This window comes from Onychostoma macrolepis, chromosome 16 (assembly GCF_012432095.1).
Source record: "Onychostoma macrolepis isolate SWU-2019 chromosome 16, ASM1243209v1, whole genome shotgun sequence".
In the NCBI taxonomy this organism is placed as follows: Eukaryota; Metazoa; Chordata; class Actinopteri; order Cypriniformes; family Cyprinidae; genus Onychostoma; species Onychostoma macrolepis.
The window spans coordinates 22,540,735-22,810,758 of NC_081170.1; the positions used below are offsets into that span (position 1 = coordinate 22,540,735).

Consider the following 270,024-nt stretch of genomic DNA (forward strand, 5'->3'; position numbering starts at 1 on the left):
TACCATGGATTTATATATATATAAATTATGAGTCATTGAATCATTTACTCAAGCGATGTGCATAATACACTGACGCCACCATTACTTGTTGATGTGCAATGGATGATTCGACTTTTCAGTTTTCATTGACGGCAGGGTTGCCAGGTCTGCAAAACAAAACCAGCCCAATTCCTAATCAAAATTAGCCCCAAACTAGCCCAATCGTGTTTTTTTTACGGTTTTGCCTTCCTTTTGGGGTCTCCTTCCAGGTCCACCTCCATTTAAACGTTCCAGGGTATAAACAGTATAAAAGTAGCCCATTTCAATGGAGCCAATTTTATATCTAAAACATTGTATCTAAAATTTAAATGATTCAATATTAACTTCTACATCACACTCGCGATCATGCTGTTGGTCTGAATATTAACACGGCTATAGTGCCTTCACAGAAACCATTATTATTTCTAATTTCTTTCGCATTTGTAATGCACAGTTTGAACCAGTGTGTGAATCTCAGCATTGTTATGAAGTGAAAAAGTACATTGTTGCTACTCTGAAAGCTTTCAGTTCTCACTTAATGTCATAGTAAGGAATACCCAAGAATAAAATTCAGTCAACATTTATTCCCCCTCAATTTCCAAATCCTTTTTTCTTCTTCTGTCGAATGCAAAATATGTTCCAAAGAATCTTCACACAGTTTTACATAAAACAATAATTCCCACAGTACCTCCCTGTCTACATTAACCACTTGTATTCATATAAATAGCACTTGCGCTATCAGTTGAAATGCTCTGACACTTTCATTAGAAAGAGTCATTAGAGTTGCCATTATGTATCCAAAGAAAATTCTAGACTTGCTGGAATATGTTGGTCTTACATTCCAACTCACACAAATCTGTGGTGAGAATGATCCTGGGTTCACGAGGACTTTAGTTGGCAGTATGGCGATGACACTGCCCCCTCAAGCCATCTGACTGGAGAATCATACACCTGCTGGGCTTCATCAGGCAAAAGCTGCTCTGTGTCGGGAACGCTACACGTTGTACAGAAAATGTTACATTTAATGAGAGCCAACAGAACCACAGACCTTCTGACTATGTATATATTAGCGGAATTAAAATACTCTACCCGGGGGAATTTTTTAGCCATGTCTCACCTGATTTAGTCAACCTTCCCACTGAGCTGTCCTTGTGATTTTTTTTAGTCACCAGTAATTGTTTGACTTTCATCACACATTCTGTCAGAACTGCTGAACCATGATTAATTACCATCCAAACACTTGAGTAAAAGTGAGACTATGTTGATCTGGGGACAGAAAGTGTGAGATTTATTTATTTATTTTATTTTGTAATCTACTACTTTCCCATCTCATCACAGATTTAATTTGCTTCTAATGCTTTTCATGTCAAAATACGTAAGGTTTTTAATGTAATATTCCCAGATCCAACATAAATAGCTCTCTTCTACTAAAACTTTATTCAGAGACGTGATTGGCTGTAATATAAGCATTATAATATAGTTATTACAGGACAAGTTACAAACATAAAAAAAAAAAAGGTTTTGAATAAATTAACTCAATTACAGTATCAAACCTAAACAGGTAAATAAGAACAACCACACCCTAAATTTTAAAGTTAAAAACATTGTATATATGAACTTAAATTTGTGAAACGTATTTTTAATCTGTTTGATTATATGATGCTTTTCACTAGAATTAATCACACTTTACAACACTGAAGGTGTGGTCACATTTACTGTTGAAAAAATCTTTTTTTCTGCAGATTTTGCTCATGTTTAAGTTGGTCATGTGAATTTGCTGCACTGAGTAGCAGAAAACTGCTTGGTTTGACAGTGACTTCTGTGTGAACAGTGCTTCATGGCTACATAGACAATAATCTTGACAGCCACATAGACAATAAAAGACAGGCTACATAGACATTAAAAAACTTGACAACCAATCAGAATCCATTCTGCTTTAAAGAGCTTGAGCATTTAGAGTGGAAGATGACAAATTTGCAGCACACACAAACAACAACACTATTGTGGATGCTAATTACGGGTCACACTTCATTTTAAGCTAACCATTAACTACAACATTTGCCTCAATAAACTCCTAATTTGCTGCTTATTAATAGTTAATAAGGTATTTGTTAAGTTTAGGTAATGGGTAGGATTAGGAATGTAGAATATGGTCAAGCAGAATAAATGCTTTATAAATGCTAATAAACAGCCAATATGTTAATAATAGGCATGCTAAGAATTAATCCCTATATAACCAGTTGTTATAGTTATATAGTCATGGCCTAATGGTTAGACGAGTCAGACTCGTAACCCAAAGGTCGCGGGTTCGAGTCTCGGCAGGGATTGTAGGTGGGGGGAGTGAACGTGCAGCACTCTCTCCACCCTCAATCCCACGAATGAGGTGCTGAGCAAGGCACCGAACCCCCATCTGCTCCCCGCAGCAAAGAAAATGGATGTCCACTGCTCCAGGTGTGTGTTCGCTGTATTTAGGATGGGATAAATGCAGAGCACTAATTTCGAGTATGGGTTACCATACTTGACCACATGTCACGTCACTTTCACTTTCTTGGTGTCAAATAGCCTTAACTGTTTCAAAAAAGCAGCTTGTTACTGGAAAAACCTTATATATATATATATATATATATATATATATATATATATATATATGTGACCTTGGACCACAAAACCAGTCTTAAGTCGCTGGGGTATATTTGTAGCAATAACCAAAAATACACTGTATGGGTCAAAATTAAAAAATTTCTTTTATGCCAAAAATCACTAGGATATTAAGTAAAGATCATGTTCCATGAAGATATATTGTAAATTTCTTACCGTAAATGCATAAAAACTTATATGCATTGCTAATAACTTCATTTTGACAACTTTAAAGGCAATTTTCTCAGTATTTAGATTTTTTTGCACCCTCAGATTCCAGATTTTCAAATAGTTGTATCTCGGCCAAATATTGTCCTATCCTAACAAACCATACATCAATGGAAAGCTTATTTATTCAGATGATGTATAAATCCCAATTTCGAAAAATTGACACTTAAGACTGGTTTTGTGGTCCAGGGTCACATATAGACTGGGCATACATAGATGCCTCGTTCATAAGCTGTCCACCATATTGGAATGGTCAAAGCCGGTACGTGAACACTTGAATGCATGGTGACTGTGTGTCTGCATCATAGTACCTGTAGTATTTATGCAGATGATTTTACTAAACTAACTTTATATAAGACAAAAACGTTAGCTAACATGACATTAAAAAGTTACCAAAGTTTAAAAACCTGCAATATTGAGTTAATACATATAAAAAACACAAACCCACACATTTTCACCTGTGAAGGTTATTTAAATAACAGGGGATCAGGGGACAATGTTGCAGCATCTTGGAAAAATCACAGATTTTTACTGTGAGTGACAACACATTAACCATCCTAAGATGGTGGACATGTTGTTGTGTCTGGAGTGGGCTAATGTGGTTGCTATATATGCATATCTATGAGAGAAAATGGAAAACAGCTAATGGTAAAATTGTGTTAAATTAGAAGAGGCACTATTTTTAGTTACTTATTTTTATATAACTCATGATAAGCAGGTTAATGTATTTAAATACACAACAGATTCATGCTTAGATCATCACAGTGTCCTGAGTTTATTGCATGCAATGACCTCAAAATAACAGCGTATGGTTGAGTTATTTTCGTACAGGAGCATCTTGTAAAATTATAGAGCGGTGGTTTTTTTTGAGCTTGCTTCTCCATTTGCACTGTTCTCTGTTCTTCTTTCCAAAACATGTTTTATGTTCTTACCACCTTGCTTGACTGAATTTCTGGCCTAGTGTAGCTCATACAGGTGTCCATTTAATGTCTGTGTTAGATTTATTCTGGTGTGTAACCTCAAGCGTTGGTCTTCAGCCAGGAGCACTGCGTTGAATCGCATGTCAACACGACACTTCGTTTTCTCAAGCTGAGAGTTTCCCTCCGCTACCACTGTAAATCCATCGCCACATTTGTTTGCAGGCCTTGCACATTAACAAAAATCCCAAGTCCCCCAGGATTCATCTACACATTTTCCCTACCATCTTCTCTCCCTGCTTTTGTTTGAGGATGAAGAGATGCAGTAGGGAGTTTCTCTGATGGATGACGTAGTTTATTGTGCTGCAGTATGAGGGGGAGAGAGCCAGGTTTGTGCAGGTGTACGGCTGCCACAGTGGTATTTATCCTGGCTCTGTATTGTGTCTGGGAACGGGGGCTCTGATGGAGTCTAAACGTCCCCTGCGGCCTCAAAAACATTCTAGAACATGAGGCAAAGGAGGAGAGAAAGGCTTAGCTGGTCGTCTTTTAGATTGTTTCTTGAAAGTACATACAGGTCTTCTTAAGGAACTCTGTTTTTGAAAATGTTTGATATAGGAGTTCAAGTAAAAGACACTGTGTGTCTTTTTGACATGAGACTGTTCTCCAACGAAGAAGGTGAAATGTTACCTTGTATCATTTGATTTTGTTGTACATCTATTGCCTACTACATAACGATGACGCCTCCAGTGTTTATTTACATTACGCTTTTATCCAAAGTGACTTACAACTGGGGAATACATAAAGCGATTCTTCTTAAAGAGGCAAACAGACACAGGAAGTGCTCGTAATACCAAGTTTCAGACATTGTTCAAATAAGTACAAGCTAGAAAGGGAAGGAATACATAAAGAGAAAGACATAGTTTTTTTTTTTTTTTTTAATAAATTTAGGATGAAGTCAAGAAGCATCGAAAGAGATGAGTTTTCAGCTGTCGCTTGAAAATTGTCAGGGATCCAGCACTCCGGATAGGGGTGGGAAGATCATTCCACCAGCCAGGAAAGGTGAACGAGAATGTTCTGAAGAGTGATTTTGAGCCTCTCTGTAATGGTACGAGGCGTCGCACACTAGCAGATCTCAGACTTCTGGAGGGGATGTAGATTCGTAATAGTGAGTGGAAGTAAGGCGGGTGCTGAGCCTGTGGTTGTTCTAAATGCAAGCATCAATGTCTTGACCTTGATTTGAGCCGCAACCGGTAGCCAGTGCAAGGAGATAAAGAGAGGTGTAACATGGGCTCTTTTGAGCTCGTTGAAGACCAGTCGTGCTGCTGCATTCTGAATCATTTGTAGAGGTTTGATTGTGTTTGATGGAAGTCCAGCCAGAAGAGCATTGCAGTAGTCCAGCCTAGAAATGACAAGGGCCTGGACAAGAAGTTGTGCAGCATGCTCCGTTAGAAAGGGCCTGATCTATATGATGTTGTGCAATGCAAACCTGCAAGATCGAGCAGTTTTTGCAATGTGGTTTTTGAAGGTCAGCTGGTCATCAAAGATTACACCAAGATTTCTGATTGGATCATATGGTTGAAATGAGAGATAAAGCTGTGTGTCATCAGCGTAGCAATGGTAGAAGTCATGTGCCTGTATGATGGAACCCAGTGATGTAGTGTATGTGGAGAAGAGGAGGGGTCCAATAACTGATCCCTGAGGAACGCCAGTGACCAGCTGATGTGCTATGGATACCTCCCCTCCCCAGGCCACCCTGAAAGACCTACCAGTGAGATAGGATTCAAACCAGCAAAGGACAGGAGGATCTGATGATTGACAGTGTCAAAAGCAGCAGATAGATCCAGATAGATGGAGAATTTATTAGATTATTTACTAATAAACTGTAACATATTTAGAGATTAGTTTAGCATGTACAAGATGATGATGCATCATCCACTGTATTGTTAATTGAAAACTTTTCTAATTTAGTATAAAAAGGGCCATCATGCCCCCACTATTGAGGTAAGAAAACCCCCTCAAACAAGAATCTTAGCTCAAGCGTCATATGATTTTTGCAGAATATGTAAAACACATCTATATGATGTTTATTTTATGTATAAAAGGTGTCACTGATATAAAATGCTAAATGAAATTCTGTGTGAATTTATGTATGTTGACAAATAATACATTTCAATAATTGACTGACACTCAAATAAAATAACAGAATCCCACTCCAAGAGACACTTGTGAATTTGTCTAATCCTATGAAATATACAGTCTGAACTGAAATGATATAATGAGAGCAATACATTCTGCTCAAATAGCCTATAATGACTACTGAAGGTGTTTTAAATGTAGACCTAATGGAATTATTATAAATTTGCTCAACAAAAGTCTGATTCATTCAAGTAAATCAGTTTGTCCTGAAAGGTTCTCTTTCATGTTTAGAATTAAAAGTCTGATTCATTCAAGTGAACCAGTTCATGCTAAATGGTTCTCTCTCATATCTAGCATTGAAAAGTCTGATTCACTAGAATGAATCAGACTTTTCAATGCTAGATATGAGAGAGAACCATTTCTCCAACGAATAATACAATTTAAATTATACAACATTCTACCCCAATTCGGAAGAAGGCAAATTAAATAATTAAATTAAATTAAATTAAATTAAATTAAATTAAATTAAATTAAATTAAATTAAATTAAATTAAATTAAATTAAATTAATTTATTTATTCATTTATCTACAGTATCTATCTATCTCTGCATGAATTACAATCCCCCATTATTATTTAAAATTACAAAAAAAAGTACTTTTTTTTTTTTTCTGTTGAAAACAAAAGAAGATATTTTGAAGAATGCTAGTTACCAAGCAGTTGACGGTGGCCATTGACTTCCATAATAAAATATGTAAAATTATAACTAAGGAAAATCATAATTTAAATTATAAAGAGCTATCCCTTTAAACCCACGGTTTGATATGTTGTTATTTAATGCTGTGCCATTCATTCATTTTGATTTGCGAGTCCAAATAATTTTTTGGAGCCACTTTATATTGGCTGAACTAAATGTTTATTATGTCTTCTTATGATTTAGTGGGAAATTCATTCTGCACAGAAGTTCATTTTAAGCACCTGCTGTTTTGGCTTTCACTACAATTTGAGGAAGAGGAAGACTGCCACCTACTGTTCAAATCGCAATAACTGAACACAATAGCCAGTAAAACTTCAGGTCTATTCCACAGTCTACACTCAGCCAGTTTGACTTTAAAGACATGAATGATCAGTTATGCCCCATAACACCAAAGTCTTTCCCACTCCTTCACCGCCTGTCACTGATGTCTGTTGGGAACACAGTAGGACAGGGACGCTTTCATCCCTCCTGAGGGTGGGGGGGTGCGATTAGCACCGATTATGTACAGATTTGTCATCGTCATAAATCCACAGCTGTCGGGTCTTCACATTTTTACATGTCACTTCAAACGCATTCCTCTCTGGCCCCGCCTGCTTTACAGCTTCTGTCCAACTACTGACGGCTGCAGAAGAGGGTCACCCTTCTCCTGAGCTTCTCCAGGGAGATGTCACGTTTCACGTCATGCTGCCTGAATGCTTGTTAGGAGCAAATTGGAAGCTCAGTGGTCCTCCAGTCAAGGTGTTGTTTGAACCCTGTGTCCTTTCCTCATCTGACTTTCCCTCCTCCTCTTCTTGGTGTTTATATCCTTTCTTCTCCTCTCATCTCCTTTCTTCCACGTCCAGCAGCTGGAGGACCAGTGAGAGTGTTTGTGTGTGTGTGTTTTTGTGATCTCCTCTAACCAGCTGTTTGCTATTCCTCATGCTGACGGCCTGGGAGTCTACCAGAAGCCAAGCTGAGCCCTTGACCCAGAGTCCCCATCCTTTCTCAGATCTGTCTTATCTGACTGATTGTCTTACACTGCTAAGACAATATTAATTTGCTCACAATAAATAAATGTACATAGCTTTCTTTATTGCACAAATATTGAATATGCAGTTTGGACACACCTTTATTTTGACTATTTTCCACATTTTAAAGCAATGTTTAAAGTTCTCAAAACTATAAAATAACAAATGTAAGCATAACAATTACGTAAGTATGGGAATTATGTAGGTTTGTTTTTTTGTTTTGTTTTTTGCTTCTCCGTAGTAGCCACCCTTTGACTAGATTAAAGCTACAGTATGCACACTTTTCATGAGGTGCATCTGGGATGCGTCAAACTGTATTGCAGGAGTTACTCTATATTTGGACACAGTAAGATTTCATTTTTGTATTATGTTTTGGTTTAAGAAATTAACATAAAATGAAATAATTTTTATAAATAATTTTTTTTAAATTATAATATATTTATTTTTAGATTTTAGATCAATTTTAGATTTTTTTTTTTTTTTTTTAAAGCTGATGCATAAAGTACCTAGATTAATTAAAAATCAAATAAAGTAAAATTGATTTAACAATGATAAAAACTGGTGATAAATTCATTGTTTGACAATTTGTTCTTATGCATATTATTTAAATGCATAAATATATTTAAATGTGTCCAAACTTTTGACTGGTGGTGTATATATTGTAACATACAGAATAATTATCATTATAAAAATAAATAAATAAATAAATAAAAATGTTAAACATCTATTTCAATGGAAATTTGGTTGATGGAAATGTGAGATTATGGCTTCTTTGCTGTACAATATGCTTACAATAACTGGTTGTATGTAGAAATACTGGACAAGCAAAAATGTTGTAAAGCTCACAATTGTAGTTCCAACTATAATGAGCCAACTAAAATGTCATGGCTGTATAAAAAGTAATGCAAAAGAGCTGCCTGTTGTGTACACAATCGAAGTGAGACCCTTTTGTTTTAGACCGATGATGGTGATCACACTTTCATCGCCACAATGAAGCATAAATCTGGTCAGAATGAGGTCAGCAGGTCTCAAACAGGAGTGAATACAGATGCAGTGCAGGGGCAGAGTGGGTTTGACCTGCCCTGTGTCCTCCGGCCTCCCTCCACCCTCCCTGAGCTGGCCGTCTACTAATTCAATTTGTGGGAACCTCCTGCCCTGCAGAAGGCAAATTCCATCTGGTGTTAGCGGGGTCTTACGGGGCTTATGGAGCCCAATCCATAGGGATTATCCTGCTCTGAATGGGCCGGCCCCCAAAGCTATGACACCATTTAGCTGTAAAACTAAACAAAACCCTGACTGACAAAACTCTTTCTTTCTTTCTTTTATACATATTTCCCCTCCTAACCCAAGGGAAAAAAAACATTTTAACTGTCACTGTACTCTATATATATATATATATCTCGAAATATCCATCACATTAGTCAGCCACAGTCTCAGCTGCTATGACAGACCATTAACCTGTCATTCATCAATAGACATTGGCTTAAAATAATTTTCAAGTAGAAAGAAAAATTTTGCAAGTCGGTTTCTAGACACATAACTATATAGCTATATAGGTGTTTTGCATCATTTAAACAGTAAAACAATTATGAAAAATGAAACAATTCATAAAACACCAATCCTACAAGTAACATATAACAACAAACATTGTACTTAATACATGTAAATATCTCACATTAAAAAAAGCCTTGCCTCAGCCTTTTACGAAAAATACTCTTGTTCTGAGAACAGTTGAAAATTCTGAAAACAAATTATTGAAAAATATTCCACTATTAGTACCGTACATTAATTTTCTGTGCCACGAATCTTAAATCATAGATATATAATCATATTTAACCATATAACCATATTTGGATACCAATACCAATTTTTTTTTTATATATATATATAAATATTTGCATTTTAATTTTCATTAATCAACAAATCACCAACTTTGTAAATACTTTCTTCAACCAGCAGAGGGCGGTATTGCACCATCAGAGAGGAGACAAACAACAGGAAACGTCTCAAACAGACTTGGTAAAATTACATTATCATAAAATTCATACATCTCAAAATCTTTCCAGGATGCATTTCATTTATACTCATTCAAGCTGGTCAGAGAAGCTGAAGTGATCCAGTCAGCCACACAGATGCTTTGTAAAAGATTTATTTGAACTGTAGTCGTTACATAAAGATTTTTGCGAGGCACATAGAAGCCATTCTAAGAAAAGGGCAATGGACACTTGTGTTCTTTCAGAACGGACAGTGTTGTCCTTCCACACGAGTCTTTGACTGTACATTACCTGAGTTAATCTAAATGAGTGGAATCACAAGTTCTGAGTTCAAGATGTTATTTCTTCTGGTTGTGGTCAAGAAAAACAAAACAGAAGTGAATAGCCAGTAAATATAGAGAGACAGACAGACGGATAAATGGATGGATGGATGCAAAGTGAACAAACTGATTTAAAAGAACTCATTTTATACCTGGAAGGTATTTACACTGCTGTACAAAAGTTTAGGGTCAGTACAATATTAAGAAATTAATACTTTTTTTCAGCAAGGACACATTAATCAAAAGTTACAGTAAAGACATGTACAATGTAATGTGAGAGACTTCTATTTCAAGCAAAATGCAGTTTATTTGAACTAGCCCATATATATATTCAAAGAATCCTGAAAAAAATGCATTACGGGTTCCACAAAAATATTTAGCAGCACAACTGTTTTCAAGATTAATAAAAATAAGAAATGTTTTTTGAGCAACAAATCAGCATATTAAAATGATTTCTGAAGGATCACGTGACTCTGAAGACTGGAGTAATGGCCACATTGACATAGGAATAAATGACATTTTAAAATAATTTATATTTTAAATTGACTGTATTTTTTATCAAATATGCACAGTCTTAAAATCTTACTGACCCCTTTTTTCAGAAGCATTAATCATTTTCCAAGTCTTGGTCTTTTAAGTTTGGTCATCCATCAAAATACCTCTCAACTGCTTGTTTAACAATAGCGCTTTATGAATACAGCATTTTTGTAGAAAACCAAACATTCTTTGATTTACAGTTTGGTCAAAGTCTGTGTCTCCTGTGAAGCTAAACAGCTGAATTCATCTGTTCATAAGTGCTACATATGTCTGATTTTCTTCAATAGCTTCCCTCAAAGAATAAATGATCAGAAAATGATAAATTACTATACAAGTCTAGGGAGACCCACACAGTTTCCCAATTACCCTGATTACCCATCAGTACTCCTAATCATTACAAAATGCTATACTAATAAAAAAAACTTGATTTCAATTATTCAAAAATTAAAGGGAATAAAAAAAAACTCAGCTCAACTGAAAATACTGCTAGCAGGAAGTCAAGAGTTGAGTAAATCATATACTATACAATATTTGGCCTTTGACTTAATTTTACAGAGTAAACAAGCTAGCATGTGAAATAGCTAGCTATATTATGCTACTTCATAAACATTACTGCATATTTGGGGGGTGGGGGGGACAGCTTGTTTGGCTATTTAGTTAGTGCACACTGTATATATTGCTTTGGGACATGCTTTTGACAGGCCAATAGATTTGCAACATCTCATGAGAGACATTTAAAGAGAGATTTATCAAAGTACTGTGACAGCACTGTTCATATAAGAGAGAAACCACTGATGAATGATTCTAATATCTAACTGATACAAACAGGCTGGTTCTTCATTCATCTTAGACGTCATGCTGAGCCACAGGACATTTGTGCCTTACCTTGTCCATTTTTAGCCTTTCCTTCACCCCAGTTTCTGCTTCCTCCTCCTCATCCTGTACTCTGCTGGTGCTCTTTTCCAGCCCAGGCATTATGGGTTTTGTCACACTGATCATTCCAGCCTGTATGAATGAAGTTCCACCAAGTGTTTTTGCTCTATTTCTTCATGATTGTCAGCTGATCAGTCACAGGTATCCTCCTAAAGGTCTTCTGTTGTTCTGATGCTGGTCGGGATGCTGTGCCAGATGTATCGTGTTACTCTCCACTGCATAGTTTGTGTGGCTTCCATTCTGAAACTAATTACAATAATTTGTAAGGATTTTGTGTGTCTGAAAAATTCATTAGAATCATCTTAATTCTTAAATTCAAAGATTTTTCCAGCACTGATTTTCCAGCCTCACAGCAAAAGACTTGAACTGAATGGGCTGTAAACAATAACATACTGTACAGTGGTGAACTGGTTCTTTTGATTAACCAAATTCATACAGTGGAGCCAGTGTAGTACAAATAATGAACACATTACTCTTTTCAGCTGGTCCTTATAATGAATCTATACATTTATATTTGTATATAAATTGTTAGTTTTACAAAATTAAAGCTATTTAAATTGTTTTAAACTGATATATTTGACTGTTATATTTGTTAATAAGCAGCAATTATATAATTTGGGTCTTACAATTTAAAATGAATTTGCTCATAATGTAGCATGTTAGATGGTTTCCTGTGTATTTAACCGCATTATTTGAGAGAACATTTCTTACATATAAGCAAAACGTTCACTGTAACTTCAATATATCCAAATGGATAAGAATTGAATCAAGACGGACTTCCGGTTATGGTGCCTTGCTGAAGAGACGCACGAGTTAGCCCTGCTGTAATTTGTATGAGGATTTCCTAAATTTATCCCAGTTTCATTTGAAATGTTTATTGCATATTTCAGTTTAATGAGTCCCACCATGATGGTGTTTAGTGTTTGTGTGGATGACACTGTGCACCTTCTATATATGTTATTATTTAAAAGCTGCTTGTGATGGGCTTTGGTTCATCATGTGACTTTCTCATCACCACCTGCATTTGGTGGTTATCAGTGCATTACAAAGGTACAAAACAGATTTCAGTACTTCTATAGGTTGGTATATTAACATTATATCAGTTAATGAAATTACGGTATTTAACTGTAAATTTAAGTTAAAACCGCAAAATGTTGCTACCGTTTTTTTTACCGTAAATTTTACGGAATTTTTTTTTTTACAATGTACGCTCATTACATTAATACCTAAGCCTAATAAAATAAATACAAAATGTGAATCATTCTGACCAATTTCATTACTTAATACAGATGTTAAAATACTAAAATTTTAGCAAGGAGGTTGGAAGCACTTCTGCCCAAGATAATACACCAAGACCAAAATGGATTTATTAAGGGCAGGCATAATGTTAGAACCTTGCTTAATGTTTTATATTTCAAAAGGGTGACTGGTGATACAGCCATTCTGTCCTTAGATGCTGAAAAAGCTTTTGACAGGCTGGAATGGCCGTATCTGTTTGAGGTCCTTAAAAGATTTGGGCACTGATTTTATATGGAATAATAAACGACCTCGTGTTTGTCTATCATTATTATACTTATCTTACAATAGGGGTGGTCTCCAGTTTCCCAATCTACAGTGGTACTACTAGGCAGCACAGTTACGATCTACTTTATATTATTTTTCTTCTGAAACGCATACATCTTGGTTGGACATTGAATCTTTCTTTATAAAGTCAAAATTACCCCTTAATCTCTACCTTTATTCGGCAGATATTAAATCTCTCAGAAAAGACAAAGATAATCCTATCCTTATTAATGCAATTAATGTCTGGTGTGATGTATATAAATATTTAGGTCAGTCCGATACTTTATCATGTTTTTCTCCGATACGGGGAAACAAGTGTTTCAAACCAGCTAGATCAGACCCAGGATTTAAGACGTGGATTGATAAAGGGCTGCAAAAAATTGAGGATTTCTATATAGGAAAAGATCTAATGTCCTTTGTGCAAATTGTAGCGCAATTTGCTATTCCAAAAAAACATTTCTTTAAATTCCTTCAATTTAGGAGCTATGCTTCTTCTTATCAAGGTGCAAAGCTTACCAAACCTAATAAGACACCTCTTGAAGACCTGTTATCAAAACCTGCCCAATCTAAAGGTTTAATATCGATGTTTTATAAAATGTTGGAGTCATTCTCTAAAGAATCATCAGAATCTAAATTGGCTTCTTGGAGAGAAGATTTAAATGTAAAGATTCCCCTGGATGTATGGGAAGAAATATGTATGAAAGCTCAATTACAAACAGTTAATAGTAATCTCAAATGAATACAGTACAACTGGATTATGAGAACGTATATTACTCCAGTTAGGTTAAATAAAATTAACCAGAATATTCCAGACACATGTATTAAATGCTCACTTTTGCATTGTATGTGGAGCTGCCCTAAGGTGCAGGAGTTTAGGAAAGAAGTGTATTTTTTCATTTCTCGGATGGTACCCATAAACCTACCGATGAAACCAGAAATTTTTGTTTTAGGAATTATTCCAGAGAACATTGTACACTATGGCAGCACTCGTAAACTTGTTGATACTAGTATACTTCAAGCAAAGCGTCTAATAGCTTTGTACTGGAAGAAAATGGAAAAGCCATCTATCATACACTCTCAGAAATAAAGGTACAAAAGCTGTCACTGGGGCGGTACCTTTTCAAAAAGTACACTTTTGTACCTATTAGGTTCAAAAATGTACACTTTATGCACTAATATGTACCTTTAAGGTACCAAAATGGACCCTTTAGGTACAAACATGTACCTTCTGAAAAGGTACCGCACCAGTGACAGCTTTTGTACCTTTATTTCTGAGAGTGTACAGTGGATTGATAACATGTCCTTCTGTTTAGCGATGGAAAAGATAACCTATATGTTAAAAGGTAAACTTTCTTCTTTTGAAAATATTTGGACACCATTTATATCATTTATCTCAAATTCAGATTTTGGCAATGTACTGAATGAGACAAGAGAAGACAAGAAGACTGTTGTATGCCTGCATGCATGAATGTTTTGTATTCTCAAATTCCCATATCATGTCACTACCTGAAATAACCTGTGCCGTTTCATTGTTTTACTTTTTTCTTCTTCTTTTTTGTTGTTTTTCGTTGTTGTTTTGTTTATTTGTTTATTTGTTTTTTCCCCTGGCTTTCATATGTAAAAAGATGTAACTACAATATTGTTGTATTACTGTTATTTATTGTTACATCTCAATAAACAGACGATTTAAAAAAAAAAAAGAATTGAATCAAGACCTTGTGAATTGGAATCTGGAAATGTGTACCGATAACCAGCCCTAATAATTTTTATGACTGTCCATACAACAAGGTTTTATAACAAATACTGATTTCATCACACATCAAATATCTAAACATCAAAGTACCATAAGATCCACCTAGTAACAACGCTCTTCCAAAAGAGGATTTCTGCAGTGATCCCATAGAAGAATCATTTTGGATTCCTCAAAGACTGATTCAGTGATCTGCCCTTAAAAGAATCATTTTTCCAAGAACATTTTCAAACCTTTTCCACTATAAAAACTTTTGTGCAATGGAAAGCTTCCATTGATGTTAAAAGGTTCTTCATGGAACCACAGGTGACAATGAAGAACCTTTATGTTTTAGAGTGAAGGTAGGTGAGCTTCACATTTGGTTGGTTCTTACCTGGCCTATGTAATCTTGTTGATCCAGACTTGATCCGACACCAACTCCTCTGTTTGGTCCTGAGTGCCCGTTCCTCTCCACATCACCATCCAGGCCACTAAGCAGCACTTCAAGGTCCTGAGCAGTGAACTCGCTCATACCTGTGTCACCTGCAGTGATATAAGGTGAAGAGTGCTGCTGGGAGCAGCTGAAGGACACAGTGCTCAGATGGTTTCTGTAAGGGTGTTTCAGATCCAGAAGGGGCGACTCCAGGTAAAAGCATCCAGGCTGTTGGAGCTCTGGCTGGAAGAGAGGAGGAACCTGCTGAGTGTCGCTGACCAGAACTTCAGGGAGGTTCCCACAAACCTGACCATTTTTGAGTGTTTTACACTCCAGCAGATGGAGAGGTGGAAGGTATGAGCACTGTGACTGTTGGCTCATTGTCTGAACCTGGTGTTTTTGGGATGTTGTGTGTGAAAGTTCGCATGGTGTGATTCCTGTCCCGTTGTATGGTTGAGACATTATGTGTTGGTGTCCATAAGGATCGTTTTGGAGATCTGGTATGGCCTGCAGTTCACTGTGACTTTGTATTTGTGTGAAATGTTGTGTGTTTGGTTCAGGATGTTCTGTTGTAAAAGTCATCTGTTGTTCCTGAGATACTAATGTGAGAGGATCACGTGAATCCTGTAAGAGTAATGTAGATGCTCGCTGTTGAGGTGTGAAGGTCTGAATAGGCTTCCCAATGATATCCTTCTCCTTCAGACTGTCACCAGACATTATAAAGTCTGTCTTCGTCCTGAGAGAGTGTTGTACATAGGAGAAGATGCCATCTGTGAGGTCTGCCACATAATTCTGTCCACCGAGGTCAATCCTGAGGAACAGTTCATCTTGAAGGAACTTCAGATCTTCTGGTCTGATCCCTAAACTCCCCATGAAGTTCAGCATCTCACTGCTTTCGTCTCCTCCAGAGTTAATGACTGGCTCTTGTTTGAAAAGAGAACTTTCAGAGAGTGAAAGAGTGCAACTTTCTTGCCAGTTACTAGAGAAGATCCCACCAAGATCCTCGTTCTCTAATCCCTGTACTGATATAGAGTGCTCATCTACAGGACACACATAAATCGACTGGTCCTGCTTCAGCATGGAGCCCAGCAGGGAGTCAGGGTCTACAGTTCCAGTGGTTCTGGCTTGGGTACTGTCATCCAGAGCAGTGGTATCAGATGGTATGGTGTTACCCTGACATCCGGGCAGGTTCATGTCATAGAGAACAGCTTCTCCTGTAGTAAAGCTGAAAGGAAGCATCATAGCACGCTTTCTCAGGTTGTCCTCACCCTCCTCATTCCTACGGAAGACAGAACGACTCATTATAAAGCAAGACACCTATGGAAAATATATTTCTTGCCTTTGCTGACTACAGATAAGATATAACAAGTATATAGACCAATCACAATTAATATACAAATATTATGATCTCATCTCCACCAGTTGCATTTTGAATGCTGAGCATTCTATAAATGTAAGTCAAGGGGAGATCATTTTCAAAGCTGAACCTTAATTTTAAAATTGCAAAGTGGGGGGGGGGTAAGCAGACTAAATGATTGGAGAAGTCCAGCATAAGTCACCAGACAGTGTTCAGTATTGTTTCACTGAAAAGTTAAATTGTCATTACTCAATTTAAGTGAATATTGAATAAAACGTTATATTTAAACAAAATACCATGTAACTTGATCTTCTCTCTGGTAATGTATGCCAGACTTCTATCATTCACTTAAACCCCACCCCTGCATTCTCACATTCTTCTGTCTCTGTTTTTAAGTGCAATGCACAAAATCCAATTTCAAAATCAAATCATAACCTATGGATAGAACTAAGCCCCCCCTATTTTTTCCATGATCCATTACACTCAGATGTATGTCGGAAGAAAAGATCTGTCACTACTTCAGTCTCATTGCAAATTTAAAAATGACAAATATTATATGCGTGGATGAAGGATTCACAATAAGATCAATAATATGCACAATAATATGAATTTAGCAAATAAATAGGGGGAATTTTAATTTAATACTGACTTTAAGTTAGCACACCCTAATCATCATATTATTAAAAAAAATTACCTGTAATTGCATTTTCACTATGAATACTGTTTTATAATACGAAAACAAAGAAAACATTTACAGGTTGTTCAATATGAAACACAAAAGAAAGACAAGGGCATACGTGATGACTCTCTGTGAGGCAATGATGCAATCTGGTTGCCCATTTTTGTAGACAAGTCTGGCATTTGACTGTACCCAAACCCAGAGGTTCTGTTTTGTCAACAGTCTGAACACAGTCAACCCACTTTCACCCGTCCTCATCACTGCAGGGGAGAGAAATTATTAAATTCATTTGAAAAATCAGCAACCAATTTTACTACCATTAATAATAATGCAAATAGTGCATGCACTGGATAGCAGTCTCCTTTTAAAAGATCAAAGGCAGATAGATGTACATAGCATATGTATATTTATTACTGGTTCTCATGCCAAGCATATTTGAGTTGCATGTAGGTGGATCAATGTTTATTCATGAATGAAAGCCTAAATTAAATCTGTTAAATCATGATAAAGAGATCATGTCATATTTTTATTATGTCTTTTTGTACTTTAGGAGTGTGAAAATTATAGTTGTGTAGACTTTAATGAATGGATAAATATGTTGAGAGAATACAAAACCAATCTTAGGTAATTTGTGTTTTGAATATCTTAAAGTTTTGGAACAACATGAGGATGAATATATGATTTTTCATTTTTGGGTGAATGGTCCCTTTAGGAGCAATAGGCTACAATTATTTCCACAACAGACCTCTACTCCCTGACACAAGCCATGTTGAAACCCAGTGGTGGGAGCGAGTGAGGTGAGTGTATTTTCTTTATCCACATTGATTTAAGGGAGTCTTACTCCGTATGTGGTTCTCAGCACAGTGCAGCATGTCAGCTGCATGGATGAACTGATAGCCTGAGCCGCGGTAACACAGCTCTTCCTCCGTGTAGCCAAGAACAATCTTCCCTCTGCGGAGAAACAAAAAACACATGACTTTGAATGTGAGATACTAATGGTGAGAATGCAGAGGAATACTGCACCAAATCACAAGCCAATCATTTAAAATATACATATATATATATATATATATATATATATATATATTGTGCTATAACGTTTAACTTAACTTAATTTTTAACATTTCACAAATCAAAGGAGATTAAATTGCCTCAACAAGTCAACTGATACAAACTAAAGTGAAAAACAAACAAAGAACAAATCCAGGAGTTTTTCTTCACACATATTGATAGGAGCTTGTATTTCTTACTTTACGTCACACGCGGTGGGCGTGAAATCCAGCTTATGCTTGGTTTTGAAAAAGCAGCTCTTGGTGCTGATCTCCAGTATGGAAGGCGGCTGCAGAGGGCACGCCAGGGCAAACAGAGCCAGCTGAGGAGGGACGGGTTTCCCATCTGCTGTCCTCTCATTCTGCCCATACAGGAACTTCAAACGCCCCTGAAAGTTCATGGCCTATAAAAATACAAGCCATATATTTAACACATTTGACCCTGTGTAAATAAATTCCACAGCATTTAGCTAATTTTACCTGTTAATTAGCACAGAAAATGTGATTCAATCTGGGCCTTCTCATGATATATCACCAGGCCTTGCTATCTTTTGATCACTTCCTTTATGAGATAAGCAAGACTGTGTGACCTCTCTTTGAACCCAATATATAAGTAAGATACATGATTTAAGAATAGTTGTTTGATTTCAAAAATGAAAATTGTCATCATTTACTCACCCTCAAGTTGTTCCAAACCATTGACTTTTATAGTATGGGGGGGAAAAAAATACTATGGAAGTCAAAAGCTACCCTCAACTGTTTGCTTAACAACATTCTTCAAAATATCTTATTTTGTGTTGTTTGAAAAGCCTGATAAAGGTAACTTTTGAGATAGGAAGTCTACATGTAGAAATGATCCAGCAGAGGCAGTTAACTGAGAAACATCATAACTCCAAGCTGCGTGGAAGTCATGAACTAAAAATGAACTGATATAACATTATAACACATGCGCCATTATAGTCTTACCGTCACAGAGCATCTTAATATTAGTTCAAACAAAGCTGACAAAAGTATCTTTTGTTGTGTGTGGAATTACTTTGTATGTAGAAGCACAAGATCAGTTCAGTAATTTCAGCCCTCATTCTAGATTATTACATTATCATTAGTACTCCTCAAAAATGTAATGTACAATACAAGGTTGTTTACAGCAAAAAATACTTAATTACAGGGTTTTCGAGGTGCACACTGTTTTAAAATCCCTCATTATTCATAATTTCTCACACACTTCCTGCAATTAATTCAGCTCAATGAACAGATTCCATTCAAAGTTGTGTGTAGACAGTTTCAGCTTTCAGTCTGTTATGGTATGCTATATAATTTTGACTACTTAAACTTTATTAAAAGCAGAGCTCTGACTAGACTTTGACTTCCTTCAAGCTTTTGTTCATACTGTAAATAATGTTAGCCTTGCATGTGTTATGTATTCTTTTCTTTATACATTTGTTTACAGGCATCCAAAATTAAATCTTCTGTTTTTCCATTTTAAAATCTCCCATCACATTGTCAAAGCATTCGGCACTCAAAATCTACCAGTAAATAAAGCTATTGTAATAATTATAGATAGAATCGTGATGTAAAATATTTGTGTAAAATGTTTTTTTCCTGTCTTGCAAGCACTGGTAATGAATTCAGGTAATCTATATAAATATAATCTTCTTCATCTGCTGCCTAAGGAAATCAACAAAGTAAAATCTCTTACAATAAAAGATTTACAAAAAGTGTCAGGAGTGAATATTGAAAGTCTATATTTTAATTTATTTATTCACTTTAATGTATTTATGATCATTTTCAACTTACAAGAAAGCCAGAGGAGTTGTTCAAAAGACTTCTTAACCTGCAAACAAAATTTCGCTCCAGAAAGGTGGAGTTCTCTGGTGGCAACCGCTCTGGACTGTAGTGTGTCTGAGGCAACCGTGCATCCTGAGAAGCTTGACAACAAAACAAAAAAAAGCATAGTTAAATACAAAACTGTCTAAGATTATATAAAATAAAAAAACAGGAAGATAATGCCCCTGCATCGGTGGCAGAATTTCGGCCCTTGTTGTGTAAGCATTTATATAACTCATTGGCGGTAGTGTCCTTGCTGATGGCTGGATTATTGCTAAGTGTGTGCACTGTCTGGAACAGCTGTCCTGTGTATATAGTTTTGACAATAACAGGCTTTCAAACTGCCAAGTGTTAGATCTCTAATGAAAACTGATCCAGCTTGGTTGAGAATAAAAAGCCCAAACAGCCTTTGTTACACATATGAATCTGAATTCTCAGAGCACATACAACTCAAAACCATCTTTTGAAAAATCTAGTAAGGTATTGGTTAAAAACATGGCCCATGATGAAAAAATAAACGTCTTTGTGAGAAAAATACAAATAAAAATTTGGATATCTTATCAAATTGTCAAATTGAACAATGACAATATTTCAGATCCACTGTGAAAAGGTAAATAAAAATGTATTATTTTTATTGTTTTAAAATTTCCTGAAATTGTATACTAGGACACTTTGTCTCTCACAATAGAACTTTGTCAAACTTTGTTTGCAGACACACGCAATCCATCTTCTTTGACTCTTTGTGTTGATGGAATGGGGACAGAATCTTTCAGGCACAATGCCCAGGTCTGCTCATGGTCTGTCAAGAGAGATGTTTAGTTATTTTCTACCTTGCACTAGCTGTCCGGTGTCTGGGGTGCAGCTGGGGTTGAGCGCCCAGTGGAGCTGTCTCTGAAACTCAGCCCGGTCTTCAGTGTGAACGAGCTCATAAACACTCTGATGGATGAGATCTGACTGCAAAACAATCACATCGGCTTCACTCTAAGTAGATTCACAGCTGCTCATTACAGTTAGAAAATGTACCAAACTGAATTAAGAAATCTGAATCTCAATGCTGAAATAAAGACCGTTTTTTTCAACCTGTTTTTATCTAAATGTGCTCAGAGCCTGCTTTGTCTGGCACCCAAACATACTAATCCAAGTTCTTTCATGACAACTCTCAGAGGGACTGGCATGGTAATGTACATGACAATGTTAATGTGTTTGGTCTAGACGGAATAGATCTGCTAAGCTGCTGCTGCAGAGCAAGTACCAATACTTGCTACAGCCAATACATTCACAACATGCACGCTGTGATCATGTAAGAAATACTGCTGCTGCACATATAATATATGAAATAACCTCCATAGCATACATGAATCACCCTGTAGCACAGCGTTTCCCAATCCCAGTCCTCGCGCCCCCCTGCTCTGCATATTTCGTATGTACAGTGGTGTGAAAAAGTGTTGGCCCCCTTCCTGATTTTTTTTTTTGCATGTTTGTCACACTTTAATGTTTCAGATCATCAAACAAATGTAAATATTAATCAAAGATAACACAAGTAAACACAACATGCAGTTTTTAAATGAAGTTTTTTATTATGAAGAGAAAACAAAATCCAAACCCACATGGCCCTGTGTGAAAAAGTGTTTGCCCCCTAAACCTAATAACTGGTTGTGCCACTCTTTGCAGCAACAACTGCAATCAAGTGTTTGCGATAACTGGCAATGAGTCTTTCACATCGCTGTGGAGGAATTTTGGCCCACTCTTCTTTGCAGAATTGTTGTAATTCAGCCACATTGGAGGGTTTTCGAGCATGAATTGGCTGTTTAAGGTCATGCCACAGCATTTCAATTGGATTTAAGTCCGGACTTTGATTTGGCCACTCCAAAACCTTAATTTTGTTTTTCTTGAGACATTCAGTGGTGGACTTGCTGCTATGTTTGGAATCATTGTCCTGCTGCATAACCCAAGTGCACTTGAGCTTGGGGTCATAAACTGATGGCCGGACATTCTCCTTCAGGATTTTCTGATAGAGAGCAGAATTCATGGTTCCATCAATTATGGCAAGTCATCCAGGTTCTGAAGACGCAAAGCAGCCTCAGACCATCACTCTACCACCACCATGTTTGACTGTTGGTATGATGTTCTTTTTATGAAATGCTGTGTTGGTTTTACGCCAGATGTAACGGGACACACCTTCCAAAAAATTCACAGAATATTTGCCCAAAAGTCTTGGGGATAATCAAGATATTTTTTGGCAAATGTGAGACGAGCCTTTGTGTTCTTTTTGGTCAGCAGTGGCTTTTGCCTTGGAACTCTCCCATGGATGCTGTTTTTGCCCAGTCTCTTTCTTATTGTTGAATCATGAACACTGACCTTAATTGAGGCAAGTGAGGCCTGCGGTTCTTTAGATGTTGTTGTGGGTTCTTTTATGACCTCCTGGATGAGTCGTCTTTGTGCTCTTGGAGTAATTTTGGTAGGCCGGCCACTCCTGGGAAGGTTCACCACTGTTCCAAGTTTTCTCCATTTGTGGATAATGGCTCTGACCGTGGTTTGCTGGAGTCCCAAAGCCTTAGAAATGGCTTTATAACCCTTTCCAGACTGATACATGTAAACTATTTTGTTTCTCGTCTGTTTATGAATTTCTTAAGATCGCAGGATGATGTGTTGCTCTTTAAACATGCTTCACTTTGTCAGACAGGTTCTATTTATGTGATTTCTTGATTCAACAGGTCTGGCAGTAATCAGGCCTGGGTTTGGCTAGTGAAATTTAACTCAGCTTTCTAAAATAATGTGGTTAATCACAGTTCTTTCATGATTTAATAGGAGGGGGCAAGCACTTTTTCACACAGGGCCATGTGGGTTTGGATTTTGTTTTCCCTTCATAATAAAAAACTTCATGTAAAAACTGCATGTTGTGTTTACTTGTGTTATCTTTGATTAATATTTAAATTAGTTTGATGATCTGAAACATTAAAGTGTGACAAACATGCAAAAAATGTAAAAATCAGGAAGGGGGCCAACACTTTTTCACACCACTGTATATCTTTATAACGTACAACGTTTGCTCTATTCGACCATAAGTGCCCTGCGAAGTGGACATCACCGGATATTCCGCCATGATTCCAGTTCGAAACGAGTATATATATGTTCCATTCAAAGGGCATTAAAGTGTGTGAGACGTGAATTTAAATTGTATTTATTTACAGAGGTACAATATATGATGTCCACTCGTCTGTGTATGAAGACGCGGCTGCGACGCAGCGCAAATCCATGAATGAATGTTCCGAAGTGAAGTAAACTTCAACGGATTTCCCCTGCTCAGGGAGTAGGAAGCAATGAACACTGTGTAGGGATCATATCAATTGGAACACAGTTCATGCACGTAGCTCTCTTCTAATGAGATGGTTATACGAATCAGGTGTGTTAACTAAGAGAGACATGTAAAATATGCAGAGCGGGGACGCGAGGACTGGGATTGGGAAACGCTGCCGTAGCAGATCTATACAGTTGGAGCTGGGGAAGGTGGGGGGTTTCTGAAGCGCGCTGCAACTGCATCATGTTTCACACTAGAATCATGTTTGTGGGAAGAAGCTGGAATTTCACACGTAATAAATTCTAAAGCTGCAATGAGGAATCTAAAAGACTGGTTAAGATCTTTTTCCACTGGTTTTTCACAACAACAACTGAATCATCAAGTAAAATGTGTTAAATCAAGTGCATAATGCTTATGTATAATGTAATGAACCCTAAATGCATAATGTAATGAACCCTAAATGCTTCTGAGAGAGTAGATTCACTAAACGGAGAAGAAATGTGTGCACTGCACTGAACAGAACATGGATTATTTGTCCGTTCTCAAATAGAAGATGCAAGAAGACCATTTCATAAATGCATAAACCATTTGGGCTGCAGTTCATTTTATCCGCAATATATATGCAAACCAGTACAAACCTGAGGGAATCCCAAGTAGTCCTCAATGGTGGAGGAAGCATAGAAAATTGTGCCATTGGAGGTGACCACCAACACAAAGCCATTTATAGCCTATAAAAAAAGAAGTTATACTGCTAATAAATAGAATTCTAAATCCATTGTGTTTTGTGTTTGACTCTTCTGTGTTGTTTGATTCAAACATTAAGGTTTCACAGGACACATGAGCTCACCTGTAGCAACAATTCTCCCTCTGGCAGCTCCTGAATGTGTGGTTTAGTGTTATTTGCTAGCTGGTTGGAGTTCTTTGAGTTCAGGGCCACTGCAACAGCAAACAAGCATTAAAGTGGCTCCGCACAATAGCTAAAACAGATAATACACATTCTTTATCAAAGACATAAGTTATGGATAACAATTCATAATATGTAATAATATCATATGAGGGTACTTAATCAGGCATAATCAAATAAGAGCAAAACGTCTCAACTTGAAACGTGGAGCTGTTGGCATCTGAACTACCAAAAACTGAAAGCAAATTATAATGCCCACTGGTTAACAATACACTTGTGCTTGGCACACATCACATGATATGTTTGCTCATGGAGTGGTTATGACATGCAAGGGCAATGAGAGGGTGTATCTGTAAAAATACAGACACTGGGTCAATAACAAATAAGAGTGACCATAATAATAAAGAAAATATTTTAAAAATCTAGTTTTAAGCACATGTGGCAAGTACTTAGAAACATTCTTTTTGTATTCATGTTGGCTTCATATGATTCTGAAAAACTTTTTTTTACTATTTTCAAGAAATCTTTAACTCTATACATCAAGTTAAAAAAAAGTTTAACTTTTTTTCAGTAAAACTGAAATACAAGAAAAGTGTACGTTTTCATTAGTATTTTGAAAAAAACTGTATTTTAAGGTAAAATGAATTACTGAAAAATGAATTATTCATTTAAAATGTGGTTTTTTTTTTTTCTTGATTATGATTGCAGGACAGTTATTTCACCCTGACATCAAAGATTAGCTGTATTCAAGCTGTATTTAAACCAAATAGATATATTTTTTAATAGATTAAAATAAATAAAATGTATTTAAAAAATGTGACCCAATTATATGACTAACTAATTAATTGACAAAATATATAAATTGTGAACTTAAGATTCTTCAAGCAAATGAACTGTACATTAAGTAAGGAATAATTGACTTCGGTCCGTTGATTAGAAAAATAATGCACACCCGTGTGCATTATTTTTCTAATAATCCAACGGACCGAATTATTCTGCTTATACTACGGTTGCCACACCTCAAGACATCGATCAGATGATATATTTCAAGGCATTTGTCCAGTATTTCTACTTAAATCGCTATTGTGAGTAGGATTATTTCTTCCGCATCTCATCCAACGCCTCTGTTGCTAATTCCAAAACGTCATTTTAAACCTAGTAACGGAGGCTTGAGCCGTTGATAACAGATTAATGCAGTTAATAACTAAGTTATGAGAGAGAGAGATAATTACTTCTGTGCGTCTCTCAATAGTGTTCGGCAGCAATGTCTCTAGTTATAGTGAAACTTAGTTCCTTTTGTTCACGAACAGCGCCGGTGTTGTTACCTCGCTTGTGAGAAATTATGTAGTTTTTAAGTTGTTTACTGATAAAATCGTCAGAGTAGCGCTAACAACATTAGTGCGATGTATGTTAGTGTGTGCAAACTGTAACTGTTATGTATGTGCGGTCTGTGAGGGAGAGAGAGCGGGAGAGATAGAGTATGTGCTTTCCGTACATAATAAAGCATAATTTTGATCTGTCATTTTTATCATATTGTTTACTATATTTATTTGTTTGGCCAGTGTCGTTGTGGGTCTTGGTTATTTTGCTGTTGTAAGACCTTTGAAATAACAGAAATCATTTGGCGAAGTGATATGGTAATGTAATGTGGTCAAGAGCTGCCTGGAACTACGTTCGCCGTGCATTTCCCTGAAAATAATTGCACACCTTAGAACATTCGGCAGCCAATCAGATTCAAGCATTCAACGGCCCCGTAGTATAATGTACATTAACTCTTAATGATGGAAAGAAGACACAAAAGTACTCTGATTCTGCCAGGCAAACTCATTTATATTGAGAATAATTAATCTATCCACTGCCTGCACTTACTAGATGACATTAATGGATTAAAAGGTGACTAATAGTCATCGTGTCAACAACAACTCCCTGGATTTGGAAGTGTGTGCCAGTAAAACATTAAGATCATATCTCAAATGTTGTTCCTGCAGTCTTCTCATGTAACGTCTGTCAATGTCTGGCCCTAAAAATCCCCACACACTGGTTCACATCAAACCTTGGCAGGGTCTTTGATGCTACACACACACAGCACCTCAGGTCAAAGTCTGCTGCTGGAGTCAGTAACTATCAAATATTTTTGTTTCGTAACTTTTCACCAAAGTCAAGAGGTCAACGAGTCTGTTTCAATTACTCAAGCAAACCCAAACCCTCCCCAGCACTGACCCCAGACAGTAGGAGTAATTACACAAAACACACAAGCAACAATCAGCACTCCTGCTTAGCCTGTTTCTCATGGAATCGCTTCAGTGCTGGCCACCTCACCACACGTCTGCATTAGTCATAGAAGGAAGAACATGAGCTAGGAGAAATCAGGTGTGAATCTCAATTCATTCAACCACTATTCCTGGCCGTTTCATATTGCCCAATTCCCTAAATAATGATTGAGTAACTTCCCTGGAAAACCGTTCTGGGTATTTTTCCCTTGACAGCTTCTTGCTTAACAAAACTTGGGCTGTTGCCTTTATAAATCTCAACAAGGATGTACGACTGCACCGTTGAGAGCATAACTGTGCATCCATGCACTACATAAACTGTGATATTCAACTCTATAAAAGTCTATTCTCGGACTGTTATTAAACAAGGTAATGATTAACATTTCAAAGATATGTTTAAAGGACTGATCGGGGCAGCAGTTCAGATTTCTTCTTGTTACCTTAATCTAGCTACATAACTTTATATACAATAACATATACATAGACACACACACACACACACACGTTAATACTTTTATTCAGCAAGTGTGCATTAAATTGATCAAAAGTGACAATATATGACTCTTTATTAATGGTACAAACATCTGTGTTTATGACTTCAAAATATTACTGTTTGCATTGTGGTTTTATCAATTAAATTCAGACTGAGCATATGGACTTCTTTCAAAAACATCAAAACATCTTACTGATCAAACTACAATTTTTAAATTAATAGATATTAATTTAATATTTACTTTATAAAAAGTAACATTTTATTATTATCGGTAATACAATACTACTACTAGGGTTTTGATTTGCAATAATAGCTGAAAATTGTACAACTATTTTCTAATTTTAAATTAGTTTTAAAACTAAAAGCTAAGAATTCATATACACAATGCATACACATAATGTTATGACATTATCCAAACCAGTAATTATCTGTTTGATGCTTAACTATCACAAGCCATTCTTGTAATTTCAACAAAACTGTCTTTATCTATTTTAAATAGCTAGATTAAATCAGCAGAATTTAACAATGTTTACGGTTGTCCCTGGGCCATCTGCTCATTCTTACTGTGTGCATAATTTATCTTAGGGATGCACCGATAACTTTCATTTTTGGTACTTGCCGATACAGAGTACCGATACCGATATTTTCATTATATTTGTACATTTTTTAACTATTGGGTACAGAAACCAAAAGAGTATGTATAATGTTAGTTGGTTAACTTCATTTATCAAATAGATACAGTCAAATCAAAATTTATTCAGACACCTTCAACATTTCTCACATCATCACAGTTTATTCACTTCGCTCAGTTTAGAAAGTGGTAATAAAATATGACAAGAACTCAGAGTTAAACTGTGTCAGAACAAATTCAGTTTGATAATGTCAGATAACTTTGATAGAAAGGTATGTAATGGATTACAATCAACCAAAAATTATTCAGACAGCTGTTAGAATGACAATACACAACTATCAATACTTTGTCGGGCCACCCTTAGCCTTAATGACAGCCTGTAGTCTCCTGGGCATGCTGTCAACCAGTTTCATGCAAACCTGAAATTCAGTTTTTCCCAGACTCGGTCTGAATAATTTTTGGTTTACTGTATATCCTTCGGTTATTTTCACACTTAATTATGTTCATTAAAATGTATTTTACAAGTTATTGTTACTCTCACTGTTCATTTGCTCTATGGTACATCATCTTTGATTTAATAGCATTAGAGCTGCTCCATTGCAGCGGTTTAGTACTGTAATCATGCGTTTTTCTGTAATAATACAGGGAACCACTCGTTATAAATCTCCTAACTGTGATATTTTCAGAAATAGAAGTCGTGATTTTTTCATCTGAAAAGTGCTGCGATTTATATTTCAAAGCCACTCATATAATGCAGAAACACTTGTGAAACAAGCAAAACACGCACAGCGTGCGCACGTAGGCTATTTGTACTGGTGCAGAATGAGAGGGACAAGTACAGTACAGCCTAGCGCATTTCACACTGGCTGCTTGTTTCACTTTCACTAGAAAGTCGTGTATGCTTAAGGTTGAAAATAAATTATGTTTATATTGAATTCCCATATAAGTTGTCTTATATTTACGATTTAGTTTTAATTCAAATGATGAGTGCTGTGAGCAAACATCAATAAAGATGACACAACAGAAGTGCTCTCTCTCTCTCTCTCTCTCTCTCTCTCCCTACTGTTAAGTAACTCGTGCATTGTTTTACTTAAGGTAGAGTGGGGTAAAACACCCCCCTTAAGGATTATGTCTTATTTTTTTTCGGTGACACAAAAGTTAAATGTGTCCGAAAACGTTATCATAGTTTTAGTGACAGTGGCATAAATTATAAACCAAGTATGAAAAATGTCCAGAGTTTTCAAGTTATTAGATTTTTAACAAAAATTTAATTTGTACCAATGGGGCCTTTTACCCCACCTATGGGCAGTTTTAGCTTAAAATTTAAAAGAATATAATCAATAATTATGAATTCCAAAATTCATTGGCTAGCTAATTAGCTACTTGATGCTAACTTGAGGTAATTTTTAAATATAAAATCCAAATATTTTTATTCAACCAACTAGTTACAATACATTTGATGGTAAAACAAAGGATTTGATGTTCAGAACAGAATAACTACAGTAATATCCCATTGCCCCCTGGTGGCGTGGGGGGGGGGGGTTGTTTTACCCCACTGAATATGTTTGAGACAAAAATTATCTCATTCTGAGAATATAATTATATTTTTCTTAAATAACACGTACTCCATATCTACAGGCCCTACTGTTCTCATATCATATATAACTGTGATGTTTTACAAAACAACAAGCTTTAAAACGCTTTTTTTTGTCTGTGAAAAAGGGATATTCACTGGAAAAGCTTGCGCATCTGCGCAGCCGCGCGCTCAAGCCACTCACTGTGCTTTGCTAATCAGCTCGCGCACATCACCGTTAATACTGGATGTTTAACATTAAATTCATTGCATGCATACACTTTGTAGACATCCTTAATCCCTAATAACTCCATTCTGCTGTCTTTTGTTCTGTTGTCTGAGTTTCTTTGTCTGAATATGGCACTTATCACATGCTGTGTGGTATCAGCGTTTGGTATCGGGGCATTTTTTAACGAGTACGATATAGTGTTTAACTATACTTCCATATCTTAATGTTGAGGTCAAAAGCCTGTTGCCTAAAGCCAGGTAAACTTCTTATGATAATGATTTCAACAAAATACTCCAGTATTACTGAACCAGCCTCGGGGTGATCATTAAGTGAAATTTACCTTTCAAAACAATTGCATTTTTGCTCTTTGAAAGAAAATGCTGTTGTTGCAGTTCTCACCAGACTTCCACCAAAAAGTTACGCATATGATTAGAAATTTATATTTTACTTTCCGCAGGATCTCATGCACCCCAGTGTCATCCTGTTATTTGAAAAGGCTCCCCTTCTTTCCCACTGAGGGGGAAATATACCGTAAACAGCCTCGAGATGTGGCAGACACTCATATAAGGAAACAAACATGCACATTTTGAGGTTCTTTAGAATTTGGGGCTGGTTTTCTAACTACTTAAAATGATTTGCGATTTATTCATTTTAATCAGTCACAGGGGAGAAAAGTGTTGTCTTTGGATGTTGTCATTAAAATGACTGTAGTCCACAAGCTACTAAAATATGACAGAACTTTGTATAAAACACAATAATCTTTCAAATTTGCATCAGCTAAGTGAGACTATTGCATCCATAAATTTATGTACAGTCAGAAATTGGACACCCAATACCACACCGAAACAACTGCAACTTCTGTTTATCATGCATTACCATTGAAGTGACTTTTGGCCCGCAGGTAGCTCACACTTAGCCTCAGTATGGTGAGCTTGTCCAGCTTGGATATAAACTCCTGTGGGAAAGGAAGCTGGCTGGCCAACCTGTCCAACTCTCCATTCAGCCGGTCCCGATGTCGTTTGGAAGGATTTGATTTGACACATTCAGGAGAAGACTGCTGCACACTAAAAAAGAAGAATACATTCAGATTTACTGTAATTTTCAGAATATGACAGGACAACCAACCTGTCAGTTTCAAATTTTAGAAAACTTTCCATTTCCCAGAAGTGTATTTACATTAAGAAGAGATTTTTTATCATTCACTTCTAGAGTTCTGTCAAACAATCCTAAAAGGAAATTTGACCTTCAGAGGTGTAGCAACAGCTTGTAAACTCAGACCCATATCATATCAGCTAGCATGTCCCTAATGAGTGACAGTTTTGTTAATTCTTAATTCGGAACTTTGTTACTTATTCTGGTAGGTTAGGTTTTTATTTTGACATAACCACTTTCCTGCAGAGTTTAGCTCCAATTCTGATCAAACTCACCTGTCTGTAACTTTATAATAATCCTGAAGACCTCACTTAGATTGTTGTTTGATTAAGGGTGGAGCTAAAATTTGCTGGAAAGTGGATCTCAAAGGCCAGAGTTGCTCTAAATCTGCCCTAAATAGTATTGAAAATGACTAATATCACATATAATTTAGGGTGGATCTGTTGAAAAGAATATTTGTCCTTAATTCTTAATTCACAATTAACCCTGTTGCCCATTGTGGTGATTTTTTTTTTTATTAATTCCTAATCAATCACAAACAGTTTTGGTTAAAAAAAAAAAACAAAATATGAATATAGAATAATGTTAAACAGCTATACAGTGAGGAAAATAAGTATTTGAACACCCTGCTATTTTGCAAGTTCTCCCACTTAGAAATCATGGAGGGGTCTGAAATTGTCATCGTAGGTGCATGTCCACTGTGAGAGACATAATCTAAAAAAAAAAAAAATCCAGAAATCACAATGTATGATTTTTTAACTATTTATTTGTATGATACAGCTGCAAATAAGTATTTGAACACCTGAGAAAATCAATGTTAATATTTGGTACAGTAGCCTTTGTTTGCAATTACAGAGGTCAAACGCTTTCCTGTAGTTTTTCACCAGGTTTGCACACACTGCAGGAGGGATTTTGGCCCACTCCTCCACACAGATCTTCTCTAGATCAGTCAGGTTTCTGGCCTGTCGCTGAGAAACACGGAGTTTGAGCTCCTCCAAAGATTCTCTATTGGGTTTAGGTCTGGAGACTGGCTAGGCCACGCCAGAACCTTGATATGCTTCTTACAGAGCCACTCCTTGGTTATCCTGGCTGTGTGCTTGGGTCATTGTCATGTTGGAAGACCCAGCCTCGACCCATCTTCAATGCTCTAACTGAGGGAAGGAGGTTGTTCCCCAAAATCTCGCAATACATGGCCCCGGTCATCCTCTCCTTAATACAGTGCAGTCGCCCTGTCCCATGTGCAGAAAAACACCCCAAAGCATGATGCTACCACCCCATGCTTCACAGTAGGGATGGTGTTCTTGGGATGGAACTCATCATTCTTCTTCCTCCAAACACGTTTAGTGGAATTATGACCAAAAGTTCTATTTTGGTCTCATCTGACCACATGACTTTCTCCCATGACTCCTCTGGATCATCCAAATGGTCATTGGCAAACTTAAGTCGGGCCTGGACATGTGCTGGTTTAAGCAGGGGAACCTTCCGTGCCATGCATGATTTCAAACCATGACGCCTTAGTGTATTACCAACAGTAACCTTGGAAACGGTGGTCCCAGCTCTTTTCAGGTCATTGACCAGCTCCTCCCGTGTAGTTCTGGGCTGATTTCTCACCTTTCTTAGGATCATTGAGACCCCACGAGGTGAGATCTTGCATGGAGCCCCAGTCCGAGGAGATTGACAGTCATGTTTAGCTTCTTCCATTTTCTAATGATTGCTCCAACAGTGGACCTTTTTTCACCAAGCTGCTTGGCAATTTCCCGTAGCCCTTTCCAGCCTTGTGGAGGTGTACAATTTTGTCTCTAGTGTCTTTGGACAGCTCTTTGGTCTTGGCCATGTTAGTAGTTGGATTCTTACTGATTGTATGGGGTGGACAGGTGTCTTTATGCAGCTAACGACCTCAAACAGGTGCATCTAATTTAGGATAATAAATGGAGTGGAGGTGGACATTTTAAAGGCAGACTAACAGGTCTTTGAGGGTCAGAATTCTAGCTGATAGACAGGTGTTCAAATACTTATTTGCAGCTGTATCATACAAATAAATAGTTAAAAATCATACATTGTGATTTCTGGATTTTTTTTTAGATTATGTCTCTCACAGTGGACATGCACCTACGATGACAATTTCAGACCCCTCCATGATTTCTAAGTGGGAGAACTTGCAAAATAGCAGGGTGTTCAAATACTTATTTTCCTCACTGTATCTTTATACAAGCTGTAACATGTAATTTCACCCGTCCGCAAAATGAAGATCTGTCGTTTCCTTAAACACAATGAACAAAATCTTAGCTCATTTGAGCGGAATTAAATTGTTATTTTTATTAGTCAATCATTCTAATATTCCGAAAAAAACATTACATTGCATCCAAAGATATATTATGGAAAATTCAAATGTTTAGTTTAGTGTGTCATGTGGCAGATGAAAATACAAACTAATAGTTCATGAAGTTACCCACAGAAGTCAGAAGAACGCGCTCACACACAAACACGACGGAGAAAGTGCACATCATTCCACTAATAAAGTAAAATCAAATTGAATAAATATTCAGATAACTATAAATAAAAATTCCCTATACAATGAGAGTTATTTACCTGCCTTATATTGTTAGGTCTAGATAAACAGGCTAAGTTAACCGACAGTACTGTAAACTGAGTAACGTTACATAGATTTAACTAAGCATGGCCTTAATAAAAGAGTGATTTATTACCTTTTCTGGACAGGTTTCCTCCGTTTGCGACTTGCATAAATATTACTGGAGCTCATAATTCCCACAGAAACAGATTCGTGGTTAGTCAGTGGTTTTACTCGGTGCTAGCAGGCTAACTTTAATCTGCCTTGGGTTAGAGCAGGTTAGCTTTGTGCTCAAATAAACTAAATTTACAAACTAACCATTACAGTGTTCTTTAACTCTGAAGCATTCACCTGCGTTAATCCAAAGTTAAAGCCCAGTGGTTGACATGAGAGAGGTATAAACACGTCCCTGTCATGGCTAAGCTAAACTGACAAGCTACCTGTCAAACTAATGTTAGCTAAGTTTTGTCTAACTTTCTAAAGCTCAGCTGCCACTCAACCAAACGTACATTTTGCTCTCCGGATTTTTTTATAGTCACCTGTCATACACTAATACTAACATCCTAACATAGTCCTGGCTAACTTAATTTGACAGCTTTTCTCCAACTCAAGTCTCTGTGGAGTCAATAAATGACAAACCAATGTTTGGTTTTGACAGTCTGACTCTGATCAGAGCCTGCCCCTCCCTCACCCACTAACCACCTGCCTGTTAACCACCTAAAATTCATTTTCTGTCCTGAATGCAGTGAACTACTTTGTCTAAATTACCCAAAACATGCAAAACTTATCACTGTAAAGGACAAAATATTACTAAACTGTAATAAATGTAATGCTGTAAAATCAAGAAACCTTTAAAATCATAATTCAACATCTCCTTTAAACAGTGTCAAAAGTGCAGAATATTCTGACAGTAGTGACTAATTATCAGCATTAACAGTTTTAAGCCAAATTAAATGTCCAACATACAAAGTTACAACATGCAGCGATGAGTTGTACTTCTTCGACCACTTTGAAAGACTTTTCTGATGAAGAAAGTTAAGCTGAAACTCTGGATAGCTACTAAAAAAATTACTACAATAATATAAACGATAATTACACGGGTGTTAACAATAATAATTTTTGTTAAAATAATGTGTATAAAATAATGTATCGTGTCATATTAAAACAATAAATGTTTACAAATAGCACCTTTTGTCTAGGTTATTATTGCTTATAACATTGTCATTGTTTTTTTGTTTTCTTTTTTACTGCTACTATTAATTATACATAGTTTGTGAAATTTTGTGTTATTTGGGGTACATTACATGGACATTAAAGTTTTCAAGTCATTTATTTTGTTAGTCTACCCTTAGAAAAGCTCGTTATCTCCCAAACTGCAGAATCACTCTGAATTCTGTTGCAATTTCCATTAAATAAGGAGTCTATATCTGGCACTTCTCTTCTAAAGGAAAATATCTGCAAATATCTATCCATCTCAGTTTGGCAAGTCTGACTCTATTCATTTCCGTTAAAGGCACTTCAATTAATAAATCCTGTTAAGATTAAAATTGGAATTTAGACTAAAACCAAATGGGTCGGGACACATTAAAAGGGGGCCTTCTAAAGACACATCATCACATACAAATCTCTACATAATTTTTCTGTCTGTTTTAGTCAGTTTTATATTCATTCATCACTGACAAGAGAAAAATGAAAGTCATAAAGTAATTAATAAAGAATGTGTGCACATATGCAGAAGAGATATATGGTTCTCTTATTTGATATGCCTAAAACTCTGTGATTGCTGTTGGCTTTACAGATACAGATTTGATGCAAAACAACCTGGCTATATAGGAATAATTTCACCAGAGAGTCCAAAGTCAGAGACAAACATAGGCCTCATTTAAAATGTAGTTCATGATGTTTTTATTTCTTAGTAACATCACAGGGAAAGGAATGTTTTCCCTGATGACTTATTTTTGGACAAACGGTCAAATGTCACTGCATCACATATTTGAGCATCCGTGCTTTAACAACAGTGGCTAAAATGCATTAATTACAGTTAAGCCATATTCTTTACATTCTTCCCCATTTTGATTCTGAAGACACAGAAATTTCCAAGTAATGATGCTTTCATTAGGGTTGTCATCTATCTATACTGCTTAGTTCAGTGAATCTTGTGAATGCCTATATTTCTAATGAAATATGCAGAGGATACCAAAAACTAGCAATAGAACTCAAAATGTTTAAAGTTTTGTCTTCAAATACATTATTTACAGAAAAGTGTACAACCCTTTAAATGAGTAAATGGTTGAAATGCATGGTCAAATGTTTTTCTTGACCATAGATGGCACATAATCTCAATTCAACATATTTAATAAACTATACGCTCTTCTTAATTTTGTCATTTCGTAAAATGTAATCAGTAGAAACAGATTTTGAGGTTAATTAATCTGGAAAAAAATCTGTGATGTTGTATTATGCTGAATATAAAAAGGTTTTTGTGCTTATGTTAATGAGGGAATGAGTTGCCTCATCAATGTTTTTTTGTTGTTGTTGTTTGTTTGTTTTTTTTAGATCAGATTAGATTACATTAGATTAAACTTTACTGTCACTGTGCAGTACAGAGCCAATTAAATGCAGTTAGCATCTAACAAGAAGTGCAAATAGCAATATGTATATAAATAAATATATTATATAAATATATACATGTATAAATATGTGTGTATAAACAAAATTTTTATGGATTGCAAAGTTTGAGGTACAGAAGCAGAGACTTGCTCGATGCAAATACAAGGTGCAAAAGAGGAGTTATAAACACAGTAGATGCATTATGCAGAACAAGTATGGAAATACTGAATATATACTGAATTATATATATGTGAAAAAAATATATATATATAATGTGAAAAACAGGAGGCATAATATAATAATAAACATTGTAAACGTGCAGTGGGGACAGGTTATTTTACAGTTTTTTTTTTAGATTTAGAAAACATTATTTTATTTTGAAGTGAAAAGATAAAATATTAGACTCTTAGAAATAGCCCCAAGTGGCATGTTGTTAGTAGTGTTATTATTTTTAAATATGCTTCATGGGGTTATTATTCAGTAATGCCATGAGTCAGATGTGCGTTTCAGATATTTTACAACAACTGAATTTACCAATTTACTATATCTATATCATTCTACAGAAACGTCCACTTTTGGTATGGCAAGATGTCTTAAAATGTATTTATTTTTTTAACATTTAAACTTAGACCACATTATTAGATTACCTTTTGACTTTATTAATACATATAAATGACAGCTTAATTTTTTTTTTTTTTTTAGCTTTTTTGTGCAATTATTTCAAGGCCACATGTATCATTTTTTTGTCACTGGTGTTACCTTCTTTAGCAATATTAAAAGTTTTTATGAAATATTATTTCTCGATTTTTTTTTCAGCACATGTTGTCAGAGTTACAGAAAAATAATGAAAATGCAAGAAATAAGTAGATTGTGTTTTATTAACTTAATGTGACAGACAAAAACAGTACTGTAACACAGTAAAACAGCACTGTAACATAGTAAACAGCACAGTAACACCAGTGACATACATAAGACCTGATATACTGATCTTCACTGGTGTTATCCATAAGGAAGGTAACACCAGTGACAGTTTTCATGAAAAATGCATTTTACAAAATGTCTGCTATAAGGTATCAAACCACATGTTGTCAATCATGGTATACTCACTAAATTAATTAGTTTAAACCATTTGTATTATAGTTTTTTTCCCCTAACAATAAATCGGTCATACCAGTGACGTCAACTAAAAACTTCATATGAAATCATGAGATAAATGAGAAAATTTCTGATAACTGAAAAGAAACAGTGGCGTAAACGTGGGCCTTTTTTCATAGGTCTTTAGAAAATAGGAAGGAGGAAGGCGAGTGATGTCATCAGTGTGATTTTTTATTCAAAAATAAAAGACTTTTGTTAAAGGGTAAAACCAGGGGACCACTATTTTCATTATATATTTTATAATATTTATTTGGTATTTTGTTTTTTTATGCCATTTACATCATATATTTGATAGTTATGAATAGACTTTTGTATTTTAAATGGTAGAAAATCCTGTTTTTGACCTCAAAATAAAGCACTTTCCCTCTGTACATGGCTGTGGGGACGAGCAGTTTTATGGTACTTGGAATTCTATATAATTAATTTTTAAAAGATTATGCCACATTGATGGCTCAGGAAGCTGTAATTGTTCAAATAACATATAGTTTTCTTCAAGACTGGTCATAACTTTTTAAATTCAGTTATGAAAGGGTAGGTTGGTCTTATTTGTATTAGAAAAGTAAGACTGATTACCCCTTGGCAACTGCTAGTTGGTCATACTAGTTATTAAGACACAGTCTTAACATGGTGGCTAAATTTATGCAACTGGCCCCAGGCTGAATTTACAAAGTTATATTTAAACGTAAATACACACACTGTTCTTTGGGGAGGCATCTTCTCCCATCTTACATGCGTGTAACACGTTTAATTGACGAGACTGAATCCAGTTCATTCGCTTGCTGGGTTCAGCTTCGCCATTTCCACTTTGTAACCGCGATAATGATTAGCCTACATTGCAACATAACAACAGAACTGATGCGGATTAGGCTGTAATTTTCTAGAGAGCAAGCAGCGACATTTTTTAACTAAGATTTGTTTTATTTAATACTTATTTAAATGGTATAAATTCATACATGTTTATGTAAACCGCGGGTAGCCATGCCAGTTATTTATTTATTTATTTAGCTCTGAATGCGGTGCATTAGACACAGGAGAAAAGATGAAGTATTTTCAAAGTCTTAAATACACCTTTAGCGTCATCTGGTGCACCACAATGAAATTGACTCTTTGTGTTTCGATTATTTAACGCTCATTTTAAGTTTAAAGCAACTCAAAGCCTCGTTCAGTCCAAATGAATGTATATTCTCTCTCTTCGTTAAAAAAACTCAAGTTGTCAAGTTGCTATATTTTTATTGAGACGAGTTGTCAGCATGTTTTAAGTTATAAACAGAATCTAGCCTATCTTTTAGGCCTATTTCTTATCTAACCCAACTTTCTATCACAGCCTTCATTTACTATAGCAACTATCAGCTGATGAGCTGTTTCTTTTAAGGAACAATACAAGGAACCGGTTTCATTGTTTTCTGCACAGACCTATGAAAACATTTCTATGTATTTCCTGTAACACAAAGTGAAGAAACAAAGGGCAAAAATAGTATATTCCAAGTTCGCTGAAATTTTAGTTATACATTTTACATTTTGTTACATAGGCCTATAATAGAATTGAGTCAACTGAGAACAATTTGACAGTTTTATACTGCCATGCACTTTTAAAACTGTACCTACAGTGACATTTAGGCTAGTTGGATAATAATGTTATCATTAATTATACTGGCGTATATTATAACAAATATAATTTTCCATTATTTTGATGGCCATTTTTGACTCTTACATTGTGTTAAATTGTATTTTATTCCTGAAAATTAAGCACTACTTTTAAAATTACCATTAACAGTGGCATGTTTAACGATTTGAGTGTATAGAAATAGGAAAGAGGGAAATAGGAAGAGGGTCTCTCGCAGTAGAATTATCATATTTGTGGTCCTAGGCATCAAAAAGTGTTAAAACTCCTGCATTAGTCATACAAATAACAACTGTAACCCTAAAATAATCTCAACGAACCATCACTTTAAATTTGTATTCGTTGTAATGCATTTTGTATCCAACAACAGTGTTAAAAAGTAGAAGTGGAAGTCACTTTGCAATAGAGAAACACGCACTTCTTCCTTTACCGATCTGAAACCTAGTGTTAAACTGCAACTCGCACACATCCAACAACGTTTCACAGTTCACAAACAAGCTTCTCCCCCATCTGGTTTTAACCAGTCATCGTTCTTTTTACTGTCGCTCAAACCACTGTCTAGCCAATCATCGTCTCCGTTCTTTGCGAGGCAGCAGTGGCGGTAATGTTATGGAGTTTTCTCCCCTGCTCATCAGTGGCAAGTAGGAAACCCCAGGCCTACTGAAAACGCTAGATATACCGACAACAAAACATCAGCTTTCAAGTGGTGGTGGTGAAAAATATCCGTTTAGTTCTGCATGATATCCAAAGAGAGCATCGAAACATGGTGGTTCTCAAAATTAGAGACCAGGTGAGTGATGTCTGAAACAGCTAGCCGAGTTAGGCTAATAAGTGCTAACACGCTAGTGAACTACCATGCCTGCTCACAGACGACTGAACTGTCCAAAGTCATTTAACTAAAGCCGTTTAAGAGGACGAATACGTGGTACATTACATTACATTACATTGCTATAAGCAAAAAAGAAAGCGAGACGTAATTTGTCGGTTTTTGTCATCTCGTGCAGAAGGAATGTAGCTAATAGTTGCTAAGCTAAATGTCCGCGAGCCACGATATTAGTATAACGGGTTGTGACCGATGAAGTGTACACTATTTGTTTTCAATAATCTGTTAAATAATTAATAAATCGCACAAGTCTTCTGCTTACTTGTTATCTTAAGGCTCGGGCAACAGTTGGTCTCGTGAGGTTAGATGGTTAACATCTTTTTTACTGCTGATTATGAAAATGCTCAGCTATCAGAGAGCTGGTTTTGATTAATTGTTTTGTTTATGGATTTGAAGTTGAGTCATATAAAATAATAACTTTAACGTCAGTCCTCATTAGCTGACAACTTTGCTGAGTGCACGACAGGTGTATGGTCACCTATCAGTGATGCACATGCATCGCAGCTCTAAAAATTATTAAAATATTGAATAAAATTTGGGTTTTACAGCTGATCTTAGTGTCATGTGAACTTTATTCGCTTTCTATATGAGATATTTCTAGCATAGAGGAGATTCAAGAATAGAGTGACCTTGCAAGTAGGCTAAAGATGTCAAATATTTTAGACATTTGACCTTTATAATGATGACATTGCCAGAAAGGTTTTTTTTTATTACTGACGTCATAGATTTCACCTGTCACATCACTTTCTCCTTCAGGATAACTAAATGTTAAGAGAGTTGGAGCATTTCTACTTTTATTTCTACAGTATAGTTTTTTTCTTTCTTTGAGGTGTAGTGTTTTTATATGCATGTAATTTCTGATTTTCCTTGGAATATTGCATCCATTTACATATGTGTGTTTGACAGATGTTTATTATGACTCAACATTAGGACATTTTTGTACTGGCCTAGTCAGGCCAGTGGTTTAGAGTTTACTTGCTCTGTCAAAATTTCACTGGCTCTGCTACAAAAATAAAAGTAGTTTTTGTTGTTGTTTTCGACTCACGTAACCTAATAAATTCTAATAAATAATACAAATTCGAATGAATAGGGTTATGACACCATTGTTCTTAAATAAAGTTTCAATACCACAACAAAAACTACTTGCCTAACCTAATGTAAAGCTAACATCAGGTATATACGGCAGATCTGATTTCTTTCCTGTTATTGCTAACTTAAAACATAACATGACTGTTTATGAAGATACTTGCCGAGATGAGCATTTTGACATAATTGTGTAATTGTCTATTCAAGTGTGATAAGACATGGAAGAGAACACAATTCTAGTACAGAGTTTTCTTTGCTGTCTTCTAAGGGCGTGTTCACACTTGGCGTCTTTTTTGACTAGAAAAAGTCGACAAGAGCACTTTTTTAGTAAAATAAAAAGCTGGCTGCGTTTTGGTTACAAATAGCAGCCGAGGGCGTCTTTTGTTGCTGTAACAACAGCTGCAAGGGTAGCTAGCGCTGTGTGCTGCAGAAACGTCGGCTTTTGAAGTTAATGGGGAGGGTGTCGGTTCACAACGGCGTTTGTGGGAGCGCGACATTATACGGGGAAGGAAACTGTATGGTGCTACCAACAATTTAGTCCAGGCTTCGGTTTCATACTATTCCTTGTGCTCCGAAACTAGTACGATCTGTCTACCGGCTATCTTCTGCTTTTTTCTTGTTGTTTTTGTTATGGAAACGACTCGCCACTCTGAAAACTTCAGAAAAGTTAAAACTTTTTTCAACTTGAAAAGACGCTCTGAGCTGCAGAAAAAGACGCCGGCGGTGGCGTTTTAAAAAGCGTTCAGGGCCTTTTTGAAAACACGGTTTACTCCATAGGATTATAATGTAAAACAGATGCTGGCAGCTTCAAAAAAGACGCCAAGTGTGAACACGGCCTAAGTGACTAAAATGTTTAAATTTGTAAGATTTAAAAACATGCAAATGACAGCTGTCCCCAGTATCATTCGTTCCATCAGGCCTTTTTTATTGTTGAGCCCTGCTTATATACTTGCAGTGTATTCCAGGTGTTCTCTTGAAGTCAAACCCATGACCTTGATGTTACCAGTTTGTTGTTCTCTCAGTTGACCTCCAGAACCAGACAGAGAGTTCTGTATCATGTTGTTTTAGTGTTTGTACATGTACACATGTGTTTACATCACACGGTCTCCAGTTAGGAAGGACCAGGAGATACAGAAGCGCTCATCTCCATGGTGATGGCATTAACTAGAGGAGCTCGTTAAAAGGAGACCGAACACGATCGCATCGCTTGAATAGACGATTAAACCCGTATGCATGCAGTAGAGCGCAGGCCACATGTGACAAATAGAGCCTTGTCTCAGCTTAGAGCTACTAAAGGAGTCTTTTCAAATGAAGCTTTCTTCAAGCACAAGTGCTTGCTTGTTATGTTCTCACGACTCTCAGTGTGAGCTTGTCCTTCCACTGACAACCTCAACTGAGACTAACTGGTTTAGATAAGCCAGAGAAGATCTAGGTAGATGAACTCTACATTGTGGACATTTTTATTTAAATTTTTTTTTTGTATTAGTGACTAGTGAGTTGAATGTGTATAAAACAAAGAGATATTTCATTTTTCTTACTGTGCTTTCCAAAAAAAAAAAGGTATCTAATATGATGTCTGATTTATGAAACTTCTCAAAACCTGTATATTATTGGGCATATAATTTGAATGCCTTGCCGACGCTGTTATTCTCAAGGGTAGTGCGTGGTGTGAAACCTGAGGCAAATTAACACTTGGCTGTTATCAGAATTTTCTGCATCCCATTTCACAACACTCAAGAATGTGTGACTGAACACTTCCTGTAACTCGGGCATAGTGCACATGCTTCCCATGAGTCACAGCAAGCCTGTACTGCAAGAGATGCAGAAGGCACGTGCATTGTTCTCAACCCCTGTTTTTTTGAATGTGATGATAAAGTATGGAATATCTATAGAGATGAATATGCAAAGGAAACAAGTCTCTGCCAAGGAGAACTGGTGTCAGAGGTTTTCTTTGATATGGATGCACTCATGGTTTTATTTGTCTTCTCTGTCACCTGTTGGAACTGGCATTCTTTTTGTTTGTTGAAGCTGGCTAAATATTTATTGATAGACATAAAATTAGCTGTTTGTGTTCTTGATAAACCAGTAGCGCAAGCTACGCTGCTGAGAGGAACAGTGGTGTCCAGTATTAACTCATGCCGGTTTGGAGCAGATCTGTACTGTCTGCACCATCTGCTCTCCATGCTGGTGGAGACCACCATGCTTTGCATCCGTTTCAATTAATGATGAACATATTTCTTATTCTATTATTTTGAGCCTCCTCACTGGTTGGGATTCACCTCTTGGTTTAAAACAACCCATCTAATTGTTTGTTTTAATATTTGATAACTTAAAATCTTGAAAATTAACTGTTCATCCTTGTTAAAAATGTACCACGTTTTTTGGAATAAGGATCATTCTGAGCGTGGTTTTGATCATCCTCCAAGTGGTTTTTGGTTTAGTGTGTCAACCCTCAGTTTTAATGAATTACATTTGTAGTTTTTGATGCATCACTCTGTGGTTCTGGCAGAGATGTGCTTGCTTGTCACTTCTCTTTTCTGTCATAGCCAAATTGTTCTGTAAAAATGTTTGGCGTGGTGGTAATGATTAATATTGTTGGTAGAGATGCACCGATCGACTGGCCAGGGATTTTCCACATGATCAGCCCAAACCGGTGACCAGCCGGTCAGTTTGCCGATTCCAAGCCGGTCCGCTTTGATATCATACACACACATCTGCATGTACATATGTCGGTGTGGAAGTTATTCATTGTGAGTAAAGAAGACCCGTAGTTTGTAATTTGTAATACATGTAAGGCCCAAGTAAACTGTGGGGGAGCCATCAGAGCTTTATTAATGCTTGGCTGGGGCATGTCGATTTTTTTTTTTTTTTTTTTTTTTTAAAGGGGAAAGTGAGAGAATTTTTCTTGCCCAACCGAACAAGGAGCCTGATTAAAATGTCAATAACAAAAATAACTAGAGAAGCATTGAAACTTGGCCACCAAACATTTTGCAAGAATGATTCAGATTTTATTGCATTGTGTAAACATTGAACAATAATGTTATGTCGTGGCAGATGAAGCACACGCAGCCTGGGTGTCCGTGAAAGCGACTCGTGCAGAAATCAAAACAAATGAGCAACACAGAAATTTATAGATGCATACTTGTGCAAAAAAAAAAAATATATATATATATATACATACAGGGCTCGCAAAATCGCTAGTGTGTTTTCCAGTCGGGCTACCAAAATGTATCACCGCCTGCCCGACGGGCTCCTTAAATACAGATCTCCCGCGGGTCCTTAAAGGAACACTCCACTTTTTTTGGAAATAGGCTCATTCTCCAACTCCCCCAGAGTTAATAAGTTGAGTTTTACCGTTTTGGAATCCATTCAGCCGATCTCTGGGTCCATTCCCGATTTGGTTAGAACTATACTCTCATTCGGCGTAATAATCAAGGAACTTTGCTGCCGTACCATGGCGCAGCAGGCGCAGTGATACGCAGCGCCTGAAAGCAGTCCCCAGCCATATTATAACCAGTTACCCAGCTGGGGACTACTTTCAGGCGCCGCGTATCACCGCGCCTGCTGCGCCATGGTACGGCAGCAAAGTTCCTTGATTATTACGCCGGAATGAGAGTATAGTTCCTAATCATATCAGCCTAGAAAATCGCAACTTTTCATTTTCCGCCGGGTCTTAGTACACCTATATAACTACAGAAGAGTCAAGTTTTAAATAGGACAAATATCGAAACTCTTTGGTCATTTTTGAACGCGATGCTACTGGTCTAATCGGATTCAATGATCTATGCTAAGCTATGCTAAAAGTGCTATCGCCAGACCCGGAGATCGGCTGAATGGATTCAAAAACGGTAAAACTCAACTTATTAACTCTGGGGGAGTTGGAGAATGAGCCTATTTCCGAAAAAAGTGGAGTGTTCCTTTAAAAACTCTGAAAGTGAGTTGTATCAAACTTAAGACCATAAAAAGTTTTAAATACGTTAAATGGTATAAGAAATGTCTTAATTATAATTTCAAGAGGTCTTACAGTTGGGGACGGAAAGACAAGAGTCGCGCGATAATGCAGGATTAAACTTCAAAGGGTAATGATGTCATTGAATAAATATGAGCGCTGCATGTTTCAAGTCAAAACGCGGCGCAGATGTCTTTATGTGAATGTCTCTGAAGGGAACCGACTGTCCTCAGAAACGTGTGGTTGGCATTTTAATTTAATTTTACCTATAATTCTTGATAAAGCAGCGTTTATGAGGGCAAAGCTGCTTGCGTTTCCGGGGAAACCGCAATATCTCAGCGCTCCTAAAGCGCCACCTCGTGGCAGAGAATGAATTTGCATTTCCAATAAGCCTTTCTTGCTGTTTATGCTCAGATCAATGCAAATATTAACTCATGTTTTCACGCAGCAAACACGTGGTTGTAAATGAGAAAGAAGTTAATGTGCCTTCTAAAAATCAAAAAAATTAAGACAGTAATATTTATACGTTTTAAATTAACATAATTTATATGCTTGATTTATCCCTTTTCATAAAAATGGTCTATAGCCTGAAACACTGTTGTATAAGATTTTTGTGAAAACCTGTATCTGAACTGTAAATCATGTAATTTTATGGCTCAATACTGTATGTTACCATAGACATTGTCCAACCCCGCTCATTCTGTGTTCATTTTACTTGTGCAGCTATTAAAATGGGTCATAAATGTCCTTAAATTTATTTTTAAAAATTCTGCGGATACCCTGTAAATAGTGAAATAAAATTCCTTCCTTCATATTTGTTGATATTTGTGTATTGAAAATATTTTTGATTGACATTTAAACTCCTATCTGATTTTCAATATTTAAAAAAAAAAAAAAAAAAAAGGTAATTTTTTTAATTTGGGCTAGTTAAATTAATTTTCGGGCTACCAAAATCTGAAGAGTGCCTGCCCGAAGGGCTACCAGGGATTTTTACATTTTGCGAGCCCTGATATATATATATATATGTTTCATTATCGAATGAATCCACAGTTTTAAACGAATCGAGTTAAGTCAGTGATTCATTAACCCATTCCTATCACTTGCCTCGTTTCTGAACGAATCGGTTGAGTGGATGACTCAATGGCTACATTTACTTGCACAATTTTTGGTTCAATCGAACTGAATTCATTCAGATTGATGAATCTGAATGTAGTGTTTACGTGAACGCTAAATAAAGTGATCGGGGTTGATGTGCGCGTTTATTTGTCACAAGTTTCAAATCGGAATTGATATTTTTTGACATGCGCACACTGCACAAATATAGAGTTTCTCACTGTTTGCACATAACCACTCTCCTACACTGTTTCTTTATTTGTTTTTAACAGCATAATTTATATTTATCCATTTTTGGATAAATATGCATATAAACCGCTGTGCTGCTCATATTTATCGCGCTGTAAAAATGCCCTCCCTGCGCCCAAAATGGGTTGCCTGTGGCTGAGAATCCAAAACAAGGACTGGTGAGAGGTTGTCCTGCTCCACTTCACAGTTGCCGAGTGAAAGGAGAGTTTTATAATGACAGGAGGACACGCAGGACACAATGAATATACAACACTTTATTCAAAATGAAGAACCGCTCACGTCATGCGTCATTATGCTATTTCTGCGTCATTGCACATGCGCAGTCCTTTCAGTTTCGGTTTTCAATCCGATCGAGTGTTTATATGCACTCTCAGTCGTATTAGAAAAGGAATAAACCACCCCCTTCAATCCGATCGAAATTTCATTCCGATCGAGCTCAATCGGATCGATTGAGGTGTTTACATGATGGCTTTTCAGTCCGATTGAGCCGTCAATCCGATTACAAATGGATTATTTGGTTGCATGTAAAAGTAGCCAATGACTCGCTCATTAAAACAGTGTTTTTCCACCACCTACTGGTTATTTTTACCCTTAAGTAGAGTTTTTTTTTAAGTGAGAGAACATCTGTAACTTAGTCCAGATTTGGGGAATTGTAATGTTTAATAATTTCATGTAAATTTTTAGCATTGAAAAAAAAGTATAGGTTTTTTTTGTGTAAGCTGTCAGTTATAGTTCTTAGAAAGAAAATTGGCAAAAATTGGTATCAGCATGTCACACTTACAAAGAAATTACAATCGGTGCATCTCTGATCGTTGGGAACATCGATTCTTTGTTATATTGAAATTGTAAAAAAAAAAAGTATCCACGGATAAGGTAAATTCTTTCGAGAGATTTATTATTCTGGGAAAGATGGAATCCAAATTGTGAAATTCTGTGACGAAATACTGATTAAAGAAACAAAGTTCAATGTTATTATAATCTCCCCTTTGAAACATGAATGCTTGTTTACTAGAATGAAAGCATGACATGTTTTCTTTAAAATCATTGTAAGGGAAAGAAAATTGACGAATGATTAAAGAATGAAGTGTCAATTTGCACTGCAGCTCAAAAAGACAAAGGCAGAGGCTGGTTTTATTTAGAATCACTCTGGCACTTGAGGATGCACTTACATAAGCAATACACAGGCAGTCTCATGACAACACTACCTCAAGGTGCTGTTGCTTCGGTTTGCTGTCAGAAGTCTTTGGGGACGCGATTCAACCATGTTTACCCGGTTATTGCAAACAAGTTATCAGACTCTGCATTTAAGTACACCTGTCAGGGCACAGATGAAATGTCACAGTTCAGATTTGGCCATGTTTCTTATTGTCAGTTGTGTGACTTGAAGTGTGTCTCTCTGTGTCTTTCAGCCTGCCCTGCTAAAAGCTATTTTCAATGTTGATCCGGATGAAGTACGCTCTCTCATTTTCAAGAAAGAGGATGTGAATGTACAAGTAAGATAAAAAAAAAAATGGCCGTATTTTTAAATTGATCCACCTAATATTTCGAATTGGTTCACTTAATAATAAATAAACTCTTTCTTTCAGGACAATGAAAAAAGGACACCACTGCACGCAGCTGCTTACCTAGGAGATGCTGAAATAATAGAGCTCTTAATTTTATCGGGTAAATGCATCTGGAATATTCATCATAATGAAACTAATTTTCTGAAGCTTCTCGTATCTCATCCCTTTGATTCCAGGTGTCTTCAAATGTGGCTTTGATGTATTGTTACACTGTTATTCATGTTTTGCTTGTGATGTAGGGGCGAGGGTGAATGCCAAAGACAACAAATGGCTGACTCCTCTGCACCGCGCAGTGGCATCCTGCAGTGAGGTATTACAACCACAGAGACACATACTTGGTTTCTGTAGGTTTTGCCTAAACTTTACTTCCTGAAGAACAGAATTGTCACAGTACCATAATTTCTGTAGTGAATACCAAAATCGTGACATAGATTCCAACAGCACAGCAAAAGCTAATGTGCTTTTGAAACGAACAAATATTCTATATATATATATATATATATATAAAAAAATGTTAAATATTTTGGTCACTTTATTTTAAGGCCCCGTTCTTGCTATTAACAAACCATTAACTATGACTTTTGCCTCAATAACCTCCTGATTTGCTGCTTATTAGTAGTTCGTAACGTAGTTGTTAGGTTTAGGTAATGGGTAGGATTAGGGATATAGAATATGTTCATGCAGTATATGTGCTTTATTAGTACTAATAAACAGTCAATATGTTAATATTAAGCAGCTAGTTAATATTGAAAATTGGTCCTTACACTGAAGTGTTACCTATATTTTATGTAAACATTTTAAATGACACTACAGTGTAGTCTACAAGTGATTAAGTAAACAGTCCATAAATTAGGTAAACATTGCATCCAATAATGATCAAAGTAACAGTAATAAATAATAAAAAACAATAAAGCAAATATATAAGTAATGTAAAAGCTTCTGTTATGTTTACAGGTTTTCTGTGAGTCTTAATGTTCTTAATATGCACTTCCATAAATCAAGGCTTTAAAAAGTTGCATGCATTGCAAAAAATTTATATATTTTCCAATACAAACATTTAAACATTCTTAAATTAAGATACATTTACTTAAAATGTAAAATCTTGGAAAAACTGAACAAAAATTAATTAAAACGAGAAAATGTGTCAAATATTTTTGCAGTGTGAATAGAAGGTACAGTAAATGTTATTTCTAGTGGTTGAGAGCAGAGCAATTCAAGCTTTAAGCTATTTTATTTTGTAAAATGAATGAAAAAGTAATGGAGATTGGTTGGATGTTGTGTTTTTCAAACTTTATAACTCATTGTGTGCTCCCTAGACATTCACATTAAGAGAACATATAGACGTGTTGTTCTCTTCAGTTAATTTTTTAATTTCTTTTTTACTTGGTCTTTAAAAGGTCTTAAATTTCCCTTCATGAAACCTGCAAAAACCCTGTATCTGAAACTTCAGGCACTAATATTTTTGACTTGAGCTCATTTGTGTAAATTGACAAATTGTGACTTGCTTGACGTTGTGAAAGTATGCAACCACAAATTAAAGGGATAGTTCACCCAAAAATGAAAATTTAATGTTTATCTGCTTACCCCAGGACATCCAAGATGTAGGTGACTTTGTTTCTTCAGTAGAACACAAACAAAGATTTTTAACTCAAACCGTTGCCGTCTGTCAGTCATATAATGTCAGTCAATGGGACCCACAGCTTTGAGAGGGGAAAACAAGTACACCGACAAAACCAAATTAAACCCTGTGACTCGTGACGATACATTGATGTCTAAAGACGCAAAACGATCGGTCAGTGCAAGAAACTGAACAGTGTTTATATCGGGTTTATTTTTTTTATTTTTTTACCTCTGATCAACCGCACTGTCCTACTGTCCTGAGTGCGTTCACAACAGCCGGCGTGTGTCACATCTCCTTCTTCTTGCTTTACTGCCACATATCTCTCAAATGGACCATTGACACTCTATCTACAATCTCAATTAGGAGTGTCAATGGGCCATTTGAGAGATAGGTGGCGGTAATGCACTTATAAGTCTGCGATCTGCCGTAAAGCATGAAGATGACGCGTCACGCTCCGGCTGTTTTGTGAACGAGCTCAGGACAGTTGGTCACCTACAAACAAAGTCACCTACATCTTGGATGCCCTGGAGGTAAGCAGATAAACATCAAATTTTCATTTTTGGGTGAACTATCCCTTTAAGGGAACAAATAAAATGTAATGTTTCAGATAATTGATCTGTCTCTTCCTGTGACCTGCAGGAGGCGGTGCAGGTTTTGTTGAAACACTCTGCCGATGTGAACGCTCGTGATAAGAACTGGCAGACTCCTCTACATGTGGCCGCTGCTAACAAAGCGGTCCGCTGCGCTGAGGCATTGGTGCCACTGCTTAGCAATGTTAATGTATCAGATCGGGCTGGACGCACAGCTCTGCACCACGCTGCCTTCAGTGGCCACCTGGAGGTCAGTGAACAGCCATTTGCATATGTGTGGGTTTGTTGAAATTATGGTTCAGAATTCATAAAGTACTTTGAGGTACAATGGAGAGATGAATATTTAACATTATTTAAATTAGTTTTTTTTTTACACACTGCAAATGTATAGCTTTTTTTATTGTCCTCCATGTGTAAAGTGTAATGCATGTTTTTCTGCTGTCAGATGGTGCGGTTACTGCTATCCAGGGGAGCAAATATAAATGCGTTTGATAAGAAGGACAGAAGGGCGATCCACTGGGCGGCATACATGGGTGAGACGGAGCGATTATTTGTTCTTCAACCTCTTGTACAACCATATGTGGGGTCTTGTAAATTTAAAACCCTTTCAAACCCTCAACCCTTCAGGTCACATGGAGGTGGTCAAACTGCTGGTGTCTCATGGTGCTGAGGTGACGTGTAAGGATAAGAAAGCTTACACACCCCTCCATGCTGCAGCGTCCAGCGGGATGATCAGTGTAGTGAAGTATCTGCTGGACCTAGGAGTGGATGTGAGTGTTCACATTCTCATACTTTCTTAACATGCACAAGGCTCGAAATTGCGACCATTTTGATCGCATATGCTCCCATAATTTAATCTGTGCGACCTCAAAATATATTTGGGAGCATTTGTGCGAGTGCATATAATTGTTGTAGTGCGACCTGTTTTCATTTCTCAAAAAACGTTCTGTGTGCTGATACGGTGACTGGTCTGCCATTCTATCAAACGTTACATAACTTCATCTTTACGTTCTTAAATTTAATGCAGATTTTAGATTGGTTAATATTAGCTGTCAATCACTCAGTCACTGCTTTCCACTGTCAGGTGACAGGGAGCTAACTACCGCGGGAAATGCAAAGGGATGCAAAAAGATTTCTTTTGTAAACCACCTAAAGTTACAAATAATGGTGCTGGTGATAGCGATCACATGGTGAATGTTGACCCACCAGCCGAAAAGAAGCGTACAGTTTTCGGAGAGAATGGTTGAAAGACTTCGCGTGGCTCTGCTATGAAAATGCACTGTGCTCTATGCACTGCATTCACTTTAAAACCTGTGGGACGGAGTTTGCAGGTAACACTAACAGCATTCGCCACCGAATCTACACATTTTAAGCTCGAGAGCTTGGTTAAATACAGAGAGAGTACCAAACACACGAAATGCAGGGACAAGTGTGTGGCAAAATGTTCAGGATCATCAGGTTCAATCGTTAAGGCCTTTAATTGTCAGGATGCTCATGTAATGGGCTGCAATAATATCGGAAATTGTTGTTTTAACAATGTGAGATTTGACATTATCGAGTATATTGCACAAACCAAACAGCTACAGAGAGTGCACGCATACATGACGTGATGAAGTCTAGTAGGTTAGACTAGTGCGTGTGCGCATTTACAGTGCGTTTTCACTGCATGATTCAGTCTATTAAAATGCATAACAAAATTCACGATATGGGGGCTTTATATCCTTTCCTTTTAGTTAATATCACACGAACATTGCCGTTTTTTCCTCCAAAAATCAGCATGATTACAAATGTGATATTGATTTTATACAACAGTTCAATAAACAAGAAGTTAATATTAAGAGACTTACATTTTAGACACCATATTTCCTGTTTTTGCTCCATTTCGACAACAAAAATAATTCCAAACAAAGCCACAGCACTGTTTCGCATCTCTGAGCAACATGACGGTGTTTTGTTTCGTTCCTGAATGAATCAACCGTTTAAATGATTCGGTTCAAACGCAGTGACTCACTTATTAACAGTGACTTGATGCCTCCTACTGGCGATTGTAATTTCACATTTAAAGTATCTTTTAATTTTTTTTAAGTAATTTCAAATATATGCATGTGTAACTGCAGGTTAAATGCATTCATGTCCTGCATTAAGCAGGGTGTAAGTGCATCTAAATACCACTTCAGAAATTCAAAATTCAAAGATGAATTTTGTTGATACTGATTTCATTTGCTTGATAACAGCCCAAATGTCTTATTCTAATTGACTGATTAAATGTAAGAATTTGACTCAAATGATGATGCACATAATTGTGAAAATGACTATAAAAGGTAAAAATCAATTTAAACTTGTTGGAAAAGATTAATTTCTATCACTGCTGTGAACTGACCACCACACAGAATATGAAGAATATCAAAATCAGCTGTCCACGGTAGTCCTTAAGACTAGCAGCACAATAACACAAGCAAAATATCGTCTAATTCTTGTTATCGATAAAATCCTAGAAAATATTGAGATATAATTTTTTGTTATATATAGAGTTAAATAATAGAGAGATGTTTTAATTAGTGATTGACCGATACAGATTTTTTGATGGATGATGTTGATATGTCACACTATTAGCTTAAAGGGGTCATGAACTGCCTTTTTTTTAATTTTGAACTGTTCTCTGGGGTTTTCTTATGTGCTCAAGATTTTTACATCAAAAAACATAATTATAGGCGTGGCAGATTGTAGACTCGGAAGAGTCAAGGGAATTTTGATTTCTTAGTTCATGACTCTAATGTGACTCTAAAAATCACTAATGTTATGGTTCTTCCAGCATGACTTTCAGCTCATGAATATTAGAGAGATTATTTAATTTGTTTGAGTGATACAGAATTTTTTGATGGATGATGCCGATATATATCACACTATTTAAAATATATTTAAAAGTGAATCAATATGATAAAATGTGACAAAAGCTTAAGCGCTGGCATTCTCAGTGCTCTCAAAATAAAGTCCTGATTCTGTCAAAATAAAATCTTCTGATATTTATCAGCCAAACAGAAAAAAACATATTGGCTGATGCTGATAATAAAAAAATGAAAAAAAGCCAAAACTTGGGACATATGTTGGTCAACCACTATTCTTGTAAATGTTGTGTTGGTGTGTAAAAATGTCCTTGTGTTTAAGTTAAAATACCTTGATAGTTTTAAACTAGACTTAACTACTTGCTTTCTTCCAATACGTACCTCATTATTCAATACATTACAGTGCGTCACAATATCTTAATGAAAGACAGACAGACTCTCCTGTGAATCTACAACACGGTTTCAGTCTGTCTCAAGTGGTTTGCTTTACTTTTGTCCATTGCTGCATCTTTGAAAAGGTGTTTTATGTTTTTCATGGAATTCGATGCCAACATTTTCAAAAATGCTTGTTATGTGCCTGTTCATATTGATTAGAGCTAGTGACGCATGATGGTATCCATTTGGCAAATGAACAAAGTGGCAGGAAGTTTGATTGACTAGAGCATAATAAAATGCTTCACTCACAACGTGGCTTGCTTTCACACAGTCATTCATACTCTTGTGTGTGGTTTGGTCCAAGTATGGTTCAGATGGCATCATGCTAACCTTTTCATCTAGAGAGCCGCTTCAAAAGAGCTAAACGAGTAGACTGCTGTGCTTATGAAGAGCATGTATAACAAACTGGGCTGCACCGCAATGCTTAAATTGGATGCACACCTCTGTTCAGTCTCACTCAGTCATACAGTAATTAAACCCCAGTGTGAATGTCTGAGCATTTCAACTGTGGACATGCTTGCAGATGAATGAGCCAAACGCTTATGGGAACACGCCACTGCATGTGGCATGCTACAACGGTCAGGATGTGGTGGTGAACGAGCTGATCGAGTGTGGCGCGAATGTGAACCAGGTTAACGAGAAGGGCTTCGCACCCCTGCACTTCACCGCCGCCTCTCGGCACGGAGCGCTCTGCCTTGAACTGCTCGTGGGAAATGGAGCTGATGTCAATATCAAGGTGGGACCTCTATTATGGATGCACATGTGTGACAAAGATGACAAAATTCCATAGTAATTTGGTTATTTATCTTTTTGCAGAGTAAGGATGGTAAGACTCCTCTACATATGACCGCTATCCATGGGAGGTTCTCGAGATCTCAGGCGATTATTCAAAATGGTGAATCTTGACTTTTGAAAATTTCCATTACTGACGTGCAAACCCGCAGTTTCTGACAGCGTCTTGTTTCGTGTATGTGTAGGTGCTGAGATAGACTGTGAAGATAAGAACGGGAATACTCCTCTGCACATCGCAGCTCGATATGGACACGAGCTTCTCATCAACACACTGATCACTAATGGAGCTGATACAGCCAAGTAAGAATTCTCATTCCCATGTGCTTGCTAATTACTGAATATAACAGCTTTGTTTCATTTATGCATTTACTGTGGAAATATAGATGTAGGCAGAAATTCATTATTCAAATGAATTTTGTAATTGGTCCCATGTGCATACACCTCGAGATGCTACTGTCTGTCTGGTTGTAACATTGGGTCTTTCTTTTAGGAGGGGAGTTCATGGCATGTTTCCACTGCATTTGGCTGCTCTCAGCGGCTTCTCAGACTGCTGCCGTAAGCTGCTGTCATCTGGTAAGCTGTATCACTGCTCAGACAGTCAGCCAGTGCACTTTTTGTGCATGGATTACATCACTTATTGCTGTGTAACTGCAAGTCTCTGTCTTCCAGGCTTTGATATAGACACCCCTGATGACTTTGGAAGGACCTGTTTACATGCTGCTGCCGCCGGCGGGTGAGAGTATTTTTGATTTTATGGTCTGTGATGACAGTTTTTCTTGGTCCCAATCTGTTTGCAATACAACATCTTTACATTTTCATTTAAATGGTATAAATGTTTTTCAACTTTTAAAAGATTTTTTTTATTATTGTGAATACTTTGTCACTGCCTAATCTAGTGCAACCTATTTAATGTTTCATTCGCGTAGCTTGAGTCCGTTTTGCTTTATCTAATTAAAATGTGTTTTCTACCACAGGAACCTTGAGTGTCTGAATCTTCTCCTCAACACGGGGGCAGATTTCAACAGGAAGGACAGCTTTGGAAGGTGTGTTTACTTTGCACTTCCATAGTCATTCATTATGTAGTGTGATATTTCTGATTGTGAGGCTTGAGCGTACAATCTCTTCTTTAGGACACCTTTGCACTACGCAGCTGCAAACTGCAACTACCAGTGCCTGTTTGCTTTGGTGGGTTCAGGAGCCAATGTCAATGAGCTTGACAAGAGGGGCTGCACCCCCCTCCACTACGCCGCTGCTTCTGATGCAGATGGAAAGTGAGTTACATACGAGTGATTGGTATGCATAACTTGTTAAACGACATGTATTTACCAGTCTCTCTCGTTCCCTAACTAGGTGCCTGGAATATTTGCTGAGGAATGACGCCAACCCAGGGATCCGAGACAATCAGGGCTACAATGCAGTGCATTACGCCTCTGCTTATGGACACCGCCTGTGTCTGGAGCTGGTGAGATGACTTAAAATCATGTGATCAGGTCTATGTTTTTAATATTTTCAGCTTAATATATTTCTGTGTTCTTCGTCAGATTGCGAGTGAAACTCCTTTAGATGTGGTAAGTGCTGTGACGCTCAACATAAATCTCTTTAAGATTGCCACAGAGTGATGAGACCTAATTAGATCTGATGTGTCTTTTTTAAAGTTAATGGAAACCTCAGGGACAGACATCCTAAATGACTCTGATGTACGTGCTCCTGTGAGCCCTCTCCACTTGGCTGTGAGTACAGTCTCCATCTTGTTTTTGCACCAAATATTGGGAAACATTGTAATTCTGTTTTGCTTTCTGGCTTGGGTTTGTCTCTGATTATATTTAACGGTTATTTTAACGCATGTCCTCAGGCATATCATGGACATCACCAGGCTCTTGAGGTACTGGTTCAGTCTCTGCTGGATTTGGATGTGAGAACAGCACAAGGACACACGCCGCTGGACCTGGCTGCCTTCAAAGGCCACGTTGAATGTGTGGATGTGCTCATCAATCAGGGGGCTTCCATCCTAGTGAAAGACTACACGCTCAAGCGCACCCCCATCCACGCCGCTGGTATGGTGTACAAAGACTAATGAGATTACATGACGTTCTGTTATTTGCATAATTTGTGACCAAACACGGGTCAGTTTCTGATTTACTTTTATTGGTTAATTACAATACAATTACAATTACAAGTCATTTTATAATTAAACCAAAGACTATATACAAAGACGGTTGGGAGGAACTGCAACGCAACGAATATGTGTGGATGCCCAAAATAGCTGCCTGGAGGTGTTGCAAATATGGCTGCTGAGTGAACAGACTTTCCTTGAAAGGGACTTTAATAAACCTCAGTCTAAGTAAAGTGTCCTATGGCAACCGAAATGGATTTTTCAATGGCGATATTGATAACTAGAGAGATATGGCTGATTTTTACTTCATTATTAAAAAACAGCCACATCTTAGTTTATTACATATGACTATTATTAAGTATTAAGTAATATTTATTACTATGAGTTATTTCTGTTTGTTTTATTACTACAATTTTACAATTTCATTTTTTTCTTTATTTTAAAGTGCTCTTTTTTTTTTTTTTTTACTTTCTCAAAGGATAAACATGTTAAAAACGAATATGACCACATGCATGCTGGAATGAAATAGTGTTAGTATTATCTCTAAAAAAAAAAAGAACAGTGCTTTTAATGATGACAATTGTTAGAAATTAACCTCAATTTTATTATCTTTTTAATATTTTGATGTTTTTATTTTTATGCATAGGATTAGATATTTAAGGTAGCAGGTAATATGAATGCATGTTGAAATATTTGTAAAAATGATCTTGTAGTTTGTTTTTCTATTTGTGTATATATATTCAAGGGTAATGGATTTAATGATAGAAATTAATTTGATCGCATATTTGTTGAAATTAAACATTTTCTTATTGCTATTATCTTATTAATTCTTTAAAAATATTTTTATATTAATCAAAATTCGCAAAAATGTTTTGAAACAGAAAATGCTTCTATTGACAAAGCTGTTTATGGATTCTTAACACAAGGCAGAGCTAACACTTTTGTTGTTAATCAGCCAAGCAGGCACAAGGTCGATACTGTTGGCAGATTTATCATCCGGGTGGATGAATATCTGTCTATTGCAAATGCCAGAATGTTTTACTGCTCATATATGGACATACACTCTCATGACACATATATCTGTCTTTTCTTTTTCCTTGCAGCCACAAATGGTCATTCTGAATGTCTCCGTTTGCTCATCGGAAATGCTGACCTGCAGAGTGCAGTGGACATTCAGGATGGGATTGGCCAGTAAGTACATAAGACTATTTCCCAGTTTCTCCTTATAGAGGAGAATGGAAATTATAGATTGTGGAGTCATATTTATATATATGATTTTCAGGACGCCTCTGATGCTGTCAGTGCTGGGTGGACACACAGACTGTGTTTACTCCCTTATTAATAAAGGAGCCAATGTCGATGCCAAAGACAAATGGGGCCGCACTGCTCTGCACAGAGGGGTAAATCACAACTAATTTTCTCTGGTATTTCTACTGGCTCTGGCTCTCACCTGTGCTAGTGCTTCAAAGCGTGGCTCATGGGTGTGTGTGTTGTTCCATTCAGGCGGTGACGGGCCATGAGGAGTGCGTGGAGGCCCTGCTGCAGCACAATGCCAGTTTCATGGTACGCGACTGTAGGGGGCGCTCTCCAGTGCACCTTGCGGCCGCCTGTGGCCACGTTGGGGTTCTGGGGGGCCTTCTGCATGCTGCCCAGTCAGTAGAGACCATTCCTGTCATCACTGACCACCAGGGCTACACGCCCCTGCACTGGGCCTGTTACAACGGTGAATAAACGCACTTGCTAATCACAGATGGATACACCCTACCTGTTTAAAGGCCTGCTTGCACCAAGTCCGATGAAAATAATGCAGGGTTCCCACTGTCATTGAAATGTCAGGGATTTTTAAAACTGGTTTCCAGACATGGAAAAGTCATGGAAATTTCTATAGTCATTTAATGTAAAGTAAATTTACTTCTTTGAATTTCTGGTTATGATCTGTTTGAAGGCTCAGGAAGTCAAAACCTCTTGAGCTACGTTCAAATTTAAGCTTGTTTGCCTTTTTAGGGACTTTCATTCACTGATATGCGTAATTATTAATCTTATTTTAAGGAATAGTTCTTTGCGTACAAATGGAAATCCTCTTCAGCAATCTTTGTGTAATGATGATGATGTAGTAATTATGATCGACTGGACAAGTCATGGAAATTCATTGGTCAGAAAGGGTGGGAACCCTGTAAATGGCACTTTGGTGTCTATTTGTTTGTCATTCAATGCAAAATGTTAAAACCGAAATGAAAGCATGTTATTCTGAAATATACAGATGTCACTTGCATTAATCTGAGAAATGACTCATTGGGAAAGGGTTCATAGGAAAGCAGTTTCATTTTAAAATCTTTTTGTTGAAATCACAAAGGTCTGGTTTGCTGTGACTAGACCCTACAAGGTGAATTGCCAACCAGCACAATCACAAAATATGATCACCATGTCTGAATTTCTTTCTTTTTTTTGCTATTTTTTATTTATTTATTTATTTATTTTCATCTTTGAGCAGGATTCCAAAAACTTGTTAGATAAACTGTTGTTACACCAAATTCTCTCTCTGCAGGTCACGACACATGTGTTGAAGTGTTGCTGGAGCAGGAGTTATTTCATAAGACTGAAGGGAATACCTTTAGCCCCCTTCACTGTGCCGTGTAAGTGGATTTTGTTTGGGTTTGTATGTGTTTGTGTTTAAAAGGGCAAAATATTGAAACTGTTTTTTTTATGACCTTCAGTATAAATGACAATGAAGGAGCAGCTGAGATGTTGATAGACACACTTAGTCCTGCCATCGTCAGTTCAACTGATTCCAAAAACAGGTACTGGTCTTATTCTGTTTATTCTGTCTTTCATCTATTAAGATCGATGTGTGAGGACACCATTTCACTTCTTTTTAAAAAAATTTAAAAAATACATTTTAAGAGTTAAAACCGTTTAATTTGTTTACTGTAATATCAATGGTGGACAAAACAGTGTTGTTATTAAGCAAAACTAAAACTTTTAAAAATCATTTTAGTTAGTTAAGTAAGTTAAGTAAATAAAATAACAGACTTAAAATCTTAGAAATGTTGGCATCTTAAAAGTTGAAGTACTAAAATTACTAAAACTGAAATAAAAAAATAACAAAATTGCTTAAAAACTGAACACATAAAAATAAATGCCAATTCAAAATATGAATAAATTAGTGCTGGGCGGTATGACCAAAAATTTATATCACGGTATTTTTCAAAATTATACCGTTTCACGGTATATGACGGTATTTTTTTTTTTCATGCATGACCGGGTGTTAACCACATTTTCTACTGATTGAGGGAGGAAAAACTGCAGTAGATTGACTTAGAATGCCCTATTTTACTGTCATGATGAGCAAATATTGTAGAAAAATTCCACACTAAATAGTGACTAAACACGACCCATTAATACATGTTAACCAGGAGTCACTCTCATTTATAATTGCGACATCGCCTGATAAAATCAACATGCATCTAACATTACACTAAAGAGCGGCTATGCAGCACACTGCCTGCGTCTGAGTAACAAACTAAAAAATAAACAAAAAAAAAACAGTGCATAATATTAACAGACAAACTATGCTCATATTTATAATTCCAAACAGTCAGTTAGCGGCAAGTGCTTGGAAACGCTGTTTTGGCCAGCTGAATGCGGTGCTTCTCTGACGCTCAGAACAGACGCAGAGAGAGGCAACACTGCGCCGGGAGAGTCAGACCTCACGCTCGCAGGGTAGCACTGGCGATATCTTCCAACTGAACCATAGCTAAGGTTTATCCAAAAATGTCGCTAGGTTTGCCAGTTTGTATATTCTATGGGAAAAAAGCCGCTAAAAGTGTCTAAAAATTGCTAAATATAGTGCTAAAGTCGCGCTCGTGAGTGTGAGATGCGGGAGCTGATGGCAGCGGGCGGTGGATATTGTGGATGAGTTCTTCTGTGTCATCACGTTCTGCAGCTTCAGAACCTTCACGCTTAGTAACACCAAAGACTATAGGTAACACGTACAGCTGTGTTCTTGCCACAATGCAATAGTGAAAAGAGACCCCTCTCAAACAGTGTCACTTTCCGAACGTTATTTAAATAACACCGGTATTGCGGTATTTTAAAAATTCATATCATAAGAAAAATAAACACCGGTATTCGGTATGAACCGGTATACCGCCCAGCACTAGAATAAATACTATAATGGTTTTTAAATAACGCTAAAATAACACCGATAAAATACTACTTAAATGTAATAGTAAATATCACAATTTTGCTATTGGAAATTTAACCAAAGCTATTCTGTATATTACCTAGTTTTTTCTTAAATCTAGTAAATGTAATGTCACATGTTTTTCTTATGGAAATGTATAGATGCAAACCAAAATATAGACATCATGGTAACTGATAAATAGTCATGTTAAACAATTATTTTTGGTAACAATTTAGAATACATTCACTATTAACTAAGAGTTTTCCCTGAACAAATTCCTAATTTGCTTCTTATTAATAGTTAGTAAGGTAGTTGTTAAGTTTAGGTTTGGGGTCGGGTTAAGGGATCAAAAATATAGTCATGAGAAAAAGGCATCAGTATGTGTCTTATAAGTATTAATAAACAGGCAATATGCTAGAAATATGTATGCTAATAAGCAACTAGTTAATAGTGAGAATTGGTCCTTAAAATAAAGTGTTACCTTTTTTTTTTAACCCTCACTTTTTGTGGTTTAGGTCCATTTTGTAACTTTTTCTCTCTGTGACAGGACTCCTCTTCATGCTGCGGCATTCACAGATCATGTGGAGTGTCTGCAGCTCTTGCTGGGTCATAACGCACAGGTGAACTGTGTGGATGCTGGAGGCAAAACCCCACTCATGATGGCTGCTGAGAACGGCCAGACTAATGCAGTCGGTAGGACTTTGACACTCAAACCTCAAATGTTTTTAGTTTTTGTAGTTAACTGAGTTTGTGTTTGTTTTTTGATGTGTCATGATGTCTGTCTGTGTTTGGCAGAGGTGTTGGTGAGCAGTGCAAAAGCAGATCTCACGCTACAGGATGCCAACAAAAACACTGCTCTCCATCTGGCCTGCAGTAAGGTACGAAACACTCTGTTCTCTCATGTCTTAATTCCTCGTAAGTTGTAAGCTTCTAGTATAGATTGTGTGATGTTCTCATAACTGTTACTGTCACTGTATTGATTTTCATTTGATCTATATAGGGTCATGAAACCAGTGCCTTGTTGATCTTGGAGAAGATCACTGACAGAAACCTCATCAACTCCACCAATGCAGCTTTACAAACGTATGATCAACACACAGAAATTATGCACTTACACTGTATAAAAATATATTAAACTATAAGCCTAATATTATATTGTCATGTTCCAGGCCCCTGCATGTGGCTGCCAGGAATGGCTTGACTGTGGTTGTCCAAGAACTACTAGCTAAGGGTGCTAGTGTGCTAGCCGTGGATGAAAATGGTAAATGCTGATGATTTCTAAACTTATCATGACTATAGTTTTTAATGTTTGTTTAAAATGTTTAGAGATGGACAATATGTTGGTGATCCTTTTATTTATGTGTATGTATTAGTGGTCGACTGATATATCGCCAAGGCTGATATATTGGCTGATATTTGGCATTTTTCAAATATAGGCATTGGCTGATGTGTTCGAGGCAGGACTTTTATTTTGACGGCATTGAAAATGGTAGCACTTGAGCACACAGTGCTCTCATTCTCCCTCTTGTTCGTTGTCGTCGTTTAACAGTTCTGTCTAATACAGATAGAAGTCTGTCTAATAATCAGATAGAACTGTTAAACAAAGGAAGTTAAATGTATACAAAAAAGTATCATAACGATTGCTTTTATATTATTGGTAGAAAGGCAAACATTATTATACTTTCTCATTTGCCGTCAACATTCAGCAAATGCGCATTTATATCTTTTAAACAAATCTTTGAATGACTAATGAACATTTAATTTCACAAACCTTGCAAACTTAGTTGAATCCAGCTGTGAGATCTTGTGAAGTGTGCATTTGTTTATTGCCTGATCGTGTGTTTTCTGCGTGACGGTCGGTCTGTGTGAATTGAATGCGGACAGGAGGAGAGTTCAGCTTCACTGGAGACGCACGATTGACAAATTTTAAACTCGTGATTTCAAACTATGCTGCCCTTTATCCATTTGACCACTGCCATATTCATGTCATTTTCACTGTGTGCTGTATGTAAAATGAGTGTTACCATGGCTTTATTTGAAAAAATATGATTCCCAGTGCACACAAACTTGCCAGAATACTGAGTGCCCTATTGGTTTCAGTGTTTACTACTTTCTTTTTTTAAATTATATTTTTATTAAATATATATTTATTTGTGAGAAATACTTTGTCATCTAAAGTATAAGTATGTTTATTTTACACATTTATTTTTTAATCCATTTTCAAATGATTTCAAATTTCTTAAATAATAATTAAAATCAATAAAATTATATCGGCCACCCTGCTTTCCAAGATATTGGCATCGGCTGTCCAAAAAACAATATCAGTCGACCACTAGTATGTATGTAACAGATCACAGATCTTCTTATGTCTTATTATGCTTTTTCACTTTTTGAATGTTAGTCAGTGTGCAGTGTGTATGTTTGGGCATAAAAGATCTACAAAGTTACAAATCTCAAAGTCCACTCCAAAGGGAGATATTTCATTTTTTTTCTTAAATCCCTTTTCAAGAACTACAACGAACGGCATCGTTTGGACTACAAAGTTGTTTTCCTGTATTTGTGATATCACAAATTGGCCCATTAGAATATCATTAAAATAAATCCCGCCTACTGAAATTTGAATGGTTGGCGGGTGAGGAGAACGCTCGGTTGAGCACTGCACATTTCAAAATCGAAAAATATAAATAAATTCAACTGTATAACAGTTTCACTGCAATTCATGTTATGTTAGAATTAAAGAATAATAAACATAATACATATTACAGTTGCACTTATCTAGTGCATAGTAAATGCAGTTATTTTTAAGCTGTTGTTGACATCCTATCTAAAACGCGATTTATCCAAAAAAAACCAACAATAACGTTACCACTTTTATGTGTCTTGCAATATCCGTGCGTGCAAAGGTTCTGCGCGATCCTCTCGTTCAATATTCTCGGGGTCTGAATTGATATGGCAATATTGACGAACTTGCTGTTTTGGCAAGGCGGTACTGGAAAGCCATCTAAGCTGTTCGCCAATCACAACGCACTGGGACAGCTAACCAATCACAACACATTTCGTTTTTCGGAAGGCGGGCCTTCATCAAACCCGGAACTAATCGAGCCGTTTATGCCAGGCTTGGGAGAGAGGTGTTGTAATAATGTAAACTATGTGAAAAATAATGCAATTTTCGAACCACCAAGCATGAGAGCATGTTCTAGTACACCCCCAAAATAAAATCAAGACTTTGTGAAAGAGCATAAAAGGACCCCTTTAATTAATGCTATATAATAAATTGATCAGAAGTAACAATAATTAAATAAATGCTATTTATTTTATTTTATAAGCAGCACAAGTATTTTTTAAATTGATTGTTTCTTGAGCAGCAAATCAGCATATTAGAATGATTTCTGAAGGATCATGTGATAATGATGCTGACTAGGGATGCACGATATTATCGGACCGATATCGGAATCAGCCGATAATGACTTGAAATGTAAATATTGGCATCGGCCCGATATGAAAAATTTTGCCGATATGTCTTGCCAATAAGAGGAATATATTAACTCACATGTGCTCATGGGTGTGCTAGCGATTAGATCACGTCAGCAGTGTGGCTTATACTTGAAGCAAAGTTTTGCCTGAATGGTGATTAGATTCACCATTTTGGATCACTGCATTTAAACTGAGAATGCACGTACAGAATGACGCATTCGGTGTATGATAGAGTAAACAGTAATAGCACGTGCAGTAGCGGCAGCCTCCCTCGGGTCTCAATTGCCGGTTCAGTAAGGATTTTTAATCTGTAGGGGGGCGCTGTTGGCCTACTTCTAATAAAATGAAAGTAAAATACACAAATAGCATTTAGACTGTTTCTGATTAAATAAAGCAGTAATTGATGTCATAAAATGAGCATGTTTTGATTTAAATGTCAGAAGCTATAGCTTACATGTGTAATATGTTATATTTTTGAAACAAATTATGAACTCTAAAAGATTTTCAGAATTTTAACAACTCTTTTGCTTTAGACCATCTACAAATGTTAAATCTTAAAATAAAATGTTAAGGTTACTACTGCATCTTTCTGAAAAATATGCAGCAATTAATATAGTTTATTTATAGTTATTTTCAAAGCATCAGTGTACTGTCATTTATAAAAGGACTTCATTGTTTATTTAATTCTAACAAATAAAAACTAACCAAAATTAAAAAATAACTTGCTTATAATTTCCACACAGGAGAGACTCGTTGTTTCCAAACAAAAGGAAATGTATTGCTATCGGCCAAAATGAGTTGAAAAATATCGGCATATCGGCAAAAATCCAATATCATGCACAATTCAGCTTTGCCATCTCAGGAATAAATGACATTTTATTATTTAAAATTAAATTATTAATAAATTAGAAATAGGGAACATTTATTTTTTTAAATTGTTTAATGTTTTACAATATATTGTAATTTTTGAAGAAAAAAAGAAATGAAGAATTGGTAGAAAAAGAGACTTTTTGAATGGTACTGTGTTTGTGCACGTTTAATTTTTTTATTTTGTGTGTGAGTTTTATAAATTATTTTTTTATTTTTTTTTTTTTTACTGGTATTTTACAGGTTATAATGAAATTTAGGAAATCATGGAAATTTTTAAAATATGAACTCGTATTTTGGTTACAAGGTTTACAAATAAGCAAAACAAATCATTGATCTCCCAATTCATAATATCTTTTATATAATTAAAAAAAATATATTTTTTACTTTTGTTCTCTACTGTATAGGTTATATTTGAAAATAATTATCATCAGTATCAGTATTTTTTCTTTTCTTTTTTCTTTTTTGCATCCTGACGGGTCTTCTCTCATTTCTCTAAAAGGCTACACTCCGGCCCTTGCTTGTGCTCCTAACAAAGATGTGGCAGATTGCCTGGCGCTAATCCTGGCCACCATGATGCCAGTGTCTCCCGGCGGAGGTGCAGTGCCCAGCCTCACGTTCAGTGCCATCAATCACTACACCAGCCCCACCAAAAGCGTCACGTTCGACAGTCTGCCCATGCTCCGCTCCGAACACAGCTCCTACTGCAGTTTCAACAGCATCGGCCGCCACGACGGATTCTACAAGGACGACGAGCTAAATGACTCTGACTCAGAGACGTACTGAGGAGGAGGAAAGGAGAGGCGCACATCTTGTCTTAATTACCCAGCGGCCGGCCACTCCGCAGAGCCTTAAGAGTCTCTACACACAACACACACAAACAAACACATGTATGAGGCGCAGCAGGCTGGCCCTCCCAGCCCCCTTATCCATCAGCTCAACCTCTGCCAGCGCATCTTGCCCTACACAAATATGACGGATAAGTGGGCGGCCCTCTCGACATGGCAATAAAAGACAAGAATCAGCAGCCTGGGACCAACTTTTGCACAAGCAGTTTGACACTGTCGTAGTGCAACTGGGATTGGACGTTCAAATCCTCCCTCGCGAAAGACTGGGATATTTGTGATGCTTTCAACAGTTTCAAGTCAGTGTGCACTTCTGAATCGATCATTTACAACTTGGAAAGAAATGATTTATTTTTTAAAATGCGATTTTAATACCTGTCAATTTCTCTGTCCCTCTGAGGGGGATAAAAAAAAAAGAAAGAAAAAAAATCAGAGTTTCAGTAGTTTCAAAACCGCAAGGGCAAATTGAGGACATGAACATCTGCATTGTAATGCTTTTGGCCACAAGCATGAGTGATGTTAAAATGCTAACTGTCTCCATCTTCAGTTTTAGGATAAATTATTCTTTTTATCTATGGTATTTATTTTTACTTTCCATATTTCATCATCATTTTGTGCCTTCATAAATTACTGTATGGAGGGAAGGGGCAGCTTGTGAGAACAAATCTTCGATGCACAAGAAGTTCAACACTACGTCTGTGAAAAGCACTGAAAATGAAGAGGCAAACGGCTCCCAGCATGCTTTGCTCCAGAATGAGGAACACTGTGTAAACCAATGGTAGAACAGCATTTGATCTCTTTGTATGTTGATATATGAATATAAATATATATTATATTTTTTCTGGCTCTTATTAACATGACTTTTTTGGGCAAGTATGCTCGCTTTGATTTAGCAAATGAAACCACTCGATCCTTCTGTGATGGCCTGTCAGAAACCTGTGTTTGTCTCTTTTCAAGCTTTGATTTTGGAATGATTGAAACTGGAAATCTGTTCAATACAGCTTCCCGGCTGAGAGGGGGTCAGCAGGGATCTGTTTCCTTTCCTGTCCTTTTCTTGGGGGAAAAGGAGAGTGATTGGTGTGGTCGATGGCCGCTGCTGCTCCCTGCTCGCAACAAGAGATTCCTGTATATTTTATGGTTGATTAAATAAATAAATGAGTTCAGTACTTTGAATCTTACTTTTCTTATTATCAAATGTTTAAAGCTGCAGTCCATAACTTTTTTTTTTGTGTGTGTGTGTGTTCAGAATTTGAAAGAAATTATATAAGTACATCGTCAATCCATTTTCCAAATCGTGTTTTTGGCTTATGCTGAATCACTACGGTACACCTATAATACGTTTTTATTAGTGCTGTCAAAACAATTAATCGCGATTAATCGCATCCAAAATAAAAGTTTTTGTTTGCATAATATATGTGTGTGTACTGTGTATATTTATTATTTATATATAAATACACATACAGTATATATTTTGAAAATATTTACATGTGTATTCATTTATATTTTTATATTATATAAAAATTACTTAATATATAAACAACATACTTTTCTTAAATGTATACATGTATGTGTTTGCATTTATATATACATAATATACACCGCATACACGCATGTAAACAAAAACTTTGGTCCCAATTTATATTAGGTGGTCTTAGCTACTATGTACTTGCATTTAAATGAATCATTTGGTACAATGCACTTATTGTCTACATATGTTCTTACATTGTACTTATATTGTTAATAATACCTTTATGTAATTACATCTGTAATTAATTTCTGTAATTACATTTAAAATTACACTGTTGACCCATTCACTTACACCTTAACCCACCCTTAAACCTACCCATACCACCAAACCTGTCCCTAACCTCACCCGTATCCCACCTCAATAGCAGCAAAAGTGTTTTGCAATACAATATGAACACAATAAGTACATTGTACTTACATCAAAAAATAAGTACGTAGTAGTTAAGGCCACCTAATATAAAGTGTGACCAAAACTTTTATTTTGGGTGCGATTAATCGTTTGTCAGCACTAGTTTTTATGGGCTATTTTAGATTGGTTCTGGTAGGTACCGCTGCGGAGTAGCGCTGCACCTGCGTGATTCCTCATAGACATAAACAGAGAGAAGTAGCTCCGGCTACAATGTTCTTCAGCAAGACGCATGCAGTTCTGTTTAATAACCGCTAGAGCACCAAAAGTTACGGACTGCAGTAGGATTGGGAATTGAAAATCAGTTCCAGAATCAGATAGTTCTAAAATTAAAGTTTCAGTTCCGCCTATCAATTCCTGTGTGCGTTTTTTATTTTTTTTTATTTTTTTTGGTAACGAAAAGGGGCTATTAAAAATGTATTTGTCTTTGAATCATTCCTTCAAGAAAATCATTCAAAACCACTGATTCATCCAGTAATGAAAAGTAAATCTTGAGTGAGTCATTGAATCATTCCATTCATAAATTCCAGGAGATTTTGTTTAGTTTAAATTAAAATTAAGTTTAGTTAATTTTTTCTTCAGAATTGTGAAAGAATCAAAACCTCCATTTAAACAAAAAAAAACAAGTCTCAATTTATCCAGTATTGTGAAGCTCTATTTTGCACACAAACAGCTCTTAATCGAGTCAGCTGATTTTTGTTGATGGTATTTAGCAGCAATTAAATGTTTTGCAAAAAGAGACAAATATGTTTGATTTCTAAATGTTTATTTTAACCACAATGAAATTGAAAATGGGAATCGATAAGAATCGGAATCGATAAGCAGAATTGGAATTGATAAAATTCAAACAATACCCAACCTTAGACTGCAGCTTTAAGAAAACCTTTTACAGGTCAAGGAAAACCTGGAAATAGTATGGAATTGTTACTTCCAGACCTATCTTAAATTTCAGTAGTGAAGAAAAAAGCAATTATAAATATATTCACATGAATATTGTATTATGTAATATTATGTATTATAAATATATATTATTTGCATGAATATTAAGAGCAATTATAAGTCTTAATATTTAAACAAATAATAATAATAATAAATTTCTCTTACCAGTTTTGGTAATGGTCTTTCAATGTGTTCTACAATTGTCAGACATTTAACAAAATCATGTACAAGTCATGGAAAATCTGGAACCTGGAAATATCACAGAATTGTCATATATATTAGTTCATATGTTAATTCAGACTTCTAGCTCAACTTTAAAAGCCTATAATTGTTCTTTGTAAATGTAATATTCATAAAACATAATATATATTTTAAAATAATAGAAACAGAATGAGGAACCTTGTGTATAAACACCACATAGTGAACCTTTGTTGCATTTTTTTTTTTTTGTTTTTTGTCATTCAAAAAAAGATAAGCGATATATATTTTTATTAGAATTATATATAATCATATAGTATATTTTTTTTACTAGTTACAACTTACCAATGGTTTCTTAATTTCTTCTACCAGTATTTGTAATGACATTTTAATGTGTTCTAAAATTGTCTGTAATTTCTAAGGGTTCATGAAGGTTCAACACATGCTGTCTTTTTGTTTTCTGGTTGGACAGAGTGCAGAAGAGTTCAGTTCATCTCAGTTTATATGTACTTTCACGGAGAGCTGTTCTCTTGCAACCATTCGCTGCTAAACAAGTGTGAAATTAAAGCGTTATAGTTTCAATACATTTATGGAGCATGATACTCTGTTTGGAATAAACCAGTAACATTCAGACTCTGAAAGTAATTATAATTCTTCAGTCAAGATTTAAGTAATATTGATTAACCCTGAATAAAAATCAGTTGTTTCTCTGGGCCAGAGTTCAAGGAAATGAAAAAAGTTGAAATAAAATGTTGAGAATGAACTCATTAAATAATGAGAAAAAAAGTTGTATCCACTGATCTATAATAGAGTTATGTATAGCCTAGATCAGTGGGTTTCTCTCCTTTTTTTTTTTTTTAATGCTTTTATTTCAATGTTTGTGCAAACAAAAAGTGCATAGTGCTGCTACTTTTGTTTCTGAAATGATTTCAGTGTGTGTATCAGTACTTTTTGACTTTTCCAGCACATTTTAACATATAGAGGTTATACCATGTTATACCATGTATTTGGACTGATACATTACATATAAAGAGATTTAAGTATTGTATAACATGGGTAGCTCTCAGCCACTTTCATTTTTAAAAAGTTGGAGACACCTGTGCTAAATTAAAGACCCATAGACAAGCAGAACACACAGATATTTTATTTAGCAATAGGTAACGGCGGCCGAATTTGAAAAAAAAAAAAAGTATAAAATGTCTCAGAACTAAGTTCAGAAGCAGTTGTGCTCACGCTGTATTTTTTATTATTGTTCTGATATGCAATTTTTTTAAAAATAAAATAAAAAATGCTCCCTTTGAGCTTTCACACTACTGGTTGTTAATGCAAAATAATAATTGGTTGTCAACATTCGTCATTGACCATATTCATTAAAATATTTCCTATAATTTAGTTTCCTGTATGTCCGGTAGTCTTTTACATTCATCATGCCCCTTTAAAGGTTAAGCCATAAATATCACCATCATTATAAGAGGCTATTCTGAGTTATATGTCTCTAAGGGAGCCATGATGACGCAATAAGGTTAATTATATCAATTATGGCACTCAGTGTCCGTCCAGATTTTCTTTGAGAAAAAAGAAAATGCCAATTTGCCAGAAGGTGCAAATTGTTCATGTGTGGCATGCCTCTTATGCTGTGTATAAAAGCAGGGGCAGAAAGCTTTTGGGAAACCGTGGCAACCCAACTGCAAACTGACCCAGCAATCACAGCCACTGCAAACATGTGAGTTCTTGCAGTCAGGTGAAGATGTTGTGGTGGTCTGAGGAAGACTCTGTAATGTCTCTGTGTTTGTGTTTCGCATCCAGGTTGACAGTATTGGCTCTGATGACACTGCTGATGGTCTCGGTTGAATCGGACCTCTCAAATGAAGAGTGGAAGTCTCTGAGTAACCCTCAGAGCAGGACCCTGGTGAGTCAGACAGCAATTGATCCTTCTTGATGATTTTTATTAAAAATAGTTATATTTGATTTATATCAGGAGTTATGTTTTATATTAGGATTTCCCCCATCCCCTCCACTAGCTATTTAGCTTTTCTTTTTTTTTTATCTTAATGTGTTGTTTCAGACTATTGGAAAGAAAACATCCAGAATACTATTTATTAAGGTGTTTATTTTATTGCACTTTATCTTTTTGCATCTGTGGATTTAAATTAAAATATGTATCGTTAAAGGCCGTTTTCTCAAAATGATTTTTTTTTTTTCTCCTACACTGAGCCATAAATCTCCACTTCAGTAGTACTTAAACCAAACTTTACAGTTTTATTCCTATCTATAATTGGAAGATTTTTATACAGTGGTTTGTTCATTTGAGTTTATACAACAGTTTATTCTTAGACACATGGAAAAAAAATATTTTCTGATTTATGGAGTGATAAACAGAAATATGCAAAATACCCTTTATAAAAACATTTAGCTCTAATATGTCCAAAAAAAAAAAAAAAATTGAACCTGGCTTTATCCTGTGCTTAGATTAATTAGCAAATTAGAGTACATTTAATTAGATAATGCCAAAACATAACACTTCAGTAAATGTGTAATACAAAAAATGCTTGAAATTCGTTATGTAATCAATCAACTAAAGAAGTACAATGATATCTTTTTGTTCAGTTTTTTTTTTTTACTATATACACCCTTGCCTAAAAATGTTGGAGCCTCAAAAAATTATTTTTGTTTGTTTGTTTGTTTTTTTTGCGATAAAAGTCCCAATTTGACACAAAAGGATGAAGACTAAGATTACATTTGCTTAAGACTTTTTATAACCAGAATTCAAAATTATAACCTAGAATTGTATTATTTAGTCAGACACTGTGTATTTGTAAGCTTTGTTTATTCTTTTGTTCGTATAATGCAAATATTTCAATAACACACTGCATTTTAAATTCATGTTGTCATTTATCTGTCCAATATTTTGACAGTTTTTCCGGATCCTGCAGTCCTATCTCGAAGGCAGAGAGAGTGACGCTCAAGCGATGAACAGGAAAATGAATGTGAAGGAGAACAAAAACAGCAATGTAGAAAATACTGGTTATGACAAGTATGACCTCTTTCTTCACAATGACATTTATGATGTTTAGTTGAAGATTTCATTTTTGGTTTGACAGTGTCTAACATGTAAATCGGGTATTACATCTAATAGCTTGAGAAATGTTCAAGTCATTATGTTTGTAATGATGTGTAGTATAGTAACACTTGACAAATTTCTGTTTTTCTTGATATATTTCTGTTTTCTGTTATAAATGTTTTACAAAGTTAAAAACTAGTTGATAAAAGCGAAACATGTCATAGATATTGTGTTTATATACATAAGTAATATTGGTTATTGGTTATTTCAAAAGTATAATTCCTTTGAAAAGTTGAAATCTTTGTAGTTGTTTATTTGTTTACTAAATAAATAAGAATGGAAACAGTGGAATGAATATGAGATGAACAGTTCTTTGCGAATTACGTCTGGTCAAATATTTAAAGTCTGCTCTTTTCTACTTACATTCCATCCTTAATAAAACAAAACCCATCAAAAAAGCAGACATTTACAGAAAGCTTGTAATATAGGGTCCCTTTTTTAAGGTCTTAAAATAAATGATTGAAAAATATATATTTATATTTATTAAATGCTGATGATTTCTGTATAAATATTAAAAGAAGTTAGTTTAAAATGAAAGTAATGAACACGATCTCTAGAAACACTCCAAAGTTTCTAATACAGGAATAAATTGACGTTGTTTGACCGACATTTCATATCGATGAGAAAATTTTACAGAAAGCTAAAGTAAATACCAATGAAGAGAAACACTAAATGGGAGATTATAATCATGTGTTTTTTTTCTTTCCTTTTTATCAAACCTGCAGAGTAATGGGTTTATGATCTAAATGTATGAGTTTCTAGCAAATGTTGAATGCTGATAAACATTTTTTTTTTTTTTTTTTTATTTTTACTTTTACAATAAGCAAAGAATCAATAGTTAGTGTCACATTGTCCATGTGACATGTTAATTAAAAATAAATGTAATATTAATAATATTAATTACAAAATCAATACCAATAGCAGACAGTACTTAATTATAAGCAACTGTAAATGGCAACTAATCGTTAAATAAATAAAAACACATATATACATGAATGAATGAATGAATGAATGAGTGAATGAGAGACAGAGTGGACCTGCATCATGGGAGTGCGACAAAATTAACAGCACATCAAGTTATCCAGTAGGTGGAGACAGCCTTCATTTCTTTTTAACTGCACACGAACCATAGAAGAAGAGCAGCAGGAGGTTAGAAGAGCAGTTTGATATGTGTTTCTGAGTGAAATGAATGTGTTGTGAAGGTGATTATGGATGAAGTGACTGGAGCTCAGCTGATCGCTGAGGCGCTCAAATCTCAGGTTTGTGTTGTGTTGTGTTGTCGTTTGCTTCTTTTCTGGGTTCTCAAAGTTTCTCCTGCATATTTTGAAATAGTCTTGCAAAGGGAGTTTTTATCAAAAACATTTGTCCTCTAGCAATTAGTCACTTAGTCAAGAATAAACGTGTATATACAGTCCTCTTATTATTACATTCTTTGCAACATCGCCTGCTGCCCTATTGAACTTGGACAGTGTGGCAAAGGTGCTGCGCATGCGCACTAGAGCTGTCAAAAAAAAAGAATGAGTATAATTTTGTGTGTGTGTGTAATTTTCTGGATTTCATGATATGATTAGATTAAAAAAGCATGTAACACCTTGACTAAATATGTAACCTAAACCAGGGGTTTTCAATCTTTCAGATACTTTCAGGACCCCTAAATGTGATCATCTTCATGCATAATACTGTGACAAATGAATATTACTATTACACTATGTGTAAATTATTATTTGGAAAATATTTTGTTTCTTTTACATCATTACATGTTTTATTTACTGTAGTATTGTGCTGTTAGATGTGTTATTAATTTAAATCAATTTTTTTTGTCAGTTTATTTAAATCAAATTGATTATTTTTATGTTGTAATCATTATATTAATTTATATATTATTTTAATGCATTTATTAATTTGTTCTCTTATATTTATATATATATATATATATATATATATATATATATATATGTGTGTGTGTGTGTGTGTGTGTGTGTGTGTGTGTGTGTATATATATATGAGAATAAATACTTTTATGTATTTTAATCAACATCTTTACTTTCATCAATTTTATTTGGCTAATCTTATTTTATTATTTATTTATTTTTACTCTTTAAAAAAAAAAAAAAAAAAAAAAAAATATATATATTTATTGATTTTTATTTTACACTATTTTCTCTAAAAATTCACATGGACCATCTAGCACTCTCTTTTTTTTCTGGGGGTTCCCAGACTCCAGTTTGAAACCCCCTGGCCTATGTATGTACTGCTTCTTTTATTGTGCCTTAGATTACCAGAAAATACGGTGGCCGAGAGAGCTCAACACGCTGCAAATAGAAAGAACACCTGCAAATTAAGAAAACAACTTTGTCAATTTTACAACACACGTGCTGAAAATGCTCACAACACAACCAAATAAAGAGACGCACTGCAAATAAAATTCTTGAAAGCACCTGCTGTCAAACTGATGAGGATGTTTTCTTGATTTGCTGGTGCTTTTTCTATTTGCATGTGTTTTCTGAAGTTGCAGCGCATTGAGCTCTCTCGGCCACCGTAAGAAAAGACTTTTAATAAATTAATATTCAACATATTAATCTCTATTAGGTATGTCTTTAATTCTATTTAACTCCATGTGCAGAATGTGGAGTACATGTTTGGCATTGTTGGCGTGCCTATCATCGAAGTGGCCATGGCTGCCCAAGCAGCGGGCATCAAGTATGTTGGCATGCGCAATGAACAAGCAGTAAGACAGTCTCACTTTTCACTTTTATTTAAAATATATTCCTGTTTCATTACACTGAAGTTTTGTTTTCAATGCATCTTCTTTCACCTAATAGGCCTGCTATGCAGCATCTGCTATTGGGTATTTGACAGGACGGTATGAATATGTCAGTTTGTTTCTTAGTATTACGGTACTTTTTTGTGCTCTTTTAGTGACAAAGTTACATTTAATTTTCCAGGCCAGCTGTGTGCCTGGTTGTGTCTGGACCTGGGCTGATTCATGCGCTTGGAGGAATGGCCAATGCTAACATGAACTGCTGGTAGCTCTACACTGCTCAATTCACTTCAGATTAAAGCGAACTGATGGGCAGTTTTTGTACTTTTCTTCTCTTGTTTGAATTCACAGGCCTGTCATTGTCATTGGCGGCTCATCTGATAGGAACCAAGAAACCGCAGGAGCGTTTCAGGAGTTCCCTCAGGTAGGGTTGATAGGAAATGTTTGGCTTTGATATAGAAACAGTTTGTTATTGCGGTATTGATACGAAATTGATCCCTTAAGCAACAAATTCAAAAATGTTCAGATTCAAAATTCAGACTCAAAAATGTATTTTCAGTAATTCAAGGAAAGAAAACACCAACAGTAATCTGTATTTATTTTTCTTGTGTCTCTTAAATGCTTTCTTGTTTCTCACCTCTTGTTCATCTTATTCGTCTTTCTTGTTCCTCACCAGGTTGAAGCTTGTCGTCTGTATAGCAAGTTTTCTGCTCGACCAAGCAGCCTTGAGATGATACCAGCCGTAGTTGAAAAAGTAAATATTTAATCAAAATTTAAGTTTTGTGGTTCATAGGTCATGTCTGTCAGTTGACAAAAAATGCTAAACTTTTAACAGATATTTAAAATGTACATTTTTAGCATTTTTAGAAATTTAGAATGTCAATTTTTCTCTTACAGGAAGAAATATAGGGGACTCATCTTATTTAAAGAGATGTACAAATGTAGCTGTTTGGCCTTACTGTCATGTTAAGTAAAGCCGAGCTCTCTGATATGTTAGTTATGTTCAGACACAATTTTTTTTACTGTTGTTTTTGTTAACTGAAAAAACATATTCAATATTGAAATAAAGCTATGAATAAAATAAAGTATAAATATTAAATAAAATAAATGAAGATAAATAAAATATATAAGTATTAGATGAAAAGCTTAAATGAAAAAATAATTAAATAAAAAATTAAATCTAAATAGAAATAGTTATATATATATATATAGTTATATAGTAATAAGATTAAATAAAACTAATAAAAAGAAAAATACTAAAACTTAAATTATGATTTAAATTAAAACTGGAAATGTAAAAATGGAAGCTAATTCAAAATATAATAATAATATAGTAAATAAATAATACTGAAATAACACTGATTTGTTTGACAAATTTAATGAAGCCTTAAAAAAGGATGTTTTTCAAATGTTGGCCAAATATACTATGTCCTATGCAATGTAATTTAAGTAACATTAAAATACTATTAAAGTTTTTGTTAATAGTTAAATTAGATTTTATTTTTTATTTTTTTGTCCTTATATTTAAGTTAGAATGTTTGTGTTTTTGTTAGGCTGTAAGGAGCAGCATTTATGGCCGTCCAGGAGCGTCCTACATAGACATAGCTGGAGACATGGTGAACGCCAAAATAGACCGGGTCAATGTCAGGTGAGCTTTATGTTCAGTTAAACACTAATCGTAGTAATGTGGAGCTTCCTAACCAACTGTATTTTATGATGTGATCACTTATGATCATTGTTTTCTGTTGGCATTGCATGTTTCTTCATATTCCTCTAGGTTTGTTTCCTGTTGTCCTGCTCCTCCTGTGAGTCAGGCTGACAGCAGGGAGATCACACAGGCTGTCAGGCTGCTCAAAGCGGCTCAGAGGCCTCTGATCATCATCGGCAAAGGTGAACAGAATAGAACTGAATGACCAAGAGAGATGGCATCTTCACAGCTGAAACTGATCAAAGCAATGTTAAACTGTGATCTGCTGCAGGTGCGGCGTATGCCAGGGCAGAGGAGGAGGTCAGGGAGCTGGTGGAGGTGACTGGGATCCCTTTCCTCCCCACACCTATGGGGAAAGGAGTACTGCCGGATGACCATCCTAACTGTGTTGCTGCAGCCAGGTCCAGGTATGCATATGTATCAAAATGATCGTTCCAAAATCTCCTTTTGATGGACTGGTGTGATGCCCGTCTCTCTCTTTTCTAGAGCTTTATTGCAGGCTGATGTTATAGTGTTGCTGGGTGCCAGACTCAACTGGATCCTGCACTTTGGTTTTCCACCCAGATTCAGTCCCCATGTGAAGATCATTCAGGTTAGTTACACCCTGGACACTCAGCATGTTTCTGAAACTTTGCCATAAAGACTTGCCATAAATGATCTTCAGTTCACCTTCAGTGTGGACTCTTGTGTAAATTTGTTCAGGTGGATCTGTGTGCTGAAGAGTTGAGTAATAATGTGAGAGCTGCATCTGCTCTACTTGGAGACATAGGAGCTGTGGCCAGACAGGTAAACTACAGTATAACCTCAGTCGTCTTACATAAAATGCAATGTTTTTTGTTTTACACACTTTTTCTACATCATGACATTCTGTATGTTTCATGGGGTCTGTGAGAGACTCCTAATGTCCCATTGAAATCCAGTATGTTTTGTAGCCTTTTAGTTGCTCTTATAATGTCAAAATGTATCATTTATTAAGGCTTTGCCTGTGCTCTTTCCATTTAAAATTAGTGGCAACCACTTTAAATCATGATCCAAACAAAGATGCTGTATACATGCAGCATGAGCAGTTTTTATCTAATTTAGATTGTATAATTTCGAAATATGATGCAAAACCAGAATGGTCTGACTTTAGTTTTGTGAAACTATACTACATAAAACATCTGCATGAAACAAAAACAGCAGAAGGGATGAATAAGAACGCAAATTCACTCTCTGACAGCAGGTGGCGCTTATGGAACAGCAGCGATAGACCGTTTCCTTGGCTGCCGCTGTAAACAAAGCAGAGATGCACTTATGAACACTATTTTATTATACTGCATTATACCAAATTATACATGAAATTCTCCAAAACTGGTTGCCAAGCTTACGATTAAATTTCATATTTGAAATCACCAATGAAGTCTAACAACAACTGTATCATAAATGTTGTTTATTTTGCTCAAATCACGTTTAAAAAAGCTTATTTCTCAGGCTAGACCAACCAGTGCGCATGCGCAGTCCTAAGCGCACGTCTCAGGATGCCGACTGTTTCTATAGAAACCGGGACTTCTAATGGCGCTGACTTTACCGATTGGCTCTTTGGCTCAGAAGGCAGGGCTTCGTTCGATAGAGCGGCCATATTGAGCGTTGCATTTTTCCCCCTTCAAAACTATAGGAGTGACACGTCTTGGGTATTCTATAGACTTTGATTATACGGAGGCGAGATGAAAAGAAAATACCATCTTAACTTTTCTAAAGACAGTCAGTTCCCCTCAGAGATGCATTCATATAAACACCTACCACCAATTGTATCGCGATTCGTTTAACAACTCATTGCGAATCGTTAAATATCTGTATCGATTTTCAACTGGCTCGGGGTGCATCGTTACATCCCTACCCTAGAAGTCAATGGCTACCATCAGCTGGTTGGTTACCAGCATTCTTCAAAATATCTGAAAGGGTTTCATAAAGTTTTGATACAAAGTAGGGGTGATTAGAATTTTCATTCTTGGGTGAACTATCCCTTTAATGTGCTGATTTTTACAGATTAATATCAATAAATAGTGTAAAAGTTATGGAAAATCATGTTTTACATGAAATGACCCTTTATATCTCTTTTTCTACACTGTTTGAAGCTGATGGAAACCGTAAGATCCTGGAGATTTCCTTCTGATTCACAATGGTGGTCAACACTGAAGGAGAAAATGACTGCCAATGCTCAGATATCAAAGGTGAGCTTGTGTGTCATTAGCATGTAATGAACTACTTGATATAATGAAATAGCATTGTTGTTTTTTTTTCATGTCAGCATGTAAACTGTGTGTTTGTTTATGGTACTAAGTGAACCATTATTATTGTTTCCCACAGAGTCTTGCTCTCCAGTCCACTCTGCCCATGAACTACTACACAGCGTTCCACCACATTTCTGAGCTCCTGCCCAAAGACTGCATCATAGTGAGTGAGGGAGCGAACACTATGGACATTGGCCGCACCATGCTGCTCAATTACCTCCCACGACACAGGTGAGAGACATTTTCCTCCCCCACAAGAGACGATGCTCCCTGTATTTGAATTACTACGGACTTTATCCTTATAATCAAAGAACACTAATTAGTGGTCCAGATCCAGACCTTGAATTGTTTCCAAATGGAACATGAATTATTCTTCTTGAATTAAATTGTTTTTATATTATTTATAAACATACAACAGACAAAAAACGATGTGTGCTGATTGTCATGACAATGGCAAATTTTAAGGCCTCTCTGATGTGACATTTCAAATACAGAAACTGTTTGGGGCTGATGAGTGAAATGAAGAGCGACAGTTTTTATGCTGAGAGAAAATCATGAGAAAACTATTATTTATGTTGTGGTTACAAGGATAAATTACGTTTATATTAAGAGAAAACAGCTTTGGTTGTATGTACTCCACAAGAAAACCTCTTTTGTTCTGTTTAGATCACAAGAAAAACACTTTTGTTATGTTTAGATCATGAGAAAAAAAACAAATCGTTAGGTTTAGAACCCAAGAAAAACACTACTATGTTGTGATCACAAAAAAACAACTTTTGTTATGTTTAGATTGCAAAAAACAACTTATGTTTAGATTACGAGAAAACAAATGTTATGTTAGATCGCAAGAAAAACACTTATGTTTTGATCACAAAAAACAACTTTTGTTATGTTTTGATCACAAAAAACAACTTTTGTTGTTTAGATCACAAAAACAACTTATGTTTAGATTATGAGCAATCAACGTTTATGTTTGGATCACAGGAATAGCAAGAGAAAACTCGCGTTTCATTTTAGCCATACAACATATTGTTTTCTGTAAGATTTTTTTAAAGAATGTACAGTACCATAGTTCACGTACTAAAACTAGAAAATTCAGTTAAAGTTAAGTTCTACCTGTGTGATGTTGTTCAGAGCAGTAACCTGAATGTCATATACAGGTTAGATGCTGGTACTTTTGGCACTATGGGGGTGGGTCCAGGATTTGCCATTGCAGCAGCAGTTTTGGAGCAGACGCAGAAGAGTGCTCAGAGAGTGGTGTGTGTAGAAGGAGACAGTGCCTTCGGTTTCTCTGGCATGGAGGTGGAGACAATGTGCAGGTGAATGAAACATCCAGCTATAGCTCCACCTATAGGGCATTTATGCAGTGTGCAGCATAATAAAATGGTTCTGTTTCCTCTGTCACTATAAACACTCTGCACTTTTTTTTTTTTTTTCATTTTTCCTAATTCTGAATAGGTATAAACTGCCAGTCATCATCATAGTAATCAACAACAATGGCATCTACAGTGGAGTGGATCCAAAGACATGGAAAGAGATGGAAAAGATGGGAGACATGACCACCATGTGAGTCTAGAGTATTAAAGGAAAGGTCTGGGTTCATTCTGGGTGCACAAACTTTTTACTGCTAGGGCCAAAAATATTTAAATCTGGGTCTATTTCTTGCCTCATGTGATGTGGCAAGGCAGGCCAAACCAAAGGTCATCAGAGCTCAACTTTGTCCCACAATCCCTGGTTTGGACATCTCCGTTTTAAAAGGTTTAAAAGCAGAAATATGAAAAATTGTCAAGAAGAAAAACTAAAAATCAATAACTAATATGGTTATGATATATTGTGCATCCCTAGTTAAAGCTCAGGCAGGAATTTCGGTTGCACTTTATTTTACAGTATGTGAACTTACATGTACTTAAAGTGTACATACCTAAGAAAGTTCTGGTAATATGAGGTAACTACACAGGGTAGGGTTAGGTTTAGGGGTAGGTTCGGGGTTATTACCTAGTTATTGTTATTACTATAAGTACATAGTATGTACATGAGTAACAGGACTGTAAAATAAAGTGCTACTGGAATTTCTCATCTTCTGCTTTTAATCCCTCTTCTAGTTGTTAATTTTTCATTTCCGAGATATGTTTTATCTATGCTTCTGGTCAGACGAGATGTACTTCTCCTTTTTGACACTAGATGGTATTATTAGTTTTCCTACCAGCATATTAAGACTGCAGATTCATCCAAGTTTAACACAATATTATTTTATAATATCTGTAAGATGAATCGCTTGATGTATTCCCCAATTGTAAGTCGCTTTGGATAAAAGCGTCTGCTAAATGAATACAAGTAAATGTAAATAATAAGCGCAACAGAACCACTCTGTCATGAGACTAAAACAGATTTTCATTACAGATTTCTTGTTACAGATTTTATTTTAAGCGTTGCAAGCAGCCTAGTAAAATGTGTGTGACATATCTATGATTTATCTTGGACTAAGATGGAATGAAGATTGAAATCGCTCCATGTTGAAAGATTGGGTTTAACTTGGGACAAAATTGCTGTCAATAAGGTTAATATCTATTGAACCCAGCAAGTATCAAATCTTGTATAGAAGTCTTACCTGTGTGTCTGTCTTAGTGCTCCTCCGGTTACACTGTTACCAGAGGCACGGTACGAGCAGGTGATGAGTGCGTTTGGGGGTCGTGGGTATCTGGTCCGAACAGTGGAGGAACTCCGCAGTGCACTACAGGAAAGTCTGAACAACACACAGATGCCCAGCCTCCTCAACATACTTATAGACCCAGCCTCAGACCGCAAACAACAGGTACAGCGCGCACACACACACACACACACACACAGCCTTACATTATAGTTCAACTTCAGGTTGTGGGTCATGTGTCTATTTGCTGTGAAATCTTTACTGATTTTTATGAAGTCAATATAAGAATAGCTTTTACAGTATACTGTGATAATATTTCAAGATGAACACTTATCACTTACTGGGCTGAAGCAAGGAACTTAGGTTTACTTGATTATCCATACATTTTATTTATTTATTTTTTTTAGAAAAAAATTGTTAAAATGTAGTATCAAATCTGATGCATCAGGCTTTTAAAGGGATAGTCTGAAGATGAACGAAGGTCTTACGTTTATCTGTACATCTCTTAATCATCACTGTATTGCACTGCATTATATGTTTTGCTGGTCACACTTTATTAACAAACCATTAACTACGGCTTTTGCCTCAATAAACTCCTAATTTGCTGCTTATTAGTAGTTAGTAGGGTAGTTGTTAAGTTTAGGTAATGGGTAGATATACAATATGGTCATGCAGAATATGTGCTTTATAAGTACTAACAAACAGTCAATATGTTAATAATAGGCATGCTAATAAGCAGCTAGTTAATAGTGAGAATTGGTCCTTATACTAAAGTGTTACCATTTTGCCCCCACAATAAAAACCACAGACCTTTGATCATAAAACTAAGCATTTAAATATCATCTTACTACGACAAATTATTGGGAAATATAGAGTGAAAACTGATATTTTTATCTATTTTATATAAGTAGTCTGCTATACTGTTATAATGACCTCAATGATTGACAAGCTTTCAGAATTTCAACTTATTTTGGGGCAATTTAATTATCAGCAACTGCTCCAAAATGTATATTTTTGTTCCGTTTGGGCCACTGCCTGTCATACACAATAATAGTCAGATAAATCTAATATTTGTTAATTAAACCTTTAGACAAAATCTAAAAATAAAATCCAAAAAAACGTTTGCATGTGTTTTTAGTTCACTATCATATTTGTGACCCTGGACCACAAAACCAGTCTTAAGTCGCTGGGGTATATTTGTAGCAATAGCCAACAATACATTGTATGGGTCAAAATTATACATTTTTCTTTTATTCCAAAAATCATTAGGATATTAAGTAAAGATCATGTTCCATGAAGATATTTAGTAAATTTCTTACCGTAAATGTATCAAAACTTTTTGGATTAGTAATATGCATTGCTAAGAACTTCATTTGGACAATTTTAAAGGTGATTTTCTCAATATTTAGATTTTTTTGCACCCTCAGATTGCAGATTTTCAAATAGTTGTATCTCGACCAAATATTGTCCGATCCTGACAAACTATACATCAATGGACAGCTTACTTATTTCGAAAAAATTGACACTTAAGACTGGTTTTGTGGTCCAGGGTCACACATGATAAATCAGGTGTTTATAGATCATATAGTATTACGTATATAAGAGAATGTGGGGCTCATAGAGGGGAAAAAACATGTACATTTTAAGTTATTGGAAAAAGTGCGGTGTGGTGTTCGACCTCTGACATGTTTGACTGTTTAAAGTTTATAACATCACAAGGCCTATTTAACCGTAAATTTCAACACTCAAACGTTTTTTTTTTTTTTTATCCCTGTCACACACATTAAACATAACTGACCTTTCTATTCTTGAAAGTTATGAGACCCCCATTATTGAAAGTTGTGACCCTCTTTGTTGTGCTGGGTGTATCCTGGCAACCACATGCAGACATATTGAAGGATTGAGTGTCATAGCGGCCTGGAGCACTGAAAATCTCTGACTATGTCACACTGACACTCAAAGGGCTTCCCCAACGATGAATGGAAACTTTCTAATGTTACAAAAGCATTTCGAGATAAACAAGATCGACTTCAGTGGAGTTTATTCATGTGTAAACAGAACTTTTGTTGAATTTAATGTTCATATCATAATATGAGACTTTGTGTTTATCTCCTAGGAGTTTCCCTGGCTGACACGTTCAAATCTGTAGAGCTGAGAGAGATATCGCAGGAGATCGGATCATGTCTTGATGACCAAACGCTGTTTCTTAATTTACTGTAGGTGGCACCATTTCCTATAAAAAGAAAAGCTGTATCATTTTGAAAGTTAATTTCTATAGATTCCAGTTCTTTCTATTAGTACCTAAAGGGAAACTTCGCTTAAAAATAAAAGGTCTGGCATCCTTTACCTCGTCGTTTTAAACCTTTATGACTTCACTTTTTCTGTGGAACACTAAAGTAGAATTTTCTTGCACATCTTTACATACAACAAGTTTTTACATTTGTAGTACCAGTTCCTTCATCCTGAAATCAATAGGTTATTAGTTAAATGGTTGAAATTACGTCTGTGGTTTACACAAACTCAAAATACAGTACTGTACCGTTTCATATTTTCTGCAGTTATCCAAAAGCCTTATTGAATTTTTGTTGAGGTAACCCTAGTAAAAAAGTAATATATTTCAAATACATTTATTTCATACTAAGCATAGTTCAAATCTAGTAACAAATTTCCTGACATATCGCTCAAGACTTACTGATATAAAATTATAATTCAACTGTATTTGCAGTACTACTTGAACACAATGCACGTCTTAATATTAAGCCTAAAATGTGTTTTAATGTCACTATTGATGAGGATTGTATGATCTTTGAATAATATCGGTCTTTATATGCAAGATATTTAAAATGTACCTGAAGTATACTTACAATAGTTCCACTTTAGCACAATAAAAATATACTTCAGTATTTCATTAGTTGGACTTCAGCACTACTTCTGCACAATTAAAGTGCATTAAGCACAAAATTAGTTTTTCCAATTCAGCAGATTTTAAGTATACCAGTTTAGAATGTTAAAAGTACAAATGCAGGGTTTTTTTTAAGTACATAATATGTAAATGTATTTGTAGTATACTTAGCATGAAATAAATGTATTTCAGATACATTTTAGTATATTTATTTTTCACTGGGGAAACCTATTCCAGGTTGGCTTACAAAGAATATGTCATCCCTGCAGCACTTTGATGTGACCATGTCTCTCAAACTCGCCAAAAAAGCACTAAAGAAGCACTATGAAAGTAATTAATATGATTTGTGCACCATATTTCTACTAAGAGCTTTTTTATCTACCATGCCTCTTTCACCATGCCTTTTTTCCTCAAAAGTCATACAGGTTTGAAATGAAATGATGATTTTGAGGTGAACTATTCCCTTCATAGAGAAAATGCTAACAATGTCTAATAACAAATTAAGGGACATTTGGCAGTTTAGACTATGCACTGTGTATTTGATTATTTTAATTTGCAATTGCACCTGATCTCAGGTCAGTGTTGTGTGCGCTGCTCCAGAGGGCTTCTGTTTAAGCTCATCTTGTCTCTCTGGGTAATTGAGGTCTTCTGGCCTCATCTTCTGCTCTTTCATAAAGTATCATTACTGTGCTGCTTTATCACAGAGCAAGAGAGCATCTTCTCCTTGGCTTTGACAGATCCCACCAGGTGTGGAAATGTTCCCAACAACTTTACAACATATAAAAACTTATTAAAAGCACCATTGTCATAGCCAAATCTGAAAATGTTTGAAAAAGTGGGAATGATAGGATTGTACAAAAGCAGGCACTCTATTGAAGCCTTATCGTTTTTTAATTGTTGTGCACAAACAAAAATGGCCTTACTTGCTGTGCATTGTTATTGTATAAAGAATTATAGTGATTTTAAATATATTTTTCTAATAACAACTTCACAATTAATGTAATTTGATGTTCTTTGAAAGATTTTGTTTCCAGGGGAAGTGATGGGAAATTAAAATGCGATTCAGAAGAGCCTGTCTTTCTCTGACTGTCTTCTTTGTTCTGCACTCTGTGTGATTGGAAGCGTTTACAGACTGCATCTCCCATCAGGCTTTTAAACGGCGCTCTTCATAATTGCTCTGTCATTAATTCTGAGGGAAAGTAAAGGCGCCAATAAATTGTGAGTAGTGGTGGTCGATAAGTCCTGAAAAAAAAAAAAAGGACACAGAGAGTAGTGGAGGGTGAGATAGACGTGAGGGGCTGGAAAACATCTGTGATATTCCACTACAGAGCATGCAGGCTAATTCTGTCATTTTATGCATGTGTGTACATCACATGCCAGTGGCAACCCGTCTCAGATTCAAGACCTCCAGTTCAGACATTGCAGATGGTCACACCAAGTTATCACACTGGTTTTGATAAGTGAACACCAGTGTGTAGTTTTGCCCACAGCAAATTTGACTCTCTGTCATTCTATATAAACTGAGATTACTAATAAAGTTGTGCTGATTTCCAAAAAGCTTACAATCACAAGCAGTTTCTTTACAAAATAGGAAATAAGATTTTTCAAAATATACATATTTAAAGCACTTATCAAAATAAAAGCAGTTTTAATGACAAAAAGACATTTAATATTTTGAGTCAGTTTTTGTTTTTATATTTTCCATTTTTAAGTTTTTATTAAGTTTTAGTTATTTTAGTACATCAAGTACTTTATTTCAATATTATAAAAACCCTGCTTACAATCTGTGGAGGAATGGAAATACTCCATTTACCCCCTGTTTCACAGACAAGGCTTAAGCCTAGTCCTAGACTAAAATGTAAATCTGAGCTGTTTCAACTGAAAGAAATTTGCACTGACTGATCTTAAAATATATCAGTGCCTTTGTTTTGTCTTAAGATGCACACCAGTAATGCTTTTTTCTAAGCATGTTTATAAAAATTACTTAAATGTCCTAATTGAACTATGGCCTAATCCTAGTTTAGGCTAAGCCCTGTCTATGAAACCGAGCCTTAATGTCACATAACTTTTTTTTTTTTTTTCACAAAATCTGCAATTTTCTCTTGCTGTGTGGATGTTGTTAACAGTGTTATTATAGTTATCTAAACAACTGTACTAAAACTGAAACAAAAATGAATAAAAACTATAGACGTGCAAAACAAAGACAAAAACACAACAAAATGACTAAAAATGTAAAATTAAAATGAATTAAAAAAAAAGATATGATACAAAAATATAATAACTCAATATAATAATACAAACTATAACAGTATCTCAATGATGCTAAAATAACAACTGTAGTAAAACGCCCACAGATATAGCAGAAAACAGCTGGGCTATGTTTGCATGTGATAATTTTAACTTTGGTTTAGTCATATAGTCAGTATCTTCAAAATCATTCTTATATGAGAGGAAATTGAACAGATAGTTCTAACCTGGCTCAGAGGAAAATATGAATCATGGTTCAGGTATTAGAGGATAATAGAAGACTTCTTCACCTTACATATGGTTGTCAAAAGCAAAAAATGCTATGAAACGTGAATCATATTATGTGAGAAAATGTGACATGCTAAAGCAAAACACACAGTTTGGACTTTGGCACTTTGGAAGCAGCACCTCAAAATGAATAAGAAATAAGTATTGGATTTCCTTCAGCAAAATTGTTGCAGGGTGGTGTTATCGATAAATGAATGGCAGTAGTTCAACATTGCCTCTGGCATGACACCCTGTCATTTCAATGTCATATCTATCCATACTGTTTTGTTTTCTCTGTCCATTTGAGGCAGGGGAAACAAAGGCGGCGCTGGCAGTAGTAACAGGCTAATATTGGCTACAGAGGGCAGCTGACCGGCTGCCTCTTGTATATTTAGCTCAGGGCCAATACATGGGAGAGGTGTAACAGACATTGGCTGGCATTCACTTCTCCTAAAGGCGTGGATCTAGTGTGTGTGTGTGTGTGTGTGTGTGTGTGTGTGTGTGTGAGCGAGAGAGAGAGAGAGAGGCGGGGAGAGAGAGCAGTAGTGCGGGACTGCCTCAGATCACTCTTCGGTCCTATTGGAGGTAGACTGCAGCCGGCAGCATGATTCTGTTCACACTTGGACTATATTTTCAACTCCTCTGCTATGTGGCATCATTCTCTTACGTGGATAATATATTCCCTCTTCCAACAGGTAAGACATCACTCTTTTTCTACACATGTTTGGTATGCTGATATTAAGGGTTTTCTCTTACAGAGAGAAGTATGTTTGCACATGACATGCAAATCAAATTAATTGCACCAACGAAACACCAACAAAAACATATTTGACTGACTCTGTAAATTCATGAGTCATGCAAATTAAGTAAATGCAGTTGCAGAATATTGATAACATGAATTAGGTTGCACTGCTCTTTAAAAAGTCTTTTTTGATATACAGTATATTGTGTGCAAACATGTTATGCTCTGAAATGTGTGCCAGTATAGATTGGCTTGAATATTATGGGAAAGTACAATTTGCGTTTCAATACTATACTCAACAATTCGGAGTCTGCAGGCCTGTAATAAGAATAAAGTAAATATTTTGTCATAATTTTGCAATACATTTCCCTAAAGGCGTCAATGAATTATTTCTGGTTATTATCTCTAATGGCAAAATGGCTGTGTTTCAATTTTGTCAGCCAACACTGCAGTGAAAAGTTTAATTAGGCAAGTGCTTGATTTTGCAAAGTTAACATTCTATTTTAAAGTATGTATTTATTTATTTAAATAAATAGTCACTATTTCTTCTGCACAACAATAGGGGTATGTACTTTATTTATTTATGGTCACTATTGCTTCTGCGCAACAATAATGGTATTTTTTAAAACTTTTATGTGTGTGTGTTCATTGTTATGTACTTGTAAAAAGTGAAAAAAATTAACACTAAATATTTATTTATAAGATTTTAAATAAAAAAATATTTTTTTTACAGCAAAACTGTTCAAAACAAGTTTCAAATGATAAAACAATACATGTACTGTTATACGATTTGACAGTGATTGTCAGATGTTAGTGGATCATATTCTTATAGTAAATGCATCTGTGAAAAAAATCCCTAAAACTTCACTAAAATCCCATTGACTGACTCATTTTAAATGCCTCAGAAAAGTTATTTCTAAGAAAAGCTCCAGCATTACATATTTGCAGATCAATCTTTAGTTTTAGTAATGGAGGACCTTTCATTACACTCTTCATTTAATCTACCTGATAAGTATCATAATATCAAACACACATAGTCATGTGTTTCAGTCCCTTTTTTCAAAAACAGTGGAGAGAAACACTGTTCTGTTGGACCACATGTCTATTGACATGTTCCTCATGAACCTTATTTCCCTTCATCTAGATCTCCAGTTGCTGGAAACCAGGAAGAAATTCAACCCCTGCTGTTTACTGAGTCCACCTCCGCCCCCTCTCTTCCCTCCACCCCTTCCACTGTGGCGGCAGAGCCCTCTGGTGAGTCCTGATGCATGACCCCTGATCAAGCACCTGGATTTCATGTGTAGGTTCCAGGTACCACAGGGTTCAGGGTGTCAATAAATACATTATGTCTTTCTAAATGACCACAATAGTTTATGTTGATAAAGAAATATAATAGATAAATGACATCACTGAACCACTGAAACCGCGAAGACTGTAACACTTTATGGGCTGTTTTTTACTTAACATTTTCCCATTTCCATCGTTTCCTGATGTAATTTTCTATGACTTCTCTTATAGACTGAGACTGATGTTCCACCAATTGTCCCACACAATCCCACACCTCACACATGCTCCCCAGGGCCTCAGGGACCAGCAGGACCTCCTGGCCCTCAGGTATGTGCTTCCAGTTTTCTTGTTGAGGATGAAACATAGTTGGATGTCCATCTATGAAACAGGTGACTTTAAGGCATATTTACATCCATTTTTGACACACAATGTACACGATTTTAAAATGAAACCATGCATCTGTTAGCAGCTTTTTCCACATTGAGTGAAATGTCATGCCGCAATGATCTATAGTTGTTCTGTTTGGAGGCTAGGTTGATTTTGTATACTGTTCAAATGGCAAAGACTGTGTACAAGAACATTTGACAAGCTAGACAGAAAGAAGGGCCAATGAAAAAAAGGAAAAATCTCGTTTAGTGTTGCTTTCATATGGTTTAAAAAACTTTTATATCATTTTTATACCAGAAGAGTTTCAGTTTAATGCTTTAAAATGTCATGTGGTGTAACTATCAAGTAAAAGAATCTTCCTTACTACACCTTTAATACATGTGGGTTTATCATGATCATTATTTTAAAAAAGTTATTATGTATTAAAATGTATGTATTTTTAATGAGAATTATTCATTCATATATTATGCTTTATCGCACCACATGACATTTTACAACCAAAACTTGCCATTTTATAAAAAGGTCAAATTACTTATAATTTGTTGCTGCATGTTTCTAAATGATGGCCACTTCACTAGACCTTGATTTGGTAATGTGAAAAAAATGTTATTCAAATATTTAAAAGTTTAAATAATTCAAATATTTCAGTTAGTGAAGCAGTTTGATTAAAATATTCTTTGTGAGAAATATTAATAAAAAATTAGACCAAACTACTTAAGAAATGTCATTCTTTTAATTCATTATTTTTAATATTATGATATCAGGACAGCTGTATCACCCTGATATATATATATATATATATATATATATATATATATATATATATACACACACACATAAATTACTTAAATTACTTTATACTATACCCCTTTTTTACTTTAAATCTAAATTATTTAATTCAGAAATTTAAAACTTAACCCATCGTAGAAGAGGATTTATTAATGCCATTTTTATTTTTATTTCTTAACATAAGAATTGACCCAGACAAAAAAAAGGGTCATATCACTGACCCATTAGCTATATTTGCATGTACATACCCTGACAAACCCAAATGTTAAAAACTGTCTAACACTTTTATAAGTAAAAGCAATTCACATGCGTAGTTGGTGCTTCAAGGAAGCAGAGTATTGGGTTGTCACAATGGTCAGTTCCAGCTCTGTAATTAGCCTTCATAACCCTCTCAGCATGTGAGACCCGTGTGAGTTCCCCAGACGTCTTTCTGTAGTGACACGGATGTGACCAGTTTGGCCCCCCACGACACAGCAGGCCATTAACGCGCCACATTTAGAGCAGATGGAAATAGACCTTTTTCCATTGCCAGCCTCTGCTCCATTCTTAGAAACAACCCCAAGAGAGACACCCACAGACTCTCAAAACCCCAAGAGAGAGTTCACCCCTGCCCTGCAAGTTCAGTCCGATCTCAATACAGTTTGATCTCTGTCATAAGGTTATCAATTGTGTAGCGAATATTATTGAGATTGTCAGCCAAAAACATTATAAATGCAATCTTTTGTAACACTGAAGTTTGCAACAGCGATGATAATTTTAAATGCGTAGCGCATAATTTTTTCATTAAAACATTTTCCAACTACAGCCATTCATAGGCTGATTTCCACAAGAAGTACCAATGCTGTGATGCTTTGATCATTGTTTTGTTTGAGTTTTGGTTGGGACTATTGCTTTTATGTTAACCAATAGAAGGCAGGAGGAGTGTTTGGGAAACATGTTTGGAAACAGTCATCATTTTGGTATTGAAATGGCTTACAATAATTATAAGTTGTAATCAACACTCTTGGTCAAAATAAAAAAAATTTAATATTGCTCCTAAGGCTTTAGCAAAAGGTTTTGGATAAGCACTAAAAAGTTATGTTTGTTTTATGATCAGGGTCCTGCTGGACTGCCAGGACCAAAGGGACCAAAGGGAGATAAGGTACGACTCATACTTATGTAAATATATACAAACACACAACTGCATGAAAAGCAATTAAGAACGAGAGAGAAAATAGGCTGACTAAGTGGTCCAGTGAGTTGAGGAAGCAAATAAGATTCTTGTTATGGTTGCACTTTATTTTACAGTCCTAATCAGCACGCACATACTATGTACTTATTATAGTAATTATAATAACTGTGTAATAACTAGGTACTAACACTGAACCAGGCTCAGAAAACACTAAAGAAGATATTTTGAAGAAAGTTTCAACTGTTTTTGCTAAAAATTATAACTTAAGAAATGATGACGTTATAAACTATTCAGTGACACTCAAGACTGTGTATGCTGCAACACAATGATGAACTGACTCTGTGCTTATTCCCTCCTATATGTTGTTAGGGTGAAATTGGAAGACCCGGACAAAAGGTGAGACTCACTGTCCTCTGTTTTCCATTAAGTAGATTTACTTTGAAAAAAAGGGAAGAAGAAGGTATGAGAGATGTACACACTTTTACAGCTGCAGCATAACGTGAGCTGAAGGAAATTCAAAGCAAGCGCAACCTTGACACAGATACACAGGTCACATGATTCCACATAATCTTCTGTATGTTATAAGCAGCAGAGAGCTAAACATTAGGGGACATTTGTGGTCACCATCATTAGGTTCAATCCACAATGGAATATCCCCATGGCTCCTGTCCCACAATCACATTGTGGGCTTGTGTGGTTTCCTGGAAGGCATTTGGGACCAGAGTCAGTAATACCTACAGCGGGGCTTCGGGTAAACCGAGAAGCCACTAAACTGCTGCACAGGATTTTGGGTGTGCTGGTGCATTGTTTTACTCCAAACAGGCACTGAGAGTGGAGTGCTGCTGGTGTAGGAAGCTTTGCAGCATTGCATAGTAATTTAGCTTAGTGCTGGGGCAGCCCAATAAATCATTCGCTCTCGCACAATGCCCGGCTCCTGCCCTTAGCACATAATTTAATTAAAGCCAGGAGACTGATGGGGCTTGGTTTAGTTTGTTCTCTCTCTCTCTCTCTCTCCATCTCTTCTGATGACTGTTTTGTCCCTCAGAGCACTCAGAAGACATGTTGTCCTCACCTTGTCCTTACTGCCCTGCAATTTAGCAGCCAATCGTCTTTAGGTGTTACACACATTAGATGCATTGGAAAAGGGATGGCGGCCATGAAACCTAGCTGATACTCAGTGAAATCGTAAATATTTGATTTCTGTAGACCATTTGGGTTCTTTACATTTGGCCACATGCCTGTCTCAATTACATTTCCAATGTACTCTATTAATGTTACCATTAACTAATTTTCTGTAATTCAAAGCTTAAATGAAATAAAATACAAATATAAGAAGAATTCTCATGACTGATTCAGGGAAATACATGGCTCTCCTTTTAGAGGTGACATACTCCTGTCCCAGCTGGAGACTTTGTGGGTGTTACTGTATTACAGTGATTTCACTCTGATTTGTCAAATAGGTTCATCTGGGGCATGGGGCAAGTTCGGTCCAAGAGTCTCACTGTCCTGCAGAGTTTAGCTCCAACCCCAATCAAACACACCTGAACAAGTTAATCAATGTCTTCAAAATTACTAAGGCTATAGGTAGTTGAGTTTTTTTTTTTTTCTCTCAGGGTTGGAGCTGAACTCTAGGACTGAACTTCTCTGGTCTGAGGCATCACTTGTTCTTCAAACATATAACTTTTGGTTGCGGTGTTCCGCAGGGATCAATTCTTGGACCTGTGTTGTTTTCCCTGTTTATGCTCCCCTGGTTTCTGTTTTTGATAAATATGGCGTGTCTTTTTAGCTATATGCCGACAACACCCAAATCTATCTTATCTTATAGCTTAGATTGCTTATAGAAATTAAACTATGTTTTTAAGCTATTTTTTCCAAATTTAAATGAAAAGAGATCCAAAAATATGATGTTTGGCCCAAAGAGAAACTTTTTTTTTTTTTTTTTTTTAATCTTTACAAAACTTAAACTTAAAAAAGTTTAAGAAATGTTGCCTTGGTTATAACTGGAAAAAAATACTAGAATTACTAAAAAAAACAAAAACAAAACATTGATGAATACAGTATTCCATCTGTGCTAAAACTCATAATTTATCAAGTTCTGTTATATCAGGGACTATTTTGTCAATTAATACTTAATGAATTTGTGTAATAAAATTATGTTTTAATTAAAATGGTCCTAATCATTTTATTTTGTGCGGTAACTGCTCTGAGCCACTGCATTAGACGGCCAAAACCTGTGCACTAAAGATATATCAGCCAAAATAATGTCAGCAATCTGAGCATGCAAAAAGATTGGACGTTTGGACGTTTTTTAAGCCATCGAAGATTGGACGTTTATTGGACGTTTATTAAGCCACGAACACTTTATCAAGACATTAATTTCAGTGAAATTTTCCAAAATGCAATGATATATGGAGCTGATTTAAAGCTTACAGTACTTTTAAATGTATATTTCTCTGTGTGTGTAAAATGATGCTGCATGTGTTACAGGGACGCACTGGCCCTCCTGGTCTCCCAGGACGACAGGGACCAAGCGGATGGCAAGGACCAACTGGGCCTAAAGTGAGTAATTAATTCCATCCTCAACATTAAAAAATGCTCACCAAGGCTGCATGTTTTTAATCAAAAATAAAGTAAAAACATTAATGCTGTAAAATATTATTACACTTTAAAATAGTCTTCTATTTTAATATATTTTCAAATGTTATTTATTACTCTGATAGAAAAGCTGAATTTTCAGCAGCCATTGCTCCAGTCATCAGTGTCACGTGATCCTTCAGAATCAGTCATTTTAATATGCTGAATTGTGCTCAAAAAACATTTCTGATTATTATCAGTTGAAAAGAGTTGAGCTGCTTAATATTTTTCTGGAAACTGTGACAATGTTATTCCTGTGACCCTTGTGTTTTTAATAGGGGGAGAAAGGCGACCCTGGGCTGATGGGAATGCCGGGGGCAAGAGGACCAATTGGACCCAAGGTCTGGACAGCCTTTTTTTTTTCCTGAATTAGGACTCCTACAGTCATACTGCCTTGTCATATGGACATAAAATACTGTACTCTGTTCGCTGAATATTGTTCATTTATTGCAGGGCTTATCTGGACATAAGGGAGAAAAAGTGAGTTACCTCTCTGAACTCACTTTTATCATTCAGTTCATTCTTTAATTTTGTACCCTAGTTGTTCATAGTTAAGTTATTCTTTTGCTGTTTTTTAATCTTGTCCTGTTAGGGTTCACAAGGTTTCAGAGGTGAAATTGGCTTAAAAGGTGACAAGGTAAGTTACCATAGTGCAATTAGTTTTATACTGCAAATTATAACCGGTCTAATCCATCATTTATTTTTTGTAAATTTTTGTACTGTTTCAGGGATCAATGGGTCTTCCTGGAATGCTTGGCCAGAAGGTTCTGAAAATATTACTGCATATTATTATAAATATTGTTTAAGTTATGGGGTAGTTGGTATTATATATTAAAAATAATTGGTCTATTATTTGTTAACATAATGAAACAAAGGCAATCTTATATGTGATTTAAAAATAATTTCTCAGGGTGAAATGGGCCCAAAAGGAGAACCTGGAAGCTCAGGGAACAGGGGACCCACCGGCCGCCCAGGAAAAAGAGGAAAGCAGGTGATCCATCACCAAACACATAATAACAACATGATAACAGTGCAAAAGCATTGTAAATAAATGACTGTTATTATTGATTTCTGATGCAGGGTGCAAAAGGTGACATTGGGACAACTGGACCCATGGGTCCAGCAGGCCCTCAGGGGGCCCCTGGTCACCCTGGCCCTCCTGGTTTGCCCGCCTCAGGTATTAAATTTACATACAAGTGCTAATTTTTCTCAAATCTCTTGTGGTCTCTAAAAAAAAAAGTATAGTTTATTTGGGGAACATAAAATAATCAAGAATAATAATCTAAAAATAATGAATTCAAATTAAGAAAATTTGGCCATTTCTAATTATTGGGAGGTGGAGGGGGGTCTTGTCCTCTTCAGTGTTTATAGTGGTAACGGCCCTTTCAAGATCACATGATGATATTGCAGCATTCGCCATGTGCAGACGGTGAAGCACATGGATCTTAAATCACCACAGGAAATCCCACCACTGGTCTATTTAGCTTCAGAAGCAACCTGAGCCATGACTAAAACAGAAGCCCCAAAGGAGACTGAAGCCATGACATCATGTCCTTAACTGACGGCCGGAGCAGCCAAGCTTCTTGCAGAATTACAAATATTATGTCATCACTTTATTCACAGGACAGCTGCTGTCTTGTTTTGGTTTCTGTGCATATTAACTCAATTGCTTTCTCTTCATGATAGATGAAGTCCAGGTTTAGTAGCTCTTAAAATCACTCCATTACTTTGCATCACATGGAGGGACATTTATGCCTTCGGCTTAATGTTGTTTACCTCTCCTCCAGGACTGTACATGGTAGGACAGAAAGGAGAGAAGGGACAACCTGGCAGCCTGGGACGCTGCGGCTGTAATGTCCCCTCCTTTGACCACTGGGGCAGCTATCCCAGAGTGCCAGTGGTAAGCCAGCAATGCCATCACGCTTTACAAACTAAGCCTGAATATTCCCAGATATCTGTGCACTGCACTGGATTGATTGTTATTTTTGGATGATATTCAATTTTAAAACCATTCAATTCATTTTGCCAGTAAAGCAGCTGATAATATTTAATGCCTGTGCTGCAGATCTTTGTGGTGAATAACGAACAGGAGCTGAACCGCCTCCAGACTGATAATGCTTTGGCCTTCCGTAAAGATCAGAGGTCGCTTTACTTCAAAGATATTGGTGGCTGGATGCCAATTCAGGTGCCCATTAATAATGTGATCTAAACAAAATCCAATTTATAAATGGACAGATGGCATGTTACTTGCACTTTTTAGTGTTAAAATGATATGAAAGTGTTAGGAAAAGCACATTTTAGGTTGTATAAAAGGTTTACTATTTAGTTTATATTTTTATTATAAATACTACAAGACACAACACACAAAATCATTGTTTTTTTCCCACACTGGTCAATTTTGGCTATTTTGCTTCCATAGCTTGTCTTCTTTCAGACTTCTTTCAAAATCCAAAATACATATTTAAGTTTTGTTTTTTTAAAATAACAATTTATCTATTTGTGTCTGTAGATATCTTTTACAATTCATATCATTAAAGGCCGTTTTCTCAAAATTAGTTTTTTTCTCTTGCACGGAGCCAGAAATCCACTTCAGTATCACTTACATATACCAAGCTTTACAGTTTTATTCCTATCTATATTCTAACGTTTTTTGCAGAGGGGTTTGTTCATATATAATTATTTGAAAATTGAAGATTTGTTAAATGTTTTTTAGTTTTTTTTCTACCTGTTGACATTATTTTCTGATTTATATAGTGATATCCAAAGTCCCCTTTGTAGTAATATATATCCAATGTTCAGATTTTTTTGTAAATGTATGCAAATTAGTACATTAATGCCTCATTTACGTATTTAAACACAACATTTCAGAAAACTTGTAATAAAAACAGTTGTCTTAATGTACAGTAATTTAACAAAAGGAGGAAGCATGGTGATATTTAACAGTTAATAATAGTTTTAATATTATATAATATACATATTTATAGTAATAATAAAAATTATAATAGTTATTACCCTATTCACCTGTAGTGTATTGCTTTAATTGATTTAATATACTTTAATTATTTTTAATTTATGATTGATTTTATATTTTTAAATTTCATATTTTTAAGAGCCCAGTGATGTGACAAATTATTTTTTTAAATTGCAAATATTTTATGTAGTTTGTCAAATGATGTCATAAAACTTTATGTATAGTAGGCTAATTATAAATGCAAAAATAAAATATGAATTGTAGCATGTTAATATGTCAGCTTCCCAAAAGAATTTCATGTCAGTCTGACTGTTTTTGAAATGCATCTTGTTTCATAATAGTTTTACACACATAGTGATTTTAGTCTCCAAGGTCTGTAAAAGACTCTTTGATTGTAGTTAACACCGTTCCAGTCGATGGAGCGTGATCCTGACCAGGAGGGTTTCTGCGGAGACAGCATCGTGCAAGTCGAGAACGGAGAGGAGTGTGATGATGGAAATAAGGTGGTCACAGATGGCTGTGTCAGTAAGTATCAGGTTGAAACGGAGGCGCTCCAGCTGACAGCTTATTCCCAACAACATGCTGTCATGCAGTTTAACGTGAGAGTGCGTTCTAAAATGGGAATAATTCAGTCCTGTATAGCAAATAAAGCCGAGAATAACACCTTCATTCAGAAGTCACCCCAACATATGTGCTCGTAATTCATTACAAGGTGCTCTGGGATACTCCATTCTGATTGGTCGATCACTGCATTCTGCGGTCAAATATTTTTGTACAATGACTGCTAAACTGTAGAGCTGGCTCTTGTCCCAGGCATGTCTTACATAGTTGTGCTGGTTTCAGGCCTTGTGTCACACGGTGCTATCTTTCTTCTCATTTAATGATTTACCAATCAAATCAATATTTTATGTAAGGAATATTTGAAGACGGGCCGTTGAATTATTAGGAAAATAATGCATACCCAAATTGGTAATGCGGCCACAAGCGTGAAGCGGAGTATTTTTGTGTGTGTTCATTTATTTTATTTATTTTGTGTGCCATGTAATAAGTTGAATAATGTGCTGGCATGCATCAGAGTTTATTTTGCAAGACTATACATTTTCTCTCACTGTAAAAAAAAAATGAAATTTTAACTGTAAAAACCTGTTAACTGGTTAACAGTAAGTACCCTTATTCTATACTGTGAGAAACTGTAAAAAGTAAATAAATAAATATCATGTAATTTTACAGTAAAATACTGTTAAATGTAACATTTTTGGAAGTGAAAAAGAATGTTGTCTTATAATTTGTAGTGAAAAACTATAAATTGACATTCCCAGTGTGACAACTCACATTTGATGGTTTTTCATTTAAATAACTGTTTCTCTATTTAAATAGCCTGATTTGTTCAGTCGTGTAGCAGCACGAACAAGTTGTCACCGATGACTCTAAGTTGCTGACAGCTTCAGATGCAGAAGATTGGGTGTGTTCCGGTGAGGACCCCAGCACCCTCCCTTCGAAGCAGCCAACACAGCCCAACATGGACAGTGAGCAGATCCGCATTCTCTCAAAGGCTGTGGAGAGGACCTCGGCTTGGAGTGGTTGGCTCCTGAAGAGCCCGCACGCAACCGCTTAGACGAGTGGTACCAGCAAGGATGGCGTCTTTGTTGTGAATAACGAACAGGAGCTGAACCGCCTCCAGACTGATAATGCTTTGGCCTTCTGTAAAGATCAGAGGTTGCTTTACTTCAAAGACACTGAAGTCTCAGGCTGGCTCAGTGCTTCACACAATAGTGGTACTCCAAGTTTTTCAGGCTGAACTTCTCTGCACAATGGATGAGTTTGGCCAGAGTTCTGATGCCTTCAGGGAGCTGTGCACAGCAAATGAACAACTGGCTCGCCTGTATGCCTTCCCTTCGATTGCTCTGCTCCCTCAGGTTATAGACTGGTCAGGGAAGTCGGGTGTTCGGTCCTCTTGGTGGCCCCACTCAGGAGTAATCAGATGTGGTTGCCCGAGTTGATTCACCTGCTACCGACATCCCCTTGGCCAATTCCATTGAGAAAAGGACCAACTCTTTCAAGCAAGAGGCATGATCTGGCATCCCCGGCCCGAGCTGTGGAGCCTTTATGTTTGGCCCCTTGACGTGAGTCTTTACAGCTCCCAGTGAGAATGGCTAATACCATTTTGGAGGCTAGAGCCCCATCTACAAGACACCTCTACGCCTTTAAGTGGTCAGTCTTTTCTGACTGGTGTGCAGCACAGAACGAGGATCCATCCTCTTGTGACATGTCCTCTATGTTAACCTTTCTGCAAGAGCTGCTGGACAAAGGGTGCACTCCTTCCATGCTCAAAGTGTATGTGGCACCTTTCGCCTTTGATTTTGGGCCTAACGACTGTAGTCATCCTCAAACTAAGACACTGCTATGTGCCTAAGGTGCTCTCCACTCCATTCGGAGCACAAGTTATCACCCTTCTGGCTCGTCCTAACACTTCCTTTACTCTGCCCGGTTCGGGCTCTTAGAGTTTAAATGGAGCACTCTAGCCACGTCTGGCATTCAGAGCAGCTCTTTGTTTGCTTCGGAGGCCACTCTAAAGGGCTGGCAGTCACGAAGAAGAGACTTCTATATCTTGCTGGATATTTGAAGCTATAGCCCTGGCTTACGCCTCAGTGGATTTGCAGTGTCCTATTGGATTGAGGGCCCATTCTACCAGAGGAATGTCCTCCTCCTGGGCTTGGTCCAGCGGAGTTTCAATGGGTGATATCTGTGCAGCTGCCGACTGGTTTTCGCTGTTTACCTTCGCCAGATTTTATGTCTTGGAGGTCCCTGGCCTTCAGGCATGGATTTTGTCCGCTTAGTTTACCTAATCCCTTCTGCGAGTGAAGAAGGTCTTGTAACATGGACCCCAGCCTGGAGGCATATAATTGGGTCATGCTTCTTAGGGGGCATCATTACGGGTGCTCTGGGGCTGGGCTCACAGAGCAGCTTCGTTCTACACTTGCTTATAGTATGGTGCCATTGGATGTGTTCCCCATATGCGTAGCGATGCAACGGGAGAGACTGTTCGATAGGGAATCCTCTGGTTTCTAATGTAACCTCAGATCCCTGAGATAAGGGAACGAGCATTGCGTAACCTGCCGTGCTATAAGGCTACACACGAGTTGATGACTGTTGCTATCAGTCGAAAGATTCTGATGAAATGGCGCTAAGACCCAACTTAATTTGGTATATTAACATTATTTCAGTTCATGAAATCTATGTTTTTAATTTGAGTTCAGTCTGTAAAGCTTAAAATGTACATTTGCTACCATATAGCTGCCAGGTTTTTAAGGTAAATTTCACTAATCTTTTGCTTCTCCTTTTGTCTTTTTCGCTTTCTCAGAGTGCAAACTTGCTTATTGTGGGGATGGATATCGCTATGAAGAGGCAGAGGAGTGTGACGGAAAGGATTTTGGCTTTCACACATGCAGATCCTTTTTGCCTGGGTAAGACTGTTCAAGCCTGTTTAAAATGGATAGGACAAAGCTAAAATCCCCCTCAAGGAAAATGAGCCATTTTCTCGTCCCAAAGAGTTTGAATAATATAAATTTTTTTACTGACTACTATACTCTAGCACAATATTATATTAAAATAATATTTTGTAAGAATTGTGCTTTGATTAAATTAAATTAGTCCAAATAACATCCCTGTATTTCTGTCCACAGATCTTATGGACACCTCAAGTGCACAGCTGACTGTTTCATTGACTCAACAAACTGCAAGTATTTCACATGAGGACAAAAGAAAGTAGTGTCTCGTTTCAGCTGGCGAGATCCATATAAACGACAACCGTAGATTCAGTGGATAAACTGAGAGTAGAAATCATTGATGGAATTATCACAAACACATTAGCTGAACTCCTCTGTTGACATGATGCTGAGGGGCCATGTTGCTCACTCGGGAAAGGAACGCTTGGCAAAGCCACGTTTGTGCTCGCGCTCTTAAGAACTCTAACAGGACTTCAGACGCCATTCTCAATTCATTCAGCCTCTGCTGCCTGCCATTCGGCCCTGGCTCAACGTTTGGCCAGCGTGGTTGGCTGCACTAAGAGGAAACAGGTGAGTTGGTTGCCTGTTGGAGATGGGTAAAGGACTTCTCAATACCTCAAAGTACTGTAGTACTGTTTCAGAGAAAAGCCGTTTTCTCCTGGTCCACCCCACCTTCCCTCACATAGGGTGCTCTGTATGTGGAATGCAATGTGACGTTGTTACTATAGTATTTTGCATGAGGCTGAGATTGCTGTAGACATGTCAGCAGAGATCATTATCAAGGCATGTAACTGAAAAAACAAAAGTGGCTCATATCTTTAAATGTAATATTATGCAGGCTTAGACCAAACTGGTGTTTGGCCTTGGGAGAAACCTAATAATTTCATTATCTTAAATAACACTGATGTACATTAGGTTTAGTACAGTTTTGCATTCTGGGTCCAAAATTAACTCGTTGCCATACAGCCCAATAATGGGTAAACTGAAGAAAAAATGGAATTTAAGAGCTCATAAAATGGCACAATTATAAGCCAAATGACTGTTAAATTGACAAACATCGCTTGATGGTTGTTCAGAAGTGCCAGCATACCATATACAGTACCAACATTCAGTATCTTCAATATTTTTTGATACTAATCAAACTTAATGTTGGAGTCAAACTCAGTAACATCTCTGAAGTCTGATTCAAACACCTTACTCAAAAATAAATTCAAGGCAGCATCACAAAAAAAATGTAGAAATGTGTTTACCAATACATACATAAATTGTGACTGGAATGAGAACGTATATTCTGATTGGAACTCATCCTATAATGATGCTTTTTTTCATTTCTTTGCAAATTGGACGTCACGGTTTGTCATCACATTCAAGAAACACAAGAAATCACACATGGATGCATATCAACTAGACTTTTTTGTTGAAACAATGTACATTTTTGTCACATTTGCAACCATTTTACTCACCCTTACATGAAACGCTACCTCTCATAAACCATTTATACACTCATTTTAGTGGTTTCTTGCAATTTGCATTATTGCAGTGAGCCAAATGGCCAGTAAAACCATTTACTTAAGCACCAAATTCACATTTTATTTCAGTTTGGCGCATGGCAGGTGTTATTTTTGGACCCTGGGGATAAAATGTGTGTTTTCACAGACTATTTAATGTAAAAAGGCTGCATAAATGTACTTAAAAACTAACCACAATAATGCTACTGACTGACAATATTTAGGATGTTTAAGATTAGAAGACCCTGCTTTCCAGGCTCTCAGTATGTTTTATGGGGTCATACTTAGTTAACATTTCCATCATATCTCAGGAAACCACTTAAAGATATCCATAACCCCTCCACCTCCATGTGTGGAGTAGGGTGCACATATTCCACAGTTTAGCTTAGTTCCACGCTGTTGTTTATTGGATTATGGGTCTGAAGATCTTAGAATAGGGAGGAAAAACCAACCTAACTATTTTACAAGGTGGCGATTTGTTTGAATTCACACAATGTGATTTTCAGAAAACAGTAAGCATGAAGCTCCATCCCTAAACCTAACCGTCAGTGGGGTGTAAACAGATTACAAATTTATTCAATATAGTCATCAATTCGCCAAAATGCGAAATAGTTTGGAATTACCGTGAGGTTGTGTTGGAAAAACCATTCAGTATGTGAAGGCTCTACAGCTGTTATTGAACATTTTGTACTGTCTGCTATGGTAGGGGTAGCATTTTGCTGCTATTCAGGCTAAAGACTGTTGGATTAAGGCTGGACTGTTTTTGTCGTCCCAAAGGCTTTAAACTGATTTATGCCAAAGTCCAGTCTGAATATACCTCAGCATATACGATGTGCTTTAGCCTTTGTGATTACAGGACCTGAGGTGTAGCATACAGCACTTACTTACTGTTAAATTCAGTGCTTAACTATCTTTGAGTTTTTTGATCAAGCCAGTTTTCCATAAGCTATATGATGCATTTGCTACAGAAACCTCTTTGCTTACATTTCTGGGGTGATATTCCTGACTTATCTGTAGATTTCATGTAAAATATTATGGATGTATTATCGAAATAAGTGTCTTGAATTTATTATTCTGGTGAAACCGCATGTTTATATTGTATACTCTTGTTCAAAAGAGCAAATTTGCCAAATACATTGATGGCTTATGACAGGCAGGCGTTTTTGGAGTTAAAGTGCATTTAACTGACTGTTATCCTCAGATTTGTTCAAATTGAGGAAATGTTGTTAACATCAAATATTGCACAACAAATACAAAAGAGACTGAATGTTTTGTCCTAGTGTAATTTGAAAGCTCAGTATTAAAACTTGTTTGATACTGTCCTGTAATGATGTTAAAATAAAGCTTGAAAAGCTAACTTTTACAGTATCACTGTTGTTTATATTGTGGACCCATTCATTTTCTTCTCCTAAACATGAATTTTGTGATTTTTGTCTTCATATTCTTTCATCAAAATGTCACAATATATTACACAATATTGTCAATGCTAGTTGCTCAAAGTCAGAGCCAATCTGTAGATTTTGAACAGTCAGAGGTGACCGATTTAGCATAAAATTAACAAGTTGTTCAAGTAATTTTTGAACACAACAAACTCGGGCAGAAATATGCACCTTGTTGCTATGAGATGCATGACAAATGTATTAAAAAAAATTGGCTGAAAATATTAAACATGTTTGATATCCTCAGACTGGATGGAATTATAGTGTGAATCTAAAAAGCCGGACTGCTGAAAAACTGCAGATCGTCTCTGCGTTCACTCAGGGCGAAAGTTATGTAATGTATTTGATTCTTTACATTTTTGACAATTTTTGTTTATTTTGCTCTGCCAGAAAAATAGTTCCAAATGAAGGCAATTGGTTCACTCATAAAGGCAGAAAAGGCTACTTTAAACCCCTCTCACTGTACTTTTCACTTTGTGAATCACTCTGTGGTCTGTGTTTGTGTACTGTCAGACTGAATTTTCTGTTCTACAGAGGTGGATTATGAATGTTCCTTTATATTGACTGAAGTGATTCTTACACTTTAAAAAAAATGTGATATCAGGGTTGGCAAGCCTTCAGAGAACATCGTACTGCTCTCATTGCTGAGTTTTTGTTGCTCATCAAGGTGCTGTAGCTGACTAAGCTATGTGCTAGGCTTAGATCACAGCCAGCCGCAGTTATATCAGCATTTCTGTGCCGAGTCTCCAGCTCTGCTGCTCAGAGACTGTATATGTGGGCGTGAGGCCTGACAGTGATTGACACTGTATTGATCACGGAGGAGACGGAAGGTGACAGAGAAAGATAAAAGGGATGCTGTCGACATCTTTCCAGGAAAGAAACACTTTGTGCCAGTGGAAGAATGGACCATACAGCCCGAAAAAGTCTTGTGTAATGGCTTTGGCCTGGCATTTTTTTTTATTGTGTGTGTGTGTGTGTGTTTGTAAAGGTCGGCAGGAACCCTGAGTTGGGTACACTGATTTTTGAAGATGGTTGCCGTTCAGTAACCATATTACGCAGCCATATCTTTACCCACTAATCACATTACGGTAATTTGCCTGCAGATGAGCTAGGCAATATCTTATATATGCATTGCATAACGCAATCTGATTTTGAACTTTGTTGGGAACATGCCAGTATGAGACTTTGAAGAGGGGGCCGCATGGAACAGGGTGTGAGGTGAGACCCCCGTTGCATTTGCAGGGGCTCAAATGGGGTCTTATTTAGCCAAAGCTGCCCAGGACTTTCCATTGAGGCTGGGTGGAAACTTTCTAATAATCTTATAGTCTGGAATTTGAAATGTCTGCTGGTGAAATCCTAAACTGTGTCCCAAATCGCTACCTATATAGTGCACTGTTTTCAGGGTAGTAACTGATTAAATGTAATCTAGATTATGTAATCAGATTCCAAAAATAAAGTACTTGTAATTAGATTATATTACATTTTAAAATGCTCATAATCAAATTAATTACCTTTTGATTATATAGTCGGATTAGATTACATAAAATGTGTAATCTAATAGACTACACTACAAAATTGATGTAATTTGTAATCAGTAACAGACAACAATTTACAAGAAATCTACCCAACACTGACTATTTGGAGTGGTGTGGACATTGAGTGCACTCATTCAATCCCATAATGCACCTCAACAACAAGTGTACAGCCAATGCACACTCGAGAGCTAGCTGCAAAATCATTTTTGCAAATTAACTTCCACAAAATCTCTCAAAAAAAAATGACGTCTGAAGCACTTCCAGCACACTCAGGCTCGAAATTTGCTCACTTCTTTCGCTCATTCTGTGGACTTATGGAATGAAAGAGCAAAGAAATAGTGTATGGGGGCAATTCTGGAAACAGCTCTATAGACTGTGATTAAATTAAATAGGAAAAAAGACAGCTGCCATAATGTAAGTATGATGATGGATTATACCAATGCAGGTTTAGTGGTGTCACGTTTCGGGTGCCGGTGTAGGACGGAGGACAGGGGGCCTCACAGGCAGGAAACAGAGAGGTCCCAGCTGTCACCCGAGGCCCCAGTGAAAATCCCTGACCTACGGAGGGAATGGCAAACATGCAAGGTGCAATAGAATGGCAGGGAATGAACAACATACACAAACTAGAAATAAATGGATGGATAATAGCCAGGAACAAAGGGCCAGATCACAAGAACTCTTAAATCTTAGATGAGTGTTCATCAATATAAAAATTCTTTTATTTAAGCCAGACCCCAGAAGTTAGCATTTCCCAGTTTGCCTCGACAAAGAGTCAGTAGCATTTTTCCACTGGCTTTTGGATTATTGCAGGAAATAAGCGAGTAGTGAGTAGATGTTTTCCTGTTCAGTGTGATTACTACTATTTATGTCCACAGCAACTTCTGATGTAATTTTATATCAAGGAATAAAATGTGAAAATATCTTGAGCTTGTGTTACCGTTAGAACTTATTGTAGGCATTTAACCAAAAACTCACTCAAAAAAACAAAAACAAAAAGCAAATACAGTGACTTAAAGGGATAGTTCAACCAAAAGAAAATTCTGTCATCATTTACTCACCCTCAAGTCGTTCCAAACCTGTATGAATGTCAAAGGAAGATATTCTGAAGAATGTGGGAAACAGAGCAAGCAGTTCTGGGGCACCATTGACTTCCATAGTATTTTTTTTTTCCTACTATGGAAGTCAATGGTGCCCCAAAACAGCCTGGTTACAAACTTTCTTCAGAATATCTTCCTTTGTGTTCAGCAGAACAAAGAAATTCATACAGGTTTGGAACGACTTGAGGGTGAGTAAATGATGACAGAATTTTCTTTTTTGGGTGAACTATCCCTTTAAGTACGAGGGAACATGGGGCCTCATTTATAAAATGTTGCTCAGAAACCATCCTAAGTTTGATCTTACGATCATCTCTCAAATATGCGTACGTGTGATTCATAGAATGATCTTTCAGATGTGAAATCTATGATTCGCGATTGATGAAATCTCCCTGCCTTGTAAAAGACTCCTAGTTAATGTCATTAACATATAAAAGATCACCAGTCATCGTCCAAATCCTTTAATTTAGTAGTGGAATGCGTTTTGGATTAGCTTGTTGAATTAAATGTTGTATAAAAGCTTGTGATACTGCTTAATCAAAAATAATTTACATTCTGATTGGTTGGCTGAAATCTAATAAACATATTAGACCTCTTATTCCAAGAAGCTTGCATTCAGGTCACTGGAAAACTCTGTTCATGGGCCAAGAAGTTTTTGATAGAGTGTTGGAAGGGTGTTGCAAGAGGTTAATTTGGCATCAATTGCCAATTCCATCATGCCGCCTGCCCAAGAAGTTCTCCCGAATGTTTTCCCATCATCCCCTAGAAATGGATGGAGCAACGCTGCATAGATAAAGTGTTTCCATTGAGTATGGAACGCAATATAACTCCTCTCAGAACTGTCATGACGGCCATTTAATAAATACTGTATTCGATTGTAGTAGTATATTTAGTCGCTACAGATTGGTCATGTAGAATACACTCTCAAAACAGTCAAAGTGAACCACTGCCTCTGGATATTTTCTATGTGTTTTGATAAACAAAAACATCAGAAACCGTTCTCCCTCTATCACACATGCACAAGTGCACGTAAAAACAATCCTTCTATTCTCGGCCCTTATTATTGAGTCTAGAGATCATCCTTGTTGTGGTGAGAGTATCCCAGCAACCACATCCAGATATTGAAGGACTGAGTGTCATAACGACGATGTAACATTACTTGTGTCTAAAAAGGTCACTTGAATGGATAATGCTTGTTATTGGTCACCTCATGAATTTCAAAATACAAAATTCATCTATGTTGAGAAATTTAGCATATTTTTGAATTAAAAAAAGAAAACCACTGCAGGCAATTCAGTATAAACGACATACAATTTAAAAATGACAATTAGCAAATACATATAAAAAGGCATACCATACAGACATATTTTAATACTAGTGAATGACAACATGGATCCTGTGTGCTATTCTTAGGATGTCAAAACTTCAATTGAATTTAAAGGGATAGTTCATCCACAAGAAGATATTTTGAAGAATATTGTTAACCAAACAGCTGACAGTAGCCACTGACTTCCATATAGGGCTGAACGATTAATTGCATTTACAATAATATCGCGATATGAAAAAACGCGATTATTCAAACGCAGAGGCTGCGATTACACTGTCACGTGACACGCGAGAGTAAAGAGGTGTGTTCGACTTAAAGATCAATGGTGTATATAACACCAAAGTATGGCGAGAGAAAGCATAAGGAGCTCTCTTATAGCTCTCGCGGTACTTTGATGACACACGGCGATCAGTCTAGCAGCGCTGCCTGCTTCAAGTCGAACACACCTAAGCAGTCTTCAGAGGAAGCATCAAACTGGCACGCTTAGTGTTGCCGTGGTTTGCCTCCAAAAACATGATATTTAGCCCTTGAAATGCAAATATTTCCAGGGGAACCCCTCCAAAAAACTTTTTTACCCCAGAATGCGATTTTTACTGGTGGACCCCCCTAGAAATATGATTGGGCTAGTTTTGAGCAGCAATTGACCTATCGGTAAGCCCCGCCCCCCTTAGTTACTGTTGCTCCCTCGGACAAACAAACGGAGTTGCTAACTGTCTTACAATGACAGCTGCGGTGTGAAAACCTTGTCCCACAATGTTTTTGCACAAATTTGGGAACAGAAGGCCACCAAATGGGAATTAAATATTCCATGGAGGAATTTATAAAATATTTAAAAATAAATATGGTGGGTAACTCGAAGCAAGGGTTTACAGATCACAATGCGAGCGGGAGAAGTCTCATATTACGGTCGGTCTTCACGATCGCGGATCAGCACTGTTCATGTATCGCAGGGTACGATTAAATTAATGTACATTTAATCAGTTTAATATGGAGAGGCACTGAAATGTAGACCTTCGTTTGTGTGTTTTTGACCTACACTGTACAAGAGGCCAGAACAGTCCGCTATTTAGGTTTGTACATTAGCATGGACTCACTAACTTTAACGTTAGCTAGTTTTAGCCAGAGATACCTTGCTAAAGCACAAGATAACATTAACGTTCTGCTTGAGCAGATGAAAATTGTAACTTAATGAGTGTATGTCAATCAGAAAATTAACGTTTTTATCTTCATTTGTATTGGGGTTGAATACTTAGGGACATTTTGTTTGTTTTGTTTGGATTCAGGAAATGTAATAAAATAAATTATATTTCCCATCCTCTCAGGATACCTGGAATCAGTGTTACAAGGACCCCAGGCACATCGTTTTTCCATTTTTGAAGCATAAACCCCATAAAACCGATGCAAGCTTCGGATCTTCCAATATTTTTCTATGGCGCTGAAACCTAAAGATGTCCGAGTTCCGCTCCCTGTGCAACTGATACTCGACTGCCATTGGTTAGTCTGCGTTCGAGGGGAGGGGCTTACCGATAGGTCAATTGGCTGGGCTTTTTTGGGAAAACCTGGCAACCCTTACAAAACAGCACATGGAAATTACTCAAGCAGTAACAGTGTTACGGTGCATTTCATTACTGAAGACTTCGACCTTAAGATAATATAGGCTATATAAATATATTCTTATTTATTTAAAGTCTGTCTAAAGTTTACAGACAGTGTTTAAAAAGTGCAATCCACATGTTTACATATGTTTATTACAGTGACTTTGAATTACTTTAATACTGAGTGTGGTAAAGCAACAGATTTGTTTTTATATTTCTGCAATTTACTTTAGTTTGTGTGATTTGTTACTGACTTTCATGTTAATGTTTACACCAGGCTTATTTATCAGTGCTTTATGTTGTCATAATTATTACATGCTTACAAGGCTGGAAGGTCAATCAATCAATATACTACTGTGATTGTAGTTAAATAAAAATGTCATTCATATAAATTCATGCATCACCTAATTTCATCGTAACATATAGACCTGGCCTACAGAAAAGAACATTTATGTTTAATCTACCATATACTGTGTTGGTCATACTATACAATGATTTATTGCTTGTCTTTGTTGAACAATACAGAACATAAAAAGCTTTAAAAAATATTTGCATTTTAAATGGCAATCTTGGTAAAAAAAAAAAAAAACGCAATTAGATTATTTTCCAAAATCGTTCAGCCCTACTTCCACTGTTTTTTTTTTTTTTCATATGGAAGTCAATGTCTACCATCAATTGTTTTGTTACCAACATTCTTCAAAATATCTTTTGTGTTCAATAGAAGAAATACATTCAGGTTTGTTGACCCCATGCTGTTCAAAAACTGTATGACTTAATATCTTCTATGGAACATAGAAGATATTCTGAGAAATGTCTCAAGATTTTATACTTTTAACCAACATACTTCAAAATATCTTTTGTGTTCAGCAGAAAAAGAAAGTCATACAGTCACACAACTCTGACATTTACAATGCTAGGAAGGCATTTTTATAAAGCCAATGGTTTGTCAGATTTTAGTTTAAAACTTTGTGGAAATAATTAGAATAAAACGTAAACCTAAGAGAACAGTCATCCTCATAACATGTGCGAATCATTTAGTAATCTAAATCTAGATTAATGCCAAAATATAAAAACATAATCCATGCAATGCAACATGCACAAATTTGTATCATTCATATGATTTGAGAATAAGCATAGTGTGATTCTTACAATAAAATCAACAGTTAGAATTAATATTCATATAAATAAGTCAATAAATAAAGTCACTGAGGAAATATCATGACATCTTTCCTTTTGTAGAGCCAAAGCTACATGTTCTCAATAGTAGGAAATCTTTCCACAAAATCATGAAGAAGAAACTCTCCTTTGGTCCCTCTCACCAAGTTGATCCTAAAAGTCCTGAATTGGAGCCATTGTGAATGCGTTTAAATGAAGATTATGTAACTGCGAAAAATAGCCCACCACATTATCTGTATATTTAACGTAAGTACTTGGTTTATGAACACACTGCATGTTTATCTGAATCCCCGAAAGTCTCTGAATAACTTCTTAGTTTTGTGCTAGTCTAAAACGAACGAGATGTGAGTATCTGAACAAAAGTAACGCAATATTTCAAGTGAGGAGAGAAGCACATGTGCAGTTTTACTGTAAATAAGGGTACAGCGACTAACATCTTCACTGCCAGGTAAACAATATCTTCAGCTTATCTGCCATTGTACTCTCATGCCTAAAAGTGTATGAAAAACATACAACCAATGTCAACAAAACACTTGATCACGCCACTGAAGGTTTCTAAAAATACACCTGTTCCCTGAAAACACTTGGAATCACACCCTGCCCCCCTCAGCTAGCATTATTTAGACACGGCCGTTTAAATTTCGCAGGGATGACTGTTACTGGAGACTGCATATGCCACATTATTCAACACACTCTTACTGGTCAGGCTTTGCAAGGCCTGCCCTCACAGAAACCTCCCCGTCTTCAACACTAATGTCGGGCTCGGTTACCACAGCGGGTGAAAGAGTTACAACTTCACCACTGAAACCGACGAGCTCCGTCAGAAGCAAGCTCTGTTCGCTGTGTGGGTGTATTTGTGTTAGTCACACGATCTCATCTGATTCCAAGCCATACTCCTCATAGAGAGCATCCAGGATGGACAGCTGCTTCTGCATAGCTGGCAGGTAGACGTCTAGGTCTCGATGCATGCCGGTCGTAAAGCCTTCCTTCAGCTCATCGCCTTCATGAGAAACCATAGCAGCCATGAAGCCCTCATAGGATGGGGCAGCCCGTAGAGCCAGCTAAAATGAATATAAACACAGTCAGAAAGTTACAGTTATGTTTTTCCAAAGCTGTATATTATTTTATTTTCAATGGAACACTAAAGGACATTTTTAAAGAATCTATGCACAGCCTGTGCCATAAAACGATCAACCATGACAACTCTCGGAATAGTTTTGCATTGTAATGGACATGCCAGTGTTAATGTATTTGGTCTGTTCCGATACATTGCTGCAGCTGCTGCAGAGCAAGTACAGAGACTTACTACTGCAAGTATATTCAAAGACAAGCTGCTGTGAATATATAGCATACATGAAATTATTCGTAGCAGATTTATATGGGTGGAGCTGGGGGAGGTGGAGGGTTTCTGATAGTGTGCTATGTGGTGGGCGATATGACCAAAATCACGATATTAGTAATTCTATTTCACGGTAACGATATATATCACAATACAGTTATTTTTGCTTTAAATAAGGTCTTTATGATATACATTTTTTGATACCATTAAAATTACATAATTCTTGTCACCAGTGTCAATATCACACACACACACACAAAAAAAAAACTAATACTAGTCTAAATGTAAAAACAAACAAACAAAAAAAAAACTCACTGAAAACAGTAAACAGTCAGTGATTATATAAGAATAAGAAACTAATTACAATAATAGGACAAAATAACTACACAAGAACAAATAAATGTAGAAATGCTACATACACTGTATAAAGTAATCAAATGTATAAAAACATTGCATACTCTTAACTGTGTACATTTATTATAAATTTCTTCTTATTAAAGTTACAAAAGTGATTTTAGTCGAGAGCAGTGAGAAATTTTCTCTTTTGTTGTTTGATTATCATGAATGACAAACAGGAATTAGACTGCTGTCACTTTAAGAGCTGCCCGGTGTTTTCTTTCTCAGCGGTTTGCTTTCACTTAAGACCTAAATTGCTGTGCTTATGAGGATACTTGCAAAGATGGGCATTTTGATACATACAAGTGGGTGTATTTAACCGTTCAAGGCTTATAAAGTTCTCAGAAACAGTCTCTCAGACAGCTCATTCCATGTTGTGATGATGTGATTGTTAGCAGATTGCATTATTAGCTTATGCCATATAGAGAATGACTGCACTACAGTGAGGAAAATAAGTATTTGAACACCCTGCTATTTTGCAAGTTCTCCCACTTAGAAATCATGGAGGGGTCTGAAATTGTCATCGTAGGTGCATGTCCACTGTGAGAGACATAATCTAAAAAAAAAAATCCAGAAATCACAATGTATGATTTTTTAACTATTTATTTGTATGATACAGCTGCAAATAAGTATTTGAACACCTGTCTATCAGCTAGAATTCTGACCCTCAAAGACCTGTTAGTCTGCCTTTAAAATGTCCACCTCCACTACATTTATTATCCTAAATTAGATGCACCTGTTTGAGGTCGTTAGCTGCATAAAGACACCTGTCCACCCCATACAATCAGTAAGAATCCAACTACTAACATGGCCAAGACCAAAGAGCTGTCCAAAGACACTAGAGACAAAATTGTACACCTCCACAAGGCTGGAAAGGGCTACGGGGAAATTGCCAAGCAGCTTGGTGAAAAAAGGTCCACTGTTGGAGCAATCATTAGAAAATGGAAGAAGCTAAACATGACTGTCAATATCTCTCGGACTGGGGCTCCATGCAAGATCTCACCTCGTGGGGTCTCAATGATCCTAAGAAAGGTGAGAAATCAGCCCAGAACTACACGGGAGGAGCAGGTCAATGACCTGAAAAGAGCTGGGACCACCGTTTCCAAGGTTACTGTTGGTAATACACTAAGACGTCATGGTTTGAAATCACGCATGGCACGGAAGGTTCCCCCGCTTAAACCAGCACATGTCCAGGCCCCACTTAAGTTTGCTAATGACCATTTGGATGATCCAGAGGAGTCATGGGAGAAAGTCATGTGGTCAGATGAGACCAAAATAGAACTTTTTGGTCATAATTCCACTAAACGTGTTTGGAGGAAGAAGAATGATGAGTACCATCCCAAGAACACCATCCCTACTGTGAAGCATGGGGGTGGTAGCATCATGCTTTGGGGGTGTTTTTCTGCACATGGGACAGGGCGACTGCACCTCCTTCCCTCAGTTAGAGCATTGAAGATGGGTCGAGGCTGGGTCTTCCAACATGACAATGACCCGAAGCACACAGCCAGGATAACCAAGGAGTGGCTCTGTAAGAAGCATATCAAGGTTCTGGCGTGGCCTAGCCAGTCTCAGACCTAAACCCAATAGAGAATCTTTGGAGGAGCTCAAACTCCGTGTTTCTCAGCGACAGGCCAGAAACCTGACTGATCTAGAGAAGATCTGTGTGGAGGAGTGGGCCAAAATCCCTCCTGCAGTGTGCGCAAACCTGGTGAAAAACTACAGGAAACGTTTGACCTCTGTAATTGCAAACAAAGGCTACTGTACCAAATATTAACATTGATTTTCTCAGGTGTTCAAATACTTATTTGCAGCTGTATCATACAAATAAATAGTTAAAAATCATACATTGTGATTTCTGGATTTTTTTTAGATTATGTCTCTCACAGTGGACATGCACCTCGATGACAATTTCAGACCCTCCATGATTTCTAAGTGGGAGAACTTGCAAAATAGCAGGGTGTTCAAATACTTATTTTCCTCACTGTAGATGTTTCATAGAGGACCATAAAATAATTTTCTATTTAAATAAAATGGCATAAATGGTCAGAGCCAATAGCCTGAAGGGCAGTGCTCTAACATGTAGCTTCCTGTCTACTCTATAGAGTTATATCGCAATAAAATGGCAAAAATAAAATATAAATATATGTGAAAAAAAAAGAAGGTATAAATACAGAGGTCCACACACAGCAAAAAACAAAAATATATTGTAGCCACAAATTGATTAGTGGTGGGTTCCTCAATAGCATTTTTTTTTTTAGTTAAAATGAAATATGGTAAAATTGTATAAAGTTTCTCCCCCCAACAAAAAAAAAAAAAGGTTTTTTTTGGTGTTTGACAGAAACATAAAAAGAACATGAAGAACTAGGACATCAGACAAATGTTCCTTTAAAATGGAAAAACAGCACTCTTAGCACAACACTTACTGCAAAGACACCTCGAACAACCCATCCATGATATTGCCGTAGTGTCTTTCCATATGCATTATCTGAAAGAAGAAAAAAGGGGACATTACAAAGCACTGACTGAAGGACAGTTGTTTGAACCAGGTGTTCTTTTCTTTTTGCAACACAAACTGTTTTAAATTTGATCATTTGACTTACTAAGAGCTCCTTGGACGTCCTTTATCCCTGTATTGATTTCAGAAAGGAATTCTTTGAGGAACTTGAGTCCACGTTTAAGCCACAGCAGCGCTTCTGTGGCCGAGTTCCGCACCTGTGCCACCTCCATCTCCACCTCATGCAGCACGATGCTCTGCAGTGTGGGGAAACTCTCAGGATCGGACACCACCTTCTGCTGGATTTTCTGATAGAGAAAATAAGGAGGATGAACTCTCAGATCAAGCTATTATGCCCTCTAGTGGTTATTGTGACATCCAGAAAAAGTACAGAGAAAATACAGTAGCCTGTTAAATACTTCAACTGAATAACTCGGGAAAAGGTTCTGACCACCAAAGCAATAATTCATATATCATAATATGTAAGGAAACCCACTACAAACCAGTTTCAAAGTCGTCACCGGTATTACTTTGAATGGTCAAGCTTAACTAAATATTTGCTGTGTTATTACAGTAATTATTCATTACTGCTCATTATTACAGATGATTAAATTCTGTACTGGATGCACTGAATTTTAATTGTCAGATGCATCAACGCATTTTTTCACTCCAATACTAATGACATGCACGTCATCCTAGAGTAAACCTATAATCTGTAAACCCACTGCTCATGTCATTTAAAATATGTATGTATTATTATACATGCATTTCATTGTTTGCATTTACACTTACCTTAATGTTTCCCACAAAATCTATTTTAACTGGAGCAAAGACTGTTGGTCCAAGCTTGTCTGAGGGGAGAAAGTCTTTGTAATTACTTTGTTGGTTAAACTATTAATTTCTTCCTAAACATACACTACTGTTCAAAAGTTTGGGGTCAGTAATTTTTTTTCAAGGAAATTAATACATTTATTTGAAGAGGAAGAATTAATTGATCAAACGTGGAAGTAAAGACTTTTAAAGGAAATTATATTTGTAAAAAATAAAATAAAAATGATATTACAAATTATGTTCTAAACATTTTATCAATCCCAAAAAAATGCAATTTTTTATTGTAATTACATTTCACAAATGTACATTTTTTAACTGTATCTTGGATTAAAGAAATGCCGCCTGAGGGAGCATAAAAAAAAAAAATCTTACCAACCCCAAACTTTTGAATGGTAGTGTACACATATATTGGTGAGGGTCACAGTAACTGTGAGACAATTATGACACATAAAATTCAATGTGAAGATCTAGAAACATTTGTGGAAATCACAATTTATGCCAGTTCATGTGCAGTCCAATGATCTGTGTGCACACAGATCTACTGTATTCCTGATGTGCAAGTGTATTGAGTCGCCACAACCCAGAGAGAAACGCCATTAATCTTTACCCAATCCCAATCACCTTCAGAAGCATCAAGCCCTCTCAAACTATAGAAAAAAGTGAGGCTTAAAAATTGTACCAGCAGCAAACCGGTGCATGACACCCCAATCACCTTTGTTATCACCTTGATACAGTATGTTCTTAAGAAGAAAGTGATGAAAAGTGAGGAAGATCTTTTGTACAAAGATTGATTGATTTTCTTGTTTTTGGCCCCGGTTCTTAGTCAAATACTCACCAAACTCTCCCAGTATAAAGACATAGTAGAGCATGCAAGACCATGCCTGAGGGAGAATGAGGTATTAACGGTGCAGACTAACATGAGATGCAAATAAATTTAAAAAAAATCAAGAGCACATGGTGAACCGACACATGCACAGAGTAACAAAAACCAATGTCCCCAGTAGCATTTTACAACATTTAATAAGCACAATACTAATGAAAGCAGAGAATGAGACAACCTGGACTGACGGGAAAAGAAACAAAGCAACGAAGGGGTGGAAAAGGGAGAAAGAGTGAAAGATAGAGTGTCCTACCTAAAACTGGTACTATAGCATAGCAAGAATCCAAAAAGGCTTGTGTGGGAATACCACTGTCGTCCTCCAGTATTATATCACTAAATCTACAAGAAAAAAACCACAGACATTCAGACAGGGACAATACATTAGTACACACGTCAACAAAACACATTTATTTGATGAAATAAAACATCAATACAAAAGCAGGCATAGCCAAAGCAGAGGAAAACCAGTTTGGAACATGCAGTCCTTAATTAAGAACAGCACACATTAAATACAGGTTTTAAAAATGAGATTATACAACCTTCACACAGTGATATAATACTGAAAAGGTTTTCATATCTGAATACCGACACGTTGCTTTGATAACATTTCACATTACTGACAGTTCGATTTTATTTGGTTTCAGCCCAATGAAGGCTGTTGGAACAGATTAGTGTTGTAGTTACGTGATAACCTCATTATTACATAAAAGAGATGAAAGAATTATGAATAGCAAAAGAATCTACAAACCCTCATCACAGGCTGGGCCTCATTTTGAGCGACCAAAAGAAAACATACCATGATAAATATTTAATCATGAACCACTTTTGTGTTTTTACATGATGAAATCACTATGTTACATTTATTTCTTTGTTTTGGAACTTTCCACAAGAAAGGTACAAATACGAGTCTTTCCAGCAAAGGAAGGTGCTTGACCATCAACTTCTAATTAAAGGGATAGTTCAGCCAATAATGAAAATTACCTCATGATTTACTCACCCTCAAGGCATCCTAGGTGTATATGACTTTCTTCTTTCAGATGAATGCAAGCAGAGTTATATTAAAAAAATGTCCTGGCTCTTCCAAGGTTTATAATGGCAGTGAATGGGGGTCGAGATTCCATGTTCTTCTTTCGTGAACGCAAGTATGACATTTAGCGGAAGCTAGAGATTACAGTTTATAGAGTTTTAAATATGGATATTTTTCTCACACAAGTGCAACGCTTCACTTCAGAAGACATTTATTAACTGCCCAGAACCATGTGGAGCATTTTTTATGATGAATGGATGCACTTTTTTGGGCTTCAAAATCCCGACCCCATTCATTGCTATTTTAATGCTTGGAAGAGCCAGGAATTTTTTTTCATATAACACCTAGGATGGTTTAATAATTATTTAAACATTTTTTATAATATCATAGATAAAAGGTTTGAAAAAAAAAAAAAATGTAAAAAGGAATAAGATTATGTATGCGTCTTCCTGTAGAAACAGTCCAATTGGTAACATGTTTTCATGCATAATGTGGAACACAGCAAACCATAAACATTATGTTTGGACATTTCAAATATATTTCGACTACAATTACAGTGGGTCCAGATATGTGATATATTTAAAACAGTTTTTTACGCAAATGTGATGTTAGATAATAGTTTTTCTAAAAGTTCTAATTTGGTTTTCTAAAATTTGTGTGTCTAATGCTAAAAAAAAAGGAATGGGACACCTAAGGGTACCCTATTTGTGGAAAGTGCCTTTTACATCATGATCCAACCAGGTGAGACGCAACAAGCATCCAGTATAAAGGTCTGTCTTTTTTTGTCCCAACTGAAAGCTACATTTTGTGACATAAGTACAATAATTTATCTAGAATTTAATATATAGATAACTTCAATTAAAGCACATTTCTGTCAACAGGTTTTTCATTTGTTTTGATGAACTTTTAGGTGAGTCCAAATTGGTTTGTGTGGTATTTCACAGCAAGCCACAAATTCTCTCAACAGACTTTACCTTTGAATATACCTTTAACAGAGCAGACAGGATTGACCGCTTGTCACTTTATTGCTCTGCACCTGGTTACTCAGGACACAATGTTACTCAATGGAGATTTATAGTCCCACAATCTAGATTTTTTACTGAAATGCTGACTTTGCATATAGCACATTTCTGTAAACAAAATTCTAAGAGTAGTGTTAGCTTATAACTTGACATTAGGATGACCATAGCTAATTTTCAAAGCAAAAACAAGATTCTGTATAGCGTAAATGTGTGCAGTACATTCATCTTGTTCCCTCAGAGGATCACAGCAACGGAGGCGCCTCATACCTGTGGCTCATGGTACTGAAGAATGTGTCCACCTTATCTTCCTCTTCCTGTTTATTCTCAGACTGAGGCTCATTCACTTCCAGGTCAGCCTGGATTTCTTCAGTGACCTTTTCTTTGTTTTGTGTGGGGCTCAGTGAGACTTCCTTTTGTTTTTCTTGGGGAAGGTCTGCTTCTTCTGTCGGGATGTCCTTCTCCTCTCCTACAGATTCTTCAGGGTCTTGTGTGCTTGATGAAGAGCCATTACGAGGCTCCATGGGCTCCTTCTGGTCCTCCATTAAACCACTTCCTAAACAGAACAAGACAAAGGCAAGACAGGAATTGATAGTTGAGGTCTGCCAAATGCTACATGCGTAATCATTTCTGAATCTGACTTAATGTTTGTCATACTTGTAGGAGATGTAGACATGTTTTCTTGAGGAGATGGAGGTGGTTTGTTTTCTGATCCACTCTCATGTGCTGATGTTCCTGAGATGTTTATTAAGTCCTTTTGTCTGCATAATACACATTTTAAACTTTGTAGAGAAAAACAAAAGCACATCTGACCCACAAGAGTACATTAAAATGAACTAAACTCACTTTTCTCCTGGGTGCTGATTTCTTGGATCAGTATGTTTGATCTATGAAAAAAAAAAAAAAAACATTCTATTTTAGGTTCTGACAAACTGAATTAATTTACAACCATTCAGTGATTATATTTAATATACCTTGTGAGGTTTGATGGTGGCCACAGGAGGAGAGCCTGGAGGGGTCCGACTCAGAAGGTCTGGATTGAAGGTCCGGCTAGCAATCTGCATACACTCCTCCAGGGTCTTCAAGAAGGTGGTGCAAGTGGACTTCACTAGATTTCCAGTCTCACCCCCTACCTGAAACCCACATATAGCACAACAAAATTTAAGATTTAGAGTAGGTTGACCAGTCTGACTGGTTGAGGACTGACTTTTGCCCCTCATTTTTGAGATAAAGACAACTACAAAAAATCAGAATGATAATACAATTCATTAGTGCAAGTATGTAAAAACAAACACTCTGTATTGATGTTTGACCAGCTTATATATTGTTTAATTGTCATAACTATGTCCCTGAAAGGTGCAGTAAGCGTAGTGAAGGTTGACTCAAGACAAGCACTCTCTTACCTCCCCTGAATCGGCTGTAGTCTCCACTTGAGAACTTTCTTGTATTTTGTTCACTTGCTGAAGGAGAAGGTCACAGTAAAGCCTTAGCTCAGACATTTTTGTTTTCAGAGCCTCTGTGTTTTCCTGGAGCTCTGAGAAGATAAAAGAGACCATTGTTGACATTATTTTCTTCATAGACTTGAATTGACAGCTCTTTGAAAAACTGCAAAATGAACAAACATCATGATCTGAATGGGTTATGTAATCTCATTGGTTAAAGTCCCCATGAAATTATATGAAACAGTTTCCTGTATTTGACATATTGTCTATTAAAACATCATTAAAACATATATCGTTTAAAAAGACATTTAAAAGTTATTGGTCAGTTATTTTACACTTTTTAAAATTAAATTCAGGAAATTAATGCTTTTACTCAGCAAGGATGCAATAAGTGTAATAAAATTGACACTTTCATTGTTACAAAAGACTTCTATTTCAAATAAATGCTGTTCTTTTGAACTTTCTATTCAACAAAACCTTTTAAACACTGATAATACTATGAAATGTTTCTTGAGCACCAAAATAGCATCATGTGACACTGACGACTGAAGTAATGGCTGCTGAAAATTCAGATTTCTAGTCTTTACTGCATTTTGTATTAAATAAACGCAGCCTTAGTGACCAAAACATACTTCTTTCAAAAACATTAGTACTGACCCCAAACTATCAACCTAAACGGTAGTGTATATTACATTATCATATTTCACTGTCATATTCACACAAACCAGATGATCTACATAGAATATCTTGTCTATTATGGCAGAAATACAACACTCACCCTTCTCTCTCTTGGTTCGGTTGTCTGTGAGACAGGCTTTCGCAGTCCCTAATGCCACAAGCCATTTCTGCCTCTCTGCTGCATTAATTGCCCTGAGATAAAAGTATTGTTCTCCTGGAATGATCAGATCAACCCTTGTGAAATCCGATGGGTGAACTACAATAGAGAGAGGAAGGACAAAGAAGATGGATAAGCAAAGCATGAGATCTGTCACTATAGTTGTAATACAGTATTTTTGGCCCTGTTAAAAAAATAAAGTCACTTGTATTTTTTTTTTAACTAGTCTATTGCTAACAGACAATTCTGCTCCTTTTCCCCATTTTATTAAGTAAACCAATAATAATTCCAATCACAGTGTCATTTTCCCCACATTGTTTAATAGGATTGTATGGTGGAAATGACGGCAGTGGAAATGTACATTTTTCAAATAAATTGCTTGTCCTTTTGTTTTCATAAAGGGTTACTTCATATCTAACATTTTATGGATCCTAAACAGTCTCAAAATCTATTAGGGAGAACATTGTTGTTGTAGTGGCAGTAATTATAAATCATTTTCAAACAATAAATGTTTCTAAAAAGGTTGTGTTTACAGTTACAAACACGCAATGATTCATAATTTCATGATGAATTTTTATAATTAAGATTAATAGTCTTGACAAGAGTAAAATGATAAAATAAGACATTCGAAAAGTAGCAAAAAAAAAATAATAATAATAAGTTCCCAAGACAGCTTTACTGCAGCCTTCATTAAACAAAAACAGCTTAACTTTATTTCTAATGAAAATCAGCCCCTGGGACATAAAAGTTCCCAAAGATGAAGAAACACCCACTTGCGCAAGCGTGTGTTATGATATCCTGAAGCATAAAAGGAATAGCTGCTTGTGATGTAATGGTTATTAGGTTTCCTGTTCAGGTTTGGCATAAACTTACCCTGTATTTCACACACAGATATTTTGATGCTGCCCTTGCATCCTTTCCATGCATCTTCTTGAGAGTCATAGTAGGAAAGAGTGCCTCCCTCAAGAACAAACCAACGGGGCTGCCAACCTTGTAAGAGAAACAACAAAGCAATTATGACATGTTTTCACTGTAACTGACACATGTAACAAAGTATTTGATGACGTTTGAAAGCATGATACGGTTTGACTTGTTCTTCCAGTCAGCTGGAGGCTTTTAACTGGCCATAGTTAGAGGTGAATAAAACAGAATCACACATAATCTTAAGACCAAACAAACTTTTCGGAAAATGCTTTTGGCAGATGAGACGCATGTGGTTGAGTTGGTCCCAGCTTTGGAAAAAAAATATCGGCACAAAGAGCTAAAGAGGATGATGGCTTAACTTCATTTATACACTAACGTTAACGTTAGCAAACAGGCTAACTGCTTTACAGACTTCCCTGATTTACGTAATGTAACTTTTAACTATCGCCGTATACATACCGCTAATATAGTTGGTCCATTTATAAAGAACTCCCTCCATGATAGACCTTCTCTTGACAATTCATTACTTAGTCGTGGCAAGACTGAGCCCAACACAGCCTCTTTGAGAAACTCGAGATAATTCTTAACTACGACAACTATATACGAAAGACGCAAAGTGACTGCTGGGGACTGAGGTTACGCAAACGACTGGCGTAAACACTTGGAGAATACCGGTCCATGTGATCACAGAAGGATCGGCCCACGTACGTGACGTCTGTGGGATTTTCGTTTAGCGAACCTCTCATTGGATACGGTTTGAGTAGATGGGCGTGGTTGTGCTGAGACTATGTGTGTAATGTCCAATGAAAATTAGATATTGGTCGCTGAGGCGTGTCCTTAAAAAAAGCTGACCAATAATAATTAAGTGTTGTATTTTAGGGTGGCAACGTTTACGCTGGGAATCTGGGAGTGTGGGCTGAGGTCCGAGGAGTCGGTTCTTTCGAACAGTTCGTTTCAAAAGAACATAGCGTCTCATAACATCTCAACTTGACATATTACATTCAAACAGTAGTTTATTATTACGTTTTGTTGTAATTGTGATGTGTTCCAGTAATTTGAAAAGTGTAATTTATAAATAAATAATTAATATTTTTACAGCCTAAACAAAATTCATTATCTCTTACCTAAAAAGATTTTGTAAGTTTAACATTGTAATAAGTTTCATATATTTTAATACATGATTGGTAACATTTCTGTCGTTTATAACGTTTACTTTTTACATAATGTTTTTTGAAATAAAGCTGTTTGTTGCAATTGTGATATTTCCCAATGTTTTTGAAGTCATAATTAAGCTCATAAAACAAAATGTAGCCTAATTTGGAACCTAAATATGTCAATTGTATTTTCAGAAAATTTTTAAAATTCATGATCTTTCGTTCATGTATTTCAATATTTCATGACATCAGTCATAAACATGTCAACAAGTACGTTCAATTTGTAACCTTTCTGCTGAACTGCTCGTTTTTCAAGTTTGTGAACAGTTTCAACTGATTCATTGAAAAGAGTCGACTCAAAAGAATGACTCGTTCACGGATCGGACATCCCTGGTTTGGGAAAGACCCCTGTAGAAATTTCGCTTGCCACGTAGTCGCGGCAGTACAACTTGTAGTTTGGGAAGTTTTATCAGAACTTTGTTGTGCATGAAACATTAGTTGAACGGTTAGAGAGTGTTAAACCGTTCTTTATATTAAGATGATTCCAGAGTTGTGGACATGCATTTTTTCTGCATTATTCTTTTACGTGCATGGAGCAAAACTTCCGGAACCAGAGGTGAAAATAGAAGTTCTATACAAACCTTTCCTTTGTCATCGTAAATCCAAATACGGAGATATTCTTCTGGTTCACTACGAAGGCTTTCTGGAGAGTAATGGCACAATGTTTCATTCCAGGTGACATCTAATGAACCATCTGATGCATGTTCATACACTGCAAGAACAGGTTTTATTAACCCTGCACTTTTGCAATGAGAATGCATTGGTTAAATGTGTTTGTTGTTGCTGAATACACATTTATAAGCTTAAACAGTTATGTTTTGCAACATTGTACTGCTGGTTTCTGTCTGGTCCAGAATGATCATTAGCTGGTCCAGCTACCTTGATCCAAAAACCAGTTTGACCACGTTAGCTGTTAGTTGGTGTGTTGCTGGCCCAAGATGGTTTAGTTTGGACCAGCGAATGACCAGTTTAGACCCGATAGAAACCACCAACCACATTTCATAACACAGCTACCAACTCAAGCTTGGTTTTTCAACAAGAGTGTGCATGTCTCTTGCCTTTAATACTAATGCATATGTCTTGTAATTGGCAGCCACCAACATGGAGACAAAAACCCTGTTTGGTTCACGTTGGGGATCCATGAGGTGATCAAGGGTTGGGACAAGGGTCTTCAAGGCATGTGTGCAGGGGAGAAGAGGAAACTGACTGTCCCTCCAGCTCTTGCATATGGCAAAGAGGGCAAAGGTGTGTCAGCAAGATGCATATGCATAAAACATTTGAGGAACTCTGGTATTCTCCATGCACCTTCTGCTATTGAATTTGTCATTGACGTTGCATTAAGCCTGTCTAAAATACCCCATATGAATTATAACTCAGATTAGCTATATTGACAGTGGCTATGCTCTGTTCGCAGGTAAAATCCCTCCGGAGAGCACTCTGATCTTTGACATTGAGATCATCGAGATCCGAAATGGGCCTAGATCACATGAGTCCTTTCAGGAAATGGACCTCAATGATGACTGGAAACTTTCCAAAGCAGAGGTTTGTCAAAACAGTTTCTTGTTTACAACTGTGCGTCAGAAAGCAGCTGTCCGTCAAGCATGAGATTTATGATACGCTCTTAAAAATAAAGGTTCCAAAAGGGTGTTTTGTAGCAGTGCAGTAGAATAACCATTTTTGGTTCCCCAAAGAACCTTTCATGGAATAGTTCTTAAAATATTTAATGTAAGAATATTTTAATGATCCAAAGAACCTTTTTTCACCATAAAGAACTTTTTGTGCAATTGAAAGGTTACATGAATGTTAAAGGATCTTAATGGAACCATCAATGCCAATAATACATTTCAGGGAGTTATTTGTGTTATTCTAAACGCCTTTCTGTTTTAGGTCAAAGAATACCTGCGTAAAGAGTTTGAAAGGCATGGATATGCTCCCAATGACACCCATCATGAAGTGATGGTTGAGGACATCTTCCAAAAAGAAGATGAAGATAATGATGGATTTATATCAGCTCGGGAGTTCACCTACAAACATGATGAACTATAAATACTAAACACTCCTGCATAACAGCGTCAATGTTTACCTTCAGAGAGATTCCGGTATTTTTCTCTTTGAGATCTACAGCTTGTCGGTATCATTTCATGTCATGTGTCAGTAGTTCTAAACAGGGTTTCTGTTATCTACAGATCATGTCTGTAATTTATTTTTTAGGTTTTGTAACTACACTTAGGTGGTGGTGTGATTGGGCTTTTGTAGTATTTGAAGACTGTTGTTCTTCTTCAATTGCAAAGTGTTAAATTCTGCTCAAAGAGAATGTTTGTCCCCAAAGTGCCTGTTGGCTGAAACATTGAATATTTCAGAACATTTCAGTGCTGATTTTTTATAGTACGTGTGTGTCATTTTTTCAGATGAATTTTTCAATGTTTACAATATTTAGAACATGTGTAGGTCAATTTGTCTGGAGTAGCCTATAAGTATTTACATGTGAATAAAGTATATCAGTTCTGTGCTGTTCATCACTGTTGGCGTTGTAGTTTTATACACCATCACTAGAGGGAGCTCTTCTCTTAGCCTGTTCCATGACACAAAATAACTGATCATCTCAAAAATGTCTCACATACAGTACTCTTAGAAAATGTAATGTTTAATAATAGGCAAAACTATTGAGAACGATGAGACACTCAGTTAAAATGTAGTCAAGTGGCCTTTCATTGACAGATGGCATAATCATCATCACACACCTAAATAATGCAGATGACTAGTGTGTGGCGTGTATAATAATTTGCATACAACAGCATACTCAGTCATCTTAACAGCATTCCATTCTTAATATGGCATTACACAGTTACATAAACTGTTGTAAAGTTTGCAGTTCCATTTTAGTTTGCTCCAGTGGATCTGCCATGCAGTCTCAAATCATTTTGGATAAAACCTCGAAACCAATAACTTTTTCAATGGTGCAACATTCAGTAGGTAATGAAAATCAAACCAAATTGTCCCCCAAACAGAACTTAAAAGGTAAAATTGACATAATCTTGGATATCCTTCATCTAAAAAACGTTTCCTTTAAAAAAATCCCCTTTTTAAATAATAAATAAGAGACTTTTCTGGAAAAAAAAGCAAACAGCCAAACAATAAATAGGCTCGCTACTTGCGCCTACAGAGCAAATGTCTTTCTTTTTGTAGGCAAATAACTGAAAAATTCATATGAAGTGTTCAGCGTCTCTAAGAACCTTCGATCAGCAGAGACAAATCCCAGGTTACTGCAGAATGTAACGGGTGTCATTATAGTCTGTCACTGAAACTGAAGTCAATGGCTCCACCGAATGAAGGTTTTCTTCACAACATCCTCTCTACACTGCAAGCGAACGACGCAACCAGACCAAATTAGAAAGCCCTCTTGACAAATGGACTTCTCAAGATTAAATCCACAATTCCAGAAGACGCATCGCGCGCTTGCAGTGTAAACAGCTTCATTTATTATAAACATCGTAAACTGACTGGCTACTTTGCTGCAGCAACGTTTTTGTCATAAAAGTTGTTCTCTGGCATGGTGACCCGCACCCTTCGTTTCTCCTTAAAACGGCCAGACCGTGACACTGTCCAATTTCTCCGGCACGTGTTTTCATTGAAGGAAGGCTCCAGCTGCGAGTCGTCGTACGTCTCGTCGCTGATCAGATTGCCGTTCTTGTTGTCGCCGCCAGTTTGTTTCACCGACGCCCCATTTCCAAATTCCTGCTGGCCTTCTTTAAAATGGTTCTTGTTTTTTCCAGTCAAGTTTTTCCACCAGGAGTATCTGTCTGCCATACTGTCTAATTCTTCAGTTCACACTGAAATGCATATATTAACGTTCATAAAATTATATGCGAACATTTTTATTTTTATACATACAATATATTTAAATTACTATATGTTTGTTATCTATCTATCTATCCATCTATCTATCATCTTTAGTCAGTTTAACTCATCATACTTTAAATGTTGACATTTTAAAGTGAATCTATCTATCTATCTATAATAGATACATATATAGTATCTATCTATCCATCATCTTTAGTCAGTTTAACTCATACTTTAAATGTTGACATTTTAAAGTGAATCTATCTATCTATCTATAATAGATACATATATAGTATCTATCTATCCATCATCTTTAGTCAGTTTAACTCATACTTTAAATGTTGACATTTTAAAGTGAATCTATCTATTCACTATCTATTCAATCTATCAGTGTTGCATCTCTCTATCTATAATAGACAGATATATATTATCTATCTAACTCATCATACTTTAAATGTTGACATTTTAAAGCGAATCTATCTATCTATCTATAATAGATAGATATATAGACATATATAGTATCTATCTATCTATCCATCCATCATCTTTAGTCAGTTTAACTCATACTTTAAATGTTGACATTTTAAAGTGAATCTATCTATCTATAATAGATAGATAGACAGATATATAGTATCTATCTATCTATCATCTTTAGTCAGTTTAACTCATCATACTTTAAATGTTGACATTTTAAAGTGAAAGTCTATCTATCCATCCATCTATCTGTCTTGTCTGTCTATCTATCTCTAATCAAATTCATTATACTTTAAATGTTTACATTTTAAAGCAAATCTATCTATCTGTCTCATCCTTCAGAAACACTCACCTCAGCTTCAGGTATGTTATTGTCAGCAGAGACTGACTGTCGAGTCTTTCGTTTCTTTTAAGAAAACATCCAGCAGAACAACCTTGTGGCTTTTCTGTCTATGTCTTTTCTCATAACATCATACAGTGTTGCATCTCTCTGTCTAAACTATAATGAGTGATGAATTCATTTATTTATAGTTCACCTGTTGCTCATATGCCCTCCTTCCTCTCTCTCATTGGTCTGTTGAGCTGCTGCAACTGCCCTCAGGAAGCTGGTTTCAGGTTCTCACTTCACTTGTGATTTGGTGAAAAAGTCACTTTGGGGCATATACCGTCTCAGCTGTCTGATACTAAAACAATGCTGCCGGTCACACCCCTGAATTTGGAACAAGAAAACCAAGCTTAGAGAAAACCAACGCCTAAAGAGAGCTGACCAAGCACTAATTACAGCAACATATTTCACATACTGCAAATGTGAGGTGTTGCAGCTTTAAGTAATAATACACAACCTTTCAGAAGCTCATTTTGACTGTCAAAATGATTTAAAATTAAGCAGATTTGCATAATTTAATAAATCAGCATTTGATAAATTACAATCATAATTACAATCATTCACAGAAATATCTTCAAAAAAACTGTAAAAAGGTCTTTTATCAAATAAACAATTTGATGGTGATGGTACCACATGTGGACTTTTGTTTTTTTTTAAGGTGAATAACTGATCTCGCCTCAGGAGTCCAGATGAACATAATACATATAATTTTGTTTAGCGAAATCACTGAAATGGGATCAAGTCCAAGGAGGAAGGAACAAGCACTAAATATAAGCTCACAGGATCATTTTGTCCATTCACAGGGTGATGACGTAGTTCACTTAATTGTTGTCAGGGCGAACAAAATATAATTTGAAGGAGGCATGGGTTAAACACAGCATTAACACTCGGTGAACAAAAAAATAACTATTTACACTCCATGTAAAATTAAAAAGTGCTTTACACATGATCTTAACTGTCTTGCCTTTATAGCACACATACATTTACCAACATCATGACCCAAAAATATATATATATTTTTTAATCATACTTGACAATATGTCTGTTTCGCAATGCTAATTGACCATAGATTCATACAGTATAAAAAGGTACTGTAATTCGATTTAAAGGAATCCACCCCAAAAAATGAAAATTTTCTAAATATTTAATCACCCTCAAGCCATTCTAGATGTAGATGAGTTTGTTTCTTCATCAGAACAGATTTGGAGAAATTTAGCATTATATCATTTGCTCACCAGTGGATCCTTTGCAGTGAATGGGTGCCGTCAGAATTAGAGTCCAAAAAGCTGCTCAAAACATTGTAATAATCCACACAACTCCAGTTCATCAATTATCATAATCAATTAACGTCTTGTTAAGAGCTTTTCTCTTCACAATATGTTAATTGTTGGACTGGAGTCGTGTGGATTACTTGTGGATTATCAGGATGTCTTTATCAGCTGTTTGAACTCTGAATCTGACGGCACCCATTTACTGCAGAGGGTCTCATCTACATCCAAATTTTCTGGTAATTTTCATTTTGGGTGAACTGCTAAAATGCCCATCAATAATAATTAATTCTGTTTTCAACACGAATGTTCATTTACTCCATGCTTAACAGTATTTGTTTGGGGAACTGAAACACATTGAGTGAAATGTGCATATAAGTCCAAATTTTGTATGCAAAAGAGAGAAAACATAATATCTTTGAAATGTGTGGCAGGCTGCTTTTTAAAATGTACACGCTCTTTAAGGTTTTTAACAATGTCTTCATTTCAGCTGTTTAAAACAAGATGTCCTCATGCTCTATCAGGAGCTGAACTATCAGTTTCTGGTATCTCATGTCGTTGAGAGTGGTGAGTGTGTTCAGGTCCGGGGGCCGCATGAGTGTTGGGCCAAAAACGATTCCTAGGTTCTCCGAGTTCATGTAATTGTCCTTCTCGTACATGGTGACCCTGATGAACAGAGAAAAGATGTGGAAAAAACACCTCAGACAATACAATTTTGATAATAAACATGCAGGTAGGTAACTGATATACTTTCCATGGATGGAGAAATGTGGCAAAGCTGGCTTGGCAAGTTAGAGGTAAAGCACAAATCCCTGAGGATCATTGTGTAGGTTTTTTAGTTCCTGAAGTGCACTGAACTAAAGCACAGTATTGTGTTTCCTGATTCCTTCTAATCAGTCTTATATGTTTTATATTGCAGGGTGACAGGAAGTAAAATCACTCTTTAAAGCCGCAGGGAGAATGCTTAAATGGAACAAAAACCTGAAAACCCAACGGCTCAATGAGGTACAGAGCCATGTAATGAACTATGGGACCGGCACCTAAGGGAGCAGTAAATGTGTGTGGAAATTCAATACGTTTGCGGTTTTACCTCTTCAGGTGTGTCATCAGGTACCGCAGGGTCTCATAGTGGGCTGGAGGAAGTTGGAGGAGAACATCATGAACTGCCTCCAGTCTAGAATCAGAGTCTGTTATTTCTGATAACAAAAAATGTAAGAAAATCTTAGAAAATGTTTTGCAAAATACTGTTTAGAATTGTGCAAAATCAGTTTTTCTGCTAAAACTGGCCACTATTTCACACACTTTACTGATGTTATACCACACACAGTCCAAAATCTGAGAGCACTAATGAAAATTATTTATTTTTGTATTATACTTTTTCATTTACAAGTTACACTACTATTCATTTTTTTTTTTTTAAATGTTTGCTCTTATGCTCATCATGGCTGCATTTATTTGATCAAATGTCCACTATAAAAAAGTAATGTTGTGAATTTTTATTACAATTTAAAATAACCATTTTCTGATTTAATATATTTTAAATTTAGTATATATATATTTTTTTTCCGTTTGAAGGCAAGGCTGAATTTTCAGCAGCCATTACTCCAGTCTTCAGTGTCACATGATCCTTCAAAATTCATTGTAAGGTTGATTTGGTGCTCAAGAAATTTCCTATTATTTTCACTGTTGAAAATGATTGGGCTGCTTAATATGTTCGTGGAAACTATGAGTGTTGCACCAGAATCAAAGGGTATTTAATGACAAGATCAAAGTAGTTAATAATGACAATCAAAACAGAATACAAGAGAAAGTTTCTAGTTAATTACAATTACAATAACACATATAATTGATATTTTATAATTAATATATAGTTATAGTCTCTTACTGGCCGCTTGAATAAATTTGGAGTAGACTTCATATGTGATAACTGGAATGGGCAGATCTCGCAAATAAAGCTTCATAGCTCCAGCAATTATATTGATGTCTGGGTAGATATTGGCACTGATGTCTGCCTTCTCACCATCTGCAAAGGAGAATTAGTTATCTGTTATGAGTAACAGATTAATCACTATATCATACCAACAATACATTGTTTTGAATGGAAAAGCATGGGTTTTTCCATACAGGCTGCATGTTGATAAAATAACAGTGATATAAAGGATTATTATGAGTTCATTCAAGCATGTAAGCGAAAGTGAAGAGACCAAATGTTAGTTGAACACCTATCATATACCTGATTACATCAGGTTTGAGGCACAGACAGTTATTCTAAACCTATACAAACCTCTATCGAAGGCCAGTCTGACATCTTCTATGTGTTCTGTGAAGCCTGACACTCTGTACAGACCCTCTGATTTCAAACCTAGAAGAAGAGAAGTAACACATATTTACTTCAACTACCCAATCAGTGGACTTGGGAGGTAAACATGTAAATTAGTATTGATCAAACAGGGACTGCAACTAACAATTAATCAGATAATCAATTAATGTTTTGATTATCCTTTTGATAAATTGGATATTCTGTGCCTTGCCCAGTTCATCTATCATCCACTCACATGTGTGTATAGGAACTTCATCCCTGATTCTCCATTATGGAAATATAATTATGTAGCACTGTTATAAAAATTTTATTTTTCCTCCTTTTGCCATTTTACAGGACAAAAGCGATGACCCCAAAACATAAGGATCTCCTTGTGAGGGACCATCTTCATAAAATACAAAAACAGCTATATAATTTCATGCATTAAGACATTTTATACCATGCATGTCATTATATGTAAGCCGTCATGGCCAAAAATATCGGCACCCTTGGTAAATATGATCAAAGAAGGCTATGAAAATTAATCTGCATTGTTACTCCTTTTGATTTTTTATTAAAAAAATTCACAAAAATCTAACCTTTCATTGGATAATAAGAATTTAAAATGGGGGGAAATATCATTATGAAATAAATGTTTTTCTCATATATATACAGTGAGGAAAATAAGTATTTGAACACCCTGCTATTTTGCAAGTTCTCCCACTTAGAAATCATGGAGGGGTCTGAAATTGTCATCGTAGGTGCATGTCCACCGTGAGAGACATAATCTAAAAAAAAAAATCCAGAAATCACAATGTATGATTTTTTAACTATTTATTTGTATGATACAGCTGCAAATAAGTATTTGAACACCTGAGAAAATCAATGTTAATATTTGGTACAGTAGCCTTTGTTTGCAATTACAGAGGTCAAACGTTTCCTGTAGTTTTTCACCAGGTTTGCACACACTGCAGGAGGGATTTTGGCCTCCTCCACACAGATCTTCTCTAGATCAGTCAGGTTTCTGGCCTGTCGCTGAGAAACACGGAGTTTGAGCTCCCTCAAAGATTCTCTATTGGGTTTAGGTCTGGAGACTGGCTAGGCCACGCCAGAACCTTGATATGCTTCTTACAGAGCCACTCCTTGGTTATCCTGGCTGTGTGCTTGGTCATTGTCATGTTGGAAGACCCAGCCTCGACCCATCTTCAATGCTCTAACTGAGGGAAGGAGGTTGTTCCCCAAAATCTCGCAATACATGGCCCCGGTCATCCTCTCCTTAATACAGTGCAGTCGCCCTGTCCCATGTGCAGAAAAACACCCCAAAGCATGATGCTACCACCCCATGCTTCACAGTAGGGATGGTGTTCTTGGGATGGTACTCATCATTCTTCTTCCTCCAAACACGTTTAGTGGAATTATGACCAAACAGTTCTATTTTGGTCTCATCTGACCACATGACTTTCTCCCATGACTCCTCTGGATCATCCAAATGGTCATTAGCAAACTTAAGTGGGGCCTGGACATGTGCTGGTTTAAGCAGGGGAACCTTCCGTGCCATGCATGATTTCAAACCATGGCGTCTTAGTGTATTACCAACAGTAACCTTGGAAGCGGTGGTCCCAGCTCTTTTCAGGTCATTGACCAGCTCCTCCCGTGTAGTTCTGGGCTGATTTCTCACCTTTCTTAGGATCATTGAGACCCCACGAGGTGAGATCTTGCATGGAGCCCCAGTCCGAGGGAGATTGACAGTCATGTTTAGCTTCTTCCATTTTCTAATGATTGCTCCAACAGTGGACCTTTTTCACCAAGCTGCTTGGCAATTTCCCGTAGCCCTTTCCAGCCTTGTGGAGGTGTACAATTTTGTCTCTAGTGTCTTTGGACAGCTCTTTGGTCTTGGCCATGTTAGTAGTTGGATTCTTACTGATTGTATGGGGTGGACAGGTGTCTTTATGCAGCTAACGACCTCAAACAGGTGCATCTAATTTAGGATAATAAATGGAGTGGAGGTGGACATTTTAAAGGCAGACTAACAGGTCTTTGAGGGTCAGAATTCTAGCTGATAGACAGGTGTTCAAATACTTATTTGCAGCTGTATCATACAAATAAATAGTTAAAAATCATACATTGTGATTTCTGGATTTTTTTAGATTATGTCTCTCACAGTGGACATGCACCTCGATGACAATTTCAGACCCTCCATGATTTCTAAGTGGGAGAACTTGCAAAATAGCAGGGTGTTCAAATACTTATTTTCCTCACTGTATATATATATATATATATATATATAGTATATATATATATATATATGTGTGTGTGTGTGTATTTGTGTGCGTGTGTACACGTTCATACTTATTTGTTTGTATTTGCAGCTTTACACTGTAATAATACATATTTTGTAAACATATGAAAAAACATTTAGATAACATTTTAATAAGTCTTACAAACTCCAGTGAGCAAGTTAAAGGTGACAGAAAGAATGTCAACAAATCTTTAAGTATGCATACTGCAAGAAAGGTGAGATGAACATTAAAATAATATTTTTTCACCCTAAAATCATATTTGTTTTTATTCCTAGCACTGGTTTTAAAACTATGGCTATCAGTACATAAATATTTACTTTTATTTTGAATTTTTCACTGAAATTGTCTGTGGAAAGTAGCATATTTTAGTTTCCTGGCTTTTGTGAAATGTTTTCAGTCTTTAGGCTAGCACACGTGAAAAAAATAAATACATATTACAATACAAATACATATTTATATTATATATTATATTTCTCTCTATAGTAAGAAACTGATTGAAACAAAAAGTTAATTTTATTTTATTAGTTTTTCTCTTAAATATAGCAAGCAGAATGCTGGTTTGCTAATATATTAACTCATTTCTCAAAGAATGGTCTCTTTAATGGAAGGCGTCACCCAATGAGTCAAAATGTGGAGAATGTTTGCTTCCTCTCCCTGTTGTTTTAGGTTAGGTATTCTTATTTTTGCACATCTTGATGACAAGGAGACACCAGAGCAGAGGGAAACTGTGAGACGCCTACAGTCAGTGATTAAGTGCCTTGCTAAAGGCCACAGGTGCTAGAGAAGATCTGGGATCTCCATATTAAAATGTTCTAGCACTCATTTTAGAAGCGATCAGTACCTCTGTGCTCGATCTCTTTGATACACATGTCCAGAACCATCGGCCGTGGTGTGTTGTGGGCTTTGACCAGCGTGGTGAGATCGCAGCTGAAGACCTTCTTGATCCTGCGGAGGTCTGGCTGACAGTCACTGGGCACGAGTTTGGAGCACTGTTTGTGCACGTTCAGCCCACAGTCTGCAAGAGTAACAGGTCAAAAGGTTAGAAGAGTGTGACCCTGTTGTCACCAAAGAGACAAAAGACAGACTCCAAGAGACCCAAAGCATGTATGTGTGTGTCTGTGTGTGTGTGTCTAGGGATCTTATGGAGGGTATATCTTCAGGGTAAAGTATACGTGGAGAAACAGGTGTGTGTCAGTCAGACTGGGTGGTAAAGTGTGAGAATGTCAGTAACATTCTGCTTTGTGTTTGTGGCTCTGTCATTCTGAGAGCATAACCTTGTGCAACTCTGGGTGTGTTTGCCAGCGGGTCTACGTACAATACATACACGCATGTGCTTGCAGGTGTATATCAAAGGCCTCTTGTCATGTGCATGATGGACACCTGCTTAATTGAAAAACAATTCTTCTGCTCTCGCCCCCCAAATACACTGAGTTTAGCCTGAATTTTGTGTACAACTGTTTTACACATATTTTGTTCATTTGAATCAGGAATCTGTAAATTTGCAATCTGCAAGAAATTTGCTTTTCAGCAACACAATAGTTCACCCACAAATGAAAATTCTGTCATTAATTAATCACTCTCATGTCATTCCAAACCCGTAATACTGATTGTATTAATCGGTCAAAATTCTTATCGGTCGGTTAACGGTTAAAATGAACATCCCTAGTCAGAAAGCTCTCAGATTTCATCAAAAATATCTTAATTTGCGTTCTGAAGATGAACAAAGGTCTTACGGGTTTGAAACGACATGAAGGTGAGTAATAAACGACAGAATTTTCATTTTTGGTTGAACTATCCCTTTAATGCATACAACCCAAATTCCGGAAATGTTAAACTGAGAAATTTTCCACTTTTTTCCACTAAATGAGCTCATTTCAAATTTGATGCCTGTTACAGGTCTCAAAAAAGTTGGCACGGGGGCAACAAAGGGCTGAAAAGAGTCTCTCAGAAGTAAAGATGGGCAGAGACTCTCCAATCTGTGAAAGATTGTGGCATACTTTAAAAACAGCGTTCCTCAACATCAAATTGGAAAGGCTTTGCAAATCTCATCATCTACAGTGCATAACATCATCAAAAGATTCAGAGAAACTGGAGAAATCTCTGTGCGTATGGGCTGTCAGATGACACTGCATCACTCATCGGCATGAATCTGTCATTGACATTACTAAGTGGGCCCAGGAATACTTCCAGAAACCACTGTCGGTAAACACAATCCGCCGTGCCATCTGCAGATGCCAACTAAAGCTCTATCATGCAAAAAGGAAGCCATATGTGAACATGGTCCAGAAGCGCCATCGTGTCCTGTGGGCCAAGGCTCATTTAAAATGGACTGTTTCAAAGTGGAAAAGTGTTCTATGGTCAGATGAGTCCAAATTTGACATTCTTGTTGGAAATCACGGAAACCGTGTCCTCTGGGCTAAAGAGGAGGGAGACCTTCTTTTGATAAGAAGAGGAAATGCTACACCATGGTAAACATGCCCCCGTCCCAACTATTTTGAGACCTGTAGCAGGCATCAAATTTGAAATTAGCTCATTTTGTGCATAGAATTGTAAAATTTCTATGTTTAAACATTTGTTATGTTATGTTCTATTGTGAATAAAATATTGGCTCATGTGATTTGAAATTCTTTTAGTTTTCATTTTATTCAAATTTAAAAAAACCTCCCAACATTTCTGGAATTTGGGTTGTAGGTGTCATGAACTAACAACTAAGTGTTTTATCATTTATGGACTGGCCTCATCCACTTCCATTGGGTTATTAACTAATTGGCAGTTAACTAAAACATTTAGTTTTAAAACATTTTCATCACTCAAAATAAAATAAACATTAACTAAAATAGAATGATAAAAAGTATAACAGAAATAATAAAACTTTACAGAATTATTAAAACATATCAAGCTTATTTTTATTCCCAGCTGCCAAGAAATATTTCTTGTTTTCATTTAGTTTAACTTGATGTACTAAAATGACTAAAACTAAAACGGAAATAAAAAATAATAAAAACAATACAACAGTTATAATACCAAACAAACACACAACAAAATTGTATCTAAAATGTTAACTAAATTAAAACTGAAAACAGAAAATCTAATTAAGATTTTATTAATATTTTAATCTAATTTATTAAAATATTAATAAAAACTGTAATAGTACCTCAATGATACTAAAATAACACTATGTCGCTTTGGGAGTTCGAGGCTTTTGAGTTCCCTTGATTAAAACTGACAAAAACAGCCAAAATGTTCAAGTTTGGAATGACATGAGGGTTAGTAAATTATGACAGAATATTCATTTTTGGGTGAACTTTAAGCTATAAATGTTCTATTTATTACTCTTTTATTTATAGTATATCAAAGTATATTTATTACTGTTTGTTCATCACTGTAAAAAATTTCAAGCAGTTTCAACTAATTATTATTTAGTAACTAGTTCCACAGAAATTTTACGCTCAGTAAATTTCTGACTTCTGAATTGTTATTTTTTAGTTGGCTCAACCTTTAGTGAGCTAGTTTTATAGTCCATTCAACTAAAATGTTTAAATTGGTCAAACATTTAGAAGACAACAGCAAGTTATGTCAATTAAGATTTAACCGTTTACTCTATGTGTTTTATATGTTACCTCAACTAAGATTTATTATTTGAGCATCATAAGAAATTGCTGGGGAACTACATAAACATATTTTTATAGTTTAACAAAATTATTAAAAATTATTAACTGCTGTCTATCAATCACTAAAAACACACACTTTACAACACATAATAGCCTTTATTTAATAACAATCTCCATTTATAACATTTTTCATACAAAATAAACATACAGGAAAGAAGTAAAAAAGTCACCTACATCTTGGATGGCCTAAGGGTCAGTAAATTAAGAGCAAATTTTCATTTGTGGGTGAACTATCCCTTTAAAGCTCCAGTTGACAAACACTGCATCTGTAATACAACTGCAAAATTCAGTTTAAACTTTGTTTAATGAACTAAGAAAAAACTAAACAAGCTAAACAAAATGTTAGCAAACAAACATTTACAAATATTACTACTGTTCACAAGTACATCTTTAAAATGCAGAAGAAGTAAAAAAATAAATAAATTCAACCAGGTGTTACAGTATATAAAATCAAATGAATTCACCTTTATTTACATAGCGCTTTAAACAATACTGATTGTGTCAAAGCAGCTTTACAGAGTCAAACAGGAAAATAGTTTGTCAATAATGCAAGAGGACATTAACAAGTCATTTTTCCAGTTAAAGTCAGTTCATTGGTGATTCAGTGTTGACATCATCCAGTTCAGCTCTCTTCCAATAATGTCTGTGCAATCAGCCAAGCGTCCCTAAACAAGCAAGCCAAAGGCGACAGCGGCAAGGACCCAAAACTCCACTGGTGACAGAACCTTGGGTGCAACCAGGCACAGTCTGGGGGCAGTTCTCCTCTGGACAGACGAAACCAGCATGGTGTGGTTTAATTCTAGGCTGCAACACAGGTCAGATTGAGCAGAGGACTTGTCTGGTTCTCGTGGTCTTGTCCCGATGGCCAACGAGGTCTTCGGAGGGGATCTGTCTCTGGGGCTCATCTAGCTGACATGGTCTCCGCTGACATTCAGAGCTGTAGAGGTCGTCTCTTAGCTACTGATCTACCATCTGATCTGGATACAGACGGGATCTGGGTGGCTACATTCACCTCAGAATAAGACTGAAACAGACTTAGCGTAGATGCCACTGAGAACAGTAAAGCACATTATAATTGTTGTAAAACCTCTAAACATTTACACATTACCTGGAATGAAAACAATAAACTCCTAGTCTTGAAAGTACACACAATATGTAGTTGCAGTGGAGCGGTCTGGTCACATGGCAGTGTTTGGTGCCTTGGAAGAACTGACTGGGTCGCATCTGAAATCTTGCAATGATGACAAAGCACCAATGAAACCTTTGGCCACACCCTGATGGAGAAAGAAAAGTACATTTTAAAGTTAAAAAAATTAAATGATGCCTTTTAAATCATTTACAATGTATCAATATCAGTTAATGAAATCTGTGATGAAACAGAAGTTGCAACGTTTTTTTTTTTTTTTTTGGCACAAATCCATTCCGCAATCCATTGCACAACAGGGAGCATTGATGCTGACTGGATTTGTAACAGAACATGTACATTTCATATTATAGGGCTAAGTTACCTCAAATAGCATAAAAATTATATAAAAATATAACGGTCCTGCCTGTTGTTGATAAATACCAGTGGTGGCGTTTTACAAATTGATTGATCAGTTGTCCCAGTGTTCACTGATCATCGTATTAAGCATAAAGGACAAAGATCGCGCGATCTTTTCATTATCTTTTCACGTCACGGAAACACAAAAAAAAATATTCAACAGAACACGCCAAAATTAGATAAAATTCATTATAGTCACACAGCTTTTGATATTAAGTGTTTTATGGATTAAACAAGGTGAAAGACCACAATCCCTTCACTTAAATTTCCCTCAGACACCATACAACGCTTATTCGATGTTTTTATATATGTTGTACTTTTGTGTTTAAATATATACGTTTTAAATAAATGTTTTGATAAATTCAGTCAAACGTTAAGTACAAATATTTTTTTCAGTGCCACTTGACTTTAATGTTATGTTAACTTACCTGACGCCTGAACTTGACATACACTGTCTTATATCCACTTTTCTTCGGATATACAACTCATAAAACACTTTCTAAATGTCCACAAAAAAAAAAAAAATCAAACATGTTGCATGATTTTCTCGTTAAATTTAGTAAAAAAAAAACAACAACATTTATTTAGCGCAACTTACCTGATGCGTGAACGTGACAAGATGGCGGCGCTGTTTCTCCCGCGAAGTCACTCAGGCGCGTGCACGTGCAGAATGATCTCAGTGTTGGCTGGATTTGTTTTTATTAGTTTAGGCAACATTTAGCATTCTGAATGTTGACTGGATTTGAAAATAACCATTCATTTAATGTTTTTAAAATATATTTGTGCATACTTAATATAATATGTCTTCTCAACTAAGCCCAAGCAATAAAATTTGTTCAACTTAAATATTTTTGCCCTTCCAACATTTTGTTAATTGGATTTTTTACAGTGTACTGTAAAATGTGACCTTTTTCCATATTACAGGTGTTTGTTCGTACTCAGGGCTTGATATTTGAAAAAAAAAAAAAACTCTTTAAGAATTAAATGTCAGCATGTAATGCACCCCACACAAATTGTGTAACAGACATTAATGATATCTCAAATTATGTGGCATAAGGACAGGTGTTGAACCAGAATATTATATGAATAGAATATTTTGGGACCAGAACATCGTTAAGACTTTTTTTTACATTAGAGAGTAAGCAACCATCCAGAACACCCTAGCAACCACATAGCAATGCTCTGGGAACCACGCCCAACACCCTAGTGCTTGTGGTGATGTTTGCATTTCACGCAACCCTAGCATTTTCTCCAGATAATGTAAAAATTTACTTTAAATTGCATGTGACATATGTAGGAGAATGTGGTAGTAGGGTGGTCTGTCTCTCTGTGTGTCTCCAGTAGCAAGCACATGCTTCTCCACTACTCCTCATCTTCAGCAATGCAATGCTCCACACTCTCTGTCAGTTTTACTGCCTGCCTGAACCCCTCCTTCACATCTTTAGGCCACAGAGAAAAAAACTGAAGAAGACAAAAAGAAAAACACTCTGTGTTCCTCCATATGGGCCTAGGGACACATTCAACTCTGCTCTAATTCTCAATGTGTCTGATGACACTGGCTCGCCCCGGGGGCCAGAGTGAAAGAAGAGAGGCTCCTGTGTGAAAAGAAAAGGCTTGAATAATGGCCCGAATGGATTAGACCATTTACAGTGAGAAAAACCAACAGTAAAGCCTTGTGACTGGATTGAGTTTATGTACAGAGTGTTTTGGGAAAGTGCTGTCAAACAATAACCAGCTCCATGTTTACATGAGATCTGAGCAAACCTCTAATCATGGAATTAAGGTGCATTTGTTTATCTAGGCCGCATCTAGGAACATCCTGTTTTAAAAATGGTTAAGGATTTATCATGGTTGTTATATTTCAATTTGCCTTTTGCCTCATAAAACAAAGCAAAGGTAAGCAAAACAGAACAAAACAAGACAAAACAAAACAGAAACCAAATCACAACATATAACACAAAACAAAAACTAAAACTAAAAACTAAACAAAACACAACAAATAAAGGTAATTTGTGACACAAGATCACACTGTCAGGGTTTATTTTGCAATCATGATGGGCTGACTTATTATGTCTTACTAAATGCCACAGCTAACATAAAATATTAATGAACAATACTTTTACAGCATTTATTAATCTTGTTAATTAATTAACAAAAATGTATTATGTTCCTTAAATGAATAGTTCACCCAAATAAATGAAAGTTTTGTCATCATTTACTCACCCTCATGTTGTTCCAAACCTGTATAAGTTTCTTTGTTATGTAGAGCACAAAAGAAGATATTTTTAAGAACCAAGCATTTGTTGGTCCCCATTGACTTCCATAGTAAGGAAAGAAAAACTATGGAAGTCAATGGCTACCATCAACTGTTTGATTACCAGCATTCTTAAAAAGATCTTCTTTTATGTTCAACCTAAGAAAGAAACTCGTACAGCTTTGAAACGAACAGAGGGTGAGTAAATGATGCTAAAATGTTAATTTTTGGGTGAACTATCTCTTTAATAATATTAATTAATATAGTAAAGATTAATATAATACAGGTTACTTTCTATATACAAATATTGTATTTATAAATGAAATCCACAGTTCACCCAAAACGCAAAAAAACAAAATATCTTCTTTTGTGTTCGACAGTCATACATACGACATAAGGGTCATGAGAGTAAATGAGGGCAGATTTTCCATTTTTTGATTGACTATCCTTTTAACATTAGTTTATGTGTTATGTTATGATCAAACATAAATGAACAATATAAAACAATAATAACAATAGTTTACTTATAAATTAACCTAGATTCACCAAGCATTGTTAGTTCATGATGCATAATTTATTAATTTAAAAGAATTTTACTTTATTGTAAAGCTATTGTATAAATCATACAGTATGCATCACATCTACATAACCAATAAAGTGTCATACTTTGTCATACAGTACAGGTGTGTGTGCGTCTATGCATCTGTTTATGTATGTTTATCTGTGTGATTTGAAGTGTAGCCTGATGCAATTGGCATTAACACAAGGAGACTGTCCTGGTTTACCTGGGTGTGCCTCTCTCACAGTACTCTATAGTGTACACAGTATGTTCCACTATAAATAGTCAACACTCAACAGAAGGCACTCAACTGGTTTGGACCAGGTGTCATTTAGGAATGCAAAATACCCACACATCAGCATACTAGTTAAAACCCTTATTGTCGCAGGTATCGCTTTCAGTATTTAGCCTCAGGTTGCCACCGCACATTGGAAAAGTTCTACAGCCAATTAGGCATTGTTACCAGAATGGCACGAGAAATTATCTGGATCCTAAGCGGTCTTTGGATCGTAATTTGATATGAATAATGCTCCTTGGCCGGTGCCATAATTCTGATGGACACTTTATTTGTGTGGGAGGGTTTGTGATTGGTGGAGGGTTACCTGAGCAACGGACGCCCTGGGCGATAAGACCCCACATGAAGTTTGCACAGTATTCACACCAGTGCGGCCCTCTGAAGGTGTGCACCTACACCAAAGGCAAAGCAGTGATTGTGAGTCAAACACGCATTGAAAACACACATACATACATATTAGGCCAGTGATTCACTCATCTCTACATTTTCATTTCCAGCTAAAGCTCATAATGAAAGTTCCACAGAAAATGAATGATTATATTTCCTGATGATCTCTTACTGTACCTGACAACTAAGAGAGCGTGCCTCACAGAGACTGGACAAACATAAAAAGAAAAGCATTGGACTACGCATTCATAGTCCTATGATGTATAAAGAACTATGGAAGCCTGTTTCCACCAATGCATAAAAAAAAGATAATTACGACTTTTTTTCTTGCAGACTTTTTTTTCACAGAATTGCATGATACAAACTTGCGATTCTGATACAAACTTGCGATTCTGATTTTTTTCTCAGAATTGTGAGATATAAACTCAGTGTTTAAACTCAGCAATTGCAAGAAAAAAACTCAGAACTGCAAGTTAATATCTCACAATTCAGACTTCATAACGCTATTGTGTTTATGAGTTTATATCTCATAATTCTGAGAATAAAAGTTAGAATTGTGAGTTTATATATCATGCAATACTGACTTCATAACTCGCAATTGTGAGTTTATATCATGCAATTCAAAGAAGAAATGTCAGAATTGCAAGATATAAACTTACAATTGTGATAAAGTCAGAATTGTGAGATAAAAAGTCACAATTCCCTTTTTCAAAAATTTTATTCAGTGGTGGTAATAGGCTTCCATAATAAACCATTGGCATTATTATTTTATACACTTTCGTAGGTACTGAATAATATGGTTTAAGTTCAGTATGTGTTCCTAGGGAAACTGGCAAATTCAAATTAGATTAAATATCATTTTAATTAATTTTTACAAAAAACAGCTGTGAAAACAAATACAAAAAAACTAAATAAAAATAAACAAAACAGAAGATAAAAAAAACAAAAATCAAAACAAAACACACACTTTAAATAAAAACCGTTTATTTAATTTCAATTTGCCACTTGCCTCAGGAAAACAAAATAAAACACGAAACAAAACAAAAATAAACAAAGCACAAAACAATCAAAACACATCAAAACCAACCAACCAAACACAATGCAATGATCAAACAAGTTCTGTGAAAGGACCAGAAAATGTGACTGAAGTGAAATGAGAACTTTGTTGTCTGTCATCATTGCACCATCATGGCAAAGTGTTTGTACACTAACTCTTGGGTCATAGCTCCAAAAATATATTAAAATTCAATGTGTGTTTAGATTAACATGACGCATGACGTTTGTTGTAGGAAACGGCAGCCAGTGACGAGTGAAGCTGTTGTCTGTAGCTCTGTGAAGTGTCAGCTTCACCGTCTCTGTCAAACCCTGAGACAGCAATCAAGCACACAAGGGTCAGTTTGATGGCAGGAAGAACTTCAGAGACAAACTGCTCCTATCCAAAGTTCTGAGGAAATAATCAAGCCTCTAAGACTAAGGGTGGTACCGAAAACATGTAAATAGGGTGGACCCCCTGTAAAGACAAGGCCCTGATTTTTTTTAAAAATATAATACATGTGAGTCAGATTACAGGATTGCTAGGGGAAAATAATGTGTCTGGCATCTGTTACCAAGCTGCTGAAAGTCACACGCAAAGCATGTTCCCATGCACGCCCTTGAGCTGTCAAAACACAGAACAAAGATGGACAAAAGAAAAGACGCAACACAGGGTTTTGGATCAAAGCCCAGGTGTATGAATGTTGAAATGTAAATATCATAATGAGAGTACTCTTCATCTCTGTCCAGAACTAGCAGCTGTTCTACATTCTAGCTGAAATGTCACCTCATAAGCGACTGATTTGCACCCTACATAGGGCAGAAACTCTGCATTATCAGATTAATAGCACTCAATACACATAACAAACATGAAAACAGTTTGTTCAATTTTGATTGATTTTTTTATTTTAGGTTTTATTTTTTGTAACTTTTTTTAACAATTAGATTTGATTTTAATACTCTTGAACATTAACGTATTTGTTGATATATATATTTCTCTTGCTTCATCAAGCATCTTGAATTTACGGTTTATACAAAGCTCATAACAGCATTCAGAGATTTCTTTTTTGATGGATTTTGCCAAAAAATATATTAATATATATATATATATATATATATGCAGTATAAGATATAAAATATCACATATATACATATATACAAACATCTTATTTTATTTCTTAACAATTACATTTATTTTTTAACATTAAACTATTTATTGATTACTTTTAGTATCAAAATATTTATTACGCTTTTTGACTGATACATTTGGCCAAAACAAAATCTCATGAGCCAGCATAAATTACATTGCCTTGGCATCGGGAACACACTAATGATATCTTAAAATGCTACATACTGAGTGCGCTCACAAGGTTTTGGAACACAGCCTCTGTAAGAACTCTCATGAGGGAGGTAATAATGAATAATCCACGATGCTCTTATGACCGCTGGTGACATCATGAGGAAGATCATATAAGGAAACTTCCAAGCGACACACTGAAGTCAGATGATTGCTTTGTTTTGCTCTTTTGGGGTTAAAAAAGGAAGTCAGATGACGGTACACTGTGCTGATTCTCAGCCTCAGTCATTTTTCAGAAGCTGAAAAGGCATGAAATGGGAGAGGCCATTCAGCAGCTCGGCAGCGAGAGGTTATTGATTTGTGCGATCAATCCTATCAGTCAATAGCGCTGTTAATGGATTAAAAGCCTAGGCAATTAGGCTCATATGATAGATTTACGCTTATTGATACGAGGCTCACAGTATGTGTACCGTGCATTTAAATGCAGTCAGCACATAAACATGTGAATGAGACATTAGTAAACATCTGAAAAATCTCATGCTGATGCCAAACATAGAAGAGACTGACTTTGTTAGGACCACAACCAACATTTCAAATTTTGGTGGTTTTGAAAAAAAAATAAAAATAACGATTCAATCTAAGCAACTGAGAAATTCCAAACAAATACATGCACAAAATATCTTCAGTATGCCCAATATATCAACATTTAGTATAGATAGTTGACTAAAATAACTGATAATTTTGCACAAAACATTTATGTTTACATTAAAATTGATGTCATGTCAAAATAATCACAATGAAGAGATATAGTGAGACTATCTAATAAAATAGCATTTAAAATTAAAATAAGTCAAAAGATAGTTAACCAACTTCCTTCACCTGTTGAAGATGCAGCCAGTTTGGTTCTTTTGTATGATGTCAATAAGGAGTTTATGATGAGATGAACATTTATACTCACCAAAGCTGCATTTATTCGTGCAAAAATACAGTATTATTGTGAAATGTTATTACAATTTAAAATAACAGCTTATTATTTTAATATATTTCAAAATGTAATTTACACCTATGATGGTAAAGCTGAATTTTCAGCAGTCATTATTCCAGTCTTCAGTGTCACATGATCCTTCAGAAATCATTCTATTATGATTTATATATCATAATATCATAATTCCAACATGATATGAACAAAACACAACCAGCACCCACCTTAAAGTTGTGGATCTTCTCATAATTGCAGTGTTTCTCCGGTCCGTCCTTGATTGTGGTCCGGCGGCTCAGTGGTGACGGGCTGATCTGTGAACAAGCCAAAATCTTTAGAGGCTTCCAGAGGAGGGCACCCTTACTGCCCAGATTCACCCCCAGAGCTAACGCCAACAGCTCCTGGTGCTTACGATCCTTCTGCTTGGCTTTGTGAGGGGCTAATTCACCTTTTGCTGACCCCTTAGTGCCAACAACCTGGGCCCTGGGCCTCGGAAGAGCCTGCATTTCCTCTATAGAGGAAGATGAGAATAAAGTGGAATGGAGGATAAAAGCAGGAACTGAGTCAGTCCTCCACTCCTTGGTGATCTGGGTCAAATGAGAAGGGGGACAGCCTGGTCCTGCATGGGCAGGGCTGGGGGTGGGAGGTATGGTGGGTGGGCTGCCTGGGGGCAGGAGTGTGTCTCACACAATAGCATACATTCAGCACTCCGAGAGAATGGCAATGCGAGAGAGAGGGAGAAGGAGTGATTGTGTCAGTCTTGTAGATACGTCTCAGCAGGTTTCTGCAGTGGGATCAATGGAATCCAGAACACAGCGCTTCCAGACACGATTCCACCGCAGTTTGCCTTGAGAACGGATAATCCTGCGGCTCAAAGCCAAGAACTCGGCTTTATAAGCAATAAAATCAGAGATCTCCTCTGAGAAGAGTAGGCTCTCTTTTTTTTTTTTTTTTAAAAAAGGTCTTTTCAGATCTAGCACTGAGAGGTTTTATGCGGTTTAGCCTTTTAGACCTCTCTCTGTCTCTAAACTTCTGATTGTTACTTCTGTTACAAAACGGGCCAGGATTGAAGCAGATTTATAGTTGTAATCCTGCATCACAGGATAATCCTATAGTGCCGGAATTACTTGTTTCAGGATTCAGACTTACTTAGACCCCGTTTAAACCTGGTCTTATGATCTATTTCGGGTAATCCAATCAAAAGAGGATATCTAGAAATACAGATGTAAACAGGGCGCAAAGTATTTTGTGATCTAGATCTCCTACAGAGCCCCTAAAGGAACAAGTTGATTTTATTATTTCCATCTTAAAAGTTTTGAAAGTGAGCAACAAGTTTCTCGGGGGAATGCATACTTTTGCAAGAGAACACAAAAGCATTGAAATATAATTTTTCCTCCTCTCTCATATTTTTTTCCATCACCATGTCCCTTAAGGGTCTCCATACAAACCACATTTGAAAGCACACTGAAAAGAATTTGGTGTAGGATTTCTTCTGAAACAATTTTTAGTGAATTTCTCAAATAATTAAAAAAAAAATGGCAAGTAACACACAGAATTAGACTTTATTTTAATTTTTTTTTTTTTTTATGTAGAAAGACTGAAAATATACCTCATTATATTTGTAAATATACCACCAAAATATATTTATTTAAGTAAATAATGGCATATTTTTTTTATTTTTGGGTTAACTACAGTGTATACTTTGAATTACTGCCTACGTACAGTACCTGTATCATCCACTGTGGTAAAACAGGAGTAGTAACTTTACAGGTTACATTTGTCTTTAAAAGAAATGAACAAAACTTTACTATACTCTTAAGAATAAAGGTTCTTTATTGGCATTGATGGTTCCATGAAGAACCTTTAAGAACACTTTCCACTGCACAAAAGGTTCTTTATTGTGGAAAAGGCTTCTTAAGATCATTAAGATGTCCTTCACACCATGAATATCATGTTTCTTTTAAGAAATGATCACTGAAAGGTTATTTGGGTAACCATAAATGGTTTTTGGAACCTTTATTTTTTAAGAATGTACTAGGAGTGAAATGCAACATGTCTTACAGGACCACCAGCCCTTATCATTGGACCATCCAATATGGATGCTACCAGGTGTAAATAAGGATTTCTGCTGTTGCACCAAAACCAAGACTCATGTCCAGGCTGGGGGACCATGACCCCTCTCAGCAGGAGGCTGATGCCGAATCCAGCAACACTGTCTGGGTATTTGCTGAAGCATCCTGTAGAACACACACGAGACTTCCTAACCTCACAGATACAGCAGAACTGACAGACCAGAATGGGTGGCCGGTCATTTGCATGATTACATCAATTAACAAAATGATGAGATTAGGAAAGAATAATGGAGCTGTGACAAGTAAAAAAGAAAGAATGCTGAAGAGGAAGAAAAACAACCTGGCCACAGCTCACATATTCAGGATATTCAAAGACGTGATGTACCTGATTTCCCAGAAAAGTCAGGCGGAGGTGAGTGGAAGACTGTCAGGGTTGTGTTGACTCAGAGTATGAGTATTGCTAAAAAAGCACTGGTGTGGTTTTTATTGCTGCTGACCTCCACAGTGACACACATTTTTGTGTCCTGGGGGTACAGGGCAGTTAACATGTGTTCTACTGGTTGACTAATATGGGTTTTTCAAAGCTGATGCCCATATCTAGGGCACAAAGCAGCTGATGGCTGATACAATGGCAATTTATATAATCAATATAGCGCTTTTTGGTTTGTAGTCCTAAAACCAAAGAGTTTTATTAACATATATGAGGAAAGCATTATCTCTGAAAGTGTTTTACAATAGTAGTCTTTGGCTTATGAGTAAAATAAGGTTTATGAAGATGTGAATGACAGACACACTTTTTAAAGCACACAACAGTTTCAAAATTCATGTTTGAGACATGGCTATGTATAATTTATGTTGTTAAACCAAACAAGTCTCTTCAGGTAATGTTAAGCACAGAATCATGCACAGAAAACCACTATAATAAAAATCCCATGGAAAATTAGCTGGTTAGCCTACAAAATGACATCCTGACATCCCCTGCAAAATAATAAGTACACTTTAGCATACTCTTAGAAATACTTTTAGATTTTTTATAGAAATAATATACTTCAAAACGATATATTTTTTGACCCAAATAAGTAGGACTAATCTTTATATGTAATTTCATAATTCTATTGTCTTCTACATGTTTTTCGGAAAGTAATGACAATCATTTACAGTAAACTAAAAAATACTTTAATGTAATTTGAATTACTTGTCATGTATTTAAATATAGTAGAAACAGTCATGATAGTGTGTGTATACCAAAGTGCCCTTTTATTTCATTAATATTATATTATCTACACTACAAGCACATATTTAATACATTTAAAAGCACTTTTTTCACAAGGTCATGAACAGCTTTAGAAAGCTAGTAGTATATGAGAGCTACAATATTACTAAAATTGAAGAGTTCAGATGCAAAAGCCTCTAAATGCCATCAGAAATGTTCTTCTAAAATGAGCATTTTTGTCAGGCTCCTATATTTATGTTCAGTAATTTAACTTTAATTGCATAGAAAAGGACCTATATATTGCTATTAGAGTAAAATTACTGAACCTAAACATAGCAGCCTGATAAAAATGCTCATTTTAGATGAAAATTTCAGATGACACTTACAGGTTTTTGCATCTGAACTCTTCAACTGTATGCAAGTACAGTGTGCCCCACTTTTGCCTGCATACAGTACATACAGTATACTCATGTAGGGCGATATATTGCATATCTCAACTGCTTAATTGCATGCATTGTTGCAAAATGTAAACTATATTATCACTAATTCAAACTGCTTAGAGGACCAACATCCAGTTTAGATAACCTAAACTGCAATACCAACACTAAAGTAAAAACAGTGACTTAGAGTCACACTTTTAAGCTATACACTCAAAAGAGAGACGTTGGGGAGTTACATAGAGTGATAAAAGGGAAGAGGGAGACGGGGCGCACAGACAGTGTGAGTGCATGAGCAAGACTTGCACTTTTTGTCCTAAGGCAGATGGCTTCTTGTCTCCTAAAGAAAGAGGCACAAAGTGAAACACAAAAGAGAGACAATAAAGCCTAGTCTCTTTTTAGAGACCACTGTATTGACAGAAGAGACCCCCGCAGCTGAGGAGACAGACAGAACTAGGGCACAGAAAGTGTGTACAGTACAAAACCACATCCCTATGTGATACACACAGAGGGAAATGTGCTATATTCATTTAATACACTATTCAATTCATTCAAAATACTGTCTATCACTGTCTGCACAGCAGAACATTTAAAAAAAAAAAAGAAGGACAAAAATTGCATTTTGTCAAACTGGCCAAGCAAAGAATGCAACATTATTATGACTTATGTACAAGATAACTACAGGAAAGTAAAAAACTGATTATTCCAATCCTTCAGTTTAAAAGCTGCAGTGCTGAAATATAATGTAAACAACGATGATAAATCACCACAAAGCTCAGCGCTAATTCTAATAACTCCAATCCATCAGCAGCGAGTGGTTTTAGTTGGAACTTGCCAGGCCAGCAGAACACTTAAGCGATTACTGTTATTAGAGGAAGAGAGCCATGTGAACTCTGAGCTGCGCAGGTGACCAGACAGGCAAGGTGAGCGCTTCATTCAGATTATCACACAAGAAGACTGCCATCATAGAAAAACACACCCAATTCTGGTCCCTAAATGTGACCGGCAAATGCTCAGACACAAGTACTGTGAATCAAGACAGTGACGTAAAAGTGATTTCAAGGTGTGTAAGGTCACTGTAAAATCTCAAAAGAGACAAAATTACCTTAATAATTTGATTGTTAGGTTGTTGATGATGATGATGATGATGATGATGATGATTAGCTAAACCTTCCAGGCTGAGTCAATTATCATAAATATAGATCTATAACAATTTACATCATTAAAACACAATGGTAGATCATAAAGACCAGAACTGATTGTTATTTAACTAAAACTATTAAAAATTGCCCTTGTTAATTGAAACAAATCTAAAATAAAATATAAATAATAACTGAAACTCTTTAAAAAAAATAACTGAAAATAAATTGAAATACTAAACTGATTGAGACTAAAATTAATAATAATAACAACTAGTGTTGTCAAGCGATTAATCACGATTATTTGTGTTTGACAGCACAAATAATAACGCTATTAAAAACTAATAAAAATAACAGAAACATAACAAAACTGCTAAACTTTAAACTAAAATTTAAAATATAAAAATTGTATTCAAAATATTAGTAAATACTAAAAATACTACTGTAAAAGATGTTTATAGTGGAATTAATCTAGTAAGTGTGCAAGAATTGCAGCCACAATGTAACAATGCAGCAATATATTACAGGCAATACTAAAGTGATAACTGCACAGTTATTATCATGAATCACAGGATTAGTCAGAGAATACCAAAAAGGCAGATTCATTGGTGAGTTTGTCATTTTATCTTCATTGTGCCAGATGTAAAATGCTGTCCGGATTAGGCTGAGGGAAATGTTCCAGAACGTTATGTGCACTGTGAGACCAGATCAAAGAAAACTTTGGATTTCTGCTGGTCTCAGCAAAATGACTGTGACGATTTATTTGTATTTCTAGAGGCGCACAATACAGAATGACTGTACAGTACACACGATATTCAGAATAAACAGACAATCAAAATGTAATGTGCATTTTAAATTTTATGGCTTTTAAATTTTAAAGCAAAAGTGTTGTTTGTAGCAGGGTGGACTGCTGAGAAAAAGCTTATGGTTTTAATTGATGTTCTTTCTACATTAAATTTGCATCACAGTGTGTGAGATATAAGAGGAAGAAAATTTGATGAAGTGAATACTTGGCTGCACAAAGCAGATCTTTTGAAGTGTACAAATCTATATTTACAGTTTGACAGCTTGTTGAGGCTGCCCCCTAGTGGAAATTGTGTTCAAAACAGTAAGATAACATTTTAAAAAAGGTGTATTGAGTTCATTTATATTAATTTGAATGCTTAGCCAACTGAGTCACATTAAAAATTATCTGTCTGGTGTCTACAACAAAAACAAGTATGCCCTATGCAAACATGACTCTGGGTGATAAACAAACTACACTTCCTTTGACTAATTCACAAATGTTTGATCATCGCTTATGTTTATTTCATGGAGCTCTCAAGAAGAGCCATTTCACCTCAAGAGTGAGGCAACAGAATTCATAAAGAGGTAACGGTAGACCTGACTGATTTGATAAAACTCTCCCGTCAGTGAACCAGACAGTGCGTCTGATAAATGAGAGAGGAGACAACACATTCATGGCATTATCTTTCATCAAAGATGCACACCATGACACTGAACACTCTCACACTCTTCTAATCTTTCAAATGCACGCAAAGAAATGATCCTTCTTATTTTTATCTAAACACCATTCTAATAATGATTTGTGAAAGAATGGTGTCTGACACCATGATTTGGGTTGGTTGTGTTTACTATTACTATAATAAAATCCTGATTACATTTATGGGCGCATAATGAAGCAGTGCCAGTACCTATGTCCTGTTTTCACTGTGTGAAGAGACAAAAATGAGAATTTAAGATGAACTCTCTTTCTGAATTCTGCAGATAAATATAATCTCAAATACCAAATATGGCTCAAATAAAGGAACTAAAACAGACTTTACAGAATTACTGTTAGTTAGTCAGAGTGCTGAAATTAGCAATAACGTTAAAAAACAACCAAATTTATCCCAATTTTCCTGATAAGCCAACAACATATACAATAAAAAACAACAAAGGTCCTAAAACGAAGCCCTGTGGGACTTGACAAAAAACTGAACATTTTTATGACTGATTTCAACAAAAACTGCAATAAATTGTTTTATCACCATTATTTGGCATACGTTACTATGGTTTTATTACAATGTCTACTGATTATGCAGTATATTATATGATCATACATTGCTCACACTGTAGGCTGTAACTTTAGTAACGTGTTAAGAACATTATGAATAATATGAAGAGGTACGCCCCTCACCTTTTCATCCTGCTGGAAAGTAACTTTTTTGGGTTCAGAGCGGGTCCGGTTGAGACGGTGAGTGATTTTGTCCCTCAGGAGAGAGGTGTAGCCCAGATGCTGATAGATGGGGTTTGTGGTCATCTTGGCGATGTATTCTGCTGCCTTTGTCTCAATATAGAGAGTAATGAGGCCGTCTGTAACCAGATCGTGAACTGACTCAAAACGTTTCTCTCCCACAAAGTGCTTTCCATCATAAAAGAGTCGGTAGTTCAGAGTCTGGCCACCAAATCTGAGTGATAGACAAGCAGTATTCATATTATATTACCATATACTATTATACAGTATTATATAATATTATAATGATTATATTATAATGTTACTGTACATTGTTAAAAAAGTATTTTATAATATAATATAATAAATGGATTTTTAAAGAAATTAATACTTTTATTCGACATGGATGTATTAAAATGGTCAAAAGTGACATTGTTACAAAAGACTCCTATTTCAGCTCTTTAGTATTTATTTCAAATTCTTTTGAACCTTCTATTCATAAAAAAATTAAATAAAAATGTATCATGGTTTTCACAAAAGTATTGGGCAGCACAACTGTTTTCAACGGTAATAACAATAATAAACATTCCCTAAGCAGGATAGAAGAATAGATGATGTGTACCTCAAAGCAAGTGTATATGTTCCTGGTTGTCTCTGACTCTCTCTGATGAGGTAAGCACCTTCTGTACCAGCCAGCAGTTCATCTGCACGCTCTCTAGAAATCAGACCATGGAACCTGTACACAGACACCAACATTTACCCTGATACACATATACACACACACACACACACACACATCTCATGCACACACATTCTCACTCAACTGACACACCATAAATCATTGTCTTGTTCTCTCTACCTCATACACTATTTCATATTTGCACCCTCATGCACATCATTACACAAAATCAATGTGCAACACCCCTCATAACGCTCTTAAATAATAAATTCTGCTAAGTCACTGTAAATTTCACACACATTTTTGAATAATGGGGTAAAAATTAACCAGATGGATACCAAAGTAATAGTAGTATTGATGCTTTGCTTCCAAAACACCAATAATAAAGTTAGACACTCACTCTCTTCCATAGTATTTGGGTCTGCTCTCCATCTGCATGTTAGAGAGAAATACAGTTTTCAACACAAATTACTTTGTCTTACTGGTGACAGGAGAGTCTTTTCTAACAGGATTTTGTGAACATGGAGACATCTGCTCCAGTGTTTAGTAAAAGATATGCAGACTGAATCAATATGAGTCATGTTTGATAAACCTTGAGAGTGTTTACACACATTTTCCTGTACTTACCTCCTGAGGACATGTGATCCTCTTTGGTCTTGGTGCTTCCTGCTGTAGCTGGTACACTGATGAGCAAAAAGTAAAATATTTTTGCTGTTTTATTTTTTTTAACTAATATGAATATAAGTTGTAATATAAGTTGATATATCAATAAATTGATATTGAATCTTTCACCATGAGCAGCAACCCAACAGGAAACATTTTACAGTTTATTTTACCTCTAATCTTTATACTGCTGTGGTAAGATACTGGTATATATAGAGCATGTCAAAACACAGCATTCTCTGTTAGACATTAATCCATTTGGTCTGAGCTTGAGGACACACACCCACTATCACCGCTGTCAGACTAAGCTACAACACATTATAAAAGTGTATTGGGTAATATTGGTAAAGCTATTGAAAAATGAACACTGCGCATAAGGCAAACAGATAAATCAACACCAACAGTTGGTCAATATGGGAATGGCGTACATGAAGGGCCAGTGTTCAGCTTAAGGGGGGGTAAAGCTCTGATGTTTTGATTGTGCCTGTTTGTTTGAAAATGTAGTACAGAGAATGGAGGTTAATACCAGGAATTCCTCAGGTTATCCTCTCCCAAATAATCAGCTTGCACAGGCAAGGTCAATTTGCAGTCAGTTCAAACAACATTCCTTTGATAGCGAGTTACTTCATTCACAATGATAAAAATGGGGACTTTGAATTTGGAGCCATGGGGTACGTCACTAAAATGGAAATACACCTCCATCTCCTAAAGGCATCTTTCCACAGCTGAGTTAATGCTGCTCTGGGCACAAAATTCAGCGTAAATGCGCAATGCTGCATAAAAGCCAGACTAAATTATGCCTGCTCAGTCCCACCTCAGCCCAGTATCAAGTATACAGCTGTAGGCTAACTGCTGTGTAAATGCATTTAAGCCACCTCTGAGCAGCATTAAATAGTCTGTGTTAAAACACCTAGGGCCTAAATGCCACTTGAGAAGCGCTTCTGTGCCACCTTTGTAGTGTAAATTTGACACTATACAAATAAATAAAGGTGCTAAAGTGCACCTCCATCTCTCTCTGCACCCACAGAGGGTTTCAATGATTTTTATGTGTTTGAACACAGTAAAACAGAACAAATTAAATTAAAAATAAATGAATGAATTAGAAATATTTGGATTTCTGATGTGCATTCAATTTTCTTTCCAGAAATACATTAAAATGCAAATCAATCTCTTTTATGATGAACATGTTTTAAAATTCAGCATTCAAATACTTTTGATATTATTGGAGGGCGGAGGCATAAAGAATAACAAGAAGTCTTGTTGATACAACTGTGCTGATATCACAATAATGAAAAAAAAATTCAGAACAAGAATGAAATTCTTGTAAAGAAAACATGATTAAGTAGTTTGGCATCTTTATTAATAATGTGTAGAAAAAAATACTTATTATATGACAAAGTTTTTTCCACCAAAACAGTCATGTGGTGCGACAAACATGCAGGAAAAAAACAAAAATTAAAAAAAATCTAAAATTACACTATAGAGAGGCACCCTGCAGACCCAGAAGTCTCTTTAATTATCACTAATTACATTTTTTAATGACAAGGCGGGATTAGTTCAGGTTGTAAAATGTGGGATGACTTCTCTAAAACAAAATATTTATTCATTAATAATTTATGACTATATTTCTATACAGTTCATATCTATATAATTTTTACATTGAAAAATACATTTATGATTAAGTTGTGCATTCAAGGTTTGAGGAAAATCTTTAAGAAAATTAAGAAAATTTATGTACATTTTTCAATTAAACATTTGAACCCAAATTGCATTGCTGATAACGTTTGTAATTACAAAATGTATTAGAAAAAAAATGTATCATGAAAGCATATTGACTAGAGGACTAGGCAGTATATTATCAATCTCAACCAATTAGTTCTGTAATAAAGAAAAAGTTTATAATGGCATTTAGATCAGTGTGAAGAGAGCAGCACTAGTGAAATTATCAATGCCGGCTCAAAAACAGCAGCAGATGTGCGGGGATACTTCAGCTCGACATGGACGTGACCTTCTCTTGATGACTTCATTAAAAGCTGCTCATCACAGAGAGCAGCAATTGGCCGCCGCAGTCCGAGCACAGACAGAGCCTGGCCTCACTTCTCAGATTTTTCCTCGCAGGAAGCAGGAAGGCATCTGACAGCGATGCCAAGTTTTTGTCAAAGAAGCTCAGAACAAGCAGTGGGTTCTGGACAACGTCCACCAGAATGACAAGGACGGGGCCTGCTCTAAAAATACTGCACAGTGGGAGTGATTGCGAGGGAAAATGAGTTGAATCGTGGGATGGGCTACAAAAATTTGAGATAATGATTACTAGCCAAGGAGACCTTTGGCAAAAAGTGCTCTAGAATTGCTCCTGTCCACTTTCTCTGTGCCAGACCATTTCCCATGATGCAACAATCTTCTGTTTGAAGCCCAGATTATTGTATTTCTTCAGTTGAGTGTATGTTATTCTGGCTGTTTTTGCAGTATAGTGTGAAGTCTGTCAACTGGATCTAGTTTTCTACATTCAAATGATGTAAATCAGTACATGTATAATGTTAAAAAACACATTCAGATACTTACAGTATGATTTCCATATCGGTGGCTGATAATCTTCAGGATCTACAAAAAAAGGAAAAGATAATAAAACAATGTGAGGATGTCATGTGCTACGAACATGTGAATAACCATCTCTTGTCAGTTTGTTCTCACTTAACACGGTCTATGATATTTACTGTCAGGTTAGAGAGTGGCTGTGATCCAAGGTTATTATATTGTTACATAAATGTTAAGTTGTTCTGTAAGCTGTGGTGTGTAATGCGCATGGCTGACAACATAATCCTTCCCGTACAATCCCCTCAGGGGTGTACATGTTTTAACACTTCTTTCATTTAGTTACCCTGCTCAAGGACAATAAATATACAAATGTGTTCGTGTTACACACTTGTACAAGTAAAATACACACACAGACACCTTTCACCATGAAGCAGCAAATGTTTTTTAAATTTAAGAACCACGGGCTGTCAATCAATTATTTAATAATAACAATACATGCAGATAAATTAATCAAATGAATCACAATTAATTGCATATTTAAATATCTAGCTGTTTTTGAACTTGGGAAGATGAAATGGAGCGATAATCTTTTTCACAGTTTCACATATTAAAGGAATAGTTCATCCAAAAATGAAAATGTGCTGACAATTTACACACCCTCAGGTTATTCAAGACGTGCATGAGTTTGTTTCTTCACTGGAACAAATTTGGAGAAATTTACAATTGCATCACTTGCTCACCTCTGCAGTGAATGGGTGCCGTCAGAATGAGAGCCCAAACACAAACGCAGTAATCCACACATAATTCACATGACTTTAGTCCATCAATTATTATCTTATGAAGTGAAAATATGTGTGTTTGTAAGAAATTAAAATCATTATTGCATTTTAACTTTAAACCATCACTTCTGGCCAAAATATGAATCCATCATCCGTACTAATAACACGTCCTCCAGTTAAAAAAAGTCCCCTGTTGTCCTCTCACATCAAAATCCACCAACATATTTGTTTCGAACTGTTTCGAACTGTTCTCTCTTGAAATGGTGCTTGATCTGTGCATATTTCTGTCCTAATTCAGATGAGACAACTTTTTCACTGCCGAAAGCGATATTATGAATAGACAACTCATATTTTAGCCTAAAACAGTTTGAAGTGAAAACAAATGAAAACTGACGGACTGGACACATATGGATTATTTATGGATTATTGTGATGTTTTTAGCAGCTGTCTGGACTCTCATTCTGACGGCACCCATTCACTGCAAAGGATCCACTGGTGAGCAAGTGAAGCAATGATAACCTTCTCCATATCTGTTCTGATTAAGAAAGCACCTCGTCTACATCTTGGATGGCCTGAAGGGGAGTAAATTTGAGATATGAGATAAGATGCCATTGACACGCTACACCCAAATACAGCTCCATTCTGTATAGTTTGTAAATTAGTTGGAAATTTCGGTGTTCCAGTTGTCTCATTCTAACTTCAAATAACATTATGGTAAATACTCTTCAAATAGGGTGCAATAAATGAATGGTGAAGCAGCACTTAAAGTAAGCAAGTCAGAGCCTGGCGGGGTTCAGTATGGCTGTTGAACAGACAGTCTGGATATGCAGGTTCATTTGCATATATTATGGATACTAATCAGAATAGCGGCCCTGTACTCCAAGAGAAGACAGAAGAACACCTTGACACAATATTTTAATGCAAATAACTCAATTGCTGTTAATTTAACATGTTAATTGAGTGCAGAAAATTACTTTTAAAAAATGAGATAAGAAATTAACATATTTAATCATGCCCTCTTGAACTGTATGCAAGTTATGTACATTTTTTAGCAAAATTAAGTTTGAAGTACCAGTGCAGAGCATGGATTTGGGAATTCTGCAGTCAGCACAGGTCCAGCTGCAACTAAAAACCACACTGAGTGAGTAAGGAGCCATTCACACAGGACATATTTTTAGATCCAAAAACTGTTTGCAGGGGTCTTGATGCGTTTTAAATACCCATATGATGCATATGAACACAGACCAACAAAAATGGCACAGACTGGACAGCTGTGGACTATCCCTTGTGAAAAAAAGTGCCTCAACATTTAAATATTTATATAATATTATTAAATTAAAGGCCACATAAATGTACTTAGAGAGAGCACACTTTCATGACAGTTTCTTAACACACGTAAGTGTACTTTGTAATAATGTTAAAATAAGATTTTTACTTTAAAGGACATTTAAAGCATTATGTTTTTTATCTTTTGTCATGCTTGACAGAAGTTAATATATTTTAAATGCACTAAATTGCTGCTAAAAACTGCATTTTGCTTAAACATTGTCAATAACTTCTTGTTTACTCATCAATTAAATTATCTTAATTCTGAAGGCAATGTTTATCAGTTGATATATGAATAATTGCACATGAACATCCAGCATATCATGAAATTCATTTTTAAATTGATTGGCAGCCCTAAGCATTAATTTATTATTTATGAATACTGATCCCACAGTAAACAGTATAAAATCTGTCAAAGAGCTCATTAAATTATTCACCCGAATCATTTTTCGAAGTCCAAATACAGAAGCTTGAAAGCATCAATAGTAAAATAAATAAATAAATAAAACAGGATTTTCAGGAATAAATCAGTTCCTCTCAGTGCTTTCACAGTCTAGCCAGACAGGCTTCTAGAGAATCAATATTAGTACGTAAAATAGGCCTGACAGTAACTACACAAACCCATAAACAGAAATTTGGCAATAAGACAAAGACAGTCATTTCATAATCACCAGCATTTGTGAGAAATACACCAGACCGTGACGCATTAGCATTTCCTCATCCAAAAAAGTACCTGAACCTCTGATCATTCATGGAAAGACTACAAAAAACCCCACACAGTATCGTAAGCAATGGCACACACATTGTGTGTATGTGTGTCTGAGTTGAGAATAACATTATACAGCCCTGGAAAGTGTGTGAAAGTTCAGAATGAGTAAATGTGTGATCTTGTGTAAAGGCAGAAGTAGATCAAATAAGAAAGATAGACTGGAAAATAGTAGCAGTCGTTTTGGTTTAGTAAAACGGTGTCTTTGAATGCATAAATCAAAAGTGTGTTTTCTTCTCTTCCCTGAATACGTGCTGGTCTCTATGGATCCATGTCTTATTTCAGGCACTGTCTCTTTTACTGTCAGCACTTTACTGGGCTAGTCAGCATTTCCTCCCTGCCTACACACTCACAACCAAACACAAGCTCAAAGTCCAAAACCACAACACACACAGTGCTCCATCCAAACCCGCTACAACCAAACATACAACAACTGTTAAACAACACGGGCTCACTCTGTATGCGTCTTGTCAAAATTCTAAAAATATAGAGCCACAGGTGACAAGCACACATAAAACTGAGCTGCCAAGCTAAGATACCCATAATGCCTTGACTTGGAAAAAGAAAGGCAATCGCTATGCTGGGCCAAAATGAAAGGATTGCATGGTTTGAGGCTTTGGCATGTGCTCGCAAGGAGAACATTTAGCAAGAACATCAAGCGATTTAGTCCTTTTTCTTTCTGGAAGACGATGATATGGCGAGGTTTAAATGTTGGCTGAGGTTTGGATTTATGTTTTGCTGGTCTCAATCCTTTGTAATTCATGAAGCAGAGTGAAGCAAAACATTTTACATGCAGGCAGCAGTGCAGGACAAAATTTTATATTTAAATATTTAAAGGGATAGTTCACCAAGAAATTATAATTTTGTCATAAACTGTGCCTCATGTCATTCCAGAAGATATTCTGAGAAGATCCAGAAGATATTTTGAAGTAGGGCTACATGATTTGGGGATAAAATGTAATTGTGATTCATCTGAAAAACAACAAAAACATCAGGTTTGTATAGCTAGTATGGAAGCCCATTTCCACAACTGAATAAATGTTGCAATTCCCTTTTTTTAAATGTTTTATCTAAATTTATTTATATATAAACTCGCAATTGCAAGTTACAAAGTCAGAACTGTGAGATATAAACGGGACAATCTCACTTTTTTTCAGAATTGCACGATATAAACTCACAATTGAAAGTTATAAAGTCAGAACTGTGAGTTATAAACTGGACATTCTGACTTTTTTTTCTTGCAATTGTGCATTTATATCTCAGAATTCTGAGAAAAAAGTCAGATTGTAAATGTGTATCATGCAACTGTGAGAAAAAAAGGCAAAACTGTGTGATAAAAAGTAACAATTACCTTATTTTATTTTTTTATTCAGTGGTGGAAATGGGCTTCCATTGGATTGTTTGTAGGACAAAACTGTGATTTTATATATTCCTACTAAATAAAATATTAATATTCTTTAATTAATAAAAAATAACATCAAAACAATATAAGAAATATTACTATTTAATATTACTATTACTAACAAAAAAAATATATATAATTTTTTATTTTATTTTTTTACTGTACAATGGTTAAATTGCAGTACGAATAAATATGGCTGTTACATGTTATTCATTTCCAAATGTTAAACAAAACCACAGGGAGCCCATTATGCTTCTCTTTTGTTGACAACAGGCAGTTTATAAGAGTTTCTCATTACAAGTTTGGGAAGATGTTTGGTGATGTTTTGTTCCCAAATGCATGATAACTCACAGCACAAGCAGAGCTGAGTTCGTGTTTAAAGTGAATCTTTGGTCCATAATCCAAGAAAGTCCATCTCCTGTCGTCCTCTCACATTAAAATCCACCAACATATTTGTTTTGACAACTGTTTTGAACTGTGCTTGATTGTGCATATTTCTCACCTGAATCAGACAAGAAGACCTTTTCACAGGAGTAAGCAATATTTTGCATAGACGACTTTAAAAAACATCTTAAGTCAAGCTTCAGTCGTGTGGTTTATTGTGATGTTTTCGTTCTCTCATTCTCACGGCACCCATTCACTGCAGATGTTCCATTGGTGAGCAAGTGATATATTGCCTCTAATGAAGAAACAAATTCATCTACATCTTGGATGGCCAAAGGGTGAGTACTTTTTCATCAAATTTACATTTTTGGGTGAACTATTCCTTTAATTGGCCCAGTGTCCACTTTACAGTATTCAAGTGAGATGGATTAGCTTTCAATCTGTGTTTATGTGAGCGTATGTTTGGATTAGAATGAAGTTGTATTGTCTGTTGGAGCGCAGGGGTGCTGGCGTGCTGCAAACAATACAAAATGAATTATTCTTCAGTGGCTCATTTGGAAAATGTGATTTCTTTTGGTGATCTGCCAGGTGCTTTCTTTTCACTATCGCTGGATCTAACAGAGAGCCTGGAGAACACTGACGGAGGAAACTTCAGGGTCAGGAGGTGCAGACCGCCTATTCACAAAACACTCCTGGCTACTTGCAGTATGTCAATTAACAGTGAACAAAAGCTTCGTAAAGCCTGAATAGGAAAAATATTGCAGTCAGTGCTATTAGAATGGTGAAGGTTGTGCTTTATGAAGGCTATGAAAGGACGTGACTGAAAGATACTGTACAATATCAAACTATACTGCATCTTTCTTGATTAGACACCAGAGTTGCTGCCGTCCTCAGGAGAAAAGGCTTTTAATTAAGCAAATTTCCTGCCTGAATGCTACAGGCAATCTGTGAGGAATGTTTGCCATTACTGAAAAAAGAGACTAGATGAATCCGATTACAAATGTGCCAAGGACAAATTGTTGGAGATATGCTGTAAAAGCTCTTATCATATTCAACTTCTCCATAGCGCTATAGCACAGGCATCCATTTGAAGTAATATTTTACAGGCTGGGTAATGTTAAAAGTGTCACTTGCTGTTGGTTTCGGGCTAGAGCAGGAAAGATTCAAGCGTTAAAGCTGCTTTGAGATGGAGAGTTGGACGACTATCTGCAGCTCACACACACCCTCACAGCTCCCACTTTCTTGGGCAGACTCTTATCTCTCACACAAATTAAAGCTCAGTGGATGAGAGGGAACAGGCTTCCTTAGGGCAAAACACACATAGAAATGCAGATGCACACTAGCAGTATGCACTTCAAATGAACACCCCGTCTAAAATATCTGCATGCAGAGGAACACGACCTTAATAAAACCTCATGACAAAATATACTATTTAATCCTAACACTATCATTCAATTACTGTATACATTCTACTTTGACTTCTATTATTTTTACACTGATACCATTTCTAATGCTTACAGCTAAACACTTGGCTGGTCCCTACAATATGTGTTTTCAGGTTTACTGTCCTTGTGAGAAGTGTTTCCTTGTCAACAGCAACAGCATTTACAGGGCCATGGCAAAAAAAAATTATGTTAGCCTTATGTGAATGTTTATTGAATGCGAGGCAATTAAAAGATATACTGGCAAGAAACATCTTTTTATCGAGTTGTCCTCGCTGGCGGCAATCACTGCTGTCTGATTCACAAACATGGTTTATGGTGGTTTCTTTTTAGTGAATCAAAAACACAGGCTGAATTTGGAACAGGATACTAAAAAGTTATGCTGTTTTAAGTTCAACAATACAGCACAATCACGAAACAGACTGCTTGTCCACATATGGAAAGGTTAAAGGTACTCACAAAAGTTAAATGAACAAATAAATTTATTACAAAATTAGTTGTGAATTTTGCATATGGAAAAAAGATCTCCCCAGTAGTAGAGCAGATTCACTTTGATGGATTTAAACAAAATAGGAAATAAAATAGGTTCTGATGTTTATTCATGTTTATTTCGTGCTTTAAGTACATATGAAAAGACGATCGGTTCACGTGTTTGAACTGAGGCAATACAGTGATCTGTCACACATTACAGAGCCACAAAATGGTATTTTTTGTTTGAATTTCCTTAAAAATGACCAAATTTAAAGGCTGAGAGTCCTGAGACCTTGTTTTATGACAGAAGTAACCTGCTCTGTCTTCTCTGTCGGTGTGTTGTCAGTTTCCTCTTTGCTCCACGATGTATTTTTTTACTGCGTAAGAACATGATGTGTAATGTGAGAGTGGCATTGTTTGTCGGAGATAGCAACAGTAACTAAGGAGGCTGGGTCTTTGTGAAGGGTCAATTCACCCTTTGCTAGGAGTCTGATTGACAGGCAATCTGACCAATCATACACTGTAAAAAATGACCGTGATTTTAACGGTAAAAAACTGTGAAAATGCTACAGTAAAAACCTATTAAATGGTTAACGGTAAATTCCTGGAAAATTTACAGGGAAAAACGTAAACTGACGTTCCCAGAATTCCCTGCGTTGCATTTCAAATTTAGTTTGAATTTGATGTTTTTTCTTTGAAATAACTAGTTTCTTCTTAGTTTTTTCTTATCAGTTATGTTTATTAGGGTTGTACAGTATGTTACATCTAATGTTGTTAAATGAATGTTTATTGCATATTTCAGTTTAATGAGTCTCACCACGATGGTGTTTATTGCTTGTGTGAATGACACTGTGCACCTACTATATATATATTATTATTTAAAAGCTGCTTGTGATGGGCTTTGGTTCATCGTGTGACTTTCTCATCACCACCTGCATTTGGTGGTTATCAGTGTATTTCTAAGGTACAAAACAGATTTCAGTACTTTAATAGGTTGGTATATTAACATTATATCAGTTAATAAAATTACGGTATTTAACTGTAAATTTAAGTTAAAACCGTAAAACCTAAAATGTTGTTACTGTATTTTTTACGGTAGAATCTCGGCGACCACAGCTGTCGGTTTTTCACCGTAAATTTTACCGTAAATTCTGACAAACAGACCAGACAGAAGAGTAGATTAACGTTGGTGGACTTGAAATTGAAAAATGGTATGTATTGATGCCTTTCCACAGTTGAAACAAGATACCTTCTGATGTTCATTCATGTTTATTTTGTGGTATAACTAGTAAAGAGGAGGAGATGATTGGTTCACGTGCCACTTGAACTGAGGTGCTACAGTGATCTGTCACGACACATTAAAGAGCCACAAAAAAATTACAAAATTTGAAAGCTGAAAAATGTTCTTCAACTGACACCGATTCAGGAACAAAACAACTATTTTGTTTTGTTTAAAGACGCAGAATGGTTCTGCTTTGGTATCTACTGGCTAGTTTGTAAGCAACAATACACAAAGAAGCTGTCAATACTGCACGTAAAATGGAAATGACTTATAGTAAAATTTTATTGTTGTGTCAAGTGAAGTCTTTGATGTGTAAAAACCCCAAAAGAATTATGAAGAAAACACTGCCTGTAGAGACATTTGGTACCAACAATGTCGGCAAAACCGTATCCACACACATAGCAGTCTGTTTCAGTGAACACACATATGTGAATATGCAATACACACACATTTAGTGCTGATCCAGTGTTTTCGGGGACATGTTCCAGCTCCTGTGGGGAGGCCATCTGTACAGTATGCTGCTCTGGAAGAGCTGGGGTATATTATATAGACTCTATGTCTCTCTGAGGCACAGAACTCAAACCCACACATCTCTTCCACTTCACACAATGAGCCTAAAGAGTGTGGGGATATTCTGTGGAGAAGACAGGGACAGAACTGGCAAGAAATGTGGAGAATTTTGTGACTATGTGTGAGACGAGGCATCAGACGGCGCAATCGTGAGGGAAGGCAAGATGAAGTGTGTTTATCCTGTAACACTGCATGCAAGTGAGGGTGGGTTTGGGTATTTTCCTGTAAGGCTGTATGCCTTTGTTTAATTGTGTGTGTGCACATACAAGCGCATGTACTCTTGGAAGTCCCTCACTTCTGATTGGCAAAGGAAACACACACACACAGTCTCACGTAGACAAACGGTATACAATGTCTGGTCTACAATGCATTTTATTATAGCCAAAAACTGCGCACTTATGAAGGAAGAGATAGTCTGACTGACATTTTAACCATCCAGAGAATTTGTCGTGTTGTGTGTACATTTACTAGAGTGTTTTCTGTAGGCCAAAACCCGGAAACAAGTTAGCAGTTATACTGAACAGGAAAACTCATCTACTTACTAGTCTGCTTTTGCAGACCCATTATGTTTAGAATTTCTGACTCACACTTTCAGGAAAAGTGTTTTTAAATAAAGACTAAAGAGTTGTCAGAAGCTTGATGGAGGTGAAGTTGAAGGCATATGACCGTGGTGTAGTTCGTTAAGCCTACGTTTAGCTTTTTACTTATGGCGACTGTATTTAATAGAAGTCATGTTCCTGTTCATTTATAAAGTTTATTATGATAACCAAAACATGAAAGAATCAAACTTTTGTTGGTCACAGAGCTTATATTCTTCAATAATCAAAAAATCATATTGAGTTTTTGTTGAAGGAATAAAGGTGGTGTTAACTTACAGGATGGCCTACAAACAAGCTCCTAAAAATTGTTTATTTACATGTTTTTAAAAAAATGATTAACACTAATATTGAAAAGATTTTTTAATGATTATACAATAATATTAAAAAGATATTTTTTAATCTATAAAAATAATCATAATCATCATAATTATTTTTAATCATAATACTCAATAATTATATAATAATAATAATAATAATAATAATAGTAATTTAGCTTCTCATTTTGTCTCTCATAGTTGAGGTATACCTATGATGAAAATTACAGGCCTCTCTCATCTTTTTAAGTGGGAGAACTTGCACAATTGGTGGCTGACTAAATACTTTTTTGCCCCACTGTATATATATATATATTCAGTCACACTTTAGTTCAGGGACCAATTCTCACTATTAACTACAACTTTTTCCTGAATACATTTCTAATTTGCTGATTATTAATAGTTAGTAGGGTGGTTAGGGAGCACCCAAAAATCAAAATTACCCTATGATTTACTCACCCACAAGCCATCCTAGGTGTATATGACTTTCCTTTTTCAGACAAATACAATTGGAGTTATTTTAAAAAATGTCCTGGCTCTTCCAGGTTTTATAATGGCAGTGAATTGGTGTTGAGATTTTAAAGTCCAATAAAGTGCATCCATCCATCCACCATAAAAAGTACTCCAAACAGCTCTGGAGGGTTAATAACGGCCTTCTGTAGTGAATTGATGCATCTGTGTAAGAAAAATATCCATATTCAAAACTTTATAAACTGTAATCTCAAGCCTCTTATAACTGTCATACACGCATTCACCAGAGAGTGTCTTTCCATCGGATGACGTAGGCGTAGTGTAAGCTCTGGTGAGAATATGCTAATCTCACAAGAACCAAGTTTTGTTTACAGCAAAGGAAAACCAGTCTCTTCTTTACATATATTAAAATACTCCGACATTTTGCTTTAAAAATCCTCATTTTGTACTTCTAATTTGTGCGTTGTGTTTTGTTTTGCTCTCTCCTCCATGCTTCCGCGTTTGACACTTTTTACCACTTACGCTACGACTACGTCTTACATCATCTGCTGGAACGCGAGTAAAACAGTTAGCGGAAGCTAGAGATTACAGTTTATAAAGTTTTAAATGCTGTATGGATATTTTTCTTACACAAACGCATCAATTCACTTCAGAAGGCCTTTATTAACCCCTCGGAGCCGTGTGGAGTACTTTTAATGATAGATGGATGCACTTTATTGGACTTCAAAATCTCAACACCCATTCACTGCCAATATAAAGCTCGGAGCTAAGCCAGGACAATTTTTAATATGACTCTGATTTTCTATTTCTCTGAAAGAAGGAAGTCATATACACCTAGGATATACACCTTGAGGATGAGTAAATCATGGGGATTAATTTTCATTTTTGGGTGAACTATCCCTCTTAGTTAAGGTGTGGGGTAATTAAGGGATCAAGGGATCTAAAATATGGTCATGCAGAATAAGTTATTAAAGGGGTGGTTAATTGCGATTTCACTTTTTTCATTTTAAATAGTGTGTAATGTTGCTGTTGGTGCATGAACAGTATCTGCAAAGTTGCTGCGCTGAAAGTTCAACGTAAGCAGAGATATCGTCTTTTAAAAATCAGGAAGTTTGATGCCTACAAAAACGACTCACATGGGACTACAACTAGATACTTCCCGGGTTGCATACGTAACAAACCCATAAATTTACATCAACCCCTCCCTCCGGAACATGCAAAAAAGGGGGCAAGGCCATGTTCTGCGGCTTTGTCGAAGAGGAAGAGTTATAGTGGAGAGTTGTAGTCATGCCGTCGAAACGGTGTTGTTTTCACCCAGCTGTCAGGTCTTCTGTGTTCAGGCTCCCTACAGACGCTGTAGTTCGTCAACAATGGTTAAAATTGATGTTTGATTATGTTCCTGACAATCACAATCCTAATTTAGCTCTCTGTGCTGCGCATTTTACAGAAGACAGCTTCCAGAAACTACACGAGTTCAATAATAAAATAAAAATAAAAACTTACCATTCAGAAACGTTTTGTAAGAGCCGTGCTTGCGGAAGTTCTGCTTGACTCTCTTCATTACCGCTTTCTGGGTCTGATTCTGGCTCAAACTGATACGACAATATTGACACCATTATTTACATTTGACCGGAGCACATGCAACTGTCGCCCGTGAAGGTAATGGGCGTGAAGTTTCCGGACAATGTGCAGTACGCAGTTTAGCCAATCACAACACACCGGCCCAACTGAAACCAATCTGAGCCCATTGCCTGTTTCTGAGGGAGTGGTTTCAGAGAATCAGGAAGTCAACCGGTCGTTCAAATGACAGAGGAGAAAGCGGCTTACAATAAAGGTGAAATATATGAAAAATAAGGCGTTTTTTAACAAACGAAACATGAAGACATGTTATATTGCACCCCATGAACACAATCAAGCAAAGAAAAAAGGCAGTAAACCTAATAAACAGCCAATATGCTAGTAATTTGCATGCTAATAAGCAACTTGTTAATAGTGAGAATTGGTCACTAAACTAAAGTGTTACCATTTTTTCTTTTTCATATGTATTTAACTTGCTACAAAGTGTCTCAAAATAAACTTTGAAAGATTTGATTCTGCTAAACTGACAAATGTTTGTGCTCATGTATCAACCTGACTTAAAAATACTACTAAAAAAGCACTGTAAACACATTCTCCAGGAAGTAGTGTAAAGCCAGTCAATCAGATTAGAGCTTGCCAGATAGAGAAAGTGCTTTCCAGTTGTGTGTGCAAAATGCATCAGACGGTCAGTGAACAGATTGCTGGGGGTCAGTGGGCCTGCCATCTGAGATTACACACACACACACACACACACACACACACACACATGTGCACATGTACAGTACACAAGCACATCGGTAGCAGGGAGATCCATTGTTTGGTAATGTGATTCCAGAGGGTGATGGATGACCATGGGGATCTCCACAGGGGTGATTAATAATAAATGCAGAGACACAGGAAGAAGTGAGCGTTAAAACTCTCTTCTCTCCTCTGGTTCTCAACAACACTCCATCCACCAATAAAACTGCAGGCTTAAATAAGCCTATTTCACTCAGACTTACTGACTGTACAACTACAGCAGGAATCACATGAGAAACCATGGAAACTATTAAGATGACCACTAATGAACAGACCGTATTACAGTGGCTTCTGTCAGAAACGAAAGCCTTTAAAAACAAGATTATAATAATGAGCAGCTTTCCGAAGGGTGAAGGAGAGAAAGTACCATTTTCGGGCCAGTAAGTGATGTGCACGCCTCATTTACCATCTCTGTCATCACAGGCTGAGGTTCCATTCAGTCTTTCGCCCCTTCATTCATGCTTTTTTTAGCTATGTGCAACAGCTTAGTAAAAGACCTTGAAAAACCGAGGTTCTTTAACTTGACCGCCGCTATGTGACATTTAACCAGACTGTCTTCAGCTTAAGAGTGATTTTGTTCGCATGAATTGATTGTAAGAGTTCTTCTATTCTCTTTTTCCTTAGCTGTTGACTTTGATGTTAAGCAACTCCAGAACTAAGAACAGAGCTTCACCTCATTCGATGCTGCCTGAAATGCAAAGAGGCCGAGTAAAAGGACACGCAAACGCTGTTGTGAGTTATCTCTCTTGCTGTTTGCTTACCAGAGCTTTCAATCATGTGATCTGTTCCTGTTGTAGGACTCGCATTCACTCCATCTCAACTCCAGTGAACCAGAAGAACACAGAAAACAGACATAGCTTTCAAGATGACTATGACTATGCACAGACGGCAGTCAATATGAAATCAAAAAGGACCATTTTTGGGTCAATGACAAAATGCAGTGTTTTGGTCCAAATCTACTAATGTATTCAAAAATTTAAAAATACAGGGACTCGAATACACCAAAAAGACAATGTTTTTGAATTCTAAGTTGAAATGTATTTTCTTATTGTATATATTACAGATTAAAAACACACACACACACACACACACACACATAGAATATACAGTATATATAAATATGTAAAATGTATAATATAATATATATATAATTTAAACATTTAAAAAATGTATCAAATGCAACAGTAAAGATGTTATAAAAGTTCTTTTGAATGTTCTATTCATCAAAGAATCCTCAAAAAATGTATAATGATTTCCAGAAATATCTTTTTCAATGCTGATAAATAATAAGAAATATTGAAATGAATTCTGTGGATCATGTGACACTAAAGACTAGAGTAATGGCTGCTGAAAATTCAACTTTGCATTAAAAAGAATACATTTAAAAATATATTAAAATAGAAAACTGCTTTTAAATTTTTAAATTGTAATAATATTTTGCAATATTATATACTGTTTTTACTTTATTTTGGTAAGAGACTTAATTCGGTCCCACTTTAGTACAAGCACTTATTGTGTTAATATTGTTTTGCAAAACACTTTTGCTGATATTGAGGTGGGATACGGGCAAGGTTAGGGACAGGTTGGTGGTATGGCTAGGTTTAAGGGTGGGTTAAGGTGGAAGGTATGGGTCAACAGTGTAATTATGTGTGTAATCACAGAAATTAATTACAGATGTAAATACAATATATGTACATAATAAGTGCACTGTATCTGTAAATGTAAAAATGTATAAATACATAGTAGTTAAGGCCACCTAATATAAAGTGGGACTGCATTTTCTTTAAAAAAAAATATTACCAAACATAAAATTTTGTAATGTATGCATATATATAAGCATTTTTTAAAGGGACGGTTCACCCAAAAATGAAAATTCTGTCATTAATTACTCACCCTCATGTCGTTCCAAACCTGTAAGACCTTCATTCATCTTCAGAACACAAATTAAGATATTTTTGATGCATTCCGAGAGCTCTCTGACCCTCCCGTAGACAGCAAGGATCAAGACACAATCAAGGCTCAGAAACGTAGCAAGGAGATCGTTAAAACGAAGGTCTTACAGGTTTGGAACGACATTAGGGTGAGTAATTAATCACAGAATTTTAATTTTTGGGTGAACTATCCCTTTAAGTAATGTCGTGTTCAAGATGTAATGAAAATATGCTCTTACTTATTACTTGATGATTAAACCACATAAAAGTCAGATTACAGAAGTACAATCGTAAATGCCGTTCCACTTTGACTTTAAAAGAATGAACCCCTTGCAAATTCATAAGTGTGTAAGTAGTCTTTTAGCAGATGCTTTTATCTGAAGTCTTATCCGGAGCGACTTACTAAATAGCCGGGACAATCTGTCTGGAGCAATCTGGGGTTAAATGTCTTGCCCAAGGGTACAATGAAGAAGCGAGTCCCTCCTTACTGGGATTAAACCAGCGACCTTCTGGTCAAGTGCCCCAAACTTAAGCCAACACCACCCCTTCAGATTAAAAGAAATCAAATCGGCACAAACCCATGAAATCACCCATAATTTCAAATTCATAATTTCTGAAACACTCACAAGCTTGCAGCACTGAGCTGCAGCCCCAGTTTTCCTTTAGGGAAACATCAAAGCTCGAACTGGCCTTTGAAGTCAGAAGAGCTGAGCCGAGCGGCATCCATCTCGCCAGTCTGCCCTGCATTTGTTTACAGCCCTGTTCTTAGCTAATATAAAGCAGAACGTGCGTGTTACACGCACCCAAACTAGATGAAACAAGGTTTCTGGCAAAAAAGCATTTTTCTAACATAATGATACTCCTGTGACAGACACGGCGAGCCTGGTAGAGGCGCGGTATACAGCATCCGATGATTACACCGGGGGCACGGAGCTAATGACAGCTCTCCGTACCGCAGGCAGAAAAGACTCCCCGCCTTCTGCAGGCCTCGTGGCCGCAGTGCACTTCTGCTTTTTCAGCAACACGCATGTGAGATAATCTATTTGGGAATGGATGGCGACCACGGAGAGTCATGGCTTGGCTTGATCCCTTTACTGGATCTCAAGAGCCCGTGGCTTGGCGTGGAGGAGGAGTCGTGGTTCTGTGCGTCTGCATGAAGAGTTACAGCGAGCATGAAGTGAATTAGACAAACCCTCTCTTTTTCTCTCCCAAGGTCACTATTGAGCTTTAATGGAATGAGTGCATACACGAAAACGGTTCTTCTTTACACACCCATTCAACAAAGCTTGTTATTTGAACTTGTACTCCCTTGAGACGTGTACTGTCCCTCAGATCACACACATCCCTCCTTCTGTTCTTACAAACGCAATGCCGAGCAGCACAGTATGAGAACAGGGTGTTAACATGCATTTCTGTGTGGGAGTGATTCTGAGCGCGTTTCCAACCTTATCTCTCCTCACACTTGAGATCGATGTATTTAAACACCTGCACACTCTTTTGTGCTTCTCACACCTCCAGCCAACCTGACGCTTTTTGCTCTGTTTTGTGTCTTACGGTGCAATTGGGGACGGTGGTTTCCCTTCCACCCAATGTTTGTTTCTTATCTAAGGTCACAAAATGTGAATAAGTCTCTATATACACTGCCGTTCAAAAGTTTGAAGTCAGTGTGATTTTTTTAAAATAAAGAATACTTTTGTTCAGCAAAAAGATCAAAAGTGACAGTAAAGACATTTATAATGTTACAAAAGACATTATATTTGAAATAAATGCTGTGTTTTTTGTACTTTCTATGCATCAAAGAATCATGAAAAAATTTATCACGGTAAGCAGCACAACATTTTTGTTGTTTTCAACATTTGCCATAAGAAATATTTTTTGAGCTGCAAATCATCATGTTAGACTAATTTCCGAAGGATCATGTGACACTGAAGACTGGAGTAATGGCTTCAGAAAATCCAGCTTTGCAATCTACATTTTAAAACCAGAAACGGTTATTTTAGATTATAATGATATTTCACAATATTACTGTTTTTATTGTATTTTTGATTAAACAAAAGGCAGAGAAAAACCTACCAACCCTAAACTTTTGGATGCAGATTTAAATGTGTAGTAGGTCAGTTTGGTACCTGTGTGAAAATATCATGTCATAGGTTTTGAAAAGTAACAAGTAATTGTATGTGAAGGTTAATAATCATATATCGGCAGTCAAACTTCCACACATGTAATAACGCAACTCAAAAACCACATGACACCCAGATAGGAAGATGACAGGTGATTTTAAAAGCTCATTTTCAACATCAGTAATTTCTTGGGGATAATAAGATCAGGATAATAGAAAATCTTTCAAGTGAATAAAACGGAGAGAGGAACAGCTTTTAGGGTAATTAGTTTTCATCACACGCCCATGAAAACGTTTGATGACTCATTTTAGATGCAAAAAAATAATAATAATAATCTGAAATGCTGGGCTTTATGATATATATGTCTGTTGTAACCTAGATCCCTTGAGACAATGGATGGGAAGCGCATTTGTACTGTATGTGTTCAAACCAGTTTTTGGTTCCCACGTTACAACATGTTGAAATGGACATAAAAAAAAACCCAATCATGTTGATGTTGGCATTACTGGCAGTGATTTACTTTGGATATCAACAGTTGACACTGATGACAAATTTATAAACAATGCTAACATTATACTATTGCTGTTATGCCCAAATTACACTTTGGTCATTCCACGAAATGAGTCTTTTGCATTTCTGCATGTAAACATCCCAACAGAAAAGTCTTAACTGTTAATAGACTGCTTTTAAAAAAAAAAAAAAAATCTAATATTAATAAACTGACTTCTAAAGGCATAATGAATTGGAAGAAGAGACTAATCTTTTCTTCCATAATATGATGTACATCTGATTGGATTAATTTCATGCCGACTTTAATAAACTCAGTGTTAATAAATTGCAATGTGGCATTTCAAGCTAAATTTACAAATAAAAATGCATTAGGACAATATGCTATATATGTAAAATGGCTGATTGTACAGGGTTGATGGCTCATTAAGCCATTAATAGCCTTATATTCAAGGTCATGACACTACATGCTGATATTTCCTCAAATAGTTTTCGATAACCTCTTGTTTTTTACTGTACAAAATCATGGAAATAGGACTGATTATGTACAATTTTTTTTATAAATCTCACAAAATATAAGATAATATTTATTTATTATTTATGGTAACGTGCTGACACATGCCTTTAATAAAATATAGCCTATATAAATATACTGTAGCCTATATCAAACGTAAAAATAAAGACAAAATGCTTATAGTTCCACATAAAATTGCAGTGCATGCAGTAACCAATGATATTTCACTAAGAAATAAAAATGTTATTTGGGATTACAATTCAACACGGTGCACATTTTTGATTTGTAGTTCCACCACTTATCGTGATCAAATTAAAGAGTCGGTTTTTGCTATTATGCAAGTATAATCAGATAGAGGTGGCCTTTAAAACTCGTGCTCAGTGAGTGTGACATTACACAATCATCTGCCAGCGTGCATTGGTGATAGCAGCAACGACCGCATGCTTTTGCATTGGTGAAGGAAAGTCAAAGGTGGGTCTAGTTCACCCTGGATGAAGAAAAGGTATGACACACCTCTTCACCGTGTTCTATCCTGTCTGCTTTAATTACATCCAAAACCACAGAAATTAAACTGCCAGTGCCAACTATCACCATTCTGCTATCGTCACGTCAATTGCATATTCAGATTCCCAAACAAACTAGTCCAGTTTCATTTTGATTTATCAGTAGGCTACTCACCCGAAGAAACGGAGGAACCCGACAGACTGGAGTTGCTGGACGCTGCCATCGCGTCTAATTCACTGAATATACCCGCTTACTGGCGTCTGTTAGGGCTTGACAGCTCTTCCATCTCAGTCTCTGCTCTTCTGACCTATCTTCAGCTCTCCAGAGTTCCTCCTAAACAGCCGATAATATCCAGCTGTGAGTGTCGGATCAGACGGGAGTCGCCAGCGCTGCCGCATTTACAGGCGCGTGTGTGGCAGCAGAAGAACCAAATGATGAAACTAGTTGATACAACCTCAGATATACGTACAGAAAATGTGGCAACTCATCTACTCTTCGTCGTAATGAAATGCAGAATTCAAAAAAACTTCCCGGCCGTTCCGTGTGCTGTCAGTGCCAGTAGGTTTCGCCATATTTAGAGACAGGGATTTGACTGTATCGCTTCCATGTGCCACTTCAAGGCTCGTAATAAACACACAGTGTGTGCAGAGGCGAATCCGCCTTCTTAAAGTGGAAGAGACGCGCGCGCATTCCTCCTGTCTACCTGACCGTGCTGTAAACCTACTTACATGCCTCTCAGCTGTGCTTCTGTGACCATATAAGAAAGTTGCGTTCTTTTTGCTGTTCAGAAATGTTGCATGTTTAAAAAAATTATGGTTTTCCTGTGCTTTGACATGCTGCAAAGTTACAGCACACACTAATACACAGCGCAGTTATAAAGGTAGCCTACAGTACACTTTGATGTTTCATTACTTTTTTTTTTTTTTTTTTTTAAAGGCATTGCATGCTTGTTTTGTTGCAAGATCTATCAAATTTGCTTGATAAACTACTATCTAACAAAAATTGACCATGCTCATTTAAAAAACGTCAAATGTCTGTAGTTTATTACAGCACTTAAAGACATGTCATTTAGTCACACCCACTTGAAAAGCATGTTGCACTTTCCACAAATATAGTAAAGTAGGCCTAGGTCTATTTTTTCCTGTCTAAAAAAAAAGGGCAGTAAAAAAGAGATGGGACTAGGCTACCTTTAGAAAACGTTTAATGTCAATCTCAGTAGGTCAAACTAAATATTTTTCTGTTACTCATTGTTTTTGAGGTTTGCCCTGACTTGTAACCAGCATTTGAGTTGTGTTGAAATACAGTTTAAACCTATCATTTCTAGCAATAAACATCAATTAAATAGTTTGATGAGTGCAGTCAACACTGCTAAAAATGTACTTATATTTATTGCCCATCATTATATTTCTACTTGGGAGTCACAAATTTAAGGAATCTTACGTTTTTGCAAACAGAACACAGCAAACTGCTTATACACAAAATGAGAAATATTAGCCTACATTTTTGGCATTTTTCAAAAAATAGCTTTTACTACAATATATTGGTCAAACTTAATATTTATTTTAATACAGCTGATAAGGTCAAGATCATTTCTGATGATGGACAGGCCAAAATCACCTTTTTGTCTTTCTCATGCTCAACAGTTAGGCCTATATGCTTCTTAAGTGAGCTGTGGCATGTTACACAAGGCTATTTCTTCATAAATGTCAGGTCTAGAGCAAGTTTTTATTGGGGCAAGTTGTCACATGTATTTTAAATATTATGAATTTACACAATTTACTCTTTTGTTGGACAAAATAGTTTGATATTTGTATGTTTAAAGAATTGTATTGGTTTTAGAATTGTTTTACAATGTTTATATTTTGTAATTTATTATTTTTACCTGGTTAGATTTTGTTCAAAAGTTCATAATGGGCTGTTTAATGGCAGGTTCCATTCTAACAACATACTCAATGAAGTGTGACAACATGCCCCACTTTTGAGGAAAATTCAACCTGTGTTCAACATACTAACAGTCCTCATGTTCAATGGATTTTTGTAGTCAAGATGTTAACATATTTACACATGATGACTTTTTTAAAATAAAGCAACCCTGAGAAATAGCCTTAACTTAAGGCAAAACTGTGTCAACTAGTAGGCTTTCTCTATTACATAGCAAATGCATATTGCATAATATTGTTTATTGGAAAAGTTGCTATGTGGGTTGGGGACTGCTTCTCTCAAAAGGGCCTGTAGGGGTCAGTGTTTTCGACTAAAGTTCCTGTATTCACTGCGATCACATGACTTCGAGGCCATATAGTCATGTGACTGCAACACAATTAAAGCGTGACAACAAGCTGATCTGCATTTACTTCAGTTCATATGCCGATCGGATGCAAACGGCTTCTGGATTTCTGATTGGCATCTGGCTTCAAGGTAACGCTATTATTATTACTGATCAGGAAAACAAGATGTGTATAACGTTAACGTGTTAACGTTGATTTGATAAGTTATCACACACCTGCCATTCCTGCACATTATCTTTCCTGTTCACATATTCATAACATAATGTGCCGCATTCGTAAGTTATGTTATTTACGATAATCCACAGTCTGACAAGAGATTTGCCATCTTTTCTCTCATCTGATATGTTTAGGCTTGTAATAACAGGTAATGCAAGCCTTTAAATATCAAGCTGGATCATTGATCCCCGTGTCATATTTCTTTGCTGTCTGCAGTTAAAGCTCTATAATGCTGAAGGAAACGCTGAGGCTGCTGTTCCTCTGGGCTCTTCTGGAGTCTGTCAGCTCCCGCGGCTGTTCCTCGTTCTTCTGCCGGAAATCACACCGTGTGAGCGGGTCACGTTTTGGAGTTGACCCGGGCAAACCTCTGATGCTCACCCCCTATCTGGAGGAAGGCAAGATAGAAGAAGGTATGCTTGTTGTTTGCATAGAATAACTTCAGTTCCTCTTTTTTCGTTCTTCTTTTACTTTAATTCGCTGAATAGGAAGTTATCTCTATAATATCTTTATAGATAAGTCTTTAAGGTATTTTCCATATTATGGAGAAGTTGGTGAGAGACTGATCGATCAGTTGAAGTTATTTTGGTTGTCCACAAATTATAACTGCTATCATAATTCATTGATGTTTCTGACCATGCTAATACACTTTCATTTTTGTATTGTGGATGTGCAGCCAAAAAACTGAGTTTGGTGGGACCCCTTCCTGGTGCCAATGTCAAGAGTTACTCAGGATATCTCACTGTGAACAAGACCTACAACAGTAACCTTTTCTTCTGGTTCTTCCCTGCCCAGGTAATATAATGTTATGCACTTTTATTTTCTTTAGTTTTTAACTCTGTAAATGAACAGCACTAAAGATAAGGCTGATCAGCTGACTGTAGCTTCTGCATCAGTTGGCAACACTTTGGTGTTGTTCAGAAGTCGTTCACAAAAGATAATACAGTTAACAGCATTTTTCTCTGATTTGGATTAAGTGATGTTATTACTGCACACTTATCTATTGTAGCATGTTTTTCTGTGTTTAGGAGAGACCAGAGACGACTCCGGTGCTGCTGTGGCTGCAGGGGGGACCTGGAGGCACTTCCATGTTTGGCTTGTTTGTGGAGCACGGCCCATATTTTGTGCATAAGAACCTCACGTGTGAGTACAAATGACTGTATGCTGTGTTACATTGTTGATGGAGATTAGCATGTTGCTTATGTGTCTTTATAAACATTGTATTATAGATGTTTTTGGGCCAGAAAGGAATTTTTTGTTTGCTTAATAGTGAAACCCTACACTTCAGAGATCAATCTTAGAATTTAACCCTTTAATGTCGTTCTGTAGTGGGCTATAGGGATTTCCCTTGGACATCACGATACTCTGTTCTTTACATCGACAACCCGGTGAGTAGACATGTTCCGTATTCAGTAATACAATATATCATGATAATGAACATGCACAATATTGTTATCGTGGGCAACTCAAAATACAATGAATAATTATTTATTATAAATTTTGACGAAAGCATTTTAAGAATACTTTTTTCATTAACTTGTTAAAATACAAAAAACAGCTCATTCGCAGCACTGAATACTTAAATACTTGCATTTAATTACATTTAATCTGGACCACAACATGCCCTAGATATTGTTCAAAAATGTTTTGTTCTTTATTGTTCGGTCACACTTTACATTAAGGCTCCATCTATTAACATTAGTTAATTCATTAATTAACACAAACCGCCAATGAAATAATCTTCTGAAGCATTTATATATCTTAGTTAATTTAATTAATTAATATCAAAGTTGTAACTATTATTATTTAATGGACTCGGGCTAACATGAACTAAGTTGTATTAAAGAATAATAACTTCTGTAACAAATGTTGCTGGTGCTCATTGTTAATGTTAGTGCATTAACTAAAGTTAACTAATGAGAACTTATTGTAAAGTAAGTATGAGTAAATTAAATAAGTCACATGTGTTTTATCACTTGACAGCCTTACTGCAAATATACTAATACAGTATGTGAATCCAGTGTTTCTATGACCGGTTTTAATTTAATTATACATACTAGATGGATATTTGTGGTTTATTTTTAAGGTTGGGACAGGATGGAGTTTCACTGAGGATGACCGAGGATTTGCCCAAAACCAGGATGATGTGGGCAGAGACTTGTACAGGTACAGTGGCAAAAGTTTAATGTATATCTAAGACAACGTGAGATGTATGTGAGATATATATTAGTTTTTTGTTTTTTTTTTGTCCTCTCCGCAGCGCCCTGACTCAGTTCTTCCAGATATTCAGTGAGTTCCAGTCTAATCCGTTCTACGCTACAGGCGAGGTGAGAAAGTGGACCTCATTTTGGATTGATACAATCAGAATCCTACTCTCTTGTACGGTCAAAATACTGTTGTTAACTATATTTAACATTTAAAATCCATAGTCATATGCAGGAAAGTATGTTCCAGCAATTGGCTACTACATCCACAAGAACAATCCCTCTGCCAAAGTGAAGATCAACTTCAAAGGAGTGGCCATTGGAGATGGTCTGTGTGACCCTGAACTGGTGAATGAAAATTATATTTCCTTTTTTAAACGCATCAAATGCCGAATAATTATAATTCACCCAAGTGCTATTTCTCTGAACTGGCTCTAAGGCGCTATAAACACGACAGTATGACTTTCTGTCAAGCTTCTTTGAAATATGTATTGTGACAAGCACACAAATTTGACTTGACTTTGACTTTTGTTCATATGTGAATCTCTCTCTAATCCACTTTCGTCTCAGATGCTGGGAGGTTATGCAGATTTCCTCTATCAGACGGGTCTCGTGGATGAACTGCAGAGGCAGCATGTGCAGATGCAAACAGATACAGGAGTCAAGCTCATCCAGGAGCAGAAATGGGTGGAGGCCTTTCAGGTGAGTGTGATAAATCAGGACACCCTGCGTCTGTTACACAAGGGCTTCTTTATTGCATACGTTCTGAAAACATCTCTTCTCTCCGTTAGGTTTTTGACAGCTTACTGAATGGTGATCTTACTCCTTATCCCTCATTCTTCCAAAATGCCACTGGTTGCACCAACTACTTCAACTACATGCAGTGTCAGGTACCCACACATTTCATTGCAAGCAAATGGATGGGAATAAGGTGTTCTTGATTTAAATGGCTAGTTGTCTCATTGTGTGTTTTTAACAGGAACCTCCAGACCAGGAGTACTTTTCTGCGTTTGTGACTCTGCCAGATGTTCGACGTTCCATCCATGTTGGAAATCTTACATTCCATGACGGCTCAGATGTTGAGAAGCATTTGCTTCAGGATGTCATGAAGTCCATCAAACCCTGGTTGGGTGTCCTCATGGACAACTATAGAGTGAGAAAACAATTTCATTGATTGGGTTGGGAATTTTATGGCCTTTGTTAAATGACAATGACAGGTTTAGGGATGCGTAATATATTGCTACCATACTGATTATGGGACAAAATTGGAGGTTTTTTAATCAGCTGATGTTTATGAACTTATTCTGTTTTTAAATTTATATTGACTTCTATTATCATCTAACTCTCTAAAAGTTAATCTTTAAAAACACTTATTTTATAGCAGAAACAATGATTTAATAGAATGCCATAAATTGAAATATTTTAAGCATGTAAAATCTGGTATATAAAATAATAATAGTTTTTAAAGGAACAGTTTATTGAACCTTTAGATAAAATATTAATATTTAGATAAAAACAAATCTAAAAGATAGTTTGCATATGTTTTTTTTTATTTACACTGTTAGTTGAATTCTCATGCTAAATCTGGCCAAAGTTTCAAAAAACGATTTGGACGTATAACAGAGTATTTCTGTGCCAAATACACACTTCCGGGTTTCTTACAACATCATGAAGGGTGGAACTCCTTATATGGGCATTTCTCCTGGAAGAACGCGCCCGCATCGACCAGAGCGAGAGCAAGAGCATACCCATCAACGTGCTTCATTCGGCAGCGCTGCACGGGACTTGCTTGGGAACAATGTCTGCAAATAATTGTGTTTTTGGTTGTAAGGGAAAGATAACTTTGTTCAGCTTCCCAAAGAACCCAGTGTTACGTGAACAGTGGATGCAGTTTGTTTTTTGGTGCAGCAAGTGTGCTTGTTGACGAACGTTTTATAGACAAGGCCCAGTTCGACTCTGTATTTGCGCATCGTTTGATCCGCATCTGAAAGTTGGAGTGGTCCCAGCTGTAAAAGATCCTGGTTATGATTCGGAACTGCAGACAGTAACTTAAAGAGGTCATCCGATGCCCATTTTCCACAAGTTGATAGGATTCTTTAGGGTCTTAATGAAAAGTCTATAACATACTTTGGTTAAAAATTTCTCAATGATAGTGTAAAAAACAAAATTTTTACCCTATCAAAATCAGCTCTGTTTTCAGCAAGCTGTTTTTTTTAGTCCATGTCGCTTTAAATGCTAATGAACTCTGCTGACCCCGCCCCTCTCTTCCGTGGGGTGATGAGCAGACTATAAACTTCAGCCGCGAAACTGGCTAACTAGCACATTATTAGGAAAGGTGATTTGCAAAGATTCATTAAAAAAAAACCTTATACTCACTTCTGTAGATGAAGCTGGATCACAAATGATTCGAGAGAACATAAACGCATTTAGGCAGATCGGGGATCGGCGCATTCCCTTCAAAAATGAAAGTTACATTAATCCTCTGCATCTTCAGCGGTTCAGATGTCAAGAGTAAATGACGACTGCTATATTCATCATTGCATCCAACAACAAAACACCTCAATCGCTTAATCGGAGACATCTTGTCTTCCCCTGCACTGGAGTCGACACAATGGCGGACAGCTCTCAGCTCACTCAGGGCGGGTCTAAGGCAAGACGGCCTTGTCAATCAACTATCGTGGGAGCGGTCATTCTGACAGGAATCGCAGAACAGCCTGATTTGAGAAAGTGTACACACACTTCCAACACACATTTATGTTCAAACAACTTGTAAAGTGAATTTTGCATCCAATGACCCCTTTAAGTGAAACGCATCAAATGTCTGTGTTTTGTTGGCAATCTGCGCTTAAGTGCTCGTCACTCTTTAGCTCCGTCCACGGCGCGCCTCCAGGAGCTCGGCTGTTTTTGGATTGAATCGTAAAGCTGTATCTTTATTTTATAAATATGATAAAACTAAAGACTTTTTGGAGATGTGAAGGATGCAGTACTACTCTATAGGTACTCAAGGTTAACATGAGATTGGGTAAAACTGTGTTTGTTATGTTTCCTTTAAGAAAATGGTATGAATAAATAATCAGGTAAGCCTAAATTGCTTCAGTCCAGAACCCTCACTTTGGATTAATCTGTGGGATGGATCTGATGGTCTGTTCACAGGTGATGATCTACAGTGGACAGCTTGATGTCATCGTTGCAGCCCCTCTGACTGAGCGCTTCCTACCCACAGTGAACTGGTCTAAAGCGGACGAGTATAAAAAAGCAGAGCGCTTCCACTGGAAGGTCCAGCCCAGTGATACTGAAGTGGCAGGTTATGTACGACAAGTGGGAGAGTTCTTTCAGGTGAGGGTTTGCAGTACTGCTAGATTAATTTAATTTATCAGCCAATATAGTATCTAATTTAGAAATGACCATCATTAGCAGAAAGCTACACCCATTCTGAGTAGATTCCAGTAGGCAGTTCCAAAATCTGCTTACATCCTCGTCAGTAGATAAGAAACGCACATATTTTCGTTTATAATAACTATAATACATTTGGTAAATGTATTTAAATTTGTAAACTAAGTTAAATTGAACACATTTTTTATTATTATTGTAAAAAAAAACAAAAAAACATTTGCTGTAACTACGTTGGCTGATGCCAATATATATACAAACACATGAAATGCATTAATGTTCACTGATAACAAATTTCTCTGTTTTCTTCTCTGTAGGTAATTGTAAGGGGAGGCGGGCACATTTTGCCTTATGACCAACCAGAGAGATCATTTGACATGATTGACAGATTCCTTTCTACTGATGGATTCTCATCACATTGATACACTAAACTCAAATAGAATGTAAACCACTGAATGAATCATTGTTCAGTTGTATAATATGTTTTTCAATGCAAAAGTCTGTGCTATTATGAAAAAGGGTTAGGGGTTATATATAATTTTTTTTTTATTGGGCTGTGTGTTAAGTGTAGGGGCTATGTTTTTATTGTACATGATCAGTTTTTGATTAAAGTATGATTTTAGTATATTGTACTACTTTTGTCTTTTAATTTCGAATCCATAAGGTTATTATCATCTATTCAGTGTGATCAGTACTTCTTCTAAGCTTAATTATACATTCCTCATCATATCTGCACAGCTAGCAAAATAAATAAATACAACAACAAAAAACAGTAACAACAGTTTTCACTATTAACTGATAGTGACTGATATGACATATTACCTGATATGGACCAGTTCTCACTATTAAATAGTTGCTAATTAGTTATACATATCACGAGCATAGTGGCTGTTTATTATTATGTATAGAGCACATATTAATGCCTTATTCTGCATGAACATATTCTACATCTACATCAGTTTATAGCAATATTTTCAGTATTTCTCAGAGGTTGGGTTTCAAGTATAATTCGTTTGAAGTAATGGTGCTTCATATAACGTTATCCAAAGAAACAAGTGTTAATGATAAATCCCCTGTGATGTTTGTACTGGCTACTGTGTTCAGGCCACCGTACAGACTTTATTAAAGAATTTGCTGATTTTTCTCTCTTCTGAGTTAGTGCTGGCTGCAGATAAAGTCCTATTTGTTGGTGATTTTAATATCCATGTTGATAATGAAAAAGATTCGTTGGGATCAGCATTAATCCACCTTTTTCTTCAACGCGGAAGTAAGCCTATGGGTGAGACTTCCGGTTCATTAGCCGCTATAGGTAAATAACGAGAAGAATAACAACGTACAGTAAACGGTAAAACTGTTTGCACTACAAACCAGTGTGTTCATAATTAAGATAATACATTAAAATAATATAAGACACACTAATTTTCAATATAAAGCAGCAAAACGAACTGTTTTGTACAACTAAAAATAGCTGGATGCGGATGAGACCGGAAGCTAGACCCATAAAATTTACAAATGGCCGCGCCCATTTTTACATCAAGAAAAAGGTGGATAGACATTCTAAACTCTATTGGTGTTAAACAACACGTGTCAGGATCCACTCATTGTTGAAATCATACTCTAGATTTAATACTGTCGCATGGAATTGATGTCAGTGGCATTGAAATTTTGCAGCAGAGCGATGATATCTCAGATCATTATCTAGTTTTGTGTATATTCCATATAGCTAAAGCTGTAAAGCCAACTCCTTGTTACAAATATGTTCGAACCATCACCTCGATCACAAAAGACTGCTTTATAAATAATCTTCCTGACTTTTCTCAGTTCCAATAGCTCAGAACAACTTGATGATGTAACAGAAACTATGGACTCTCTCTTTTCTAGCACTTTAGATACGGTTGCTCCTTTACGCTTAAGGAAGATTAAGGAAAAGTGTCCAACACCGTGGTATAATGAGCACACTCGGGCTAGATCTGCTTACTTTGTCTCTTTTAGAAGAAATGAAACACAACCCCAAGTATTTATTCAATACAGTGGCTAAATTAACAAAAAATATAACATAAGCAGGTGCAGACATTACCCAGCAGCAGAGAATTAATGACTTTATGAACTACTTTACTTCCCAGATCGAAACTATTACAGATAAAATTGTAACCATGCAGCTGTCAGCCACAGTATCGCATCAGATAGTACGCTATAGATCCCCTGAGGAACAATTCCACTCATTCTCTTCTATTGAAAATGAAGAATTGTATAAACTTGTTAAATCATCTAAACCAACAACCTGTATGTTAGACCCTGTTCCATCTAAGCTCCTAAAAGAGGTGCTTCCAGAAGTTATAGATCCTCTTCTGAATATTATTAACTCATCATTGTCATTAGGATATGTCCCAAAAACATTCAAACTGGCTGTTATTAAGCCTCTCATTAAAAAACCACAACTTGACCCCAAAGAATTAATTAATTACAGACCGATCTCGAATCTCCCTTTTCTGTCAAAGATATTAGAAAAGGCAATATCCTCACAACTATGTTCCTTCTGTAATGGGTGGAAGAATCACACGACAAGGTAAGATCAATAAATGCCCCGAAGGGTGCGTTTATTGTGAATAATGTCGCACCTGGGTTTTGGAGGTGGGCTGCGGGGCCGAGAGAATCGCTGCCACCTTCTTCTCTTGGGGTTTTATGAGTCCCCGGCCCACCCGGAAGCCCAGGTACTTCGCTTCGTCGAGGGCCAGGTGACATTTCCGGGGATTGGCGGTCAGTCCGGCCCTGCGCAGCTCCATGAGCACCCTCCGCAGCCGCTCCAGGTGGTCCTCCCAGGTCTCCGAATGGATGACGACGTCGTCCAGGTAGGCCGCGGCGTAGGGCTGGTGGGGCCTCAGCAAGATGTCCATTAGTCGCTGGAAGGTGGCGGGAGCCCCATGTAAGCCGAAGGGGAGAACCCGATATTGCCAGTGCCCACTGGGGGTGGAGAAGGCAGTCTTCGGCTTCGCGTCGTCCGACAGGGGCACTTGCCAATAGCCCTTCGTGAGGTCCAGGGTGGAGATATATCGGGCTCTCCCCAGCCGATCCAGCAGCTCATCTACCCACGGCATGGGGTATCCGTCGAATTCAGAGGCCTCATTCAAGCGGCGGAAGTCATTGCAAAAGCGGAGGGTGCCATCCGGTTTTGGGACCATGCCGATGGGGCTGGACCATGGGCTGCGCGAGGGCTCTATTACCCCTAACTTCAGCATCTCCTGCACTTCCTCTTCGATGGCGTGTCGCCGAGCCTCCGGCACTTGGTAGGGCCGCTGCCGAACGATGGTTCCTGGTGGTGTACGGATGTCATGTTGAAGGACATGAGTCCGCCCGGGGAGGGAGGAGAACACGTCGGAAAATTGACCGACCAGGTGTTGCAACTCGTTCTTCTGGGCAGCCGAGAGGTGGGGGTTGACATCTACAACCACGGGACTGGAGGTGGCCAGGGCGGCTAACTGGGTCCTAGTCCCGACCCACCGTTTCAGGAGTTGGTCTTCCTTTCGTCTTACAGGCTGGCGTACTCGGTAGGTGACGGGCCCCACTTTTTCCGTCACCATATAGGGACCCTGCCACTTCGCCAGGAACTTACAGGCCGCGGTCGGGACTAGGACCAGGACGAGGTCTCCGGGCTGGAACTCCCGTGGTTGGGCTGCCCGGTCATAGTGGCGTTGTTGGGCCTGTTGCGCTCTCGTGAGGTGTTCCCGAACCATGGGCATGACCCTGTCGATCCGTCCCCTCATTTCCCGGATGTGCTCGATGGTGGACCGATGGGTGGCCGGCTGTTGCTCCCAGGCTTCCTTGGCGACGTCGAGTAGTCCGCGGGGTTGGCGTTCGAACAGGAGCTCAAATGGGGTGAAGCCGGTGGACGCTTGGGGCACCTCACGAATCCCGAAAAGGACATAGGGGAGCATCTGGTCCCAATCGCGCTTGTCCTCCGCGGCCACCCGACGGAGCATCCGCTTCAAGGTCTGATTGAATCGCTCGACCAACCCATCGGTCTGTGGGTGATATACGGAGGTGCGAAGCTGTTTCACTTGCAGGAGGCGACAGAGGTCTGCCATGGTCCGGGACATGAACGGAGTACCTTGGTCGGTCAATATCTCCGCGGGGATGCCGACTCTGCTACACAGTAGGAACAGCTCCTGGGCTATGGCCTTTGAGGTGGCTTTCCGCAGGGGGATGGCTTCGGGGTAGCGAGTGGCATAATCCACGATGACCAAGATGTGTTCGTGACCCCGGGCGGACTTCGGCAGCGGCCCAACCAGATCCATGCCTATCCACTCGAAGGGTACCTCGATGATAGGTAAGGGAATCAGCGGGCTGGGGGGAGGGGTGCTGGGTGAGGTTCGCTGGCACGTGGGGCAGGCGCGGCAGAAACGCTTCACGTCTGCATCCAAGCCGGGCCAGTGGAAGCGATCTCGGATCCTCTGGATGGTATTGTGGGCTCCTAGGTGGCCGGCCATTGGATGGGAGTGCGCGAGCTCCATTATTGTTTCTGTCTTGGATCGTGGCACCACCAGCAGCTGTTTTTCCTCCCCCCTTCGCGGAGCGACACAGTAGAGTAGGCCATTCTGAACGATGAAGTGGGGGACCGGGTGTGGAGGTGGTTGGATTTCCTTCCCTTCGGTCACCCTCACTTGGGTCCAGCAGTGTTTCAGCCGATCGTCCCCGAGTTGTTCCTTGGCGAAAGCCCCGCCTCCCCTAACCTGCTGAAACACATCATAAAAGAGGTTAGAAGTTTGGAAGGGGGACTCACCGTCTCTGGGGTTGTCCGAGGCCAGCAGGGCGGGGCGTCGTCGGGGACGTCGGCTGTACCTCCGGGTTCGGCGGCTCCCGACCGGGCTGGCAGGTTGGGCGGCAACGGCGAGCAGACGGTCAAAGCCTGGCCAGTTTCTTCCCAGAAGTACAGGGACGGGGAGGTCCTTCATCAGGCCCACTTCTACGGGCCAGGAGCGGCGGAGATGGTAACCCGACGAGTGGGGACCTGGCACGTGTCGCCGTGTACGCAGGTGATGGGGAGAACGGCCTTGGATCCAGCCCGTGGGGAAACTACCGTCGACTGGACCAGGCTGACCGCGCTGCCGGAGTCCAGGAGAGCTCGATAGGGACGCCCGTTGACCTCCACGTCTACCTTCAGGGCTGCCAGGGGAGGTTCGCGATGTAATATACAACCTGCCAGCCATGCCCGGCGTGGTGCGGTGGGAGGCTCCGTGGGCATTGGTTCGTCCTGTGGTTCGCTCCTGGTGCACCCTTCGGGGTATCGGTGGCACTCGCTCCCCAGCCTCTCGACGTTGGGCCGCCTCCGCCAGTTCGATGGCATCCACTAATTCTCCCACGGTGAGCGGGTTCCGCATGCCGGCGGCCTGGCGGATGGGACGCGGGAGCGCTCGAAGCAGACGGTCCACTACAACCCGATAGCGGCGCTGGGGTCTCCCGCTAGCAGCCAATGGCGCGTGAGACGAGACAGATTGGCGGCTTGGGCGCGGGCTGGCAAGCGGCTGGAGTATTCCCAATCGTGCACCAGTTGGGCGGCCGCGATGGGGGAGAGACCCACTCGGGACAGGATTTCCTTCTTGAGATCCTCGTAGGAGGGTTCGCCCGTCAACAGCGGTGCCAGCGCACGCGCCCACTCGTCCCGTGGCCAGCCTTCTTGACTTGCTGTAGTTTCGAACATGAGCAGGAAACTCTCGACGTCATCGTGGACCGTCATCTTCGGTAGCAAGCTTGACGCTCGGACACGGGGTCGGGCAGCGGAACCCGCTGGGCGGAGGCGGTCCGGAGGGCGGCGATTTCCCGCTCCACCTCTCCTTGTCGGGCAGCCATGTGCTCAACGATCTGCTGTTGGCGTATGCTCACTTCGGTCAGGTGCTTTAGTAGTTCCTCCATGGCTGGGGAGGCGACGCCACCTGAGTGTCAAACAAAAAGAGAGAGCCTTCTGGCGGCTTATATAGGCGTCTGGTAATGAGGCTCAGGTGTGGCCGGCCAGCCCGCGGTGATGACGTGCAGGTGTTCCTCCTCCGTTTCCAGGGCGACACTGATGAGGTCCTGGGACATGCGTCACACTTCTTAGAGAAAAATGCTATATGTGAGGATTTCCAGTCAGGTTTTAGACCATATCATAGTACTGAGACTGTTCTCATTAGAGTTACAAACGACCTGCTCTTTTCATCTGACCGTGGTTGTTTCTCTCTACAACTGCGTTTCGACCACAACATTCTTTTAAATAGACTAGAAAATTTTGTTGGCATTAGAGGAAGTGCACTGGCATGGTTCAAATCGTACTTATCGGACCACCATCAATTCGTGGCAGTAAATGAAGAGGTATCATACCAATCACAAGTGCAGTATGGAGTACCTCAAGGCTCAGTACTAGGCCCCTTACTTTTCAAGCTTTACATGTTACCCTTGGGAGATATCATTAGGAAACTTGGTGTTAGCTTTCACTGATGATACTCCACTCTATATTTCTTCGTGACCCGATGAAACATACCAATTTGCTAAATTAATGGAATGTATAGTTGATATCAAAAACTGGATGACTAGCAATTTCTTATTGCTAAATTCTGAAAAAACAGAGGCGTTAATTATTGGACCAAAAAGTTTTGCATAACCTAGATCACTGTCTAATACTTGATGGCTGCTCTGTAAATTCTTCGTTATCAGTTAGGAACCTAGGCGTACTTTTTGATAGCAATCTTTCCTTCGAAAAACATGTTTCTAGCATTTGTAAAACTGCATTTTTTTTCCATCTTAAAAATATATCTAAATTACGACTTATGCTCTCAATGTCAAATGCAGAAACATTAATTCATGTGTTCATGACCTCGAGGCTAGATTATTGTAATGCTATTGGGTGGTTGCTCTGCGCGTTTAATAAACAAACTCCAGCTGGTTCAATTTGCAGCAGCAAGAGTTCTTGCTAGAACCAGGAAGCATGACCACCTTAGCCCGGTTCTGTCAACACTGCATTGGCTCCCTATTAAACATCGTATACATTTTAAGAACTTGCTAATTACCTATAAGGCCCTGAATGGTTTGGCACCTCAGTATTTGAGTGAGCTCTTATCACATTATAGTCCTTCACGTCCACTATGTTCTCAAAACTCTGGCCATTTGATAATAGAATATCAAAATCAACCGCGGGCGGCAGATCCTTTTCCTATTTAGCGCCCAAACTCTGGAACAATCTACCTAACACTGTTCGGGAAGCAAACACACTCTGTCAGTTTAAATCTAGATCAAAGGCCAATCTCTTTAACCTGGTTTACACATAATACACTATCGCATTTCTATAATTCAAATCCGTTAAAGGATTGTTAGGCTGCATTAATTAGGTCAACCTGAACTGGGAACGCTTCCCAAAACACCCGATGTACTTGTTACATCATTAGAAGAATGGCATCTACGCTAATATTAGTCTGTTTCTTTCTTATTCCGAGGTCACTGTAGCCACCAAATCCAGTCCATATTCAGATCAGATGGTCAGGACAACTAGATGAGCCCCAGAGACTGATCCCCAGTGAAGAATACCCTGTCTCCTAGACGGCCATCGGGACAAGTCCACAGGAACCAGATGAGTCCTCTACACAATCTGACTCTGCTGCATGCAGCCTAAATTTAAACTGCTGATTTTGTCTGGCCAGAGGAGAATGACACTATTTCGACAAACTATTTCCCCGTCTAAATACTGTAAAGCTGATGTAAAGCCACCCAGCTTTATATCAAGCTGATGTAAAGCTGCTTTGACACAATTTGCATTGTTAAAAGCGCTATACAAATAATAGTGACTTGACTTGATTTTACATCTTTTAATCCTACCCAATACCTAGACTTAACAACAGTCTTAGTAACTATTAATAAGCAGCTAATTAGGAGCTCATTGAGACAAAAGCAATAGTTAATAGTGAGAATTAGTCCCCAAGCTGAAGTGTGACTAAAAAATAACCTCTATTTAAAATAGTGGGACTGTATTTCAGTAATGTTATAGTAATTAACCTGAGCATCTGATAGGGCCTGTGAAGCTGTACTGTAAACTGTAGAATAAAAGATATGCTTCAGTGCATACAGAAGATAAGAGGAAGACACAAGAAAGGAAAAACTACAGAGGTAGACATTCAAAATTGGTATGACCTACTTTCATTTTATATTAGGAGTGGAAATCAAAAACAGGGTAAATAGAACATATAGATTCGACAATAGCACAACATGCCAAAAAATGAAACGCATTTATTTTTATTGAACAGTGTCTTGAACTTTTCTCAGCCGTTTGTATCCAGTGTTTTAACAGCATTTCCTTTGTGTGTCCGGCAGGGGGCGACAGCTGAGTGTTAAAAAAACAAAACAAAAAAAACCCCGGATATTTCATATTGGTAGTTGTTAATTACGAAAGATTTGTGGCATTTCTATAATTAATGTCTTAAATGTATATGGTTATTTTATGCTACATTTTACTGTATTTTTTATGCCAATTTTAATATTCCTGGTTATTGACCATAACAAGGTTGTTGTTTTTTGCAACCAGTCAATCCTGTTCAAACATGACTCTTTTCTATTTAAAAATATATTTAAAATGTTTTATTATTTGTATTATATAAGAACATTATTATTATTATTATTTATGTGAATAGTTATTTAAAAATATAATTTATAAAAATTCTATAAATAAATTGTATATATAATGAACTTATTTGCTGCATTTAAAATGTATTGTATTGTAATGTAATGTATAAATTGCATCAGCCAATGTTATAGAAATACTACATGAAATACATTCATGTTGTATAAATGAAATGTAAAGTTAATTGATAATACAGGCCATACAGTTGCATCTCAATAAATTAGAATGCCGTGGAAAAGTTCATTTATTTCAGTAATTCAACTCAAATTGTGAAACTCGTGTATTAAATAAATTCAATGCACACAGACTGAAGTAGTTTAAGTCTTTGGTTCTTTTAATTGTGATGATTTTGGCTCACATTTAACAAAAACCCACCAATTCACTATCTCAACAAATTACAATACTTCATAAGACCAATAAAAAATAAAAAATAAACATTTTTAGTGAATTGTTGGCCTTCTGGAAAGTATGTTCATTTACTGTATATGTACTCAATACTTGGTAGGGGCTCCTTTTGCTTTAATTACTGCCTCAATTCGGCGTGGCATGGAGGTGATCAGTTTGTGGCACTGCTGAGGTGGTATGGAAGCCCAGGTTTCTTTGACAGTGGCCTTCAGCTCATCTGCGCTTTTTGGTCTCTTGTTTCTCATTTTCCTCTTGACAATACCCCATAGATTCTCTATGGGGTTCAGGTCTGGTGAGTTTGCTACCCAGTCAAGAACACCAACACCGTGGTCATTTAACCAACTTTTGCTGCTTTTGGCAGTGTGGGCAGGTGCCTAATCCTGCTGGAAAATTAAATCAGCATCTTTAAAAAGCTGGTCAGCAGAAGGAAGCATGAAGTGCTCCAAAATTTCTTGGTAAACGGGTGCAGTGACTTCGGTTTTCAAAAAACACAATGGACCAACACCAGCAGATGACATTGCACCCCAAATCATCACAGACTGTGGAAACTTAACACTGGACTTCAAGCAACTTGGGCTATGAGCTTCTCCACCCTTCCTCCAGACTCTAGGACCTTGGTTTCCAAATGAAATACAAAACTTGCTCTCATCTGAAAAGAGGACTTTGAACCACTGGGCAACAGTCCAGTTCTTCTTCTCCTTAGCCGAGGTAAGACGCCTCTGACGTTGTCTGTGGTTCAGGAGTGGCTTAACAAGAGGAATACGACAACTGTAGCCAAATTCCTTGACACGTCTGTGTGTGGTGGCTCTTGATGCCTTGAACCCAGCCTCAGTCCATTCCTTGTGAAGTTCACCCAAATTCTTGAATCGATTTTGCTTGACAATCCTCATAAGGCTGCGGTTCTCTCGGTTGGTTGTGCATCTTTTCTTCCACACTTTTCCTTCCACACAACTTTCTGTTAACATGCTTGGATACAGCACTCTGTGAACAGCCAGCTTCTTTGGCAATGAATGTTTGTGGCTTACCCTCCTTGTGAAGGGTGTCAATGATTGTCTTCTGGACAACTGTCAGATCAGCAGTCTTCCCCATGATTGTGTAGCATAGTGAACCAAACTGAGAGACCATTTTGAAGGCTCAGGAAACCTTTGCAGGTGTTTTGAGTTGATTAGCTGATTGGCATGTCACCATATTCTAATTTGTTGAGATAGTGAATTGGTGGGTTTTTGTTAAATGTGAGCCAAAATCATCACAATTAAAAGAACCAAAGACTTAAACTACTTCAGTCTCTGTGCATTTAATTTATTTAATACACGAGTTTCACAATTTGAGTTGAATTACTTAAATAAATGACCTTTTTCAAGACATTCTAATTTATTGAGATGCATCTGTATATGTGCTATGTACTATATGTATGTATGTATGTGTGTTATCTGCAGGGACAGGGACATTTTTAATGTTATAATATTTATCATCCGAGGAACGTAATGGCATTATAAAAGACCTTTTAAAGGCTTAATTCGAATTACTTGGCAGGCATTTTATATCTTTATATAAAAAGTACAAAGTTGTCTCTTGAAGGGTTCTGCCCCAGTGACAAGTTGTTGTGTAAAGGTATACATCTTTCTTGCACATTTGTTTCTAAACATGCATGTGACAGTATTTTAATCAATGTTTTTAGTGCATAAATATTGAGCAAAATGTGTTCATTTAAATTAAGCGATTTTTAGTAAATTCTATTTGCTACTGTATATTGTAATGCACAATGTGTGTCTGTATCAAAATCCTTATTGGACAGATCTGTCCACCAGGGGTCCCTATTAAATAATCAAATAAAAATTTAACTTTGATGATTGTCACCATATGCAAAACCGGGGAATGTTTGGAATGTAAAAAGCAATACTTAAAAGTTGCAAATACTGTAATCTTATATTTTCAATTTAAACAATAATGAATTGTCAGAGCTTTGTTAAAGAACAAGTGCTTTATTTTCATATTGTAATATAGCTGTTGTGATCTCACATCTGTACATTTGCATAAACACAAACTGTTCAAGGCATTAATAAACATATAAAATATACAAAGTTATGCAAGCGTGTGTGAATTCATGAATTCAATATGCGTAACAAACAATGCAATGTTTCAGCTCTGAAATGAACAGGCAAACATTTGAAGACTGCAAGTGCTATGCAAACATTATTTACAAACAAGTACCAAACATGTACTCCTTTCAAAAAGAAAGGTGGTTGCATTATGGGAACAAGATTACAAAAATTAATGAAAATTTATACAATATTTATAGTTTTGTTGCAATGATACATTTATAGTTTTATTAATGTGTATTCATTGTCCGCCACCTAAAATAAAAAATAAAAATAAAAAAATGCACACAAACTTGCGCGCGCACACACACACACACACACACACACACACACAAAAATCTCCCTCCGTTTTATAAGAATGCTATTACAAAAGACATCCATCCACCCACCCTAACAAGGACTGATGCCAAATCAACAATTTGAGATTAATGTCTGTTACTCACTGAGAGCAAGTGAATTATTTCCAGTTCAGTGTGTTCTTATATGTTATGTTGCTTGGGTAAGAGATGACGTGGCCCTGCGCAGATACGCTCCTGACCACCTTGCTTTGAAATGTAAAGATGCAGCAGATGAAATAAAACGCAACTTTAGACTGTTTAAAATCCTCCATGGAGATCCAAACATTGCTTTTTAGCAAGCCCCTCCCACCATATTATTACATCATCACGTAGGGGTTAAACACTGCAAAACTTGTGAGTGTGAAGTCTGAGATGCCAACGGGAGTGAAAATGCATGCATACACAGATCTCAAGTTAACTTTCAAGCTCACAATCCAAAAACATTGAAACCCACACCCTTTGTGGGCATCAGAATCCCATTCGAAACCACATTATAATGCTACATGCACAGAAAACACTGAATGTTGATTTGAGTTACTTAAAAGGGACAGTTCACCCAAAAAATGTGATCATCCTTTTAGGTGTGGTCACATTGGGCAAAAAAGGTCCATTGTCTATTGAAGTCTGTGTGAGCTGTGCTTTATACATCTCTACACTATGGACACTTTAAAACCAAGCAATTTCTGTTGGTTAGTGCGGTGAATCAGTTGCGAAATCTGCATAGGGAAATATTTGTCCCTCACACGAATTCACACATTTCTGTTGAAATGACTAAATTTAGTTCGCAAAAATTTGGCAAACAACAGTAAATTTAATTTCACCCTATACTCGTTTTTCTTTTTTTTTTTTTTTGCAGAACACTAAAGAACATTATTTTGATGAATGTTTTAGCATTTTTTTGTCCATACAGTGAAAGTCAATGGGGTCCAAAAGTTAAATCCAAAAAATAAATAAAGTCAGCATAAAAGTAATCCAAACAACTCCAGTCTTCTGAAATGATCAATGAACAAAGTGGTCATTCGCTCTCAAATCGAATCAAATTTAATCATTGATCAACTCATCTACACAGAGCACAAATCAAATATGGAAACAAAGCAGTAACATCAAACCTAACTGGTTTTTGTGTTGTGACATGATGTGAGGTTTGCTTTTACTGATGTGTCACCATACAGTATTTAATCAGTGATTTTATATATTGTACACTACCTTGTCCTTTTTGAAGTTTGAAATGTTTGGACCCCATTGACGTTCATTGTACGGACAAAACTCTAAAAAGTTTTTCAAAATATGTCCTTTCATGTTTTTCAGAAGAAAGATAAGAAAGATACAAGTATGAAATGATATTAGGCTGAGTAAATGATGACAATGTTAATTTTTGGGTGAACTATCCTATGTGAACTATGCTGGGAAACAACCAAACCATCATAAGGTCCAACAATAAAAGCACAATCATGTTTCCATCCAGTTCACCTTAATGTCACCCATTTCACAGTGTGACAAACAGGTTCTCTCTAAAGGGACAGTTTAAAGTCTTAAAGCTACAGGAGCACCACCAAAACCCAAGCCTTCGGTTCGAATCGTGTCCTTCTTGGGGTGACCCATTCCGGGCTCCAATCCGATTGGTCCTTACAAGTTGCGTTGCTCCATAGATTGACAGTGGTTGGCTCTCGCTGGTGTGGGAACTGGGAATCGCTGAGTCTTCTATATGGCTATTCCATCCTCTGTTGCGCACAGAGGTCAAAGTGCATAGACAGCTACAAGATTTCCACCTCTCAATGTGGAGGTCGTTTTGCACGCTCTTGTTCCAAACACAGTGCTGCGAGGAAAGGCGAAGGGAATCAATATGTTCCATTTAGGAGGGACGAAAAATCCTCAACAAACTGTGAAAAACATGAAACAGAGTTCTGAGCTTAGCTGCTGGAAAAAAGGCCCTTAGAGGGGAAACATTTTGGTGCATCTCTCCTTGTGATGCTAAGACATTTCCAGCTTACCTGTATTCTCATTACAGGCCTCCTTGGTTCAAGAAGGTAGAAAAATCCATTAACACCAAAATGAGTCCGAAACAAAACAGTGTCCACAATAAAACACTAGTAATTAGTCTTTACAAAAAAAGCTAAACAATGTCAAGGCCTTAAAGTTCAACCTGAATTGAAAATAAATGCAATGATATCAAGGTATTACTAAGGACTGACATTCTTCCCTATGCGAGTATTTAAGACATATTCAGGCACATAGTGACATTTGGAAAGCAGTATCTAGATCGGTCTAGATAAGTACCTGTGTAGAAATAGTAAAATGCTACATTTTCGCAGCAGAGAGAAACAAAAGTGGACCAAATTGTGTCATTACTTGCAATTAGACAAGGAAAACGCGACTCAAGTCCGTGACACACCAAGTCAACAGTCGGCCGTCTGCCAATGTCAGTTCCACACCGTCACCACTAGTCGGACCCTGTCGGTGGCTTTTTGGCCTGTTAAATCAGTCTCAGGTAGTCGGTGAGAAAGATCACTCTGATTGGCCAACTCAATCTCACGGCAATTCGTACATATTTTACTAGGTGGCTAATTTGTATGAATTCTTACAACCTCACTCGTAAGAATTTGTACATTTTGTGAAAAATCATGTGTATATTACGAGGTGGCAAATTCGTAGAAATTTGTATGAGTAAAGTCATACACATTAGTATGTATTAGCCACCTCGTAAAGTATGTACGAATTGGTTGCGAGTTAGCGCTGGATTGGCTGCTTAGCTTAGTGAAACAGTGCACAAGAAGAAAAACAAAAGTGACGAAAACAAGCAGCCAACAAAGTCAAGAGGCTGCACACAGATGGCTGTCCTAATTTCACATCTTACCTGAGCATTCTGGTATGCAAATATTTTCATAATGATATGGCAACAAAATAACATCTGGAATGAAGTAAGTTGTAAGAAAACACTGCCTTGTTTACGGTTTGTCTATCTGTAGTTTGTTTTCTCTTTTTAAATGACGAATACTGTTGCAAACTACTGCCACCTGCTGGTATGGAAAGTTATTTCCTTTCACACATATGCAGAATTTTCATACTAGCTGGCCTTTGGCTGTAGCCTTTGCGGCAACTTTTTGGCCCAAACACATGCGACGCAAGACAACAATAATCGCCTTTCATCGCCACTAGCTCCTTAATGTTGGTTTGGTGTGTCACAGTCTTTAAGGTATTTAGGACTCAATATCTTAAAGTGATAGTGGCCATTTTATAGCACATCGGTCCATGATCGTACACTCATGAGGTATATGGGACCTTGCCCACATATCCCTTACAAAGCTCACCTTGGAATATTATTATTATTAGGGCAGTTCACACAGAATGCGTTTTCACGTTCCACTGTGTGACGTTTATTCGGGTGTGTCTCAATCATCTCCCTAGGTTGTGAATCAGTGTATCGTGCACTTGAAAGAACCCTGGCGCATTACACATTGAGATACTGTTTCTGAGTTGTAAAATGCCACCACCAAAACTTCTATTGTGTAATGATATGTACTGAGTTGAGGCGGTTCAGAAAATGGGATGTATTTTCCGGTAAGGGAAAAGTAACCATAAATTCACCCTGGTTTCACAGCAAACATACCAGTGCACTGGAAGGATTTTGTGATTGAGACAGCCAACAAGATGGCATTGCACTGCATGTCTCTGCTCCTTGTCAAGTTGTATGAAGTGCAAACGGATCTTGAGAACCTGCCTTTTGCATTTCATAAACGCGAAAATGCATTCTTGGTGAACGGCCCCTTACAGTAAGCTGTTGACTGTATAATAACATCTCAAAATCAACAGCCCATTTCCGGAAACCTTTGATGGAGCCTGACAGTTTCATAAGGACTAGTTAAGTGCAGAATTTACCATAGTCCATGTCAAGAAGGAAGCCTCATATGATTTCCTAGGCACCAAACAAACTGGGATGCATCAAAATATCTCTTTTTACATTTAATCCAATTAAATTTAATTTACCTCACAGTCAGAATGCCCGAGGAAGATCTAAACAATACTTCGAGCCAAAACGAAAGCTAATTTTAAGTAGCATTTAACAATGCATTTGGCTTCAGTGGAAGTTTTCCATAGCCTCAGGTAAAGCAAAACCTTCCAAAAATTTTCCATGGCATTATTCTGGTTCGAGATTAGATGGAGTGTTTTGAATGTGGTTGGAAGGCCCACATACGAGCACAAAACATACATAAAAATGCATTGAAGTATGTGCGTAATACTTAGTCCACTTGCTGATCCGAAACAGATACCGAAATGAACTGCCAGTAGAAGTAATATGCAAACTGACGAGGACCAGGGGTAAATCTGACCAGAAGTTACACCAGCTTAAAATGAAACAGCTGATGGTGTCTTCCAAAACGTTCGAATGCCAAGTGAGATGTCTTCCTGGTGCAACACTATTGCAGCTGTGATCTCGCCACTCTGGGAATACTCCGAAATCTCACACATGTTCAGCAGGGCATATGCTCACAGAAGCCTGTGTGAGCTTGATAAATGCATTCCATTTACATGATCTGTACCAGCTTAGGAGTGAAAGCTGTTTTGTTTTACCAAGATAACTTTTGAAATTATATCTGAAATGACAGGAGCTAATAGGTTGAACTTAATTTGATCTAGATTCTGGTCCGAGCGAGCAAGTGAAGACAATCAGATTGCTGAGCATGTCAGAGATTCATATTGCTTCAGGTTTCTTTCATTAGGAACTCCCAATGGAGAATGACCTTCCTAATTTATCCTTTTGAATTTGATAAAAAGGGGAATGTGAGAGTTTATAACAATAAACAGAAAGGAAAGGACAGCATCTTTTTGGCAATGGAAAATTCATAGCAAACGCTATCCAGCTATCTGAATTCTGTAATTTGTAAAGGCAGTGGTCCAGTAGTAATCCAGGAACAGATGTAACAGTTGCGTTTCCATTAGTGATGTTCTTGACAAGTGAGATGGTGCCCGATGATTTATGCAGACTCCCTTTTTTAAGCAGACTCAAATGAAAACATAAAACACACAGAACTAAACAAAATGGTAATCAGTTTACATTTACAAATCCCAAACAGAAGAACAAGCTGCCACAGAGGCACAGAGGTGTGTGTCTGTCCAAAATTTGCAGTCGGGATGTCCAGCGTGGTGGGGGGCATCAGGGGTGGAGTCTCTAGTGGATGGGGTTAATATCTGTGCGGTGATTGGGTGCTGTGCTGGAGGTGGTGATGGTATTGTGCTGGATGACTTGCTGCTGGGTTACAGGGGTGGGACTTCCTGCCGGACTGCTCTCTGGACCTGAGGGACAATAGGAGAGATGAAGATGTCTGGTTGCGTCCATTCAGATGTCTCTCTGTCTCTTAGTCCATCTTTCCTTCCATCTATCCGTCTGTCGTTTTAGCCTGTTTGTTCATCCATGCATCCATTCATATGTCTATCTGTCCATTCATCCATTTATCCATCCATATGTGACCCTGGACCACAAAACCAGTCATAAGTAGCACGGGTATATTTGTAGCAATAGCCAACAATACATTGTATGGGTGAAAATTATAAAAAAAATTTCTATGCCAAAAATCATCAGCATATTAAGTAAAGACCATGTTCCATGAAGATATTTTGTAAATTTCCTACTGTAAATATATCAAAACTTAATTTTTGATTAGTAATATGCATTGCTAAGAACTTCATTTGGACAACTTTAAAGGCGATTTTCTCAGTGTTTAGATTTTTTTTTGCACCCTCAGATTCCAGATATTCAAATAGTTGTATCTCGGCCAAATATTGTCCTATCCTAACAAACCATACACCAAAGGAAAGCTTAATTCTTCAGCTTTCAGGTGATGTAAATCTTTTCAATTGACCCTTATGACTGGTTTTGTGGTCCAGGGTCACATATGTCTGTCTATCTGTCCATCCATCCCTCTCCATGTCTATCTGTCCATGCATCCATCCATCCATCCATCCATCCTTCAATATGTCTACCTGTCCATCAATCTGTCTATTCATCCCATTAATGCATTAATTCGTCCATTCATCCATCCGTATCTCCATCTGCCCATCCATCCATCCATTTGTCCATCCATCCATGCATTCATTCATATGTCTGTCCATTCATCCATCCATATGTTTGTCTATCGGTCCGTCCGTCCATCCATCCATCCATCCATCCATCCATCCATCCATCCATCCATTCACCTATTGATGTCTATCCATCCATCCATGCATTCGCCTATTGATATGTTTATCCATCCATCCACCCATCCATATGTCTGTCTGTCCATCCGTCCATAGATATGTCTATCTGTCCATCCATCCATCCATCCATCCATCCATCAAACCATCCATCCATCTGTCTGTCCATTCATCCATCCATTCAATCATCCATCCATCCATCTGTCTGTCTGTTCGTCCATCATCTGTCTATTTGTCCATCCATCCATCCATCTGTCTCTCTATTCGTCCATCCATCCATATGTCTATCTGTCCATCCATCCATCCGTGCATCCTTCCATCCAACCGTATATAGTTTAGGAAAAACAACTGAGATATTTACGAGATCTCATTTGTGATTTTTGTTTCCTATGAGAAGACAGGACAATAATGTGAAAATAATAAACACCACATTGCGATGAATATTTAAATATTCACAGCTTCATTAATTATTGATGAATTTGTAGTATAAAAAGATAGGCAGTGTACATTACCTGAAGGCATTTACTTCAAAGTGAAAATGGAAACAATATTTCTGCATCATAAACACTGCTAGTCAACTGGTTTGTCAGTGACTGAGAAAATTAGTGTTTTTGCCCTCCTCTACAACCAGGGAGTGGCAGCCTCCATACATTTTAAAAATGTCAGGAGTATCTATATCAGTGGGTGTTTCCTACAAACAATGTAGTGTATATCCTTTATTACGTAATGTCACCTCTGGCCGTGTGGGTGCGTGATGGTACTCACTGAGGTAACCTTGAGACTCTTTCTGCATGGCGGTGATGGGACAGTCCTTATGTGTCAATAAAAGCTGTTTCAGTTGTGTCACCTCATTCTTTAGCATGGTGACCTCGTTCTGCCAACAAAAACAATGATAACATGAAACACTCACAAAAAAAAAAAATCCCTCCGTGTTTGTATGGAATTGAATAACTTATTGCTAGTGAAAGATCCAGTCATACACTTGGGCTAAAGACATAAAACAAAACATAGTGTTTAGCAACAGAAGTTAATCAAAACTAAATGTCCCTCATTATTTCACTGTTAAAAACATGCATATTTCACAAAACACAAGTTTCCTGGATACATTCTGGCCTGGATTTGACTGCTTAAGAGTTATTGTTTTTTCAAATTCCTACGTAGTTTAAGATTAAGTTTAAGCCATGTTTGGGAAATCATGTTTGTGACAGTTAGCCCCTATGGTTCCTTAGTATGTAAACAAATTTAAACAAAGGCACACATGTTTATGATGTTCTGTTTTTGTCTTAAACCATACAATACTTAACATAATTATGACAAACATGTTGGAAAAAGGTCTCTGGTGGATGTATTGGCAGCTTCACATCAAACCTCCCAGCAGACACATTGAATTAAAGGCCAGACAAGTCTGGGTCTCATTAGAAAACCTCATAATGAACAGGCGGTGAATTCTCTGCAATTACTGTTGTGGGAAACACCAAGCGTCTGATCACACAGAGTTCTTGAATTTGATTAAATGACTTAGCAGAACGATACGAAAACATGGCAGCGTTTCAGGGATGCTTGGTGGAGAAGAATCCTCACTTTGACAGGTACCATGTTTGTGACTGTGGGGTGAATATTTCACAAAAGGCAAAACAAGCCTGAACAGTGGGACTATGGGAGTGCCAGGGTGTCTATGAGCATTCTGTCCCACCTCGGCAAACTATGCAATAACAAAGAAAAACAAACACATTTAACATGTTTTGTTCTATTGTTAGTGGGAACTTGGGCTGGGTGAAATTATCTCTCACTATTTTTCAGCCTTTTGACAATATAAAACATATCTGATCATATTTTTTTTTTCAGAGGAACCTTAATTTCAACCAAAACAAATTTAATATTACTAAATGAAAGGATGAATTATATTGAACATTTATACAGAGTATGCACCATTTATTTACACCAGCATAAAAATACATCATAATAAACAGAAATGTTTGCCTACATATTTTTTTTTGCTAAATATACATTACCGTTCAAAAGTTTGGGTCAGTATGTTGTTTTTTTTTTTTAATACTCTTATTCATTCAAATGATGAAAGTGACAGTAAATAATACAAACGTATAATGTTGCAAAAGATTTCTATTTCAAATATATGCAATTTTGAACTTTCTATTGATCAAAAAATAATAAATACACAGTTTCCACAAAATATTAAGCAACCAGCGAACCATTGACTATTGTGGCCTTGAGCGTGACAGGTTAACCTCAGCTCTCTCAGATAAGCAGAGAGCGAATTATGTGGCCTGTGGATGATCACCGTGCCCAAACCAACCAAGCTGTTCTGGTTTCATGGTTTTAGAGGGGCTTTAGACACGTGTCATCTGGTCAGACTGGACCACCAGCTGGCTGATCACCTGAACACCAGCTCAATCAGGCTTGGAGACCTGCCGAAAACCAGCTTAGACTGAGTTAAGCTGTGGGTAGTGCAGGATATACTCAAACATCCCCCAAAAACAGACTTACAAGACTACACACACAGCATCAATCTTTCAGGTAAATCTCCATGCAAATTCAAGGTCTACTGAGAGCCCAAATGGATGCGTACGAATGGAAACCTCTCGCAGATGAGATGTGCCGTGATGCTCAGAGGTTTTACTGGCCTACAAACCACACATTCAGCTGCAGCTGGCTGTGCTCTGGTTACTCTGTAGACCTCAATAACCCATTGACCCTGCCCTCCCCACAGCCATCCCCGTCTGCTCTCCATCGACAGTAGCTTCAGCTGTCAAATGAAGGGTGTTTATGAGCTTCTGTGGTCTAGAGTAAGCTAATACCGAGTGAAATATGAAGCCCTGCGTGAAATACATCTCAGTGTGTGTTCCAAAGCGAAGTGCGCTTTAATGCTTAAAGGGTTAGATCACCCAAAAATGAAAAGTAGCCCGTGATTTACTCACCCTCAAGGCATCCTAGTGTAAATGACTTTCTTCGTTCAGATGAATCCAATTGACCATATGCACGATTACTTCCTGGTTTTAGATAAGCCAGCTCAGTCCTTTCCGGTGTAACTGTACTGTGCCGAAAGGGGAACGTCCATTGCTCGGTTTTTCTACATAATCCATTAACAATTTGGAGAAAAATTTTATTTGTCTAAGAAGACCAAATATCCACGTATACTGTTTCAGGAATGACAAAAGCGAATGATAAATTCAGTCAACTTAAGTTAAGTTAAGTTAAGTCAACTTATCACTTTTTGCAGTGTACCAACTTATTTATTTTGTATTTAGGTATTTAAATAATTCAGCATTATAGGCTGTCCTCTGGCCTTATTTATTTATTTCTTTAAATGACAAGTGACTTTGTGACTTCCTGCACTTGCTATACTTTATACTTCATTGCGATAAAGTACTAAATTTGTTGTAATATTTATTTTATAATAAATCAGAAGACGTGAAAAAACTAGGCAGTTGAAACGGCAGCTGCAGCCAATGAGTGATCCTATACTGCCATCTCCTACGGTAATTTCATTTTCTTCTTAAAAAGTCTTTATTTTTCGCCGAGACACGTTATTGGCACATTTCTTCATGTCGTCTTCATGAATAAAAAGTGAACCTTTAATAATGGTAATTTTACCACACAGAGTTGAGAAATAATAAAGGCTTTAAAATTTTATAAGATTTAAAAAATGTGTTCATCATGAACAGTTCATGGCTATGAAGGTAAGATATTGATTATCAAGAATACCATTAAAATGTCGTTTAAGAGATTAGCCTAACTGCCTAAACAGTTACGATAGTGTTTTATTTGTCAGCATTTAAATGTACAGTTAAGCATCTGGGTACTTTCCTGGGATTACAAGACTCTGCATATAAAATTATATGTTCTTTAATAACATGAAACTGTATGTTAATTTTTATGTTATTTTTTTCTCAGATTCTGATAAGAATGAGGCAGGAGAGGTTTCTGTGAGAGTCTCTACCTATATATAGCACATATAAAATGAGCTTCACCGGAAGATTACGAGCTGGCTTATCTTTATCCAGAAGTTCTAAAAAGCGCTCCGTGCATATGGTCAATTAGAGTTATATTAAAAATTGTCCTTGCTCTTCCAAGCTATATAATAGCAGTGGGCGGTGTTTTTTTTTTTTCAACAGTCCAAAAGAAGTCAAACGAAGCGCATCCATCCATAATAAACAGTGCCTCACACAGCTCCAGTGGGTGAATAAAGGACTCCTGTAGCAAATCAATGTGTTTTTGTAAGAAAAATATCCATATTTAACCCTTTCACATGTGAATTTAAAATATTCTATCTGAGCCCCCAGCGTGAGTTTTTTCAGGCAACCGTTATTTTAGAATGTATAGCCTTATTGTTTCCATGGCGACGCGTCATGCTTGTCATGTGACACACCGCAGCCACAATAGCGCTGTATGACACATGGATCGCTTTTATTTTGTTTTTCCTTTTTTCATTATTAATATTCACAAACATACTCACTATATTATGAAATATCTGATATTTAGATTCCGAAAAATGTGCAAGTAAATGTATTTGGTAGTTTAAATACTTTTATAATGACTGTGTTAGTTGATCTATACCGGGTGATGGGCGCCGCCATGTTTGTTCGCGCTGAATCCGAGCTGTGGGATTTACAACACGTAAATTCATCCTCTCCTTCCGAAATACGTTAAAGTAAGTCTCCGGTAAACTGGGAGAAGAGCAGAGTAAACTTTAAAGTTATCTACACAATCTGTATATGATATCAATAAAACATGTCGTCAGATTATATTTGTAAGGATCATTATTGCTGCTTCCATAGACATCAGTGAATATTTTACAAACTATAAATGTATGGTTTTGCTAGTACTTGTGTGTATTTAACTGTCTGAAACCTAAAATAAGCATTATATGGTTGAAAACACTGAAATTTGTGATAATATGACAAGCGCTCAGCGCGTCCCATGGTTTGATCTGGCTCCGCGCCAGCCAACGTGCAAAAGCAGATTTGAATTCAGGAGTTGATGACGTCGCCGGTGTGATCGTACGCTTCAGGGACCAGCCAAGACTGATCACACCGGTGTGATCGTACATGTTAAAGGGTTAAAATGTTATAAATGATTTTCTCTCACTTCCAAACTTCACTTTCTCACTTCTCCACTTCTAAATGTCACATGTGAAAGCCATTCCGGGAGGATGACGTAGTATGTATGCGCCTGTGAGATGTGCTAGTCTCGTGAGTTTGTTTACAGGACCAAAGGAAAACTAGTCTCCTCTTGGCATATATCGAAATCCTTTCACGTGTCTATTCTTTGTTTTGTGCTTCTAATTCGTGACTGGCGTTTTGTTTTGCTGTCTCTCTTCCGCGCTTCCGTGTTCGTCACTGATCACCACCGCATGCGCTACGCCATCCACCCGGAAAGGCTTGCAGGTATGACAGTTAGCAGAAGTGAGAGAAAAGTGTTTATAATGTTTTAAATATGGATATTTTTCTTTCAAAAACACATTGATTCGCTACAGGAGGCCTTTATTCTCCCCCGGAGCCATGTGAGGCACATTTTATTATGGATGGATGCGCTTTATTTGACATCTTTTGGACTGTTGAAAAAAACCACCTGCCCACTGCCATTATAAAGCTTGGAAGAGCAAGGACAATTTTTAATATAACTCTGATTAGATTTGTCTGAAAGAAGAAAGTCATATACACCTAGGATGCCTTGAGGGTGAGTAAATCACGGGCTAATTTTCATTTTTGGGTGAACTAACCCTTTAAGAACAGAGGCTTTAAGCTGAAGAGAAGTGTGTGAATGAGTGATCCTGACCTGCAGCTGCATGTTGGTTTGGGTGAGCTCCTCCGCTTTCTTTTCTAGAGACATCACCCACACTTTCCTCTTCTGTCTGCAGCGTGTGGCGGCTGCGCGATTCCTCTCCAGGAACTTCCTCCGGCGCTCGTCAGGGTCTTCGTCCAAGACCCGTCTACGACGACCTCCGCTGGGTGGTGGGGACTGAAGGTCTGCGTCGGCTGCATTTGCTGCGCAGCTGGAGATAACTGGGACAACAAAAAGTCTGAAGTTACAATTCTCCCCTAGATTCATACATCTGGCTGCTGGCCAGTCACCTGTCTAACATCTCATCGTTCAGACCTCTTCAGTCAGAAACTTCCCATCTGGGAGTTTTCTTTAAAACAACATGTGCCCTGCACAGTTCTATGATGGACATCTGGGTGTGAGAAACAGCAGTGTGATTTACAGGCGGCCCCACCCTCATAAAGAGGTGTCAGGGCCCAGTTTTCCACTGCACACGTCCACTCGGACCAATACTCTACGACACCCTGAGAAACAGGGCCACTACCAGAGCACAAGGCCCACAAAAAGCTTCTTTGACATATGCTTGGCAGTTGGCATGTTTGCCGTCTTTAGATCATTACAGGTTTCTGGAGGCGATGGAAAATGCAGCGGCTTTGATGGTTTGTATGTATACAGGGCCCCTTCTTTGGCTTAATAATACATTAAAGCAGAACTTTTGAATCACAAAAAGATGGATTCAGTCAGCCTAAAGACTTGAAGAGAATTTTAAGTAGACAGGTTAACATTAAATAAGAGTGAGAGTAAAAAAACAGAAAAAGAAAACTTTTTAAAAATCTAGTTTAAAACATATGTGCCATAGTTCTAAGAAATGTACTCTTTATTTCATACGGTTTTGAAAACCTTTTATACTAATTTTCATTTACAGCTTACATTTTCAACAACATACATTTTCCTTTCAGTTTGAACATGTGAATGTACACACATTTTTTAATGATTAAATATGCTTTACATATGTTAAAAGTAAAATTATTTTTAAAAACATTATAATTACTTCAGAAATGTCATTATGCTTTTAAGACCACAAGATTTTTTTTGTATCATATGACATTTTACAACCTGAACTAACCTTGTGTTGTCATAATAAGGTGAAAATATCTGATATTTTAAGACCTTGACACACAATCGCGAGTTTGCAGGTGTCTGTCTATGATATCATTTCTCATTTCCTGTTATATTTTTTCATTTCCTGTTATATTTGTTTTTGTGTGTGTGTTTCTGCATGTTGGTCGCACCTTTTTCAACTTTGATTTGGCAGACTAAAAATTCCTTAAATATTAATAATATTTCAAGAAAACTTGAAGTGTTTGTTTGTTTATTTATTTAATTAATTTTCCTTCTTTTAAAGAATGTAATTCTTTTAATAAGGATGTTTTTCTTCATTATGATATTAGGACAGTTGTACCACCCTGACACTTTTTATTTCATTTTCAATTACTTTTAATTTAGAAATAAAACATAAGTATTATAAAAGAGTTTTATTGAAGTTACTGTATTTTAAATGTACAGTTTTTATTTATACAATCTGAAAAAAATAAATAAATAATAATTAAAAAAAAAAATTCTGGCAGATGTTCACAGCTCGACTTTTTTTTCTGATGTTTCACTCTCTCAATTTATCCCAACTCAGGTAAACTCGAAAAGTTAAATTCAGGTTAACTCAATCTTTACATCAAATGTACTCTCCAAATTTGCAGCATTAGAACCCCAATGCTGTATCTCACTCCAGTTCAATACCTGTGAAGCAGCAGAGTGCATGGGTTGGTGTGGAGAGGTCTGATGTCCGTGTGCAGGGTGCAGGTGGGGCGGGTGGGAGTTGTGGTGCCCATGGCTTTGTGGGTGGTGATGGGCGCTCTGTGCATGGCTGGGGTGGTGGTGGGCATGGTGTGGGTATCCGTGGGGCGGGCCCTGCATGTGCTGGTGAGGGTGAGAGTGCAGGTGGTGGTGACCGGCCTGATCCTGCCGCGATGGCATCATCTCCATCATATGACCCATGGAGTTCATGCTGCCATTCGCCATGCCCCCTGGATGGTGGGCAAGGGCAGCTTTCAGTCTCTGAGTAGAAAAACGGGGGAAAATGGTATATATCAGTATAATGACTAGCAAGTTTCAGATTTTCCATTTAAAAATGCATTTTTTTAGTCCACTGAACAAAAAATGCACCTAGACTTTGATTAGCACATTGAGGCCATGATGTGAACAATGTTCTCTTAATGAATATTTAAATGAAAACATCTAAGCATCATTAAAACAAACAATTCACAATTCAACATTCAAATATATGACTAGTGCTTGCTGTAGCAGTTTGCAGTGTGCTTCAGAAACCCTCCACCTTTCTCAGCTCCACCTGTATAGATCTGCTACGAGGTGATTTATGTATGCTATATGGGGGTTATTGCATGTATGTTATATTTGCAGAAGCAATATTTCTTACATGCTCACAGCAGCGTGTTGTGGATGTATTGGCAGTAGCAAATCTCGGTACTTGCTCTGCAGCAGCAGCAGCAGCGTAGTAGATCTATTCCGCCAAGACCAAAAACATTAACATTGTCATGTACATTACCATGCCAATCCCTCCGAGAGTTGACAGAAATATTATTATTATTAGGAATATTACATTTAATTTTCTTACCCTATTGGCAAAAATCTAAATTAATTTTTTTTTTTTTTTTAATTTCAATAAAATAAAATAAATATAAATATAGTGAGAAAACATTAAAACATTAAAATTCTAAAACAAATTTGAAAACATATACACACACACACATATATATATATATATATATATATATATATATATATATATATATATTTATTATGTATATATTTTCTCTCTGTTTATGCATAAATTAAAATAAATTGAATGAGGTTTATTCTTATACAATTTTGCTTCCAAAGAAAATGTATGTTTATTTTTTGAGGGTGATTACCTGGAAAATAAGACAAAATACTGATTCATTTCAATTTTGGTTAACGTGACGAAACATGTCTGTCTATTGAGTTGACAAGTGAATGATTCTACTTTTTCCCAAAGATTAAATGTGACCACTCGCCCACTTTGTGACGTACATGAATGTCCGAACTAAACCTGTCACTCCCATTTACCCTCTCACCCACACACCTACACACCCTCTTACACACCCAAGCACACTATTCCACTATCTGTCGTCACTGTCTAAGAGCTTCATCTGAAGACCGAGCCCAGCGCGGTGCAGGTCTGGCAGCGAGCGGGCCCTGGGGACTCTCTCCCCCGATTTGCCCATTTCCCCTTCGGCCTACGCTCTGTTGCTTCAACCGTGTGGTCTACTTAAGCTTTCACCCAGGGCTGGTCTTGGAGTCTATGACTCTAGAGACGCTCAAAGCACGTCTGTGTTTGGAATATGTTTACCTGACTGCTCTCTCTCTCACAGCGCTGTTTTGCTGGGCAGCTCAATAAGACAACTTAGGGGTCTGAAAAAAGCCACAAGTATAAACATACATGCCGCCAAAATATGTCCGATGGTTTGATCTGTTGACAGCACATGTAGAGAAAAAAAAGTACATAAGCATGTGCATATATACTTGTATGTCTGTGTCCATTCGGTTTGAGTTCTTAAACTTGAGCCAAGGCAAAAAAACTAAAATACTTGGAGTATTTTTAGAGTGTTGAGTCTACGGTATATATTTCCAAAAGAGCTGAGCAGGTAGACTGACTTTATAAGAAATGGGTCTGAGGTTCAAAAAATAAACAAATCACATGCAAAAGTTTGACTCAAATAAATTAAAGAAAACATGAAATGAAGTCAACCAAGGATAATCTCTTCATGGAAAGTAGGCTTAAAAAAAAAAAAAAAATTTGCACATTTAAAGTTGCACTCAGTAAGTTTTTGTTTGTTTCACTGACCAATATGAGTCTGGGGCTTATACTGACAGCTAGTGGTGTGGATGCATCATCAAACAAAAGCAAAAATATTCTGTTTTCAATGCTATTGTAAAATAAAGCACCATCTTAGTCAGTCATAATTAAGTTTTGAATAAAATGAGGGGGTTATAAAGATACTGTAATTATCACATCAGCTGGTCTAGCTGGATTTTTTTTCCATGAAGCAACCCACTCCATGTAAAATAAAACAGTTTGTATTAGGCTTTCAGTATGAACTTATATGAATCAAAGTTCATCTCATGGAAATGTACATCATTTTACACATTTTACAAAATTACTATTCACTTCTTTATGTGTACATTTTTTATTGAGGGAATAGGGCAGAGGTGTCATGCCCATTCCCTCAGATTTCTGATCCAAGTGGATTTTGAATGCAGCTTCCAAAAGACAAAAAATAGCAGAATAATATTTTTTATATTTGATACAATCACATCGGTGTGATTAGATCGTTCAGTGAGGCACAGCATCAGCTGCTAAATTCAAATCTGCATTCGCTGGCTAGTGCTGAGCCAGATACAGACGCGTTTCTACAGCACTGCATTATAACCAATCACACACGATTCTGTTGAGCTTATGAATGCAATGACCAATCAGAGACATTCAGATGAGTCATCGCTGAAACGTGCTGTTTTGTTCACTTGCTCACTGACGGAATTATCTGGCGAATTCTCTCACCAGAAACAACAAAGCACAGATGTGCGTACAAATGTAATTTCACGGTGTAAACAACTTCAGTGATTTTAATGGGAGTTTTTGAGAGTGCTTGAACTCTGGCTAGACTGAATGAAAATGTTCTTTGATAATGTAAATGTTCTTTGCTCTCTGTAAAATGAAAGTGTTATAATTAGTAACTTACAATATTGTTATTAAATTCACATTAAATACAAAGTCAGTCATATTAAAAATATTTTATGGCATGACACCCATATCTGGTACTTAAGTAAAAAGTCAGGTTTTTATGTGTAGTAATAGATTACACTATTAGTCTACTTTGCCCATCACTATTTACCATTTATTTCATCTAAAATGTCCGTGTTTTAATTTTGTTTTACTATTGACGTGCTTTGTACAGTCCTCATACATTATATTTACACGAATTACACTGCTTTGACCTTTCTCTGTAGATCTCACCTTCTCGCATACCACGATTGGTCGATTATGTACAATGCCTGCATGCTATTGGTCAAGCTACTTTTCAGTCATCACCCTCAGTAAGTATGAAAACAATAAGAAAACAGTGCCAAAACACTGGACGTTTCAGGCAATTTAGAAATCCCGGCCAGGACATGTCCGGGAAAAAGAGGACATATGGTAACCCTGAGAGAGAAATATTACGGTTAAGTAATTTCAATCTCATATGTTTTCACAAACAAATCCAAAAGAATGACAGAAAAAAAAAATCAGACATGTCCCTGCCACGCTCCTGTTCTCCCACACGCTCCAGATGCTGTCGGTCAGAGAGGCCAGTGTCCAGAGCTGTGTGTTTGTAACAGGCAACACATTCACTCTCAGAGAGTCATAGCCAGCTGGACCATATGTGAGTGCCAAGGCACAAACCAGAGCACAGCATCCCTTTCTTCTCAAGCTGGTCAACCTGTGAGATGTCTTTTTTTCTAGATGTTTTATTCTCTGAATCATCCTAGTTGCTATTATACCAAAATAAAACTCAAATTGATTTGATAATTTGCTGGCTCTTCAGCTCTCCAAGCCCAGCCATACCGTCCCTCCCTGACTGATGGAGCTGCCAGTGCTTTCTGCCTTCACACACTTGCTGCCAAATAAACAAGCACTAACCTACCCACCCTTACTGCTGCCCTTAACTGGCATTAACGCTGTTTTCACCCACCCACTGCATCTTAATCCATCCTAACCTTTGCCAACACAGCAGTAATAACCCACCATTTCCTTTATCAACATTTTTGCTGCAGCATGCAAAACACTTTCCGTTAAGAAAACACTGACAGCCATGAGGCACCTAAACCTTTTGTTCCCCTGAGCATGATATGTCTAGTGTATGACTGTGTGTATGATTTTTATGTTGTGGTAAAAAGGACCAAAAGTGGCTGGTTTTGCCTTTTTAAATGTAACTTTATTAACACAATAGCCAAAAAATGGGTACTATTTAAAAGATATTGCCACATCCCTAGTGAAAAATATATACAGTATGCTAAAATGTATTTGAAATACATTTATTTCATGCTAAGTATACTACAAATACATTTACATATTAGGTACTTAATAAAAATAACCTGCAGCTATTCTTTTAGCATACTAAACTTGTCTGCTAAATTGGAACAATTAATTTTGTGCACTTAAATATGTGTGAAAGTAGTGCTGAAGCCCAACTAAAGATATGCTTAAGTATATTTGATTGTGCTAAAGTGGAACTATTGTAAGTATACTTCAGGTACACTGAAAATATCTTACATTTAAAGACTGATATTATACAATCCTTATCAATAGAGAATGTGAAGCTGATGTCACGCTGCGTTGAGTTCTGGGAAACTGCTTTGTTTTTTCACCATACTGAGAAGATTGCGCTGTCGTTCCGCTATTGAGTTTAGGGAAGTATTTTGATTTTCTGTTGTGATTGTGAAAAATGTCACCACTGTATGTCATTCATGCTGCATCGAGAATTGCAAAAGTAACAACGGTACTCGTTCTGAGAGAAAACTGGACAGTACAGTATGTTTTTTCGCCTTTTCTCTGTGTAAAAACACCAAGGGAAGCAGGTCGCGGAGATGACGAGAAGACGCCGGATAGTAAATCTATTAATAATGTCACCGATTAACCCACTGCCTGTCACTCAATAAAAGAATCACATTGTTGCAAATAAGAGTTTTTATTTTGTTTGGTTTAATAATTAACGTCACCTTTGCGAGTATGATTCTCACAATCATGATTGCTCTGAATTAGCGAACTTGAACAGGGACATAAGGCTTAATACAAATGTTTCTTAAGGTACCAAGATAGTGATAAGACAAAATTGTAAAGCATACTATGTGCAGATACACATAAGCCCAAAATGTGAATGCAACGCCTTTCATGCACTGACCGAGACAGTATTAAAGACCACATTCTGTACACACCTTGCTAATAAAGCATACTATGTGCAGAAAAACTGATGAACCCAAAATATGATCTTTAAATACTGTCTGTCTTAATGCATAAGCGTTTATTGACATTAAAACACATTTTAGGTTTGTTATTAAGAATGTACATTGTGCACATTAATTTGTAAGTCAGTAAGTATTAAGCGATATGTCAGTAAATGTGTTAATAATTAAGTTTAACAGTATAGTTTTGAATAGTTAACAGTTCAAAACCATCAGACATGGAGTCTTATCTAACATACTGCATCTAACTCTCTTCACTAAAAAATGTGACATTTGTATTAGTCTCTAATATGTGTACCAAGATGGATTGTATCAGAATCACAGGAGCCGAGGGACCATCTTTCATCCATTAACATACTTGACATACTGGGGTCACAGTGCACAGAAACACCTCTGACTGATTGCGCCACCTGTCAATCAACACCACTCTCTCTTTGATTGGACCTGGGCAGCTGTGCACCTATCTCTCCCTCCCTCTTGTCCGGGCGGATTGCACTGAGTTCCCACACAGTGGAATGCCTCTGTCTGGGGCCGTGCCGCGCTAAGAGAGGGGACAAGCATGGGGCCTCATCGTATAAAGCTAAGCTTGGCACTGGGCCAGCTGTGGATGGAGGGAGGAAGTGAGAAGGGGGGCATTGGAGTATCTCTTGCTCTTTCTCTTCCACAGGAAGAGCCATCTATCCATCATTTGTGGGGCGTAGGGAGAGCGTCCGCTATCAGTGCTCTAATGTAATCAGTCTGGCTCTGAGCAGGGCCCCAGAGTGCCACACAGGTCAGAGGCCAAATGAGCCACAACAGGCTGAAAGAGACAGCACAAAGCAGGAAGTACACACTTAACAGATACCTAGTAACCACTATACACACTAGTGATATGGAATACACAAGCTTTGTGCTAAAATACTTGACGAAAAAGAGTGCATTAGTGCCAGCCCATATTTTTCCCAGCCATTTTTCCCATAGAGATATTAAAAAAGGTTTTGTTAAAGCATTATAAGCCATGAACCAATCCAACCAGCTATGAGGTGAATCATAACATTACAAACTTTTATTTTTAATTATTGGACAAAAAGACAAAGGTACAAGTACTTAACTGCTTTAGTGAGGGAAAGAACTACAATCCCATGAAGCACTGCAATCAAAACTATATGCTGTAGAAACAATATATTTTAAGTTTACTGCAAAATATGCACATATATACACAAATATTTAAGTATTTTGACAGCATAGCGAGACTTGATTACGTCATTTGCGGTGTTTCATGGGAATGGCCGTTCCCTGCAAGTTCTTTTGGTGCAATTTGCTCGGCGCAAGTCTTTAATTGGTGGAATTTTATGTACAGTATCATGGGTAATGTAGTTTTTCACCACAAATTCAGCATTTTAAAAATAATTTGAAATAATGTGAATGGATGGCTTCAACAAAAGCATATCACCATCAGTTAACAACTTGGGAACTCAGTAGGTCTGCCTAAGGTTTTGTTATCCAAGTTATTATTAAAAATCTCTTTCCTTATGGAGAAAATGAATGAGTTTTTATTTCTGGAACCCCAATTGTTGCACTCTATATGTAAGAAGAAAAAAGTCAGAAATACCAATTAAATACAGAGCAAGGATATAGAGCAAGTAATCAGCTACCAAAAAAAAAAAACAATTCAGCAGCACACTTATCAGACAGACATTTCATTCTTTAAAGCTTTTGGTAACATCAATCAAACCGCTAAAACCTGCTCTGCTTTTGGCAGGAACCCAGAAAAAACCTGAAACCATTAGTCACTCGACGGGGCAAAAAATTGACACATCAAAACTAGAAAGTTCAGATCACATTTGTTAAGCATTAACCTAAGATTATTCATTCTTTACACTTCCAACCAAAACTAGACTTGTCAATAATGTAGCGTGAGCAGAAAAGAAATAAAAATGAAAGTACTCTCACCCAAGTACTTCAAGGAAAACTTTCTCTTCCAAATCTGGCAGGTAGAAATGAACGGTGCAGGGAGGCTTGTAATATAACCTATTTATGTTACGTGTTCATAATCTCTTATGACGTGAGCTGAGAACCCAGATCAGCGCTGATGTGTGTCACTGAGTATGTCTCATCTGCCTTTCGTAATGAGGTGTAAACAGACATTAGAGTCGAGCCCTCAGAGCTGAAACAGCAGCTGTATTAGCCTGTAATGATAGTGCTGTCTGGCACGCTGGCACTGCAAAACCTGGGGAAAACAGTCATTACTGTAACACAAGTGTTGGCCTGTTGAGAAGCTGTCCTTTGGAGGTAAACTATCCTGAACTGATTCCCCACTGAGAGAAGTGTGTGAAGCACCTGTGTGAGATGAGATGCAACCAAAGACAGGTGGGGAATCAATGTAAAAGTTTAAGAATTGGTCATTGAAAAACTAGAAAGGACTTTCTTGATCTGGCAAGCTCTAATCTGATAAAGCTAATCATTAGATTTGCCAAAGTTTGTCAAGTTAAATCTTTTGAAAGATACTCAAAAGTCGGTCACTACGAATTATGTCATGACGACATTAGGGGGGGATTCACTTGGGAGCCCCAATCATCTCTGACTTTAAGAGAAAACACCAATGAATATTGGAGTTTTGCATACCTGAGCCACTCCCCGTGCACACGGGTATAAATAGGCGACAGGTGCATCCACTCATCAGATTTTTGCTTCAGAGCCGAGTGGATGAACGTGTTGATCTATACAAAGCCATTCATCGATCTGGCTGAAAGCTGTTCTGGTTGGCGTTACGGTGCGAACAGCGGTGTCCCTGTCTGCAGCGATTCCCCTGGACACTTGAACTAAAAGAGCAGATTTCCTAAAAGAGCAAACCATGGTCAGTTCGCATCTTTTTAAAGACGCCGTTTCGGCCATGTCCTCTTGGTTGCGGTCGTTTCCTATCCTCCGTCGACATTCACGATCGTTGTCTTCAGTGTCTGGGCATCCAGCATGCTGAAGCTGCATTTGTGGATGGTTTATGCGTTTGTTTTGAGCATGTAACCATGGCAGTGCTGCGATCGTGCCTCTCTCTCCTCTCTCTCCTCACGGGGATGGGAGAGGCTCCCTCTGTCACTACCTGAGAGAACCATCGGCTAGTGCTCTGGGTGATCTGAGGGTTACAGTGAGAGCCTTCGCACCGGGCCAGTCCCCACGGACCTTTCACTCCTCCCGCAGCAGTTGTTCTATGTTTCATTCGGCGTGCCGATAAGAGGATCAGATGTCGATAGCAGCATCGGGGGATGGGCAATCGTTCTCTGAGGATGAAGATTCGGTGGGGCTGTCCCCCTTGGGTGTCGTGGCCGTCGCCGAATCGGACCCAGATTTGACGGCCGTGCTTTCCCGGGCCGCCGCGAGCATCGGGCTGGAGGCATGTACACCTCCCAGTCCCGAACCCTCACAGCGAGATGACTGGTTCCTCGGCACGGGCCGTGGCTCGCAACCACGCCCTGCCCCGGTTCCTTTCTTTCCAGAGGTGCATGAGGAGCTGATGAGCTTGTGGAAGGCCCCTTTTTCGGCTGGAAGCTGCTCGACTGCCTCCCCCATCCTCACTACCCTCAGTGGCAGGGTGGTTAGGGGGTAAGTTGACATTCCCCAAGTGGAGAGTGCAGTTGCGGTGCACCTGTGATCGCAAAACACAGCCACTTGGAGTAATTGTCGTCGTCTTGCGACCAAAGCTTACAGTGCTGCGGGCCAAGCCGCCTCTGCCCTGCATGCCATGGCTATCCTGCGAGCACACCAAGCCACTAAAATGCACGAGGGTAGTACCAACCCGAGGTTGATGCAGGAGCTGCGCTTGGCAATTGACCTTGCCCTACGGGTGACAGTGCGGTCCCTCTGGAAGGCGATGTCCACACTTGTGGCCCAAGAGCGCCATCTATGGCTCAGCCTGGCTGAGATGAGCGATGTCGACAAAGTGCGCTTTCTCGATGCTCTCGTCTACCAGGCTGGACTGTTCAGCGACACTATCAAGGACTCTGCCCAGCAGTTCTCAGCAGTACGGAAGCAAACTGTGGCCATCCAACACATCTTCCCCCGGCGTGATGCACCATCTGCCACCGCTCCGTCACGGGCCAGCCCCCAGTCTGCTCCACCCCGTGCTGAATCATCACCTTGGCCGGTGCGGCGAGCCTCTTGCAGGAGTGTGGTGCTCCCCGTGTCCTAGCCAACCCCGAAATCGTCCAGGGAGGTAATAAAGCGGCCCTGACACAGGCAACCCGGAGATGTGGGAAGCTGCTCTCTCTCAGGAGACGGCGAGAGTCGGGTGGAGAATCATTTATTCTGTTCCGCTGCTGGCTCAAGGGTCAGTGGTAACCACATTGTCAAAGAAAGAGAAATTTCCTTTTGCTCTGGGTTCTCAGGCTCGCGGGTTGACAGTGTGCGACGCACTGCCTCCTCACTCTCATCCACGACGCCCCCTCTTGCCAGCGGCCAAGAGACTGCGGTTGGGAGACGCAATGCCTGTCCACGCATCTCTGGTCAGTCCCTCTGGGGATGCGGGGAGTTCTGCTGTAGTCAGTCAGAACGCAACGCCTTCTGTACCATCCAGCTCTGCTCCCCTCTGCTGCACTATGTCGATTGTACCTTTGGTGCCACTCGCACGAAGTTTGGGGCCGTGGCTTGCGCTGCCCAACCCGTCCTACTGGCTCATTCGCACAATCCGACTCGGCTATGTGATACAGTTAACCAGGCGACCTCCCAAGTTCAGCAGCGTTCTCGAGACTTCGGTGGCAGTCCGAGACGCACCCTTCTTGCTTGAGTAGATTGCTGTCCTCTTGGCAAAGGATGCAAACAAACCGGTCCCTCCAGCCGAGATGAAGCAGGGGTTTTACAGCCCTTACTTCATCGTACCCAAGAAAAGGATCTTGGATCTCTTGGATCTGCGAGTCTTGAATCGGGCCCTGCACAAGCTTCCGTTCAAGATGTTGACACAGAAGGGCATCATCAGATGCATCCAAACCCAGGATTGGTTTGTAGCATTCGACCTGAAGGATGTTTATTTTCATGTCTCGATTCTCCCTCGACACAGACTGTCAGTTTGCGTTCAAGGGTTGGGCATGGCAATACAGGGTCCTCCCCTTTCAGCTCTCCCTGTCCCCTCGTGTCTTTGCGAAAGTCATGGAGGGCGCCCTTGCCCCGTTATGGGAAGTGGGCCTCGGGATCCTCAACTGTATCGAGCATGGCCTGCACGCGAGAACAGTTGTGCTATCACAGGGACTTGGTGCTCCGGCACCTCAGCCAGTTGGGGCTTCGGGTCAACACTTAATATGCATGTGCATTTTACCACCGTTTGCACAAATTCATGTCATTTTCAAGACTGCGTTTTTAGGATCTCTAAATGTAATTGTAAATGACCAGCCAAAATGCACAAAAATATTTCGATTTTTAGTTGAAAACTGCTGAAGGCTCAAAGATGCCCCCTGAGAGCAAAAATTATTGCATAAGTTGTGTAGTCTATTCGAGCCTTTATCGCAACAAGTGCCAGCTACTGGTCAATATGAAAAATAGTTATTTTCACCTTCAGGCTTTTTTCAACTCATCACACAAAGCTTGACATATGTCTAAATACACATGAAACACCAGATTTCAACATTCAAACTAAGACACAACAACAACCAAACAAAAAAGAAGGTTTTTTTTTTAATTAAATTTTTTCATATTCCCCTTTTCAAATAACAAATACATACATTTACATTGGATGGTACAAAAAAACTTTGTGTATATATATATATATATATATATATATATATATATATATATATATATATATATATATATATATATATATATACATACACAGGGGGGAAAAAGTAGTAACTGTAGTTGGGCAGTTTGTGGTAATTCTTGGCCACAACAAGCTTCAACTTGGACCAAACTATATGAAAATTGTGAAAATGTGGCAACACAACACTAGTGGAATATGTCTGGACATGGATAACATCCTCCACAGCATCTTGAGAAATGACCCGCAATCTTTCTCATCCTGTTCCTGTCCTTCTATAAATCAATCATCAGATATTTTAAGCGATATAAAACATAATATAGCTCAATAGAGCCCAGACGATGATCTATCAGGTTTCGTTCATGTGATATCCACACAGATATTCTGCAATGTCCGTCTGTCCACAGTCATAAGAGCAGCAATCGTTTAAAATCCTTCTCCGTTTCATCGCTGATCTTTAGCCTCTCCTTTCTGACCTCTCATTTCTCTCACTCAGTCATGTCTTTCACAAAGCCTGAGGCATGATGGGTAATTGCACATTAATGGTATTTATTAATTGCCTCTTCCTTCGTGACACTCGTGTTTGAGTGATATCATCGCGAGTGCATCAAGGTGCATCTTGACAACAGACTTGGAGGGATGACTTCATATCAATAAAAGAGTGTAAGAAAAGAGGGAGGGCCACACCTGCTGCTGAAGGAGTAAATCAAAGTGAATGAGGTCAGAGGCAAGAGGGAGCCCCTGGGTAGAAGTGAAGCAGGACAGTGTGTGTGTGTGTGTACCTGTTTTTCTATTCGGGTGGGGACTTAAACCTGAATACACACAGACTCATGGGGACTCGTGTCACGGTGGGGACCTAAATTGAGGTCCCCACGGGTAAACAAGCTAATAAATCACACAGAATGAAGTTTTTTGAAAATCTAAAAATGCAGAAAGTTTCCTGTAAGGGGTAGGTTTAGGTGTAGGACAATAGACTATATGGTCTGTACAGTAGAAAAAGCATTACGCCTATGGAGAGTCCCCACAAGGATAGCAAATCAGACATGTGTGTGTGTGTGTGTTGTGCCAGAAAGAGCCTGTCTGCTGTCTGCCAGACTTGCTGCCAACTAAACTCACTCTAAACCATATCAGTGACAGCTCTACCTGTCTAATACTTTTAGAGTACTTTTTACTCTGTCAATCTCTTTCTGTGTTCCTTTTCTTCTCTATTTCCTTTCATTTCTCTCTTGTTCCTTGCCTGTAACGATTACACTTTATAAACCGTGAGACTGTTCTCTCTCCTTCCAACATGAACCAGAATGTTGGAGCCCTTGGTTTCATGAAAACCTGTAAAATTAGGGGTGTAATTACATGATATTTCATATTAAAGAATTATATTATGATTAAATGTGTTAAAAGTAAATTATAAAAAATAAAAAGAATTGTATATATATATAATTGCTTCTAAATTGATCAAAAGTGTCAGTAAAGACTTTTGCACTGTTATAAATGCATATTTTATATAAATGCTGGGGCCAGTTGTATAAACTTAGTCACAATTTTAAGACTGTGACTTAAGAACTAGTATGACTAACTATCAGTTAACCAAGAGGTAATCAGTTTTACTTTTTAGATCCAAATGAGACCAATATAGAATTTTATGTAACTGAATTAAAAAAAGTTATGACCAGCCATGAAGAAAAAAAATCAGATGGCCAACTTTTAAGACTAGTCCAAGTAGTTTATACAACTGACCACTGCTCTTTTGAGGTTTATATTCATAAAAATAAAATAAAACATTTTCAACATTGATGATAAAGAAATATTTCTTGAGCAAGAGTGAAGATTTGACACTGAACAGTGGAATAATGACTGATGAAAATTCAGATTTTCTATCATAGAAAAATATATTTTAAAATACATTAAAATAGAAAAATTGTTTTGAATTGCAATATTTCACAATATTGCTGCTTTTACTGTATTTTTAAACAAAGTTAAATTTTTAAACAAATATTTTAATAAAACTATTAATAAAATTCACACATTATTTATAATATATTTAATAACTGTAATGTGTTAAATTGACATTCCCATTAAGTATAATATAACAATATGTAATACCAAAATGTGATTTTATCCTTTTATACTATCCGTACGAGTCATGGCTGTGCTATTTTACAGTCATTTCCCACCACAGAGGAGGTTGAAATCAGAGGTATAAAGTATCCTGCACTAGAGTCCCATAGATTCAACGTCTCAGCCACTAACTCTTGAGTCCTTGAGCCCTCTGGGTCTGTACTGTGCTTTATGTTCACTCTCCCTCATTGCATAAATCTGAGCTGTAATTTTCCTGGCACTGGTTCCTGCACTCTTGAGGACTCCAAGGTATGAGACGCCCATCTATTTCTCCCAGTTCCCCCTGAATACTGATGCCAGACTCAATAAGGGTCTTGCCCTCATCTCTCCGTGTCCAGGCCCTGCTGTGCCTCGCTGCGCATGCCCCATTCCTGCACCACACCGCCCATTAGCTCATTTTTAACAACCCCCACCCCCACTCCCCTCTCGCCCCCTGAAGCAAGACCCTGCCAGCGGCTGCAAGCTGAGGACCACTTAACTGATTTCTTATGGGAGGGTTTCTGAGCTGGGAGAGGCGATCCGTTTGGTGGGAGCGCTGCCGTCAGACTGCACTGTTTGGCACAACTGTGGGACTGTGTCAGCTTTGCCAGGCTAATCATTTGGAACCAATTTAATTTGGCTTTACATTGCATTTTGTCACAGAGCAGGAATTTTATATATGATGCACTTAATTGGAAGAATGACAGCGGGAAGGCAAAAAACTTCAAGTAGACACATGTGGCAAAAATATAAGGACATTCATTCTTCGTACTTCAGGATGTTGAAATAGTTTAAAGGGTTAAAAAAAAAAAAACCCAGCACAAAAAATGCATTTAACTTCTAAAATGTGACATTTCAGAGTGAAACAGGATATTGCGCCAGAAAAAAAATAATAATAATAATTGGGTGGGACTAGATTTTATCTACTGGGAATTCATTGGATTGAGAAAAGTGGGATATGATGAAAAGAACACTTAGCAGAGAAAAGTTATGTTATGTTTTAATCATGTTTAATTATTCAATTAGGAATTATGTTTTAATGAAAAATAGTGAATTTTTTTATTAATGTTAACTGAATTAAGATTCAATTTATTAATAGCAATGTATGCATTAGATATCATGAACTAACAGAGAATAATACTGATTTAATTCATCTGGATATCGTCAATTAACATTTCGAGCATTTGAATTGTAAATTAATGTCTTACAAATGGACATGAATCAACAAAGAACAATAGTATATTTATAAATTATTGTTAACTTACATTAATAATGCTTAGAAAAATGTTGTTCATTCATTGCTCATGATCTAAAACATTGACTAATGTCAAAAATGACCCCTTATTGTAAAAAAGAAAATATGTAAATTTTAAAGTCATACACTGTAAAATAAAGCTGTAAATAAAAGATTACTTAAGTATATTTTACAAGAAAATAATACTTCAGTATTTTCATTTTCTACTTCAAAAATCCATGTTTAATTGATTGTGTTACTTTACTTGCAATTTCTGTGTAATTTTTCATTAAATTTCCTTCCTGTAGCTCAAACAGTAGAGCAATGCCAATGTCATGGGTTCAATTCCCAGGGAAAGCAAGAACTGATAAATATCCAAAGTCAGTTTTAATAAAAATGTTTGCTAAATGCACAAATTTTCTAACAACCCATTTTTAGTATAGCTATGCTGTTTTTAATTAATGATACAAGCTCTTTAAATACTGAATTCACACAACTTAAAGCAGCTCAGCTCCAGAAACCTCTGAAGCCGCTCCTGAATGGCATGTTGGGTAATAGGTCCAGAACCCAATCAGGATCATCTAACAAAAGCAGACACAATCAGCTCCGCAGACGAGCTAATCAACGCGAGTGCAACTGCCGACACAGACATCCATCACTTTACCATATAAATACAGCACAGCATGAAATGAAAGAGGCTCCAGCCTTCCCAATCAACCTGTATTACTTACACAGTGCATTCAACAAACACCATTTGAAACATTTCAGGGTCAAACAGTTGTAAAAACAGAGCTGATTGCACTCATGGCGTGGATCTGCGAGTACCAAGGGTCCTTAACTTCAAAGAGGAAAAGACAGGTAGGTTAATGTCTTTAGCATTGAAATGTATTAGCATGTGTTGCATTTAGACAAATAAAGGTATCAGCTACAGATCCCTGAATAAAGCATTGGTTGTTTGATGAGGAACTTAGTTTTAGCAAATCTTAATTTGAAGTGCAGGAAAAGGTTTATTTTATGTGTGCCTATACTGTAAATGTATAGTTACGGAAATATCAAATTAGTTACAAAATAAACATACATAGCTGCTGTGGTGACAATTGACCGCACTGTTGAACTACACCCTTTTGAAAAAAAGGAGTGTGCTTAAATTATTGAATGTGCACTTGTGGTGTGTACTTACAATCTTAAAAGTAAAAACCTATTGGTTAACGGTAAGTTCCCGACTATAAATGGTGAAAAACTGTATTGGACTTTACATGAAATTTTACGGTAATATACAGCTTTTGGAAGTGAAAAAAAAGGATCATTTACATTTTTTTTCATTGAAATAACGTTTTTTTCTTAGGTTTTTCTTATCAGTTGTGTACATTAGGGTTGTATGATACATCTAATGTTGTTAAATTCATTTTCATTGCATTATTTAGTGTTTGTGTGAATGAATGAAATATGGTTTTTAAATGTAAATCCGCAAAACCTAAAATATTGCTACCGTATTTTTTACAGTAAAATTCTGGCAACCACAGCTGCCAGTTTTTTACCATAATTTTTTATTTTACAGTGTAATTATGAAATTATATATAAAGGTATACTTAAGTCCTACTTAAGTTGGTGAAAAAAGCACTCTTATGTTCAGCTATAATTGCATTTAATATAGCCTACATTTAAACTATAATACACGTTCATTTAACTGCATTTAACATGTGTAACATTGTGTCTAAAAACATTACATTCATTTAACACTTAAGTATATTCTCCAAAAAAAAAAAAAAAAATATTTCTGTAATAAGTACTCTTTTTAAAAGTATAGGCTTCACTGTCACAGTGTATGCTAGCAGCTAGCTGAGCTGCCTTCATCTTTTCCTTGCTATCAAGTAGTAGGGTTCATGTAATACAAACAACCACTGATAGACCCCCACAAAATGTGTTCATATTTCACTAAGGTGTCATTTTATTGACACTTACAAACAAAACTGATTCAAATGCAATAAACATTCTCTTAGCGCTCTTAGCTGTTAATGCTAAAATGCTAAAACACGGGACTCCATGCCTTTATGGATGTAGTTCTGAACATAATTCTGCTTCCTTCAATACAGGACAATTCTATATTAGTTGTGACGACTGGAAACACTACACATCACTAAGATGCTTCTGTCAGCCAAAGCAGGGAACTCTACAGTTTCCTTCATTTAAACTGGGCCTTAAATGGTGTTTTTTGGTGATCATTTTATAACATGTGACCGGTTTACCCAGTTAAACTCTATGTGGACCCACTGGCAGCCTCTGAACCGTTACCCAAAAGACTGTACGCTCATACAGCTATAACAACACATGCACTCTAGAAGTTCTCCATCCCCCATCCACTCAATGAAAACCACAATTGTGCATTGTAAATGCACTGCTTGAACGACATAATCCTTTTGTTGCATTCACAAGGAAAGACTGCAAGCACAATGAAGCTAAAAGTAGTTCTGCCTCTCTATTTTGAAACTAACTTAGATTAAGCAATTGTGATTTAGGTGCATTAAAGCAAGAGTAAACTGAATTAAAAATGAATTATGTAAATTGAGATTTTAGACATAGCCTATATGATATGCAGCCATTCTGATGAGTCTTAAACTCATTTTAAACGGTTAAACAAAGGATTTAGTCTCTCCCTCCCTCTTTCTCTGTATGTTAACATATGTAATGGTCGGGTTGCTTTCAGCTGTGCGTTAGCTCATCACCCCTCTCCTATGACATCACCCCCCAACAATGCCACCATTCATACAGATGTTGCTTACAAAACATGGATTTAGATTGTCTTTGGGCTTCACACACAACCTGTGCACCAGCTGCAGGTGTCTCTTCAGTAAAGGGCTGTGACCTTCCACTGATGGAGACTGTGAAATGACATAATTCAATAAAGCAGAAATTCGGAGTCATTGAAATTAGTCTGAAATTACGCATGAAATTTAAAAGTTACATAATTGTATATCCCACATTTACAGCACAAGGTATGACTGTACATTACAGTTTCCGTATAGACATAATACGTATATGCTGAAAAAAAAAATGTAGAAGCAATTTTCACTCAAAAATTACTAATAAAACTTACAAAAGGAATGGCAAGTAACATCAAATTAAATGTAAAAATTTAAAGTAAAAAGACTGAAAACCTATTTTCATGTAAAAAGTACTCAAAAAATCTTTGAGAAATTGAAAAATGTATGTAATTAATATGGAATTTACATGAAAGAGTATCCACATCAAAAATATAACATCTGTCAAGTTCTTAGAAATGTACTCTTTGTACATTGTAAAGTTTTAATTTAATGAATTCAAAACGACATGGTTGAACCATCAAGTAATCAAGCATAAAATTATTAATTCATCAATTAGTTTTGAAAAACAAAAAAGACACCACTTTTTTTCTAATAAAATATTATACCAAACGATTTTTCTTTTAAGGATTTCTTTTCATCACTAACATTTATGACTATGCTCTCTAAAAATATCTAAATAAATTTTAATTCCGAAATTATACACAAACTCATCGCAGCAGAGGTGTATTCAAGTCATTGTATGTTATGAATCAATCATATTTTGAATGTATTTTTAAATAAATGAATAGATTCAGATCAAAAAGCAACATGTCACTGATTCTAATTACAATAGAAATAATACAATTGTATAATAAGCAAAACCACAAAATATTTTTATAAAAGAGTGTAACCCAGCACAATTATAAATTATTTTGTTTAAATAAATTTAACTTTTTGCTTCAAGTATGCCTGCATCTGAATACTTTTGCGATCGGTTCTGATCCTCTGTGGATGAATGAGGGTGCGATTACATAAGCCTGAATCTCTAGCGCTCACGTAAAAACTTTACATCACTTTGATGGCTGTATCCCTCGGTGAAATGTTTCTTTAAGAAAGGTTCCATTTTTTCACACTGCTCAAGTAAAAAAACGAGTACATTTAGAGCATGCCAAGGATTATGTCATCTGAGGGACGTGTGCCAGCACAAGGGCCCCGGAGAAACAGAGCAGGAACATATAGTATTGTTTATCTCATAAAAAAAGCTCACCACCTAGTCTGACGCTTAGTGACAAATTTATCATCCTTAGTAACAATGTAAACAACGGATAATTACCCCATGATAAAACAAAGAACCACAGATTGTTTTTAACTGTCACTGGCATGAATAGTGAGACTAACATTCCAAGCAGAAGTCGTAGATTTTCAATTCCTGGTCACGAGAACTTGTCTGGAACAGCTATAAGAAAATACCCTTGCAAATATTAAACTCAATGCATTTTAATGATTCTTTGCATAATTAGGTTATTTCTTTCTTTTTTTCTTTTTTTAATTTCTTTCCATGCACAGAATGGCTTTTTAAAAATATGAAATGATATATTTGGTGGAATTTATACTTAAAACACGTGGGAAAAGTCCACTTAAGTCCACAAAATACACTTATATTCAATACTGTAAACACATCTTACTAAGTTTAATTTTTTTACATTTTAATTTGCTTTTCAGGTCAATTTAATTTTAAATATGCAATAAAAAATAAACTCTATTTGCATTCTTAATGCACATTCCTGGCTTGTTTGTTTGTCTTTGTACTTGTTAATTAAAAAAAAAAAAGGAAAAAAAAAATGTAAAGATAAACCAGCTTTAAAAAAAAATAGTAAACATGCATAACAATCGCTGAAAAAAATTTAGATCACATGAAAAAAAAAAATAGATATTTAAATAAAAGTAACACTTTCAACACATCAGGCAAAGAGAAAAACTTATTAAAAAAATAACAAAATAAATAAAAACGCACTCCTTCTCCTGAAGAACTTTCCTTTACATCTAATGTTACTTATGCCATTTTTTTTTGTCTCTATCCTGATATAGATTGGTCATTTTTCACATTTCAATCAAGTCCCGTATTTTTCTCACACTGTTTCACATGCAAATATTACATTTCAAAACTTGTCTTCACTGGAATTAAGCGGCTTTGTCAAACCTGTTATTTACAATCAAATATCCACTTATTTCCAGTTATGTATTGTATTTTTTCTCAAAATCAAGTCCAAAACACTATAAGGATAAAAGCACTAAAAGGATATTCTCGTTTTCTGTCTCACAGTTCCCTTTATTACATTAGTTTACAGCTCTAAGCAAATATTTACATGCTAATGTTTCAAAGGAGGCTGTAAGCTGTATACAGTGTATAACTGCCAAAAACTCATAGGGACTTTTCTCCCGAAAGCCTGCACATGCCAAAACAGTGGTAGAACTGAAAGTGGATCCGCACTGAGTTTGACAGGGTTCAGCTGGCACATACACAGGCCTTTTCCTCTCTCTGATAAGAGCGTTTGTGCTTCCTTTTCCACAGACACCAGAACTTAGATGTATCAAAACACGGCATGTGGAGGAAAAACAAAATGACCGGGCACAGAGCACATGTGCTCTTCTGTTATCTAGCTTGTTGTTGAGTATATGTCTATGAAAATATATCAAGAGTAAATGGAGAGAGAATTATACTGTAATTCACTCCCACTCTAACAACGGAGCAACTACATCTGCCCAGCACATCGAACAACTGGATATCTGAAACGTATAATCAGTGACTTCATTAATAATAAATATTCTGCTGCTCGGCCCAAGAGCAAAACAGCCACAAACACAAGAGCCTGCTCATCCACATCTGGCCTGAGATAAATGACACCTTAACCACAGAGTATGAAGACAGCACGGCACTCTGTGTGTGTGTGTGTGTGTGTGTGTGTGATGATCTGACTGCAGTCCTGTGGGAACAAAAGCACTTTTAGCAGGTTTTTTTTTCACCGGAGACCCCGTGGCCCACCACAAAATCAATTTGGCTTCATCACACACAGACACACACACACACACACACACACACACACACACACACACACTGACCCACCGTCCAACCTACTATCACCTCACACACTCTCTCACTGTCTTTCTCACATACACAGACTTCCACTTTCCTCTGTCTCTCGCTTTCTTCATGTTCTCTAGTTCGACCCTCTCTCTCTTGTGGCTGAGGGTTGGGTATGAGGTTACAGTTGGGGGAGATATTTCCCATTTGGAATAAGTCAACATCTCTGTATAATGAGATTAAGGCTGGAGCTCCACACTCGGGTTGTGCTGGGCCGGGCAGGGCCGGGCCGTGTGGGGGACACATGGCTCCGATCACCCCAGAACAGGTCACCTGATAGCAACGCTTACCATTATCCCAGCCGGGTAAGCGTGGATGCCATAGTTTTTACAAAAAAAAAAATATATAGATTTTTTATTACCAATCAGGGGGGGGGGAATTCTTCTTTTTTTAATTAGCTAAATAAAAAATAAAAAAATTTAATTAAACTTAAGGAGGAAAATTTAATTTTTAATTAAACTTAAGGGGAAAAAACAAAAAATATATAAAGGTCTTATTATATTACACTATACACTAAACATACTTAAAACGTGATACATGAAATACATGTATACTGATACTTGATACTTTTACATGAAAAGCTATATATAAGGTCTTAAAAATGACATTTAACTAATATATATATATATATATATATACACACACACACATACACACACACACACACACACACACACAGTTAAATGTCATTTTTCTAAGACCTTACATGTTATCATGTTTAAAATATGTTTAGATAATTATTTTCTAATACATAATTTTTTAGTACTATAATAATATAATTCATAATTATTGTTTTATAATTAATATTATTTTACAATAATAATCTTAATTTTAAAATCTCAGTTTTTTGTGGAGTGACTGTTGGAACACTCTAGATGCTGGTAGCTTTCTTTTCATCGCTTTAAGATTTAATTTGAAGTACATGTGAACTGCATTTTGTTTGTTTGTTACATATTTGCATTCTTACAGATAATTGAATTATCCATCATCCAAAGGCGTGGTGACCTTTGTTTAATTCTTCCTATAAGATTGTTTTAGTGACTCTTGAAAGCTTAAAACAAATGGTTTCATGTGTCAGAGCAAAAGGGAAAAAAAAGGAATTTATAATTCAATTACAATCAGGGCCGAGAGCGAGGCAGAGAGGGGGGATGTGCCTGGAGTCCAGCCAGAGGACAGATAAGACTGCACATTAAAGTAATATTATGCTCCCCCTGCCCGTTACCATAGCAACAAACGAAAGGATTAAAAAATACACATGGCGATCAATCTCCAGCGGGACGGAGAGAAGGAGAGAGAGTTAAGTGCTCTTCGAACGCTCTTTCCACCATCAGAATCATCACTCATGCTTTGACGTACAGACACTCTCTCTCTCAGTGTCTTTTATCTTGTATTGTTTGTATTGTACTCCTCCTTTCTCGAAATGTCTGCGCTCCCCTTTTTCTCAGAGCAAAATAATTAACTCCCTCCTGAGTCCAATTCCAAATCCACAAATACCGGATTATTACATGGTATAATTAGTGGATTTTAATCTAATTACCAAATCTGTCTTCCTGATCCTCTTGCCACCGCTATGAAGCTCAACTAAAACGTGTGAGCAGCCACATACTTAAACGGGATCTTTGGTAACTGTACAAATCCTGGCAGACGGATGTAATAGTCCTGGAAGAGTTCACACAAAAATACAAATTCTGTCATCATTTACTCATCATTATGTGGTTCCAAACCTGTAGGATTTTCATTGTGGAACAAAAAAGTACTAGATGCAACACTGCCTTAAACTTTTACGTTTTCTCAACTTTTTTTTTTTTTACAATCAGCTTCAGATAGTTGTAAAAACTGAAAACAAGAATTTGAGAAAACTCAAAAATCTCCTGAAGCTGATCGCCTTAAACTTTTAAGTTCTCAACATTTGATTTGTTTTTTGTTTTTTCAAAACACAAAGCAATGTTTGCACTTGACTTTGCGCATCTTGACTGAACGCATTGGTTTTGCACACTGTAAATAATGATAATTATTTTAATGGTAAAGCATTGTAAAAATGGTTATTGGTCAATTCTATATTTGATGAAAAAGTATAGTAGATCTAATTTCCTATAATTTTACAGTAAAATACTGCTAAACTCACAGTTTTTGGAAGTTAAAAAGAACAAGTGATCTCATAATTAACAGGGAAAAACTATAAATTTACAGTACATTCCCAGAATTCCCTGTGTGACAACTTTTCTTTAAAAATTCTTTTTTCTTTCTTTCTTTGTTTATTTTATTTTCCTTTTTTGTTATTACTTATGTTACGTAAATGAATGGTTTTATGCTCTATTTTGATTTTTAAACTAATTTCACAGTTTTTTTTTTTTTTTGTAGTTTATAAGTAAAAAGGCACCTTTCTGACATAGTTTGAGCTCTCGTCATCATTATTGTCACTGTATGTAAAAAGCAGCCAGAACATTCTGTAAATTTTTCCTTTTGTCACAGGAAAGAAATAAAGGGTTTTGACAAATGTAAGTAAATAATGACAGAATTTTTAAAATGGTGCATTATTTTCAATGTTTTGATTTTTTAGCAGTCAAATCCACTAACAGCTTGCGTGTGGTGCAAGTTTAGTACATTCTCATAGCTACCAGAGAGCTATAAATCAGTTTGTCATCGGTACATATTGATGAAATGTGTAAAAAAAAAAAAAAAACATATTCCTTTTCTTTCCATTCCAACAGAAAACTACTAGACCCTCCTTCCCGCTTTCTCCACCAGTCTGTTTCTTTCTCTCGTTCTCTCCGTCTCTGAGAGCTCTGACTGGCTGCTTTGTTTCTGATGAGATCACCTCCATGCTGAACTAGTGCTAACAAGCAGCAGAGGCACAAGTGTATGTTCAGGGCATCGAGATATACATCAGACAAGCTGGCATACATTGTAGTAAAAAAGAGAAAGAAGTGAGTGTGTGTCTATGTGTGTGCGTGCATATGTTTTTGAGCGACAGAAAGCGAGAGAGGGAAAAGTCTTTTTGTGCTTATACGTGCAAGTGTTGTGTATCTTACACGGGTGACTAGTTCTGTAACAATAACAGAAGATAAAAATGAACTCAAATCAAATCACACAGGGTAGGCAAGAAGGAAAATATGCACGAGTGTGTGTGTGTGTGTGTGTGTGTGTGTGTGTGTGTGAGAGAGACTGACTCACCAGCTTTGCCTCTGAGTGCATGGATGGAACATGAGGGGAGGAGCATGAGCTGTTGTGGGCGGGGCCTTGCATGCCCATCATGTTGGAGCCCATAGACATTTGCCTCTCCATCTGTACACACAAATGTGAACATAATACTTCAGAATCAAACACATTAATGCTCGAAACAACTTAAATAAAAATTAACAAGCAAGCTACAGTGTAAATGTGAGTGTACGTCCTAAAGATTTGGTGGCAAAATTACAGAAAAATGTTACGAGAATTAGTTAAAGCTTACTTCTTCTAGCTAACCCTAACTAGTTAAATGATTAAATCTTCTCTTGAGGCAAAATATAAACATTTTATATTTAAAGTTTTCATATGTAAAATATGTTTCATAAACATACTTTTTAATTTTTATGTATAATATGAATAGTAATTTATTAAAATAATAATAATACATTTTTTTAAGGTTTATGGAATTCGCTTTACTTTAGAGAAAGATTTGCTAAAAAAAATGTTATGAAGTTAATTAAGTTAATTAAATGTGGTAAAAAAGTGGTAATAAGGTTAACATACATTTTCTTTATTTTATAAACACCAAAATGAGCAATAATTAAATATTTATTCATAATCTAAAACTTTATAGGTTTATATTATATCAATAGGTTTTTATTACATAAATATTTATTATAAAGGTTTTATTTATTTATAAATGATGTTAGGTTTAGGGTCAATTTAGCAAAAAAAAAATATATATACACTTCATTTAGAAACATCAAAATTGTTAATTCATTAAGATTTATTTCTAATCTAAATGTTTTTAATTTAAAATGCATGTTTAATTAAATTTTTTTATTTATATTTTTATTTACATTAATATAACATTAATGTTATTTTAGGTTTAGGGTCATATTTTAGTATTTAAAAAAGCTTTATATGTAAAAGTTCATCTTAGAAAGTCTTATTTGGATAGGTAGGTAAATATATATGTGTGGTTTTGTGTGTGTAAGCAGAAAAGCAGCAGTCAAATACAAGCTAAGAGAGGAAGCTGAATTCTGCAGAAGTGTGAAGCTTAAAATAGGACTATTAACAAGACCATAAACTAAACCAAAGCTCAGTTCTGTGAGAAAGACAGAATGTCTTAATTCAGAAAGTCTCAATTAAATGTGCACGAAGACTGAAATTGAGGTTTTAGATGTTTGCACTCATACAAAGCGCGTTCAGGTGATTTACGCTCAGTTTAAGGTGAGACAAACTGTAAAATGGTACTTTCAATGCGTGTGTGTATGTGAGATTGAGAGAGACTGGGGGTCCCATTACTAAAACCCAAGATCTCCCTCCGACCCCCCTTTCCAACCCCCTGATGACCTATAGCAGGGTGAAAGCGCAGCAGTCCGCTGTAATTATTGGAGGAATATTTGGTTTAAAAATATCACCCCACCCGGCACCCCTTTCCTAGGATGTCAATCGAGATTGAAAAAAACGTCCTAGTTTAATTTAATCAACTCTGTGCTTTTACCTCCATAGCCAACATGGACTGGCTTATGTTACAATGAGAACATGTGTCGTGTCATTAGAACCCTGATATGGGCAGCTCACTCAAACACACACACACACACACACACACACACACTCCTCCTCAGCCTGCATTCAGGTTCCTATTGACATATCTGAAATAGAATTAAACCAGATTGAGCATTGGTAGAAAATTACACCTCTGCTGATGGGCTTCCTGATAAAACAGCCACTGATATGGGTCACAGCACTGGAAAAGACATTAAGTTAAAGCAGACCGCTCAGAAAAGCATGGGAATGGTCTATGAAAGATGAGTTTGTGTGTGTATTAATGCGTTTTGGTTGTCAGAGGCATCAGGAAACCATGACTGGGAAGTGTAAATGCATTGTGTGTGTTTGTGGGTTTATTTATGATCTCACAGGCATCAGAACAGCAGACGATCCTTGCATAGTCGGGTCAGGCAATGTGCCAGGCATGGAGGCCGGCAGTGGCTGTCGCTGTCTGTTCCTCAGGTGCAACAACGAGGAAAGGGAACCAGGCACTGGCCTAAGAAAGAGAACCAAAAAAGAAAGAAAAATTAAGGAAAAATTAGATTAACTGGTTTCATCAGATCAAAGTTCAGAAGAAAAATGACGTCAGAAAAACCCATTTGCCATTATTAGGAAATTGTACCATACGGGCGGCGAATTCAGTTCTCGTTTCAATTTGTCATAGTTCCTAAGAATTTTCAGTGCCTCATTCGGTCTTATTTAAGGTATAGTTCACAGAAAAATTACAAATCTATTAGCATTTACTCATCCTCGTGTTGTAAGTTTAGGAGCTATTTAAGCAGAATGTCCAAAATATAAATATGTTGTAATATATAGAATGGCAATCTCATATAAAAGTGTCTATGATAAAATATTTTGAAAAATTAGTTAAAAATAATGGTGACGCTTTAGTATAGGGACCACTTCTCACTATTAAGTAGTGTCTTAGTTATTGACTATTATTATCATATTGGCTGTTTATTAGCACATATTCTGCATGACCATATTCTACATCCCTAAACTTACCCAATACCTAAACTTAACAACTACCTTACTAACTATTAATAAGCAGCAAATTAGGAGTTTATTGAGGCAAAAGTTGTAGTTAATGGTTTGTCAATAGCGAGAATTGGACCTTAAAATAAAGTGTAACCAAAATAACATTCATACCAAAAAATAACATACCAAGTTCTAAGAAATGTACTATTTGTATTCATATGCCATTTTCAAGAAAGGTTTACATCCTGAAAACATCTGTAAAATGGCTCTAAAAATGTAATTTGGTGTAATAATTACATAAAAAATTATTATTTTTTCTTTACACCTTAAATACATGTGTGTACATGATTGAATAGTGTTATTTTTTCACAAACACCATGAATGATCAATTCATAAATATCAGCAACTTCGCCTTTTACATAAAAGGCACTGATATTTATTTATCTGATATTGTAAGACATTTACTGACCTTGAAATGTAGTTATGAATGCCTGTTGTTTTTTTATTTTTATTTTTTTTATTAAATCAATAGCGTCACGTCATTGACCCTTTGAAGAATTAAAATTTTGGGGTGAACTATCCCTTTTAGAAGTATTCAGGCATGCACAGAGAGGCAGAATGGCTTTCCCAGCAAGAGACATTCTGCTGGAAGCTCTCAATGGAGGTTTACTGGCTCTTGCCTTAAGGCTGATCAAACCCTGCATTCTTCCATAAAAGCGTGGGTGTGGATGAATACAAAAAAGATGGCGAGATGAATTTGACATATCAGCTTGTTACAAATCTTTCTCATAGTTAGTGGAATCTGCAAACATATGAGAGTGTTTAATAGCATAATACAATCAACATCTATAAAACGTTCTTTCATACAGGTAATGCACTTAACAGAACCTCAGGTGTGGCACACAATATGTAGTTTTAACCACACAAACCACCCAACGTCCTCTCTGGGTTGACAAGAAGCTGCTAGTACTCCACCTCCCCTGACCGCACTGATATTTAGGCAGAATGTGTCAAATATAGCACTCACCAACTTCACCATTATACTATCTACGGACTTGGACTACCACACAGTGTGGAGAAACGCAGCTTGTCTGAATAACCTTTAGCCTCAGATGACAAGCATTATTTCGGTCTGATTGGAGAGCCAACGGACTGCTGAAAGGGAAAGCAGGGGGTCCCCACCTGAACAAATACCTGTATTTATCCGGCCTAAATAGCAGCATTTACACTGCATGATTACGGTGTACGCATACACACACACACACACACACACACACACACACAAGCACATACGGTCATTAACATTCTGACATATTGTCATTTGTGTCTAACACTCCAATCCATCACACGCTTAACAACCTCACATCTCTGAAACACATATACACACCCAGTTGAGATTTGGCTCATATTTTAAAGGAATAGTTCACCCCTAAATAAAACTCACTTTATTGTGAAAACTACTCTTTTCCATAAATGAAAGTGAGGCAGTCAAGTACCAAAATTGACAAAAACCAACAATAAATTACTATAAATATCTATTTCCTCGTGTTTGTATAAAAAATTGCCATCTGATAGCATTGTGTGAGGAACAGACCAAAACTGAAATTATTTTCTATAAATATTCCTCTCAGCTGTCAAATCTCATTTGCGTTTACATATATTCAAGTAGGCAGTGTCAAGATGTCACAACAGGTTTCTCAAAAATATTTGTAGCTTCTTAATACTTGAAATAGTGTATAAAAACGACTTTTATTGGACTTTGTTATATTGGGGGGGGGGGGGGAGCTTGAAAGCCCTAATTAACTTTCATTGTAGTGAAGTCAGGATATCAGGTAAAATTACTCTTTTTGTGTTCCACAAAAGACAGTATGTGAAAATGGCATGAACGCGAGTATAATTTCACAGAAGATTAATTTTGCAGTGAACTATTGCTTCAATCTAACATACTTAGCCAAAAAAAGTAAAAAGCTAACAACATTAGCATTCTGCTAATAGCACAAAACCTGCACTCATTAACCGCCACTAAATACGGAAACTGCATCCAAAATCGCATACAGTCTGAGTAGACTTTTGAATTTAATTACTTACTTTGTCACTACATTCTATTTAAGTATAAATGTGTGCAATATAAATGTAATCCAGACATACTATATTCATCATGTTGTCATTTTCTCATGTTGCATCTGCCATTCACAACTCTTCTTCCATGGTATTGTGGGTCCATTGGACACACACTTTAAAATCTCGGCCAAATTAGTAAGTAATTCAGATACTTTTTGCATACGGTTTTATGAATACTATGAACTTAGACATACTACTCATTTCACAAACTGTTTTTCTACTTTATAGAAGAGAAGTACTGTATGCATATTCAGAGGCAGCCTGAGCTTGTCTCCTTTTGTTTTCTGGTGTAAAACAAATATAAGGGAATTTTTAGATGATGAAAAAGGATTTACATTATTGTGGTGAACAGCCACAGCTCAACTCTGAACCACCATTCAGCCAACATAGGCAGAAGAAAAAAATAGTCTTGGCCTGTTACCACTGAGGTGAAGGAAAAGAGAGTGGGAAACAGAGAAACAGAGAGCGGGGCAACTCTCTGCGGGCCAGTCCTGCTGCACATTAAAACTCAGCGAACAGGAAACGGTCCTAATTAAGAGCTCAATCTGGCCAACGGGAAGAAAGACGCTTTAGACGCTGTACAGGTTCCCTGTCAAACTCACTCACCTGCTCCTCAGCGAGAGAGAAATAAAAAGTGTGTGTCAACAGAGAATAAAGAATAAACGTGTTATGAAAGGGCAAAATATCATAAGACAAAAACTTTCCATACACCCAGAATTACTGCTCATGTGGGTGTACATCAAGTGCATGACTGTCTGTGTGTGTTAGTGTGTTTGTATGGTCTAGTGTATATTTTGTATTAATGACAGGCTGTCATTTCAGAGGGGATAATAAGTCCCCCGGAGGGTGAGGGGTGGGCATATGTACACACTCAAACACACACACACACACACACACACACACACACACAGTGCAATCTTGACCCTCTCCTCTCACATTACACACACTGTCTCCCTGTTCCAGCATGACATCACTCCTCCCTTTCTATTCCTCGCTGTCTTTTCTCTTTTTCTCTCTCGATTTCAGCAGGATCCTCCACTATCATTTTCTCTCTGAGCTAAAAGACACCAAACCCAACATCACTGACCTTCCTAGAGAGCCTCAAGACTTAGAGAGTTTAAAGGGGTCATATGATGCGATTCCAAGTTTTCCTTTCTCTTTGGAGTGTTACAAACTGTTTGTGCATAGATAAGATCCCTGAAGTTGCAAAGACTAAAGTCTCAAAACCAAAGAGATTCTCTTTGATATTCTTTATAAAAGTTAAGACTCGACCACGCCCCCCTAAAACGGCTCCTTCAAACACGCCCCCACATGTCTACGTCACGGTGTAGGGAGATTTGCATGACACCGCCCAAACCTATACGCAAAGAAAGAGGGCGGGACTTTCATTCTCACTGTAGTATTGTTGCTGCCACCAGCGCCATGTACTGGAGATGCTGTGTTTCGTTGTGAAAGCGAAACTACTTTGTTTGGGCTTCCAAAAGAGGACACAACTAGAAATCAGTGATTAAGTTGTATTTACAACACTGTTCCAGAACAGTTCAACCCAAATATTCGAGTGTATGCAGCGCATTTTACAGAGGACTATTTCCTGAACCTGGGAGTAGCCTACCAGCTATGCTCAAAGACTGTTTCTACAATTCCAACTTTGCAAGGACAGTCTGGCGATGCAGCGCGACGCGTAAAAAGACAGTATAAGTCATTATAATCAGTAATTATGTCCCCACTGAATGCAACAAATGCCTCGTTTGTAATGGGTTTTATTGTGTTTGTGTTGTAGCACCGGGACACGGCATCACAATACGGTAAGGGGCGTAACATTTCTGTCTCACGCTTGAGGCATTCGGCCAATCACAACGCACTGGATAGCTGGCCAATAAGAGCACGCCTTGCTTCTCAGAACGATGAGCTTGGACGCGTTTCAGAATCGACGCGTTTCAGAAAGGTGGGGCAGAGAGGAGCAACAATAATGTACAGTATGTGTAAATTAATGTGTTTTTTGAACCTTAAACTGCATAAACACATTGCATTACACCAAATACACAAAATAATGTTATTTTTAGCAACGTCATATGACCCCTTTAAGATGTTACTTTATACTCTCCTTGTGTATAGGGTGACTTTTTCAAGCATTTACAATACATAACACATTCTAGTACAGAATATCAGGGGCCTTACTCAGGAAACACAAGCAGAATTGTTTAAATCATTGTGAAATGACTGTTACTGTATGTAAATTGTCACAAACAGTTTAATGCAATCATTTACGCAAGAATGGTTTTGAGAATGGTTTACTCAGAAATTAATTCAGTTTGTGTTTAAATAGAATTATGTGATTTTAAACTGATAAAATCTAAAAGAAAACATTTAAAACATTCAACTGAAGATTAGACTGAGTTCTAGTAACATATTCAGGGCATTGTATATATATATATATATATATATATATATATTTTGTATATTCAATGCTATTCTATACAAAATCAAGCAAAAATATTGAAGTTTTCTAGAAGATTCTCGATTCTGGATAGTGATATACAATGCAATGAACAATTTAGAAGGGAATTCCAAGAATTTTAGAACATTTTCAGATTCTACACAATTCAAGCCTTTTCATAAGCAATACATGTTGCATGCAGCCTTTGTACGGCTGTCCTAAACACAGTATAAACATTAACATTTCATAATCATAGTAAGTTGGAGACATTATAAAGTTGCTTTAATGGTGCTATAAGCACATACATTCATCTCTACATGCCCAACTGAAGTGACTTCAGCGTAAGAGGCCTGACTACCACTTCAGTGAGAGAGAGAGAGAGCGAGATGAGAGCCAGAAAGAGAGCGAGAGAGAGAGCCAGGCACAGTCAGCCCACTGACTCATATCCTTCCCTTCTGACTCCACTCCAGCAATGATGTAATGCTCTTGGCTTCTTGCACGCCCCCATCCCCATCTATCTCTCTTTTTAAGTCTCACCATCTCTCTCGCTCTCTCTGAATACCATGTTCTCTCTTTCTCTCTCTCTCGCTTTCTTACTCATTGCACCACACTAACTTGAGTAGACACTGCAGCAGCGATGGTGCAAAAACGTTTCTCTTTTTTTTTTTACATTCGCTGTGTGAATGTAACCAAAACAGCCCGGGGCATCGTTCCAGCCGCTGGGAGACGGTGGTGCGGTCTCTATGGCAATGGGCCTAAACAGCGGGAGAAACAGAGAGAGGCCAAACAGCTTGCAGCTGCCTGGCGCTCCGAGTAAACACAGCACAGGACCTGCCCCTGATTTACCACTTTAATCACACTCAGAGAGAGAGCGAGAGAGCGGGCTTGCCACGGGCCCAAGGACTGCAGAGTGGGTAGAATCATATGAATCTGATCAAATAAATCAAGCTGAGAAGGGCCGTGAGGGAGCCTGAGTCTCATTAAAGACCGTTGGGGATGGGGCGATGAAAAAGCACCGTTTGGAGGAGGGACTTCATTGACAGGCGGCAGTGACATAGACTTAAGTTCCATGTAAAGTCGAGGTCTGTCAATGAGAACAACGGCGAGAGACTTATCCTGGAATACCTCGGGGCGAGCAAGCATGGCACAGCTCACCACAAAGCCCCAATTATGCATGGATACATCTCTCATCGCTGCCGGCTGAGAGAGAAAGAGTGTGTGAAGGGGAAAGAGAGAGAGACAGACAAACAGAATGAGTGGTTTGGCTCACAGCCAGCCAGTTGTTTCTTCCCGTGACTGAAACTATGCTGAGAAGCTCTCCGGCATGACTGACCCAGGGAGGTTTCAGGCTCCGCCCCCACCTGTCTGTCAATTCATCACACTGATTTGAATCCTTCCCATGGCTAATCGATAATGCTTTTAGCCATGGAAATGCAAAAGACATGTAATAGAGTTTTAAACCATTCATTGTGACAAGACAGCCTGTCTTGTGTGGATGAAACGCCAGCATCCAAGTTAGAAAATCCTCTTTGTTGCTTTAACATTTCCAGAGCGTATTAGGGGAAAGTGTTTAATTCCACACCAGCTTCTTTTGTAATAAATGACCTTTCACACCAAGGATGATAACTATAATAACTATAACATTTTAATAATCATTCCGATTCTATGAGAATAGGCAAGTCCACAGTCTCCACAACTAAACAACACAGAGGAACGATGTCTTTGGAATCACTTTCAGAAGATTTTTTACAACTGATGAACAATAAAAACATTAAAACACAGCCAATAAATCTATCCGACTTTAAAGAGCTCAAGCATTTAAAGCGGCAGATGATATAAATGCAGCACGTGTTTATAATGAACAGAACATTATTGTGCGTTGGAGTGGACGCTAATATAGTTGTCTTTATAGTTATAGTTTTTGGTGTGAACAGGCTTTAATAAGCACAAAGTGAAAATAAAATTGAAATAGACACTATTTGTGTGATGTCATTTTGAACAAAATCTGCCCAAAGTTTGGTTGGAGTTTGTTTCGATGGTTTGAAACAGCTCACCAGGACAAACTTTCCAGAAAACTCTCCGCACCCAGAAAGTTTGCACAATCTACAAACCTGTTTTTACCCCTGAGTGAAGAACAAAAAAAAAACTTTGAAGTGCATAATGGGACATTTGTGTGAATGAATCACACATATAATTCCAAAGAATGACACCTGTCATTCTGTCAACTTCACAAGATCCTATCAGTTCCCAATGGATAAAATCCTTATAAAACAGGTAACAAATGGTGTTTTGTATTGACTTCAAAGACTGTGAAACCAACAATCTGCAATGTCTATCTTCAACATGTTAGTATGTTTTCTAAGGACATACTGTATCTATACAGCCGAGAGCCTGACCAAATTTAGACAAGTTTGTCATTGATCACGGTCACTGTCACAAATGTAAGATCTAAAATAGTGCAATAGATCTTAAAGAAACAGTTCACCCAAAAATGAAAATTTTTCCTCATGTGGTTCCAGACATGTATAAGTTTATTCCTAATGCTGAACACAAAAGATGATATTTTGAAGAACCAAACAGTTGTTGGTCCCCACTGACTTCCATAGTAGGCAAAATACAACTGTTTGATTACCAGCATGCTTCAAAATATCTTCTTTATGTTCAACATAAGAAAGAAACACATACAGGTTTGGAACGACATGAGGGTAAGAAACGATGACAAAATTTTCATTTTTGGGTGAACTATTCCGTTAAATACTAAATTGTTTAACTTTATTAATAACATTTTTTGTTTGACTTTTTTTTACATTATCAAAGTCCTAAAACTTTGTTTATTTCCTAATTTAAATTATATTTTGAATCGCAGATTTTCAATGTGATCTCAGACTCATGGACACCACAGTACACCTGTCTCTCTTATTTATATCCATATAAAAGACTTTATTTTATCACTTTGTTCCTCTTGTCTATCCAGCACCCTAGATCTTTTCCTCTTTCCCTTTTCCATCCTTTCATATTCTCAGTCTAGGACCCCTGTCTTCAATCTACCCCTGATCCCTCTCTTCCTCTGATCAGCAGTTCCTGTCTTCCTGATGTTTGCTCCGGGGGTCTCTCTCTTTCTCTCTGTCTTTGCAGGAGTGTGTGTGTGTGTGTGTGTGTGTTTCTGCATGTGTCTGTGTGGTGGACGGGGATGACACAGTGGTGCTGGAATGAGAGGAGCAGGGCCTGGGCGTTCCTCTCCAAACGCACTATTAAACCCTACGCCGTACACAATGAGCTCACTCTAATTCAGCTCAGATGTACATCCTGCCCGCCTGTCTTCTCTCTCTTTCTGTTTCCCTCTGTCCTCTGAAATTCTTTCTCTTTCAGACATGCACAAGACATACACACTCGCTGCGTATCCAGAAGATGCCACCCTAAACGGAAAGATCTTCTCAGGGTGGGTGACCACAAGTTTTGGCTTTCTCTGCATGGTGTAATTAGCTAAAACATCAACTACAGTTTGTTTTTTCCATCAGAGGGGTCAAGAAGTTTAAATCCTAACAACGAGGCTCTGCATTTCTGATCAATGTGATTGAAAGCAGTCTGTGAAGAAATCGATGACGTCTGTGTTTTGGCCCACAAGAGGAACCGAAGGGGGGGTGGGGAGGGTATGGGAGGGCTCTCCTATGCAGCCTCGTACAAAAACAACACTGCACGCTGCCTCGGCTAGGGTGAATCAGAGTCCCAAAGAGCAAGTATCAAGTTTTGACAGGTTGGAGTCATAAAACTGTGCAGTATGTGAGCGTTTCAATTCTACAGTGTCCTAAGAGAACAATAATCAAGTTTTGTTTCTTGCCTTTTATAAGAGAAAAACAAAGGTTATCATGAGATGAGGTTTAAAAATCATATATACAGTCATATTGTGATATATAAAATCTCACTGTACAATATAAAGTGGCAATTGTGAGATAAGATTGCGTTTATGAGAAATAAATGTCCCAATTATAGGAAATAAAGGTCACATACAGACAAAGTCAAAATCACAAGAAATAAATTCAATATAAAATCCCATGCAAAGTACAAAGCAATATTTTTTTTGTATTAGACAATTATGAGGTAACTGTGAGATAAAGATATAAAGTCTCACTGTAATATATAAAGATGCAATTATGAGAAATTAATGTTCAAATTACAGGAAATAAAGTCACATTGTGAGATAAAAAGTCAAAAATTACAAGAAATAAATTCCCAATTTCAAAATAAAAATATTTTACTCATTTATTTTGTGATTTATTTTATATACAAAGTCTCAACGTAAGATACTAAAAGTTGCAATTAAGAAATATAAGGTTGCAATTGTGAGAAATTTCTGAATTACAGGAAATAAATTCACAGTTGCAAAGTATATTTCACAATTGCAAAAGTTAAAGTCTTGTGCAAAGTACAAAGTGAGATATTAGTTATGATTAATATTCAATTGTGAGCTACAGTCACAATTACAAGAAAGAAAAGGCACAATTGCAAAAAAAAAAGTTGAAATTAGCATATCAAATGAGTAGGTCAAATGACAAACTTGATCTGACGAGTGTGAAGTGATTCTGACGTGATTAAGTAAAGTACTGTGACTTGAGCAGCTATGTCAGTGCTATATAGCCACCAAGAAAGCTATCTGTGTGGTTAAACAGTATTTGTGTTACACAGAGTAAATTATTTTCAGTTGCTATTGGTATGGCATAGGTCAAAGGGCAAGGCATAGCAGGTCCCTGATGAAAAAATCCAGCATATACTGGTTAGGTATGTTTTGAAGCATGGCTGCTGGTTTGAGCTGGTCCTGAGCAGGAGCTAGTTGCTTAGGACCAGCACATGACCAGCTAAGAATCAGCCTAAACCAGCTCATGACCAGCTAAGGACCAGCTTAAACCAGCTCATGACCTGCTTAGGACCAGCTTAAACCAGCTCAAACCAGCGGCCATGCTCCAAAACATACCTAACCAGCATGCTGATTTTTTCAACAAGGGTGAAGCATGTTCGTGGATGTATTTGTACTACACGCCTGTATACGTACAGAATGTACTTCAACGGTCGAGAAGTAAGTTCCCCATCAAATTCAGTAGGTACTCAGAATAGAATTCAGACACAGCCCTTTCTAACGGTTAGAACAGGTTAACATCACTGAGTCACTGCATCTCATGCTGTTGTGTTGCAGTGCGCAGCTTCCTTTTCAACCACCAAAATACCTCACAATCTTCCTGTTATTTATGGCTGTGAAAACCAGCTCCTCTTATGTTTAGAGGTGTGAAAACACACAAGCACGCAAACTGCACGCATTGCAGCAAAATGAGTGGTTCAGGTTTGCTTCAACTTTCAAATGGCATCGAATTCGCAGTGGAGATACAAGAAATTCCTGCAGGCACATGGAGGTTTGCACAATTCTTTTAATAGTGAAAATGTATAAAAAAGCATTATTAATTTTACAAACGTCAATGCATTATGATATTTAGGGCCAGATTTACTAAACAGGGCAAATTAGTATTAGTGCGCAATTCCACAAAAGCGCCGATGGGAGGGGAAAATTCTGTGGGTGATTTACTGACAATGCGCACATTAGAGAACACAGATGCAACATCTCATTTCCATAATGACCAGCGCAATCTATCAAGAGCAGCGCAAATTACCACCTGCTTTAAGACATCCTTTTTTGGGGGCATTAAATAATGCTGCAAATACCAGTAATTTGGCAAGCGCAAATGTTAATCCTTGAGCTGCGTGATTAATTTTAATACCTCCCATTAATTTTGCGCCTGAAAGGGAAACTCATACAAATGCATATTCAATAAGGTCAGGCTCAAAAATAACTGTGTCCACGCCTTTTCAGGGCTAATTCTTCACTGCTCTTTAGTCTTTAGTGAATCCTGACAGTACTACTTTAACGCCAAAAGAGCAAATCTGACCCTTAATATTTAATATATTTTCATTTTAATTGTGATTATTAATTATTATATATATGTATGTATACACACAGAAAATAAATTGCTTTATCTAGATCTTGCATGAGAGGAAATAACATGCTGAAGTGAAGAAACTACAATTCATACGTCAGAATGGGGATTTTTTTTTTGGACTGATTCTTTAGTAATAGAAAAGGAAGTGTGCTATTCAAAGGAGCTATTTTTGTTTTATGAAGTTAGAAGTCTTAATTAGAATGCTACCTGTTAGCATGCTTATAGTTTTGCGGAGTGTTAATTTTTTTTTTTAATATAAATGTTATACAAGAGTTATTTTGAATTAGGAAGCTAACTGTTAGCATGCTTGTTTTGCAGTGGTTAATACTGAGTGTTGGGAATTTATTTTAATATTAACTGCTCTGGTTTCACTGGATGTTACGTTACACAGGAAATGTTTCACAGGAACTTACATTGAGCTGTTCCTGATGATCAGTTTATATGGCACCAACGACAGTTTGCCTTGCCATCCATTTTGTATCTATTATATTGTCTGTCGCAAAGAGTGTTTCAACTAAAACTATGTCAAACACCACAGCTCCAGAAGAGAAGAACTATTGTTGCTGAACTTGTCCTCCCATATCCGTCTCTCATTCAGTACGGCCACCATTCAGACACTAGTTACATTTAGTATTCGCTGTTACCAGTTATGTTCTCCAACCCCTGGACTTTCTTATCACTCAGTTAAAGAGGTGGAGCTCCCTCACAATGTTTTATCTCAAGCCGACTGACTATGTCTAACATATTTAACACTGACATGACTCAGGAACAGATGTTAGTAATTCACATGCAGAGAGCATTCAAATGATTTGGACCCTTTGAATAGCCATGGCATTCAGATTCCCTGTGCTCTTTCATTTCCTTTTCCTTTTTTTTGTTAGTCCAGAAGGGTCTTTAAACTGTTTTTTGTCAAACTGCCTCTCTCTCTGAGGGACTGTATTCCCTTCTGAAAAGACCAGGTTCATGGTGGTTAGTGCTGGTTTTTGATGCTTGCCTACCTTGTGAACCATCATACTGCAGCCATGCAAAATACAATGAAAGTCAATGGGGTCCGAAACTACAACTGGAACATTCTTCAAAATATCTTTGTTTTCACAAAAGAAAGTCATGCAAGTTTGGTAGACATGAGTGTGGTTATAAGATGAGAGAAATTTAAATTTTAAACCATATCTACAATATATTAGCATCCCATGCTAGAGGCCAGCATCCAAAATATAACATATGCCAGCCTTTTTAGCAGGGCTGGTGTGAATAAAGGGAAAAACCCAGAGGAACGCTTGGAGAATCACAGGAAAAGTTGGGGGTTGAGGGTCCTTGTGTTTCACAGCTGTGGGCCCCCCGCCTGAGCCCTGTTAAGCAGGCAGACTTGAGGAAAGCCAATCTTAATTGATTCCAAGCCTCCAAATCTCTTCAGTAAACATGGCGGAGCAATGAAAATGACTTGTTATCCTAATTCAATGGACGCTGTATAACTTGGTCAGTCCTCACATCCAAAAAAACTCAGAAAGCAGACCCTGGATTAAGCTTACGGCAGTCATTCACAATCACCGTACAGGTACAGGTCTCTATATTTGTAGAGAGAGGGGTGCAAAAAAAAAAAAATCAGGTTTTGTAGTTGTAAATTTTATAATTTCCTGTTATTTTCTATTTATTTTATCTCATTATTTTATTTTATTTTATATTTCATTTTATATTATTTCATGTGGCAACCTGTTGTGTCTGGAAGATGTGAGTAAGTACTGTAAGTTGCCAAAGTGCGTGTGTCAATATTGCTCATTGAATTCCTGATAATTTAACCATTTCTCTCAAAATCAGGAACAATATATTCTTAGAAAGCAAACGAGCTTAGTACTCGCCACTGACAAATCTGCCAACAATGAAACACATAGGCTATAGAAGGAGAGTGGATTGTGTTGTAGCCGAATGACCTTCGTACAAGGTTCAATAGCCCCTAAATAGTGAGTCTTCTCAGATGTTCTCTCATTAACGGAAAAGTGTCATATATATACACAGTATATGTGTATATGTATATAGCGGATGTCAGTTCGCCATTGAAGATTCCGGCTACTCTGATGTAAGCCTGCCATCCAATACACCACGTTGTTATGCCAAATTTATGATTCACCCCTCTTTTCTAGGAACAGTTTAATATTTAGACATGAACATTTCACAACAGCAAAGTATTTCTAAATCATGCACGTCAATACTGCATCATTCAGGATTTTTAGTTCAATCATGACGTGATTCTTCGGTTCAGAGCAGCAGGAAGAGAAAAGATTAAACAGTTTGTGGACAGAGGCACTAACCGGCCTCGATGGCTTCCTGCGGGAAGTGGAGTTTCTGTGTTAAGGGGATTGAAAGCCTTTTTTCCCGCTGAGGTGGACATTTCCAAACACACTGATACACGCTTCCATAGGCTGACCCCTGACCTCCACAGTCCCAATAACAAAACAACACTCTCACACTTGTGGAGTCATAGAGAGTTGCAGTTTTCAATGGACATAATGAAGATTTAGGTAACAAAAAGACCGACATTAAACTTAAATAAATCTCCATATCCTCCATTCATCACAACCAGAGGGGGGTACAACACAACAGTTAATAACTACAATCATAAAAAATATTTTTTGTTACTTTTGCTTGAAATAAAAGAAACATTCACTGAAAAAAAAGAAAATCTCATTTTTGCTGAGTTTAACTTTAAGTACTAAATAAATAAACGAATTAATAACATTAATACAAAATATAAACATTTAAATATATAAAAAAATAAAAACTAATACAAATGACAAAAACAACAAATTACTAACAATAAATTACTAACCAAAAATATAAAAAATTAAATCTAAATCTAAATATTTTAACAAGGGGTAATCAAGGCCACTAAAATAACACTAATACTACAATGATAAATATTAACTAAATAAATGTTTACCATTTTTGCATTAGAATAATAGGACCTGGAAAAAACATTTGCTTAATTATCATGAAACAACATAAAATTGCCATAAAAAAAAAAAAAAAAAAAGTAGTCTGGATATATAATATAATTTTAAAAAAAATGTAATTTTGTATTTCTTTTGTTTGATTTTGGTCTGAAATGTGACCCATACAAGTTCTTGACAGATTTCATGATATTGACCAATTACTGTAAGACTAACACAGCTTCTCTCAATAAAATATACAATTTCCATAAAAGGCAGAGGACTTTATGATATCTAAGCTGCATGAGTGTACATCCATAATGAGCGCTATAAACTGTTTCTTTACAGCTTTAGCACATGCACACCCACGTTCCAACACAAAAACAGCATGGGCGTTGCATATGCTCTGCATGAATTTATATTCACCTCCCCTTTCTACTGCTGCAATCTAAAACACAGCAGAGCATTCATAGCAGCGTTCAGCATTAATGCCCCTGACCCTGCAGAAACCCTTCTAACAAAGCTCTCATAAGTTTTGTTCAGGTGGTATGCAAACCAAAAGAAACTTAGGTTTGGTCATAAAAATCAGTGCATTTTTCATAACTTCTTTAAAGATTTGTCTGGTAAGAAGTGTCTACTAAGGTCAAAAAAAAAAAAGTTAATACAGCAAAGAAAGGAGAGCTAACTAGTCTCTTATCCTCTCTCTCTTTCTTTGACTGTAATTCCATCCCTTTCCCAGAACAAATGCACTGTCAGACTGTCAATCAACTTGATTGACAGGCCTTCCATCCAATATTCACAAGTTGTCCAATCTGGGCATCTACGCCCTGTCCTGTCTTACCATTGGCAAAGAAACAAACATGAAATAAAGAGTGTGTTATTAATTGTCGACTGCTTTCAGATATAAGCTTCTCCAAACACTAAACGCATATCAACTCGCTAAGTCACTGTTTCATCATGAAACATCTTGTTTGTGAAAATGTGTTGTTATACACAATAAATCTGTGATTTTGGAGTCAGCTGCAGACCTGACCCTCTAATCTTCATCCTAAACCTCCACCGCGGCTGAAAATGATACCGTCCTCTCACTGCGGCCCATCATGTGTTTCAGGTGGTGATTATACTGCAGACAGGGCGCATTCTGACGCAACAAAGAGACAGAGAGAGAAAGACGTCAAGAAAGAGGGAATAAGACTGTTGGAGAAAAAAGAAAGACGGGTCAGCAGTGGGATGTGTTTGCGCAAGAGGGGCGTCATCCCAAAAAGCTGATATCCCCACCAGAGCTGCACCACTGATGTCATCACTGTGGGACACACCCAAGCTGGCTACACGACACAGAGAACTTCAAGAGTTGCTGCAGGGACAACTGCAAAGATTCACAAACACACACGCGAAAAGCACGGACATCCAAAGAGTGTTACAATCTTCCCAGGAATGTGAGAATGTGCCCTTTCAAGGACACTTGGCTGATTACTGTAATTGTTTTAGCATTAAATAATGATTTGCTGATCACATGATGAATATTTAGTTTCGATGAATGTTTTTAAGAAGCATTTCTATTTTGTAGTCTTTTTTTAATTGGGTAAAAGTGTGTGAGAGTGTTGGTGTGTGTGTATGAAACTCTGAATGTGTGAAATGCAAAACCTCAAAGGCATATCTTCACTTTGACCCCCATCTAGATTCTGGGTCTAATTTTGTTTTGAAAAATCATACAGGTTTGGAATATTAGGGTAAGTAAATAATAGATTTTTTATTTTTGGATGAACTATCCTTTTTGGATGTATACACTAGAATGGGGGATCAATTACTATTTCATATCCCTTCACATACACGACTTTCATAACATTTTAAATCTTTTAAAGCGAGCAAGAGCTATGAAATTAACAGTTCCCCGAAAAAATGCTGAAAATTGACCTGTGTTTGTTTCTTTATTTGAACAGATTTGGATAAATTAAGCATTACAGTACATCACTTAATCACAAATGAATGCTCTGCAGTGAATGGGTGCCGTCAGAATGAGAGTCTAAACAGCTGATAAAAACATCAAAATAATCCACAAGTAATAGACAAGCATGTTTATAATAAAAAACATCAATCATTAAGCCCTTTTTTTACTTCAAACTGTTGCTTCCAGCTAAAATATGAGTTTTCTATTTATAATATTGCTTTCTCCAGTGAAAAAGTTGTGTAATCTGAATCAGGAGAGAAATATGCACAGAACACGTGAAAACAGTCCAGAACGGTTCTAAACAAATATGTCTGTGTATTCTGATGTGAGAGGAAAACCGATTCACTGAAGAAAGTTTTATGGATTATGTACTCATAGTTTGGGTAGAAATGACGGTTTCAAGTTTTAATTATCGATTTTCGATTCATGAGTTGTGTGAATTACTTTTGGATTATTGTGATGTTTTTTATCAGCTGTTGTAACTCTCATTCTGGTGGCACCCATTCACTGCAGAGGATCCAATGGTGAGCAAGTGATGTACCGTAAAGGTCCTTGCACACCGAGTCCGAAATGTTCGCATGCGTTTTTCGTATTTTTCATATTTGTCATCCTTTCCTATCAAAATGCTTGCTCCGGATGCCTAATCGGAACCTGGACCGATTTTTTTTTTTTTTTTATGACGGATGAAAGTTTCAGAGGCAGTGTGTAAACGTGATTGACAACGTGAGGTTATTTTTCAACGTGAAAATTTCAGACAAAAATTTCGGACTCACTGTGCAGTGGCCTTAATGCTTAATTTCACCAAATCTGTTCTGATCAAGAACAACATCATGTACACCTTGCATGGCCTGAGGGCAAATAAAAATGTTTGGGTGAACTGTTCCTTTAAGGAACAAACACTCCAATCCAAATCCAAGAATCCAGCTTTTGTTCACTGCTATCCAAACAAACTCTAACTTAGACACAAACACAGTCTTTTGAAGAACATAATCACTACTTCTCCACCTTGTGCAAGTCAGCTGCTGTATTCTGATAGGAGAAATGCAAACAGCGGCATGGACCTTGTACTAATATTAAACACTAGCCTTCGTCTATTGAACGTTGTACCGGTGACAACGTTCATGTGATGATGAGAGGGGCAACTTACCCAATCTGTCTGTTGGTGGAAGGGGCTTGAGTGATGACAGAACTGGACTGGGGTGAGGGCAGTGCCTGCTGAATCACTATGCTGCTGTCGTGGTTGGCCATTCTTGAGTGGGTCTGCTGGTGCTGGTTAGGGCCCCCCTGCCCATGAAGAGTGATATTCTGTTCAGAAACAGACATGAACACAGGGGTAAAACATAAACTGTCAATGTACGGTAACATAACTACACTAGAAAAGAACACGCCCTACAAGTCAACAAAATTTTGCAACATTTTGCAGACAAAAAAGATCCATTGTCTCTTATCAGTAGTGTAAGGATGCATGAAGCTCAAACAGAAGTTAGCTTCAAACTAAGCAGCTTTTCATACCTAGAGTAGGAGTGGAGTCCTATTGAAATGACTGGATTTAGCATGTGGAAATACATTAAACAGCAGTAAATGTGAGCGCACCTTGAAAGTAGAGCTAAAACTAGAAAAGAATACATGAAGCACTCGTTGAACATTATATATAGCAGCCTCTTTGGTTTAGGCCACTTTGACACACACCAGACTTTATTTGATGTGTGAAAAATTAGGTTTGTTGGTCAGAAATACACTCTGTTGCTCATTGAGGACCACACCTTGAAGGCACAATTTAAAGTTGCACCTGTTATAGTTTAGAAGATAAACGAGTGCACAGAAAACTACTGAGTTTTACAGTAGTTTTCTTAATTTTCATAAATTAACCAATTACCTTGTTAAAGAGGAGAGATTCGCCAAGAATAAATTGTGATTCTGACAGTGCCATTTTTTTTTTGCAGTGTCTATGTAGTTTTAGTGTGCACTAAAGGAATTACGCACAATCAGATGCACCCACAAAATCTGTGCTGAACACAATTTAACGGTTGGTGGATAGTATACAGCAGACTACTGCAATCTGATGTACTTTACTGACATGAATTATAATGCTTTTGATCATCATTACACAAATAACTGCAGCGATGATCAATCAAAAATGTATACAAACAACTCTTTTAGAAATTTCGTTCATCTCTTTCTGGTGTTTCAGTAATTGCTGCTTACTGTTTGTCTGATGACCTTAAATAGAGTTTTGTGAATACGAAAAAAATCTATAAAGAGCCAAATTTACAAAGAAAGGGGAGTGTTTGCTCAAAAAGGATAGACAATGACTGGCACTATTTTAGCACATTTAGCATCATGGTTAAACTGAACTGTGAAGTAGATTTTGCGTTCAATTAGAACACACTATTTAGCCCTTTAAACCCACAGCATCTAACTGCCCTAAAAACACATCCTTTAAACACAATAGATTCGGCTTCCACATTTGTTGTCAGTATACTTAAGACAAGCGCAGCAGAATTCTCTAAAAAGGCTCTGGGCAATATCTTCCTCACCTGTCTGCACCTGAGCTCAGCAAAGTCCTGCTACAACCTGCTGCTTGCTGACTTGGCATGGTGTACTAACCCTAAACCTCAAGTGTAAACTCCCCAGATTAACAGACACCATCAGTTTATCTACAGAGTGGCTGTCAGGCAGACAGCAGGGTGGTGGTGGTCACTGATCCCAGCCATCTTGTGACAGTTGTGGTGCAAGTGGTAAAACAGTCATTAGGATCGAAGGTGTCTGAATGCGTCATTGTCAGACCTTGACGATGCATGATAAAAACACCCAAAAGAATTTGGTTATCACCATGGCATTACAATTTAATCTATGTATCATTTTGAAATAGGACTTAGATACACACATATAACTTGCCATGATTGGCTTGCTGTACACACAAGACCACATTTGCTCCTGTTGTCCAGTAAATGGTTTGTTAAAGTCTCATCCTATGTGTGCACATGCATAAGTAGCTCAACATTTCAAAATTGGTAAACCAGTTGAGTGAACTTGAAGTAGAACTGCCTATTTGTCCAAATAAAGGAAGAAGTCTTTATTTTTGAAATTCTCTTTGGCATTGCTAGTGATGCAGAAATTACTTGCCTTCAAAATGGCAAGAAAAGCAGAAAAAGACGGTTAGAAGTTCTGTACTTATGCCTACTGCATCATGGGATCTTATAAGTGACTGACTGAAAGTAATCAATTTGAGACGTTTTCAAAAGAGTCAGAGGGTAGCCAACCATACAATAGGCCTACTCTAACAAGTATAAAACTATTTTTAACAATATTTATACGCTTCTAGCTATACAAGCTTTGTTGCAAATGTATATTGCATTCTCAGCATTGTGGCAAGTCTATTGTGGTTATTAGCATGCATGTCTTATTTCAAGGTCTGCCACTGTCAAGGCAGAATAACAGTTTAGAGAGAGTCTCAAGTTAAGTCAATATGCTCACATAAAGAGTGTTTGATATTTGAGATCCAGACAAACAACTCTCTTTATGAACACAACTGTCAATCAGTTTGAGGCTCAGCTGCCACATGTGATCTCTGGGTGTATCTTTACCTGCTTCAGCAACTGAACCTCCACCTGCTGAAAAAGCTGACAGTCTTCAGTGACTCGTTGTTATGGTGGATGGGGTAATAATAGTGACAGCGGCCGTTAGCATTGGGGATCACAACTGCGAGACCCACACTATAAGCTCACCTGTTTGCTGTCCTCCTCCTCCTGAGCCTTGCAAAACTCCTGTTCGATGGAGCAGTCCAGCTCGCTGAAGAGACCCACCTCCTCACAGTTCTTCAAAAAGCGTGTTGGGGTTGGTGTCTGGTCTAGAAATATTTGAGGAAAAAAATATGGCAAAATTTAGGGCGTGTTAGTTTAACTGTTTACAGTGACATTGAAGACCTAATGGGTTTGATTATCTAGGAAAATGTCCCATTTTTGGTACATATCTTTTCATTTATTCATAAATACACACAAATGCACTTTATTCAAATTGAATTAATTTCTGAATTAAAATTTATTTTAATATTTTTGAGGGCATAAAGTGAAAAAATCAGGGTGGTACAACTGTCCTGATATGATAGGAATAAAGTAAAACAATAATAATAAACCCTCATATATTCACACTTATTATTATTTCTTATTATCTTTTATTATTAATTCTATATCAAAAATAAAGAGTGAAGCCCTTTTTTAATATTATAAATATTTGACATTTGTCACCAAATCAAAGTCATGTGGTGAAACTAATGTGCAGAAACAGGGCAAAAAACACAGAACACAGAAAAATATAGAAATACATTTTTAAAAATCTATGTAAAACTTTTGAATATAATTATTTAAATATTTTTTAGAATCTATCACATTCTGTTTTCACCCAAATTTTTAATTAAATTTGAGTTATTGTCAACTCTGCATGAACAAAATTCTGAACGTTAGGGCTCTGCATCTCTGCACACAAGTTTGTTCTAAAGTTCAAAACAAGTTTGCGGTAAATTCCCTATGCAAATTGAACCCAACCCAAACAGCTAAATAAAAGCTTCTGGCGGGACCATGTGGTCCATGGCACTAGGATGCATTTCTAGCTTCATGCCGTGTCTCTCTCCACTCAGGCTGTGATTCTGTCCTTTTCATTATTTACCCTTGTCAGAGTGGCAGATCAGATTTCTGGGATCAGTTTTGGGTTGCTCACTCGCTTCGCATTCTTTTACATGCAGGCCCTTCTTACAGTTACTCGCTTGCTAACAAAGGTGCACATGCGTTTCTTCACTCACTACCTCTCGTTCGCTCAGCCTCTTTCCCTCAAACACAATCCATTGAAAATTCACACACATACCTCTTATTGAGTTTGTGGTGGGATGATAATTTCTAGCCGTTACTGGAACCACATAGTAACTCATTATCTTGTACTTTATCAACCCCACGATGAATATTACAGTCTAAACTGAACCGCACATCCAGGTCTCGTCGAATCCTGTCAAGAGTTTTATTTCAGGATCCCTGATCCATGATAATGTGTACAGTATCCTGATAGAAGAGGATTATTATATAGATATATTTAAGTGTAAATACTCTTGCATATTATTAATAACAAATAAGACAAAAATGAGAGTGTCCAAAAATTTTAAAATGCATGTGCCAAGTTCTTTTTATTCATGGCTTCATAAGGTTATAATTATCCATAACTCATAATAATTTATTTAATTAATTATATAATAAAGCAAGTGGCACATCTTAAAAATCACAGAAGTCTGATTTGTTGTTCACATATCATCTATAGGACTTGTATCATCATTTTGCAAGTTCTGCTTTCTTCTATATTCAGTGGAAAGGGGAGGACAGAATCTGAAGATTTTTCTTTTGCTCTTGATCATTAGTGATTACTGTATTGTACATATTCATAAATAAGCTAATTTGAGTTTGAAACTCATTGTTTCCTTATTTGTAATACAATATAAAGTGAATGACACACGGTTCAATATTTGGGGCAAGAGTGAGCATCTCAAATGACAAAAAATTACATGAAATCTGATCTGACCGTGCAGACTGAGAGTCATTTACAAAAATCTGATTTTAATTGGATTTCAAACCACATCCGAGAGTGGATCAAATCTTGTATATGATTTATTTGTATACATGTATAAAAGATTTTATACAAAATGACTAGATAGATAGATGTTGTTTTGTAGATGTAAACTAGACAAAATACTGATTTGTTTTGTTACTAAACAAAAACACTGTTTTGTTTTTGTTGCGTTTTTCGTGTTTTGTTTTGTTTTGCTTTGCTTTGGTTTTGCTTTGCTTTGGCTTTGCTTTGGTTTTGCTTTGCTTTGGTGTGTTTTTGATGTCCATTAAATATATTTAAAACACTGTTTTGTTTTTGCTGCGTTTTTCGTGTTTTGTTTTGCTTTGGTTTTGCTTTACTTTGCTTTGGTTTTGCTTTGCTTTTGCGTGTTTTTGATGTCCATTAAACATATTTATGTCATATACACCAAAAAAGCTGCTTTTTTTCAACCGAGCCTAAGTACACAGCTTTGGTTAGCTAGTGTACTATCTCTAAACACCTTAAATGTGCAACCCTCCACTTTTTCATCATAGTTGTTGAGGGTTATTTTCTTTTCTTCCCTGCACTGTTCCCCTTCCCCTCGTCCCCTGAGACGGCCGGCGGTCTAATTGATATGGAACTCATGGTACGGGTTGATGACTGGGATTAGGGGAGTGAGGCAGAGCACAGCACAAATATTATTTTAGCCACATGGCTCTGCATTTAAAACTACACCTACGCATTTGCCAAGTCATGCATTCTGCCTAATACACCTAATCAAAGACAGACACTAAACGGACACTCACACATGAGCTGCATGTGTGTGTGTGTGTGTGTGTGTGTGTGTGTGTGGGCTGTCTCACCTGACAGCATGTTGTCATTTTTGATGGAGGGGAATTTGAGGGTCATCTCGTGCTTGTGCCGATGAATCATTAGATGATCCTCTGTAGGGAATCTCTGGAGAACATGGAAACAACTGGTTGCAATTTAATCACACTAAACACATTAAAGAGCAGAGGCTTGTTTTCTTTCCATTTTGTTTCCTTGAAAAACAGAATCTTACAATAAGGGACTTTATCAAGCAATGTTATACTTACCACCATATACAACAGGACTGAGCCTTAGGCATAAACTGTCTGAACAGATTACAATAAAACCTGTCTGATTGAAAATACCTTCTCATTATTGTAATTACATTATCTTAATTGATGTTTAAAAGCACCTGAGAGGAATATTGTATCTGTAAATGGTCCACATGAACCAGCCTGCTGAAACAGATTGTGACAGGCCTAGTCTAATTGTGCAGCGGTTCAAAACAGGTGGATTGTGATCCGAAAATTGGCCACAGGTGTGTTCTGATTGCGGAAAGATGGAAAAAAAATATTCCCTCCAAAAAAAACAGTTCTATAAAATTCTCTATTCTATAAAATTCCCCCTTTTTTATAGAACAGAGGAGAGAAAAATAAATATACTTTTAAAAAGGCAGGAAAGCACTTACTTTATCTTTGGTAGATGATATCAAATCAGTGACAACAATCAAAATCTGTATTTTGTAGTATTTTAATTTTTTGTCAGTTTGTGTATTTGTCATATCAATATTTGTACATATTATTGGACCTTTGCAGTCCGTGGAAATATTAATACATTTCCAAAGTATGCTTTTGATTCCTTTATATCATTAGCAATGCTGTTATTGTATTGGGTCACCATCATGGATCCTGAAGCAAAACCAGTTTAAAAATAGTTTTAGTTTAGTATCACTGAGAGACTATTATAGGTTTTATTAATCTTTTGAATTTGTTTAATTTTTATATTTTCTCTTTCACAGCTTTTTTTTTTTTTTTAATTTTGTTGTATTTTGTCTTTTTTTTTTTTTTTTAAACATGTCTGTATAGCTTTTGTTCATTTTTATTTCACTTTTAATTTTTAGTTATTTTACCAAGTTAAACTAAGTGAAAATGAAAAATGTTCCTTGGCAACTTGCTATAAAGTTGATCTTATTTCAAGTGATGAAGTTTATGGTTTTAATTTGAGTTATTTTAATACATCAAGTCAAACTAGATGAAATTGAGAAATGTTGCCTTGGCCTCTAGCTAGAATAAAATAAGTTTTTTTTTTTAAATATTTTATTTAAGTTGAAGTTTATTTTATTTCGAGTGACAAAGGCTTTTTTATGGTTTTGTTTTTTGTTTTAGTTAAATATAATAACTCTGTTGAGAACCACAGTAATGGCTGAACTTGAGCTAGAAGAAAATATGCATTAAGAGAGAGATTATTTTCCATATCTATGAGGATTCCACCTCATCCAAAGAAATACCAAGCCAAGAATCTTATATCAAGACCCAGTGGATGACATTTGCCTCAACAAGATAGCATTTCACTGTTGTTGTCTGTGGTGCAGTTTCACATTGAGAAAGAGCCTTCTCGAGTTACAGGACCGTTCGTCTTCGCTATTGTCTTATCAGACTCACCTGAGAGCAGCCCGGGGCGCTGCACACGAACGGCCTTTCCTGCTCGGAGTTCATCACTGTCACTGGCTCCTCATACACCTGAACACAAAGCAAAAGAGAGAAATTCAAATCAGGGGTGCCTCCAGGACTCACATTATGTCACTAATGTATCATGTGCCAGTGATAACCAACTCCGTGGTCCCCGAAGAGGCTTTGATGGAATCTCGGTGAGGATTCTGTGTCTTATGCCCTGGGAGAGGGCATTAGGAGTTGTAAAGGTTTAGTCTAAACTCTAGGAGGGAGGCTTAAGAGGCTAAAACTGACCCCTAAAGTGTCACCCTGCTCCATCGTCACCATGGAGCCGTCGCTGACCACAGGGTAAGATGTAAACTATCCTCTCTGTGTTGTACACGCAAGTCTGTGGCTAACCCAGACACATGGCACTGAGGTCAGCGTATCAATGAACTATCGGTCATTAGCAACTCTTTTGACACCTAAACTGTCCTTTCAATACCTCGCCAGTCATGACATTAGCAGCTCGTATTAAGAGGGTCAATGACAAATATGAACCATGTTTTAAAAATTTAGAAATGTATTCTTTGTGTTCAGTGTATGTTATTTAAATATATATATATATATATATATATATATATATTCCCAAGTACAAGTTAAAAAATATATATATATATATATATAATTAAAAACACAATAAAATGATTTCAAACAAATCAATATCAAAAATAATGTATTTATTTATTTACTATATTTATTATATATTATTTATTTTTATTTTATATGTAATAATATTTATAGTAGATATGTTATAATAATTACTATATTATATCATTTATCTTTATGATATAATTTTCTGTATTATATTTTATTTTCCTACATGCTGATCGCACCACGTGACTTGGTGAACAAACGTAATTTTAATATGTATTTTCTTATTTTTTATTATTGTATTCAACAACACTATTTTAATCTGAGAGATAATAATAAAGCTAAACAGTAAGTAGTCTTCATCCTCTTATTGAGAATTTTCCTTATAAATATTATGGTAGTTGTACAACCCTGATATTTTAACTTTATACTGTATTAACTATGTTATAACTTAATAAATTACTATAATAACTGACCCTGGTCAGTTTTACAATAAAAATATAGTTGCCCCATGTGCCCCTATGCAATAATACATTGGCAACACTGACAGTGTGACAAATTATGTACAGAGGGGAATAAAGGGTAAAAATGTTTCAATACAATGACAAAACTCTGAACTATTTCTAGTGACAGTTTTACAAGAGGTGATTACATTTCAATGACAAATCTCTCTCTCCATTACAGCTCACCATGAGCCCTGGAATCCCTTCCTCAGTGCCATGATGCTGCTAAACGCCATGGATGACAGACTGACAATGGAATGGTATGCCAGCCATTCAGTTTCACGCACATGGAGTGTAATCGGGCCGCTCCTCTGATGCTGATGGGATGAAGTTCACCATCTGTGTTCTTATGTGGGCCCACGCTGAGCCCTCTACTACTGTCGCCATGGGGATCAGAGTGCGATGCTGTGGAATATATCAGGCACCATTTGTGCTTCAGTCTCAAGGGCGGCTCATTCTATTCAACTAGCGATGATCTATAGGGTGCCTGGGCGTGTGATTCTGACTGTACGTCCCTCTTCTCACCCCTGCATTCTTAAAATAAATCTATGAGCATGTAAAAAGCAGGCCAGGGTTGACTCTATGGTTTTTTGCCACCTCATCAGGCATTGCATTTCCTTCAGCATGAGGCTTATTCATTTCAATTTTGGTGGGAAAAGCATTTAAAAGCGTTAATTTACATTTGCCAAAAATTGAACTTTTATATTAAAAACAAACAAGCCAGCCCAGCCCAGATGAGAAAAAACGCCAAAGTAAGTTGACGCATTACTTTCCATAAAAAAGTAACTAATGCAATTAGTTACGTTTGTATGGAGTAACGCCATATTAATTTTACAAATAACTTTCCCTAACACTGAAACTGGAAATACATTAAACCATTTTTTGTTGCTAAAACACTGTCAAATTTACCAAAAGATTCAATTAAAAAACTTTCTGCAGCACTCTGTGAATGCAGACTCTGTGTGGGACTGATTATAAGATGCCAGCGAATGCTTATGATTATTTTATCACAACAGTGAAAACACTGTTGTAGAATTTAGCTGTACGTCGTGCATCACAGGTGATCATAAACGTTACCAATGTTTCTAACACCTGTTTTGGGACTTTTACAGCACCCTTATGTAAGTTTTGTGCAAAAGAGTAACAGTATTATGGTCTACAACAGCCTAATGAGACACAGCTGTAATAGTCCATGACAGCCAGAGTTGAGTCCCCTTCATATACAGCAGCAAAACACAGACTAATGACTGTGGCTACGTATTGACACACTGCTTAGACAGCTAACAAACACTTTCCAACTGCGTGGAAAATAAACAAGTTCGAAACTTTGAAAGATGAAAACATGAAGAGTATGAATTCAAATGCTTCAGGCCTGGATATGCATGAGCCCTGCTGTGTGAACGCTTTCATAAACGATTTGCATGTGCATTTTTTTTCCTGTCCGATTGGTCTAGCCAACTGTTTCCTCCCATGCAGTCAAAACATGCAAATTTGGCGTTATGTTAACCAGACATCTTTTTCCTTGCAGTCCAGCCTTGGGACGGAGCCCCTTCAGGCAGCTTCTGACACACGGCCCTTGGGGACACATGGTCTGGACAGGGTGTTTCTGTAAGCGAACTAACATCAAGAACACGTCTGCTAAATGACAAGTCACTAACACTTGTTTTCTTTCTGTTTTCTGTCTCTCTCTCTCGTTCTCTCTCCGTCACTCGCTTATCAGCTCTCCGAAAGTTGTGTCTCCGTCCACAAGTCTTTACCGTATCTGTATTATTCCACTCTCACTTCTTTCTCTGTCCTGGTTAATTTTTCGAATTGTTAATTGCTATTTGAAAATGGTCATTTTGGCTGTTCATTATTTAACTCCTCTGCCGCTGGATGAGATTGTCCACTTTTTCCAGCACTCATTTTTGGTCAATTAAAGAGACAGTTCACCTACAATGAAAATGCTGTCATCATTTAGTCATCCCACGTTGTTACAAACCTGCATTACTACATAATCTTACAGAACACAAAAGAAGACATTTTGAAGAATCTTGGTAACCAAGATTTTCCCAAAATATATTTGTTTATGTTTCATGAAAGTCAATACGGGTTTGGAATAAAACGAGGGTGAGTTAATGAGAATGACAGAAAGTTCATTTTTCTTTAAGCAAATTAAAGTGAACATTTAAAGATTACCAAGATTACCTTTTTTCTTTGGAATCAGGTGCACCGATGAATCATTCAAAACAATAAGCAAAAATGTGTTTTAACAAAGTAAATAGTCAGTTTTGATTTCATGTTGACTTTAACACTTCACCCTAGAGAGGAATATGTTGCTGTGTCCCTATCTATAGCCTTAAACTTCACAAACTTCTCTTCGTATCAGTCCAGATTTGAAAAAGTATTGTAATTTTTGTGTCCCTGCGTTGTCAAACAGACCTAAGATATACCGTCTTTTGATATCACATCTGGCCAGATTCCAAATGCAAAACCAACAGTGCAACACAATCAGGCCCCTGCAGCAATATTACACATTCACACTATGTAAGTTCTCCAACATGCGAAATCCGTACTACAAAGTCTGTCATCAAATCTGTTAATTTAAACATACGATTATGCACTTCATTCATTTTCATGAAAAATATTACCGTATCATTTCCACCCTCAAGCAAGTCTTTTAGCCACCTAAACTGCTCAATATCCCCATGTGACACGAGGCCAGGTGTGAGATGTTTGCTCACCGGTGGTCATACACTGCTTGGCTTTTATTTCACCGGTGTTTTCATTTAACACAGGAAATTTCGTTACACTTCAAATTTAGAATGGCCCGATGTGGCAGCCGAGGAGGATTAGGGGGCCGGAGTACAGTTTCACAGGGAACCGGTGAGGAACTTTCTCCTCTGGTACACATTTGAATTCAAACAGTATGGTGCACAGGCCGAGGGGAGGAGGAGGTGGTGAAGGTTACAGCAAGCACAAACTTGCGCTGCAATTCAAATCCAACCTCCCCCCGTCCTCTGCAGGCCTTCGGCAGCAAAGGTTCAAGGTAGGATCAGCACAGGGCCCGGGGCAAGGAATAAGAAACATACAGACAATGCAAAGGATGCCATAAACCTCTCATAATGAACAGACGAAGGGGCCCCACAAAGGTAACCTTCAATCACTGTCAGTCATCACATCTTCACAAACATACACTTACAGAGACCTATCAGGCTGACTTTTATATCGGAGGTACAAACATCTGAAATATGAATGTATTGGAATGCTGTTGTTGTTCAGTGAACAAAAGTGACAGCAAAATGAAAACAGTAACACTTTATGACATTTGTGATCAAACTTGATGATTTGCACGGAAAATTTTAAACTTATTTTATGAAACACATTTTTGCATACACTACATATCAAACTTTTATTAAACACATAGAGGAAAACCTGCATACACTAAAGCCTATTATAAAGCAAATTTTATGTAGTTAAGTTTAGTTTAGTTTATTTTTGCACCAAAAAGAATACTTTATTAATAACACTTAAAGGATTAAAACAACACCAGGGGTGTTAAATACCCCATAGTGTAAAATTTGAACAACAATTGCAAGTGTAACAATTCACACTCGGTGTGTAATTTTTCTACACTCTAAGGTGCTATATTAACACTAAATATTCAACACTATGAATGGTGTACTTTTAACACTAGATAGACTGGGACCATATATGATCTTTAGTAGTGTTAAAATTGGCACTCTAAGTGTTAAACTGACACTGCTTTTTTAGTGTATAGAAAATATATTTATAAAATGTTCCCATTTAGTGTAATTCACTTAGTTTTAATTAAATGGATTAATTGGATTAATTAAACCAGAGAGCAAAGGAATCTTTATAATGGTCATATAGACATTTTTTCCAATACCAGATAAGTCTCGTTTCACAGGTGACAATATGGTATTTCACAGATAATTATAATAAATGGTCCAAATAAATTAAGCCATAAACTGAATAATTTTCTCTGTCTCATGTTTTGCCGAACTCATTCGACTTACTTTCTTAAGTGGACCATAAAAGGAGATGTGTAGATAGAATTCTAGGGACTGCCAGATTCAGTTACCCTTTGCTTTCATTGATTTTTTCCCCCTTATAATGAAAGTGACTGGAGCTGTCATTCTGCCTAACATCTCTTTTTGTGTTCCACAGAAACTAATACAGGTTTGAAAGCAGATTTTTTAGGTGAACTACTCATTTAATCTCCATGTTAGAAGCAATGAGACAGAATTAACTTCGTATTTTAATTTTCCTCCCTGTGGTTTATCTGTAAACGGAACGCTTAATATAGGCTACTTTTTTTTTTACAATTAATATGCATTTATTTTCTGTACTTTCCTATAAATATTTATTTGTGTTGTAAAAAGAAAAGAACCCAGACAAACTTCGTGTCAGTGGATTAAAATCTTGTAAGCCTTTAGGCTTGTAGGAAAGAGTTTGCGCCGTCAGCACAAACCACTAAAACCCTCAATATCTCGACGGTTAATCAAACCGTCTGACTGGCCTGCATTATGGCGTCATGCTTCCATACATTGCTTTCTTGTTACAATATTACAAAACAAACCGTGTGATTCAGGGCGAAGAGTCAAACACGCGTGCATAGCCTAATTTAAGTCAACCATTCTTTTATCATTTAAGAGCGGACTGGACTGGGACCCCTCTGACAGCCTCGATAGCTCTTCAACGAGACGGGATAATATATAGCTACAGGCGCAGTAGTATTTAGTGACAAGCGAAGTTCCTCAGTTTCTGCATGTTGATGAATGAAACAAAACAGGTTCAACGTTACAAACTAATTCTCCCGAACCGCTTCAGAGGAACAATGCAGAACACTTGTGTCACAGCGCGAACGGGACACACGCTGTGGCAAGCCAATTTAACATTTAATACTTTAAACTACTAGTAGGGTACAACGGGGCTAAAGGCCCACCTTAAGAAAAAATGTGCTATTCACTGCGCCTAAAATGTGTAATTGCAGAAAAAAATATATACGTTGTATTGAACATTAATGGAGCAACAGATTTTGTGTGAAAATAAATCATTCAAGTTGTTATTTTGTTTAAAAATCTTATAAATGTATGAGGTGGCAAGAGGGGCCTTTTACCCCACACACGGGTAAAAGACTCACCAGCATGGGGTAAAAAAGGCACACGGTATTAATATAAATGCTTCAGCTAAAATAATGTTTTGGGTTTTTTAAATAATGTCTAAGTTAATAATCACTTTAGCAAAGTTTGTACTATTTTCTGCTTATTTTGAAAAATAAAATAATTAATGTTTGTTCAATAAATATACTGTCATTAAATTATATTAACATAAAAAAATATATTTTAAAATACAAAAACAAAATAATTTTAATAAGTAAAGATTCTGACAGTATTGAAGGAGATCCAATAATAATTGAATATATATTTACAGTAGTAACATCAAATGATATGATTAATATCATGTTTTTAAATATGATGGTTTCATTCTAAACATGGTGATTATCTCTAATATGGACACCCAACATAATATATGATATTTACCATCTGAATCAAACCATGTCATGTCAACAAATGGGAAAGTCAGGAATCTATTAATTATCATGTTAATTACTGTGCGCCTTTAGCCCTCAACAGCAGGGGCGCTTTTTACCACAAATACCATACTTTTACATATTCTTTCGTTATTTAAAAACTGTAAATCATAAAGAAGACCTTTGTCTCATTAATTTTAGCGATTCTCATTTGCTACTTAAAGCTACAACATTTTAAAAAACATAAAATATTAGATCAGGTAAGCACAGAATCAACTTTGCACTGCTGCGCGCGATCGCGTCAAAGATCATACAAATATGTATATCTTGAAAACTGAATGTTTTGGAAAGTGCTACGCCACGTTTATTGTGACATCTAGTGGTTTAGATAAAAATAATATCAAAGGCGCCTTTTACCCCATTGTACCCTATTTATTTCTTATTTAAACTGTTAAGTAATCAAATAGTGACAAATATCTTTTTCGATTAGTGACTAGTACATATTCATTGCTTATTCGATTAACTATTCCATTGTTACTGGAATCAAATTGCATTTTTGCTACTAGGATCTGGTTTAGATATCAAGTATTCATTTCACACTGTTATGTATTCCATATTGTGTTGGTGAAACCCATTCCAACTGTTACTGTTTTCACTTACTATTTATTGTTCATATTTGTAAGTTGCTAATAACTATCTAACAATAGCTACTCCTGCTATCTATTCTAGATTGGCTAGTACTGTACTTATTTATTAATCCTCAGCACATATTTATGATACACTAGCACTGATTTTAATTATTACAAGAAACATTTCTTACTGGTTAGAACTGTATTTTTGCTCATATTCGCTTATGCCTCGTCTTAACAGCTATACTTAAAAGATAAAAAAACACTAGTCTATAATGAATGTATCTATGCAATTACTGATGCTAGAGAAGGTAGAACAGATACTGTTTGAATAGTTACTAATAACTAAAGTAGGCTTTAAGTAATGTAGCAGTTACTAATAAAATAGACACACAGGCTAATTTTCTCGACTACATTATTTACTAGCATTTAGAAATAAATACTAGTAACAAAAATTTAGTTAGTTAAAGGAATAACTGTTAAATTGGCTTGCCACAAACATGCACATACAAACACATGCACGCACAAGCAAAGTAAAAACTGTAGTAACACAGCGATCGTGTTTGACAGCTTCATGCGCGCAAACTAATAACTCCGCGTAAAGTTTTGCAACATACAGCAACATAAGTTTGAGATCAGAATCAAGAAGGAGCTAGCTGTTTAATGCGACACGATCCCTTAACGCGCAATTTGGGTATTCAAAGCGCAAAGCTGTTACATGCAAAAAATCCCTTGAGATCCGAAAAGAATAAGTCATGATCGCTGTGTTTTTTGCATGAAACGTGAACGACTTAAATAGACGCGTTCGGACAGACTCTGTAAAAGTACTTGAAATTCGTTCATGTGAATCCCTAACAACTTGTCACTTCTTCAGGCTCAAGAGAATGATTATTTCAATGGCACCGACTCGGCAAGTGCATGTGAATGCGAAGGAATGGATGTATCGGTATGAAAAACAACTCAAACAACTCACCGCAGAAGTCTGAAGAAGATGCACCACACTTTCTGAAGGAACCACGTTGGACTGAGGAAAGATTACAATACGATCTATTTAGAGAAGCATTACATCACCCTTTGGTGACGTCACGTGGGATTCCTGAACTTCTAAATCATTGCGGTCCCTCGTATGGGGCGGGGCGAGCGGGGCGGGCGGGGCGGGGTCAGGGCCAGTGGGTGTGGCGTCCGGACATCAACACCAAACAACATCTGTCTAACTTCAAGTTGTTATCGTTTGTCGCAGCAGCGAATTAGTCCTAAACTGCTGTTCATAAAAATTATATAATATGATCATAAGAAATAAATTCACATCTGTTTCAATTATTACAGTGACAATCAAGCAACTAAATAAACAGTTCAGGTAAATTATTATGAAGCTAACACTTTCATTATTATTATTAATAAATTATATTATAAATTCTATAGAGCTACACTCAAATATTTAGAACATTTTTCATTTACATATTTGATGAACAACTAACCTGTTATGCTGTATATTATGCTGAAATGATTTTGATTGACCTTTTTATTTTTTCTGACAGGAGACATAACGCTCTCAGACTAAAGACATCAAACGTCCCAGCTCAGTTATCCAGGTCTGTTAATTGTGCACATCTTGCCAGTGCCTCTGTGCTTACTAAATAATGAAAGTGTCAGGGGTAAATAAATTATTGGTTGGATTATGTCTGCCTGCAAGTGTTGAATTTAGAAGATGGTGTTACAGAATCAAAGCTCTGACTCCTTTGTCTGCTCGTAATTGCCAGGCAGACGTAATGCGATGCAGGTGGCATCGAAGGACAAACAAAACAATACCTTTGTTTATATCTGTGACATTCAGTACTTTCTATTAATTCCAACTGTAAACAGGTACTGGTAATACAAAACATGTAGTATTAAATAATTCACAGTGTGTACAGTCAAATGTTGGGAAACAAAATAAAATATGATACATAGAAAATGACTGATAACACTTTAAAAGAAGGTTCCATTCGTTAACTTGATAAAAGGAAATAATTCACCCAAATATGAACATTCTGTCATCATTTACTCACCCTCATGTTGTTCCTTACCTGTATGAGTTTCTTGCTTCTCCTGAATGTATCAGTTGACAGTAGCCACTGACTTCCATAGTGCAGAAAAAAAAATACAACGGAAGCAAAAAAATCAAAATATCGTCTTTTGATTACATAATTTTATATTTTTTAGAGGACAATCCCATTAATGCAAACTAACAACGAAAAATATTTCTAAAGCATTTATTAAGTTAATGTTAATTTTAACATTCACTAATACATTAAAAAACAAGCTGTATCTGTTAATATTATATAATGAATCTGAGCTAACATGAATTAAAATGTTTTGCTAATTGTCAGTTAATATTAGTCAGCCAGCATTAACTAATATAACCTTATTTTAATGTGTTACCAAATGAACCATATATTTTTAAAATTAGATTAGTTAAAGGGCTAAACATGCTGGCCTGCAGTTGTTACCTTAAAGAGCTATTTGCCTGAGATATAAATGAATGTATTTAGGTTGATTCAGCAGTAATATTATTTTTGACTTTTAAAATCAGTTTACTTAGATGTTGCTATTTTTAGATTATAGTTTTTCTCAGTGTATTGAGAAAATGTGGGGGGGGAAATAAATAAATAAAAACAATGATCCAATGCCCGGACAACATGACTATCAGAAACATTATTACAGACTAATGGGCCCAAAACCTTTGTATACAACATCCTAAAAACACAATAATGGAGCTATTAAAACTGCTTTAGAACTATTAATTTAATATACTGTCATTTTATGAGTATATTTTTACCTGCAAAGAGACAGTAGCAAAGAAAATGGTCATGGGGTTCATCGTAGCTGTTAAACTGACACGTCAACCATTAAAGGGTAAAAATAAAAAGAGTCACAAGCTGCTGAGAGTAGACAGAGTCACAACCTTTCAAGCTTTAGCGAATGTGCTGGTGGCGGCAGTGTGATTTCTGATGTCGAGGGTACACTGGAGGAGTCTGGGATTGCTTCGGCGATTAATGACTGTCTGCTCCTTGGAAAAGAGCTGTTTACAATGAGCCACCCGTGCTAAGAGCTCTGTCACGGGAACAATAATGCTAGCCTCAACTGCCATCGTAACTCAGCCGTTTCGCTTGCCTGTGTCTTTTAACCTGGGCCTTAATCAAAGCTTTATGACAGTTTTTGTTCCTTTATGGTCTATATATTTCTCCCAGCCATCCAGACATCATCCCGTGGGAGAGCTGTGCAGTAAGTGGCATAAGTGCACAGTCCGTGATGGGTCACTGACCCCACACTTTAAAGGATTTTATCTCTAATGCATGGCAGGTTAGTCTGTCCCCAAACGTCTAGCAGGGCTGAATTCAGGTTGCCAGGAAAAGGTGAAAAAGGCTCTTTTTTTTTAATGTCAGGTCTAATTGGGTTTGATTTTTTTTTTTTCTGAAATTAAACATTTGATTCAAAGATATCTATGTAAATAAAAATGTTTTTCTCTTTTCGTTATTTTTTATAAAATACTAATTTCATTATTTAATAATAAAGAATTAGCCATCAAATATATAGCCCAGTCATATAATCAGTCATTATGGCAGATTACACTCAATTCACCTGAATGATAAGAAATTCGTACTTAAGATGGCCCATCCCAGGAACCGCAATTTGAGAACACAACAGCTGAAACCTGATTGCGATTTGACATCAGAGTGTTGATTCACATGAGACAGAAGACTTTAGAAATGAGACTTTAGAAACTCATCCAAAATGAGGTTCATTTTCAACAAACACAAGCAAGAGATCATGTGTTTAATCAGCTCTTTGACTTAAATTGACCTTGGACTGAACTTGATTCACCTTTGATGGTGAACATGTCCCAGAACTGTTTAATTGCATTCAGAAGATTGGAATGGAATATGTGTTGCTGTTGTTTGTTTTATATTCTTCTAAATGGGTCCACATATTTCTATAATTCCAATAGCACATATATTGTTTGTTTGTTTGTTTATGCATTCATTTTGGATTCTTATAAGTGGATATCAGTACAATGATTATTCATTCATTCAGTCTGCATTCTTATAAATGGATTCACATATTTTTATTTGTTTGTTTGTTTTGCATTCTTCTAAATGGTTCATATATTAGAAACATACAATGATCAACACTGCATTCAACTAAAGTTACAACACTGGAGATGTAAAACTAACAACCAAACAAAAACAATATCCCCTCAGCTCAAAAGCAGAAAATGAATGTATCAAATGTCAGTGGTATAATGAAGGCCTTGTTGGGCTAAAACAAATAATTATTGTTTATATTTACAGAATACAAGGAGTTTGTTCAGGATTTAGTTAGTCAAAACAAACCCATTCAGATGCAGCAGAGCAGTGTGTGTGCGTGTGTGTGTGTGTGTGTGTGTGTGTGTGTTTGTGGTTGACCATGACAAGGAACCATGTATCATAAGAGCCAGAAGTGCATCTAATTTTGGCAGTTATTAAATCCAGTATTATGTCATAATTCAAAATGTATTTTACATTCTACTGAATGCAACTAAAATGCACATCTCAAAGAAAAACATACATGTCTGTTTGAATTCTTAATTCAGATTTGTTTAAGCAGCATTTTGCTTCAGGTTTGAATGATTCTATGAACGATCGCTAGATAGAGCAAGGAAGCAGATTGACTGTTTGATATTCTTAACAGAATGTTCCAGCCTCTCTCGGTTGAGTCATCTTCACGTCTTGAAGTGCCTGCAGGGATGGAAATGTTGAAGTATACAGCTTTGTGTAATAACACATGCCTACTCCCCCAACTATACTCATTGTTTTGCTCAAAGTGGTGGTCCACCACAGGAGAACACTTTTAGAAAGAAACAAAACATTACTTGATATGGAAAGATGTCCTGCACTTGATTCAAATGTCAGAGGAAGTGATGTCACAAGGAACTTGCATTACTCTGGACTATAAGAGGTCATCTGGATTTTGGAGCCAGATCTTTTCACACTATATAAATAAATAAATAGCCCCGAGTCATTCTGGATTTCACACTGATCAGGTATTACGCTTCACACTTTACATTTTTAAAGAAAATGGAAGTTAATGTACTCATTTGGATATTGGTGGTCAATATCAATAACTGAACAAACACAAACTGTTGACAAGTTGACAAGAAATGAAAATTCACACTATCTATTTTCTAAATGAATGTTATAGATCTACGGTGGCCGAGAGAGCTCAACCTGCTGCAACTTCAGAAAACACATGCAAATAGAAAAAGCACCAACAAATCAAAAAAACATCTTAATCAGTTTGACAGCAGATGCTGCAAATGCTCACAACACAACCAAATAAAGAATTTTATTTGCAGCGCGTTTCTTTAATTGGTTGTGCTGTGAGCATTTGCAGCGCGTGCGTCGTCAAATTGATAAAGTTGTTTTCTTAATTTGCAGACTATTTGCAGCGCGTTGAGCTCTCTCGGCCACCGTAGCTATAGATCAGAATTTGAATGATTTTTTAAAATGTATTCTTTTTTCAAAATGTTTAATCGGAATGTCATAACTGGATCGTCCAGTAAAAATAGTCGATTTTTCTTTTTTCAATAATCCGTTTGACTCAGATGCATATCAAAATACAGAAAAATAGAAAAGATCTGTGACTATTACATCGTGACTTTAAATAACTTGTCTTGATCTTATAAATATGTTGGGCTTATTCCTGATTGTACCGTTTGTCCTAAACAGACGTTTTGGACCATAACTGTAAAATTGTTATTCTGTTGTTCACTCCAATTAACACACTTTCCCTCAAATGCTGAAAGAAAAAAAAAAAAAAAAAAACCTCGGTGTTCATGTTTCTGTAACTGTGAAGTGCATGAATATTTAATGAGGGTCAGTGTATTATTGGTTGTTTCTTGCTGAACAGGTGGCCCTTAAATTCTAAAACAAAGAAAGAAGACAAAAAAAATGTGCTAACCCTGTTCTCCAGAATTACAAGTGTGAAACGCTTTACCAGAGTACTATTTAAAGCGGGTCTAAAAGACGATAACCTGGGCTTAAGACCAGTTTGAAAAACTCATATTAATTTATATTATATTTACCAATCAGGTCGAATAAAACCAAAAACCTGAGGACTTGCATGTGATTTCAAAACCTGGCAAACTTTTGACAAACAGCCTACTGTACACAGGCCTACCACTGTACCACGCTCAAGCGTTTAAAAACCACACAGCATATTATAATGCTATTACCAACAAAATGTGCACTGGAACCATTTGAAGTGAACAATGCAGCCATTACATAATGAAGGACAGCATTTCTGAGTCGTTTATACAGTATGACTGCAGCGGTGAGGGCACGAGGCCATGTGCGTCTGAATTCGGCATTTTCCGCTGCCAACGAGGGAAGGCCAGTATTGTAATAGTTATGCGTCTGAACATTATGTCATTTGCTTCCTTAATGGAGTCTGGGGGGTTACGTTTGGTAACATTAGGAGACCAAATTACACTTTGTGGACCTTTGAAATACCAAAATATTCAATGCCAGTGTCTTTCAGTCATCAGTCATCACAGAATAGCTGCTATTTGTGTGGTCTTGAACCAAATTTAAGACAATATGGTAAAAAGAACAGCTGTTAATGAAGAAGTCGATCTTTTAAAAACTTTTTGTAAATTTCACAGCAAAAAGACACTTGTCCCATGACCTGACCCAGATAGCACACGTACGTCTGCAAGATGTCTGTTAAGGATCTGTTGATCTGGAAAGCATCTGCTGTCTACAAACGTCCGACAGACGTCTGTAAGATGTCAATTTTACATACATTCTAAATCATAAACATCTTAAAGACATCT

At 37.0% G+C, this 270,024-nt stretch overlaps 10 protein-coding genes across 12 annotated transcripts; 6 read left to right on the forward strand and 4 right to left on the reverse strand.

The window, feature by feature from the left end:
- Positions 1–11,168: 11,168 nt before the first annotated feature.
- Positions 11,169–33,888, reverse strand: ahr1a (aryl hydrocarbon receptor 1a). The gene is made up of 11 exons (XM_058747195.1): positions 33,375–33,888; positions 30,394–30,581; positions 24,265–24,353; positions 24,056–24,145; positions 20,950–21,073; positions 20,090–20,220; positions 18,494–18,696; positions 18,085–18,194; positions 17,362–17,503; positions 15,169–16,486; positions 11,169–11,728 (listed from the first exon to the last, which is right to left on the reverse strand). The coding sequence occupies exons 1-11, from the start codon at positions 33,428–33,430 to the stop codon at positions 11,618–11,620; spliced, it is 2,562 nt and encodes an 853-aa protein (XP_058603178.1). The 5' UTR covers positions 33,431–33,888; the 3' UTR covers positions 11,169–11,617.
- A 5,285-nt stretch (positions 33,889–39,173) lies between these two features.
- On the forward strand, positions 39,174–66,405 carry ankrd28b (ankyrin repeat domain 28b). Of its 2 annotated transcripts, XM_058746681.1 has the most exons (28): positions 39,177–39,414; positions 47,314–47,397; positions 47,491–47,569; positions 47,709–47,779; positions 49,730–49,930; positions 50,126–50,213; positions 50,308–50,450; positions 53,482–53,694; positions 53,775–53,853; positions 53,936–54,050; positions 54,241–54,323; positions 54,420–54,483; positions 54,725–54,793; positions 54,881–55,021; positions 55,101–55,212; positions 55,292–55,318; positions 55,406–55,480; positions 55,603–55,804; positions 56,967–57,054; positions 57,146–57,263; positions 57,367–57,586; positions 58,409–58,496; positions 58,578–58,661; positions 60,594–60,739; positions 60,842–60,924; positions 61,047–61,129; positions 61,216–61,307; positions 64,890–66,405. In XM_058746681.1, the coding sequence occupies exons 1-28, from the start codon at positions 39,388–39,390 to the stop codon at positions 65,171–65,173; spliced, it is 3,159 nt and encodes a 1,052-aa protein (XP_058602664.1). In that variant the 5' UTR covers positions 39,177–39,387; the 3' UTR covers positions 65,174–66,405. The 2 variants fall into 2 exon arrangements, with proteins under 2 accessions (XP_058602663.1, XP_058602664.1); XM_058746680.1 differs by having other exon boundaries at positions 39,174–39,414; positions 54,241–54,483.
- A 3,644-nt stretch (positions 66,406–70,049) lies between these two features.
- LOC131522459 (uncharacterized protein C2orf66) lies at positions 70,050–71,438 on the forward strand. The gene is made up of 2 exons (XM_058747966.1): positions 70,050–70,211; positions 71,218–71,438. The coding sequence occupies exons 1-2, from the start codon at positions 70,050–70,052 to the stop codon at positions 71,374–71,376; spliced, it is 321 nt and encodes a 106-aa protein (XP_058603949.1). The 3' UTR covers positions 71,377–71,438.
- Positions 71,439–72,543: 1,105 nt separating this feature from the next.
- Positions 72,544–84,781, forward strand: hacl1 (2-hydroxyacyl-CoA lyase 1). Its single transcript, XM_058746720.1, has 17 exons — positions 72,544–72,682; positions 74,047–74,151; positions 74,246–74,286; positions 74,369–74,449; positions 74,536–74,608; positions 74,861–74,938; positions 75,738–75,832; positions 75,962–76,074; positions 76,164–76,299; positions 76,379–76,484; positions 76,595–76,678; positions 78,007–78,102; positions 78,239–78,393; positions 79,323–79,481; positions 79,621–79,728; positions 80,788–80,974; positions 82,926–84,781. Exons 1-17 carry the CDS (start codon positions 72,632–72,634, stop codon positions 82,956–82,958), a joined length of 1,701 nt encoding a protein of 566 aa, XP_058602703.1. The 5' UTR covers positions 72,544–72,631; the 3' UTR covers positions 82,959–84,781.
- Positions 84,782–84,907: 126 nt separating this feature from the next.
- Positions 84,908–104,240, forward strand: colq (collagen-like tail subunit (single strand of homotrimer) of asymmetric acetylcholinesterase). Of its 2 annotated transcripts, XM_058746722.1 has the most exons (17): positions 84,908–86,920; positions 88,112–88,221; positions 88,486–88,581; positions 90,527–90,571; positions 90,971–90,997; positions 93,089–93,160; positions 93,514–93,576; positions 93,689–93,715; positions 93,828–93,872; positions 93,964–93,999; positions 94,146–94,226; positions 94,316–94,412; positions 95,023–95,135; positions 95,301–95,420; positions 96,605–96,731; positions 99,568–99,670; positions 99,890–104,240. In XM_058746722.1, exons 1-17 carry the CDS (start codon positions 86,830–86,832, stop codon positions 99,957–99,959), a joined length of 1,323 nt encoding a protein of 440 aa, XP_058602705.1. In that variant the 5' UTR covers positions 84,908–86,829; the 3' UTR covers positions 99,960–104,240. The 2 variants fall into 2 exon arrangements, 1 of the variants encoding a protein (XP_058602705.1); XR_009266349.1 differs by having other exon boundaries at positions 96,605–99,670; positions 99,890–99,926.
- Positions 104,241–106,580: 2,340 nt separating this feature from the next.
- Positions 106,581–121,190, reverse strand: plekha8 (pleckstrin homology domain containing, family A (phosphoinositide binding specific) member 8). The gene is made up of 13 exons (XM_058747525.1): positions 121,033–121,190; positions 120,523–120,639; positions 119,593–119,748; positions 118,776–118,906; positions 118,347–118,505; positions 118,219–118,259; positions 118,030–118,133; positions 117,643–117,928; positions 115,580–115,665; positions 114,408–114,466; positions 113,722–113,923; positions 113,545–113,606; positions 106,581–110,447 (listed from the first exon to the last, which is right to left on the reverse strand). The coding sequence occupies exons 1-13, from the start codon at positions 121,070–121,072 to the stop codon at positions 110,250–110,252; spliced, it is 1,641 nt and encodes a 546-aa protein (XP_058603508.1). The 5' UTR covers positions 121,073–121,190; the 3' UTR covers positions 106,581–110,249.
- Positions 121,191–122,114: 924 nt separating this feature from the next.
- On the forward strand, positions 122,115–124,303 carry fkbp14 (FKBP prolyl isomerase 14). Its single transcript, XM_058746234.1, has 4 exons — positions 122,115–122,462; positions 122,881–123,032; positions 123,202–123,329; positions 123,675–124,303. Exons 1-4 carry the CDS (start codon positions 122,266–122,268, stop codon positions 123,831–123,833), a joined length of 636 nt encoding a protein of 211 aa, XP_058602217.1. The 5' UTR covers positions 122,115–122,265; the 3' UTR covers positions 123,834–124,303.
- Positions 124,304–126,987: 2,684 nt separating this feature from the next.
- Positions 126,988–175,110, reverse strand: chn2 (chimerin 2). Its single transcript, XM_058746232.1, has 14 exons — positions 173,551–175,110; positions 173,256–173,414; positions 155,351–155,389; positions 152,753–152,808; positions 152,526–152,557; positions 152,069–152,182; positions 151,411–151,681; positions 144,598–144,684; positions 140,983–141,067; positions 133,195–133,368; positions 130,039–130,116; positions 129,640–129,777; positions 128,845–128,950; positions 126,988–128,420 (listed from the first exon to the last, which is right to left on the reverse strand). The coding sequence occupies exons 2-14, from the start codon at positions 173,302–173,304 to the stop codon at positions 128,249–128,251; spliced, it is 1,401 nt and encodes a 466-aa protein (XP_058602215.1). The 5' UTR covers positions 173,305–173,414; positions 173,551–175,110; the 3' UTR covers positions 126,988–128,248.
- A 239-nt stretch (positions 175,111–175,349) lies between these two features.
- On the forward strand, positions 175,350–181,805 carry cpvl (carboxypeptidase vitellogenic like). Its single transcript, XM_058746231.1, has 13 exons — positions 175,350–175,496; positions 175,799–175,992; positions 176,256–176,374; positions 176,608–176,722; positions 176,909–176,967; positions 177,666–177,745; positions 177,840–177,906; positions 178,009–178,131; positions 178,354–178,485; positions 178,575–178,673; positions 178,763–178,936; positions 180,937–181,119; positions 181,491–181,805. The coding sequence occupies exons 2-13, from the start codon at positions 175,812–175,814 to the stop codon at positions 181,593–181,595; spliced, it is 1,437 nt and encodes a 478-aa protein (XP_058602214.1). The 5' UTR covers positions 175,350–175,496; positions 175,799–175,811; the 3' UTR covers positions 181,596–181,805.
- A 10,318-nt stretch (positions 181,806–192,123) lies between these two features.
- Positions 192,124–264,279, reverse strand: creb5b (cAMP responsive element binding protein 5b). Its single transcript, XM_058747485.1, is given in 12 exon segments — positions 192,124–197,945; positions 199,608–199,716; positions 204,639–204,826; positions 204,829–204,865; positions 206,418–206,735; positions 229,883–229,993; positions 231,800–231,926; positions 248,970–249,127; positions 251,551–251,672; positions 254,254–254,347; positions 255,862–255,939; positions 264,145–264,279. Coding segments are annotated over 11 exon segments (1,443 nt in total). The 5' UTR covers positions 255,916–255,939; positions 264,145–264,279; the 3' UTR covers positions 192,124–197,820.
- Positions 264,280–270,024: the final 5,745 nt, after the last annotated feature.

Bases quoted from the DNA above. Each gene is read 5' to 3' on its own strand.
- fkbp14 (XM_058746234.1), top strand. From the start codon at position 122,266: ATGATTCCAGAGTTGTGGACATGCATTTTTTCTGCATTATTCTTTTAC. The intron at 123,033-123,201 runs GTGTGTCAGCAA...CTCTGTTCGCAG, and splicing joins ATATGGCAAAGAGGGCAAAG to GTAAAATCCCTCCGGAGAGC. The intron at 123,330-123,674 runs GTTTGTCAAAAC...TTTCTGTTTTAG, and splicing joins GGAAACTTTCCAAAGCAGAG to GTCAAAGAATACCTGCGTAA.
- ahr1a (XM_058747195.1), bottom strand. From the start codon at position 33,430: ATGAGCTCCAGTAATATTTATGCAAGTCGCAAACGGAGGAAACCTGTC. The intron at 24,354-30,393 runs GTAATGCATGAT...TTGCTGTTGCAG, and splicing joins GGCCAAAAGTCACTTCAATG to TGGCCCTGAACTCAAAGAAC. The intron at 18,195-18,493 runs GTAAGAAATACA...GTTTCTCCGCAG, and splicing joins CCCACCGCGTGTGACGTAAA to AGGGAAGATTGTTCTTGGCT.
- ankrd28b (XM_058746680.1), top strand. From the start codon at position 39,388: ATGGTGGTTCTCAAAATTAGAGACCAG. The intron at 47,570-47,708 runs GTAAATGCATCT...CTTGTGATGTAG, and splicing joins AGAGCTCTTAATTTTATCGG to GGGCGAGGGTGAATGCCAAA. The intron at 61,130-61,215 runs GTATGATCAACA...GTCATGTTCCAG, and splicing joins ACCAATGCAGCTTTACAAAC to GCCCCTGCATGTGGCTGCCA.
- cpvl (XM_058746231.1), top strand. From the start codon at position 175,812: ATGCTGAAGGAAACGCTGAGGCTGCTGTTCCTCTGGGCTCTTCTGGAG. The intron at 176,723-176,908 runs GTGAGTACAAAT...GTCGTTCTGTAG, and splicing joins TGTGCATAAGAACCTCACGT to TGGGCTATAGGGATTTCCCT. The intron at 178,674-178,762 runs GTACCCACACAT...TGTTTTTAACAG, and splicing joins TCAACTACATGCAGTGTCAG to GAACCTCCAGACCAGGAGTA.
- chn2 (XM_058746232.1), bottom strand. From the start codon at position 173,304: ATGGCAGCGTCCAGCAACTCCAGTCTGTCGGGTTCCTCCGTTTCTTCG. The intron at 133,369-140,982 runs GTAACCCTCCAC...TTACTCTTGCAG, and splicing joins CCAGGGCGTCCGTTGCTCAG to ACTGTGGGCTGAACGTGCAC. The intron at 128,951-129,639 runs GTAAGAGACTAT...TTTTGTTATCAG, and splicing joins CAAATTTATTCAAGCGGCCA to AAATAACAGACTCTGATTCT.
- colq (XM_058746722.1), top strand. From the start codon at position 86,830: ATGATTCTGTTCACACTTGGACTATATTTTCAACTCCTCTGCTATGTG. The intron at 90,998-93,088 runs GTGAGACTCACT...CATGTGTTACAG, and splicing joins TTGGAAGACCCGGACAAAAG to GGACGCACTGGCCCTCCTGG. The intron at 96,732-99,567 runs GTAAGTATCAGG...TCGCTTTCTCAG, and splicing joins GGTCACAGATGGCTGTGTCA to AGTGCAAACTTGCTTATTGT.
- plekha8 (XM_058747525.1), bottom strand. From the start codon at position 121,072: ATGGAGGGAGTTCTTTATAAATGGACCAACTATATTAGCG. The intron at 118,506-118,775 runs GTAAGAGAGTGC...TGTGGGTTTCAG, and splicing joins CTACAGCCGATTCAGGGGAG to GTAGGGGGTGAGACTGGAAA. The intron at 113,924-114,407 runs GTAAGTGTAAAT...TTTCTCTATCAG, and splicing joins ATTTTGTGGGAAACATTAAG to AAAATCCAGCAGAAGGTGGT.
- LOC131522459 (XM_058747966.1), top strand. From the start codon at position 70,050: ATGTTGTGGTGGTCTGAGGAAGACTCTGTAATGTCTCTGTGTTTGTGT. The intron at 70,212-71,217 runs GTGAGTCAGACA...ATATTTTGACAG, and splicing joins ACCCTCAGAGCAGGACCCTG to TTTTTCCGGATCCTGCAGTC.
- hacl1 (XM_058746720.1), top strand. From the start codon at position 72,632: ATGGATGAAGTGACTGGAGCTCAGCTGATCGCTGAGGCGCTCAAATCT. The intron at 74,287-74,368 runs GTATGAATATGT...TTAATTTTCCAG, and splicing joins ATTGGGTATTTGACAGGACG to GCCAGCTGTGTGCCTGGTTG. The intron at 74,939-75,737 runs GTAAATATTTAA...TGTTTTTGTTAG, and splicing joins TACCAGCCGTAGTTGAAAAA to GCTGTAAGGAGCAGCATTTA.